Consider the following 288,358-nt stretch of genomic DNA (forward strand, 5'->3'; position numbering starts at 1 on the left):
TCTTCATCGTGGTGCACGGGCCTCTCACTGTTGCGGCCCCTTTTGTTGCGGAGCACAGGCTCCAGACGTGCAGGCTCAGTAATTGTGGCTCACGGGCCCAGCTGCTCCGCGGCATGTGGGATCTTCCCAGACCAGGGCTGGAACCCGTGTCCCCTGCATTGGCAGGCAGATTCTCAACCACTGCGCCACCAGGGAAGCCCTGTATTTAATTTTTGATACTTTGATTATTATGTGTCTTGGTGTGTTTCTCCTTGGATTTATCCTGTATGGGACTCTCTGCACTTCCTGGACTTGATTGACTATTTCCTTACCCATATTAGTGAAGTTTTCAACTATAATCTATTCAAATATTTTCTCAGTTGTTTTCTTTTTCTCTTCTTCTTCTGGGACCCCTATAATTCGACTGTTGGTGCATTTAATGTTGTCCCAGAGGTCTCTGAGATTGTCCTTACTTCTTTTCCTTCTTTTTTCTTTATTCTGCTCTGTGGTAGTTATTTCCACTATTTTATTTTCCAGGTCACTTTTCCATTCTTCTGCCTCAGTTATTCTGCTATTGATTCCTTCTAGAGAATTTTTAATTTCATTTATTGTGTTGTTCATCATTGTTTGTTTGCTCTTTGGTTCTTCTAGGTCCTTGTTAAACGTTTCTTGTATTTTCTCTATTCTGTTTCCAAGATTTGGGATCATCTTTCCTATCATTACTCTGAATTCTTTTTCAGGTAGACTGCCTATTTCCTCTTCGTTTGTTTGGTCTGGTGGGTTTTTTACTTGCTCCTTCATCTGCTGTGTATTTCTCTGTCTTCTCATTTTGCTTAACTTACTGTGTTTGGGGTCTCCGTTTCACAGGCTGCAGGTTTGTAGTTCCCTTTATTTTTGGTGTCTGCCCCCAGTGGGTAAGGTTGGTTCAGTGGGTTGTGTAGGCTTCCTGGTGGAGGGGAATGGTGCCTGTGTTCTGGTGGATGAGGCTGCATCTTGTCTTTCTGGTTGGTAGAACCACGTCCAGTGGTGTGTTCTGGGGTGTTGTGAAGTTGTTATGATTTTAGGCAGCCTCTCTGCTAATGGGCGGGGTTGTGTTCCTGTCTTGCTAGTTGTTTGGCATGGGGTGTCCAGCACTGTAGCTTGCTGGTCATTGAGTGGAGCTGGGTCTTAGCGTTGAGCTGGAGATCTCTGGGAGAGCTATCACCATTTGATATTACGTGGGGCTGGGAGGTCTCTGGTGGACCAGTGTCCTGAACTTGGCTCTCCCACCTTAGAGGCTCAGGCCTGACACCCAGTCACAGCACCAAGACCCTGTCAGCCACATGGCTCAGAAGAAAAGGGAGAAAAAGAAAGAAAGAGAGAGAGAAAGAAAAAATAAATAAATAAAGTAAAATAAAGTTATTAAAATAGAAACAAATTTTTAAAAATAAAAAAGTAATAAAAAGAAGAGAGAGAGAGAAAGAAGGGAGCAAGCAAACCAAAATACAAATCCTCCAATGATAACAAGCACTAAAAACTATACTAAAAACAAAACAAAACACAAAAAACGGGGAGACAGAACCCTAGGACAAATAGCAAAAGCAAAGCTATACAGAGAAAAATCACACAAAGAAACATACACATACACACTCACAAAAAGAGAAAAAGGAAAAAATATACATATATAAAATTGAAAATGGAAGAGAGCAACCAAATTAATAAACAAATCCACCAATGATAATAAGCTCTAAATACTAAACTGAGATAAACATAAAACCAGAAACAAATTAGAGGCAGAAAGAGACCCCAAGTCTACAGTTGCTCCCAAAGTCCACCGCCTCAAATTTGGGATGATTCGTTGTCTATTCCGGTATTCCACGGATGCAGGGCACATCAAGTTGATTGTGGGGATTTAATCTGCTGCTCCTGAGGCTGCTGGGAGAAATTTCCCTTTCTCTTCTTTGTTCACACAGCTCCTTGGGTTCAGCTTTGGATCTGGCCCCGCCTCTGTGTGTAGGTCCCCTGAGGACGTCTGTTCTTCACTCAGACAGGACGGGGTTAAAGGAGCAGCTGATCAGGGGGCACTGGCTCACTCAGGCCGTGGGGAGGGAGGGGTACGGAATGTGGGGTGAGCCTATGGTGGCAGAGGCCAGCATGACATTGCAACAGCCTGAGGCGCGTCATGTATTCTCCCGGGGAGGTTGTCCCCTGGATCACGGGACCCTGGCAGTGGCGGGCTGCACAGGCTCCTGGGAGGGGCGGTGTGGAGAGTGACCTGTGCTCGCACACAGGCTTCTTGGTGGCTGCAGCAGCAGCCTTAGCATCTCATGCCCGTCTCTGGTGTCCACGCTGACAGCCACAGCTCGTGCCCATCTCTGGGGCTCGTTTAGGCGGTGCTCTGAATCCCCTCTCCTCATGCACCGGAAGTAATGGTCTCTTGCCTCTTAGGCACTTCCAGACTTTTTCCCGGAGTCCTTCCCGGCTAGCTGTGGCGCACTAGCCCCCTTCAGGCTGTGTTCACGCAGCCAACCCCAGTCCTCTCCCTGGGATCTGAACTCCGAAGCCCGAGCCTCAGCTCCCAGACCCCACCTGCCCTGGCGGGTGAGCAGACTGGTCTGCTCAGGCTGGTGAGTGCTGGTTGGCACCGAGCCTCTGTGTAGGGATCCCTCCGCTTTGCCCTCTGCACCTGTGTTGCTGCGCTCTCCTCCGTGGCTCTGAAGCTTCCCCCCCGCCACACCCCATCTCCGCCAGTGAAGGGGGCTTCCTAGTGTGTGGAAACTTTTCCTTCTTCCCAGCTCCCTCCCAGAAGTGCGGGTCCTGTCCCTAATCTTTTGTCTCTGTTTTTCCTTTTTTCTTTTGCCCTACCCAGGTATGTGGGGAGTTGCTTGCCTTTTGGGAAGTCTGAGGTCTTCTTCCAGCGTTCAGTAGGTGTTCTGTAGGAGTTGTTCCACAAGTAGATGTAGTTTTGATGTAGTTGTGGGGAGGAAGGTGATCTCCTCGTCTCACTCCTCCGCCATCTTGAAGGTGCCCACATCTTCTTTATCCATTCCTCTGTCGATGGACATTTAGGTTGCTTCCATGTCTTGGCTATTGTAAATAGTGCTGCTCTGAACACTGGGGTGCGTGTATGTTTTCGAATTATGGTTTCCTCAGGACATATGTCCAGGAGTGGGATTGCTGGATCATATGGTAGTTCTATTTTCAGTTTTTTGAGGCACCTCTATTCTGTTCTCCATAGTTGCTGCACCAGTTTACATTCCCACCAACAGCGCAGGAGGGTTCCCTTTTCTCCACACCCTCTTCAGCATTTGTTATTTGTAGACAGCCTTTCTGACCATTGTGAGGTGATACCTCACTGTAGTTTTGATTTGCATTTCTCTAATAATTAGAGACTTAGAGCAGACCAATCTTGTTGGAACCATAAAGTCCACGAGTGCAGAGGTAGGGTCTACGTATTGTCTTTTGTCATTGCAGTTCTCTCTCATTTACATATTGCATTGTAAACACAACCTTCTGATCATCAGATGCAGCTCTAAAGTTTCCAGTGATTAACCAGTGTGAGCACTAACTGAAGATAACATAGACTTCTCCAGTCTCTGGTAACTGAAAAGACTTAATACAGAGAAATCTGTTCTCTTTGATACAAGAGGCATGTCTGTAGCTGATGGAGGGAAGAGTTGGGTCATTGTGATGATTAAATTTTATGTGTCAACTTGGCCAAGCTACAGTGCCCAGATGTTTGGTCAAACACTAGTGAAGGTGTTGCTATGAAGGTATTCTATAGATGTGATTAACATCAACCATCAGTTGACTTCAAGGAGATAATATGGGTGGACCTCATCCAATCCCTTGAAGACCATAAAGCAAACACAGATTTCCCAGAGTAAAAGAAATTCAGCCTCAAGTCTGTAACATAGAAATCCTGAGTTTCCAGCCAGCCTACTAGATTCAGACTTGCCAGAACTACAGTCATAGAAACCAATTTCTCAAAAGTAAATCTCAATATATAGATAGATGGGTAGGTAGATAGAGAGACCTCTAGGCCTATATAGGTATCTCTCTGTCTACCAAGCTAACTGTCATCTATCTACCTTTGTCATCTATCTCTCTATCTATCTCTCTACCTGTCTATCTATCTATCATCTGTCTGTCTTATTCGTTTTGTTTCTCTGAAAAATCCTGACTGGTACAGTCAGTATGAAGAGATGGACCAAAGTCTCTGAGAGCTTCCAGGTAAAACTTCTATTTCCAACATCAGGTTGCTTTCTTTCAATTTGCCTAAGGCTTGATTACTTACATCCAGGGCTTCTATCTGGGTATGTACACAGTATTTCATCTTTTATTTCCAATTGCACTTTTCTTTCATTCTTCTTCATCTTCATCATCATGTATTTCTTTTTCTCTACTCGTCTGTTTGCTTTCTTCTCTAATGCTTTCTCTAATTCTTTTCATTATTTCAACAGACTTGTCCATTATAACATCCCTACAAAGACTAACTATTTACCAGTCCCTTTAATGTGTCAATTAAGAAGCCTGATTTCCTGGGATCCCAGGAGATGAACACATGCTTTGGCTATAATGGATTCTGGTGAAAATCATGTCCAGTGAAATTAATTAATTATGCAATTAATATCTGAACATGTTTTGTATTTCTATCAATCTACTACCTATCTCTCAACCATGTAGCCAGGCATGAATACTGACAGAGTTGCCTTATTTACAAAAGTGATACCTAATCATTGTTTTATTCTAAATTTCATTTGTACCATCGGATTACAAAGCCAACTATTAACTCTGAAAGTTAATGTCTTCAAAAGCAATATGGCTCTATTATTTCATCAAAGGTCACTCAACACAATTTAATAGAGGTATGGTGCCAGAAAATCTCTTTACACAAACATGGCTCTTGCAGCTTATGATTTGAAAGCAAAACAATAAACTTTTAATCTCTGCAAACATCTTATGTTATTTTATGCAATATTCCATAGCTAAGAAACTCTTTACCTTTTTTCCTCTTCTAGTTAATGTGTGCACTTTAAGTGTTAAATGGACGACGTAGATCCTGGGAAGAGAAACGACATACATAAAAAGATACGTGAATAGTTAATAATAAAAGTAGAAAATATATTACAAAATGAAGAAATTTTATTTTTTCCTGGAGTGCCCTTTTTCTTTTAAAATCTTTTTTGTAAATTATGTTTCTTGGTTCCCTGCATGGCTTAAAGTTTCTCTGATGTCTTTGCATTGATATTGCTCTGCAGAGATACCTGAATTATGTCAGATCTACAGATCACATGAGTATGTAGCCATAGCAACAGACAGCACAGGTAATGGTTCTGATTTTATAGAGATTCATGAGCCCTTAAAATTAGACCTTTTCCATTTTAAGAAAAAAAAAAAAGAAACATCTCTACCTTTAAGAGTTAAGTGTACCGAAAACTTTTACCCATTACAATCATATGCACAAATGATTGCTTCATAGTTAAAGTGAGTGAATAAGATGCAGTGAATAAAATGTAGACCCTATGTTGAAAATGTCAGAAGTGTAAACTGTACGTTGAAATAGGAAATCCATAAAGCACGCTACTTCATGTGAGTGGAAAGAGTCGTCCAAATTATATTACCGTTTGAAGGTATATACATGTTTACTACTTTAAGGATTTGCACAATATATGAAGGTGAGCTTTGCTTTGCAAGATAACGTTTTGCCAGGTGACATCCAAGCCTTCGTGAATTCTCCATTCGTCAGGTCAGCAACAATGAGATATCATTGTACGAGGGGAATATCTTAATTAAAGAGTGCAGCTTAATCTGGTATTCGCGGAAGTGGCTTTTCATCAGGTGTGGAAACTGGATTAACACCCTATTTTCTTCTACCTACACCATACTTTCTGACACTCAGGAAACTCTCCAGTAAGGACACATGGAAATTATGAGAAGCTGATGTAAACTTTTGAAGACATACATTATGCACGTTTTTCCAAGGTAAAACAAACGTGTTAACATCAATAAACTCTATTCCTGCTGTGACCACCTCATTTTCCTTCTTAATAATTGCCAACTCATCTCCATAAGAAATGATATTTAATGTTCAGACCCTCAACCAGTTCAATTCCAGCATGAATGATTTGCATCACATCCTCCTCTGGATCATCCGTTACTTCTGAGAATCCGTGTTTGTGGAAGAACCTTAAATGCATATATCTAAGTGAAAGAATGCAATCTGAAAAGGCTACGTACTATGATTCCAAGTCTATGATATTCTGAAAAGGCAAAACTATGGAGAAAATTAAAATATCAGTGGTTGCTAGGAATGAAGAAGGGGGTATGAGTAGAGAACAGAGAAATTTTTAGGGCAGTGTAACTACTCTGTATGATACTATAATGACAGGTATATATATCATTATACACTTGGCCAAATCCACAGGATGTAAACTGTGGACTTTGGGTTATTATGATGTGTGAATATAGGTTCATCCTTGGTTTAACAAAAAAAAAAAAAAATAGTACCATTCTGGTGAGTGATGTTGATAAAGGGGGAGAATATGCATGCGTAGGGGTAGGGGGTATATAGGAAACCTCTGTACCTTCCTCTCAATTTTGTTGGAAACTTGCTCTTAAAAAATGGTCTTAAAAAAAAAAAAGAATTGGCATTCAATTCTCCTTCCTTCCTCGTTGTTCTGTGTAGACCAAGGACACGTCCCAGCTCCTGTGCCCCTAGGTCCTCTCAAAGCAAATGCACAAGGGAACTCGCTCACGCCTCTCAGTGGACAGCTCATCACGCCCCTTTCCTTTCTCCTTCTCTGTCAACACGTAAGAGCCAATGCTCCAGGTTGGTTTCAGCTTCTGTGTGGGAAGGTCTCAGGTCTGCATGCGTTTCTTCCGTCTCTACAGGAGTGTGCCCCCCATTCTGTGGTTTCAGTTACCCTCAGGCAACCGCGATCCAAAAATATTAAAGGGAAAATTCCAGAAATAAACAATTAAGAACTTTTAAATGCCACTGTCCTGAGTAGCATGAAGAAATCTCCTGCTGTCCTGCTCAGCCCCGCTGGGGACATGAATCCTCCCTTCGTCCAGCGTGTCTGGCCTCTCAGTTCCTTAGTAGCCACTGTCGTGGTATCACAGTGCTTGTGTTCGAGTGGCATTTGTTTGCCAAGGCCCCCTAGGAGGAATTCTGGCATTTCATCCTAGGTAATGTCTTATCGTCCTTCCAGCTGTGAAGCTCGATGTCTAAGCTTCATCATGGAAATCAGGTCAAGTGAATCTCAGCTAGAGAATCGGGAAATGGCTTTTCCTGGGTGAAGAAAAGCCCATCCTCGTGTTCTTAGCTGGTCTTACAGACTGAGGGATGCAGGAGTTTGTATGAAAGGAGTGAGCGGTGTCTGAGAAAAGGCCTGGTGATTAGAGAGGGATTCTGTGGTGTTAAAACAGCCTTTTCCCCGTGGGTGAATCACAGAGTCTGATTTTCACAGGATGCTGATTCTGGTCCTCTGATAAACAGTTGTTTAGTGATTAAAAAATTTGGGAGTCCTGGATTAAATACAGTCAGAAGGGTTTTAGGGTTCTGTACTTGTTTTTATTTGTATGTTCTTAAAAGCACGACTTCCTAGAATATTTGTCCTACTCAGTTCCAACTCTGAGGGGGTGACGTGAGGTACATCGATTCACAAATTTGTTGGAGTGCAGAACCCTGCTTTTCTTGACTCTCTCAACACCTGTTAGTAAATCTCAAGAGAATGTTCTTCTAAGGTTAACTGCTGAGTTAAGGCATTATTTTTTTTAATGCCTTGATTGCAAATACCCCCGAATAGCTAATAGAATGATCCAGTGGCCATCTCTTAGGCCAGAGTTGTTGGCTGCACAGGAAAATCGACAGGGGAATTTTAAAAACGTTATTGCCAGATTCTAATTTACTTGGTCTGGAGAGACACTGGAATTTTTGAAAGCTGCCCAGGTTATTCTAGCATGCAGCCAAGGGTGAGGACCTCGGACGAAATCGTGCTATCTGATAGCTTTGCAATAGAGCTGCGACTTGTGCATTGATTCTTGGGAGGTGAGCCTTAGGTAAAGGTACACAATGATGGGAAATGGGCAAAGGGTACGCCCAGAGCCTGGAAGCAGCCATTAGGGAAAACGTACAACCGTACTGGGGCTTTAGGAAGACCGGAGGCTTTTAAGATTGGTGTGGGAGGTAATATAAGAGAGAAACTTAAAAAAAGGATCCAGGGAATAGACTTGTCCTTCTGCATTTTACACGTTTGCTTTCTGCCAGTCCTGGCTGCTTGGGGAGAAGCAGGGCGGTGGAGATTTACCTTCAAGTGGGAAAAGTTGGTGAGAAGGGCGAGGAATTCCATTTTTGTGTGAATGATATTGTGTCTGTCATGTGTTGGTATCAAGAAACATTCATCATGGCAAACACAGAGTCCTGATTTTTTAAACTCTGAATGAACACTTGATGGAAAACACATCCATCAAGAATCAGCCACGTGCTAGGCGTGGTCATTGTTCAGCCCATTCCAAATTAGAGGTTGTCCTCCCATGAAATTGCCTATCTCTCACGGTGTGTGCCGGCTACAAAGAATATGCTTTCCTCTCTGTGTGTGCCTGGGTACATTCATTAAAATGCATTCAATTTCTCTTTAATTTGTAAACTGAAGCAAGCAGTCAATAAGTTTCCCCGAAACCTGTTTATTTACTTGTCTTCGTAGCTAGCCTACAATGCCATCTCTCTACGGCAAATGGATATTTCTCTTCCAGTCTTCCATAATTAACAAGTGTGATCCTGATTGTGAACATGCATTTTGTTTGCTATTACGTCCCTTCCATCCGCTTTCCTGATACGATGAAAATCACAAGTACATTCCAAAAAATATAGGGTAAGATTTATTTCAAAACCCTGTCTACTTGCAGAGGAAAAGCTTTGGACTATAAATACAGTTGACTGAGGGAGAAAATGCAAAATCTTTTCTTTTTCTACTTTTCTGCTTCAGTTCTAAAAGTCATTAATTTTTTTTTAATTGGAGTATAATTGCTTTACAATGTTGTGTTAGTTTCTGCTGTACAACAAAGTGAATCATTTATACATATACATATATCCCCATACCCCCTCCCTCTTGCGTCTCCCTCCCACCCTCCCTATCCCACCCCTCTAGGTGGACACAAAGCTCCGAGCTGATCTCCCTGTGCTATGCGGCTGCTTCCCCCTGGCCATCCATTTCACATTTGGTAGTGTAGATATGTCAATGCTACTTTAACTTTCATCCTGAAAGCATTTTCTTTTCCATCTATACAATGCCCAAGCATATCAGGGAAGTTTAAGCAATAAAGATGCAGATTTTTTGGTTTCTTTTTTTATTCTTTTGATGACAGTGAGCTGAAGATACCTGGTTAAAGAAAGGCTTTCGGAAATCCCGCGTCGGGTACCGTGCTCATGGCTCTGCTTGCTATGTATTATTTAGGATGTCCTGTATGGGAAAATGCACTTGGCGCTCGGGGTTTTGAAAGAGATTTTCAAAAGGATGTTTTGAGCCGAGTTCTGCTTTTACCAAATCACATCTGCAGCGATGCGTGTCTGCAGGTCCTGTATGCTCAGCGTCCATCTGATGAGAACAGCTGCTCTTGGTCTGATGCCCTGAGCAGGTCCTGCCGTTCCCACCAAGTGTGGTGACTGCAGAGGGCTCTCGGCATCTCCCCAGCATCCATGTCCTGCTGGGCCCACCCCGTGATGGAGAAGGAGGGCAGGGACCAGGTTTGGGGGCAGAGAGCTTGTGAGAAAGGAGGGCCCGGACAAGCTCCAGGCACGGTAAGGAGGTGGCTCTCTCTACCGCGTCTTCATTCACTGGGTCTTGCCCCAGCCCTGTTCCTGGCCGGTTTCTCTGGGTCTGGGGTCCTGGTGCCCAACGGCGGTGCTGTAACTGTGCTGGATCTGAGAGGCCGCGCCTGAGCTCCCTGCCTCTGGGGTACATCCCTCCCCTCCCCCAACAGAACCACCTGCCCCTCTTTTCTCTCCTTCTCCCATCATGATGCTTCCATCGGGATCAACTTTAACAATTTAAGATGAGTGGACTCATTGCTGGAAAAGAGGCTAGCTCGTTTCACAAATTAGACTAAAAGCACACAATACAGACGTCGACTTAATTTTTAGTGTCATTTCAGACCGTTTTCTTGCCGCTTGACTACCTCTTCTTCTTTTGTGTCTTGGTTCCAAGGCCACTCCCCCCATATTGCCCACCACTGCTCGCCCCATTTTCACGCCCCACCCTCGTTGGAATGAATCTTCTTCTTTAGCACTGTCACAGTTTTGTTTTGTTTTGTTGTTTTGTTTTAACTTCCTTGTGCCTTTTTATTCTGCCTAGTAGAGGTGGTTGTTTGCATGTCCTGATTTATATAAGCTACTTGAGGGCAGAGGTAAAGTCGCACATTATCTTACTTTCCAGCAATTCTGTAAACAACCACTCCCCTCCCTGGGCTGAGATTTCTATTTTAAAAGCCATAACGTTCACCCTCACACCATGCCTCCATCCTCTGCTCCCCCCAGGGAGGTGAAAGATGGACTTTATTAATGTTTGCATCCTCAGGTATATAGACCCGGGTGACACATATGTTGAAGTTGTTCGTTTGTGTGTGATTTGACTTTTTTAAATGCACAGTTCTTTCATTAAACATTTGCGGTTTAATGAAACTTGTTAGGTTTGTGAAACCATTTTCATCCATCTAGTGAAATAGAATACTCAAAGCAGAAGAAAAATGTCTACTTAAAACTTACGCTTTTCTAAAAATTTTATTTGGAGCCACTGTGTGATATAAATAGACCGCAAAAGGATTAGCATGCGTCTGCAAAAAAAAGGTTTTTTATTCTTTACAGGAACTTTAATAGCTCGATTTTTCTTAATCGGTTGACTGATTTACCGTGTTTTCCATTTTTTTGTTGTTAACTGAGTCACATTTGGCTATTTTTAACTTCCTGTAAGTGTATGCAGAAACCCTAAAATTGGGAAAGAAAGCGTATTAACAATGTCTGTTTCCCGTGCGTGAAGGGAAACTTTTGCTTGTAGAAGTTGAATTTTCAAGGCACAATTTATAACATGATAGACATTTCTGTTGAAACCAAGAGCCCTGTCATTTCTTTCCTCATTCGACATCTGCAGACTGAGAGTAAACATTTCTTAATTTAGAGGAAGGTAAGGCTATTTTTCAGTTGAATCCTCTAAATTAATCCACTGGTGTAGGCGTTATTTCCTCCATCACACGTCTGCCTTAAACATAGTACCTGCACAGATGAAGCAAATGCAAAAACAGCTTAAGATTTAAATAGGCAATATCGTCTCGTATAGAAAAGCTGTCTCAGTGACATGAAAGTAGCTGGTTTTTCTACTTCTAGATTTCCAGTGGCTTTATTTGTTTTCACACAGTTCCTATATTTGGGATGTAATTAATGGAAAGGTTTAGCTTTGTCCTTCAAAGGCTTTTTATTTCTCTCGTAAGATGGAATTGCTTGTTAATAATGAACCAATGCTATATTTTTGGCTACCCGTCCACCTATTTTCTACCTAAGTCATTGCTTTATCTATAACCTGTCTTGTCCCAGAAGCTTCTAACATGGTAATACAGGGTAGAAAATGTTATCCTTATCATGTATGGTCCTCAACTTGAAGATATTAGAACGGTAGCATATGAAGGTTAAAAGGATTAGAAATCTGATTGAGGGAATGTGTTCAACTAAATATCCAGCATCCAAAGTATTTTAATTAAATGTACCTGTTGTTATGTGCACCAACATACAGATACACATACTGATCCTGGGTCCCCAGGTCCAGCCTACATTGGCTCACTCAGATACAGTTCCCTGGCGTTTTTGGTAGAGGGATCACATCTCTTGTTGCTTCTTGTCTTAGCAAAATACCATAGACTTAGACAACAAACACTTGTTTTCTCACAGTTCTGGAGGCTGGAAGTTTGAGATCAGGGTGCCAGCAGGGTCAGGGCTTTAGTCCCTTAAAGCTGCTACAACAAAATACCATAAACTGGGTGGCGTATAAACCACAGAAACATATTCCTCATGATTCTAGACGATGGGAAGTCCAAGATGAAGGTGCCACCAGATTTCAGTGTCTTGTGAGATGCTGCTTCCTGGTTCAGAGACGGCTGTCTTCTTGCCGTGCGCTTACATGGCAGAAGGGGTGAGGGAGTTCTCTGGGGTCTCCTTTTTAAGGACCCTAATCCCAGTCATGGGGGCTCTACCCACATGACCTAATCTCCCAAAGGTCACCCCTCCAAATGCAATCCCTTTGGAAATTAGGATTTAACTTATGAATTTGGTGGGCAGACAGAAACATTCAGTGTGTGGCAGTTGAGTTCTGGTGAGGGCTCTCTTCCTGGCTTGGAGATGGCTGCCTTCTTGCCGTTTGCTCAGCATGGTGGAGAGTGGAAGCGCTGGTGTCTCTTCCTCTAGTTATAAGGACACGAATCCCATCGTGAGGGCCCCAACCTCTTGGTCTCATGTGAACCTAATCAGGCCCCATTGGGCCCACCTCCAAATACCATCACACTAGGGGTAAGGGCTTCAAACTATGAATTTTGAGGGCACACAGTTCAGTCCATTGTACCAACATTCTAGGTGAAAGTTTATACTGACACATTGTGCTGCCTTCTTTGCTTCTAACATGAACTGAGAGATAAAACAAAAAAAGTAAAACTTGAAGGGTGATCGCCAAACTCCCAAATGAGGACATTGTTTCCTTGGAACAGAAACCAAACAGGAACTCCAAGCAGCAAGGGCCAGGGATGCTGGGCTATAGGTCCAGACGCAGGGAGGTACTGGGAGTTCAGTTCTCACGAAACAATGGACGTTGCCTTCATGAGTCTGTGAAACTGAGCTCGCCCTTTCCTGAAACAAAAAATAATCCTGTCCAATATTTCTACTTTCAATCCTTTTGGAACTTCACCCTCACCATTCATATCTTATTAATATCCGTCTGTGTTCTGATTTATTACCTTTATTGAGGACTACTTTCGACAATTAAACAAAAGATGTTGTGGGAAAAATGTAAATGGCATCAGAACTTCCAAACTATTTTCCCCTTCAGAAGTAACTGTCTACACAACCAGATTTAAAGCGCTATTTCCTACAGTGATGGAATCTTCCTTTCCTGGGAAGGAAATCTCTCGGGTCTGTTTTCCAGCAGTATCTAGCTTGCAGCTCTCCCTGACAATGTGGGCAAGGGATACATGGGGAGGAATATAGGAAAGCCCTCCGTTTTAGACTGGATTCAAAAGGTTTTTACTGCTATAGATAGTCCGCCTTATCATCCATTCTGCTGTGTCTGGGAGTAATTTCTTTACTTGACCTCCTCTTAACAGTGACAGGAGCAGATCTGTTTCCCAGCTGCAGCCCGTGAAGTGTCTGTGCAGGAATGTCTGCCCTGTGATAAACAGCAGCAGTTGAGGTCAAGGCTCATTCTGTGCAGTAGCTCAAGACCCAGAGGCTGTTTCCTCTTTTATTTTTCCTTGTACGGTTTCTCCTGAACTGAGCATTATAGCCTCAGGTTAAACATTTAACTGAATATCAAGATAAAATATTTAGAAATGTATCAGTACTATCCTATTTTTTCATAGAAATTACAACATCACACATTCAGGTAATAAATAGAACAACTAGACTATAGAAAGGTTTTAGAGAAAGACTAAAAAAGGATGAAGTAGGTTTGATTCCCCAGCCAAGAGGCTCCAAACCAGTGACTGCTCTTTCATTATTTTGCTACTACATCCTCTTTACAAACATAAGAAGACCTTAACTGAATAAGTGCAGTCCTAAGAGAAGGACAAAGATAACACTTGGCTCTGATCTGACTGTCCGGAGGAGCTTGGAAACATAACTGTTTTAAACCAAGAGAAGAAATATTTTATTTTTGACACCACTCCAAAACCTTCCCCACCACCAGCATCAAATCCTCCAAGTCATGAATTGTCCACAGGTATACACAGTTACCAGTCTCTCATCCCAAAAGTTTTCTTTCCACGGAAAATCTTCCAGCAAGGGAATTGTATCTCTGGAGGAAAAAAACGAAACAAAACCAACCATGAGGCCTGCATCTGCATAGATATTAAAAATGGTGGTGGATCCTTGCTTAGCTGAGCTGTGTCTCTGTGGCCAAGTGTCTTCATAGTGTTTTACGTTTGCGTAAGCTGCTTATTTTGGTCCCAAATCTTATGACAACTGTAAGAGGAATAGGATGTGGGCTTGAGCATTTCAAACACCCTACGGCAGGGGGACTTGAAAAGAAAGTGCCAGTTTTCACGGTCTGGATTCTAGCCTGTCTTCACAAGGTGATGTTATTCTCGCTCATCTAGTGACCGGGTGACACTGTGATGGCTTCGTTAGCATCTGAAGCCCCATATGCCACCTTAAGCATGACGAGCACAGGCACGCTGATCTTCTTAAAGAAAGCGAGATTCAGCTTTGTTTCCTGCTGCAGGTGGGGAAGAAGTGGTCTGGCTTATCGTTCTCACGAAACCTCATGGTTTACAAACATAAAGCACCTTGTGAGGTCTGGTAAGGGCTGTGGAATGTGGACCCTATTTAGTCAACGCACAATTCACTCTTCTTTTGTCCCCAGTGATTAAAGCAAAAGTCAAGCTTTTCGGGGAGTTTCGGAGCCAAGGGGGAAAGAGAGAGACAGCAGGGGAGAAACTATTTTCTGGAGGGAATACTACCAGGCTTCAGATGGCTCTTCTCTAACTTGGCTGTTTCTTTTCTCTGGAAACAAATCTTTTTCTTGGTCCGTTCCCATCCCCCAAGTCAAGATCCAGAACACAGTACGGTTCTTCTACGGCTTGATTTACCAACTCGCACGTGTTTTTTAACCATCACCACCCCAAGCTGAAATTTCTGATGCAACGGACATGGTTTTATTTAACAAACACTCAGTCCTTTCTTTCTGCCGGGCACCACGTTAAATGCTCAACCTGCGCTAATTCTTTCCATCTGTGTGACAACCCCATGCTACCCGCATCTGCAGATGAGGGCGTGGAGGTACAGGCAGGTCAAGCAACGTGTCAGGGATACTGCTGGAGGGTCATTGTCCGTCTGTCTTCAAAGATCTGGGCTCCCAACACTTGCTGCCTCCCCCATCCCTGTATAAAACTGGTAAGATAACTAAGCAAAATCATGGGTGTAGAGTATCCAGCGATCACAACATGCTTCCCTGAAATAGTGATCTTGCCGAGACCTAGCTGAGACGTAGTATTCTTGCCTTTAGTCTCTGTCCCCCATGACTCATCCCTTTCACTGCAGGACTTGTGTGTTCTTTAAACTCCACGTGGGTAATTGCAGTCCAGGCTCCTGCACTGATATGCAGAGTCCTTTAGCCAGGAGCCACCGTTCGTCCTGCGCAAGCCCTGTCCCGGTCATCCCCTCCCTCAAGCCTTGTAAGCTGCTTGGAAGAAGGAGGTCAGTGCCGGAAGGGTTACATCGGGTGCGTGGGTCTAACGGCAGTTACTGCTGGAACGCTTACCCTATGTTAATAGAAGGAAGATGCAGGTTCTGAGCCTTATGGAGGCTTCTTTGGGCTTTGTCTGTCCATGACCCCACCTCCGGCCCAACCCAGTGCCTCCTGTCTCCCTCACAGCGTGGCTTAATCTGGTGTGAGACACAAACCTACTTCAAGGCAGAGACAGACACCATCCTTCAAAATGTTTCCTAACTTTGCATAGGTTATCTATAGCAGTGCACATGGTTCACAGCAAAGAACTGCTTTTCACAGACGTACATGTGACATGCAGAAACCTCTAGGTTTACCTAGACTGACCTTAACTTTGAAAAGGAGATGCATTTAAAAGGGAATGTCTTCCTAAAGGGTCGTTTGGAAAATATTCTAGGTCTTCAGCTTTCTAAGCAATTGGGATTATTCTGTAATGAGAATAGTTAGATTTATTCTTCCAGTACTGAAAATACAAAGGCATTCATGGAATATAAGAAGAGAACAGGATAAGTTGAACACAGACATGACTTAAAAACAAAAAACAGAAACACAAAACTCAATGACCAAATTTGAATCTGCATTGAAATTATGAAAGAATGGAACTGACATGAAAAAATAATCAACTTTCTGGCACGTAGAAACACGGGACACTTTCCCAGAGTGCGGAAAAATAGATGTAAATGGCGAGAGATTAAAATTATAAATGAGAAAGAAAAGAATCAGCTTCTAATTAGTGTTCTTGAAGATGATTTGAAAGCAAACAGAGCAGAAATAATAGCCAAGGTTTGTAACCAAAGAAAACTTTACTAAAGTGAGAAAACAACATGAATCTAGCTTGAATGGCCTCACTTGGGTTTCAGGCAAAGTTAATAAAAATGAAATCAAATTGAGACGTGCTGTGCCATTGTAGCCGTAATGAAGATGAAGTAGCATCTCTACCTCCCCTGGCAGACAAAGCAGGTGACATAGAAAGGCAGCAAGACGGGGCTGGTCCCACGCTTCTCTGGAGCACCACGTGCTAAAAGATCCAGTAACAACGTCTACAGAATGTGGAGTGGTTAGTATTCCTGACCCAAGAATTTCCTTAAGGGTGAAGGCAAGTGAAGCACATTCCCAGGCATGCGGTGGTTCCCAGTGTAGACCATACAAGGAGCTTTTCTGAAAACAATGACTTAAAAATAGATTCCAGTCCACCAAGATACAGATTAAAATGATGAATAGAAAATTGTTCTAGCGATGAGCCTCTGATTGAATTGTTTGTCCAGCTTCCTAGACGATGGTTGAAAATGTGACTGTGATTGAAAGAATGAACTCAACGTGATTTTTTATCTTTTCCCCATTAAATGGGGGCAAGAAGAGGTGCTGTAGTCGTCACTGTTGGGTATGCACCTTCTAGGTGGCACTTGCTGTATTTTGGAATTCATACAGGTCACCTCTTTTCAGTCTCCTCACGATCACAGGACTTACGTATTATAGGCCAGACACATAGATTTTAAAAATAGAAGTAGATGACATTATGTCCCCAAGATGCTACGGAAGTTTTGTAAGAACTAGATTCTGGATGACAACTACGAATGTGATGGCTGATCAACGACAATACACGAGTCCTTCAGTTTAGCAAAAATCTAGACCAACGGTTTCCAAATAGCTGTGCAATGGAATGACCTGGGGAACATCAAAAATTAGTGATGCGGGGCTTCCCTGGTGGCGCAGTGGTTAAGAATCCACCTGCCAGTGCAGGGGACACGGGTTCGGGCCCTGGTCCGGGAAGATCCCACATGCCGCGGAGCAGCTAAGCCCCTGGCGCCACAACTACTGAGCCTGCACTCTAGAGCCTGTGAGCCACAACTACTGAAGCCCGTGCACCTAGAGCCCGTGCTCTGCAACAAGAGAAGCCACTGCAATGAGAAGCCCGCGCATCGCAACGAAGAGTAGCCCCCGCTCGCCCCAACTAGGGAAAGCCCGCACGCAGCAACGAAGACCCAACAGAGCCAAAAATAAAATAAATCAATTAAAAAAAATTAGTGATGCCTCTGTGCTACCCTCAGAGATCCTGATTTTATTTCTGGGGTGCCATGTGGTCTTTGAATTTTGTAAGAATCATCCATGATTCTAATATGCATACAAATTTGGGGACCGCTCATCTAGACGATAACATCTGATTTCCTCTGCAAAGACCTGGAAGTGGTGTGAGAGGACCAGAAAGATGTTTAAACCTGTCATTGTTCACATGGAGTAATCCACAATTATTGGTGTGGTTCTCATTTTGATAATTAAGGACTGGTTGATAAGAGCTGAATTCACTCCAAGGAACTCACCGGTAGGAAATATTGGAGAGTCCGAAGGGGGATGTCCCCAGAGAATGGGGTTGAGCGAGGCCAGTGGTGCTCTGCATGGGTGACTGTGCCCTCACAGCAGACCCCTGGCAAGGTCTGGAGGCATTTTTGGTTGTTAGGACTGGGCAGTGAGGAGAGGGTGGGAGGGTGACTTTTGGCATCTAGTGAGCAGAAGCCAGAGATGCTGATAACAATTTGGGGGGAAATTGGAGTTCCTGCTAGAGAGCATGTGGTGTGTCCTAAAGGTACATGTGATGGTTAATTCTATGTGCCAACTTGTCTGGGCCAATGGGGAGCCCAGATATTTGGTTAAACGTTATTTCTGGGTGCGTCTGTGAGGGTGTTTCCAGATGAGATTAGCATTTGAATTGGTGGCCTGAGTAAAGCAGATGGTCCTCTCCAGGATGAGTGGGCATCACCCAATCTGTTGAAGGCGTGAACAGAACAACAAGCTGGAAGAAGGGAGAATTTGCTCTCTCTGCCTGATTTCATAAGCTGACCATTGGTCTTCTCCTGCCCTTAGATGGGCACTTATACCACCAGCTCTCTGGTTCTCAGGTCTTGAGACCTGGGCTGCAACTTTTTTTTTTTTTTTCCTTAACACATTGGAGGTTTGTTGCATCCCTGCATTTAGCAAGTCTATTAGCACCATCTTTCCAACACCATTTGCTCACTTCGTGTCTCTGTGTCACATTTCGGTAATTCTCACAATATTGCAAAATTTTTCATTATTATTATATCTGTCATGGTGATCTGTGGTCATTGATCTTTGATATTACCATTGCAAAAAGTTTACAACTCCCTGAAGGCTCAGATGATGGTTAGCATTTTAAAAAAATTTTTATTGGAGTATAGTTGATTTACAATGTTGTGTTAGTTTCAGGTGTACAGCAAAGTGAATCTGTTATACATATACATATATCCATTGTTTTTTTACATTCTTTTCCCATACAGGCCATTACAGAGTATTGAGTAGAGTTCCCTGTGCTATACAGTAGGTCCTTATTAGTTATCTATTTTATATATAGTAGTGTGTATATCAGTCTCAATCTTCCAGTTTATCCCTCCGCCCCACCCCCTTACCCCCGGTAACCATAAGTTCGTTTTCTATATCTGTGACTCTATTTCTATTTTGTAGATAAGTTCCATCTGTACCGTTTTTTTAGATTTCACATACAAGCGATACCATATGATATTCATCTTTGTCTGACTTACTGCACTCAGTATAACAATCTCTAGGTCCATCCATGTTGCTGCAAATGGCATTATTTCATTCTTTTCTCTTTTTTTAATTAATTTATTTATTTATTTATTTATTTTATTTTTGGCTGCATTGGGCCTTCCTTGCTGCGCATGGGCTTTCTCTAGTCGTGGCGAGTGGGGGCTACTCTTCGTTGCGGTGCATGGGCTTCTCATTGAGGTGACTTCTCTTGTTGCAGAGCAGGGGCTCTAGGCGCACGGGCTTCAGCACTTGTGGCACGCTGGTTCAGTAGTTGTGGCTCGCGGGCTCTAGAGCACAGGCTCAATAGTTGTGGCGCAGGGGCTTAGCTCCTCCGCGGCATGTGGCATCTTCCCGGACCAGGGCTCGAACCCGTGTCCCCTGCATTGGCAGGCGGATTCTTAACCACTGCGCCACCAGGGAAGTCCCTCTTTCTTTTTTTTTTTTTTAAATATTTCAGCTTACTTTTTTTTTTTTTTTTAAACTTTGGGTTTATTTATTTTATTTATTTATTTAATTATGGCTGTGTTGGGTCTTCGTTTCTGCGCGAGGGCTTCCTCTAGTTGCGGCAAGCGGGGGCCACTCTTCATCGCGGTGCGCCGGCCTCTCACTATCGTGGCCTCTCTTGTTGCGGAGCACAGGCTCCAGACGCGCAGGCTCAGTAGTTGTGGCTCACGGGCCCAGTTGCTCCGCGGCATGTGGGATCCTCCCAGACCAGGGCTCGAACCCGTGTCCCCTGCATTGGCAGGCAGATTCTCAACCACTGCGCCACCAGGGAAGCCCCCTCTTTCTTTTTTTTAGGGCTGAGTACTATTCCATTGTATATATGTTCTACATCTTCTTTATCCATTCATCTGTCGATGGACATTTAGGTTGCTTCCATGTCTTGGATATTGTAAATAATGCTGTTATGAACATTGGGGTGAATGTATCTTTTTGAATCAGAGTTTTTGTCTTTTCCAGATATATGTCCAGGAGTGGGGTTGCTGGAGTATATGGTAGCTCTATTTTAAGTTTTTTAAGGAACCTCCATCCTGTTCTCCATAGTGGCTGTACCAGTTTACATTCCCACCAACAGTGTAGGAAGGTTCCCTTTTCTCTGCACCCTCTCCAGCATTTATTGTTTGTAGACTTTTTGATGATGGCCATTCTGACCGTTGTGAGGTGATACCTCATTGTAGTTTTGATTTGCATATCCCTAATAATTAGTGATGTTGAGCATCTTTTCATGTGCTTTTTAACCATCTGTATGTCTTCTTTGGAGAAATGTCTATTTAGATCTTCTGCCCATTTTTTGATTGGGTCGTTTGCTTGTTTGTTTATAGTGACCTGCATGAGCTGTTTGTATATTTTGGAAATTAATCCCTTGTCAGTTGCTTCGTTTCCAGTTGATGGTTAGTATTTTTTGGCAATAAAGTATTTTTAAAATAAGGTATGTACATTGAGATGTTTTTAGACATAATGCTATTGCACACTTAATAGACTAAAGTATAGTGTAAACATAACTTTTACATGCACCAGGAAACCAAAAAAATCTGTGACTTGCTTTATTTCCATATTCACTTTATTGTGTTGGTCTGGAACCAAACCTGAAATGTATCCGAGATACGCCCATAATACACCATATAAATATATGGACTGGCTTCTGTCTTAAGGAAACCGCATGATGAGAACTTCGTAAGTTGCTTTAAAAGGACCTTTCTGCAAACAAATGCAAACTATGTTTCATTCACAGGTAACTGATACCAAAAACCCTACTCAGAAGTATAATGCAAAAAGGGACACCTAATGACTCATAAAACTTAACAGTCAGTCAGTAACTAGATGAGAACTCCTTTGTCAGGGACACTTTTATTGGAGCTGTGTAAGCATTGTAAACACTCAGTAATGTTTGGTGGCAACTGTGTATTATTATCTTATTGTAAAATTGTAAGGTAACTTTTTCTGATGGAAGAAACCTGTAGGCATTATCTTTAGTGTTGACAGACCTACTGTTCAGGGAAATTCTTTCCTGAAACTCTTTTCCAAAACCACTAGTCATTTTCTATACACCAGCAATGGGTCCAAAAGAAAACAGTATCAGACATCTTTTAGAAAATGTATCAAAAGAAAAATAAACGTAAGTTGGAAGTGCCGATTTTCAAAATAAGTTAGCCAGCTGCTACCTTTTTTTTTTTTTTAAAGAAAATGACATTTATTTATTTATTTACTACAATTTTATATATTTTAAAAAATTTTATTGGCGTCGTGTAACTACACGTGTCGTGTAACTACAGAGTCGTGTAACTTTCACGTGTACAGCAAAGTGAAACAGTTTTTATACCTATATATATATCTATATATTATGTATATCAATGTATATATAGATCCATATATAGATATTTATCCATTGTTTTTCAGATTCTTTTCCCATATAGGTTATTACAGAAAACTGAGTAGAGTTCCCTGTGCTATACAGTAGGTCCTTATTAGTTATCTATTTTATATACAGTAGTGTGTGTATGTTAATCCCAGTCTCCTAATTTATCACTTCCCCCTATGTTTCCCCTTTCATAACCATAAGTTTGAATTCAAGATTAGTGAGTCTGTTTCTGTTTTGTAAACAAGTTCATTTGTATCATTTTTTATTAGATTCCACATGTAAGTGCCATCATATGATATTTGTCTTTCTCTGTCTGATTTACTTCACTTAGTATGATCATCTCTAGGTCCATCCGTGTGGCTGCAAATGGCATTATTTTGTTCTTTTTTATGGCTGAGTAATATTCCATTATATATATGTGCCACATCTTCTTTATCCATTCCTCTGTTGATGGATATTTAGGTTGCTTCCATGTCTTGGCTATTGTAAATAGTGCTGCATTGAACATTGGTGTGCATGTATCTTTTCAAATTATGGTTTTCTCTGGATATATGCCCAGGAGTGGGATTCCAGCTGCTGCTTTTAAAAAATAAATTTTACTGAAGTATAGTTGATTTACAATGTTGTGTTAATTTCTGCTGTACAGCAAAGTGATTCAGTTATACATATATATATTCTTTTTGTAAATATTCTTTTCCATTATGGTTTATCATAGGATATTGAATATAGTTCCCTGTGCTCTACAGTAGGGCCTTGTTTATCCGTCCTATATATAATAGTTTGCATCTGCTAACCCCAAACTCCCAATCCATACCTCTCCCACCCCTCTCACCCTTGGCAACCACAAATCTGTTCTCTGTGTCTGTGAGTCTGTTTCTGTTTCATAGATAAGTTCATTTGTGTCATAATTTAGATTCCATATATAAGTGATATCGTATGGTATTTGTCTTTCTGACTTCGCTTAGTATGATAATGTCTAGGTCCATCCATGTTGCTGCAAATGGCATTCTTTCATTCTTTTTTATGGCTGAGTAATATTCCATTGTATATATGTATCTCATCTTCTTTATCCATTCATCTGTTGATGGACACTTAGGTTGTTTCCATGTCTTGGCTATTGTAAATAGTGCTGCTATGAACATAGGGGTGCACATGTCTTTTCAAATTATAGTTTTGTCTGGATAGATGCCCAGGAGTGAGATTGCTAGATCATAAGGCACACTAGTTGTCATTTTTTTTTAGGAACCTCCATACTGTTTTCCATAGTGGCTGCATCAATTTACATTGCCACCAACAGTGTAGGAGGGCTCTCTTTTCTCCACACCCCCTCCACTAGACTCTTTAATGATGGCCATTCTGACTGGTGTGACATGGTACCTCATTGTAGTTTTGATTTGTATTTCTCTAATAATTCAGCTGCTACTTTTAATCAACATTTAGCGTAATGTTCTCCAGGTCCATCCATGTTTCCTTCCTTTTAAGGATAGGATTCCTTCCTTTTTAAGGCTGAATAATATTCCATTGTATGTATATACTTTTTCTTTATCCATTCATCTGTTGATAGAACTTGGGTTGTTTCCATATCTTGGGTATTGTGAATAATTATGTAATGAATGTGGGAATGCAGATATCTCTTCAAGATTCTTTTAGATATATCCTGAATTAGGATGCTGGGTCATATGGTACTTCTATTATTTTTTTGAGGATAAGTTTCCCATAGTGTTCACCATTATACATTCCCAACCATGTACAAGAGTTCCAGGTTTTCAACATCCTCATCAACATTTTATTTTTTGTTTTTGTTTTTGTTTATTTTTTTTGGATCAGTAGCCATGCTAACAGGTGTGAGGTGATATGTCACTGTAGTTTTGATTTGCATTTCTGTGATAATTACTGATACTGCACATCTTTTCATATACACCTGCTGGCTATTTGTTTGTCTTCTTTGGAAAAATATCTGTTGAAGTGAAATAAGCCACATTTACAGGACAAATACTGCATTCCACATATGTGAAGTATCTAAAATAGTCAAACTCATAGAAGCAGAGAATACAATAATGGTTGCCATGCTCGAGGCTGGGGAAATAACGTTTCAGTTACACAGGATGAATAAGTTCTAGAGAGCCGCCATATACGACATAGTGCCTATGTTAACAGTGTGGTGTTGTGCGCCTAAAAATTGTTGAGAGCAGATTTCATGTCAAGTGCTCTCAGCACGCAAACAACAAATGGACACAAGGAAACTGGGAGGTGTTGAGTATGCTGTTACCTTGATTGTGTGGATGGTATTACAGTCATTTATTTGCATATGTCCAAACTCATCAATTGTACATGTTAAATATGTGCTGTTCTTTGTGTATCAGCCATATCTTAATACAGCTGGATAAAGTTAACCCATTGAAAGCATTTACAGTAGCAAAAGTAGAATGGATTGGGGGGGGGAGGGAGAGAGATAAATTAGGAGTTTGGGATTAACATATACACACTACTATACATAAAATAGGTAAACAGCAAGGACCTACTGTGTAGCACAGGGAACTATATTCAATATCTTATAATAACCTATAACGGAAAAGAATATATATATATACACACACACACATATATGTGTGTGTGTGTATATATATAAAATGAAATCACTTTGTTGTACACTTGAAATTAACATAAGATTGTAAATTAACTGTACTTCAATTAAAAAAAAAGTAGAATATAAAAAAAACCATGTTAAATTCAAGGCAAAGAGGATACCAAATAATTTATTTGAAAATCAATAGTATGACTTATTTTTTTCATTTCTGGAAGTGATAATATGATCTATCAAGGAAACATTGAGAAAAGCACATTAATAAAGAAAACTTGCCTATTTAAAAAGTCACATCTAGATAATGGGAATTTTTTTCCATTAAAAAATTGTTAATCTGTATCAAAGGAGTCCTGCCAAAAAAAGAACTGGGAATTTTTCATGGATTTATAGGCACCGTTTGCCAACCTGATCCAATTTTTCTCTTGTTGAAACTGCTTCATTAATTTAATGTGCAAGAAATAAATATTTGATGTGCAATTAGTTGGAGATTATTATGGCCATAATGGAAGCTTTCCAAATAAACAGCTGCTCCAGCACTTTAAATGCATGAAAAGCAAGGCACAAAATGGAAAATATAATGACACACCATATCTACAGAGGAAAAAAGTTAAAATATTCAATTAGTGAGTAAGATGGCTGCTCATTGAGGAGTTTGGTGATGATTTATCAAAGCATAACAACAAAAAAAGCTGCCACACATGGAGCCAAATGTCCATCCACCTGAATTTTCATGGAAATGTTTGCCTGCAGATGTAGTACATTTTTGCCCAAGGAGAAAATGTTATGAAAATTGATATGGCCCAATTCCACCAATTCTTTCAGATTAGCCATTTTATATATACAGATGTATATCAATGTATATTTACTGAATTTTGATTATTCTATATTAGATTTATATTCATAGTCTAAGTGTCTATTTCTGTGTCCACACGTGAATTGTAATGATTCCACTTCAGGAGGGAATGGTGTCAGCTGGAAAGTTCAGTGTGGATCGAGCTGTTTTAATTCAAGAAGGCTTTGGGGTTTCAGAGCACATGCTCAGACCCTGTGAAGGAACTCACATCATTCAAGTACTTAAACTCCCCTTGAGTTTTACAAAATGGTACCTTCCCGTCGAGACAGACCGTAAGAACCGAAGTTCGTTGTCTCTCTCCCCTGCAACAGTGGAAGCACCTGAGGGTAGAGACTGTGACAAAAGTCTCAGCATCTCCAAATTCTGGTAGAGCTCCTGACAGAGTAACTTAGTCATGTTCCTTGCAAGGATTCCTGAAGCTCTTTGCCCTACAGAAAGAGCAAGAGATACACGTCAAGGGGTGAGCATTCTGAGCTCCACAGAAAACTGCTGGCTAAAGGTAAATGGAGGTCTCTTATTAAGAGGGTAGCAAGAGGGCACATCCTCCTCCTCTTGGGGAGCCAATGGAAAGAGCAAAGGGAGTTTCTGGAATTGGTAAGAATCTGGCTCGTGGTGACAGATTTGAGTATCCAGAGAGTCAGTGGGAAGTGCTTACAATAACCAGTGTTCTGGTATTCTCGTCTAGAAAGCTGACTGGGGCAAATGTACTATTTGTTAGGGCTCTGTTCCATTCTGAGATTAAACTCTGCAGTCCACTGCCTCTTACCTTTACTCGCTCTGAAACGCCCCTTTGGTCCAAGAGAGGTCAGATTCTGTTATTGTTTGTCTCAACTTCCCTGCCACCTCCGTAAGCCAGGCACACACAAACCAGAAACAAAAGAAGAAAAACATTGAGTTAACACCCTTTTGTCTGGGTGGAAATGAACTATCTTGTGATATATTGATGCAGACTGCTTTGATGATCTTCTCGAGACGACAGGTCTGGTTAATGTTCGCTGTCCCGGATCTGGGTGGGTCTGTGATGTGATAGGGCGGAAGGGGTGCCGCCCCTGAAGCCTCGGTACCCAAGGTAGTGCAGCTTCTTCCTAGGCATCCACACCTCGGAAGGCAGCCATCATGCTTCAGGGAAGCCAGTAATCACACACTAGTGCCCGCCCAGCAGCCCGGCTGAGGTCCGGGGACCGCCAGCGTCATCCCCAGACGTGTGAGGGATCAGATGATTGAACCCCCAGCTCTCCTGCCAGAGCCAGCTGTCACCGCAGGAACAGCCACAAGCTCTGACCACCGAGACATGCCCCAAACTGCAGATGTGTGCAGAATAAAAAATAAATGATGGCTGCTGGTTTCAGCCAGTACCTACTGGGATTGCTTATTAGGAAGTAAAACATAACAAACACACGAGCACCAGAACTGAGGCCACTTATTCAATAAGTTTATTTTTAGCTTATAATGTACAAAAGCTATTCAAACGTGTGGCTTTGTTGCCACCCATATCCTGCTAACCACAGATGACTCAGTAGGGAAAGGAGATTTAGTGTAAACATCTTTGCGTGAAACCAGGACCTAAGTCATTTCCACTGGCCAGGAGCTTACATTATTATAGGGAAAATGGGGACAAACACATAAATTAGTACCATAAAGTGGCACCCAGGAGTACTTTGCAAGTTATTCATTCAACACTTGTATATTGGGACCTGCTGTGTGCCAGGGACACTGGCCTCTGCGGTATAAATCCAGCGGGAGATCACAAGGATCCTGCTATCGGGGATTTTATATTCTGACAGGTGTAGACAACACACTAGCAAATCAATAAAACTGCTTCTGATAAAGAAAAGTGCAGGACACAGCAAGGTGGAGGGGCTGAGGGGAACCACGACCTTGAAGTATCAGGGAATTCTTTGATAAAGTGGCCTTGCAGCTGAGACCTGTGATGAAAGGGGTCTGGGAAAGGCCAACACAGCAGGGATGAGTGAGAGGGAGACTTGGAGAAACAAAGGGGATGTAAGGAGCAAGGGAGGAGTGGGGAAAGGAAAATCTTCTGCAGAAGGAAAATCTCTGGGGTCCTCACAGGCCCCGGAAAGGTACTTGAGTTGTATTATTGTGATGACAACGGGAAGCCGCTGGGTGGTGTTACCTGGAAAAGTCTAAATGCTTCACGGACGTTGCTTGTAAATGGCCTGGCTGCCACATGGTGGCAGGGCCAGAATGGAAAGAGGGACACCAGTTAGGAGGATGCAGTCCCTCCTCGTTATTCGCAGGGCCCCTATTTGCAAGTTCATCCGCGCCACTATGATCTATTTTTAACCATTAAATGAACGCTCCAGGTACTCTCGGGGTCACTCACAGACGTGCTCAGCTGGGGTTGGACAGCGCAGCAGTGCCTTCTAGTTGCAGCTTTCAGGCTGTAAACAAGTGTCCTTTCTGTGGACTACTTAGTGCCACGTTTTGCACATTTATGTGTCTTTTGTTGGTGATGTTGCTATTGGAAATGACCCCCAAGCCCAGTGCTTCAGTGCTGTCTGCTGTTGGGGAGAAAGACCAAGAAATGCCTTAGGGAGAAAATACTTGAGTTAGATAAGCTTCTGGTAGGCGTGAGTTGTAGCGCTGATGGCCCCAAGTTCCCTGTGGATGACTCAATGGTATCTATTAAATAAGGTGCCTTTAAACAGATACACACTCAACACAAGATTATGTATTGATCAGCTGGTGAAAATGTTGTGACCAGAGGCTCCCAGATACCTAACCCTGTACTTCGCTAGCAGCAACGGTTTGGTATTCACTAATTCATCATCCGCGATGACTTTCCAGAACATAATTGCAAGAATGATGAGAATGGGCGGTATTTCAGGAGGTCCAGTTGAGAGGCAGACATTGTGGGGTGAGCAGTGGTTGAGCTTGGTCACGTGACAAGCTTTGACAGTGACCTGGATGTCAGGCATAAGAAATCCAGCAACATCCCAGGGCTGTGATGCTAAGAGTAGAGTAGGAAAAGAGTCTTCCAGTGGAGAAGGACAGTCACGGGAGGGTTTATGGAGAAGGCAGCATTTGTGAAGAAGGCAGCTTTGGAGCTGCATCTTGAAACAATGTGCTAATGTATGTGAGTTTATTTGTCACAGAGACACATGTATTTATGTGGTGATTGTATATTCACATGGCACAGGACAGTGCAGTCCAGAAAACTTAGGGGCAAATTAAACTCATTTCTTACAGTATTTTTTTAGTTGAAGTATAGTTGATTTACAGTATTGTGTTAGTGTCACAATATATACAGCAAAGTGTTTCAGTTGTATTTTTTCAGATCATTTTCCATTATAGTTAATACATGATATTGAATATAGTTCCCTGTGCTATATAGTAAATCCTTGCTGCTTATCGATTTTATTTATAGTAGTTGGTATCTGTTAATTCCATATTCCTAATTTATCCCTTTCCCCTTTGGTAACCATAATTTGTTTTCTATGTTTGTTCCTGTTTTGTATATAGATTCATTTGTATTATTTTTTTAGATTTGTATTTTTTTTAGTGATGTCATATAATACTTGTCTTTCTTTGTCTGACTTACTTCATTAAGTATAATATTTTCTAGGTCCATCCATGTTGCTGTAAATGGCCTTATTTCATTCTTTTTTATGGCTGAGTAATATTCCATTGTATTGTTAAATATGTACCACATCTCCTTTATCCATTCATCTGTTGATGGACATGTAGGTTGTTTCCATGTCTTGGCTATTGTAAATAGTGCTACTAGGAACACTGGGGTGCATGTATCTTTTCAAGTTAGAGTTTTCTAAAACTCTTACAGTATTTATTTTTATTTTTTGGCTGCAATGTGCACGGCATGAGGAATCTTAGTTCCCCGACCAGGGGTGGAACCTGCGCCCCTGTTAGTGGACACACAGAGTCCTAACCACTGGACCGGCATGGAATTCCCTTATAGTATTTTTAAGGGATATGCTTCAGTATTAAGGGATATGTATATCAGGAACCTCAACCCTTACCCACAGCATGCAAATATACTGATTCAAAATGAATCATTGATGCATTTAATAACAAAGGCCCTCAGATTTTTTAAAAACTGTAGCAAAGGTAATAAACTCATCAGAAATGAACGTTCTGACATAGGAGCGAAGTCAGACTGCAAAATTTGGGTGATTTATGCTCTCAGTCACTAGAGAAAATCTAGATAAGAGAAAGCTCTTACTTTACGAATGAATAAAACCTTTCCTTCCCTCCCTCCTTCCTTCTCTCATTCCACAAAATTTTAAGTACTCATTGAACCCTTCTAGACTGCTCTAGAACCTAGGAATACTATAGGATGTACATTCTACTGTGGTGAGGGGCATAGACTTATCAAGGAAATATATACTTCACAAGGTTATTGCTTTAAATGGAGTTAGATGCCATTAAGAAAATAAACAGAGTTACATACTTCAGGTTGGGAGGGGGTAAGGGGAAGCATGGACTATTTTATAGAATTTTGGTTAGAGTAGCAAACTCAGAATAATGCTGTTTATGGCTAGAAAAAAATTAATGGAAGTATCATTCTCTACTGGATGGTATATTTCTATACAATGTCTACCTCTAAAAAGGTAAGTATAATTTGTCTTTAAGCAATATTTAGGTCTAATTTTAACAGAGATTTTGTTTACTAGAGAATGGAGACTTAGTTGAAGCCAAGTGGTGGGAACCTTCAATGAGACCAGGCAGCGCCTCTGGATGTTGGGGGATCATCTGCATCACCCACCACCTGACCCAGTGGTTCCCAGTAGAGCGTCCTCAGGCCGTGTGCATCAGAATCACCTGGGGACCTTATTTAAAGGGCAGGTTCCTGAGTCCTACCTCCTGGCAACCTTATCGTTAACAAGCACCTGGAGTGGTTATTTGGCACCTTAGAGTTTGAGAATCACGGACTGTCTGGGTGGACATTCCAAATTTCTGGCATAAGGTCAAGGGGCAAATGTTTGCTCCTGGATATAACACATGTATTCTGTCTTTGTGAAAATGAGACGCATTGGAACTCATCACCTCAGACAGGAACTCCCAGACTCCCAGGTTCTTGTCTTTTCAGGAGAACTCTGAGATGTGAATGCCACACGATGGGGCCAGAAGTTGTCACCAAGCTTAAGCTCTGCTGATGCAGGAAAAGGCTCTTAACTTCCTAGGGTCTCAAGTTTGTACACTGGAGGAGAGGATGGAAGGCATGGTAAATGCAAACCACATTCCCGCTCTCCCAGCCCCACTGAAGTCATGAAGCGAGACTTTGAGGGTCGTATACATAACGTCAAATGTTGATGTTGCATTCCCGTGAAAGAAAAGGACTGGAAGTGATTGCGTTCCTACTATGTGCCAAGACCTCTTAAAATACCATCTCAAGTTAAAGTAAATGGATGAATTGCTCACCAAAACAGTTTAGGAATAGTATTGCTTTCTACGGTCTATAGGGAGAAATAACTTGCTGAGCAGAATAGAAATGAAAACCCAAATCTTCCTTCCGTCACAATTTCAACTCTATGTAAGACCGGACACTATAAAACTTAGAGGAAAGCATAGGAAAAACACTCTTTGACATAAATCACAGCAACATCTTTTATGACCCATCTCCTAGAGTAATGAAAATAGAAACAAAAAGAAGCAAATGAGACCTAATTAAACTTAAAAGCTTTTGCGCCGCACAGGAAACCATAAACAAGACGAAAAGACAACCCACAGAATGGGAGAAAATATTTGCAAATGAAGCAACGGACAAAGGCTTAATATCCAAAATATACAAACAGCTCATGCAGCTCAATATCAAAAGAACAAACAACCCAATCCAAAAATGGGCGGAAGACCTAAATAGACATTTCACCAAAGAAGACATACAGATGGCCAAGAGGCACAGGAAAAGATGCTCAACATCACTAATTATTAGAGAAATGCAAATCAAAACTACAATGTGGTATCACCTCACACCAGTTAGAATGGGCATCATCAGAAAATCTACAAACAACAAATGCTGGAGAGGGTGTGGAGAAAAGGGGACCCTCTTGCACTGTTGGTGGGAATGTCAATTGATACAGCCACTGTGGAGAACAGTATGGAGGTTCCTTTAAAAAACTAAAAACAGAACTACCATAGGATCCAGCAATCCCACTACTAGGCATTCACCCTGAGAAAACCATAATTCAAAAAGACACATGCACCCCAGTTTTCATTGCAGCACTATTTACAATATCCAGGACGTGGAAACAACCTAAAGGTCCACTGACAGATGAATGGATAAAGAAGATGTGGTACATGTATATATAAGGCAATATTACTCAGCCATAAAAAGAAACGAAATTGGGTCTTTTGTAGAGATGTGGATGGACCTAGAGCCTCATACAGAGTGAAGTAAGTCAGAAAGAGAAAAACAAATATCGTATATTAACATATATGTGGAATCTAGGAAAATGGTACAGATGAACCTATTTGCAGGGCAGGAATAGAAACGCAGACGTAGAGAACAGACTTGTGGACATGGGATAGGGGAAGAGGAGGGTGGGACAAATTGGGAAATTAGGTTTGACATAAATACACTACCATGTGTAAAACAGATAGCTAGTGGGAACCTGCTGTATAGCACAGGGAGCTCAGCTCGGTGCTCTGTGATGACCTAGATGGGTGGGATGGGGGGGGAGGGAGGTCCAAGAGGGGGGCGATATCTGTATACGCATAGCTGATTCACTTCGTTGTACAGCAGAAACTAACACAGCATTGTAAAGCAATTATACTCCAATTTAAAAAAATAAAGGCGTTATTTAATTATTTTAAATTCCTTTTTTTTCTTTTTTTAATTAAGAGCATTTCATGTGCTCCTCATAGGCAGCAACCAAGAAAGACTTTACTTTGGCTTTCCTTAAATAATCTACCACCCTTCCTTGTACTGTTTAATAACGTGTTCTAGTATCATATCATGGCTGCGTTCTAAAAATGCATCGCTTATATGGTGGGTTATCAGTGGGAGCAGCCTTAAACGTGAGTTACAGATACTTGCCTCAAGAGTTTATCTATTTTATTATTGGTGACCATAAAACTGGCAGACAACTTTTTGCCTAATCACATTTCAAGTATAGTGTTTAATGAAAACATTTTTTAACCTCCACGTGGAAACATAAGCAACACACAAAAATGCATGTGAATAAACGTTTCTGTTTTGGCAATCTAGGGTTTCTCTGTTACAGGTTCACGTTAAAGATCGCAAGCCCAAGATAAGTCATGGTACTTAATACTATGCTGTCTGATGTGCCTGTCAGTAACAAACAAAGCATTGTTATAACTCCCTCTATTAACTTATGTCTTGTTTGCTTATTATTAAAACATTTGTCCTGTGTCCTGGAGTAAGGAATCTGGTCATATTTTTATTTATTCACTTGAATACATTTTGAGAATTAGCATACTTAGTATACCTATATTGAATATTTACCAACTTGTAATAAAACCATATTTAAATTTATTTAATGTACTGTTCTACATACAGTATATGATTTAATGATGCAAGTGCCTCCGTGTGTGTATATGTACATACGTATGTAAACCTGTGTATGTATATGCATACATATAGGACATGTGTAACTTTAAACATCATGTATATGTATGACATGATGAAAAAATTTTAAGGGTATGCTCCACCATAAAGCTTTGACCAGTATTTGTATGGAATCTAATGGATTAAATTCATTTACACTGTATACATAATTCACTTAAAAGCTTGCCATTTAAATCAATAAATAGTACACTGCAGTCACAGAATTGTAAAGTTTTCCATGATTTTAAACTTTAATTCCCTTATTACACAGCATGCTTCCAGTGGAGAATGTCTTATACTCCTGTGGTTAACTGTACAGTTTTTAAAATACAATAAAACTTAGTATAATGATATCTTACAAACAAAAGAATTAATTTCTATTAACTATTTATTTGTATAGTCCGTGGCTCATCATAAGCCAAGCAAAAGCATGATAACCCTGGAGTAGAGACACATAATATACCCGTCCTAACATGACGAGTATTCTTACCTGCCTTTCCCTCTGGGGGAATACAGTGAGCGAATTAATGAAATTGGCTTTTATTACTGATTCATTGCATTTAAAATGAAGAAGCCACTCTGGATGTTCAAGAATTCAAATTGAAAGGAGACTGGGAATTCTAAAGTCAGTTATGGAGGTAAAGTGAAGACACAACTGAGAATGGTTCCTGATGGTAGTGATTTTCAAGCAGGCAACGGGGTGGATGCCTGGGCTGAGGGACTAAAGCATAAAAGCCTTCACCTGATGTGTTTGCTGTGAAGTCCAGGATGGCTGTGGGAAACCCAGGTTGACTGCTAAATGCCCCCAGGGGCAGCCAACAAACTGGGATAGGAGTCTAGACCCTTCCAGAACTGTGGCGCGTGTGGGAAGTGCTGCAGTTTGTCTAGTGCTTTCGTGTGAAGGCAGGGAACCCATGTGTTTGACGGCTCCCTGGCGAGGCCATCACGCTGACAGACTCTCCTTGTGATGGACAAGGTGCCGGTTATTTCAGCTTCCTTCCCCCTGCCCGGATTTAGCTTTACCTGGGATATTTCTCAGTGAGGGAGAGCAATGCGGCACGAACATGCAATTGATTTGTATTGAAAACGTTGTTTTGTGTGCAGCGGGGGCCATGGGGGGCTGTAAACAGAGGTGGTGAGGAGTTACTCCGGTCTGTGCGTCCTCCAGGTTTACTGTGCCCTCTGAATGCAGTGTTCTCACCCGCTGAACGGCAAGTGCTGGGAGGGCAGGGCCTGGGTCTGCTTCTGAAACGTAGTGCAGGATCTGGTGTAAGAGGTCCGGGATGAATATTTTTCTTGATAAGTGAATGAGAGTGCATATACTGAGCGGTGGGATGGATGCCTGGCTGCATGGGTAGACGGGTGGGTGGTTCATGGTGTGTATAGGAGGGAGGAGAATGAGGAAAACGTGCTTATAATATTCCTTTGATGTTATTAAAAAATACGTATAAAACAGGCTAGTCCCTTTAAAGAAATGCTGGATTGCACACAGCCTCTGGTGTCAAGTCTTGTGCCCCTTGATCCCTTGAATACCTAGCTGATCAAGAACCTTCTACCGTGTGTTTAGAACATCAAGACAAGCCGTAGAGGATTTAGCATCTATCACTGTCATGTGACTTGAGGGCTAGCAAACCCCTCCCAGCTTCCTACATAGCCATCTCTCTCTCTCTCTTCTTGTTTGAAATTTATCTACTTTAAATTTAGGCAAGAATCGGCTTGGTGAAAATGCAAATGATATTAAACCTGTTTTAAAATTTGTTTTGGTTTGGTTTTGCTACCTGGCAGTGCATCTAGCTAAACACTGAATTTGACCCAAAACCACCAGAAAATCCTAAGAGCTTTGCAGGAGGGGGAATCCCTGAGGCACTGGAACTTTCTGAGAGCCTCATAGAAAAAGAGGATTGGGCAACACTAGGAAGACAGGTCCGAAAAGCCAATGGAGATGCTGTAAAATTTCACCTCTATCATTTTGCCTAAGTCAGAGTCCTAAAAGTTAATTAAATCTTAAACGAAGGCACATTCATGGGTACAACAGTGAGCTTCCCAGGCCGGCGTCTTCAAGGGGGTCTTCAGTTAGAGAGGTAAAGGGAAGACCCATCAGATGAGACTGGAGAAGTGTTTAGAAGGAGGAAAGATGATTCTGTAAAGCTTTGCATAAGGACATTTCTATCATGGTTCCTGAAGTTCCTTATCATGGTTCCTGCTGTGTGGGCTCCAGTGGCCACGCCGGTGACGTGGAGCGTGAGGTATGAACCATTTCCATTTGGAGTTTTTTCAACATATCTAAAAAGGACGAGGAAGTATTGCTGTGCTGACGGAACCAGGAACTTGTTCAGAAGCTGAGGATGAGAATGTCCTCATTATGTTCTGCCTTCAGAGAGAGGGGAAGTTTGGGGGCGAATATCATTAATCCTCTGGCAGCAATAGAGAAGAGCAATTTGAATAAGGAAGGGCAGCCTCAGAGGAAGGAAAGAAAACTCTCTTGCAATCTCGTGCAGTTGTCAAGAATGAGTCACCCAGCCAACTCTGCATGGAGAGCCTCTCCGAAGGGATAAAAAACAGAGAAGGACACTCAAAAATTGTTCTGTCATTCTCCTCCCTCCCTGCCAAACTGCTTCCCCAAATACCAGATAGAGAAAGCTCTGAAACAGCGGCAATATCGAAATCTGTTGTTGCAGGGGAAACGCTGTTCCTGGTGAGGCAGAAACGTCTGGAGACTGAGGAAGAAAAAAAGGGCAAAGGGCCCCACATGTGACTGTGGATGCTTGGGAGAAACGTGTGCACTCTTTCTGGAGTCAACAGAGTTTCTCGGGGTATCACCGATGCACTTCCTGGATCTTCAAGTATGTGTTAACTGAGAGACAGGTTGATATTCTCTGCCTGTCTTTTCTAGAGAGTGTAGTAGAGAGATCCCTGTTTCAGTAGAGTTTTTGGTAACTTTGCAAATGAATCAGTGTACATATCATCTGTCTCTCATAAAAGCCCACATAATAAAACATTCCTAGAATTTTAGTTTGGGGGTTGGCAGGGGGTGCAGGGGAAGGAAGTTTTCTGCAAATAAATGTGTATGTCTTCTCCTATGAGCAAAAGAAAATATGAGACTGATGAATCTCTCTTTGGCTTGTTGTTCAACAAATGTTGACCTAAATTCACAATCCAAGCTTCTTAGGTGACTGAATCTGCGTTCCTAGGAGCACCAAATTCCGCAGGGTTTCCTGATGGATCGCATCCTGATTAATTCTTTATGTTTTCATTTTGTGCTTTGTCTTCACCTGGGAGTTGACTCTTAATAGTGTCAGCAGATACAAGCATCAAATGAATGAACAGGATTGCCTTTAACTGAGGCTGTTTATGCCTCATCTCCCAGAGAGTCTCAAGTTTCTTGGTGTGTCCAGAGTCTTTTTCTCGGTTACATTGAGGACACAATTCTGAGACATACAGTAGCCGACCTGTCAAACCCATCTTTGGGCCTCCCACATGGACCCTATTTCATTCCTAAGATGATTCACCAAAAGGGGTGACATCGACATAATACACTATCACATGGATCAATGACATATTACACCTATGAAGGAAAATGACACAAAGTAAAAACAAATACATGCAAAAGTTATATTCAGAACCACTTGGGATGAGGGAGATTGATCATTAAGATGGGCTCACTTGGACAGTCTCAGGGACCTCTGGGACAACATTAAATGCACCAACATTTGAATTATAGGGGTCCCAGAAGAAGAAGAGAAAAAGAAAGGGACTGAGAAAATATTTGAAGAGATTATAGTGGAAAACTTCCCTAACATGGGAAAGGAAATAATCAAGTCCAGGAAGCGCAGAGAGTCCCATACAGGATAAATCCAAGGACAAACATGCCAAGACACGTATTAATCAAACTATCAAAAATTAAATACAAAGAAAAAATATTGAAAGCAGCAAGGGAAAAGCAACAAATAACATACAAGGATATCCCCATAAGGTTAACAGTTGATCTTTCAGCAGAAACTCTGCAAGCCAGAAGGGAGTGGCAGAACATATTTAAAGTGATGAAAGGGAAAAACCTACAACCAAGATTACTCTACCCAGCAAGGATCTGATTCAGATTTGACGGAGAAATTAAAACCTTTACAGACAAGCAAAAGCTAAGAGAATTCAGCACCACCAAACCAGCTTTACAACAAATGCTAAAGGAACTTCTCTAGGCAGGAAACACAAGAGAAGGAAAAGACCTACAATAACAAACCCAAAACAATTAAGAAAATGGTAATAGGAACATACGTATCGATAATTACCTTAAATGTAAATGTATTAAATGCTCCAACCAAAAGACATAGACAGGCTGAATGGATACAAAAACAAACCCGTATATATGCTGTCTACAGGAGACCCACTTCAGACCTAGGGACACAAACAGACTGAAACTGAGGGGATGGGAAAAGATATTCCATGCAAATGGAAATCAAAAGAAAGCTGGCATAGCAATTGTCATATCAGACAAAATAGGCTTTAAAATAAAGACTATTACAAGAGACAGAGAAGGACACTACAGAATGATCAAGGGATCAATCCAAGAAGAAGATATAACAATTGTAAATATTTATGCACCCAACATAAGAGCACCTCAATATACAAGGCAAATGCTAACAGCCATAAAAGGGGAAATCGACAGTAACACAATAATAGTGGGGGACTTTAACACCCCACTTTCACCAATGGACAGATCAACCAAAATGAAACTAAATAAGGAAACACAAACCTTAAATGACACATTAAACAAGATGGACTTAATATTTATAGGCCATTCCATCCAAAAACAACGGAATACACTTTCTTCTCAAGTGCTCATGGAACATTCTCCAGGATAGATCATATCTTGGGTCACAAATCAAGCCTTGGTAAATTTAAGAAAATTGAAATCATATCAAGTATCTTTTCCAACCACAACGCTATGAGAGTAGATATCAATTACAGGAAAAACTGTAAAAAATACAAACACATGGAGGCTAAACAATACACTACTAAATAACCAAGAGATCACTGAAGAAATCAAACAGGGAATCAAAAAATACCTAGAAACAAATGACAATGAAAACATGATGACCCAAAACCTATGGGATGCAGCAAAAGCAGTTCTAAGAGGGAAGTTTATAGCAATACAATCCTACCTCAAGAAACAATAAACATCTCAAATAAACAACCTAACCTTACACCTAAAGCAGTTAGAGAAAGAAGAACAAAACCCCCCCAAAGTTAGCAGAAGGAAAGAAATCATAAAGATCAGATCAGAAATAAATGAAAAAGAAATGAAAGAAACAATAGCAGAGATCAATAAAACTAAAAGCTGGTTCTTTGAGAAGATAAACAAAATTGGTAAACCATTAGCCAGACTCATCAAGAAAAAAAGGGAGAAGACTCAAATCAACAGAATTAGAAATGAAAAAGGAGAAGTGACAACTGACACTGCAGAAATACAAGGGATCATGAGAGATTACTACAAACAACTATATGCCAATAAAATGGGCAACCTGGAAGAAATGGACAAATTCTTAGAAAAGCACAACCTTCCGAGACTGAACCAGGAAGAAATAGAAAATATAAACAGACCAATCACAAGCACTGAAATTGAAACTCTGATTAAAAATCTTCCAACAAACAAAAGCCTAGGACCAGGTGGCCTCATAGGCGAATTCTATCAAACATTTAGAGAAGAGCTAACACCTATCCTTCTCAAACTCTTCCAAACTATAGCAGAGGGAGGAACACACCCAAACTCATTCTGCAAGGCCACAATCACCCTGATACCAAAACCACACAAAGATGCCACAAAAAAAGAAAACTACAGGCCAATATCACTGATGAACATAGATGCAAAAATCCTCAACAAAATACTAGCAAACAGAATCCAACAGCACATTAAAAGGATCATACACCATGATCAAGTGGGGTTTATTCCAGGAATGCAAGGATTCTTCAATATACGCAAATCAATCAACGTAATACATCATATTAACAAATTGAAGGAGAAAAACCATATGATCATCTCAATAGATGCAGAGAAAGCTTTCGACAAAATTCAACACCCATTTATGATAAAAGCCCTGCAGAAAGTAGGCACAGAGGGAACTTTCCTCAACATAATAAAGGCCATATATGACAAACCCACAGCCAACATTGTCCTCAATGGTGAAAAACTGAAACCATTTCCACTAAGATCAGGAACAAGACAAGGTTGCCCACTTTCACCACTGTTATTCAGCATGGTTTTGGTAGTTTTAGCCACAGCAATCAAAGAAGAAAAAGAAATAAAAGGATTCAAAATCGGAAAAGAAAAAGTAAAACTGTCACTGTTTGCAGATGACATACTATACATAGAGAATCCTAAAGATGCTACCAGGAAACTACTAGAGCTGATCAATGAATTTGGTAAAGTTGCAGGATACAAAATTAATGCATAGAGATCTCTTGCCTTCCTATACACTAATGATGAAAAATCTGAAAGAGAAATTAAGGAAACACTCCATTGCAACAAAAAGAATAAAATACCTAGGAATAAACCTACCTAAGGAGACAAAAGACCAGTATGCAGAAAACTATAAGACACTGATGAAAGAAATTACATATGATACAAACTGATGGAGAGATAGACCATGTTCTTGGATTGGAAGAATCAACATTCTGAAAATGACTATACTACACAAAACAATCTACAGATTCAATGCAATCCCTATCAAACTACCAATGGCATTTTTCACAGAACTAGAACAAACAATTTCTCAATTTGTATGGAAACACAGAAGACCCTGAATAGCCAAAGCAATCTTTAGAAAGAAAAATGGAGCTGGAGGAATCAGGCTCCCTGACTTCAGACTATACTACAAAGCTATGGTAATCAAGACAGTATGGTAGTGGCACAAAACCAGAAATATAGATCAATGGAACCGGATAGATTGCCCAGAGATAAACCCATGCACATATGGTCACCTTATTTTTGATAAAGGAGGCAAGAATATACAATGGAGAAAAGACAGCCTCTTCAATAAGTGGTGTTGGGAAAACTGGACAGCTACATGTAAAAGAATGAAATTAGAACACTCCCTAACACCATACACAAAAATAAACTCCAGATGGATTAAAGACCTAAATGTAAGGCCAGACACTATAAAAATCTTAGAGGAAAACATAGGCAGAACACTCTATTACATAAATCGCAGCAAGATCTTTTTTGACCCACCTCCTGGAGAAATGGAAATAAAAAGAAAAATAAACAGATGGGACCTAATGAAACTTAAAAGCATTTGCACCACAAAGGAAACCATAAACAAGATGAAAAGACAGCCCTCAGAATGGGAGAAAATATTTGCAAATGAAGCAACTGACAAAGGAATAATCTCCAAAATATACAAGCAGCTCATGCAGCTCAATATCAAAAAAACAAACAGCCTAATCCAAAAATGGGCCAAAGACCTAAATAGGCATTTCTCCAAAGAAGATACACAGATTGCCAACAAACACATGAGAGGATGCTCAACACCAGTAATCATTAGAGAAATGCAAATCCAAACTACAATGAGGTATCACCTCACACCAGTCAGAATGGCCATCATCAAAAGGTCTACAAACAATAAATGCTGGAGAGGGTGGGGAGAAAAGAAAACCCTCCTACACTGTTGATGGGAATGTAAATTGGTATAGCCACTATGGAGACCAGTATGAAGGTTCCTTGAAAAACTAAAGATAGAGCTACCATATGACCCAGCAATCCCACTACCGGACATATACCCTGAGAAAACCATAATTCAAAAAGAGTCATGTACCACAATGTTCATTGCAGCACTATTTACAATAGCCAGGACATGGAAGCAACCTAAGTGTCCATCGACAGATAAATGGATAAAGAAGATGTGGCACATATATATAATGGAATAGTACTCAGCCATAAAAAGAAATGAAATTGAGTTATTTGTAGTGAGGTGGATGGAGTTAGAATCTGTCATACAGAGTGCAGTAAGTCAGAAAAAAAAAATACCATATGGTAATACATATATATGGAATCTAAAAAAAAAAAATGGTTCTGAAGAGCCTAGGGGCAGGACAGGAATAAAGACGCAGGTGTAGAGAATGGGCTTAAGGAAACGGGGAGGGGGTAGGGTATGCTGGGACAAAGTGAGAGAGTAGCATTGACATATATACGCAATCAAACGTAAAATAGATAGCTAGTGCGAAGCAGCCTCATGGCACAGGGAGATCAGCTCGGTGCTTTGTGACCACCTAGAGGGGTGAGATAGGGAGGGCGGGAGCGAGACGCAAGAGGGAGGAGATATGGGGATATATGTATACATATAGCTGATTCACTTTGTTATACAGTAGAAACTAACACAACAATGTAAAGCAATTTTTCTCCAATAAAGATGTTAAAAAAAAATAAAAGACAGCCTCACTTAATGAACTGGAAGGGACAGATGTTCCTAAACTATTCACAGATTAACTCAGAAATAGATTGCAGCCAACAGACCTGCCAGGTCACACAATCTGCATTTCTCATCCCCCCGCCTTTTTTTTTTCTTGAAGTATAGTTGATTTACAATGTCGTATTAATTTCTGCTGTACAGCAAAGTGATTCAGTTCTTTGGCAGCCACAAGTCTGTTCTCTATGTCTGTGAGTCTATTTCTGTTTTGTAGATAAGTTCATTTGTGTCATTTTTTAGATTCCACATATAAGTGATATCATATGGTGTTTGTCTTTCTCTGTCTGACTTACCTCCTTTAGTATGGGCATCTCTAGGTCCATCCATGGTGCTGCAAATGGCATTATTTCGTTCTTTTTTGTGGCTGAGTAGTGTTCCATTGTATATATGCACCACATCTTCTTTATCCATTCATCTGTCGATGGACGTTTAGGTTGTTTCCTTGTCTTGGCTACTGTCAATAGTGCTGTGAACATAGGGGTACATGTATCTTTTTGAATTATAGTTTTGTCTGGATATATGTCCAGGAGTGGGACTGCTGGATCATATGGTAGTTCTATTTTTAGTTTGTTGAGGAACTTCCATACAGTTTTCCATAGTGTCTGCACCAATTTACATTCCCACCAACAGTGTAGGAGGGTTCCCCTTTCTTCACACCCTCTCCAGCATTTATTATTTGCAGACTTTTTGATGATGCCTGTTCTGACCAGTGTGAGGTGGTACCTCATTGTAGTTTTGATTTGCATTTCTCTAATAATTAGGAATGTTGAGCATCTTTTCATGTGCCTACTGGCCATCTGTATGTCTTCTTTGGAGAAATGTCTATTTAGGTCTTCTGGCCATTTTTCTATTGGGTTGTTTGTTTTTTTGTTGTTGGAAATTAAGCCCTCATCAGTTGCCCCCGACTTCTAAACAAGCCTTGCCATTTTCCCATGCACGAAATCTTCCTCTTAATCATAGAGAAGTCTGGTCCTGATTGACACCATCTATACTGGGTTGAGGTGATGAGAATTCTTAAAGGTTTTTTTTTTTCTCAGAGTAAATATGCTTTATAAATGATCATGCATATGTGTTGATGACACGTATTTGGACTTGAGCTACCTAGTCTACCTCATCTGGGCACCAATCAGTCATACTCATTATTTAATCTTGGCCGTGATGGCAATGATACTATTAATATATTGTGGCCTTCTGGATATCCTCTTCCATGTCATAAAGCCAAGAACTTCTTCTACAGCCAGACGTCTGGGACTCTGGGTAAAGAGCAGACAGGGTCAAAGTCACCCCATAGAAGGATCTTCAACACCGGGTTGTTATATGTTGGAAAATGAAAAGGAAAGGGTCCAAGTACCCATGGTACCTGCATAAAATGGATATTATGCAGCTGGTAAGAATCATGTTTTCAGTGCATTTAGGTTCATGGGTAAAGGTTCAAAAATAGAATATTAATCGAAAAATACAGGCTATAATGCTATCTCTATAGAATTAATTTAAATTTTGGATGATATGTATGCATATATCTAGAAGACCTATGTCTTTGAGACCCCTGTATACACTCCCTCACGTACATCCCCGTTCACATCTGACAGAGACAGAAACAGAGAGAGATGGAAGAGGGAGGAAGATGGGGAGGAGGAGGGAAGGAAAAACATTCAGAATCTTGAGAGATATTAATAAGTATCTCTGGTAAAGACATCATAGGTTACTTTTACTTTCTTCTTTGCCTTTCAGGATTTCTAAAATACAGTTAAATATGATCTGACTTGTGATTTTGTAAAATCAACCATGTACGACAATGCCGAAACTGAAAAGTTTCTGAAAAGCATGACATAGGAATCAAAACCTGCTGAGGAAAAAGGAGTACTGCCCCAAGTATGGGAGAGTCAGTGTTTTCTGACTGATGTGACACTGGGGATCAGACGTGAGATTCTGCCCTTGCTCTCAGTAATGGAGGGCAGGACACTGCATGCTCATCTAAGAATCAAGGTTAGGGACTAAGGCTTCCTTTTAACACGTCCCAGGGCCCAGCATGGCCCCTGTCTCCCCAGCAAGCTCCCGTTATTTAGCCAGGAGGCACAGAAAGGTCACAACAGAACTTAGCCCTGGAATGATACCAGCCACCGTCAATGTAGACAGGACATTTGGTAGAGTCAGAAGCCAGTGAACACTGCTATAAACCTGACTATCCTGCACACAGTTGACTTGGTGTCCTGCTATGTCTCCCCCAGAAATGCCTCTTGCCCTGCTCATCAGGGAGAATAGTGACGTGTGCTTTGGACATGCATCAGGAAAATACCAGTCGTTAAATCTGTGGCTTGAATGCGCACCCAAAGAACTCTGCTCTTACGCAACTAGTGCTAATCTGTACAGTTTTCTTATTCCAAGGTGTTGTTTTAGGAGGGAACTTAGATGATCTTTTTTTTTTTTTTTTAAATGAAAGCTTATTTATTTATTTATTTATTTTTGGCTGTGTTGGGTCTTCGTTTCTGTGCGAGGGCTTTCTCTAGTTGCGGCGAGCGGGGGGCCACTCTTCATCGCGGTGCACGGGCCTCTCACTGTCGCAGCCTCTCTTGTTGCGGAGCACAAGCTCCAGACGCGCAGGCTCAGTAGTTGTGGCTCACGGGCCCAGTTGCTCCGCGGCATGTGGGATCTTCCCAGACCAGGGCTCGAACCCGTGTCCCCTGCATTGGCAGGCAGATTCTCAACCACTGCGCCACCAGGGAAGCCCTAGATGATCTTGACTAAACTTCAGCAGATGCATAATCGCCAGGCAGGTGTCGTTTCGGCCTCTCTGTGACGTCTGACGTCAGGCTGAGTTGCCATCTGGCATTCATTTGAGATGGTCACCTGGGAAACCTAAATTAACGACATGGCAGGGATCAGGTAATAGGGTACCATCATTTGTCAGGTAGGCACTCTGGATTTGAAGCAACGAAAGATGAACTTGGAAGGTGTAGAGATGATGGTAGTGACATTGGAAGAAAGACCTTGCCCTTGACTTCCTTCTGTCAGCTCAAGAAAATAGAGACACATATTTCAGAACTTAGATCTCTCTTTGGACCAACTATTAGGAAAATTAAACTCCTCATGCTACGTGAAAAAGATTTTTTTCAGAAGTTTTTCAAATAGCGGAGATTCCTTTCTTTGACACACATACATACACATAAACAGGTATGCAAAATACAGATGTGTATATATTTTAATGTTATAATTTTGACCGCTATTAAGTTAAATCTGGAGAATTTTTTAAAGCGTTTTAAATTCTTTAGCTGTTATTCTTCAGTTTTCTTCTTCTTTTTCATCAAACCATTTCTGTTGTAAACACATTTTCTCATCTCTGGTGGTAGCACACACGTACACAATTGTTCTCAGGTTCTTTGCCACCTCCTCTTCCTCTGAGTTCTCACGGTGGACTTTCCCAGGGCTCCAGCTTTGGCCCCCATTTTCCCTCTGGCGGTGCTGTCTCCAGAGGCAATGTTACATAGCATTTACATCATGATGACTCCCAAATTCTTACCTCTGACCTCGTCCCTAAAATCCTGAATCCAACTACCTAATTGATCTCTACCCTTGGACGCCTACAGGGCAACTCAACAGGAACGCATGCAAAATAAAGCTACTGCTTCCATAACCCACAAATACTCCAACTCTCTTTTCGCCAGTATCTCCATGTCATTCACCAGCATGGGAACCCGGATTCACACATGTGATTCCTTCCTTTCTCTCTTCCCACATCCATTCATAGACTCCATTAATAAGCCGTGTCAACACTACTTTTAAACTGTATTCCAGATCTGTCCAGTTTTCTTCATTTCTACTAGTGACAGCTTTCTCTAGGTCGCCATCATTTCATCTTTGTTGTTACCAGATCTTCCTAGGGGTCTCCCAGTTACCACTCTTAGACAATCCAGTATCAGTTCGCCAAAAATTCCACAGTTTGCGTGATAAATTATCACTCTTGCTCCAAACCCTGAAGGACTTCAATCACACTTTGATGGAAGCGAAACTCCTAGACTAGCATGAAAGGCCTTCCATGACCTGCCTTTCCTCACCTCTTCAAGGTCATCCCTCCAGCACGAGGTTTCAGCTCTACAGGTTCCTCAAACATGCTATGCTAGTTCCTGCCTATGGACCCCATCCCTGAGGGCTCCCTCTGCCTGGAATCATCTTCCCCAGTGTGTCCTCATGCCTGAGTCCTTAACTTTCAGGTTTCAGTTTATATATCCACTCTAAAAAAGCCAGCCCTAACCGTACAATATGAAGGAAATCTACCAGTCAGTCTCCAGAACGTTTTCCTGATTTATTTTCTTCATAGCACTTACCACTTTCTATTTATTTGACGTTGAACAAAGGATCTTTTTACACCTCATTTTCTTGGTCTTTAAAAAAGGCACAATGATATTTCATAAAGGTGCTGTCAGGATTAAAGGAGTTCATACGCAGCAGTTAATTAGAGCAGTATTCACATTGGCAATCAATACATTTATTTGTATACACAGAATTCAATAAATATTATCTGGCTAGTATTAAGTGTCATATTATCAAGGATATGAACTAACTTTTTTATTGGAGCATAGTTGATTTACAATGTTATATAAGTTTCAGATGTATAGTGATTCAGTATTTTTATAGATTATACGCCATTTAAAGTTATTATAAAATATTGTTTACATTCCCTGTGTTGTACACTACATCCTTGTATTTTTTTTTCTACCTAGTAGTTTGAACTAACTTGTTTTAAATCACAAGTAATAATTAGGCAATGAAGTGCCCAACCAAGGCCTTAACTTTATTCTCAAAAGTCTGTAGCTTTAAAATTACTACAGAACGGCCCTCTAAGCATTCCTGCATGTGTCTTTTGGTGAACTCACATAAAAACGCATTGCATATTTACCCAGGAGTGGGAATGCTGGGTCACAGAACAAGCATGTCTTCAGTTGTACATAGTTCCCAACAGTTTTCCAAAGTTTATTTTCCCAATTACATGTTTACATTATATTTTAGGTTCAGTCAAATGGTTTTCACATTAGCAATGTTGAGAAATAAGTCCTCCAGAATATAATCCATATGACAATATATTCCTATTAGCTCAAAAGCTTATTAGAATTAAGAGGAAATGTATCAGCACAAAAATGATAAAGAAATTACAAATTACATATCACTCTGCATTTGTATTGCATGAATCATTTAGAATATCTCATTATTTTAATTGCAACCAATTACTCCAGTCGGAATAGACACAGTAAGTATTATTATATATTTTAGGAATAAATTAAATATATCATCGAATAGCTCATCCTAACATCCTGTTCTTGGATTCATTAAATGATCAAAGCTTCCATTAATGCTCATAGGAATTTCAAACCCACATAAATACATCATTAGGCTGAAGGTGAACATCTTTAAGGTAGATTTACCAGAAGGTTAGAATGTTAGGATGATAGTTCATGTGCATTTCTATTTTTATCACATGCAGTTATGATATTACTGCAGCACTCATAGTGATTGCACCATCTGGAAGGTTTAAAGATAACTAAACATGAAGATGATATTCTGTAATTGTTTTATTGTGTTTTTATTGTATGTGAATCCAATATTGCCTTCATTTGACTCCCTAGGTAAATAAATAATTTTCCAATTTCTTAAAGTAGACAAATACATTTACTCAGTAAGAGAAATGAATATTTTGAAAACAATTTTGAATAGTAATATCCTGTGTTTGAGACAGAATTTCAAAGATTGTGGTGTGAAATAATCATTGAACCTAATAATGTGCCTTTCTCCTTCACTTTTCCTCCAAAATTAAAATCCTTAGAGGTAACCTTCTATGATTTGGAGCTAGTATTATAAATTTATTACTTTGTTATATTTTGGTACTTCTTCCCAGCCTACCAGCACAGCATACTTAATCTGAGTTGTATGCAATGCGTTGTGTGGTTAACTCACTGTCTCAGTTAATGTGTAGGTTTGCTAATTATTTTTAGTTTGACATTTCACTTTCGCTGTTTAACCAGATTCTAACTACATCAACAGCCCACTTTTAGCTAAATTCATTCTCTTCCTGTGTTTTCCAACTGCCTTTTTTTTATCAGTGTCCTCTTTTGTTTGTACTGTTTCTTGTGCATCTTTAAATTGGGGTACATTAATTTATAAAGATTAAGAAACAAGTCTTACAAAAGTAAAAGTACATTTTTCACAGGCTTAATATTGGGGTAACTAACCAGTTTAGCTTCATTGTCTGGAATTTGTGCCTTTCTTTTCCATTGTGGATTTACAAGTGGATAGAAACTAAATCCATTTGGAACATAAGCCCAGTGTTGGTCTAAACTTCTTCACAGGTGGTTTGTATCCTAATCCATGAAAAACCCAAACCCCTTGTCTTAGTTCATTTGGGCTGTTACGAAAGAATACCATTTGCCTGGGTGGCTTATAAGCAACAGACATTTATTTCTCAGATGTCTGGAAGCCTGGAGGTCCAAGATTACAGTGTCAGCAGATCCAGTGTCTGGTGAGAACCCACTTCCCAGTTCATAATTTTCTCACTCACTGTGTCTTCTCTCTGGGGTCTCTTTTTTAAGGGCACTGATCCCATTCTTGAGGGCTCCACCCTCATGATCTCATCACCTCCCAAAGCTCCCACCTCCTAATCCCAACACATGGCGGGTTAGGATGTCAACATCTGGAGCTGGCAGCGGGTGGGGACACAAACATTCAGTCTACAGAACACATTTTAATAACACAAAGCATTATTATGAAGGAATCAGAATGCCATGGCAATATTCATTTCCCCATAACGTTGTCATTTCTTAGAGGAATACCAACAATATTTTATACAATTTTGGTATACAATAGCTGTTTGTAAAATAGATGTGCATTCTGGTGCCTAGTTCTTGCATTATAAGAAAGTCCCATTTTTATATAAGCAAAACTCAAGCACCCTAACACTGTGTGACTCGTATTTGTATCTCGGTTTTGGTGGGAGGGAGCTGCAATGGTAAGAAGAAGAGCTTGGAGCCAGGCAGATGTGGGTTCAGGAGCAAGCTCTGGCATGGGGCTTTAAGTCCATCCCTTTACCTCTCTAGGCTACCATTCCATCCTCTGTGGGACAGAGACAATAAGAATTCAAAAAATATCTGTAAAGCACTTAGCAGAGTGGAAGGCAAATTGCCCTTCAAAATAGCTGTAGCGATTGACAGCCTTCCAGGGCCATGTGGGGATTCCACTGAATCCCCTCCCTCGTGGCCCATAACCAAGCAGCTGCTAAGTTCCTACTCTTGGATCTAGAGTAGAGTGAGGAAGGGCGGTATGGCTGAAGCTTAGACGGCGCAGGTGGGTGGGTGATGAGAGATTGTGCCCGATGATGCTGACGGCCCAGCAGGATCTAGTTCATGGAGAGCCTAAGGTCGTATTCATTTAAAGCCAGTCTTTACCCTACAGGGCGAGGCCTTTGAGCATGTTCTTCCCTCTGTCTGGACATCTTTTGTCCCATCTTCACTCACTCCTCCCTATTCTCTCTGCATCTTTACATGTTTAATGCCAACTCCTATTTCAAGTCTTAATTCAACATCAGCTTCCCCAAGATGGAACCTCTTTTATTTTTCTGTGATGCACTTCATCTAGTCCTTTTCAAATCCCTGCTTAATCACAGATGCGATGCTCTTCAGAAAACTTGCCTTGTACCTGTAATTGACTTTGGGGCCTCCGGGTGAATGCACATGGACTTAGATTCAGACATTCGTCACACAATCCTGCAATAGCTTTTTAAAAATGTGTCTGTTTCTCCCATGCTCTTGGCATCCCAGACAGGACTGGCTTCACCACACTACCATCCTTCCCCCACTCCTCCACCACTCTCTCTGGTTAACTGCCCCCTTCCCCTTCCAAGACCTCTGTCCCACCAGCCTTGGGCCTTCCTTTGACAAACTCACTCTCCTACTTGAGGACTTGAGTATCGTTCCTTATGGGAACACGCCCCAACAAATACTGATTGAATGACACAAGAATGTGAAAAATATATGGAACACAGGGCTGTTCTTGACATGCCTTGAATGAGCTGTGTGTACAACTTAGTGTATTGTTGTTTCAGCTACTATTTACAACTTAGCTCATCATTATGTATGCTACTGCTGCTTAGAATTTGCTTCCTTTTTCTTCCATTTCCTTTTTAGTGACTTTTCTAGTTTTCCCTAAAGACATATTTAATCATAGATATTGTAGCACTTAATTAATTTCTATTGACTATGGTCTCAAAATACCTAACACGTAAATGCAAGGTCTACTGTTTCCATCAGTGACTTCCTTGGCAAATATTGAGTTATTTACCCACAGAGCAGGAAATATAAACAACCTCATTAATCTCTACTCTGCCTGACCCAGGGCCCCCTCCTCCCAGACCTCAATGTAAAACTTATTGAGTATCCAGTCTCATATATTATTTACAGAGTACCACTGATTTATACAACTTTTCCTAGGTCAGAAGTCTGGTGATTCATTGGCCCCATATCCAGTTTGATTGCAGGAAGAGGAACCGTTTGCGAGAACACTATTTCCCAAAGCACGAAACTGTTGTAGTGGGTTTCTTCTGGTGTAGCCAAACAAGAACGCTCTGTAGGAATAATAACCTGAAACATGTGTGGACTGTTTGGCGAATAAATTCTCTAAGTAACAACTGAAAAGAAATTGCAACAACTATTAAAGTGAAAAGCCTTACCCAGAATCAGAAATTATTTCATCACCAATGCTTACATGAAGAAATTTGAAGGCCATATAGACATTTCTAGACCTTCCGGCAGTAGAGATATGAACAGATAGGATATGTACAGAACTACCTGCCACTTTTTGTATTAGACAAGTGCCCATTCCCTACTAAGAAGTCCACAGGAAGCTTCTACTATTGCTTTCTTGTGCTTGTCTTAAAATACGGATATTAGCTCATTTAACTTCCTAAAGTTATCTGAACACATATCTTGGCTCATTCTGTATTTTTTTTTTAAATATATATTTATTTATTTATTTATTTATTTGGCTGTGCCGGGTCTTAGTTGTGGCACGCAGGATCTTTAGTTGTGGCTCGCGGGATCCAGTTCCCTGACCAGGGATCAAACCCAGGCCCCCTGCATTGGGAGCATGGAGTCTTCACCACTGGACCACCAGCGAAGTCCCTCATTCTGTATTTTTTAATGTTTGCAAATTTAAAAAAAAATAAAATTTAAATAGTGCAGGAAAAAAATGCCATAATCTTAACACACATGGAAAAGAAAGGGTTAGTGGCAGTCTGGGAATCCGTTGTCTTTGTTTACCGGGGACACTGAGGAAAAGAATGAAAGGTGACCAGGGCAGTATTCCCTGTGAGCTTGTCAGTGTCAGACCTCTTGGCAAACACTGAAACGGCACTTCCTTATGGTAGAGTCTATATCCTTCCACTTTTAGCAGAATGTAACTGGTCTACCTGGTATTGTTTATGAGTTTAGGGACATGGCTCCCCAGATGATGTTGCATAAGTGATGGAAATATCTGAGTATTAAAGAGGTGGTTCATGAAAGTAGTGGCTCCCTTCTGTATAGAGGATATGCTTCCACAATTTCACAAGCCTCGCTTAGAGACCTTGTATGTTAAACCTGGATCAGAGAGTGTCAAATGAAACAAAAAAGGATTCTACAAGTGTTAATGATCCAAAACCTGCTTTGCCCGTGTGGAATTATTAGTGAAGTTTGATACTCGGTAAGATTTCAGAGTGAATCTCATTTGATAATCCAGTGCATCTTATCTTCATGCTGATTTTATTTTAGTAGATATTCCTCACCTTTGTCCATAAACACAAATATGTCATCTTAGTGTTTCGTACCATAATGTTCACTTAGCTCTGTCATATTCTTTTTTAAATAAGAAAGACTCCACATTAAAGCACAAAGCATCCAACTTTAGAAGATAAAAGAAGAAATAGTAGAGATAGGTTTCTTTAAGAGTAAATTTCCCTTTCCTCTGAGTTCCGTTTTTATCTCCTTTTTGTTTGTTTTTCGTGTATTCGTCTTGTTAAAACTTAGGCTATTTGGTCGTCCTGAGCTAGCCAGTGCATCTGGACAGTGACACACTAAAATGTCACCTGACAGCTTTTGTTTTCTCATGGTGGACTTTAAAACAGAATCGTTTTCATCATAGTGAAAGCAGGACAGTTTTATTAAATATATGCATAAATGTAGTACACGTTTACACTAAACATTTTTATAAAATAAAAAGATTGAGACATTCCCACTTTCCAGAAACACCCTCAATTTCCAAGTCCTGACTGGCTTTTCTACCACAAGCACCCAAACCATCCTCAATTTATGAAATGACTCACAGGAGGGTATAATCACTTTGGGGCATCATGTAATGGTGTTTTTATCTTACTAACTCTTTCTGTGAAGTACGAACAAATCTCAGCTTTTTTTTCCATACTGCCAAAGGAGTACATGCATTGTCCTATGTAAGTGAAACAGTTTAATTTGCATAACCTTTTAAAATTTCGTCCCTTCTAAATTTTGGTGCCATTCAGCAAAGCTGTGTCCCCTTGTTCTAAAGTTCTCTACTGGGGAACAAAGTCTGTCAAAATCTGGCCTCGCTTTTTTTTTTTAATTGAAGTATAGTTGATTTACAATGCTGTGCCAGTCTCTGCTGTACAGCAAAGTGACTCAGTTATACACAGAGACATTCTTTTTTGAAAAATTCTTTCCCATTATGGTTTATCCCAGGAGATTGGATACAGTTCCCTGTGCTCTACAGTAGGACTTTGTTGTTTATCCATTCTAACTGTAATAGTCTGCATCTACCAACCCCAAACTCCCACTCCATCCCTCCCCTCCCCACCCTCCCCCTTGGCAACCAACAATCTGTTCTCTACGTCTGTGAGTCTGTTTCTGTTTTGTAGATAAGGTCATTTGTGTCATATTTTAGATTCCACATATAAATGATATCATATGATATTTGTCTTTCTCTTTCTGACTTACTTCACTTAGTATGATCATCTCTAGGTCCATGTTGCTGCAGATGGCATTATTTCATTCTTTTTTATGGTTGAGTGATGTTCCATCGTATATATGTACCACAGTGGCTGCACCAATTTACATTCCCACCAACAGTGTAGGAGGGTTCCCTTTTCTCCACACCCTCTCCAGCATTTGTTATTTGTAGGGCTTTTTGATGATGGCCATTGTGACTGGTGTGAGGTGATACCTCATTGTAGTTTTGATTTGCATTTCTCTAATAATTAGCAACATTGAGCATCTTTTCATGTGCCTGTTGACCATCTATATGTCTTCTTTGGAGAAATGTCTATTAAGGTCTTCTGCACGTTTTTTGATTGGGTTGTTCGGGGGTATTTTTGTTGAGTTGCATGTGCTGTTTGTATATTTTGGAGATTAAGCTCTTATTGGTCGCATCATTTGCAAATATTTTCTCCCATTCCGTAGGTTGTCTTTTTGGGTTTTTTGTTTGTTTGTTTGTTTGTTTTATGGTTTTCTTTGCTGTGCAAAACCTTGTAAGTTTGATTAGGTCCCATTTGTTTATTTTTGTTTTTATTTCTATTGGCCTCACTCTTTTTTCAGATTACCTTTGTTCCATCCTCTCCCTTGTCTCCACCTTGGCCGTGTTGAAACTGTCCCCAAGCTTTGTCACACCGTGCACCTTCATTAAGTTCCTTGACTCACCCCAAGAGAATGAAAAATTTACAATGCATTTGGTAAGTTTTTAACCCTTCAAGACCAGTCAATCCCTTCCTGCCTTCTCTGCCCACAATACTATGTAGTTCCATTCTCTCTCCCTTCCCCTGAGGAAGTAATACTTAACCATTTACATGTTTTCCTTTCTGAACTGAGAACCTCAAAGGTAGAGAAGGAGCCTACATCATCTTTCTGTTCCCACGGTCAGCGCAGCACAGTACCAGACTCTTAACAGAAGTGCAGTCAATGAATAAAGAGTGAGTGAATATATGGCAAGGAGGTTAGTGGACAAATGCCCAGCCTCCATATAGTGTAAGGAGAGAGGGGTCGTGATTCTTCTTGTACATGTAATATCTGCCCGGGCACTACTGTCTGCAGTGTCTGGAAACAAAACATTAAAAAAAAAAAAAAACTCCACAGTGACACAAACCATTGTTCAGAGACTGTTTTTATAAAGACAGAAATGAATTAGCTCCTTTATCAATTCTCAAAACATGCCATTTTATGCTAAAATATGATGCCATTTTAATGAGATAGTTGTCATACTTGAGGTAATTGTGTCTATCCACAGAATAAAATTGTTTCTATAATGGAAATCAAACAAAATACCACAAGATGTACGTGTTCACTCAGCCTGAACTTCCTGAAATACTTTTCTTGAGATATCATTGGTGTTTTACACTTTCTCTGTCCTCGCCGTATAATTATGCATTATACAGATGGAATATCAGTTACAGAAATCGTTTCTGAATGTTACAGGGAAATTATGTGCAAAGTTCTTTGAGTTGATTGTGAGCTGCTGTTAAACTTGTCTGGTTTTTTAATGTGTGGAAGGGCATGTTGAGTGGTGATAAAACTGTGCTTGTTTATGTGGAGTTCTGTGCTTGTCCCATCTTAGCAATGGAAACTGAATTGTTCTCCCCCTGCCCATCCTGTCTTTCACACACATCATTGCAAATGCACTGACCAGGGGGGCTGAGTCTCCAGTTATTTTTACGTACTCAGCACCCAATACACTGATAGTGTGTTGCATAGTATGTGCTCATTAATTTTTTAAAATGAATTAATGTAGTGAAGAGAAATGCAGGCTCTATAGATGAAGAAAACTCAAATATACCAACAGGTTGATAGTGATAAATTAAAAACAAAATAATTTCTTTTTTTTTCTTTTCACATTTCAGTATGTCTTCACATTTCTAAAGGTTAAAAAAAACCCTCTCAGGACCCTCGGCTCAAATCGTAGCCCAGTTGTGTTCTGGATATCACCTGTGAGCCTGTTAGAAAGGCAGATCCTCGGTCCTCTCTCCAGAGCTGCTGAATCTGAATTTCCAGCTTAACAAGATCCCCATGTGTTTCATATGCACATTTAAGTTTGAGAAGCACTACTCCAACACATTTTGTCTAAATATCTAACAAAATGTGTCTCCATTAAGAAAAGATGTACTTGATACTGCTAACACCACTTTCAGTTTTCTTACTGTAAATTCAAAATACTGAGAAATACTTGGTGGAAAGTGTCACTGCCTATTTTACTGGACCATGGAGAAGGTCACATTTCAGACAGCCTAGAAGGTGGTGAAGAAGCAGCCGTGTGGCTTTCTGGGGAAGAGCATTCTGAGAAGCAGGCATCGTCCATGCCTTGGAAGGGTGACTGGAGTGTCCAAGGGTCAGCTCAGGGCTTATATGGCCCCTTGCCATGGGTGGAATGAGCAAGAGGAGAAGAGTGGCGAGAAGTCATGGAAGGGGGTCCCGTAGGGCCTTGCAGCACTTTGTAAGGACACTGACGTTTACTGGCAGGAACATGGTGAACCACGGGAAGTTTGGGCCAGAGGCTGGCATCATCTGTTCTGTGGGTCTCTGCCTGCTGTGTTGGTGGTCATCTGTAGGGGGGAAAGTTTGGAAGGAGGAATCCAATTAGCCTGTGACTGCTGTCCCCCAGGAGGGCAATGGTGATGCTCTAGAGAGGGTGGGGAAGGAAGCAGATGCTTTGTGTCCTTGGAAGATGGATGCTATAGGGCTTCAGAAAGCAATGCATGGGTGGCTATGAAGAAAAGAAAGAGCTCACAGATAGTTCCTGAGTCTTGGTCTGAGTAGAGTTGACACAAACAAAGGTGGAGAAGAGTGCAAGGGAAGCAAAGACCTTTTCTTTTTCCTTTTTCCGTGTATGTGTGTGTTGGTGGGGGGGGCGGGATTATGGCGTGGGTGAAGTGACGAGGACATTAGCTTTTTTTTAAAATTAATTAACTTATTTATTTTTGGCTGCGTTGGGTCTTCACTGCTGCGTACGGGCTTTTCTCTAGTTGCGGCGAGTGGGGCTACTATTCGTTGCGCTGCACAGGCTTCTCACTGCGGTGGCTTCTCTTGTTGCGGAGCACAGGCTCTAGGCACGTGGGCTTCAGTAGTTGTGGCACGTGGGCTTCAGCAGCCGTGGCACGCAGGCTCTAGAGCGCAGGCTCAGTAGTTGTGGCGCACGGGCTTAGTTGCTCCGCGGCATGTGGGATCTTCCCAGACCAGGGCTAGAACCCGTGTCCCCTGCATTGGCAGGCGGATTCTTAACCACTGTGCCACCAGGGAAGTCCCGACATTAGCTTTTGACATGTTGAGATTAGGATGAGTAGTTTCTTCTTCCTCATGGCTGAATAAGCCATTTGTGACAACATGGATGAAACTTGAGGGCATTCTGCTAAGTGAAAGAAGTCAGACAGAGAAAGAAATGCTGTTATGTGGAATCTTAAAAGGCAGAACTCACAGAAACAGAGAATAGAATGGTGGTTGCTAGGGCTTTGGGGCATTGGGGAAATGGAGACATGATGGTCAAAGGGTACAAACTTCCTAGTTACTAAGATGAGTAGAAGTTCTGAGGTCTAACGTACAGTATGGTGACTGTTGTTACCAATTCTGTATTACGTACTTGGAAGCTGTTAAGAGGGCACATCTTAAGTGTTCTCACCATAAAAAGGAAATGGTAATTATGTGAGGTGATGGAGGTATTAACTAACCCTATTGTGGTCATCATTTCACTATATGTATGTGTATCAAATCATCACCCTGTACAACTTAAACTTACAGTATGTTATATGGCAATTATGTCTCGATAAAGCTGGAAAAAAAGATGGAGATGAGTATTAGGCATCCATGTAAAACTACTAATAGAGAGTTGAATGCATGAATCTAGCATTCAGGGGAGAGATACAACCTGAAGATAGAAGTATTATCGGCAGACAGGTAAGGTTTCAAGCCATCAGGCTAGCTGTGATCCTGGAGGGAGTACATGTAGATAGGAAATAATAAATATTCATAGACTAAGACTGGACCACAGCAACGTTTCAAGGTTGTGAAGGTAAGGAAAAGAGATGAAGGAGCCTGGGGAGAAACACCCAGTGAGGGAGGGAGGAAAGGAGCAGAGAGCAAGTGGCCAAGGTACGCACTTGAGGAAAGCTTTCCAAGGTAGGGAAAGTGATGCTTGTATCAAATGATGCTGGTAGGTCCATTCCACGGAGGACTGAGTTTGGCATTGCCTACAGCAGCATGGAGGTCACTGGTGACCTCAGAAACTCCAGTGTTGCTGGAGAGGTGTGAAGAAATCCTGGTTTAAGAGAAACATGGAAAAGAGAATTAATCGGAAGGTGACAAAATAAATCATTTTTTCCCGAGGTGCCTTAATGTCAAGGAGAGAGCTTTGGGGCAGTTCCTGAAAGAGAAGGTGGGCATAGAAAGAGATTTGTGTTTTCCCTTTTAGCGGGGTGCAGGGTTATGCTAGGGAGAGTCATAGCCCACTTCTGAATGGAGGGCTGTAGTTCAGCATGCACATGGATAACCACAGAAAGAGAGGGAGAATCGCGGGGGTGATATAGAAGTCCATTCTGGTGTGTTTTCAGTCCTGGGAGCATGGGTGGTCTGAGGTCATGAGAGGGGACGGTGGGTGCTGTGGGCTTGAAGGCTGGTAAGTGGGTAGCCTGGAAGGCAGAGCTTGAGGAGTCTCTCTACTGATGGCGCGGATTTTCCCCCCGACGTAGGAAGGTCATGAACTGAGACCAAGGATGGGGAGAAGGGATTGGACTACTGGAGCCTGGAGGAGAGAGGAGAAGGTGGGATCCTCAAGATCCCTGGAGGAGAGAGGAGAAGGTGGGATCCTCTAGATCCCTGGAGGAGAGAGGAGAAGGTGGGATCCTCTAGATCCCTGGAGGAGAGAGGAGAAGGTGGGATCCTCTAGATCCCTGGAGGAGAGAGGAGAAGGTGGGATCCTCTAGATCCCTGGAGGAGAGAGGAGAAGGTGGGATCCTCTAGATCCCTGGAGGAGAGAGGAGAAGGTGGGATCCTCTAGATCCCTGCCAGTCAGAGTGTGGTCTGCACACCAGCAGCATCAGTATGACCCGGGGGTTATGTATGTATCACCAGCCTCTCCTGCACTGAACAAACCAGAATCTGCACTTTATCAAGATGTCTAGGTGACTTCTAAGTTCTCAGATTTGCACTCCATTTGTAGCTGTTCTACATTTTAGTTTTCTGAAAAAGATGTAAAAGGAAGTTTTTAAGAGTTGAATGTACTGCTTTGAACTATGCTTCTTTTCACTATAGTCATCAGATTTTCCCATCAGAGTTAAGCAAACATCTGATAATATAATGGATTCCCCATCCTGTGTGTGTGTGTGTGTGTGTGTGTGTGTGTGTGTGTGTGTGTGTGTACATGTATGCATGGGATTGATTTTATTGTTTGAGCTGAATAAACTCAAAAACTCATCAGTAAATCTATGTGACCCCAGAGCCTTGACTATCATTTCTTTTCTTTTTTTGTTTGTGACTTTATTTCCTTTTTTTTTTTTCTTTTTTTACTGTTATTGCTTTATACAGATTTCCAGCTTCTTCTAAAATTCTTGATTTAATTTTGGCCATTTATATTTTTCAAGGATATTGTCCCTTCTCTAAAATTTTCCAGTTTATCTGTAGGGATTTGTACATGGTAGTGCCTTAAAAATCTTTCATCTCTTCTCCGTGTCTGCCATATTCAGTTCCTCATGCCTAATTGTATTGATTTCTTTTTCTGCTTTTTTTCATGCCTTTTCATTAAATTTTACAAAGTTGTCTATTTTTTTAAAAAGTATTTTTTCTTTTTTTAACATTATTTATTTATTTACTTATTGAATTTTATTTTTGGCTGCGCCATGTGTTGTGGCACGCGGGGATCTTCATTGAAGCACGCGGGATCTTTCATTGCAGAGCGTGGGCTGTTCTCTACAGCACGCGGGCATCTCTTTAGTTGTGGCACGCGGGTTTTTTCTCTCTAGTTGTGGTGCCCGGATTTAGGGCGCATGGACTCTCTAGTTGTGGCGCGTGAGCACCAGGGCATGTGAGTTCTGTACTTTGTAGCACGCAGGCTCTCTCATTGAGGCGCGTGAGCTCAGTAGTTGTGGTGCACGGGCTTAGTTGCCCCCCGCGGTATGTGGGATCTTAGTTCCCTGAACAGGGATCAAACCCACGTCCCCTGCATTGGAAGGCGGATTCTTTACCACTGGACCACCAGGGAAGGCCCGAGTTTTGTCTATTTTACTGATTGATTCAAAGAATAATTTCCTGGGCTTATTTATAATCATTCAGTTTTCTTCTTCTATTTTATGAAATTTAAAAAATTATTTATAACATCTGTCTAGTAGACAAATTAGACAAATTTTTTTTTCAGTTCAAATCATTTATTTATAGATATATTTTTTTCCTAACACAAAACTGACCACTTACTTAAGTCTTAAGTATTCATTTCTGTGTTTTAAACTTTTAGACACATTCATTTGTGATTTAGATTTGGAGCAAATTTAACTATGTTGTTATCTACTTAGTCAACAGTGTGGTCTGGTTAATATACCAGAGCCATTCTCTGTGAAATGTCAAAGCAGGGCTGTGGTTTCAAGAAGCTTACAGTTTTATTTTACTTAAATAGAGGTGTAGCATACTTGCTAATATTATTTGTATGGATACCTTATTCCTTTTTTATTTAGTAAAATTAGACTGTACATGTAGGAACAAGGAGGGACAAGCAGTTATTAGAGAGTACCTGTGTGACATTTGATAGCTCTCTGCAACGATGTTTTCCTGTGTGTTTATGTGCAGACGCCATCCACCTACATGTATTTAAATTAGCCTCATAGTATATATGTACTGTCTTAATCACCTGCTCTGTTTGCTTCTTCTCAGTTCAATAGTGGAGAAAGTGATGGGGTTAGGGAGCCTGGAATTCAAATTCTCAGCCTGTCCCTGTGCTTTGTAACAAGAAGCACATTTCTTATCCACTCTGAAAGGCTCCCCCCTCCCCAAGTATTTTCTGTGGAAGACAGAGATAGTCACACCTACCCCACAGGGATGATGTGGAGATCGTGGTGTTGAGCAGTTTCTACCTTAGGAAATAGGCATCGGTGTCAATGGTTGTTTTACAAGCATCGCCTGTTATACCTTAGCTTGCTTCGATCCTTATTATTATAAACAAATTATTTCTAAATCCCTCCATAGGCACTTTGAGTATTTATCTGACAATCTTTGCATTTTCTAGAAGTCCAGTTGGTCAATAAAAGGCCTGAAAGGGTTTTAAATTGATAACCCTTCTGAAAATTCAATAGTTGATATGATAAAGAATACTTGACATTATAATACCACATTTTCATAGGTGAAACAAATCTTGTCGTTTCAATATGAGCTCATTTGAATGCCGGGGGTTTAAACATCTATTCTTCAAGAATATTGAGTAAGAATATACCCATGAAAAGTGAGTCCATGTAGCTCTCTCCAACCCAGATTCTTTGAAAGAATTAGGCCCGAAAGTAATGATTTTTCTTCTGTGCATCTACATTACTACTAGTTTTAAGAAAATAGTCACTAAAATCATGTTTTTACTATTTTCTGGTGCACGTAAACTACCTGGTTGAGAAAAAATAGGAAAATTTGATTCAAATTCATTTAATATATTTAAGATGAATTTTCTTTAAAAATGATTTTGGAAAATTTGGTGAATTGAATATATTCAGAGGCGGTAAATTGCCTTAGAAGAACTAACTGGTTTTCAATAATTTGGCATTAGATGAATTAAATTGTGAAAAATTGGTTATTTAATAAATAGATTTGGAGCCACACAGTTTCATATACAGTAATTAATTAAATCTTATTAATTATTCACATTTTTCTTGTTTATTTTTGCCTTTTAATCTGTCACGAGCAGAAAATGTTACATCTTCCAATGTCATGTTTCTGTTAATTTGCAAATTATTCTTTTTTAGATTTACATTTCCCAGAACTCATTAGTTCCCACGTTTATCTATATTTAGTTCACTGTGCATTTTCTGTTTTGTTCACGTTTCCTTTTTGTAACTAATTAAGCTGAAAGAATAGTGAATATATTTTTGATTTTCTGTATGTTTGCTTATGAGTATTAACTTGCCCCTAACTTCACCTTTGACCAAATCCCATGTGCATCAATATGTAGCCATTTCTGATCAAAGACATCACCAATTCCCACTGTCCTGCTTGCCCATCGTGTTCCAGTCAGTCACATCATGCTGCTAAAGGAGATGAGTGAATGAGTGCAATTGATATTTTGCTTTCCTCTTTAACCCAACCTCCAAATTATTCATTCAAAACTATTTATTTATTGATGCTTTCTTTTTTTTTAATATTTTTTATTTACGTATTTGGCTGTGCCAGGTCTTAGTTGCGGCATGCGGGATTTTTGTTGCCTCGTGCAGGATCTTTAGTTGCAGCACGTGGGATCTTTTAGTTGCAGCATGTGGGATCTAGTTCTCTCACTAGGGATCGAACCCAGGCCCCCTGCATTGGGAGCGTGGAGTCTTAACCACTGGACCACCAGGGAAGTCCCTTGATGCAGTCTTGAAGAAAACAAAGACTGGGGAAACAGCCAATATATACGTAAGCAACTGAATTAAAAGATACTTCATGATCAAGACAGTGTGGTATTGGCAAAAGAACAGGCAAATGTATGAAACAGAACAGAGAGCTGAGAAATAGACCTTCACAAATATAGTCAACTGATCTTTGAAAAAGGAGTAAAGGAACCAACCACAATGGGACAAAGATAGTCTTTCAGCAAAAAGATGGTGCTGGAACAACTAATTGGACATCCACATGTAAAAAAATGAATCTAGACACAGACCTTACACCCTTTAAAAAATCAGCTCAAATGTGTCATAAACCTAAATGCAAATGCAAAACCAGGGGAAAATCTAAATGACTTGGAATTTGGTGATAGCATTTTAAAGACAACACCAGTCCATGAAAGAAATAATTGATAAGCTGGACTTCATTAAAATTAAAAACTTCTGCTCTTCAAAAGACTCTGTCAAGAGAATGAGAAGATAAGCCACAAGCTGGAAGAAAATATTTGCAAAAGATATTTGGTAAAGGACAGTTGTCAAAAATATACAAAGAACTTTTAAAACTCAGCAATAAGAAAACAAACAGCCTGATTTAAAAATGGGCAAAATATCTGAACAGACATCTCACCAAAGAGTATATACACATGGCAGATCATCATATGTCATCAGGGAATTGCAAATTAAAACAATGAGACGCCACTGCACAACTCTTAGAATGGGGAAAATCCAAAACCACGATAACAGCAAATGCTGGTGAGGATATAGAGCAACAGGAACTGTCATTCATTGCTAGTGGGGATGAAAAGCAGTACAGACACTTTGGAAGACATTTGGATTGTTTCTTATAGAACTACTCTTACCATATGAACCAGCAACTGTGCTCCTCAGTATTTACCCAAAGGAGCTGAAAACTTATGTCCATACAAAAAAACTGCAAATGGATGCTTGCAGCAGCTTTATTCACAATTGCCAAAACTTGGAAGCAACTAAGATGTCCTTCAGTAGTTGAACGGGGGAAATAAACTGTGGTCCGTTCAGACAGTGGGATATTATTCAGCCATAAAAAGAAGGGAACTATCAAGCCAAGAAAAGACATGGAGGAACCTTAAATGCATATCACTAAGTGAAAGAAACCAATCTGAATAGGTTACATGGTGTATGATTCCAACTCTGTGACATTCTGAAAAAGGCAAAAACTATGGAGAGATTTTTAAAAACTATGGAGTCTATTTTAAAAAGGCATTTCAGGTAAGTGTTTTGAAGAAAATGCCTGAAGCTAATATGATAGGACGTAGGTAGAGGGAACAAATTTTGATCGGTTATACCTCTAAGGGTATTTAAATTCCTCTGTTTTTGGGTGAAAAGAGGCTGTCTAATATCCCAGGGTCTGCTGCTGCTGTTGTGGTAACGGTAGTATTGTTATTACCATATTGTTATCAAACTGTGTGTGAGTGTGTGTTCAGGTCAAAGAATATTTTCAGAATTATTCCTTTTTAAAAAAATTAGTATAATATTCCTTATCACTTAACATAAAGATCCTTTTGGTGACTCAATGTGCATACACTTGCAAAACCAGAAATAGCATTCTCTGCTTCTAGGACTCACAATTTAATTTGTAACTATTAACAGACATCACAGTATACATATTCTCTACATTTTCATTTACTTCTGTTGACTTGTTCTGTCAAACGCTGGGAAATGCAAACTGTACCTTTGCATTTCAAAATACATTTTGTTAAGTACATTTCAAATATATTTGGATGCTTTGTCATTCACCCCATAAATATTCATGACTATAATACCGCCATTGATATTTTGTCTTAATTGATGAGTGGTTTTGAATTTTGTCCTTGAGATATTTTAGTATCAAATGTTTGAGCAAATCAAGCTTTCATCCATCTAAGAGTCCTGGTTTTTTAAACCTTCTTTTTGTGCAGATGAATTTGGTGAAGACTTGGAACATTCATTTTTTATGAATTTCAAAAAAGATTTCACAAAAGATAAAACTAGATAGAATTACTTAAAATCAATCTCAGATTATTAAAATAGAGAAAAATGAAAGAGAAAAATACTCATGAATAACCTGAGCTCACATTTTTTTTAAAAAAGAGAACGAATAAGTAAAAACACTGATGTACACATTTTTTGGTTAAGATATTGATACTTTTTATTCACAATGCTTTCAAGTGTCTGATGAGATCATAGTTTCCATTTTACTATCTGATATAATTCCACCTTAGAGATTGTTATAGCATGACACGATTCGTTTTATTGCATTTATGTATTATTTCACTTGGCAAATTGGTAAATGTTAGTGTTTGCACTCTTAGAGGTTTAAAAATAAATGCGTGCAATGTTTTCAAGTGTACAATGTGCAAAAGGCACACAGAAATCATTTAACAACCATTATCATATTGGAAATATAGATCAAAATGATATATACATGTGCAGATGACAAGAGCATAGTTTTAAAACCGTGAATATCATGTGGTTTTAGGAGTAAAATAAACATTTTATTCCTTAAACATCAACCACATAAACTCTGTACATTTCAGTTTCAAATATGTGAAATCTAAGGAATTAGATGGTTGCTACTGTAGGCAAAAATAATGGCCTTTCCGACAAAGAAGTCCACGTCCCAATTCCCAGAACCTGTGAATATGTTCCCTTGGACAGCAGAGGGGAATTAAAGTTGCAGATGGCAGGAAGGCTGTTAATGAGAAGACCTTAAATAGGGGGAAGAGTGGATTATGCAGGTGGGCCAACGGCATCGTAAAAGTCCCTCCATGTGGAAGTGGGCGGCGGAGTCAGTGTTAGAGGTGACACCAGCGATTCATGGGGTCTTTGCTGGCATGCTGAAGATGGAAGAAGCCCCAAACCAAAACATGTGATCCACCTGTATAAGCTGGAAAAGGCAAGAAACGTGTCCTCGTATACGGCCTCCAGAAAGGACCTCAGCTTTGCTGGCCTATGAATTGTCAGCCCTGAGAAGCCCAAGACAGACCCTGAACTCCAGAACTGTGAGAGCCTCTGTAAGTGTCTATCGTTTCTCTTGTTTATCCATTTGCACTTAGTAGGTTCACTTGCTTACAATTTAAATATCTGCCTAAAAGCCAGCAGACCTTTTGGATGTCAAGAGTTGATCAACTTCTGTCCTCACAGCCACAGAGTAATGGTTAAGTCAAGAAATGGCTCCTGGAGGGAGGGGTCACCATTTGTACAAAACAGCTCTATTGGAACTTCTTTTACACCCTCCATGCTGAGTTCAAACGGTCCATTTTTTAAAAGGTGACATGATTCCAGTTTTGCAAGCTCAAGGTTTGAGAGTTTCACTGGAAACGTTCTCTGCTCTGCTAATTGTTGTCACCGCTTGCTCACATCTGTGCTACAGTTAGATTGAAATACAAGGGTAAGAGCTTAATTATTTTGCTTTCTATGTTATGATTTTCTTTTAGTTCGTAGTAGTAATGAAATGAAGCACACTTCTCGAGTTAGCAGAAAGTCTCCTAGATAATGACTTCCTTTGGGCATCATTGAATTTTCTCATTTATCAATGATTTCATTTTATGTGGGGTTTAGTAAAGCACCCCCTTCTCTGTGCGTTTGTCTATGTATCTCCAGTATTCTTGTTTTAAAATGTTAGTTCCTGTCAAAACTATTTATATAATTTTAAAATATTATAAAGCCCCATGTTTATTTCCTGTTAGCATGCTATCGTGGCTATATTATGAAATATCATTATTTAGATCTGAAATTTTGACAACTGACCACAACTCTATTGATTTGCTCCTTCACATTATAGGAAAAGATATTATTGGTTGCAATGATGCTGAGCTTTGAAACAGTGCTCTCTTGAGCAAATACGAGTCCTGGCTTTGCCTCTGTTTTAGCATCTGGTATTGGTTACAATGCAGTTTGGTACAACGACCCAGGGCTCCAGAAGGAAAGCAAACGTCAAGGAGGTTATGCAGGGACATTTTCCTCAGTATGTATTGCTCATACCCACCTAGATGTCACGGAAGGAGATTCACAGGTAACATGGAATCTCCTCTTGTGAAATTTAAGAATTTTTTTAGGGGGGGGGAATGTACTTTTAGTTTCTCTGACTTTGGTAAGAAACTTTGCACGTAAGAAAAAGAAGAAACTTACACCGAGTGAGTGGAACTATTTTACGGGCAGATCTATCTTCCTCCTGAAGTAAAGTTTGAACATGGCTCCTTCTTTTATATGTATGTAAGGATGCTTTCTCCCTATGACAAGTCCTCCTACCTTTTGTCTTTGCATATATCTTTTAAAAACAAAGGCTTCAGAGTTTTGAAAGCTCACAAAAACCTCTTTTGTTACAAATCTTAAACTTAAAGGAATTTTAAACCTATTTTGGGGTTCAATTCTTCTCCCATCCTCCTTATGTCAAGGTGACTTCAAGAGTGAGGTCTGTGTAGGTAATTAATTTCTGCAATAGAGAAAAAGTTGATTGGCATTTTGGTCCCCAAATGTCCAGATGGCATTTTTGATTGAAAAATCGACAAAGGCACTGATAGGTATTTTAGGATGAAAGGAAAAGGAAGCCATGTCTGCCCTGGTTGATGCCCCCTTTGAAGGGGAGCCTGCATTTATTATTTTTACAAGAAAGGAAATAAGTTTGTTGGGCCGCCATCCTTCCCCATGTTTGTCATCCTCATGACAAGTTCAAAGTAAGTCCTATATTCATTTGACAGATGAATACATTTTGGTTCAGGAGATTAAGTGATTTACAAGCTAAGAGAGGATTAGAATTTGGGTTTGTCTTTCTGTAAAGTCCGGGCTTTTGTGTCTGTCTTCTCTCTTATTTTCTGTCAGAGAATAAATATGATTAACTGGGCAACTCACTTCATTGTACGGTTTGCAGGGATTCACAGACCAACCATTTAAAGCTCCCTCTTCCTCTAGGAAAACTAGAGAGGATGGAGTTAAACAGATAAAAATAGCACAGCCATTTTAGAAATCTAGATTTAAAACAGGAATACGTGCACAAGGGAAGATGATGTTTGATTATGATACATAATGGATTCCTGAAACGCTTAAATGTAATTAAAGATATAAAAAGGATAGAGGGAAACGTACAACCATTATGAATGTACAGCACCGTATGAGTTGATTTTTTGAGACACAGCACTAGCTACAGCCTCTTGTCCGTTAAAAAGAAAAATCAAAAGAGAGAAGGCAGCTCAGGAGGACAAAGACAACGTAAACGTGGAGCTGGGTGCAGGCGGTGTTGGTGGGGAAAGGGAAGGAGTGAGGGAAGTAAATATAGTGGAGGGAGCCTTAAAGGAGACCCCCTGAATGACAGAAACACTCTCTGGGGTGCTCGGTAAGTTTCACGACTTCAATGGCAATCTAATACAAATGAATACAAGTCAATGGCAGTCTATATCCTGGATATTTAGTGTATTTAATTCTATTTTGCAGGGAGTCATGAGTCCAGAATGTATGTTTGGCGGTACCTTCAAGAAAGCAACGTTTCTCTTGATGCACCTGCTGATAATTTGCGCATCTGACTACACAAATGCGCCTGCAACTGATAGGAGGGTCCAGTTATGCTGGATTAAAGATTCCAACGTAGTAGAGAGGCTGGAACCTTCCCAGAGTTTCTCCCGCTTTCAGAAGTCACAAATTCAGATTGACAAGAGCATTTCTAAGAACTAGAGTCTTGGCATTTTCTAGCTTCAGGTAAATGATGGTGGTGGTCATTACTGTGAGATTTTGAAAGTCACATCTCTTGCTCCAGAACGCACTTCATGAAAGGACATTGGACTATTATATACGGTAAGGAAAAAAAGAAAAAATCTTAAAGGTATACTCCTTTTCTTTCGAGAAAAAAAAAATTGCAATTTTTAATCTTAAAAAACACTACTGGAATTCCGAAGCAGTGACAAGGTCTTTTATGTGTCTATCAGTGAGAGCAAATAAGCATAAAAGGAAGTTATACGTGCATTACAACTCTAGCGTGAGAGCAGGGTTTCTTAATTTCAGCACTGCCGACACATGTGTCTGGACACTTCTCTGTGGGGGGCCTCCCTGTGCATTGCAAGATGGTGAGCAGCACCCCGACCTCCACCCGCTAGATGCAGTAGCAGCCCCCCTCCAGATGATACACCCAAAACGCCCCAGACGTTGTTGACTGGCCCATCGTGGGCAACCCTGCCCCAGGTGAGAACGAACCACTGCTTTGGAGAGATGACATTGTTTCTTTTGATTCTGCTCTTAGGGAGACTTGTTTTCCTTTTCTCACATTTCTCATCATCCGAAAGCTTCCTACTCTCACTTCCCAGAAAACGTAAATTCCCTGAGAACAGGAAGCTTGTCCAACTTGCTTAGCATACTCAGAGCTTATCAGCTTTAGTAAATACTTTTTGAATAAATGGATAGAAACAAAATCAAAATAAATCTGCTCGTGCTTTATCGGGGTGGATAAAACATGTGATTTCATTAACAATATGTTTAAATCTATGCGAATTATTCAGCTTTGTATCAGAATTTTATGGATTAATTTTACAAATAATAGAAATCTTTCACTTTTACCCAGTGTCCTGTCTCCTAATTGGGTTAGAAACTCATCTAATGACCATTGTATGCAAGAGACGTAAGTAAGAAACATAACAGATGTGGTGATTGCTTTGCAATTTATAATCTGGGGGAAACTACAGAATCGAGGCATACTGTCGATCGATTGAAAGGGAAAAAGCAATGCCCACATTTAAACTTGTTTGGCTCTGCTTACTTTTCAGTGGGATGTTCTGGGGATTGAAATGACGCGTTCTAACACACGGGAAGACATCCGTGGTGAAGGAGCTCACAGCCTTCAAGAGGAAATGGAGGAATGAGGGCAGCTGCGGGACACGCTACCCAGGAAAGCCAGAGGGTCGAGGGTGGGAGCAAAATGAGGGCGCGACGGTTATTCAATCCAGTCACCGAGGGTGTAGGGACGGGAGTGCTAACCTCAGTCGGAAGCTAGTCGTTGCAAAGCTCAGAGGCCAGGAGCAGAATTCCCAACAGTATCTGAAATGTAACGTGTTTATCCGTGAGACTGTGGAATAAGGGCTGGCAGGTTTGGAAACAGCAGGCAGCTATTGCTGGGGGCTCCCAGCAGCAGACAAGCTCCCCATTGCTGGAGAGCAGGGGTGGGGCAGGAACTCAGCCTTCCTGGGTGCCAGCGCTCCAACCTGCATGCAGACATGGGGGCTCAGAGTCTGGCTGCCTCAGAGGGCCGTGAGGGGCTCTCACCTAAGTGTGTTCTAAGACTCTCGGGTGTCTAGTTTGGGGGGTGCGTGCTTATTTTCTCTGAAGATTTCATCCAGTTGTAGTAGAGCCATGAAGTGAGGAACGTCTTGGGCTGCAGTGGCCAGTAGGCACGTTGCAGCCCCTGCAGGCTGGGCCGTCTCCCTTCCAGCTCATTGTGGGCTCAAAGATACATGCACTGTCCGTTGTCTTTGGGGGCCCAAGGGTAACTTGGTCCCGTTGTTCTGGAACGAGGGAGAATGGAAAGAGAAAGGGATGGAGGGAGAAAAGAATATAATGGGAGAACAGAATATACTTTGTAAACATAAAAATCTTAGATCGTTCATGGATTTTATGCTGAAGTTAAAAGCACAGATTACCCAGTTGCAAATCCAAAGTATGTGCAAAGTCATTTCCTGTCATTGTTTTATGGATTCCACAACGTTCTGAGTGTAAACAACCCTCCCTGGAATTTTTCAGACGGAATTCTCCAGAACAGAAGCATGCTTCATCTGCATGGTGCCAATACTCCATCTCCTGGAGCGGACAAGACGTGATGAGCTCTTACGGAATGCCATTTAATAAGAATTATTTCCAGTCGCAATGTGACGGTAGCTTTCTACAAATGTAAGTTATTATGTTTTCTTTGACTATACATGTATTCAGCTGCACTTCGGGGAGAACAACGCTTCCCAAAATATCCCCTCAAGACGGAACTTCCTGCCACCGTATTTCATGGCTGAACAACACAAGTGGGAGTTTCCTCCTGCTGTATCTATTCAATTCTTACCCTTTCATTTCTCCTCCTTTAAAACCCTCTTCCTTCTCCCATGCCTCTCCTGAAACGGCTCTCTGGGGTCACTTGTGAATCTCCACTCCTCCTGGACTTCTTGGTCTCCGCCTGGCCTCCGAGGATCCAGCTGCCTCTCTGTTCCCTCCTCGTTGGGACCACATGAGCCTGAGCGACTTTCCTGCTGCCTCTCTTATGGTAAAGCTGACATCGTTGAACTCCCTGGATCCTTGAACCCTGGCTCTCTGCCTGTGCCCCAGCAGTGGCGGGCTTCTCCCTACAGCTCCACCGGCAGTTAACAGAGCTACTGGACTCCTTGCCCTCCCGGTCTCCCTCTGTCCACTCTTGGTTCCTCCCGAGGGCACTTCACTTGAATACACCCCTTGCACGTGAACCTGGTTTTGGGAGAAGGTGACACGCCCTGTCTGTCTCCTTATCCTTCATCTCTGCCCCTCCTGTCGCATCTTTGGGTCTGGTCCTCTCCTGGTTGAGTGTGTCCCCCCAACTCCTTCAGAACTCTCACCCCTCCCACAGTTCTATCCGTGGCAACACAGCCTAAATAGAGTCCTCAAATCTAACCTTTCTCCCCGAGCTCCCAACTGGGTTATTTTCTGCCAGATGCCAACAGTACCCACTTTGCATTTGTACAAAAGCAAATCTACGCCACCCAGACCCCAGTTTCCCAAGGACGCATGGTCGTCGTTGTTTATCCTGTCCTTCCTCTTTTCCTCTGCTCTGGCCCAGAGCAGCCTTCTGTGCGGTGCTGAGGTTGGAGTGGGATTTGGCCGGTTCAGTTCTGAGTTGCATCTACCTTAGGCTCGAACTTAGAGACTCCAGGCCCCAAGGGTAGGGTGAAGGCGCCACTGAAACCCAAACCCAAATGAGGGGTCATAGCCCATCGTCTCTTGAGCCAAAGCAGCTTGAAAGCTCCAACACTCACTCACCTGATTTCTCTGGGTTTTGGCTCTTCCCCAAAATGACTAGTCCGGCAATGCCATAGGGTCTTTTTTTTTTTTTAGTTTTTAGAAAAAAGGTTTATTTTATAATGGAGTATACTTGATTTACAATGTTTTGTTAATTTCAGGTGTACAGCAAAGTGATTTAGTTATACATATACATGTATCAATTCTTTTTCAGAATTTTTTCCCATATATATAGGTCATTACAGAGTATTGAGTGGAGTTCCCTGTGCTATACAGTAGGTCCTTGTTGACTATTTTATATATAATAGTGTGTATTTGTTAATCCCAAACTGCTAATTTACCCCTCCCCACCTCTTCCCCTTTGGTAACCATAAGTTTGTTTTCTATGTCTGTGAGTCTGCTTCTGTTTTGTAAATAAGTTCATTTGTATAATTTTTCTTAGATTCCACATGTAAGTGATATCATGAGATACTTGTCTTTCTCTGCCTGGCTTACTTCACTTAGTATGATAATCTCAAGGTCCATCCATGTTCCTGCAAATGGCGTTATTTCATTCTTTTTCATGGCTGGGTAGTATTCCATTGTGCATATACACCACATCTTCTTTATGCATCCCTCTGTGGATGGATCCGTAGGGTCACTGCAGCTCTTGGATGCTCCTAAGAAGCCTTTAAAAGGACATTCAGCGATATCTGTTCTCCACCATTACTTTAATTCAGACCCTCAAATCCTCTCACGGAATTATAATCATCTCTGCAACTGGTTCCTTAAGTCTTTGTTTCGTTCCCACTCGGTGATTTCAGACTTACCTTCCTGAAATGTCACTGTGATGCCTTCCTCCTTCCACACTCAGGAATCATCAGTGTCTTTCCACTGTTCAGGGAGTCCTCACACGGTCCTCGGGCTGGCCAGGCCAGCACAAGTTTATTTCCAGGACATGCCCTAGTCTTATCTCCCGCGGTTCACCATCCAGCATTTAGAAGACGCTTCAGATAAACGAATTACACATTAGCCTGGGCTCTGCTTCCAGATATCTTTGTACAACCTGTTCCTTCTTCCCAGAGAGGTCCTCTTGCGTCTTCTTCTCCTGTACGTCTTCACCAGCCAGGCTAGCCCACAAAACACACACACACACACACACACACACACACACCCATGCAGGAAAGTTCTCGCTGCTTTCTTTTCTCAAAACTTGTTATCTTCTACATGCCAACTGGTATTCCAGAGTTCTTTGTAATATAGCTATCACCTCCTTGAATACTGGAGCTGTGTACCACCATTTGGGTACCCCTTCTCACCCTACTACACGTGGCACAGTGCATATTACACATGGAGTGACCCATCCTTAATTTGAAGCTACCCTTTTTTTTGAAAACTATTCTACCACATATGAGTTAATCTACGTATGCCTTTTTAACAATAAGGAAAATGTCAATGCAGGTGAGTGTCACTCTTACCAGGGTTAATTAGGCATTAACCCCATTAACAGCCACGCAAACCAGGTGCTTAAAAATCCTGAGGAGGGGTATAAGGGAAAAAAAAAAAGAAGCCTAAATAGAAGTGGACTTTTAGAATAGACCTTGGGAAAGGAGATGCTGAGAGAAAGCAAATCCAGGTCTTATAACTGTCTTCCTGTGTCTGTCAGGAGGGAGAACGCTCAGATCCAAATAAGGGGGACCGAGGGAATTCCCTGGCAGTCCAGTGCTTAGGACTCCGTGCTTTCATTGCCGAGGGTGCAGGTTCAATCCCTGGTCAGGGAACTAAAATTCCACAAGCCAAGTGGCCAAAAAAAAAAACCACAAATAAGGGGAACCGAGCATGTATGTGTCAGCACAAAATTAGCATGGGCAGAGCTAAGGCTATAGACAAATTGGAATTGCAGGCTGAGTCGGTTAAAAGCAGTTTGCACTTGGTTGGTTGTCCATTTTAAGCAGTCACAGATTTCTTCTGGGACAGTAGTAGCAACCAGCAGACAAAGTGTAATAACTGCAAGTCTTGAACTCAGAAAGGCCAAGAACACCTGGCTCAAGGAAAAGACAGGAAAATTATGTCCCTCCTTTACCATAAAGGATGCAACTTCTAAGCATTAACTTGAAGCCCAAGGAAGAACAGATCTCATGAGCAAGAGATGGAAAATGGCAATCAGTGACAGAATTCCCCTTATTTCTATGTTAATACCGTTAACATGCCCTGCAGGCAGTAAGCTGGCTTGTTTTATTTTAATGAAAGATTGTAACCATCTGAGAGGTCAGTGATTTACTTGTTACCTTGGTTCCTCAAACTGTTTTTCCATACGGTCTTAAATTTTGCATCCAAAAAGTGTTCCACAGGCTTATATGCTGTACTTGGGGATGCCCTGCGACCTCGGCATGGAGTCAATGTATAGTGAATGAATGAATACTGGAATGTTCTATGAACATCTCGTTTGCATTTCTTCCTCTTCAGATCCTACCTACACTTGGAATAAGATTTAAATTAGCAGAGAACCTGGATTTATTATCTTCTTGGGCATGGCACTGCTTTCCAATTCTGTTCATAATTTTCTGTGAGTAGTTAATTTTACAGGAACCCTAAACAAATATCAAATTGTTAGGCTGATTATGTGTATAATGTTGATTGATTAGTACTTAAACACATGTTGACAGAGCCTATTTGTAAAAATATGGCATACATACCTCGCCTTCCTTCTGAAGGATAGAGAGAGATGTTTTAGTGTTATGTAGAATGCATAGCACACTGGCTGTGAGATGAGCTAGCTCCAGGAGAAATGTCTGTTTACACAGAAATTTAACATTCTTATCAAAAGGTCGTCTTCAGATTTTAGGCACCTTTTGGGAAACTGGCAAATTCCCTTTGTCATGTAAAAAAGTATTCTTTATGATCTCATTTTAGAAATATATCTAAAATTAGAAATATTAATTCAAATATCACATCATGCTTATGATTTTTGGTTATATATACACAGTCTGAATCAATGTAGAAACTGTCCTCCAGTTGGATACCCTTTGGGTACAAAGAAATCCAATACGGTGGAATTTCACAAATCAGATTAATCATGTACGAGCACAATATTTGGCTCAAATATTTTGAGGACCAGGGGGTGTTAGTAATTAAGAGAACAGGAGACATATGCTAAAGCTCACACAAAAGAACTCATGTGATGATCGGCATAAAGTCTGTGTCTGCAAATTGTAGGATGTCTTATGTATTCGAGGATGAATTAGCCTTGAAGAATCTTCCACCTCCCAAGCACCCCGACCCCATTCCAACTTTAGAATCCGCCTTTGGAAAAACCGGAGCCAGCAGAGCAAGGTCCAAACATAGCTGCCAAAGCTGGACACATGAAAAATCATGGTCTTTGTGACATCTTTCACGCAAAGAAGAGAACCAGAAGGAGGTGGGCCTCCTGTGTGTGGATTTGGCAGGAGGAGCTGGGAGGGAGTGAGTTAGCCTCTCTCTGAAGGCAGGGTAAGCTTCTGAGAGAGAAAAGGAATGAATGAGAGTCTGAACCCAGGGCCACGCCACACGCCCTCTATGTGGGGATCACCTTGGAGAAAAGTTCTCTGAGACAGATGTGAAAGAAGGAGTAAGGAAGAGGTAGTGCGAGTCTGTCCCCGGCAGGCATCCCTTTTAAACCACGGAGCAGAGGTTTTGTTCTCTATGGAAATAGGAAAAGGAATAACAGGAATAATGGAATAAAGGAGTAATGCCCCGCCTCTCCCACCAGGACCAAGAAGCAAGGAAACACATTACTAAGGAATTCCAAAAGAACACATGGCTTACCGCGTGAGTTTCTGAATATGGACAAAATGGGTCCTTAACATGATAAAACAAACCCAATAGAAGATTAATATGTTCTCTCTATTAAAACAAGGTGCACGTTCCATTTACTTTGGTCTACATGATCACCAAAATTTGAAAAGATTGATACTATCCATTGTTAGTAAAGGTGGGGAGAAAAATGTTCTCGGAAGCTGTTTAGAGGGTGTGTCTTCCTACCACCTTCTTTGAAGGGGAATTCGCCTAGAACTTTTCAGAGTTTCAATTGTTTATTCCCTTCGAGCTAGCACTTCTTCCCGTAGTGGTTTCTCCTATGGAAGTATTGGCATCATGCAGTGATAGATGCATGAACACCGAAGAGACTCTTAAGGGACCACGAGTAGGAGATGATCGTGTCAGTGTTCGGGTACTCAGACAAGAGCAACTTAAAACTAACAACTTAATTCAAAAGAATTATTTCTTCAACAACAACAAAAACAAGCCAATCAAAAAATGGGCAGAAGACCTAAATAGACATTTCTCCAGAGAAGACATACAGATGGCCAAGAGGCACATGAAAAGATGCTGAACATGGCTAATTATTGGAGAAATGCAAATCAGAACAAACTACGACGAGGTTGTCACCTCACACCGGTCACAACGGCCATTATCAAAAAGTCTACAGGTAACAAATGCTGGAGAGGGTGTGGAGAAAAGGGAACCCTCCTGCACTGTTGGTGGGAATGTAAACTGGTGCAGCCACTATGGAGAACAGTATGGAGGTTCCTCAGAAAAACTTAAAATAGAACTACCATATAATCCAGCAATCTCACTCCTGGGCATATATCCAGACAAAACTCTAATTTAAAAAGATAAATGCACCCCTATGTTCATAGCAGCCCTGTTCACAATAGCCAGGATATGGAAGCAACCTAAATGTCCATCAACAGATGAATGGATAAAGAAGATATCTATATATGCAATGGAATATTACTCAGCCATAAAAAAGAATGAATTAATGCCATTTGCATCAACATGGATGGACCTATGGATTATCATAGTAAGCAAAGTAAGTCAGAAAGAAACAAATACCATATGATGTCACTTATATGTGGAATCCAAAATATGACACAAATGAACTTATCTACAACACAGAAACAGACTCACAGACACAGAGAACAGACTTGTGGTTGTCAAGGGGGGCGGGGGTAGGGAAGGACTGGGAGTGCGGGATTAGCAGATGCAAGCCAGTATATATAGAATGGACACACAACAACAAGATCCTACTGTATAGAACAGGGAACTATATTCAGTATCCTTTAATAAACCATAATGGAAAAGAATATGAAAAAGAATGTATATGTATATAACTGAATCACTAGGCTGTACAGCAAAAATTAACACATTTGTAAATTAAGTATACTTCAGTAAAGAAACTTCTTAAAAAAAGATTTCTTTGAAATGGTACTGAACGGGGAAAAAAATTAAAGTTGCAGGAGAATATACATTCTATAGAAAGTATGAACCAAATCTATTTTTGTGCTTAAAAAAAAAGATGTACTTTTGTGTCCCTATTTCTACACTCAAAGAAACAATCATATGCCTAACAGATAATAATGAATATTCCTAATATATGGATATTGGGGATGATTTGAAGACTTTTTGTTTGTTTTTTAATGTACATACACTTTTTTTCCAATGTGCCTATACCATTCTGAATGAAAACACCAGGCATATTTTCAAGTAAGGTGTTCTGTCAGATGTGAAGATTCTAAAAACCCTCAGAATCCATTTTGTAGAAGGCAGCTATCCACTGCAAAACTTGTAGCTTGAGAGCCTCAAAGTTTTTCCTGTATATTTTTTTTTCTTTTACTAAGTCTTCTGACTTTTGTGTGAAGGAAGTAAACTCACCTGAAACTAACACGTCGCATGTTGTCAGGCTCGGAAGCTTCTCTAGCTTCAAAATAACCCTGAGGGGGGAAATACTTCAGCCCACGTGATAACAGTTTGGAAATGCTTTGCATGTAGAAGGGGGATGTAAAAATAAGTGACATTTTCCTCTGCAAAATTTTAGGACTACAATACTTTTGTGAGTATTGTTGCAGATTATCTGGTGTTATAAGAGGTAAAAAGATATGGCAAATGTACAGAACGTGAACAGAACTTTAAATAGTATTCATCAAGAGTATGAAGATACATCGTTTATAAAAACACCACCACAGTCAAAAGACATTAGCCAGTACAAAACTAAGGGTACTACAGGTGTCAATACCTATGTGTAGTAATTCAGTACCTTGCATTATTCTATAGCCATCGATTCTGCTTTGTATAATTCTGTATTCATCAATTTTCTACATTTTCATAAGCCATAAATAAAAATTTGTTTCCCTTTTTCATGACTGTTCTCCCAAAAACAACCTTCTACTGATGGTCGTAGATTATACAGGAAGAACAAGAAAGATAATGGGAACTAAAATAAGTAGGTAAGGAGTATTCTTCTCTATCCTAAACATGCCATCTGTCTAACTATATATATGGTATGTAAAACACCTGTTTCTATTTCCAAGGGACCAATCTGGTTCTAAAGTCGCAGCTGGTGATAGTCTGTGAGGGTGTTCAGATACTATTTCTCGAGCTAGGCAGATGGCAATCAAAAGCAACTTCATAATTTATTTTTTGCCACCGTCCAAGAATTTGGACAGACTCCTGGGGACAGAACTGGCAGTACTTCAGCTTAAACAGTACAGGACATGTGTTCCGTACGTATGCATCAGGGATAACCATAAGCATGTACTAGTAGTCTAAGGGACCAAACACCGAGAATGATAATCTCATCATAATAATGATCAATAATCACAGAAGTCAATACCCAGGACTAAACTGTAGACGGGCACGAACAGTAATTTCGAAGAGCAGCAGTGACCTAAACTTTCCGACGTAACTGGGCTTGACTAGGTCCCCCTCAGAACAAGCAATGGCAAAGAAGGCTCACTCCAGTCTGTATAATGAAGGTGAAGTGGTACTAAGTTAAGGTTTTACTGAATTGTACTAAAAAGCTGAGATGTCCAGATCAAGTGACAGCTTGGGATAAAAGCTGGGGTTACCAGAAAATAAAACGGACCAACTACTGGGAGCAGTGATTTGGACAGTTCCTTATATAAAGGACAGTAGTGACCTATAAAAGCAGGACCTCTCTTGCTGAGTAATCAACTCAGGTAGACTCCTCACCTTGGAAGATGCAAACAATCCTCACGACCTAGACCAGGAATAAACTGGTTGATAAATCTTTCGACTATGGGCAGCTAGAATGCTCCTCATCTTTAGGGTGTGTAGCATTATTGAAACACTGGACACGTGTACAGTTGGTAAAATTGATGAAAACAAGAAAGACAACCCTAAAAATGAGTAAGAGGGAATAAGAATATAAAAGTAAAGAAACACCCTTAAATTTATTAGCACTTTTGACCTGATTAGCCTAGGTGAACCAATCCAATTTTCACAAGTTTAATATTATGTGTGTATTGTGTCTGCCTCATACAGCGCTTAAAGCATTTAAGAAAATCAGATACAGCAGACTGTGGTTTGAATTAAATAGAGAAAAATTCATTAGGTGTGCAATCGATGTTTAAATGCCAATAGAAATCTAATTTGTTTAATAAGCTTTTGCTTTATTGATTATATAAATAAAATATGGATATTTAGAAGAACGCTATACAGGTAAATTAGGTATCAAAGTAAAAACAGTGGTCTATCAAAATTAAAAAGGACGGATGCATCAATATCTCACATTGTTTATAGCTAGTAGAAATGGATAAGATTAAAACTAAACTCTGGAAATACATGTTGGTAAAGGACAGATAAAACTAAGGATACAATGTCCTCTGGAATATGGTCAGTAAGATCCTGTAAATGCAGAGGATATCATCAATAATTGAAAATATGTGATCTAAAAATATTTAAATTAGGTAACATGACACAAAGAAGATTACTCCATGGAAGTATTTGTTGGTTATTAATAGAATTAATTGGTAAGAGATGTTCACTGTCGAAAGGAAAGTAGGTGGTATAATTCAGCATTTGAAAGAATAAGATGAAAAAACGAAAAGGCAAAGGACAATAAGTAAAATTGAAGACTATATATGCTTAAACCTACATCTGGATGGGAGGTGGGTGCGACTTGAAAAAGAAAAACATAACTGAGGGTTTCAGAGCCATGGTGGGGATAAAGGTAAGTTTAAGCTGTGTCAGAGACCGCCACGTTGAGGCATATTCAATAGGCAGTTGGATAAATGGGGCTAGGGGTCATATAATGGCAAGTCTGGACCAGAGCTAGAGCTTGGGTGTCGTCAACTGATCGCATCTGTAGATCCACTGACCTACTAAGAGTGAGTGGGAAAGGCTAAGGGCTCGCAAGATGATCTGAGATGCCCCAACGTTAAGAGGTTGTGTTGAAGGGAAAAAAAGCTAACACAGGACGCTAAGAACATCATCTAGGGACACAGGAGGAAAACCATGGGAGAGCACGCATGTTTGGGGAGAGCATGCATGTTTGGGGAGAGAGCATGTGGAATACTGCCAGGACATCAAGCAAGAGCAGCAATGAAAACACCCCTGGGTTTGTCTCCTTACACCTTTCCACTTGGCAGGAGTAGTTTTGATGGAGGGACGGTGCACACGCCAGACTAGGATGGAAAAGGGTTTATGGAAAGCAAGCAATGGAGGTGGGACAAGTCTGGCTCTGAATGGGAGTAGAGAGAAATGGTGGTGCCTCAAAGGGGAGTGGGGCCCTGGAGAACTTTTTTTCACTTGTCATGTGAGAGATACTGAAGCCTGGTGGTGATGGAAAGTATGAAAGAGAAGGGGAGAGGTTGATGATGCAGGAGAGAGTAGGTGAATGATAGAAAGAGCTCCCTGAAAGGGTAAGAGGTGTGGGGCGACAAACTAAATGCACAAATTTTGGTTTATGAGGCGGGGAGGGACATTCTCTCCATTTTAGTAAGAGGGAAGGAAAGGAAAATAGGAATGAGTACAGGAAGATTTAATAGATTGACTATGAGAAGGGGATGGAGTTCCCATCAGATGCATTTTATTTCCTCCATGGTGTGGAAGGTGAGGATACAGGCCGATTCTGAGAAGGACTGGGGGAAGCATGATATCTAAGCAGACGAGGAAGGGAACAAAACTGTTATCACAGTGGAGCAGCGGAAGAGTGAATTCACTAGGAAACATTTTGAAACATTAAAACTAATTTAAGGGCTTCCCTGGTGGCACAGTGGTTAATAACCCGCCTGCCAATGCAGCGGACACACGTTTGAGCCCTGGCCCGGGAAGATCCCACATGTGGTGGAGCAACTAAGCCCGTGCACCACAACTACTGAGCCTGCGCTCTAGAGCCCATGAGCCACAACTACTGAGCCCACAGGCCACAACTACTGAAGCCAGCACACCTAGAGCCCGTGAGAAGAGAAGCCACTGCAATGAGAAGCCCGCGCACCGCGACAAAGAGTAGCCCCCGCTCACGGCAACTAGAGAAAGCCCGCGCACAGCAACGAAGACCCAACACAGCCATCCATAAATAAATAAATAGATAGATAGAATTTAAAATCAGAAAAATCAGTTTAAAATTTAAATTCGGTTTAAAATCAGAAAACTGATTTTTGTAAAATTTGGGTACAATAAAAATATAACACATAAACTATTTTGTAAAGTCTTAAACTTTAAATTATTAAGTAAACTGCTAAAGTGATTCTACCATTGGTGGCAGAAAGAGGAATACTGTCATTACTAATCATTAAAATAAGTTACTGCAGAAACATCCTATCACCTATTAATAGACTTTTTCCTCAAATGGTAATGGAATTTGGATATTCATTTTCTATTAATGTCAAAGGTAAAGCAGTTTTCTCTAATGAGTTTAGAAACTGGCTCACCAACACTACAGTTCTATGTACAGAATGTTTTACGGACTTTCACATCAGAAAGAATACATCCTGCGGTTGTGGTATTTCCATGTTTCTCTCCCAGACCCACACCTCATTTCTCCCAATCCGTTATTCCATCCAACCATATCCAGGGCAGCACTGGCACCAGAGTGCTTTCTTAGCATCCTAGGATCCTTCACACCATGACTTTCCACTCTCCTATCTCCAATTTCCCACCATCAGAGTCCTTATTCTGTTTGCACGTGTTGGCTCTTTAATTGTGGTACAAAGCAATTTATTGGTTTCACAAATAGTCAAAATAAATGATCTCAGCTAGTCTGGCAGGCTCACATTTTTTTTTTACATAGCTGTTCTACACTTAGATGCTTTGTCTTTTTTTCTGAAATGAAAGACAACACCCTGTTCACTCTCTTTCCTACCCAACCAATCTGTTTGTTTTAGTCCACGTCTCCCTGCCTGAGATCTTGATTCTCTAAAGGAGCTCCTTCTCAGTCTTGCACCAGTGCCTTCGACTCAGCCTGTTCCAACTTTCACCAGAAACTTGCTCAATAAATGGACACTCTTGGTGTTCTCTTCCTTTCCTCCATTCACAGGCTCTTCCTCATGTGCTGACAAAGATGCCAGACACTTCTTTCCCAATTTCCCTACTGACCCCAACCAAAAATAATATCTATCCACACATCTAACTTTCAAGTTTACTCTCCTCTCTCCATCTCTTTAATAACAAACACCTTGGAAAAATCGGTCTATAAAATATAGCAACACTGTATATAACCTGCCATTTACGACCCTCCCAGAACAATTTCTTATTCCCATCACTGTGGAATGCACCATCTAAGAAGCATTTCTCAAGACTCAATGAATCTCTTGGGAATGTAGTTAAAATGCAGACTCTGTTTGTGAGGTTGGGGATGAACCTTGAGATTCTACATTTCTAACAAGTTGCTAAGCAACGCCCCAGGACCGCAATTTGAAAGGCAGGAGCCTAAAGCATCATTACTCAAAGACATATTGGGTTTTTTCCACAAGCTGTCATTTCAAAATGAAGACTAGAACTTTGTTTTCATATTTTCATCTCTTTTCACTCTTCAACTCATTGCTATTATTTTCCAGAGCCCATCCCTCCAACAAAACAGGCTCTCACTGCTAGTCTGTCTCTATGTCACATCCAGTGGCTTTCCCATCTGTATTTCAAATGACATTCTCTGTTGAATTCAACACAGTTGACTACTCATATGGTGAAAATGTACAACTCTGGCTTCCTTAGAGGAAGAGATTCTTTTAATAGCATTACTGAGCAAACATCAATTTTATTCTTTATAAAAAGCCAGTAATAAAAATATTTCAGTATTTACCTCTTTCCATAGTGTTTGAGCCGCATACCAAAAAGGTGAACATGGCCTCAAAGCCTGAAGTGTCAGAATATCCAGCCCCAAGCCCACAGGACATCAGAGATGGCATGTGACCCAATCACGCCCAATCAGAATTGCCTCTTGGAATTTTCTATTACGTCTATTAAAAACAATATTCTCCTTATGCCCTGTGGCCACTAATACGGTAAAATACAAGTTTTGCTCAGAGAGCAGCCACTTTACTCACCTTCTGGGGAGAACTGGTACTAAAGATAGTGAATACCTGGTGACTTCATCTGGGCAGTTGTGTGTTCTAGATAGAGCCTGGTCTGTGTGCCAAATGTTCCAGTGATTCCTCCCCCTTTCTTTTAACCCTCTTTGGCTGAAGGTCATTTGAACTGGGGTTCCCTCATGTGCAACAAAAAGTTTTGATAATTAATTGTCCTAAAAATTATCTCTTTATTTGGCTTCCCTTAAATAAGAAACATCCCTAATGCTTCCTTAGAAAAACAGACAAAAGACACTAAGAAATTACTTACCCATTTTTGCTAATTGTTTGGATTTGTTTGTTTGTTTTTGTTTTGGCTGTGCCACTCGGCTTTTGGGATCTTAGCTCCCTGACCAGGAAATCAAATCATGGCCCATGGCAGTGAAAGTGTCAAGTCCTAACCACTTGACTGCCAGGGAATTTCCTAGATTTGTTTTTGTAGGTCTTTTTTCTTCCTTTCTTCTTTTGTCCTCTTTGATCAAAACTTGTGAGCAAAAGCAGTTCTAAGAGGGAAGTTTATAGCAATACAAGGTTACCTCAGGAAACAAGCAAAATCTCAAACAACCTAACCCTACACCTAAAGCAACTAGAGAAAGAAGAACAAACAAAACCCAAAGTTAGCAGAAGGAAAGAAATCATAAGATCAGAGCAAAAATAAATGACATAGAGACTAAGAAAACAATAGAAAAAAATCAATGAAAGTAAAGGCTGGTTCTTTGAAAAGATAAAATTGATAAACCTTTAGCCAGACTCATCAGGAAAAAAAGGGAGAGGGCCCAAATCAATAAAATTAGGAGTGAAAAAGGAGACGTTACAACCGACACCACAGAAATACAAAGGACCATAAGAAACTACTACAAGCAACTGTATGCCAATAAAATGGACAACCTAGAAGCAATGGACGAATTCTGAGAAAGGTACAATCTTCCAAGAAAAAGAGGAAGAAATAAAAAATATGAACAGACCAATTACAAGTACTGAAATTGAATCTGTGATTTAAATACTCCCAGCAAACAAAAGTCCAGGACCAGATGGCTTCACAGGAGAATTCTATCAAACATTTATAGAATAGTTAACACCCATCCTTCTCAAACTCTTCCAAAAAACTGCAGAGGAAGGAATACTTCCAAACTCATTCTATGAGGCCACCATCACCCTGATACCAAAACCAGATAAAGATATCACAAAGAAGAAAATTACAAGCCAACATCACTTATGAACACAGAGGCAAAAATCCTCAACAAAATACTAGCAAACTGAATCCAACAGTACATTAAAAGGATTTTACACCATGATCAAGTGGGATTTATCCCAGGGACGCAAGGATTTTTCAATATTTGCAAATCAGTGTGATATACCACATTAACAAATTGAAAAATACAAGCCATATGATCCTCTCAATAGAAGCAGAAAAAGCTTTTGATAAAATTCAACATGCATTTATGATAAAAATTCTCCAGAAAGTTGGCATAGAGGGAAACTACCTCAACATAATAAAAGCCATATATGACAAACCCACAGCTAACATCATTACTCAACAGTAAAAAGCTGAAAGCATTTCCTCTAAGGTCAGGAACAAGACAAGGTTGTCCACTCTTGCCACTTTTATTCAACATAATTTTAGAAGTCCTAGCCATGGCAATCAGAGAAGAAAAAGAAATAAAAGGGATCCAAGTTGGAAAAGAAGTAAAACTGTCACTGTTTGCAGATGACACGATACTATACAAGTAAAATCCTAAAGACACTACCAGAAAACTACTAGAGCTCATCAATGAATTTGGTAAAGTTGCAGGATACAAAATTCATACACAAAAATCTATTGCATTGCTATACACTAACAATGAAAAATCAGAAAGAGAAATTAAGGAAACATTCCTATTTACCATTGCATCAGAAAGAAAATACCTAGGAATAAACTTACCAAGGAGGCAAAAGACCTGTACTCTGAAAACTATGTGACGCTGATGATGAAAGAAACCGAAGATGACACAGATGGAAAGATATACCATGTTCTTGGATTGGAAAATTCAAATTGTCAAAATGAATATACTACCCAAGGCAATCTACAGATTCAATGCAATGCCTATCAAATTACCAATGGCATTTTCCACAGAACTAGAACAAAAAATTTTAATATTTGTGTGGAAATACAAAAGACCCCAAAGAGCCAAAGCAATCTTGAGAAAGAAGAACAGAGCTGGCGGAATCAGGCTCCCTGACTTCAGACTATACTACAAAGCTACAGTCATCAAAGCAGTATGGTACTGGCACCAAAACTGACATATAGATCAATGGAACAGGATAGAAAGCCCAGAAATAAACCCACATACCTATGGTCAATTAATCTACAACAGAGGAGGCAAAAATATACAGTGGAGAAAAGACAGTCTCTTCAATACATGGTGCTGGACAGCTACATGTAAAAGAATGAAATCAGAACATTCTCTAATACCATACACAAAAAGTAAACTTAAAATGAATTAAAGACATAAATGTAAGACCATATACTGTAAAACTCCTAGAGGAAAAAATAGGCAGAACACTCTTTGACATAAATTGCAGCAATATCTTTTTGGGTCCATCTCCTAGAGTAAAAATAAACAAAAGGGACCTAATTAAACTTAAAAGCTTTTGCACAGCAAACCATAAACAAAACACAAAAGCCACCTAAAGAATGGGAAAAAATATTTGCAAATGATGCAACCAACAAGGGATTAATTTCCAAAATATACAAACAGCGCATATAACTCAATATCAGAAAAAGAAACAACCCAATCAAAAAATTGACAGAAGACCTAAATAGACATTTCTCCTAAAAAGACATACAGATGGCCAGTAGGCACGTGAAAAGATGTTCAACATCGCTATTTATTAGAAAAATGCAAATCAAAACTACAATGAGGTATCACCTCATACCAGTCAGAATGGCCATTATCAAAAAGTCTACAAATAACAAATGCTGGAGAGGGTGTAGAGAAAAAGGAACCCTCCTACACTGGTGGCGGGAATGTAAAAAGTGGTACAGCCACTATGGAGAACAGTTACGAAGTTTCCTTAAAAAACTAAAAATAGAGCTACCATATGATCCTGCAATCTTACTCCTGGGCATATATCCGGAGAAAACCATAATTCAAAAAGATACATGTACCCCATGTTCTTTGCAGCACTATTTACAATAGCCAAGACATGGAAACAACGTAAATGTCCATCGACAGATGAATGGATAAAGAAGATGTGGTAATATATGTACAATGGAATCTTACACAACCATAAAAAAGAATAAAATAATGCCATTTGCAGCAACATGGATGGACCTAGAGATTATTATACTAAGTGAAGTAAGCCAGACATAGATAAATATCACATGATTATCGCTTATATGTGGAATCTAAAAAAAAAAAAATGATACAAATAAACTTCCATACAAAACAGAAACAGACCCACAGACACAGAAAACAAACTTATGGTTACCAAAGGGGAAGAGGGAGGGAGGGATAAATCAGGAGGTTGGGATTAACAGATACACACTACTATATATAAAATAGATAAACAACAAGGACCTACTGTATATCATAGGGAACTATATTCAATATTTTGTAATAACCTATAAGACAAAAGAATCTGAAAAAATAGATGCATACATATATATGTATAACTGAATCACTTTGCTGTACACCTGAAACAAACACGACATTGTAAAGCAACTATACGTTAATAAAAAATAAAATATAAAGAAAAAGAAAAAAAATCACTTATCCTTTCTTGGCTGTCATTGAGCATTTCTGCCAGATGAATGTTACCATCTATTTGTCACATTTTGAAAATAAAAATATTGATCATGTGACCGAAGTCTGTAAAATGGGTAGCTTAACAAGACTATACACCACACAGGGTGTAATCTTCCTGTCTCAGAAGATTTTATGTCATTATCACATAAGTAGGCAAATATGTAGAGTTTTCATATGTCTTGCACGTTTTTAAGAGGTTATGCATCTTTTTTGCTACAGTGAATTCACTGTTCCACTTTTTAAATTCTGCTGGTATAAAAGTACTACTAATTTTTGTATACTATTATAGCATTTTTAATGAATTCTTTAACTTTTTGTAATACTTTTTCAGTTGATTATCTTGGAATCATTCACTCATTACTCAGCTATTGAGCATCTGTGGTGTGTTACCTCATGTGCATAATGCTGGACACAAGTTACAAATGATACTGGTTTTGCTATTTTCTTCCACATTTCCTTAGGCTTTATTTATTTATCTTTGCTTCTGTATTTCCTAGAGCTTCCAAAACCAGAGGCACAGTAGCAGAGATGCCAGGCATACTTGTCTTATTCCTGATTTAATGGAATGTCTTTCACACTTTATTACTAGGCATAGGCTTGTCATTTGCCTGTGAATAATGTTTTTGAATGATTTTTTATTGAAACCTCTTTTTATTCTTAATTGTCACTATTTTATTAATCTAGCATGCATATTGCAAAAGTTATCAAATTAATGCATCAGACCAAAAAAATTTTTTTTTCTTTTTGGCAATTTGCATAGTGACTTAATTTAGAATTTTATTGCTGAACTATCAAAATCCAATTGTTGAATGATGGACAGGCAAGACATCACAACCAAGTTGGCAAAGAAGGAGAGCTTACATATATTAGATAGATAGATACAGAGATACAGAGACATAGAAATAAATATACTTAGATGTAAATGTTGGTATGTCCATGCACACGTATATATACGTCCGAATTCCCTATCCCTGTTCACTGAGAGGACCTGGGAGCTGCATCACACCAATAAGACTGTTATTTGGCTGATAAGTTTTGTTTATACGTACCATAAATATAAATACCATCTTCTACTATAAGGGATTACAACCTTTGGAGAAATAGCTGATTCCAGAGCTGGGGCAGAGAAGGGACAAGATAAGCCGGGAGAGTATTGTTCCAGAAAGCAAGGAATTGCTCAAAGAGTGATGAGGGTCTGTCAAATAGCCAAAACATAGAAACAACCTAAATGTCCATTGACAGATGAATGTATAAAGAAGATGTGGTACATATGTATTGGGTTGGCCAAAAAGTTCATTTGGGTTTTTCCATAACATCTTACGGAAAAACCGGAACAAACTTTTTGGCCAACCCAATACAATGGAATACTATGCAGCCATTAAAAAATGAAATAATGCCATTTGCAGCAACTTGCATGGACCAAGAAATGATCATACTAAGTAAGTCAGACAGAGAAAGACAAATACCGCACGATATCACTCATATGTGGAATCCAAAATATTGGCACAAATGAACTTATCTATGAAATAGAAACAGACTCATAGCCATACACAACAGACTTGTGGTTGCCAAGGAGGATGGGGGAAGGGAGAGGGATGGACTGGGAGTTTGGGGTTGGTAGATGCAGACTACTACGTTTAGAAGGGATAAACAACAAGGTGTTACTGTATAGCACAGGGAGCTATACTCAATATCCTGTGATAAACCATAATGGAAAATAATATAAAAAACTATATATATAATGTATAACTGAGTCACTTTGCTGTACAGCAGAGATTGGCCCAACATTGTAAACTATATTTTAATTAAAAAGAAGAAAAGGACAGAGGAATCAGCCAAAATAGGCTCCCATTGACCAAACTGAGGAAAATGTGAGCATAAAAATGCATGATGATCATAGATTATAATCCATTAAATAGAAGAGGAAACCACAAGTCCATACACATCTAAACAAATGGAAATCTTAGTGAAGAACATGATATTTATGTGATTTTAAAATACTTCCCCACAAGGTAGTTAATGTAATAGGGAATAGAGTAAGCTCATTGGGAAGAAGCTTGGCAGATGTCACTTTTAACCAAGGTTAAGCTGCTTCTCATCTGGTAAGATGCAACGAGAAGGTAGCATCACCTACCTCAATGAGAAGGAAATCACCTGTGATTTTCCTGCCAATCACGAGAACACAGCAGATAAACTCCAAAGGAGGGGAATCCTATAAAATAAGTGTAGTGGGTTGAATAGTATATCCCTCCGACATTCATGTCCACCCAGCATCTCAGAATGTAACATTATTTGGAACTAGGTCTTTGCAGATATAATTCATTAAGAATATCAAGATGAGATCATCCTAAATTTAGGGAGAGTCCTAAGTCCAGTGACTGATGTCCTTATGGGAATATAAGAGGACAGAGACACACAGGGAAGAAGCTCCTGTGAAGACACAGGTAGATATTAAAGTGATACTGCCACAAGCCAAGAAATGCCCAGGATTGCCAGTAACGACAAGAAGTTAGGGGAGAGGCCCTGGAGCAGCTTTTTCCTCAAAGCCTCCAGAAGGAACCAACCTCGCCAACACCTTGATTTTTGGACTTCTGGTCTACTGAACTGTGAAAGAATAATTTTGTGCTGTTCTAAGCTACCCAGATTGTGGTACTTGTTACAGCAACCCTAGGAAACTAATATAATAACAGACTCATAATTTTCCAAACTCCCAGGTCCATGAAGTCAAAAAAACAAAAAAAAAAAAAGAAGACTATAACATGGTCTAGACTGAAGGAAACTGAAGAGATGTGAGGACTAAGTGGAACCTATGATTCTTAACTGAGTTCTTTTGTCATAAAAGACATTCTTGGGACAACTGGTGAAACATGAATCAACTCTGAGGACACACATCAATATTAATTCCCTGATTTTATTATATTGTGCATGTGTAGGAAAATGTCGTTGTTTATAGGAAGTATAAGGGAAAGTGCTTGGCAGTTGGTGGGATAGCAGGTGGGGGAACTGACTCACATGTGATTGGGGATAACTTGCTACTCAATAGCCAATATTTATGATTCTTTAAAGTTGCTATTGTTTAAAAATGTCCACCTGTCTAGTAACCGGGGAAATGTAAGTTGAAGCAAAAATAGGATTAGAAACAATTAGTAAGTCTGAGGAAACCGAGTATCGATAAAAATAAGGAGTGGTAGGACTTCTTGCTCAGTGCTGTGTGTGTGAAAGAGGTGCGTCTGCCTTAGAGAGGAGTTGGCAGTATCTACTCAAGTTCAAGCTATGTGTAACCTGTGACGACTCAGCAGCCCCACCTGTGCATAGGTACCCTTGAGTTTTACACACATTGTACAAGGAAACATGTCTGAGGAGGGTCGTACCAACGTTATTTGTGAGGCTTGGAAACTTGAAATGACTGAAATGTCCATCGACAGAAACATGGATAAAGAAATTGTGATATGTTGATACAATAGTTGAAAGGATTGAGCCTGACGTACAGTTATAGCAGGGATCCATCTTGACGATAAAAGGTCAAGTGAGAAAAATGAGTTAAAAAGGAAACAACCCAATCCAAAAAAGGGCAGAAGACCTAAATAGACATTTCTCCAAAGAAGATATACAGATTGCCAACAAACACATGAAAGAATGCACAACATCATTAATCATAAGAGAAATGCAAATCAAAACTACAATGAGATACCACCTCACACTGGTCAGAATGGCCATCATCAAAAAATCTACAAACAATAAATGCTGGAGAGGGTGTGGAGAAAAGGGAACCCTCTTGCACTGTTGGAGGGAACGTAAATTGATACAGTCACTATGGAGAACAGTATGGAGGTTCCTTAAAAAACTAAAACTAGAACTACCATATGACCCAGCAATCCCACTACTGGGCATATACCCTGAGAAAACCATAATTCAAAAAGAGTCATGTACCACAATGTTCATTGCAGCTCTATTTACAATAGCCAGGACATGGAAGCAACCTAAATGTCCATCGACAGATGAATGGATAAAGAAGATGTGGCACATATATACAATGGAATATTACTCAGGCATAAAAAGGAAAGAAATTGAGTTATTTGTAGTGAGGTGGATGGACCTAGAGTCTGTCATACCGAGTGAAGTAAGTCAGAAAGCAAAAAACAAATACCGTATGCTAACACATACATATGGAATCTAAGAAAAAAAAAAAAGGTCATGAAGAACTTAGGGGCAAGACGGGAATAAAGACACAGACCTACTAGAGAATGGACTTGAGGATATGGGGAGGGGGAAGGGTAAGCTGGGACAAAGTGAGAGAGTGGCATGGACATATATACACTACCAGACGTAAAATAGATAGCTAGTGGGAAGCAGCCGCATAGCACAGGGAGATCAGCTCAGTGCTTTGTGACCACCTAGAGGGGTGGGATAGGGACGGTGGGAGGGAGGGAGACGCAAGAGGGAAGAGATATGGGAACATATGTATATGTATAACTAATTCACTTTGTTATAAAGCAGCAACTAACACACCACTGTAAAGCAATTATACTCCAATAAAGATGTTAAAAAAAAAAGGATACGCACTGAATGATGAGATTATATAAATGTTAAAAGGCACACAGAAATACTTTATTTTCTTATATCTGTATGTGTGTTTGTGTATGCATATGGATACGTGTTTATTACAGGCCAATTTCAGTACAATTGTTACCTTTGGGAAACAGGAGAGAGGGGGAATAAAAGAAGAGGAGCTTTCGATCTAAAATGTAATATTTTTGTGTGTTTTTTAAATGTCGAAGCAAATGTGCTAACTGCCGACAGTTAAATTAAGGTATGAAATATGAGGTTGTCCCTTTTAAGGCTGTCTGAATTTTTCTTTTTCCAGTATGGAAAAATACTGTACAAGTAAATAGACTGTTTTCAGAAGGAAAGTTCATTCTGATAAAATAAAGCAAAAAAAAAAAAAAAAAAAAAAAAGGGTGGGGTCGTGCCGTAAAAGGAGAGATGTATGGACATGGATGCCTATCTCTCTGATACAGCATTCAGAACATTTCTGACCACCCACACACAACAACATGAAAAAGAAAATGCATTATTATTATTATTGATTTCGCATTATCTGTGCCCAAACCCTATCAAGCTAACCCAAGAGGAAAAGCATCCAAAGAAGATCCATCACCAACAGTACCACCCCACCCACAGACACAACCAAACTACTGCAAGGCGGCATCTCTAACAACGTCTACACAGTGGCACCTGCGTGTGGTTGGGCAGGTGTTATGTACAACAAAAACATGGAAGATCGGCAGTACGATGACAAAAATACAGTAGCTTCCCAGCAGATGGCAAGAAAACACCTTGAGGAAATGGAGCCATGTTTTGAACTCCTAGGAAGATGCCAGTGGAAGAACTGGTGACACTTTATCTGAGGCCACTCCTGTTATTCTATAGCACACTATTCTATTTGTTTTTGTGATTTAATACCATATGCCTTTCTTAAACCTTGTTTATTTGCACAGCTACTTGTTACTATCTTCTACTGTCTTACCCTTTAAACAGATATGCCATGAAGTCAGGGACCTATTCCGTTTGTTCACTTTCACATCTCAACCATCTAGCACAGATGCTGGCACCCACTAAATTCTCAATCAATACTGATGGCATAGACCCGAAAGCAACAGATGAAACATCTTCTATCCGGTCCTTCTAGTGCATGTAAACATCTTGCAGATCACTGGTATTTTGAAATGTACATTGAAACTACATTGGTGCCATACCAATACTTAAATAACACTGTAAAAATAATATAGATGTCAATGAATGAATTATTGCCTCTGAGCAAATGGGATAGATCAGTGTAAAACCTGAATTACAGAAAGATATTTAAGCAAAGTATTTTACCATATTGCATATGGAGTTGATTCTAACTCCATATGCATTCATTTTTAATAGCAAGTTGATTATATTTTACTGACAAGGAGAGTACAGGCATTGTAAAACATAACAAATTATATTGTTGGTGTATAAAATAACAAATGACAATGAAATCAACTGTACTCTTTCATACAAAAATTGTATGAGCTTGTAATACTAAATTGTTCAAGACAGAATCTAGCCAACTGATTATATAATCACTGTTCAAAGCTGACCATGACCTATATAAGATATCAACTATTTACATGTTTAAAGCTAAAGTCACTATTGGAAAACCCACAATGTGGCTGAAAAAATTACTTTTTGAGTTATATTATTAATTGAGTAAAGACTTCCATTATGGGATTACTGTCACCATTTCAGTCGATATTTATAGATGAAATAAACTAAGGAATTTTTATTTATAGCCCTCTTACAGCAGGTAGTAAATTAATATATTAATAGAAAACTGCTGTGGTTTTGGAGTAGAAATTATTTCCGTACAATGTTCTACAGCCATAAAGTTAGATAAAATATATTTAAGAACTTAGGCTGAGAGGAGAAATGAATATTTCAAACATAGCACTGATTATTTATTCTACCATGCCATATTTGAAAGGTGATTTTTTTTTTTTTAATAAAGGCATTTTAAACACAAATTGAGAACTTCAGTGACTCTGATATTCTAAAATTTGGTTAGAACAGAGTTTTCAGACTCTAGCTCCTGACTCGTTAGCAGCTGTGAAATCATTTAAATGTCATGACAATATTTTTTAAGAAAATGTGATAAAAATATCAAAAAGAATTACATATAATGAGAGTATTGTCTTATGAAATTATTTTTAATTTTTTAATTTATGTATACATGTGTATATAAAATATATGCATATAGGTATTGGATCACCATATAAAGTAGGTCACATTCAAGAAAGGTAGGAAATTTACAGACTTCCCTGGTGGTGCAGTGGTTAAGAATCCGCCTGCCAATGAAGGGGACATGGGTTCGAGCCCTGGTCCGGAAAGATCCCACATACTGCAGAGCAACTAAGTCTGTGCACCACAACTACTGAGCCTGTGCTCTAGAGCCCACGAGCCACAACTACGGAGCCCACGTGCCACAACTACTGAAGCCCGTGCGCCTAGAGCCCGTGCTCCACAACAAGAGAAGCCACCGCAATGAGAAGCCCGCACACCACAACGAAGACTAGCCCCCGCTCGCTGCAACTAGAGAAAGCCCCATGCAGTGACAAAGACCCAACGCAGCCTAAATTACTTAATTAATTTTTAAAAAACTCATTTAAAACTCATTAAAAAAAAAGAGAGAGAGGTTGGAAATCTCTGAAGAGAATGGTGTACCAAGCATCACAATATATAGGTGGTTATAACGGGCAATCAAACAACCTTACTGTGTTTGGAAACACGTTTTCAGATTGTAAAACCAGAAAACCTGTTCAAATTCAATCATGTATTCAGTTCTCAGCGTGCTAGGCCGGGATTTGCAAAGCTGCTAATCTAACAACACACTTGATAGTGAAACATGAGGAATGACAGTAGAGCAGCCCATACAATCTCCTTCAGCTTTAGTGTGTTAAAACTATCATATTCAAATGATGGTTCTCCTCATACTTGCATGTAAATTCCAATGAGGCACCAAACCCCTCATTCGGAGACAAATGGTGAGTCTCTGTCTCTGTAACTGACAACCTAATTGAAATCCTTTTGTGTTTACCAACCTTTTAATGCTTTAGGAAGACAGATATCCTACCGTAAAACAGTGCTTCCCTTCACAGGGAGTTTTAAACACAAGACATTAAGAGAAAGATAATTTGCAAGGCTTCATCTACTTTTTCCCTAGCTGTTGAGGAGGAATTGATGCATTTTAACTGTATCAACTATACTTGGGTAAGCAAGTAGCAGACAGTGGCTCTGGCTATCTTGAAGTCAGAGAGAGGGAATTCCCTGGCAGTCCAGTGATGAGGATTCCGCCCTTTCACTTTCACTGGATCGGATCCCCGGTCAGGGAACCGAGTTCCCACAAGCCAGGTGGTTGCAGCCAAATAAGTACAGTCACAGACAGAGAGCACTCAAAGGACATGACCAGGCGGCTCCCAGAGCCAGCAGTGATGGAGGCCCGGTGTTCTCAACAGTGCCAAGGCTTGACTGTCTTGCATCAGGTTGGCTGTCCCAGAGCACTGCTCCTGCCCTGTGCTGCAGGATACCCGCCTGTGGCTGTGTCACTGTTCCTCAGCTAAGTCTCACTCCGCTCACTCATTCTCCATCATGCACTCTCTCTGCTTCCACCCACACCTCTGGTGATCAGAGCCCGTCCTCCAGCGCAGTGACCCAAATGTTCAGTCCTGACTGATCTGTACTCTTGCTTCTGCCATAGACACTCGCAGTAGTTTTCCACTAACTAGTCCACTAGTGATGGTAGTAGAGGGGATACCCAAGGGAATTACCTGGGTTTCATGGACATTCCTCCCTCCCCTCGTGGTACAGCAGCAAATCTATCTCCCTTTGAGCTACAGATGGCATGTCTGTGTCCCCCCCGACAAAAAAACCATAGGTTGAAATCCTAACCCCTAAGGTGATGGTAACAGCAAGTGGGGCCTTTGGGAGATGGTTAGATCATAAGGGTGGAGCCCTTATGAATGGGATTAGTGTCCTTAAGAGAGGACCCGGAAAGCTTACTCACCCCTTCCACCATGTGAAGACACTGAATCGGCCAGTGCCTTGATCCTGGACTTCCTAGTCTTTAGGACAGGGAGCAATGTCTGTGGTTTTCTGTTACAGCAGCCTGAATGGACGAAGATGCCTTGCTAGGGATGACGACATCCTCCGTCTACTACCATTGCTGCTGTGCATCCCGTGCAAGGAGCCATCGGAAGTGGCAGCGAAATGCATCCCCCTTCCCTCGTCTGTGCCTCCAACAAACTACCTTTACCTTACTTCAAGATCAAGTTGGATGTGCTATTATGAGTTGTGCAAGACTGCATATGCAGAGATGCTTTCTATATATAAAAAGGAAAAGGTTGAATCCTATTCTTGCCCCTCTTGAAGTCCGTCAAGAGAAAGGGATATTAAAAAAAAAAAAAGAGCAGGAGAATTATCCCGAGGGGACACATGTGAGGATACATAACTATACGTATTAGCATTTACTCAGCAAAGCTTTGAGTTGTGTCAACAGGGGCAAAATTAAGTGCAGAGCTGAGCAATTACGTGAAGTCAGCCCACCTAAACTGTCAATCTGCGAACAATGATAATAACTACTTTTAACAGTACTATAATATAAAGTTATAATGAAATAATAATACTCTTATATAATAGCAATTATTATTATTACTGAAGTTTATCCACTTTTCCTCATCTGCAGTAATTGCTTTTCCTCCTGCTTCAAGTTATGTGGATAATTACTTCAAATTTCAGTTTTATTTTGCTATAGGGTAGACATAACTCAGGCCAGAAAAACCTCAAAACCCTGAATTTCCCTAATGATTGGTTCCTCAACTGTAAAAGTAATGCCCTAGATCCAGAAACATTTCTATGATATATATATATATATATATATATATATATATATATATATATATATATATATATATATATATAATTATACGTATGTGTTTTAGTCATCAGGAAAAAAAGCAGCATAAATGAAATGTGTCCATGTTAACTGCCTATGTCTGCTTAGAATCATAATTCAATGCTCAGAGCCTCACGGCTCTTTCTTTGCAAGCTTCTCGTAGGCACACACAATGCCCCATGTTGGGAAACCAGAATGTAAGAGAGTTTTGTGGGGTTTTTTTGTTTTTGTTTTTTTTAAATATACTGCTTGGTCCTTTCGCACATTATTTAACTTCAAATCTATTTTCTCTAATTGTCAGTGGAAGCAGTGGGTTACCATAGTTACAAAGTAAAGAGTGTTACTGAAAAGAAGAAAAGACAAGTGGAATTTTAAATGACAGATTCAAAGATATTAGGAAATTACCCCAACAGGGAAATGGGCACTTATTCAAGCTGCCAGTCACAGTAATTACCGAGCAAACCTATCCGGATCTGGGTCAGTCAGAAAGTCTCTTCCGACGTTGCATACACCAGTGCTGCAGCGCTTTGAAGGGCTGGTCCCAATGACATGGGCACCCTGTCGTTAGTGCCCGTTTCTGTTGCTATAGCTGCAGGAGGACGCACTGTAACCTCGACACAGCGTGGGCTGTGACGGGCCTCAGGTGAGGAGCTGGCAGAGCACACCTGGACGACACTGATGCTACAGGTGAGGTGCTGTATTACGGTGCCACGTCGCCCAGGTGTGAGAAAGTTGCTTCCCTGCACACCCATCTTTCGACCATCTTACAGGGTTTTTCAAGGCAAGTACCATCCACTCACATGATCAAAGATATATGTCGAAGGTATGATATAGTTTTTAAAAGTCTAACATATGAAGGTTTGTTTTTGCTCAGGGGGAGGAATCGATAAGTAATTTATTGAAATAGCATACAAATAGATTATTCACATAAAATAACAGGTAAGGGGAAAATCTAGTGAATAAACAGATGGAAGAATGGAGAATCCATCCACTTCAAGTCACTTATGAGAACAACATATTAAGATTTAACTACACGTTTGCTAGAGTAGGAAAAACACAGACCCCCCCCCCCCCAAGAAACATCACTACTCTCCGAGTCCTGGCATGACTCGTAAGAAAACAAGCAGTAGTTGGTGTTTTTGTGCTAAAAGTTGTGTATTTTGGGCTTCTAAGAACCATAAAATTGACTTAAAGAATGGTTTCAAACGGTAAAAAGAGAAATGCAAAACAATTAAAGACACGCAATTAAACTGGTTAGTGTCTCACTGCTTCATAGTAATTAAGAGTTCATGCTTGGGAAAGCGCCATAAAAACGATTTAAGATTTAAGACGGGTGTACATGAGTCAGTGTAAACCTACACACGAGTCCTCAAGTGACGGGACAACTACTCAAAAAATGGAAGACCTGGGGTCAGTATAGCATGATTTAAAAATAATGAAGGAATGATGATTCTGGATTAAATTGTTATTTGCTAGGCTACTTGGTTGACTTGGTTCTTCGTGTCTAGTAGTATTTTATCCATTTAAGTTCTTAAGAGTACCTATGTCCGGTACACAGAGTAATGGCTGAACACTTGGTGAAGTATGGCCTTGAAGGAATCGGGAGAGAAAGACAGAGAAACCAGGACAGAGAAAGAGCTGGGGAGATAAGGACAGAGAATATTAACAACAGGGAGGCGTCAGAAGAGCCTGACAGTCACATTAGCTGGCGAGCAGGTTTACGGAGGACAAGGACTAAGGAAGACGTACCTAATTGCAAACTCTGGGCTTCTGGTTACTCTCTGCTATTCACCTTTCTACCTCCACACCAGGAACAACTGTACACACCTAGGGAAAGCAAGCCTTCGTTGCTCCACCCCTTGTTAAAGGCCTTTCATGATGCTGACTATTTCTCACATCCTTCCTGGCCCACCTGAGAGGGAGTGGGGTGCAGCCTGAGAACATGCTTCCTTCCGTTCTGGAACTACAGGACACTAATATCTCCTGGAAACACCCATGCTTCACGTCTAAAGGGTGCCGCCACATTATCTGTGCAGAGGATGTGTACACCACGACCCTCATTTTCAACATTCCACGGTTTCCCCCAGAGAACCCCTTACATTTCCAACGGGCTTTCAAAGGATGTGACGGTTCTCTTAAAACGATTCCTTATCACCTGAGTGTAACCACCTTAATGACGTTGCCAAATTCAACCAAAATGCCTCATTTCCTTGCGCCAAGTAATGATTTAAATATTAAAAATTACAAATATTACAAAAACTCATAACAAAACAGATAGAGAGTTATGATAGGCTTTTAAAAAAGGATTTAATTAGAAACCTCCATCAAGAACGGTCTGAAATGTGTTTTGCATTGTAAAGTTTTAAGCGTTGTATTCAAACCAACTTTCTTTAAGTAAAAACTTGATGGTGTCATCAAAGCCACGATGATATAGTGATTCCATTATCGTCTTGCTTGGTGGGAAAAGGGCTTGGTGAAGCCTCACCAAGTTTGCCATGGACAGCTAGGACAGAAAGACAAATGGGGGCTGGAGGATATTACAGTACAGGTAAAGGGACATCATCTCTGTAACCTGAGCTTTCTTATCATAGATACTATTAGCAATTAAAAAAAAAAATCAGGAGGAAGAAAATTAAATTTAAAAAATTCAGCCCCACCCATACACCGCATGAGGGTTTTTCAGCCTGGGCACCACTGACGTTTTGGGCCAGATGCTTCTCTGTGGTGGGCTCTGTCCTGGGCACTGTAGGGTGCTGAGCGGCACCCCTGGGCCCCACCCACTAGATTCTAGCACACATCCCAGACGTGATGGCCAAAACTGGCTCCAGACGCTGCCCGTGTCTCCTGCGTATAATACCACCTCCTGTTGAGAGCTATTCGACTAGATTAAGGGAATCCACATTTTTATCTAAATTATTCTGTTAGGTCCTAAGTTTTTCTCGATGTTTTCACCTACTTAAGTCCTGCCATCTTTTAAAGCAACTCAATGATCTAATTTAAAAGTGCACTGAAATCCTGCCCAGTATACTGACCTGAAAAATAAGTGAAGAAACGGAAAATGTTTCACAAATAGACTGTTGATAGTAACAGTCATGTCCATATGCATAACACATGTAGATTATTTAAAATATTGATGCAATTTGTACATAAAACTGAGTCGCCAAAGTTTTGGAAGCATGTGGAAAGTTTTCGGAGATGAGGAGTCTTCACTTATCAGTGAACATCATTACTCACCAGTATGTCCTGCTTGGTGATGGTCACATAGAAATCCAGCTGCCCTTTGCCCTGCGGGGAGATGTCCATTCGCCCGCTAAACGGTGAGATGGTCACTGTCCGGCCTACGGGCAGGAGGGGCAGGCTGTTGGTAAAGCCTCCGTCTACCCACTTCTGTGGAAAGCACACCCCTCATCAGCACCTGTCGACAACATCCCTCCCATGTGAAGAAAATGAGCGTGCATTTCCCCAACAGGACTCTTTCCCTCTAACAATGCATGCCTTGGGAACGCCCTTAACTTACGATTTATGAGGACCCGTCAGATTAGATTTGTTTTGGAAGCAAAGCAAATCTTTGTACGCATATCATTAACCCATATAATAAGAACCCTGAACGGAATCAGCAAGTCTCTCCAATTGTTTAAAAGCTTTAAGTAGATCATTTCACATAAGAAGTACCTAGGGCTTCCCTTGCGGTGCAGTAGTTAAGAATCCGCCTGCCAATACAGGGGACATGGGTTCGAGCCCTGGTCCAGGTAGATCCCACATGCCGTGGAGCAACTAAGGCCATGAGCCACAGCAGCTGAGCCCGCGTGCCGCAACAAGAGAAGCCACCACAATGAGCCTGGGCACCGCAACAAAGAGTAGCCCCCGCTGGCCGCAACTAGAGAAAGCCCTCGTGCAACGATGAAAGCCCGACACAGCCAAAAATAAAAATAAATAAATTTATTAAAAAAAAAAAAAAGTACCTAAATTTTTACTGATGACGGTGCTTGCATAAGAAGCCATGTGTAATTAGGCTGGGATTCATTATCTAATCAGAATGCAAAGCCAAGTTTACTCTGACACTGAGCAAACCGTCCCCAAAACAGGAGGTTGTGCTGCGTGGCTTGTGGGATCTTAGTTCCCCGACTAGGGATGGAACCTGTGCCCCCCTGCAGTGGAAGCGCGGAGTCTTAACCACTGGACCGCCAGGGAAGTCCCAGGAGGTTCTACTTTTATCCTAAGAACTGGAAATCGGCATTTTCTGTAGCAAACTTAAAAATAAATAGAACCGCCAGAAACCCTTCCATTTCCAAAGCGGTTCCTGAGTATGTAAGGTCTTCAAGCCTTGAAGAATTCGGGAGGAGGGGTGCTGTGTTAAACAGGAACATTACTCAGAAGAGATTCCGTGCTTTCAGACCCAAGCCCGAAGGAAAGGCACGGACAGAGCAGGTCAGAGAAGCTTCTAGAGGCTTGTGCAGAATTGTACACTGGGAAAGGACTGAAGAAACACAAAGATAATACTCCTTACGCTGTTTCAAGGCAAGAGAGTCTCCATCTGTCCTTGAGCCCACATGTTAACAGAATCAGCTCTAACAATAAATAAATAAGCAAACATGCAACACTGAAGTTCAAATGCTCCCAGCTGTATCTGAATTGGAAATACCCTGCAGGTGATGTGAAAAAAAAAGGGGTGGGCTGGAAATTGTGGAGAATGCCGCACAGAAGAATCTTCCGTGCAGAAAGCAAGAAGGTGGGGCGAGGAGCAAGAAACCAGTTAGAATAAAGCATCCTGGGACTTCCCTGGTGGCACAGTGGTTAAGAATCCACTTGCCAATGCAGGGGACATGGGTTTGATCCCTAGTCCAGGAAGATCCCGCATGCCGCAGAGCAACTAAGCCCATGAGCCACAACTACTGAGCCCATGTGCCACAACTACTGAAGCCCACGTGCTGCAACTACTGAAGCCGGCGAGCCACAACTACTGAGCCCGCCCACCACAACGAAGAGTAGCCACCACAATGAGAAGCCCGCGCACCACAACGAAGAGTAGCCCCTGCTCCCCGGAACTAGAGAAAGCCCATGCCCAGCAACGAAGATCCAACACAACCAAAAATTTAAAAAATAAAAAAATTAAAAAATAAAATAAAGCATCGTCAACTCAGTTAAAACTGTTCATTCCTCTTTTCTAACATGTCTTTTTTTAAATGTCTTTCTTGTTTTGATTTCTAGAGCTGGTTACTAAATGATCAGTACCACATTGTTTACAAAGGCCTCAGCCAGCCACCAACTCCCCCCAGAGGGAATAAAAGTAAGTAAATAAAAGGTGAAAGTGTGTTGAAAATTTCTGTGGAGGGAACTGCATTTTGGTGGAGGAGAAAACATAAATAGATTAGATTAAAATGAACCTGACCTAGATAATTCGCTTATTGTCATTATTTTTAAAAGAAAAAAAACACATAATTATGTTTATTATAGAGCACACATATATGTTTGTGTATATTATGTATATGTGGAAATATGCATACATATATACACATGCACACGACTATACAAACACAGTCTAAAAAAGGGAGGTTTGTAGTGAGAAGGCCTCCACATATCTGGTTCTGTGCCTTACTGTCCTGGAGCTTTTTTTTTCTTCCCTGATTGCTCTGGGTGTAGATACCAATTTCTGGAATAGGATAATACCCAGAGAGAGAACAAAAAGACACCTTCCAAAATTACCTTTCTTATCCTCAGTAGGATATCTCACCAATGATGTAAAAATTCATATAGGTTTCATCAAGAGAAATTAAAAATATGTACCAAGGGTCACATAACTTAACTGAGAGCTCACCTGATTTATTCAACTTAAGGAAAATAAGGGCAATCTGGCTCATTAAATTGCAGTGTGTTCTAATCTACCATAGGGCTAATGACTGAGGTTTCAGGGAACTGAAAATCTTTTTTTCCAAGTTTCGTTCGCTCTTGTTAGCTTATTCTGATTGGATAAATGACTAGGGAAAACATATAGCTTGTCAAATGACTTGATTCAATTTTCAGCGTTACTGACTCTTCTGTCACCATAACCCCACCAGCTCAGATGTTCTAAATGCAGTGCATCTTACTCCTGGTTCATGCTCTCCTGAGCTGTATCACTCCCAACAACCACACACACACACTTGGGCATTCAGATTCTAGCAAAACTTCTGGAAACGACGCCAACAGCAGCCAACATTCCTCCGTGCAAATATACTGCGTGTGCTACAGACGGTTTAAAATTCTGCACTTTATATACTCCTGGCCATGATTCTCTGACTGTTTGCAACATATTCCTCCAGATCAGTCCCCAACTCCCACCTCGTGGACAGCACTCCATAAGCTGGGAACTACTGCCATGAGTCCTAGGATTCCAAACGTTTCCTCATGGGTCTTCCCAGGGTGGTTTTGCCCTGTGTTGGTTAGTTTCAGTACCTAGCACCATCATCCTCAAAGGAAGGGAAGGCCCAATATGTTAAAAAAAAAAAATTCCCAGGCAAAATGTGTTTCAAAACTCAAACTTGCTTCTGTCCCCACGGTTGCTGTCACTTGTCCTAATACCCTTTATTCCCATCTCTGACCATATTCTAAACGTGCTCCATGGTAAGGTCCACTGCCTAAGCCCAGAGAGTTGTGAAGACACAACTTCTCAGTAGAGAAGAAAATGTCGTGCCCCGTGGTGGGGTGGGGGGTCTAGTGTGACTGTCCTCTGAGGGTGACAGCACTGGAAACCGCAGCTAATGCACTTATTCTAAAGGGTAACGGCACCTGTCACACCCAAGCCTGGCAGGGTATTCATCTGTCAGTACATGTCAACCTCTGCCTTACACATGACATGTTACGGGTACATGCGAGGCTCAGGAATTCCAGCAACTCTTGTTATATAATTAAAGAGGAAACTTTAAAACCCGAGGTGGTCACTTCAGCTGAAAGGGCTTATTTGTTCGTCTAGCAAGTCCTTCCACAACACCCAGTGTGTGCCTGGATGTGCATTCCACACTGCGATATGCTCACGATAGAACCGCGATGCAGGGCTGAATTTGCTTTAAGTGCATTTTGCTCAAAAACCAAGTCAACAAAAAATACTTTTGTCAGAAAGACAAATACCATATGCTATCACTTACACGTGGAACCTAAAATGTGACACAAATGAACTTATCTACAAAACAGAAACAGACTCACAGACGTAGAGAACAAACTTGTGGTTGCCAGGGGGAAGGGGGGTGGGGGAGGAGGAATTGGGAGTTTGGGGATTAGCAGATGCAAACTAGTATATATAGAATGGATAAACAACAAAGCCCTACTGCAAAGCACAGGGAACTCTATTCAGTATCCTGTGATAAAGAGTAATGGAAAACAATATGAAAAAGAATGTATATATGTGTATAACTGAGTCACTTTGCTGTGTAGCAGAAATTAAACACAACATTGTAAATCAACTATACTTCAATAAAATAAATTTTTAAAGTACTTTTTTTGGAAGACTGAATGAGACATTTATATCTATAATTATTATAAATACCATGGCACAGGGCCTAATGGTTTATTAAACAACCTCTCATGTATCATTTAATTTGATCTTTCCTATGACCCTATTGGGTAGGAGGGTCATGCTAGTAGTATGTTCAGTTTCCTCATTTTACAGGAAAGAAAATTGATGCTGGCAGGGTTACTTGTTCTAGGTCAGGGGTTGGGCAACCACCTGCACCGGGAAATGAAGTTTTATTGGCACCCAGCCATGACATTTCCCACTTCACAGAGCTTTCCCACAAAACAGCAACGTTGAGGAGTTGTGCTGATACAGATAGTATGTCCCACAATGCAGAGAGTGGTTAGTATCTGATACTTCTGGAAAATATTTGCGTGAAGTAAGTCAGAAAAAGAAAGATAAGTACCATATGATACCGTTTATATGTGGAATCTAAAATCTGACACAAATGAACTTATCTACGAAACAGAAACAGACCCCCAGACACAGAGAACAGACTTGTGGTTGCCAAGGGGGAGCGGGGGAGGGAGAGGGATGGGCTGGGAGTTCGGGGTTAGCAGATGCAAACTATTATGTATAGGATGGATGAACAACAAGGTCCTACTGTACAGCACAGGGAACTATATCCACCCTCCTGGGATAAAACAGAATGGAAAAGAATATGAAAAAAGAATGTCTCTGTGTATAACTGAGTCACTTTGCTGTACAGAAAAGATTGGCACAAGACTGTAAATCAACTTTACTTCAATCAAAAAAAAAAAAAACGAAAAGAAAATATTTGCCAGCCCTGCTGGAAAGCACGCTGGCAAAAGGGGTGGAGCTGGTCCATTCACTCCACATTCACTGTTCTTCCTCACACACTGTAAGATACAGTGGAGGCGGGGAAGACCAGAACTGTTTCTGCAGGGCTGGGGGGAGGCGGACCAGGGGAAGTGAAGGAGGTTTGAAAAAAAAAATTTTAGTTACAAACATATATTGTTTGCTGTCATGATATAGAGAACAAACAGTCACGCCTACAGAAGGTTCTTGGGCATGACTCAAAACAGAGTGGGGAGAGGAGGGAAAGGGAGGAGGGGGGGGAGAGGGGAGAGGGAGGAAGGGGGGGAGAGGGAGAGAGGAAGGGGAGGGGGAAGAGGGAGGAAGGGGGAGGGGAGAAGGGGGAAGGGGGAGGGGTGAGAGGGTGGAAGCATGGAGGGGTGAGAGAGAGGAAGGGGGAGAAGGGAGAGGGAGGGGGGAGAGGGAGGAAGGAGGAGGGGGAGAGGAAGAGAGGAAGGGGAGGGGGAAGAGGGAGAACGGAGGGAGGGGTGAGGGAGGAAGTGGGGGAGAGAGGAAAGGGGAGGAGTGAAGTGGGAGAGGGAGGGGAGAGGGAGGGGTAAGAGGGTGGAAAAGGGGTAATGGAGGAGGGGGGAGAGGGAGGGAGGGGGAAGAGGGAGGAAGGGGGAGAAGGGGGAGAGGGAGGAAGGGGGAGTAGGGAGAGGGGAGAGGGAGGAAGGGGGAGGGGTGAGAGGGTGGAAGGGGGAGAAGGGAGAGGGAGGGAGGAAGGGGAGGGGGGAGAGGGAGGGAGGAAGGGGAGGGGGGAGAGGGAGGAAGGAGTAGGGGGAGAGGAAGAGAGGAAGGGGAGGGGTGAGGGAGGAAGTGGGGGAGAGAGGAAGGGGGAGGAGTGAGGTGGGAGAGGGAGGAAAGAGGGAGGGGAGAGGGAGGAGAGGAGGAGGGGGGAGAGGGAGGAAGGGGGAGGGGGAAGAGGGAGGAAGGGGGAGAAGGGGGAGAGGGAGGAAGGGGGAGTAGGGAGAGGGGAGAGGGAGGAAGGGGAGGGGTGAGAGGGTGGAAGCGCAGAGGGGTGAGAGGGAGGAAGGGGGAGGGGGGAGAGGGACAAAGGGGGAGGGGGAGAGGGAGGAAGGGGAAGGGGGAGAAGGGGAAGAGGGAGGAAGGGGAAGTAGGGAGAAGGGAGAGGGAGGAAGGGGAGGGGGAAGAGGGAGGAAGGGGGAGAGGGAGGAAGGGGGAGAAGGGAGAGGGAGGGAGGAAGGGGAGGGGGAAGTGGGGGGATGAGGGGGGAGAGGGAGGAAGGGAGAGGGGGGAGAGGAGAAGGGGGAGAGGGAGGAAGGGGGGAGAAGGGAGAGGGAGGGAGGAAGGGGGAGAAGGGAGAGGGAGGGAGGAAGGGGGAGAAGGGAGAGGGAGGGAGGAAGGGGAGGGGGAAGTGGGGGGGGAGGGGGAAGGGGGAGGGGGGAGAGGGAAGAAGGGGGGAGGGGGAGAAGGGAGAGGGAGTGTGTTTGTGTCAAATAGATACCCACCCCCCCAGGACACAGATTAGAATCTACCATTTGGGATGAAGAAACACAGGAGGGGACAAGAGACATAGGAGATTTTTTTAATGAAAGGGTGACAGGTTAAAATAAATAAAATTTCAAAAATTAAAAACTGGTTGAGAAAACCTGCAGTACTGACTTGTACTAAATAATGATTTTTGGTAAATTGCTGACTTAATTTTTGGATTTCTGAAGGTTGCTCAAAAATGGTGATTCTAGGGCTTCCCTGGTGGCACAGTGGTTGAGAATCTGCCTGCCAATGCAGGGGACACGGGTTCGAGCCCTGGTCTGGGAAGATCCCACATGCCGCGGAGCAACTGGGCCCGTGAGCCACAACTACTGAGCCTGCGCGTCTGAAGCCTGTGCTTCGCAACAAGAGGGGCTGCGATAGTGAGAGGCCCGCGCACCGCGATGAAGAGTGGCCCCCGCTCGCCACAACTAGAGAAGGCCCTTGCACAGAAACGAAGACCCAACACAGCCAAAAATAAATAAGTAAATAAATTAATTGATTAATTTAAAAAAAAAAACCAAGTTGTTTAAAAAAAGAAAAAAATGGTGATTCTATATACCCAACTTTCAGGAAACTCTAGCAGTTGAAATTCTACAAGTGCTATTTATTAATAGAAGATGTTCCCTGGAAAACTAACCTATTTTTTCAAAAATCAAATAGACTTGCAGAATTTAAAAAGCCGATGAAAAATAAGAGCTTCTATTTCAGCATAGCTGTAAATTGATAACCAGAGTTCCATCAAGCCAAATCTAGCTGGTCGTCCACCCAGCCACCACCGTTTGCTATGACAGTGATTGAGCTACGTATCCTCGTGACAGGTCTAAATCATGAAGAAACAGAAGCCAAAGGACTGTAGTAATCATTGTGTATAAATACATAGTAACAGAGTATTCTACAGTTCTCTTTCCCACAGATATGCCAATAATGAAAAGATTAATAATTCATAACCCATGCAAAAGGCTCAATGACCAGAATACAATGATAAATATTCTCTATACAATACACTGTTAAAATATTACTTGAAATCTAACTCAGAGCAAAAAACAAACCTATAGCTCTTATTGTGATCTGCATGTATCAGTTCCAGAGATTAAAATATCAAAATAACAATAAAATAGTCACTTGCCAACACTAATGCTATGTCTTAAAATGAAACCAAAAACAAAAACAAAAAAAAACTGATCAGGGATCTCCCTGGTGGTCCAGTGGGTAAGACTCCGAGCTCCCAATGCAGGGTGTCCGGGTTTGATCCCTGGTCGGGGAACTAGATCCCACATGCCGCAACGAAGAGTTAGCATGCTGCAACTAAAAAGATCCCGCATGCTGCAACTAAGACCTGGCAAAGCCTAAATAAATAAATAAATATTAAAAAACAAAAACAAAAACTGATCAGTTAAGAGCTCCTCTTGAAAATCCTTATTCTTGTTCCACATTGATGACCAGAACCTGTGAAAACGTGGTCTGAAAGTAGGCACATTCCCACAGCTTATTCAATCACTGGAAAGAGGCCATGTACACTGAAGGAACATCCACTGGTAAAAATGATAAGATTGAACTTCAGTGTATTTCCATTTATTCATTTATTCAATTGTTAATGAATATCAAGTATAAGTAGGGTGCTAAAAACAGTCTCCTAAGATAATGCCAGAGAAAGCTACAAAAACTTTTTAAAAAATTAGGAAAACCAGGGACTTCCCTGGTGGTGCAGGGGTTAAGAATCCCCCTGCCAATGCAGGGGACACGGGTTCGAGCCCTGGTCCAGGAAGATCCCACATGCCGCAGAGCAACAAAGCCCGTGCGGCACAACTACTGAGCCAGCGCACCACAACTACTGAAGCCCACGTGCCTAGACCCCGTGCTCCGCAACAAGAGAAGCCACCACAATGAGAAGCCCGTGCACCGCAACGAAGAGTAGCCCCCGCTCTCGGCAAGTAGAGAAAGCCCGCCTACGGCAACGAAGACCCAACACAGCCAAAAATAAATAAATAAAATTTAAAAATTAATTAATTAATTTTAAAAATTCAAAAAATAAAAAATTAGGAAAACCAAGCCGTTTTCCAAGATGTTGTACCACTTCAAACAACTGGTAGACAGTTTAGGAAGGAATCATGCTGTTATTTACTGTGGCTTAAGTCAATTTTAAGTCTTATGAAAGTATGAAACTTCTATGTGATTAATAAAAGATTTTTTTCAATAAAAATATCAGGTCCACAAATAAGTATTAGTAAAACCCAGTACGTTCCATAGCTAAGTAACACCAGACGTGGAGATGAGTGGTCAGCGGGTTGAACAGGAGCTGCATGCTGAAGCAGCTCAGGACACCTGTGGCTCGGCCTCAAACCCAAGTGATGCTGAGCTCTCTCTGCCCCCCCTGCTGCTGCAACCTCCATCGCTTCAGAAAAACCACCAAGGCCAACCAGCAAATCAAAACCTGACCTCCACAAAAGCATCAAAACCCAGAACAGGAGAAAGCGTGACACAAAGTTTTATGGAACTAGGAAAAGCTCACACCCACAGCAAAACACTGCATTTAAAGCAAAGTTCTCACTTCCCTGAAACTGGAGCGATTCTACAGACTCACCTGGTCTAGAAAGCGTACTCAGCTGAGGGAGGGGAGGGGGCTGACAGAGTGCATAGCAAGCACACAAGGGCACTGGCAGGTCGCAGAGTCCATAGCAAGCACACAAGGGCACTGGCAGGTCGCCACTGTGTGGTTGTAGACACGAAGCAAGGTCTCCGAGGACCACACTGCCCATCACTGTGTGCACGGGGGCCCCTCTTCCTGGGCTTCCTTAAACACCCAAGGTAAACCGAACGCTTTCTGGAGACGTTAGGTTCTATTCAACGAGTAATTATGACGTGCCAACTGTGCACGGATGTCAGTCATCACCAAGGCCGTGTCCCGCCTCCCAAGGTCCCTTTTTTCTCACACCTCCAGGTGCTGCGTTCCCTGTTTAATGGAGGCTGCCCTTTCATGTTCCTGTCTAAGTATTCAATCACATAGCAGGAAATTCAACTGAGAACATCTCACCCTTTAACTATTCCTAGGCTTCCGGTCATACACCTGGAGCAGTGGGGATGGGGCGGGACAGAAATAAAATAAGGAAGATGCTTTTTTAAAGGAATGACCAAGGCAAAGTAAAGCAAGAGGCACAGCACAGATGCAAACATTAGAGATCATCCTGGGAAAGCTGCCCCCTTACTAAGCTTGGTGACCTCAGTGAAGTGAATGAATGTTTCTACAACTCAATTTCCTCATCTGTAAAATACGGAGGTAATAATCCCCACAGCACATGGGAGTGAACTCTAATGCATCCAATAGAAAGCAATAAAAACAGGAAGTTTTACTTTTCCTGGTAAAAGAAATACAGAAGGTGGACTGGTAAGGTCCCCCTCCTCAAGTCACTCAGGGCCCAGGTCTTTCCATCTCATTATTTGTCTCTATCTAGGGTGTGATCTGTGACCTCATGATCCACAACAGCTGCCAGAGCTCTGGTCATCACATCTAAGTTTCAGGCAGCAGGAAAGAAAGAAAGGTACACAACCTCCCTTCCTGTAAGTCCCACAGTAATTCGGCCTACCTCTCACTGCCAGCACATAAGGGGATGGCCACACCTAGCTGCAAGGGAAGCTGGAGAATGTGGCCTTTTAGCTACACAGTAACAGGCCCAGAAAAAAATTGGGTTTCTGTTACTAAGGAAGAAGAGGACAGTATATGTTGGAAGAAACTAGGAGCCATTACCACCCGCACCTCCTTCATAATACAGTTATTACTATTTAAACACGGGAAATGTTCAGCATAGTCTTAGAATATACTAGGCTGCTGGGACTCAGCTCTGTTCTAGCCTTGATTCCATCCCTCCTTCCCCCCCCATCTCCTTTCCATCACTTCCTTACTATACCTACATCCCACGTTCTCAGTCACCACCTCTTAATTTATCCATCACAACAGCAATTCTGTTGATTCTTGGATTCTGAATCCCGTTTTCATGATCATATACAATCTCATGAAACAGCTGAGCATTTTGCATATTTTTTTCTACCATTTAGCCATTTCTGTCATGATTATATATTATCAAGCAATAGCGTGAAGTAAAATCATTACATTTCAGATCATAAAATTAAAGTTCATAACCATAATGTAAAGTTGATTTTGATAGCATCTGTATTCAAAATTTATATGTAAAAATAAATGTTGATTTTTTTATGGCTCTAAGAGAAAATGCTACTTAACTTACTTTAAAATCATTATGTAAAGGGGGATACCTCTCAAATTTTCAAATGACAGCAAAGATCATACTCCTTGGTAACTGAGTATCTGCTAGCTCTGAGAGGCAGTATCCAAATAGGAAAATAAAACCCAAAACAACAACAACAAAAAAACACCTGGGTTTCCATGAGCTTATGTTTATTTTATGCTGCTTTTAAAAATTCAATGTATATTACGTTTCTACTTGGTCACAAAGAGGGTTTTAGCCTATAGCATGTAAGCCCATTGCTGCAAATAACATACTGTATGCACATAGGTAATAAACAGAGTCCAAGTTGGACCTGATGGCCCACTCTTAGGCTCTCCATCTACATGGCCTCATGCAGTTACTCAGCCTCATCCCCCTCATCTGCCCATTTAAGACAACCATCCCAGGGCAGACTGCTTTGGGCCAAGAATCCTATGAGAAGCACAGAAAAAGGCGGGAATGACCAGGAAAACTCAGAGAAAGAAAATCACAAGGCCTGACAAGGTCAGAACACAGACGGATCCCCAATCCCACTAGCTAAGAGATTTGCAAAAGTCAATTCCTTGGTTATAAGATCATGCATTCACTGAGCACAGGCCCTTTGCTGGGCCTTCAAAGTGAAAGAATGAAGGACAGCTATTAAACACTTTTCCTGTACACATTTATGAATGAATACGTACATAGCATGTATATATAAAACAAATGGCATTAATCATCCATGAATATGTGCCTGACCTTGAGTAGGTGTTAAAGAGACAGTGTATTTGATGACAAAGTACGTGTCTCTGGTGTGGGTTAAATAGATACTGTATTTGGTTCTGAGATGCATATCTCCGGTTTATGTATTACATAGCTACTGTGTTTCATCACACAACTTTTAACTCTGGTGTGTGTTGAATAGATACTGTGTCTGGTTACCGGTGTGTGTGTAGGTGTGCAGGCGATAGGGCACCACAGCACCTGCACTTGATTTTTTTTTGTTTTTTCTGCTAAACAGAAACAAAAGTATGGGGAAACAAGGCATACAAATGGAGTTGGAGCCACCAGAATAATAATACAATTGGATCTTTCGAAGGGAACGTATGAACACGGGATTTACTGATCATTTGTCAGTCGTAAGCATCTTACCTGCCCTTTGTATTCCACGGGCTTTAGTCCTGCGTAAACGGGCACGAAGCTGCTGGCTAACAGGACCTAGACGGATAAAGAAACAGCTTGTGAAAGGAGGCGTTAACATTCCTACGATATAGTTCATGTCACCTACTATGAAATTAAAATTGTTTACACGTACAAAAATTTACTATAAAAATGAAATAAGTTCCATGTATTTCAAGTGCACAGTGGGACACACTTAAATAGAAGATAACATTTATTGATATCGGAAAAGACCTCAAAGAGATATGCACAATTCATTGTTCTCCAACTCCATCCACTTCACCCGAGTAATACTGGCACTTTAATTGTAGACAGCCAAGTCATTACAAAATTAAAGTCCAGGTAAGTCTGAATTCCTGGGTGTGTACAGGTTGCAAGTAAGTTATTTACGATGTTCCATCCTACACTGTAAGAATTATTTGAAAGTTTCACTCTATCTTCCAGAGAAACAAACCCCTCTGGTTATTACAGCTCAGGGGATGTTTTCATTTATGTCACCAGAATGTAGCACATTTCATGGGCTAGTTACATGGCCTGGATATGTAATGAGACACTGGCAGGGAGGGGCACCAATTATACTTTATCTTCCATTTAAAAAGTCGAAAAAGATTGCCATTTAAAATATTACCATTTCTTCCTACAGAAGAAGCTGAGCTCTGGGAGCTTTTCTGACATGTACAAGTTTTATTCTGCAATGCAGTTTTCAAATCACTAGTGTTCTATTTGGAAAGATACAGTATTAGATATGTAATACTTAAGCCCCAATCCTTCAATTGATAATTGAAGACTCCATGGCTGTTTGTTGTCAAAGAGTCCACGAGATTTTTTTTTCCAAGTAGATATTATTCAGAACTGGATTACAGTCCCCAAAATGATTTGTACATCATCCACTTAGAATTCTTTAGAAATCAGAGGGCATTTACCCCAAAGAAAGAATGATTTTTGAGGTCCGCTCTCAAAACCCAGCAATCCCACTACTGGGCATATACCCAGAGAAAACCATAATTCAAAAAGACACATGCACCCCAGTGTTCACTGCAGCACTATTTACAAGGGCTAGGACATAGAAGCAACCTAAATGTCCATCAACGGAGGAAAGAATAAAGAAGATGTGGTACATATGTACAATGGAATATTACTCAGCCATAAAACAAGAATGAAATTGGGTCACTTGTAGAGACGTGGATGGACCTAGAGACTGTCATACGGAGTGAAGTAAGTCAGAAGGAGAAAAACAAATAATGTATATTAACACATATATGTGGTATCTAGAAAAATGGTATAGGTGATCTTATCTGCAAAACAGAAACAGAGACACAGACATAGAGAACAAACCTATGGATACCAAGGGGGGAAAGGGGGGGATGGGATGAATTGGGAGATTGGGATTGACATATATACACTATTGATACTATGTATAAAATAGATAACTAATGAGAACCTACTGTATAGCTCAGGGAACTCTACTCAATGCTCCGTGGTGACCTAAATGGGAAGGAAATCCAAAAAAGAGGGGATATATATATATACGTATGGCTGACTCACTTTGCTGTACACCTGAAACTATCACAACATTGTAAAGCAACTATACTCCAATAAAATTTTTTAAAAATAGCTGATTTATTCTGAAGTGCAAGTAAATGAGAGACCCAGTCACCAGCATAACGTGATTTCTACAGGACACTCCTCTGTGGGCGGCGACCTGACACAACTGTATTGCCACACCGCTGGGACTTGGCACAGACTTTCTTATGCAATGGCTGCTCGTGACCAAAGATCCTGCAGACGGGGAAAGGGTCTGCATCTCCTCCACAGCCTGATGCTACTGATACCTGCAGGTGCGCCCCCTTCTCCACAGTAGGAATGAAGACCCTCCGTGGTGGGGAAACAGCACCCTCCCATGCTGCTGTGTACGTGAACGCCAGGGCATCGGTCCTGGGCGCAAGTGCGGCCTCAGCCACGGGCCCCTGACAGCTGGCCCGAGAAGCATGGCGGGGCTTCGGACTGGAGTAGAAGCAAACTCGATGGTGTCAAAGCACAACAAAGGGACTCTAGCAGGAGACAGGAAGGGATCATGCCAGGTGCTACTGCACATCTCTGCTGTGCCAGGCTGATGCTGGGTGCCAGGATCAGCTACACAACCTCTGGGCCCCGTGTGGAGTGAAAATGCAGGTATTCAGAACTGTAAGGTGTCGAGAGCAAAGCATGAAGCCACGGTATGATGACACCCTTTGCACAAGATTTCTCAGCCTTCTACGAAGGGTCAATGCAAACGAGCCCCCCACTTAGGCATTCATTTCCAAATCTCAGCTTTCGGTGTGGGGCGTGACAGAGTGGCCCCCGTGACGTTACCCACACCCTCTCCACAGAGACGCCAAGCAGGAGTAAGCGTCTCCTCCGGTGATGTGCGGAAGATCACATCCATCCGCGGGGCCGACAGGATAGAAACCAAGCTTCTTCAGGCCCAACCTCGTCAGCCCCCTGGTAGCCCCGACCTGGGCAGCTGAGCATTTTCCAGAGCAAGGCTGTTCACAGTTACGGTCACTGCCTTCACCCTAACTAATCTGGCCCTATCATCAGTTGGCTAACTCCTTTAAAAAAATAATTACAGACCCTAGGTACGTTCTGCAAGCACAATGAAGCTATTTAATGAAGTTATTCGGCAAACATGCAACACTGCACCATAGCGATAACTGAAACAATTTGTGGATAGCACACATATTGGGAAATTACAGTACTTAGACGCCTTTAAATGGCCAAACACACTCTATAACTGTAATGACTTAGTTCACTATAACAAGCAGACATGTGGCCTGCAAAAAAAAAAAAAAAAAAGAAAGAAAAAAGAAAAAAAATCACTACCCTTAGAAACAGAATTATGTGGGTTTTTTACCTCCCGTGTGTCAAGTTATAATGTGAAGTTCACAAGTTAATGCTTAGAACTCTTTTTGAGCTGTTTAGATGAAAAATGCTATCCAATTACTTTGATACAGATAGTAACAGTAAGAATCCTCTGAACTGATATGAAAAGTGCAGTGAACTGGAAAATACCTGTCATTCCCCCCAAAATCAGTGTATTTGTTCTGTCACAGTTTATATGGGCTAGTGATTTCTATATCAAACTATGGTTAGTGGGAAAATTAGCTTTTGATAGTTAGGAACTAAGCGGCTTGTCTTATTCGATGTCAGCTTACTGCCATTTTACTGCAAGCAAACAGGATTTTCTAAGGCGGGAGACAGTTCATGAAATATGTACTATTATGCCTAAACATGCTCTTTTACTATCTTACCTCACTGGTGTTCCAGTGAAATTTTTCTCACCAACAAATATCGATACGTCTAGGGCAGAGGTTCTCAAGTTGTGGGGGGGGGTGGTGCGGTCTGAGCCCCCTGGGGACATTTAGCCATGTCTGCAGACTGTTTTGGTTGAGGACACCAACACAGAAGGCGGGGACCTAGTTAGTGTTCCTGCCCTGTCACTTAGCCCAGCACTTTAAGAATTACATGTATGTTAAACCATTGATTTGGTTTCTGTTTCCTTCTCACCAAATACACAAGGATAAAAATAAAAGTCAGCGACTTCCTGTAGCAACTGTATAAAGCATTGCCAAGTGTGTATTCAATACACGTTCAGACTAGCTCTTTTCATTTTACATTTTATAGAAAAGGGGTGTTTAGAAAATTATGTGGCCTGGCTTCCTTAGAGAATAAATTCTCAACCAGTTTCATTTATGCCTAAAGTTGACTGTGGAGTTTAATGAGAATCTGGCTGTGTATTCAGAACCTGCTGGTGTAGTTGAAATTCAAAGACAGATTCAACTTTATCTTACCCAGTCTTCAAGATAATGACCGATCTTAAATTCAGTCCTTATTTCACCTTCACAGGGCTAAACGTGAGAAGGTCTTGCTGTAAGAGCATGCTTGCTGTGTGCAAGGAAATTCAGGACATCCTGGCAATGGAGACAGGGTTCTTCTTCCCAAGAGGGACACCATTCTGCAGGAACGCCTTCCTGGGTGTATGTGTGTCAAAGAGCATTCATGGATGTCAAAAGACCATCTCAGAGCACATACACGGGGCGTCAGTTTTAAACACAAATTCGATGATTTGTACCAATTCAGACAAGTGCCAGAACACTATCCCTCCATGGCACGGTTAATTTCAAAGTCATTCCTGCTGAGCTGTGGAGGTGACGTACGACTTTCTTTTAAATAAAGGGTTTACTTCCCTAAGTATGCGTTGCGGGAGGCTAATATTGAAATATGTTTGGATTTCCTGATTGCATGTTTCCTTCCGAAGAAGGATAGCCCAGAATAAAATCTGGAGCTTAAAATGAGTGAGTTCAGGTGCAAGATGTACACATTGGGACATTCAGGGCACAATATGTAAACGGGCCCACAAATCAAGGAGTTGCTAAGGACCCATGACAAGTATTTGCCTCTGTGCCTGGGCCTCCTGGCCGACGCTCCCCAGGGCTGGAATCAGTGCTCTACAGTATGGGGTTACGGGGCAATGTGGGGCTTAGCCCCACCCCCATGGCTCTGCAGGGCACTGCCCTAGTGGGATGTCTCTGCAGTGCCCTGTGCTGGTGGGGGTCCTGGCACTCGGGGCCTCTGGTGGAAGGGAGCCGCCCTGATGATCTCTGAATGGCCTTTGTCCATGGTCTTTGACTACATATAGGTCCTGGCTTCTGTCTAGACGGCCAACTCATCGAACCTCCTTATCACAAGGTTATCTGGCCAGATGGCAACACCCTTCCTGTTGTGTCCTAAACAGGCTGTCTTATTCTCTCCAGTATGCATAGGCTGAGAATGTTCCAAATCTTTAAGTTCTGCTTTGCTTCTAAGGAACAATTCCATCTTTAAGTCATTTCTCTCTTCTTGCGTTTTACTCTAAGTAGCCAAGAGAAACCAGGCTGCTCCTTCAACACTTTGCTTAGAAATCACCTCATCAAATATCCAGTGTCATCACTTGCAAGTTCTACCATCCCCAGAACACGAGGACATGAACATAATCCTGCTATTCTTATAACACGGGTGACCTTTCCTCCATTGTCTGATAACATTTCCTCGCTTCCGTCTGAGACATCATCAGTATGGCCTTTACTATCCAGGTCTCTCTAAGAAGATGGAGACTCTCTCTACGGTTTGTTTTTTTCTTTCCGAGTCGTCACCAGAATCACCGACGGCAATGCAGGCTTTTTCTAACATGCACCTCTCAACTCATTGAGCCCCTGCCCGTTACTCAGCTCCAAAGCCGCTTCCACACTTTTAGGTATTTGTTACAGCAGCATCCTCACCTGTCAGTGCCAAGTTCCTGTCTCAGTCTGCTCAGGCTTCTACAACAAAATACCACAGACTGGGTGGCTTAGAAAGGACACAAGTTTATTTTCTCACAGTTCTGGAATCTCAGAAGTCCAAGATCAAGGGGCTGGCAGATTCAGTGTCTACTGAGAACCCACTTCTATGTCCTCACATGGTGGAAGAGGTGAGGGAGCTCTCTGGGGTCTCTTTTACAAGGGCACTAATCTCATTCATGAGGGCTCCACCCTCATGACCTAATCACTTCCCACAGACCCCTGCCTCCAAGTACCATCATATTGGGGGTTAGGATTTCAACACAGGAATTTGGGGGGGGGACACAAACATTCAGACCATAGCACTGAATTAAATCACCATGGACATAAGATCCCAAATACTATGGAAATCCAATCCCAAATAAAATGAGTCTTTGGACCACATAATTGGTCCAAAGAGGTTCTCAGAAAGTAATCAACTATCACTGCAGCTATCAGATGAAAGAATAATTTTTTCATGCCACCAAAAGTGAAGTTAATATAATTTAAGTATGAATGATCACACAAAAGCACATTGGTGAATGTACACCAGGTCAATGGTTGAAGAGGTATAAAATCAGATGCTAAAGGCAGCAAAACTTGGTCGTAATCCATTTCCCGAGATTTTAGAGATGTAGGTGAGCATGCTGCTCATGAACAAAGATAAGGGGTAAAAGAAGAAAATGTTTAAGAAAGGGTGAAGCCTACCCAGTCTGCAAAAAGGAAGCTGGGACCTTAAAATTTCATGACAGACTCACACAGGAATGCTGACCAGTGACGTGTGTGGCTTATTATCTTATTTGTTCATTATTTACTAAATAGTGACTGTAATTAACAAGCTTATAGGACTTGACTATTTCACGCACACTTTTACATGATTTTTTCACTTTACTCGCCATGGTAACACCGATTAGCTTTCATTTCCATTTCACAGTTGAGAAAACTGAGGCTCAAACATAATTAGCCTCAGAGGACACCATCAGGGAATGACAGACCTAAATAGGAACACTGGGAGATGCACAAAAAACAAGTGATAGGAAAAAGTCTGCAGCTGCCGAAGAGGCAAGAGACTCTTTCTTGCCTTTTTGTTTCGCGGTGCGCAAGGAGAGGGGATTCAGAGTGCCGCCTAAACGAGCTCAAGAGACAGGCACGAGCCGCGGCTATCAGCACGGACCCCAGAGACGGGCATGAGATGCTAAGACTGCTGCTGCCGCCACCAAGAAGCCTGTGTGCGAGCACAGGTCACTCTCCACACCGCCCCTCCCGGGAGCCTGTGCAGCCCGCCACTGCCAGGGTCCCGTGATCCAGGGACAACTTCCCTGGGAGAACGCACGGCGCGCCTCGGGCTGCTGCAACGTCACACCCGCCGCTGCCGCCACAGGCTCTCCCCGCATCCGTACCCCCGCATCCGTACCCCTCCCTCCCCCCGGCCTGAGTGAGCCAGAGCCCCCAAATCAGCTGCTCCTTTAACCCCGTCCTGTGTGAGTGAAGAACAGACGGCCTCAGGCGACCTACACGCAGAGGCGGGTCCAAATCCAAAGCTGAACCCCGGGAGCTGTGCGAACAAAGAAGAGAAGGGGAAATCTCTCCCAGCAGCCTCAGAAGCAGCGGATTAAAGCTCCACAAACAACTTGATGTACCTGCATCTGTTGAATACCTGAATAGACAATGAATCATCCCAAATTCAGGAGGTGGACTTTGGGAGCAGGATATATTAATTTTTCCCCTTTTCCTTTTTTTGTGAGTGTATATGTGTATGCTTCTGGGTGAGATTTTGTCTGCATGGCTTTGCTTTCACCATTTGTCCTAGGGTTTGGTCCGTCCGTTTTTTTTTTTTTTTTTTTTTTACTTAAAAAATAATTTTTCCTTAACAAATTTTTTCTTAATAATTTTTTCCTTATTTTTTATTTTAAAAAATTAAAAAATCTTTTTTCTTAATGATTTTTTTCTTATTTTTTATTTTAAAAAATTAAAATTTTTTCTTAAATTTTTTAATAATTTTTTTTATTATAAAAAATTAATAAATTTATTTTAAAAAATTAAAAATATCCTTTTCTTAATAAAATTTTTTCTTAATAATTTTTTTCTTATTTTTTATTATAATAGCTTTATTTTATTTTATTTTATTTTATCCTCTTTCTTTCTCTCTTTCTATTTTTTCTCCCTTTTATTCCGAGCTGTGTGGATGAAAGGCTCCTGGTGCTCCAGCCAGGCGTCAGGGCTGTGCCTCTGAGGTGGGAGAGCCAACTTCAGGACACTGGTCCACAAGAGACCTCCCAGCTCCATGTATACCAAACGGCGAAAATCTCTCAGAGATCTCCATCTCAACATCAAGACCCAGCTTCACTCAACGACCAGCAAGCTACAGTGCTGGAAACCCTATGCCAAACAACTAGCAAGACAGGAACACAGCCCCATCCATTAGCAGAGAGGCTGCCTAAAATCATAATAAGGCCACAGACACCCCAAAACACACCACCAGACGTGGACCTGCCCACCAGAAAGACAAGATCCAGCCTCATCCACCAGAGCTCAGGCACTAGTTCCCTCCACCAGGAAGCCTACACAACCCACTGAACCAACCTTAGCCACTGGGGACAGATACCAAAAACAATGGGAACTACGAACCTGCAGCCTGTGAAAAGGAGACCCCAGGAGATTAACCAAGATGGCGGAGTAGAAGGACGTGCTCTCACTCCCTCTTGCGAGAGCACCAGAATCACAACTGGCTGCTGGACAATCATTGACAGGAAGACCCTGACTTCACCAAGGAGGATACCCCATGTCCAAGGACAGAGGAGAAGCCACAGCGAGACGGTAGGAGGGGCGCAATCAGAGTAAAATCAAATCCCATAACTACTGGGTGGGTGGCTCACAGACTGGCGAACACTTATACCACAGAAGTCCACCCACTGGAGTGAAGGTTCTGAGCCCCACGTCAGGCTTCCCAACCTGGGGGTCCGGCTACGGGAGGAGGAATTCCTAGAGAATCAGACTTTGAAGCCTAGTGGGAATTGAGTGCAGGACTTCGACAGGACTGGGGGAAACAGAGACCCCACCCTTGGAGGGCACATACAAAGTAGTGTGCGCATCGGGACCCAGGGGAAGGAGCAGTGATCCTGGGGAAGACTGAACCAGACCTACCCGCTGGTGTTGGGGGGTCTCCTGCAGAGGCGAGTGGTGGCTCTGTTTCACCGTGGGGATAAGGACACTGGCAGCAGAGGTTCTGGGAAGTTCTCCTTGGCGTGAGCCCTCCCAGAGTCTGCCATTAACCCCACCAAAGAGCACGGGTAGGCTCCAGTGTTGGGTTGCCTCAGGCAAAACAACCAACAGGGAGGGAACCCAGCCCCACCCATCAACAGTCAAGTGGATTAAGGTTTTACTGAGCTCTGACCGCCACAGCAACAGGGAGGGAACCCAGCCCCACCCATCAACAGCCAAGTGGATTAAGGTTTTACTGAGCTCTGACCGCCACAGCAACAGTCAGTTCTACCCACCACCAGAGCCTCCCATCAAGCCTCTTAGATAGCCTCAACCACCAGAGGGCAGACAACAGAAGCAAGAAAAACTACAATCCTGCAGCCTGTGGACCAAAAACCACAGTTACAGAAAGATAGACAAGATGAAAAGGCAGAGGGCTATGTACCAGATGAAGGAACAAGAAAAAACCCCAGAAAAACAACTAAATGAAGTGGAGATACGCAACCTTCCAGAAAAAGAATTCAGAATAATGATAGTGAAGATGATCCAGGACCTCGGAATAAGAATGGAGGCAAAGATTGAGAAGATGCAAGAAATGATTAACAAAGACCTAGAAAAATTAAAGAACAAACAAACAGAGATGACCAATACAATAACTGAAATGAAAACTACACTAGAAGGAATCAATAGCAGAATAACTGAGGCAGAAGAACGGATAAGTGACCTGGAAGACAGACTGGTGGAATTCACTGCTGCGGAACAGACTAAAGAAAAAAGAATGAAAAGAAATGAAGACAGCCTAAGAGACCTCTGGGACAACATTAAACGCAACAACATTCGCATTATAGGGGTCCCAGAAGGAGAAGAGAGAGAGAAAGGACCAGAGAAAATATTTGAAGAGATTATAGTCGAAAACTTCCCTAACATGGGAAAGGAAATAGCCACCCAAGTCCAGGAAGCGCAGAGAGTCCCATACAGAATAAACCCAAGGAGAAACACGCCGAGACACATAGTAATCAAAGTGGCAAAAATTAAAGACAAAGAAAAATTATTGAAAGCAGCAAGGGAAAAACGACAAATAACATACAAGGGAAATCCCATAAGGTTAACAGCTGATTTCTCAGCAGAAACTCTGCAAGCCAGAAGGGAGTGGCATGATATACTTAAAGTGATGAAAGGGAAGAACCTACAACCAAGATTACTCTACCCGGCAAGGATCTCATTTAGATTTGATGGAGAAATCAAAAGCTTTACAGACAAGCAAAAGCTAAGAGAATTCAGCACCACCAAACCAGCTCTACAACAAATGCTAAAGGAACTTCTCTAAGTGGGAAACACAAGAGAAGAAAAGGACCTACAAAAACAAACCCAAAACAATTAAGAAAATGGTCATAGGAACATACATATCGATAATTACCTTAAATGTGAATGGATTAAATGCCCCAACCAAAAGACATAGACTGGCTGAATGGATACAAAAACAAGACCCATATATATGCTGTCTACAAGAGACCCACTTCAGACCTAGGGACACATACAGACTGAAAGTGAGGGGATGGAAAAAGATATTCCATGCAAATGGAAATCAAAAGAAAGCTGGAGTAGCTATACTCATATCAGATAAAATAGACTTTAAAATAAAGAATGTTATAAGAGACAAGGAAGGACACTACATAATGATCCAGGGATCAATCCAAGAAGAAGATATAACAATTATAAATATATATGCACCCAACATAGGAGCACCTCAATACATAAGGCAACTGCTAACAGCTATAAAAGAGGAAATCGACAGTAACACAATAATAGTGGGGGACTTTAACACTTCACTTACACCAATGGACAGATCATCCAAAATGAAAATAAATAAGGAAACAGAAGCTTTAAATGACACAATAGAACAGATAGATTTAATTGATATATATAGGACATTCCATCCAAAAACAGCAGATTACACGTTCTTCTCAAGTGCACACGGAACATTCTCCAGGATAGATCACATCTTGGGTCACAAATCAAGCCTCAGTAAATTTAAGAAAATTGAAATCATATCAAGCATCTTTTCTGACCACAACGCTATGAGATTAGAAATGAATTACAGGGAAAAAAACGTAAAAAGGACAGACACATGGAGGCTAAACAATACGTTACTAAATAACCAAGAGATCACTGAAGAAATCAAAGAGGAAATCAAAAAATACCTAGAGACAAATGACAATGAAAACACGACGACCCAAAACCTATGGGATGCAGCAAAAGCGGTTCTAAGAGGTAAGTTTATAGCTATACAAACCTACCTCAAGAAACAAGAAAAATCTCAAGTAAACAATCTAACCTTACACCTAAAGAAACTAGAGAAAGAAGAACAAACAAAACCCAAAGTTAGCAGAAGGAAAGAAATCATAAAGATCAGAGCAGAAATAAATGAAATAGAAACAAAGAAAACAATAGCAAAGATCAATAAAACTAAAAGTTGGTTCTTTGAGAAGATAAACAAAATTGATAAGCCATTAGCCAGACTCATCAAGAAAAAGAGGGAGAGGACTCAAATCAATACAATCAGAAATGAAAAAGGAGAAGTTACAACAGACACCGCAGAAATACAAAGCATCCTAAGAGACTACTACAAGCAACTTTATGCCAATAAAATGGACAACCTGGAAGAAATGGACAAATTCTTAGAAAGGTATAACCTTCCAAGACTGAATCAGGAAGAAATAGAAAATATGAACAGACCAATCACAAGTAATGAAATTGAAACTGTGATTAAAAATCTTTCAACAAACAAAAGTCCAGGACCAGATGGCTTCACAGGTGAATTCTATCAAACATTTAGAGAAGAGCTAACACCCATCCTTCTCAAACTCTTCCAAAAAATTGCAGAGGAAGGAACACTCCCAAACTCATTCTATGAGGCCACCATCACCCTGATACCAAAACCAGACAAAGATACTACAAAAAAAGAAAATTACAGACCAATATCACTGATGAATATAGATGCAAAAATCCTCAAGAAAATACTAGCAAACAGAATCCAACAACACATTAAAAGGATCATACACCACGATCAAGTGGGATTTATCCCAGGGATGCAAGGATTCTTCAATATACGCAAATCAATCAATGTGATACACCATATTAACAAATTGAAGAATAAAAACCATATGATCATCTCAATAGATGCAGAAAAAGCTTTTGACAAAATTCAACACCCATTTCTGATAAAAACTCTCCAGAAAGTGGGCATAGAGGGAACCTACCTCAACATAATAAAGGCCATATATGACAAACCCACAGCAAACATCATTCTTAATGGTGAAAAACTGAAAGCATTTCCTCTAAGATCAGGAACGAGACAAGGATGTCCACTCTCACCACTATTATTCAACATAGTTCTGGAAGTCCTAGCCACGGCAATCAGAGAAGAAAAAGAAATAAAAGGAATACAAATTGGAAAAGAAAAAGTAAAACTGTCACTGTTTGCGGATGACATGATACTATACATAGAGAATCCTAAAACTGCCACCAGAAAACTGCTAGAGCTAATTAATGAATATGGTAAAGTTGCAGGATACAAAATTAATGCACAGAAATCTCTTGCATTCCTATACACTAATGATGAAAAATCTGAAAGAGAAATTATGGAAACACTCCCATTTACCATTGCAACAAAAAGAATAAAATACCTAGGAATAAACCTACCTAGGGAGACAAAAGACCTGTATGCAGAAAACTATAAGACACTGATGAAAGAAATTAAAGATGATACCAACAGATGGAGAGATATACCATGTTCTTGGATTGGAAGAATCAACATTGTGAAAATGAGTATACTACCCAAAGCAATCTACAGATTCAATGCAATCCCTATCAAATTACCAATGGCATTTTTTACGGAGCTAGAATAAATCATCTTAAAATTTGTATGGAGACACAAAAGACCCCGAATAGCCAAAGCAGTCTTGAGGCAAAAAAATGGAGCTGGAGGAATCAGACTCCCTGACTTCAGACTATACTACAAAGCTACAGTAATCAAGACAATATGGTACTGGCACAAAAACAGAAATATAGATCAATGGAACAAGATAGAAAGCCCAGAGATTAACCCACGCACCTATGGTCAACTAATCTATGACAAAGGAGGCAAAGATATACAATGGAGAAAAGACAGTCTCTTCAATAAGTGGTGCTGGGAAAACTGGACAGCTACATGTAAAAGAATGAAATTAGAATACTCCCTAACACCATACACAAAAATAAACTCAAAATGGATTAGAGACCTAAATATAAGACTGGACACTATAAAAGTCTTAGAGGAAAACATAGGAAGAACACTCTTTGACATAAATCACAGCAAGATCTTTTTTGATCCACCTCCTAGAGTAATGGAAATAAAAACAAAAATAAACAAGTGGGACCTAATGAAACTTCAAAGCTTTTGCACAGCAAAGGAAACCATAAACAAGACGAAAAGACAACCCTCAGAATGGGAGAAAATATTTGCAAATGAATCAACGGACAAAGGATTAATCTCCAAAATATATAAACAGCTCATTCAGCTCAATATCAAAGAAACAAACACCCCAATCCAAAAATGGGCAGAAGACCTAAATAGACATTTCTCCAAAGAAGACATCCAGACGGCCACGAAGCACATGAAAAGATGCTCAACATCACTAATTATTAGAGAAATGCAAGTCAAAACTACAATGAGGTATCACCTCACCCCTGTTAGAATGGGCATCATCAGAAAATCTACAAACAACAAATGCTGGAGAGGGTGTGGAGAAAAGGGAACCCTCTTGCACTGTTGGTGGGAATGTAAATTGATACAGCCACTATGGACAACAGTATGGAGGTTCCTTAAAAAACTAAAAATAGAACTACCATACGACCCAGCAATCCCACTACTGGGCATATACCCTGAGAAAACCACAATTCAAAAAGAGTCATGTACTAAAATGTTCATTGCAGCTCTATTTACAATAGCCAGGACATGGAAGCAACCTAAGTGTCCATCATCGGATGAATGGATAAAGAAGATGTGGCACATATATACAATGGAATATTACTCAGCCATAAAAAGGAACGAAACTGAGGGACTTGAGGATACAGGGAGGGGCAAGGGTAAGCTGGGACAAAGTGACAGAGTGGCATGGACATATGTACACTACTAAACGTAAAATAGATAGCTAGTGGGAAGCAGCCGCAAAGCACAGGGAGATCAGCTCGGTGCTTTGTGACCACCTAGGGTGGTGGGATAGGGAGGGTGGGAGGGAGGCAGATGCAAGAGGGAAGAGATATGGGGACATATGTATATGTATAACTGATTCACTTTGTTATAAAGCAGAAACTAACACACCATTGTAAAGCAATTATACTCCAATTAAGATGTTAAAAAAAAACAACCAAGTGATAATCCAAGACAGTGTAACAAGACACAGACACACGGACACCCACACACACACTTTGAGGTACAGGTTTCTAGTTGGATTTTCAGGTACACAGACAGCCTATGTGTAATAAAAGGCAGCAGTCGGCTTGTGGATAATGAAGAGCTTGGCATTAAAAAGAAAAAAAAAAATCTAGTAATTAAGAGAATAAACGAGGCATTGATTAAAAATCACCAATATTTAGTGCTCTCCCACATTCCTGTCCTGGCTAGCAATTGATCCTTGACATGCTCTACCTCTGGCTTCAATCTTAATCTCCGTCTGTCACCTACAGACTTCCCACATCATAGACATTAAACCCAAGGCTGAGGGATCAGAGCCAGGCAGGCAAAGCTCCCAGGAGACACCAGTTACAAACTGTGGGCTGCTTCTCCTCTTGGCTTCTGGAACTCAGCGCCCTCCGGTCTGTAGCTAAGGAAGTGGGGGAGTGGCCGGCGCCTTTCTTCTCTCCGCCGACACTGAATGAGGCGGTCAGAACCACCACCCCAGACAGCGGTCTCCCACTGGCCTCTTTCATCAGAACACAGCATGTCACTGCCCAGCGTGTGTGTGTTGGGGGGAGGGGGAGATATTTTATTTTCCCTTCATATTCTTCTCCCTCCCTCCTGCAGTCTTCACCAGTCTTACTTTCTGAACTACATGCTCATGAGTATTCCAGGCATACATTTCATACATTCTTATAGCCACCATCTGCTGTCAAGGAACCATCTATCCTTCCTTTCTTTGAGTTTCTGCAAAAGGTTAGAGCATTCTACCAAACATTTAAAGTGCTTCTCGTATAACCTAGGACACATGTTAATTATTCAATTATTCTCCTTACAAGGTATTACACATTTGTGCCAACTAGTTCTCTTCTGTTCAATGAACTCAAGTAATTACACCAGTTCTCTGAGTACTTATTATCCAAAACAAAGCAAATCAAAAAAGTCCTGTTTGCTTACTGCAGTAGTTTGCTATGGCTGCTATAACAAGTTACCACAAATCGAAAGGCTAAAACAACACAAATAAATGTATGATCCTAGGGTCTGGAGGTCGGGATCCAGCACGGGCCGGATCCACCTGGGCAAAAAAATCCAGGTGTTGGCAGGGCTGCATTCCTTCCTGCGGGCTCAAGGGGAGACTTGGTTTCCTGCTCATTCAGATACTGGCAGCATTCAGTTCCATCGGCTCTAGGACTGAGGTCCCTCTGCCTCACTGGCTGTCGAGGCGAGCACCTGTAGTGCCCTCCTCATACAAAGGCTCCTGCATCTCAGAACCAGCAAACATCTCCATTTTTAAGGACGCATGTGATTAAATAAGTTTGGGTCGGCCCAGATAACCCAGGATCACCTCCCCATCAAGACCCTCACCTTCACCCCATCTATACAATCCCTTTTGCCATGTGAGACGCCGTATTCACAGGTCCCGGGGATTACAGCGTGGACATCTTTGGGGGACGTTATTCAGCTCACAACACTCCCACATGAAAGGAATTAAGAGGGTGATTTTATCTCGCATTGGGGGAGGGGGGCACGGCTACCAAGCAGAATGTTAGAGGCCCGGACTGTGGTCCCAGCTGGGCCACTAACGAGCTGAATTACGTTTTGTCCAGGTCATTGCACATGAAGGATCCAGCTTCTTCATTCTTTTAATAGATGCCATCTTAGTTCATTGATTTATTCATTCCCATTCACTCACGGAGCACAGGTTGATAGAGATGACACTGTGCCAGGCGCTGGGAATACAGCAGTGGACAGAACAGCAGTCCCTGGACCCTCCTACCCCCCCAGCCCGAGCTTACACTCTCGTGAAGGAAGACAGACAAAAACTAAGTAAACAGAGCAGTAAACTACGTATGCGGAACAGTGGTAAGTAAATCAGGGCGGGATGTAGGAAACATCAGGGGCTCGGCCACTGTAGATACAGTAGCCACGGCCAGACTCAAGGAGAAGGTAGTAACTGTGGGTAGAATCCCCCCCTCTTGTTTCATGATAGGATGATAGTCTTTTGCTCCCAACCTTGTTCTCTTACCAACAAGAAGAGGTATTCTAACCACTGCAAGCCTGATGTATCTGCGTTGGCATTAACAATTTGTGACAATTCAGGCATGGATTATCAGCTTTCTCCCTTTCTATTTTTTAAGTCTACACAAGAGTATAATAATATTACAGAAAAATATTTTTCTAAGATGGAATGACTATTAATGTATAAGTGAGAGACGGGAGTGAAAATATTCTAATCTCTTAAGTCACAAAGTAATTTTACTTGTCAGCTCAACATTTCATTAGGTATTTCAAATCATATCATTCAAACATAAAATTCGAACAGTGAGTTTTGATAGTAAAAATCAATGCATTTATCACCTAATTCAGGTGGAACTTGCAGCTCTCTCAATCCATCGCCTGCTGCTGCATCCAAACACGCGTTCTCTGTATCACCTGAAGCTTGCTACGATTCCCACAAGAGGAAAAAGAAGAAAATAGCCTGGCTTTTCTAAGAGAAGTGCACCCTTTCCAATTTAAAATATTTAATGTATTACCTTAGCAGTGCGCTGTTATTTGCAAATCAGCTGAACTATTTCCCAGAGACAATGATTTCCCAACCAACTTTCACACGTGTTTGGATAGAAAGGCATCAACGCAAAATGGAAGAAAGGGAAGGGAACATTAGAGTGAAAAGGTAAGAGACCCGGATTCCCACTGGCAATCAGTACACCCTGCGGTGTGTCACGCAAAATCTTTCCACCCACTTCTTCTGTTAAAAAAGCGACAAAAGGACAGTAATCTCACCTGTCCTGCCTGACTTACAGGACTGTGGAAGGACTGCATACGGTAGTACTGAGACAAAGTCTTACACAAACTGCAGAAGTATTATCTACATCAATGTAAGGAATGGTTCATTGCTACTCAAGTTTAATCCCAGGATAAACGTGAGCACACGGAACGTCACGAGAAAAAACACTGAGCTACTCTGGAGGCCTCTGGGAGCCGCCTGCCGGGAGGTGGCCTCGGAGGGATACTGGCGGATGCATCCGTCAGACGCATGATTTATGGGGCATGTGCCATCTATCAGGCGTGGTATGCAATGCTGGATCTAAAGGACGCGGGCGCGCTCGCTGTCTGTGGAAGTACGTATATCAGCACTTGCTCATTTCCTCCAACAAGGAATGCGGCCGTGTTACCTCAATGAGGTCCTCCCGGGAGGGAAAACTGGAGGCTAAGTAGTTTTCTCTGGTCTCGGTGTTGGTGATGGAGACGTGCAGGCGGTCGTGAGCCAGCTCGTGCGCGTTGGGAGGGAGAATCGCCTCCACTCCGCTCCTGAAGAAGAAAAAGGGACCCGCGTGTCGGGCTGCGCCCCACTGGCCTGCAAGCCTTGTAGCTGCCCAGACTGGAGACCCGAGAAAGAGCCCGGAGACAGTGACAGCGACACCTATGGCTTACTGGATGGGGGATCTTACATGTCCAAAGCAAAAGAGTCCTGGAGAGACACCCCATCATGGTCGGCAGGGGGCAGACAGGACAAAGCAGCCATCTTCACTACCCGGGGGCGAAGGAGGCCACCATTTATATGGGGAATTGATGTCAGGTGGGCTCATCTGTTACCACAGAAACTAGCAGCGCACAGCCCTTCAGGTTAACACCCATGGTGGAGGGCAGATGTCTCCCTTTAATAAACTACCAGGTGGAGCCGCTCTGGCCCAAGGGTTAGGACAATCACGAGCTGGGGCAGGAGGCAAGCACGTTTGTGTGAGTAGGGTGCAGACGAAGCAAGGACTGGTCGAGCTGGGGATGTACAGAGAGCAAGAGAACAGCCATCTTGAGTGGCCTGGCCAAGCACTGCATGATTCCCCTTTAATTACTGACCGCCTTGTAAGCGTTTCAGGGGAGAGAATGCTGACTGAGCTTGCTACAGTGTATCCACAGTATCCTCTGTCTTCACAGGCTCTGCGGGGAAATGTACTCTATGTGTACCTCAGTCGGGCCATGAAATCGTAGCCAGGTGTCACTGCCCCGAAAGTCTGCCTTCGGATTTCTTCGGCAAAACTGTAGGTAAACTCGTTACATTCCTGAAAAAGAAAATTAATAGGTGAGCCTATGTTTTGTCAAAAACTTTATCACTCTGGTTCCAGAACCCGGTGCCTATCACACAAGGCACCTGGACCGTATGAAGCCAATCCCAGACGTCGGATGCTTCACAGGCACGGATCCCCACGAGGCCCGGTCCTCACCCACCATTCCTGGTCCCCAGGCAAGCTGCATGTTCTGCCAATTGCAATCTTTTTTTTTTTTCTTTTTAAACCACCTCACATGGCGTTGCCCACCTGTGGAAAATCCTTGAAGGCGGCGTTCTAACGTTAACTGAGCACATTTCTCTACAGGCTTCTCCAGCATAATTAACCTCCTCACCCACCCCAGTCCTGTGGCCTCGGGAACGTTCAGACTGCAGCTCTCCAACGGTGCTCACAATTCACGCCACCACCACCAACCGAGGAAGGACTTGCGATGACTCTGCCGGATCAGAGTCCTTGGAGATTAGGCTGGGGCACTGGTCTTCCATAAAAGTCCCCCCGGTCGGCGCTAACAGGCAGCCAGTGCCGGGAGCCGCTGGTGTGGCCTCTGTTGCCTCCTCTTCATATAACAACGCAAGGTGGGTATAATCACCGCACTAGACGGGTGAGAAAACTGACGTTTGGAGGGTTAAGTGTCTTTCCCACTGCGTCATCAAAACTGAGTGTCTGCGCCAGGATTTAAACCCAGGTCTGTCTTTCATTTATTAGTTCCTCCATTCAACATCCTACTGGGCACCAGGCGTTGGGCTAGGAACTGGGATTCAACGGCTGAGCATGAGATACACAGAGCCCCTGCCCTCCTGAGACTCAGGAGTCCCTCGGTGAGGAGATGGCAGGGTGCCAGGAGAGCAGCCGTGTATGGGCAGATTCATGTCCCGTCCTTCCCCCAAAGGTTAGGGTAGTCCCCGGAACCTGAGAATCGGTACCCTTACGCAGCAAAAGGGACTTTCCAGATGCGAGTAAGCTAAGGGTTGCGAGATCAGGAGACGCTCCTGGATTATCTCAGTGAGCCCAGTATAATCACAAGGGTCCTTGTAAGGGAGAGAGGCGGGCAGGAGGGTCAGAGTTGGCGAGATGTGAAGATGCTATGCTTATGACTTTACAGATCGAGGAAGGAGCCAGGGCCAGGGAATGCAGGACGCCTCTAGCACCTGGAAAAGGCCAGGGCACACACTGTCCTCCGGAGCCTCCAGAGGGAGCGTGGCCCTGCCGACACTTTGATTTGAGACAGTGAGACCTTGTCAGACGTCTGACCTCCAGAACCGTTAGGAAATCAACGTGCGCTGTTCAGAGCTGCTATGTTTACTGTCATCTGTTGCAGCAGCAACTGGGAGCTCATACAGTGGGCATCAACCTCCAACTTCACTTTGCTAGGCTGAGACCTAAGACACAGACAGGAGTTGGGCAGGAGATGGAGGCGGCAGAGGGCAACAGGCAGAGAGAGCAGTGAGAAGAGTGCGAGTGGCCCAGACGGGGCAGAGACCAGAAAGGCAACCTCAGTGAGCCACGAGAGGGCTGAGGTCCACGTGGCCCTGGGAGTCCTACTAAGAAATCTGCGCCCCAGGAGAGAAGGGAACCCTCCTGCACGATTGGTGGGAATGTAAATCTCAGCCACTATGGAGAACAGTATGGAGGTTCCTTAAAACACTAAAAATAGAGCTACCATATGATCCTGCAATCCCATTCCTGGGCATATGTCCAGAGAAAACCATACTTTGAAAAGATACATGCACCCCTATGTTCATAGCAGCACTATTTACAACAGCCAGGACACGGGAACAGCCTAAATGTCCATCGACAGATGAATGGATGAAGAAGATGTGGCACATATATACAATGGAATATTACTCAGCCATAAAAAAGAATGAAGTAATGCCATTTGCAGCAACATGGATGGACCTAGAGATGATCATACTGAGTGAAGTAAGTCAGACAGAGAAAGACAAATACCATAGGATATCACTTATATGAGGAATCTAAAAAGAAATGATACAAATGAACTTATTTACAAAACAGAAACAGACTCACAGACTTAGAGAATGAAATTATGGTTACCGGGGGGAAGGATGGGGGGAGCGATAAATTGGGAGTTTGGGATTGACATGTACACACTACTATATTTAAAGTGGATAATCAACAAGGACCTACTGTATAGCACAGGCAGCTCGGTTCAATATTATGTAACAACCGAAATGGGAAAAGCATTTAAAAAAGAATAGATACATGTATATGTATAACTGAATCACTTTGCTGTACACCTGAAACTATCACATTGTTAATTAACTATACTCCAAAATAAAATAAAAAGTAAAAAAAAAAAAAAAAAAAAAAGAAATCTGCACCCCATCCTGAGTCAACAGGGATCCCGGGGGTGGGAGGGGGAGGTCACGGGATGAGACGTTCAGATGTGTGTTTGGGTGAAATCACTGTGAATGCTTAGGTAGGTGGCTTGTAGGCGGCAGGAGCAGACGCAGGCCTGCCTGTCAAGAAGCCGCTGTGGACTTCTAGGTGAGAAGTGAGGGTGGCCCCCCCAATGTGTGCTCTTTCTACTAAGCCACACTGCACACCCAGCTTATCTTCTTGTATTATTTTTGGTTACACACACACACACACACACACACACACACACGGCCCCTGACCAGACTGGAAACCTACTAAGGAATGCACTTATCTTTGAGTTAGCTCCCCGCTGTGTCGAACACCATGCCTGGCAAATCCTGAGGGCTGAGGAAAGGTTGGCTGCGCTGAGCTTGTAACATATCAAAGTCTAAATCTGCCTGCCACCTAAAGTACACCAGCGTCAGGTGGTGCTCTTAATTATACATGCACCAGCTCGGAACCGGATTCATTACTCACATCTCTGTCACAACACCACGAAGCTCGAAGAACTTAGATACCAACAGGGAGAACTGAGCTAACGGGGACTTGAGTAGGTAGAAGACAGTTTCCTAAGAAAGCTCAAAGCCATCCTTCCAGGGGTAGATGTCAAATGCTGAAGAGAAAAGAAGTAAAGTAACCTCAAGGCAAATGGCTGAAAACTGATTTTGAGAAAGGAGAAACGAAGATGCCCTAGGCGAATGCAGAGACTCATTTCCCACCTGCCAACGTGAGCGCCCGATAAAGAGTTACCCCCAAGGTCTGACCAACACAATGAGACAATATGACTGGATCTCCAGTTTATCGAAAATGTAAATAAGAACAGGTAATCGGACCGATACCAAAAGTCTCAAATTCAGGTAAAGGATTCAATGTCTGAACATCACAGAATTTCAATGAAGGGGCTGTATGATCACAGTATTTCCAAATCAGTCTAATTCTAAATCACACTTAATATATTTCGAAATCTGCTGAGGATTCGAAACCAAATCTACCCAACTCCAAAGCTCGGGATTTGCTCCCACCTAAAGGAAAGACTGCACTGAACAGGAGTAAACAACCACTTAGTAGCCCCCTGCTTCAGAAAGGAAATAAAGAGCTGGGAGAGACGAGCTTGCAATTCAAAGCACATGAGTCTGCCACTTTGGGGGGAGTTTGCACACTTCATGCATACTTTCCCTGACTTCAGGTTCTCATCCTGTACAATCTCTAAAATTTTCCATCACTTTTCTAGTATATAAAAAAGAAAAAGAGCAGTGGATTTCTGAATAACTGGTCTAAAGTCCAGTTTCTCTTCCATAAGCAGCTCCTCAGAGATTTGAAAACAAGATTTCTGTTTAAAATGTTGTGGATTTCAACATTTAAATGTGACAAATTCATCCTTGGGCACGGAAGTGTTAATCATTATTTGATTACTATTCCAAGCTGCTAGAGAATGTAAGTAATTAACAAATAGAATATTCTCCACCTGCAGAAGCCAGTTCTCACAGAGAATGCATGATGGCTGTCTAGAAGCAGAAAACAGACTTTAAAAGCATAGATTATATTAAATGAAATACTTAATGCTTATTTTTATTACTTCTAGATAAACTGCTTGGAATTCAGGGCGTCTTCTTACTGTGGGAATGAAAAACAAATTAAATTCCAATATCATTCCCCTTAAAAGAGATTACAGGGACCTCCCCGGTGGCACAGTGGTTGAGAATCCGCCTGCCAATGCAGGGGACACGGGTTCGAGCCCTGATCCGGGAAGATCCCACATGCCGCGGAGCAACTAAGCCCGTGCGCCACAACTACTGAGCCCACGTGCTGCAACTACTGAAGCCAGCGTGCCTAGAGCCTGTGCTCCGCAACAAGAGAAGCCACAGCAATGAAAAGCCCGTGCACCGCAACAAAGAGTAGCCCCCGCTCGCTGCAACTAGAGAAAACCCGCGTGCAGCAACGAAGACCCAACGCAGCCAAAACTAAATAAAAATTAAAAAAAAAAAAGAGATTACAGGCCAACATTTTAGTTTATATGCCTGTCTGTAAACAGGAGCAAGCAAAGACTTATCAGCCACACGTTCAAGGCCTTGAGAACAGGCTCTGTTCTCTTCTCATGATCAGTTAATGGAGAAATATCCTTTGCTTGAAAGAAACAAAGCTGGAATCTTTTTTTTTTTTTTAATTTATTTATTTATGGCTGTGTTGGGTCTTCGTTTCTGTGCGAGGGCTTTCTCCAGTTGTGGCAGGCGGGGGCCACTCTTCATCGCGGTGCGCGGGCCTCTCACTATCGCGGCCTCTCTTGTGGCGGAGCACAGGCTCCAGACGCGCAGGTTCAGAAATTGTGGCTCACGGGCCCAGTTGCTCCGCGGCATGTGGGATCCTCCCAGGCCAGGGCTCGAACCCGTGTCCCCTGCGTTGGCAGGCAGACTCTCAACCACCGCGCCACCAGGGGAGCCCCAAAGCTGGAATCTTAAGACTAAATAAACACTCAAGAGTAAAAGAAGGCATTTTATTTCCTTGTCTTGTTGTCACTCAAAATAATCTTTTCCAAATGGAAAGCAGAGATCCCGAACGATGAAACTTGAAAGTCGACCTTTTCTGTTTCCCAGGCAAAGGATTATTTCTCTGCAGTTAACTTAGTGTATAGTTACAAATCACCTTCGTTGTTTGGGCGTAGTTTCTGCATGAGAAACACAGCCTAGTTAGTAGTTAATTACCTCTATTTTTTGTGGCGCTGTCAGCAGGACGGAAGCAACCAAGGATCCCGCAGAAGCCCCGGCAAAGGCCTGGACACTCTTCAGGAGATTTTTGCCGTGTTTGCAGAGTGCGGACGCTGCCCCCAAGTGGTAGATGCCAAGAAACCCACACGCTGCAAACGACAAGTTGATGTGCTTCATTCTAGCTGCGAAATTGGTGACACAAAACCCAAAAACGCCCGTAAGCTGGTATAGTTTGCTCCACATGCTGTGTACTCTTACGCTGGTCTCCATTCCAAGGCTTTCTTTTATAGACAGAATTCTCTGTTCTAAGCATAATCTTTTCAATCGAAGTCTAATTAAACACCCAAAGCCTTCAAGGAAACTTTTCCCTCTCTCACCTTGACCCACTACAATCATATTAATTAAAAAAAAAATTCCAACAGTCTGTATTTGCTCAGTACATAGACTGTGCAACCTACTCTTTAATTACTTGGCAAAAACCAAATGGTTAAATTCCAATTGGCAAGGCATTTGGTCCTTTTTTCTTGACCTTTTGATACTTTTGGGGGCGTGGGCTACTGGTAAAATCATTCGAGACGTTAGCAAACTTCAAATGAAAGACACATTTGCTCTTTGCGAGTGCATCAGTGAATTTAAAACAGATGTCTTGGCTCCCCACCGTTTCCATCGTGAGCATCCGTTGTTTGTTGCTGTTGTTTTGTTTTGTTTTTTTAAACTGGTGCTCTCAATTATTCAATAATGCAATACTCAATTATTCAACAATGCTGTGTATTTCACAGCCCAGTTTCTCAAGACAAACTGAGGTCATGACTGGCGAGGGCAACTGGAGGCTCAAAGAAATGACATCTGCATCACCTGATACTTGCAACAAATCTAACAATGAAACTATATTTCACGAAACTTCAGGGGGAACGATTTCACCACGTGTATAAAACAGTGCCCCCCCCCGCCCCCCGCCGCCAAAACTGCTCCCCCTGGATGCCCTCAGGGGTTTCTCGGGGGTCCCGGGACCTTCAGATTGGGCACTTGGCCCCGGCCTGGAATTTAGGAACCGAAAACCCTCGTTCTGATGCGCGGAGCCAGGCCCTGTGCGAAAGGAGGCTCAGTCGCTGCAGCCGAGCCCCGGTTTGGGTTTAATTTCTTCAGATTGGAGAGGGGACAAGGGGATGGGTCTCCAGGGGGGCCGACCCAGCGTACGCAGGCCCAGTGTCCTCCCCATCCTGCGGTCTGGGGGTGGCGGGACGAGGGTCGCTGCTGCAACACCCCCAGGGATGCCTACGCGGACCCGCTCGCCCAGGAGCCACCACCGGGGGGCCGGAACCTGCCCCCAGCCCACCCCGCGCTCCGCCCTACCGATGCAGGCCTGAGGCACTTCCGTGTAGAACATCGTCCCCCCCCCGCCCCGCACCCCGTGTCCCTCAACCGGAAGGCGGGGCAGGGCCGTCACTCAACCCGGCCCCGCCTATCAGGGCCGGACCACGCCCGCCCAGGAAGCCTCCGCACAAGGGATTGAGGCCGGCCTACCCGCGCGGGTCTGTGACGTCATCGCGCCGACGCGAGCGTCCGCGAGGCTCCGCCTGCTCCACTTAAACCGCTGGACTCAACATGGCGGCGCGCGCTCGGCCGCTTGACCTTGGTGTCCCCTAGCGCGGGTAAGGGATAAGACTTTCTCGTCTCGAGTCATGCTGTCTTCGGATACCTCGGGATGCATTTTAGTCCCTATGCGCCACCTGCGGGCCGGCCCTCACCTGCAAGTCGGCTGACCCGAACGACCCTCGTTTGCTGTGTACCGGAAGTGCTTGGCCTTGGCGGCTGTTGTCCGGAAGTGGTTTCCCTCCCCCTCAGCCTCGCGGCGGTCCAGCTGTCCCTGTAAGGGCGGGGCCTAGGGGCTACCTTGGGATTGAATGCCCCGCAGCTTTTGGAAGCCTACCTCTGATGTTTCCTTAAGCATTGTTGGAAAGGCCGCACTATGGCTTTGGGCAGCGTTCACACCCTTAGCCCGCCTTAAGCTGTGTGGCCTTGGGTGGGTTATGTGACCTCTCTGAGCTTCCCAGGTTGACTCCTCTGCAAAATGGGATGGTAAAATCCGAGTTGGTGCTAAATCGTAACGTTCATGCTGCATAGCAGGCCTTCAGCAGACCGGCGTCTGTCGTCTGGTAGCACCCCTGGCTCTGGGTAGATCTGAGAAGCAGCTTTCTAAGGCGGCCCACTCGGCTCGCATTCCCGCCCGGATTCAAAGGACTGACAATTCCTTCTCTCCCTCAGCAATGTCTTCCCTATCTAATCCTAACAAGCAAGCCTTAAGGAATTGCAGAGTTTCCGGTTGAAGGTTCTCCAGGCCCCCTTGTTTAAGGACAGATTTACTCTCACTGAAGAACAGAAGAGAATCCGAAACACACAAGTGTCTGTACCTTAAGCAGGAGAGGGAGTGGGTGGGAGCTCCCCAGATGGCCTTTACCTTGGACTTTTTTCTTTCTCCCTCATTTGGGGTGCTAGTGACCTGGGCTCTGGCCCACGACACTTTCTGTAAGTAAGAACCGTGGATGTCACGACTAAGGAAGAGATCTCGTGTTTATTCTTGTAAGTAGACTTCTGAGACAGCTGATCTTGCAGACACCCTAATGCCTATGCATAGCACAACTGCATTACTCTGAATTCTTCACTACCATTCGAATTTCGTGACGGGAAGGGCAAGTGTGTGTATATCCAGGAAGTATAGAAGGACAAGCTGTTCATTCTTGCGTCCTTCCATTGCCTTCTAACTCTCTGGTAGGGTGTGGTCTTCCCAAGAGAGCGTCCTCCAGGAAACTTATTAGGAAGGAAGAATCCCAGGCCTCAGATCTCCTGAAGCAGTCTGCATTTTAACAGAATCCCCAGGCATTGCTCTGCACCCTAAAGTTTGCAAAGCGCCGGTCTAACTCCTGGGGTGGTCTGGTTTAAAGTGGTGTGGTGGCATCGAAAATTTAAGGAGAGACAAGGTCCATAGAGCCAGAATCTGCAGTGGTGGCAGGGCCACCTATTTCCTGCTTTGGGACACTGGCAGCAGGTTGATTCAGAAAACAGGTGAGAAATTTGTCGCTGGGGCAACCAGGATGCACACCGCGGCTTTGGGATCCTTTGCTTAAAGGAAAGATGAGATCAGCGGTTATTACCACCCCTGCCGGTGAGTGAGATCCCGCCAAATTTAAGGGTCACAGGAAAAGTGTCCACAAAGCTCCATAATGTAATTCTTAACAATTTAAACCTTTTTTAAAAAAATTCTCTCCTCTTTTCTCCCTTCTACCCCATGTCATACCCACATGCAACTAATTAAAAGGTTCCGTTTCCTAAGGTAAGGAAGAATATCAGATTCATTCACGTTTGTCTTTAGAATCTCAGCGCCATGCATGGCACTTGGCACATAGTGTGTGATTAATAAATATTTGTGGTGATTGTTGGATTTAAGTAAGTTACTCTTGTGATGTGAGTATATAGTAATTTAATTGCCTTTTCAGGACATTTTTCAGAAAATCTTTTGCCTGGTTTTGCCTCTGTATTTTCCTTAGTAATTTAGTTGTTTTTTTTTAAAAATAAATTTATTTATTTATTTTTAGCTGCATTGGGTCTTCGTTGCGGTGCACAGGCTTCTCACTGCGGTGGCTTCTCTTGTGGAGCATGGGCTCTAGGCGTGCGGGCTTCAGTAGTTGTGGCTCACGGGCTCGGTAGTTGTGGCTCGCGGGCTCGGTAGTTGTGGCTCACGGGGTCTAGAGCGCAGGCTCAGTAGTTGTGGCGCACAGGCTTAGTTGCCCTGTGGCACGTGGGATCTTCCCGGACCGGGGCTCAAACCCGTGTCCCCTGCATTGGCAGGCGGATTCTTAACCACTGCGCCACCAGGGAAACCCCATAATTTAGTTTTGAACTGGTTTATTTGCTAGCCATTTATCGAACATTTAAGCATCCATTGTGTAACAAACACAGTGCTGGTTCAGGGAAAACGAAGTTGACAGGAATTCAGTTCTTCCTCATCTAGAGCCTAGAGGGTAGGGAGACAGTCGATGTGTTAATTGCAGAGGCGTGATCGTGTGCTCGTACAAAGCCACACACAGGTGCTGTGCATGTCCACACTGAGCTGGGGGGCAGCAAACCCTTAGCTCTGGGAGGTACCTACGAGAGCAGCTGGCACAGACACAAGGTGCCCAAGGCTTTCCACACCCCCAGCTTCCTCCCGCAAGATTTGATCATGTATGCTCCTAAAGAGAGAAAGGTACGGGATCAGGGAGGGATAAGGGATTCTTGCCCCACCTCTGCCGCAAGGACTGAGCCTTATCGCAAAGTGTCTGAGTGTAATCTCGTGTTCCAGTCTACTGTCCATGCGGTGGCATTTATTTTCCAACCTTGGCATCTTAGCACAGGAGAACAGCTCTGTGGGGCACATGCCATCGTTCCCCGAGACACCCGTACCCTCCCTCCGTGTACGAACTCCTCACCCCTGTCACCCCCTCCCAGAGCCCTGCACGCTGAACTCGATGCACTTTAAAGAGTAGATGCACAGCCTTTAATTTCAGGGGATTGTGGCCACACCGTTGACACACACAGCAGCGCCCTTTGCCACAGGGGCCTCAAGGTGGTACCTTGGGTCACCACACGCTCTGTGCCTTGTTGAAGCATTCCCTTGTTTTGAGAGACCACCGTAGAATTCTGAGCAAGGCAGTTCTGCAGTCGTGGAGTAGGGCATCCCACGTGAACCCACAGAGGAGGCTCCATCCCTTCCCACAGGTGGTTGTTTTCTCTAAGGAGGCGTCGGTCGTCAGCGAAGGCCACCATGTGGAGGGGCAGCCCGGGAATAAAGGCAGTTTAGAGGGAGTCGGGGCTGAGAAAGAGAGAGGAGCTGGCCTAGTAGGTGTGATGGCATTTCTTGAGCCTGGGGATGCAACTGCGACCATCCCTGGCTCACTCCCACACCGCACCCGCCCTTTGCTCTTCGTTTTCTTAAGTGAGTTAGAACCAAGTTTCTAAATCTTGCAAGCTAAACAGATCTCACTAATGTAAGTGCCTTTTCCATTGCACCTGTTTTCTCTCTGTTAGAAATACGCTAGAAGAACCAACTACTTGAAGTAAAACTGGGTGACTCTTTTTTCTTGGATAGAGCTGTGATGGTACTTTTGTGATTATGTTTATTTATTTATTTTTTCATTTTATTTTTTGGCCGCACTGTGCAGCATGCGGAATCTTAGTTCCCAGACCAGCGATCAAACCTGTGCCCCCTGCATTGGGAGCATGGAGTCTTAACCACTGGACCACCAGGGAAGTCCCTTGGGTGACTCTTTTCTAAATGGAAGAATATTTGTTTCAAAAAGTATATGAATTATATATGTAATATATTTTCTGTTATATATGTACATATATATGCAAATGTATGTACGTAACCAGACTGGTGACATTTGAAAACAATTCAAAACTAGGCATCCTTAAGAAGTGTAATTTACTTGGGATTGGAGACATCTGAAAATGTACACTATAGATCATCTTAACATGGCATAGAAACTAAATATCAAGGTATTTCTATTAGAAAAAACATTTTAAAAATGTAACCTTTATGTATAAGCTTTGTTTGAATTTAATATGTGAAAGGTTCCAAATATACACTGAACTGAGAGATCAAGGTAGAAAGACTCTCTGAGTGTTTCTGTTATAGTATTAGAATTACTTAATTACACCGCTTGCAGTTGATATTCTGCATAAGCGTGAGATAGAGCGGAGAAGCTTTCAAAATGTTCATACTTAAGAGGTATCTTTTATACAAAAGGGGTTTAGAGCTTTGGTAGCCAGGTGTCGGTGTTGTGAAGTGATGGTGGGAGTGGGATATCAAATGCCTGACAGGGTCCTAAATATTTTTTAAAAGCCCAATAAAAGAAAATCTGTATTCTCTCTGCCCTGTTTTCTTTCTTGCTAAACAGCTCTGCCCTTGACCTGGCTGCTTGTGGTCCACAGTTTGTACAGATGGTTGGGAATAGTCCTTCTCGTTACCCTTCAGATAATTATCCTCCAGTGGAGGGGATTATTGGGGAAATAATATCAGTGTCAAACAGGTGATAGCACTGAGTGATAAACAGAATGTCAGCTTCGGTGCCGTGTGCTTCATCAAATTCACCAAAATACTAGTCTGTTTTAATTTGGAGTACAGGATCTCATCATTACTGATGCTGTCGTCAAAAGAAACAGCCTAATTGCCAAAACATCCAATTATCTAATCACCTCATTTCAAAGGGAGAAAATAAGAATTCTGGTGTATTTTGTTTTTGCATCTACTCCTACTTGCTGGAAGCTTATTATTAATTATGCCTTTTGAGGGCCCATTCCATGCCAGTCCTTTGTACCCATTGTCTCGTATAACTGTTACAACGGTGCTCACGGACCTTCCTCCCCTACAGTGGTTCAGAAATGAATTAGTGAGCTAGTAAGTTCTTATTATGTGCCCAGGATTGTGCTCTTTGGTCCTTGACGGGTCTCAGAAACTTGTTATTCCTTCAGTCCTTTCTTTGGTCAGAATTTGTCTTCATATTTAGGCATTTATAATTTTACTAAAAAGTGGTAAAAGTGTTTAATAAATGTGATGTATAAATTTATAGCATTTAGGAAACTTGTTTGCATCTGGAAAAGAAGAAAAAAAAGCAATTAACTCAGGCTACCCTTTCTGCATTTATCAATTACAGCAGTAAGTCACTCGGGTTACTCCTTTTCCTGGAAGCTGTGTCATAAAGTAGGTTATTGTAAAGAGAACATAATTTCCATGAGGAACAGTGTTATAGAAGGGGGTCATGTCATTGACCAGGGTCCTAACTCCAGATAAATCATGTATCTAAGCAATTGTATTCATGCCTTTGTTCACTCTTTAAATAAACTTCAGTGTCTAATATATGACAAGGACTGGAGTAGGCATTAGAAAATTAAAAAAAAAAAATCTTAGTGGATAAACTGTCCATTTTTAGTTCACTGTTTTTTCTTACTAGAATGTACTTTCACATTTTTCTACTCTATTAAGTTCTACTTATTCTTCTGGGCCTAAAAAACTCTTGTCTCAGTATGTCCTTTTGGATTAAATTCAAACACCTTCTGTCAATATTAACCACACCCTTCTCTTTGTTACCATGCTTGAGGCATTGCGGTAGTATTTTTCACCTTTCATTTTGGTTAGAAATGCGGTTGCCTCCGTCTTCTATGTTCAGAGTTGATTTGGAGCAGGGACCATCTTGTACTTCTTGGATTTTATTTATTTATTTATTTGTTTGTTTATGGCTGCGTTGGGTCTTCGTTGCTGCGCGCGGTCTTTCTCTAGTTGCGGCAAGCAGGGGCTACTCTTCGTTGCGGTGCACGGGCTTCTCATTGCAGTGGCTTCTCGTTGCGGAGCACGGGCTCTAGGCGCGCGGGCTTCAGTAGTTGTGGCTCGCGGGCTCGGTAGTTGTGGCTCACGGGGTCTAGAGCGCAGGCTCCGTAGTTGTGGCGCATGGGCTTAGTGGCTCCACGGCATATGGGATCTTCCCGGACCAGGGCTCGAACCCATGTCCCCTGCATTGGCAGGCGGATTCTTAACCACTGGGCCACCAGGGAAGTCCCTATTTCTTTGTTTTTGCCGGCATCTAGAAGGTAGCTAAATGTTTATAAGAGTTGGGAATCTTTAGTTTATATGTTTCAGATATCTAACTGGCTTAAGCAAAAAGAATGTGCTAGTTCAAATATCGGGAGGTTTAGGGACTTTCCTCGTGGTCCAGTGGTTAAGACTCCATGCTCCCAGTGCAGGGGGACTGGGTTCGATCCCTGGTCGGGGAACTAGATCCCACTTACATGCCGCAACTAAGAGTTCGCATGCTGCACATACCGCAACGAAGATCCCGAGTGCCGCAGCTGAGACCCAGCACAGCCAAAATGGACAAATATCAAATATGGGGAGGTTTAGAGGTAGGACTAACTGTGGAGATGGCTGGATCAAGCATGCAGTGGGTGCTGGAAGGCCACCCTTGTGCCATTTCCTGTTTTTCTCATCTTAGTTTCATTCTGCAGTCCGGACATCCCCAGGAGGCTGCTGGCAGCCTCACAGACTCTCAGCATATCAGCGGAAAAGTTCTTCCACTACCCACCTCTCAAACTTAGAAAAAGACTCCTGCTGGTTCTATTTTTGTCGCATGCGTGTCCCTGGAAGGGTCAGCGTGAACAGCAAATGGTGATACAGTGATGTGAGCCCATGAACGGGGGAGCGAGTCCTGCAGACGATGGACAGAATGAGGGGAAGCATTGCCAAGTCCAGATGGAGTCAGCTGGGCAGGCCTAAACCAACAACATCCACTGCAGTACCTGATAAATATTTGTTGAGTTAAACAAGCAAAAATGCAGCTATAATCTCTACATAAGACAGGGAAATTTAGTCTTTTTGATATATAAAACTTCGTGATACGTATTCATCTGGCAAATATTTCCCCAAACAAATAAGAACACGACTGTGATGTTTGGGGCATTGAAAAGTTGGTTGCGATTTTAGGTATGTTTAGATGAACAGTACGTGCTGCTTGGCATAAATGTTCACCGTTGAATTAATCAATAGTTTTGTTTGCCTTTTTTGAATTATATGAGCTATTTTGGATATTAGAGATGGTGCAAGACTGTTGCTCACCAAATCGTTGTAAATGGATGCAAATATTTCCCTGTGATAAATTTCCATGTAGGGAGCTGTGGTTCTTGGAGTGCTACCAAGGATCTTATCCTACACATAGGGTCAGAGAAGTAGATGCTAAATAAATGTTTGTTTTTAACAGCTGTGACAATAATAATGCCCTTCTACCAAAAGCATTTTGTAGAGCGGGAAGTGATCTCAGAGGTCCTCCCATCATCCCTTACTTCTGAGCATTTGGGAAAAGAGTAGAGTCACCATTTGGTGAGTGTCCACTAATGTATTTCATATTTGATTTTAAAACCATAAGAAATATACCGCTAACATAAACTTTCAAAATCATTCTTTACAACATCTTCACAGAATTTCTAAGGCAAAAGTGATGTGTTATAGCAAACTATACACAGATACATTCCCTATTCACAAAGCTACAAAACGAATGGGTAAAATGGGTTAGAAGTCTGAAATGGAGGTCAAAGTGAAATTTTGAAAGGACCCAGGCTGACATGGAAAAGACAGCTGTAATTTCAGAATCTTCTGTTAGGGCTTGCATTCTCAGAAAACTAGCGGCAGAGTAGTGACTGTTAGAATGTGGTAGTGTTATGGAGACGTATTTGTTGAATCGTATGGACTGATTCAGTTTTTCCTGGGGGAAAAAAAAAATCCCAAGTTCTGATGAACTGTGCTATTTCCCAGTAGGCAGATATATTTAAAATAATGAACACACAAAATTCATTCTCTGTGCATAAAAGAGATGGCAAGTTCAAAGTCATTTCAATAGCATTCCTTGCTTGGGGAAGTCTACCTCCAGCCTAACATTAGTTTTGTATTTCTAAATTCCCCATGGAAGCCAGAGAGCCCTATTTAAGCTGTCATTTTAAGCGCCAAACTTTCTTTCCCATATTTTATTCACTCTCTCACCTTGAGGGAGCAGGACTGCACTCTTAGCATGCTTTTGAAGGGCCATTTTCAGGAAGTGAACTTTTCTTAACAGTCCTTGGAGTAGCTGCATGGCCACATTGCACTTAAAAAGCAGCTGTAAAAGTAAAATTGTAAGGTCAAGGGTCTCCAAAAGGTCTGTGTAATTCTGAAATTTAATTTTCCTGTTTTTTCATGCACATATACTCCAAATTTTATTTTTAGTTTACTTTTTTCATATACTCCAAATTTTAGGAAATCAGCTCATCACCAACATGACCCCATTTTCCCAGTTGTATTATAGAAAAAATTTGGATTCTGTAGGGTACGGAAGCATTCACAAGATAACATTTAAAATATAAGTTAGCTTCATTTCAGCATTCTGTGAACACAGACGAGTGTAAAGGTTAATTTCCTTCAGTTAGCAAAGAAACTAAAATAACATTTTTGCTTAATATTGAGTGAGAAGGATCTCGTAACCATGTAGACTTCATTTCAGTGACCCCACTTGTATGGGCCACCCACCCGAGGTGTATTTTCATCAGATGTTGACGCGTAATTGTTGAAATCATAGGCATTTCCTTTAGTTACACGTTTTTCTTGACATTTGACTTATGCCTTTTTTTTTTTTTTTTCTGTACTTTCTATGTTAGAGTGGCAAGTGTCTGTGATACTTTCCGCAGCGCAAAGGCTCTCTCGGCGTGCTTTTTATTTGGTTTCTATTTCTGTGCTCAAAGGCGTGGAGCAACGCCAAATTTGCATTCGCTGCTGCTTGTTGAACGCGCACTTGCGTGGTCTTTGCTGTCTGTCTCCTCCAGGGGCCTTGCCCGCACCAATGCACATTCAACGTCCCTAAGAACGCTGTGGGGCGACCGACAGTGGCGCTCACATGGTGACGATGGCTGAATGAGGCGCAAAGAGACAAAGTGACTTTCTCGAGGTCGCACGCTTGATCTTTGGCTCAGCCAGGATTCATTCCTTGACTGCTTTGCTCTACTGTCCCCCCAGTGCCAGATGTTCAAAAGCAGATGTCCACTCACGGGGCGTTCACAGCGATCGTTGTCATAAAGACACTGAGAAGTGAAGGCAGCAGTGATCCTGTCCAGCTGCACCGTCACCCCAGGATCTTTAGAGGCTCGTCCTGCAGCAAACCGTTAAACATGGGAGTTCTCGCGTCTTAGGCTTGGGGGTCTCTTCCCTTCTCTGTTTGTTCACACGAGGCGGCACTGTTCATGCCCAAAGCTTTGGTGCAGCCTCTTTGCCTAGGGCCTCCGCGTCAGGTGCTGTGATGGCACGAGGACTATTGATTTGGATTGGCTACCTATGGATGAAGGGGACTCAGGTTACGATTTAGGGCGAGTCCCTGCCTAAGCAAAGGGGGAAAACCCATCCCACCCCCTGGCACAGCTGAGTGAGGGAAGGAGGGGTGTTGAGGTAGAAAATCAGTGTGCTAATCCCCCACTTCTCATGTTTGTATGTTGGGATGGTGTTTGTAGACAATGAACGCCATGCCTGTTTCCGCAGACATAGCCTTGGGAACTGTGGTACACCAGTACAGTGTCTTAATTCTGCTCCTTTTGATGAGTGTAGGATGGAGCCCGGACATCAATATTATCATAAGGAAGACACAGCTCCCAGGTGAATCTAAGGTGTAGCCGGGGCTGAGGACCACCGTTCTTGAGAAGTTCTCAATTTGGCCACCATGACGCCAGAGCCATGTTGCAGGTTTGGGCGACGGAGGTGCCTACATAGAAAGCCAGTGCTAAAATAAGCCTCAGCCTGGTCATCAGGGGGTCTAGAAGATTCTGCACAGCCTGTTGACCAGTCCACATTGGTCATTCTCCACCTGACCAATGTGCACGGACTGCAAGGAAAACAACTAGAGTTACTCTTTCACTTTTCTTCTATGTCATCACTTCCAGGTTAAGAGATTGGCCAATACAGGGAAGTGACCTCAGGGAGAAAGGGAGTAATAAGGTTCTCTCTTGGTCGTTTGTGTTTTTTAGTACCCTTGTGCCTTCTTTCTGCATCTGTAGGAAGTTCTGGTGGGGATGAATAACGTGCCCTCTTGAGGCTGGCAGCACCCCTGCCGGCTCAGTTCTGGGTGTGGCGTGCTTACCTTGTGCTGGCTGTGAGACTGGGTGTCTCCCACACGTTGCGGGTCCACTGGAATTCCGCGCCTGTTCATGGGCACCGCAGGCCCTATGCAAGAGAGCGGTGGCAAGGGAAAGCAGAAATGCACATCGCATGCATCCGCTCTGCTCATTCGTGTGGACGCTTTACTGTCTCATCGGACTTCACTTGTAAAACGCAAGCTCAGAGATAAAATTATTAAGAATTTCAAGATGGTGACAGCAGAGCAGTAAACCAGGTGTGAGAGCCTTCTGAGCATGGGGCCTGTCTAGCTAGCCCTGCTCAGAAATACTCTCCTGTATACCCAGATATTATCTTGGAGGAAAAGGGGAGAAAAGAAATTTTCTGCTGCACCTGAAATGAGTCTGTCTTGATTATTGGGTTCTACTTATAAAATAATGAGCTCTTTAAAAAAAATTCTCTGTTTTTGAGATTCGTTGCCTTAGTTAAGACTCCCTTGGTTGCTGAGAGAAAAAAACAAAAATCATCATATGTGGATAAAGAAAATTTTTGTTAGAATACAGAACCCAAGGACCGATGGAAGTCTAGGGGGGATGGGCACTAAAAAGGGGAAAGCTTGCAGAAACCATGCTTCTGCTTTGGATTGCCAGGGTCTTTTTTTTTTTTTTTTTAACATTTTAATTAAAAAATTTTTTTACTGGAGTATAGTTGATTTACAATGTTGTGTTAGTTTCAGGTGTACAGCGAAGCGAATCAGTTATACATATACATATATACACTCTTTTTTAGATTCTTTTCCCATATAGGTCATTACAGAGTATTGAGTAGAGTTCCCTGCACTATACAGTAGGGTCTTATCAGTTATCTATTTTATATATAGTAGTGTGTATATGTCAATCCCAATCTTCCAATTTATCCCTACCCGCCCCCCTTTCCCACTGGTAACCATAAGTTTGTTTTCTACATCTGTGACTCAAGTTCTGTTTTGTAAATAGGTTCATTTGTACCGTTTCTTTAGATTCCACATATAAGCGATATCATAGGGTATTTGTCTTTCTCTGTCTGACTGACTTCACTCAGTATGACAATCTCTAGGTCCATCCATGTTGCTGCAAATGTGGATTGCCAGGGTCTTGTGGATTCTAATGCAGCATCTCTTTTATTTCCCTTCCTCTCAGGAGATCTGCTCTCTCTGCTTCTCAAGGTGCACGTGACCAAACGTGGGAGCCCCTCAGTTCAGCCAGACGGCACAAAGAATAGCCTCCCTTTCCCTCTAGGCTGCATGTCCGGTAGAGAGAATATATGATTGGCCAAATGTGTATCAGGATCCATCCCTGGTCCAAGCAGTGAGGAATGGTGAGGGATGGGTGCCAAGGCCTGGAGTCTCGTGGGCTGGACAGATACTCCTGACACTTTCTGCTGCACCTTTGCACTGGATTAAATGTCCTGTGCATGAAGAATAAGCATAATTAATAGTAATCAGGTAATAGTTACTGAGCCCATACTGTGTGCCAGAGCCTTTGCTAATTGTGTTATGTTCTTCATCTCCATCTCCACAATCAATGCTCTGAAGCAGGTAGAGAAAGTGGCCTCACACACGCTAAGGCACTTTTCCCAGATTACCTGGCCAAATAGAAGGGAGCAAAGGAAAGAAACCCAGGTTCGTCAGAGGGCAAAGCTGTACCCTTAACTGTTTTACCGGAAAGTAGTAAACGGGGGTTGTCTTAGTGCACACTGTTGAGAGACTATTATCACTATCTTATGGTTTCCCTTCCCCCCGGTTATTCATTGGCTGCTCTCAAAGTGTTGAGACAACTTCTGATCCTTGATTTTGTCCGAGGAACTCGATTAAAGGGATGGTAGCAATTGAGCACAGCAGATTCTCAGAAATGTTTGCCTTTAGTTACTGAGTGACTTTCAGAAGAGTGGGCCTGCATCCTGCAAGATGACGTGCAAAATGCCACAAACGTAATGCCAGATGGAACTGACCCATATGTGAAAATAGGTTTCCTCGCAAGGTCCGTGTTTATTGTTTCCTATAACTGTCTCCAGGCTGCCCCCTGCTGGCTGATGCGAGTGGGACACCGCAGATCCCAGAAGGATGTAAATGGCAGAGAGAAGCCCCAATTCCCAGGGTTGGGAGAGCCAGGGAGGTCTCACTTTAACATGGCCCTAGTCCAGTTAGAAACCAACGGGCTCTCCCCTGCCTGTGCGTTATCATTCCCCACATCACCTGCAGAGAGAAGGCAGCCAACTTTCAGACCCAGCTGCCTGTGCTTTATCATTCCCCACATCACCTGCAGAGAGAACGCCTGGTCTGTGTGCCTTCCTTGAGACATGACTGAAATCCCGATATAAAATCAAATACGTAAACATTCAAAAGAAGAAGATGCAAGAGGGAAGAGATACGGGGACATATGTATATGTATAGCTGGTTCACTTTGTTATAAAGCAGAAACTAACGCACCATTGTAGAGAAATTATACTCCAATAAAGATGTTAAAAAAAAAAAAAAAGCTGAGATTAATATGGTCATTTTTGTCCCTCTCATCTCTTGCCTCCTTCACCTTTATAGAGTACTGATTGATTTCAAAGGTAGATGAATTAGGTTCTGTCCTGAATAAAAGTCAAATGGCTATAGAGTATGTTACTTGTTTAGACTGTTTCTATGTTTATTTCTATCTAAAATGTTCATTGAGGTTCTAAATAGCCATTACTTTATTGAGTCCACTTTATGAACTCATTTTTTTTAGTGAAGAAAACTAAATTTTAAAAATAAGTATAATTTCTATATTAACTGGTATAATTTCCTATTAAAGAGCTCTCATAATTAGAGCTATTGCTAATATAACTTCTAGGTCATGAAAATATGCTTTTGAACTATGTTTGTACATGGATATACACACACACACACACTCAAGGGGGAATCATTATTTCACAAAAGAAGTGTGAGTTATTTCTACTCCTATAAGAGTTTAGTTTTTTTTTAATTTAATTTATTTATTTTATCTATTTATTTTTGGCTGCGTTGGGTCTTCGTTGCTGGGCGCGGGCTTTCTCTAGTTGCGGCGAGCGGGGGCTACTCTCCATTGCAGTGCACGGGCTTCTCATTGCGGTGGCTTCTCTTGTTGCAGAGCACAGGCTCTAGGCGCGCGGGCTTCAGTAGTTGTGACACATGGGCTCAGTAGTTGTGGCACACGGGCTCTAGAGCGCAGGCTCAGTAGTTGTGGCGCACGGGCTTAGTCGCTCCGCGGCACGTGGGATCTTCCCGGACCAGGGCTGGAACCCGTGTCCCCTGCACTGGCAGGCGGATTCTTAACCACTGCGCCACCAAGGAAGCCCAAGAATTTAGTTTTTTAAGAAATAAAATACGTGTCTTATTTCTAAAGAAACATTCTTCATAGAAACTTTAGAGAATACAAACAAATACAAAGACAAATTTAGAGAAACAAAATTAATATGCATGGTGTATATTCCCAACACACATAGGTAAGTGTAATGTGTACTTTACTTTCTAGAGATTTCTATCTCAAACTTAGTACGAAGCATTATATAAAAAGCCATCAATATGAGATAATCTAACCCAGTAACTGCCGATAACTTAATTGATTATACAGTCAGTGACCTAATATTAAATGTATGTAAGACTCCTGTTTTCATATCTTGCTTCCAGACATCTTATCAATAACCTAGACTTGTGAACATCATTTTAATGCATAATAGTGTCCACTTGTGAATGACATAAAGAGAAGAAAGATTATATTAGATATCGATGTTTGATGATTTGCTAGGCTTGTTCACCACCTAAATGATGTCTTCCCAACAGCTTTAACAATGCTGTCTGAACTTGCATCTTAATAAATTCATAAATTACGACATGCCATGGGTGTCAGTGCTAGAAGTATTAAATGCACGAAGAACAAGGCCGTCTATAAAGTAATAGGATAGATTTTTTAACACACCCATCAGAACTCATACTTTGAAGTAAGTGTTTTATTCCACACAGTCTTGTTAAGAGGTTATTAACTGTCTCCTTAATCTATGAATGTATTTTTTCAGCAGTATCACCTGTGAGTGCTCTGTGTGTTGGCATTTTCACAGACCCGTGGATATAATAAATGAATGAGGCAGGTAGGCTACAGTCTAATGAGGGAGAAAAGATGACACCAGCCATTGCAAGACAGGAGTGTAAGTGTTAAATTAAGGTGGCACCAGTGATGTGGAATCCTGCCTAACCCCGTCCCTGGGGTCAGGTCACATGTTAAAAAACAGCATGACTCCTGAGCTGTATCCTGCCAATGGAATTTCAGAGTACGGGTAAAGAGTTCAAAAGTGCATTCATCACAGAGGCAAAGAATATACAAATCAATTTTCACTGCAAAGTAAAGGAGCTGTTGCAGTGGAGGATTACTGGACTGAATGTCAACATTATGACATAGTATGAGTGTGTTTCATGTTTGGTAATTGCAATCATTGTTGCTTTTGTTGTGGTCATCCATGTGCAATGCTTGGTGTCAGTCTATTTATCTCTTGTAAAAATAAAATACAGTGTGTGTCAGTCTATTTATCTCTTGTAAAAATAAAATACAGTGTGTGTGTGTGTGTGTGTGTGTGTGAAAAAAAAAAAAAAGTGCATTCATCAGAGAGTCAGTAACTATATAATATCTTCGTGTGGTGACAGATGATAACCAGACTAATCATGGTGATCATTTTGAAATGTATAGAAGTATCAAATCACCGCACTGTGTAACAGGAACTAGCATAGTGTTGAAGGTCAATTATACTTCAAGAACAAACAAACAGACTCATAGAAAAAGAGTTCAGACCTGCCAGAATTTGGCTTCTCCAGCTGGCTCTCCTGTGGACTTGATGGTTTATTGCAGCTGGATTACAACTAGTTACACTAATCAGTGTTTTAATTTGTTCTTTGTTTCCAATTGTTTGCGCTTCGTGTCTCCCTGCTGCACGATGGCTTTGTCAGTGTTACTAGCTGCATTACTTATATATCCTGTATGTTTTATAAGACTGTTGTCTCTCACAGTACCCAGTGTGTAACCAGGCCTCCAACAAAATTGATGATGACTAAACATCTTGAGGAAATAGATCACATTTATGACTCCTATAAAATAATTGTAATAATGTGGTTCTAGGTATGGGAAGAAGCAATAAGGGAGGACATTTCCTGGATCATAATAGACGGAGGATCCAGAGAATCTTTAATTATCAACAGGGCCAAATCCGGAAATTAGCACCTGGAGTGGCATATCAACAAGCGTTTTCTCCTGATCTGGGAAGAGCCTCCCAGCACCATGGGACTAAATTTGGTCATGAAATGTCTCCCAAGTATTGTTCGAATTCCTGACCAAGAGGATGAGTTGAGAAATCGGATATTTCCTGCCATATCAGTAAACAAAGGATGTCACAGTCATCAGTGATTGCAGCCAGGTGAGCTGGTGAGCCCTGAGGGAACTCAGGAAGGAAAGAATACCTGCTATCTAGCAGCCATCAGACTGCAGCCACTCCCCGCAGTGAGACCTGAGGAAACTCAGGATATGAAAACACAGGATACTGGCCCCAGATAGCTGAGGTGCATATCAAAGGAAGGATTTCAGTGAGCCCAGTCTCTTGCATCTTCCCATACACGGAAAAGCCCTAAATTCTTTAACTTGAGATATACCTGGTTTTCCTTTAATTAACAATAATCTTATGACATTCAGACTACCTGCCCTTTTGTTGCCAAACTCCTATATAACCTGGCTCCCCCCCTTGCCCCTTCGGAGCAGTTTCTCAGAGCTATCTGAAACACTGTCTCCTGGGATGCAGTCCTCATTTCGCCCCACATAAAACTTAACTTGCAAAAAAAAAAAAAAAAAAAAAATCAGATTTGTGATTATGAGATGGGGGGTGGCAAGAGGGGGAATGAGATGAAGGCAGTGGAAAGGTACAAACTTGCAGTCCTAAGATAAATAAGTGATAGGCATGTAATGTACAACATAATAAAGATAATTAACACTGCTGCACATTATGTATGGAATTCTTAAGAGAATAGATCCTGAGTTCTCATCACAAGGAAAAAGTACGTATTTTTTCTCTTTCTTTAATGTTTCTCTATGAGATAATGGAGCTTCACTACACGTATCGTGGTCATCATTTCATGATGTGTGTAAGTCAGATCATTATGTTCTACATCTTAAAACTTACACAGTGCTGTATGTCAATTCTATCTCAATAAAACTGGAAAAAAGTGCATTATCAGGACTGCATCATAGCCACAGAGAAGGCAGGGAGCTCTTTTTTTGGAATCGTCTTCAAAAGTTTAGGGTATTTTACTGACTGTCCCGTAGAGGGGCAAATGATAAATATTTGGTATAAATTGGATTCTTTTTCTGTGAATACTGCTAGTTCAGTAGAGTCATACTCACCTTTCAAAAGCTCGGATTTAGCTGAGGGGACGGCATACAGTAGGTACTTAATGACCATTTACTGATAATTGACTATGCAAGAGGTCTGACAAAATGATTGATGCACAACTGGAAAATTCTAGTTCTGGCCTAGAACCAGACAGGTGTGAGTGCTGAGCTGGCTTTTCTTGTGGAGCTTGCTGATTCATTTCATCACTTGCAGGAGCTCTTCTGCGAGGTGAGACTCATTTGAACAAGAGAGGCGGCTGCCAGAGCACACTGAACATGCCTCGGATATCCAGGGTGAGTACTTTGACAAAGACCATACTCATTTGGATTTTAAAATTCAGATGCATTTGTTGAAGTCAAATCAGTTTGATTTAAAATTACTCAGTTTGCATGTGCATTTACATACAGACACACTCACAGACTGAAAGTTTAATTGATGTGGCTTAAGGTAAGTCGGCATTTGTTTTCCTGGTTCATGCAGACTGTTTGGTTCAAATCCAGGGTGTACCACATATAGCTGTGTGACCTTGGGGAGGTTACTTAACCTCTCTGTTTTTCAGTTCCTTAATTCATACATCATGGATAATGATTACACCTAAATTATAGAATGTGTATGAGGCTAAATGAGTTAATACATGTAAGGAGCCTAGAATTTTGGTTGTTACATAGTTAAGAACTGTTTAACTATTGCATAATTATTATCTTCAACCCTAACAATATTAACATTAAAAATATTTAACTTACCAGATCAAATAACCTATAAAATGTTTGTCAGTATGTACAAGAAGATAATGGTTATACTTAAAATGTAAAATGTTTCTGAAGCCAAATGGATTAATACATGCAAAGAGTATAGAATACCTTTTGTCACATTGTAACTGTTTTATTATTATTATCCTTAACCATAATAATATTAATATTAAGAATATTTAGATTACTAGGTCCAACTAATATTTTAAAATAGTTTACCATTTAGCTTTTGCTTGTTTTTAATGTTTTCATTATGTTGAAAAATATGAATTACCAAAATGAGAACGAAATTAAATGGTTAAAATGGAAACACAGTAATTTAGAATACCTTTTCTCTCTAGGTGAAAAAATATATCCTCAAGAAATCCAATTCCTTGGAACTGAATGCATTTTAAAATTCTAATTCATTTTTCTTGCAATTTATAGATCTGGCATTATTAAAATATTCGTATCTTTGAGCTAATGTGGCATAACAAATTTAATTTGCAAAACAAAGGTGACATGAATAGAACATGATCCATAATCACTTTTTTTTAAGCCTCATGTTGTAGGCACTTCATTAGAAAGAGAGACAAGTCAGACATATTTTATAACTCCATAGAGCTTTCCAAATAAACTCTTAGAAAGTCATGAAATAATACAATATTGGAACAAAACATTTTGTATTGTTTTCATTGTTTCTCAGTTGTGTAGGGTACCACCCCACCATCCTTGACAGGGTTGTTTGACACGTATGGGGGTGCTTTGTGTGATTTTTCACCAGAAAGTCTACGTCACAGTGTAATCGGATACTGTGAAAGGGGGGATGGAGGACGAAGAACCACAGGTTGCATTCCTGGTCCAGCGGCAGCTCTAGTGCAAAGATGGCCCTCGAGTAGCAAGGCACTGGGCAGAAATGGCCAGACCCTCGTACTGATGACCATACTCCACCAATGGGGAAGCTGGGGGCTTCCCCCCAAAGTGTGGGGCTTCCATCTAAACACGGGAGCAGACCCCACGGGGCTGATAAATATTGGGTTGGCCAGAAAGTTCGTTAGGCGTCTTCTGTAAGATGTTACAGAAGACCCCAAACGAACTTTCTGGCCAACCCAGTAGGTTCTTCCTTGAAGGCACATTCGCGTAGCACATCTCCAAGGCTGCTCTCACCCCGGTTTCTAAAACCAGCTGAGCATCTGTCTAGGGTCTGATGGTTTGCTGTATATACCAAAGACTTCCAGAGTTCAACATTGTTACCTGGATGGGGGTGTCTGATTTCACAGAGTGTCTCATCTGAAGAATATTCATGTTTCCTTTTGGTTTGGGGGCAGAGTATGTGGGAAGAGGGTAATAGATGAGCTCAAAGGGTTTTACTGTGATTAAGGTTGTCTCTTTGCAGGGCCGTTGACTCTGCCTACAGCCAGGATGATTATTATTAGTTCTAGCAGTAGTAGTAGTAATAGTAGTAATTATAGCAGTAAAATTATAGCAGTAAAATTATAGCAGGATGATTATTATTAGTTCTAGCAGTAGTAGTAGTAATAGTAGTAATTATAGCAGTAATTATAGAGGGTGAAGAGGAAGAGGAGTAACAGTAACAAGAACAACAACGATACAGTTGTTACTGTTTCTTCCACATGGGGCTAAGGTCTGCCATGTAAAATCTTATGCAGTACTTACCACAGCGCTACGGAGCAAGAGTACCGGTATTATTTTAATTTTAGAGATGATATTTGCAGAGGTTAAATACCTTGCCCCAGCTTATCAAGCTAATAAATCATAGAAATGGAGTTCAGACCCATGTGGCAGGAATCCCAGGCACCTGCTCCTGTCTGCTGCCGTTTCTCATCAAGATGTGGGCATGATTATTCCCTGTGCTTCTCGTATAAGATGCCTGGTACCTGTGTATTTGATCTTTGAAACCTCAATTTCCTCGCCTGTAGAAAGTCGATAATAATAATAACCAACCTGACTTTCTCATGGAGTTAATGTGAGGGGAAAAAAAAGGATGATGTTGAGAAAGTGGTTTGTAAAGTATAAACTCTTCATAAATACGTGTTGGTTATTATCTTACTGGTATGAAATATTCTGTGTTCCAGAAAGGAGACTAAAAGTTTGACCATAGCAAGGGTGGGAACTTCATTCTCAGGAATTATACTCCCAGAATTTGAGATCTGGAAAAGCTTTGGAGAGTGTCCAGTTCAGTGGTTCTCAGCCCAGCTGCTTATTTGTATCACTTGGGGGAGCTTTTAAAAATTGTCGATGCCCAAGATTCACTCCATTTTTAGAAATCTTGTTTAATTGGTCTGGAGTAGGGCTTAGACATCTCAGTATATGTATGTGCATATGCATATGTATTTGTGCATGTAAACATGTGTATGCATATGTAGGTATAGGTGTATGCTTGTGTATGTGTGTTTTCTCCGAAGATGATTCTAATGTGTAGTCAGGGGCAAAAATGACTGAATGGAACCAACAAGCTTGTTTCTGACAACTGGGGTAACTTTTTGTTTGCCCAGGACAGTTGCAGCTGACACCTGTTGCCCATTGACCCAGCTGATAAGCCCACCCCCCCCTTTCCCTCTCATGTGTCCTGGTTTGAATGATAAATTATACCATCTCCTGCTGATAAGGAACTGAGGCTTTGGGGGGCTGTGTTCCTTCTAAAGGGAACTGAGTATAGTGCCCACCTTGGGCTTTCAGGGATTGCTGTGCAGTCGTGTTGGACACCATGAAAGTAAGCAGGATGCTTCTTGACATTCTTAAGCTGAGAGAATTTCTTAGTTTTGCTATGATAATAAGAACTCTTTAAAATAGAACTATCCGGACTTCCCTGGTGGTGCAGTGGTTAAGAATCCGCCTGCCAATGCAGGGGCACGGGTTCGAGCCCTGCTCTGGGAAGATCCCACATGCCGCGGAGCAACTAAGCCCGTGTGCCACAACTACTGAGCCTGCGCTCTAGAGCCCGCGAGCCACAACTACTGAAGCCCGTGTGCCACAACTACTGAAGCCCGCGTGCCTAGCCCGTGCTCCGCGACAAGAGAAGCCACCGCAATGAGAAGCCCGCGCACTGCAACAAAGAGTAGCCCCCGCTCGCCGCAACTAGAGAAAGCCTGCGCACAGTAACGAAGACCCAACGCAGCCAAAAATAAATAAATAAATTTAAAAAAAAAAAAAATAGAACTATGCTGTGTTTCCACATGACCCACCAAAGTTTTGCAATACCGAGGTCTCATCATCTCATCTGATGCATTTATGCAGGGAACATGTCATCACTGTTTCGGTTCCTGAAAGCACCTTCTCGTGAATGCTAGCAATTGTTACTTAGGAAATTAAATTTAGAAAACAGAGAGACTTCCATGGTGGTTCAGTGGTTAAGAATCCGCCTGCCAATGCAGGGGACACGGGTTCGAGCCCTGGTCTGGGAAGATCCCACGTGCCGTGGAGCAACTAAGCCTGTGCGCCACAACTACTGAGCCTGTGCTCTAGAGCCCGCGAGCCACAACTACTGAAGCCCGCACACCTAGAGCCCGTGCTCCACAACAAGAGAAGTAGCCGCAATGAAAGCACGTGCACCGCAACGAAGAGTAGTCCCTGCTCTCTGCAACTAGAGGAAGCCTGCGCACAGCAGTGAAGACCCAACACAGCCAAAAATTTAAAAATAAATAAATAAATAAATTTATAAAAAAATAAAACAGATCAACAGCTTTATCAGCTGTCTCAGTACTAGTTCTCTTAACAGCATGCAGGGCAACGTGGACCCTGCTGGATATGACATGCCTGATGACGACATTTATGAGACCTCTGTCCAAAAGGAAATTTGACATTGCCCAAGAGATCTGACCTGTAGTTGCTCTGACAGGCCTCGGCGCTGTCTTCTTGGTTGAGACTTTCTCAGCCAGTGTCAAATCTGATTTTGGCATTAAGGTCCGCATAACCTAGGATATACATGCCCCAGAATAACTAAGGTACTTCTCAGCCAGTAGTCTGGCTTTGCTGGAAGTCTGTGTTCAGTACACATTTGAATCCATGGATGTGGGCATGTTTCTGTGACAATAGTAAGCACGTCTCCTCATCATTGGAATTATTGTTCTGGGATGACTCAATCAGAAGTGCAGCTCTCGGAAAGTGGAATGTTTCCATTGACATCCATCAGAGAGAAACCAAGGACGGTAGATGTTCTTATTACCCAGCATTGATGGCTTTACCTCCTTGAGGAATCCAGGGATTGTACGGTATCCTGAAGATCCAATGCGTTGTCCAGGAGACTGGAGTATTCAGTTTTGTTTGTCGCATATTGTAGGTGAAAGTCAGAGACTGATTGTGATGTATTAGAGATTCCTTCATTTACAAGTCTCAGAAAAACCCTTTGCAAAATATACTGACGCTTTCCTTGATTTCAAAATTGCAGTGGTCTCACTCCTGATGTTGGAAATGTGTTTGGCTGTCCCAAATGGCTCCTTGGCAAACAGTGGGCCCCTGTTACTCAAAAAAGAAAAGTATAACTCCTATTGTTAGGATTTAGAGTCCAAGAAGTTCATACTGTTATTATTACCTAGTTTGAAAAAGAAAGGTTAGCAAATTTCCCCAGACATTGTCTGAGGAAGGGGGTCAATTAAAAGAGACATTTAGTGGCTTCCAGTTCTCTTTCCAGATTCTCCCAAGACATGCTGGCTGTCCCTACTCTGTATTCTGAGTGCACCACACACATTGCTTTATCATGATTCATAGCACATTGTACTGGAATTACTTGTTTGCAAGTCTTTCTCTCGTGCTAGACTGGAGAGCAGAAACCATGGCGTGCTTGTCTTTGCGTCGCCAGCACTTAGCAAAGAAATGAACACATATTGGACATACAGAGAACCTGGAATGAATTAATAACTGACCACAGAACGAAAAGGAGCTTGAGTATCAATCAAGAATTGTGTCCTTGTGTAACCGAAAGTGGGGTCCGGCTCCTTACCACTCAGAAGCCAATAAAGAGGCCAGGTTGATGGAAAGGAAAGTTTGCTTTATTTTGGATGCTGGCAGCTGGGGAGGAGGGTGGACTTCTGTCCAAAAGCTGACTCGGCCCCCCCCTCCCCTGACAATCAGTGGGCAAGAGCTTTTATAGGCGGAGGGAGGGGACTGCACGTAGAAACAGCACAGTCAGCTCTGACCGTCATCTTGAAATTGGTCATTGGTGGTCTGACCAGCGTCATCTTGACTGTTTTAAGTACAGTTAATCTCCAGTTCCAGGGTCGGTTTGTTTCCATTTCTTTGAGGCCAGTCCTCGGAATTGTGGCAGCTTATATGTCATGGCTACAGTCTGGTCATCATGGACTTAACTTCTTCTACCTGGCGGGGGTTTCAGTATCTATAAGACAGCTCACAGGACGTGGCTCAGAATATGATCTATAGCCCTTGAGGAGGAACTAAAAGGTCCTTGACTTTGCTTAATGACTAAATTATTATTATTTGGTCTCCTTTGACTGTTTTCCTTTGCTTCTGCATTTTCTTACTTCTGTGATTAAACTTATTCTTTGGCTAAAGTGTTTCCACAGACAAAAGGCAGGCTGAGGACATGGTGGGGAGGGGACCATAGGGTCCTGCTCCGTTTCACTTGGAGAGGACACATGGTAAGCTGCGATATTCATGCTGAAATGAAAATACAGAATGAAACATCGTGGAAACCAGACATTTCCTCTGAATAAGGAGCTTAAACTCATTCAGTATTTGGAGAGAATCGACTCCCTACTCTACCTGCTTGGAAGAACGAGGGAGGTAGGGAGAGCTTATCACAATCTGGTTTTGCTCAAGTTAATCAGTATGTTTTGACGCCTCTCTACTACAGATGCTGGAGCAGTCGTGCTCATCAGGGTCCATTCTGAGTTAATCCGATCAGTGCGGGATGTCTTACAACACGGAAATGTCCAGAGCTTCATGATACACTTTCTGGAATAGTGGGATTATGAGACCAACCAAGGATGACCTGATGAAACGATTTTAAGAAGTCCTAGAAAATTCTGCCTCCTTACCTGGGTGAAAATCACTGCACTCATAACAATGAACGTTAATTGCTAAGTCCCTTGTCACCTGCTTAGAATGCTCATCTGCGACAGCTCAGTTGTCACCCCCAAAAGGAGAGAACTCTGAGCCTTCCTGAGTTCGTTAGGCTTTCAGTGTGTTTTTCTTACCTAAAGGTATCGGTTTCTGAGCATTGCATCACCTACATGGCAAAAAAAAAAAAAAAAAAAGCTGTATATGGAGTTGGACTCCTGAACAGAGAGGTGCTTTTTATAATACCAGGCAGCTACTGATGTTCCTGTGTGCATTCAAGGGAGCATAAACCACCTGTCTGAGTTGAGTTGTGCCTATCCGTCAAGCATCAGATGGCCCCAAGACACCAGCTTTGCTTACTAATCAAAAGCAGTGTTGTCGATGTACCAGGTTAATGCACAGGTTGATAAAGTTATGCAGTTATCGTGGGACTAGGGAAGTTTTATAACCATGCCAGGTTCTACACCTTTACAGTTCATAGTGTTTACAGACCACTTTGGTTATTTTTCTCCAAGGGTAAATCAGTGCCTTTAATCTTGTTATCATCTGTACATCATTGAGGTATTTTGCTCTGTGCTTCTACCTGTTTACAAGATTAATGAAGCTCTTCTTTTGGATCCCAAACCAGCATATGATGTAAGAACCAACTGGCAACTTCCGACTCCTGGGAACCCCACACACAGCTAGCCCTCTGACATCCAAGCCATCAGCATTTTAAGAAAACTAATAGGGATTTGGAACTATGTTGCTGTCCCAAAACCAGATGGTAGCAGAAAATTTCCCTGAAGTTAGCCTTGGGCTTGGTGGCAGGGTTGACCACCGCACCTGGCCTTTCTTCAGAGGTCTTTTCTCTGCCTTTCTGCTTGAAGGGGCGGGGCTTGATTATCTACCGTCCTCCACTGTCCCCTTGAAAGGAAATCTTTCAAATAACCCACTTCACAATTTACCACGAGCAGTGAATTTTTAATATGACTTGCATGATGGTGATTATATATTTCTGTTTTTCGAAAAACAGGAGAGACTTTAAAATATGATAACCTTGGACAAGCAGTGTGATTTTTTAACAAGACTATGTTATGCGTGGGACTTCCCTGGTGGTCCAGTGGTAAAGAATCCGCCTTCCAGTGCAGGGGACATGGGTTCGATCCCTGGCCGGGGAACTAAGGTCCCGCATGCCGCAGGGCAGCTAAGCCCACGTATCACAACTACTGAGCCCACACGCTGTGGAGTCTGCGCGCGACAACTAGAGAGGGAAAACCTGCACGCCACAACTAGAGAGAAGCCCGCGCGCCACAACGAAGAGCCCAGGCGCCACCATGAGAAATCCTGCATGCCGCAGCGAAGATCCTGCGTGCCGCAACTGAGACCCGATGCAGCCCAAATAATAATAATAATAATAAATGAAATAAATATTAAAAAAAGAATGTTATGCATAAGCTGCAGTGAAAGAATATTTAATTGTCTAATACATTTCATCTGAATATTGTTGGTTCCATTATTTTTATATTTTGGTGGTTCTTCATATTTTTTAATCTAAAAAAAAAGATGTATTTTAGGAGTAGGTGGCTCTGACATCCAGTTCTAATTTTCCAAATAGACATTTCTGAGATGATTTTTCTAAAAAGTCACATTTTGGCTTTTGCACAAGCAATGGAGTTACACTTCCCAGGAATAAAACTTTTTTCAATAAAATTTACACTCTCATATCCCTGATATGATCAATTTCAGATTTCAAAATAATGAGGAAATAAGTATACTAAATTAATTTCAAGAAGCATAGCTGCCTGCTGCTCTGGCGATCGCAAAAGCGCATGCCTTTCTACAGTGGAGAACTCGTTAGACTCCATTCTTTAAGTGGCTTGATAGGGAGTCTACAGTGACTGCAAGACCCAAGAATTTGTTTCTTCGGCCTTTTTTTTTTTTTAAATTTTTTTTTTAATTTATTTATTTATTTTTAAGCTGTGTTGGGTCTTCGTTTCTGTGTGAGGGCTTTCTCTAGTTGCGGCGAGCAGGGGCCACTCTTCATTGCGGTGCGCGGGCCTCTCACTATCGCGGCCTCTCTTGTTGCAGAGCACAGGCTCCAGACGCGCAGGCTCAGTAGTTGTGGCTCACGGGCCCAGTTGCTCCGCGGCATGTGGGATCTTCCCAGACCAGGGCTCGAACCCATGTCCCCTGCATTGGCAGGCAGATTCTCAACCACTGCGCCACCAGGGCAACCCCTCTTCGGCCTTTTAATAAGATTCTAGTAGAGCTGTGGCTTACTATTTCTAGGCAACTTGTTCCTCACAATAATAGTGAATGTTCTTTTGTGTTTCATAGACCTGTGTGTTCTGCTAAGTTCAGGATTTCAGATAGAGCCGAATAAAAGTTGATGCAGTATTTGGTGACTCACTAGGGCTCTTGGTTTGTCCTTGTCCAAACTGTCAAGAAGCAGTCGTAGCTTCTTCAAATCAGGGTGCTGCCCACACTCCGTGCAGGTGTTGCAGCCCCTCTCTGGCCTGGTGTCTGAGTTTATTGCTGTCCTTCTCTGGGCAGAAGGTCCACCTGCTTGCAAATCCCATTAAAGTCAAAAGTCGTAAGGGGAGCAAAATGTTGTGACCGTACACACGGCTTCTCTTTCATATCTATCCAGGTATTTCTGTTACACTTCAAGGAATCTCTGTCAGTTGAAACTCGTAGAGTATAGATGGCAGACAAGCATGTGTCATCAGGGAAATGCAAATTCAAACAGTAATGAGATAGCACTACACAACGTTAACATGGTGGGAATCCAAAACACTGACAGCACCAAATGTCGATGAGGAAGTGGAGCAACAGGAACTCTCCTCCATGGCTGGTGGGAATGCAAAATGGTGCAGCCAGTTCAGAAGACAGTTTGGTGGTTTCTTACACAACAACATGCTCTCATCGTACAGTCCAGCAAGTGTGCTCCTTGTGTCTATCCCAAGGTAGACGTCCACACAGAAACCTGCACATGGGTCTTTGTAGCAGCTGTACTCATAACTGCCAAAACTCGGATGCAACCAAGATGTCCTTCAGTAGGTGAAAGGATGCATAGACTGTGGTGTATCCAGGCAGTGGAATGTTATTCAGTGCCAAAAAGAGATGAGCTATCAAACTATGAAAAAACATGGAAGAACCTTAAATGCATGTTACTAAGCGAAAGAAGCCCATCTGAAAAGGCTACACACTGTATGATTCCACCTAGAGGACATTCTGGAAAAGGAAAAACTGTGGCTACAGTAAAACGATCACTGGTTGCCAAGGGTTGGGGCTGGGGAGGTGAAGCGGGAGGGATGAATAAACAGAGCACAGAGGAAATTTAGGGCAGTGAAAATACTCTTAATGATACTATAATGATGGATACTTGTCCAAACCCACAGAATATACAACACCAAGAGTGAACCCTAATGTACTACGGGTTTGGGTGATAATGCGTGTCAGTGTAGGTTCATTGAAATCTGTCACCTCTCTAGTTGATAATGGAGGAGACTATACATCCGCAGGGCCCGAATGTACATATGAAATCTCTGTACCTTCCTCTCAAGTTTACTGTGAACCTAAAACTGCTCTCAAAAAAATAGTCAATAAAAACAAGAACAAAACTAGTAGAGTAGTCACAATTTGGTGTAGAATGTCAGATGATTTTAAGAGGTTGGAGCCTTAATTGATTATCTTTAAATGCAGTTTAATCCTCTGGTTGTTGTAAAATTAAAAATACCCTGTGTTCTCTCTCTTGGTTTACTGCATAGTTTCTTTGCAGACATTCTGGCTCTAGGCCCATGTTTGGGTTATTTTATGATCTACCTGTGTGTCCTAGATCCAGAAACATGCTTCCTGCCTGTACCTTCCAGGCTGCATGCCTTGCCTTTCCCTGGGGTTGCTTTGAAACCATCTGAGTCAGTGCCTTTCTGTGTCCTGGCACGGGTCTCCCTGGATGCTACACCCTGCCAGGCACCTCAACATGAATTTCTACTCCAGGATCCACAGGAACCCATATTTCCATCTTTCTGTGCAAATGTGTGGCATTTTAATAATTTTAGAAACAGTTTACTAAGTACCCACTACGAGCTAGATATTGCACTCAACACTAGACCTCAGTGTCATGTGTTCTGCCCAACAACCTGGACAAGAGGTGGGCAGTTATTGTATCCCTTTTGAGATCAGGAACCTAAAGTTTACCGGCGTTCAGTAACTTTCCCAAGGTTATACGGCTGAGAATTGGACCAGCCTGAACCAAAGAGCTATATGATCCTAAAGCCCGCACTCTTAATTACCACGATGCCTCTGACCTGAGCACTTTGCTTCCGTCACTGGCTTTCTGCCCGGTCTAGTGGGGTCTAAGCCGTCTCAGACCCCGGCCCTGTTTGCAGCAGCGTTCCGTGCTTCTGTGTGTGTGCGCTCAGTTTCAGAGCTGTTTGCTCCTGTTCCACCATCCGTGTTCTCCCGTTCAGGCCTTGTTCGCACACGTGGTTTCCTCGGTTGTACCGCCTGCTTCCCCCTCCTCTGCCTGTTTTGTTCCCTCCTCACCCTAGGCGCCTGCTACAAACCTCACCCATCACACGTAACGCTTCCTCTGCCGTCGCCTGCTAAGCTAGCTTCATCGCTCTGAGCTCTCTTCTGTGGCTTCATGCGTCAAGTTGTGCTTTCTTTCTGGTGTGGCTCTGTGACACTCTTGAGTTCCTTATAGACCAGATCACGTTTCCTTCATCTGTGTATCTCCAAGACCACCCCCAGTGCTGAGACCTTGGTACTTACTGGTGTAATAAATACTTGCTCAAGTTCGGCATGTGAACATTTCCTGCCACTTTGCTCCCCCAGCCCTGGTTGACACTAGTTCTTAATGTCACATCATCAAAATGTCATGGCATCTAAGAGTGTCCCTCTACTGCATCTTCTCCACGCTCTTAAAAGTGATCAAGTCAGCATCTCATCACTTCTGGTATAGATGGTGCACATCTTATAGGCGACTTGCCTTCAAAGCTCTTGTTGATACGATCTTCCTTGTGTACAGACCCTGGCCTCCGACCTCACCCTTCATCAAATTCCATGTGTCCTACTTTTCCATCAGTGTCTACCTTGGCACCCGTCTTTGCCCTGTGCGTTCTTGGGGGTGCTTTTGCCCTGTGGCATGATTTTACTGGCTTGGCCGTGAGACCTTATTGTGTGTGGTCTCCTGTATTCCCAGCAAGATAGAAGACCCTTGAAACACCTGTCTTTTGCCCCTTGGTATAGTTTTTTTTTCAGTGATGGTGATATGCCTTGCGTTAGTCCATCAATAAGCTCCAGTAACTGTGTATTCAGCATCTGGAGTTAATAGAAGATCCGTTATTCTCATTCTCTCTCTCTCTCTCTCTATCTCTCCCCCTCCTCTTTCCATCCCTCCTTCTTCCTTCCTCTTTTTAAGTGTTGATCTCTGACCTTCAAATTACAGATTAGAAATAGAAATTTAAAAATAAATAAAAATTTTAATTTAAATAAAAATAGTTAAAAGGTAGTAGTAAATAATAGCTACCGGTAATACAAGGATAGCCATCGGTGGGCACGTATAAGAAGGGTCCCTCTTTTTGCCCCGCTCCATGATTCTGCATCACGGTCTTTCTTCACTGGCGCCCACCCATGTGTCAAGTGCCTAATCAGCTTACGTGCTCAGTTTTCAAGGGTCATGAGTTTTGTTGTGCTTCTGCCTTTGCACAAACTGTTGACTTCACTGAGCAGGTCCTCCCTCCTCTGTCTTGATTGCTTGGAATCTCCCCACCGGTTCTTTAGACCAGCTAAGACTCCCTTCCTTTGGGTTGGCATATCAAATGGTGTCCTTCCTGGTCGAGGCAGACAGAGATGCTCCCTCCTTCCTGTCTTCTTGATCCACTATTATTACATTTACCCACTGGCTCATCACTGCTTATTTACATAACCGTATTTATGTATATCACTGTTTATTTACAAACCGAGTTTGGATTTTATCTTGTTCCTCTTTGTGTCCAAATACCATGCGAGCTGCCTAGCCCGTCCTGGCCAGGAAGCAGTTCCTGAAAGGTCCTTCCAACTGCAGATACACTTTAAAGACTTGACTACTTATCCAGCCTTGGGCTACCTTGTGCTGGAAAAGAAGTGACCTTCTTTCATGAACAATAAGTACAAACGTCAACATCAATAATTTTTGCCTCAAGAATTGAATTACTTATTTTTAGAAAAACCTTCCCATTTTTATGTGTCAATGAATTAGTGACTTTCACCCAAACCATAATGAGGGAGCTGGTAATTTTCTTTAGGTATGTGTTGGTAGAGTTTCATTAGAATGGGGTTATATAGCTCCTTAAAAAAGCAGATATTTTAGAGGGCCGTGGAGAGTTCTGCTTTCACCAATTCCTGAGGGACATGACGTTGTGGAGACGCTAGGTTAGCTTTCCTGAGACTGCAGTGGACATCTCAGTTTTGACTTCCATCTGGTGTATGACCTGGGCATGTCCCTCCAAGGTACAGTTCCGTCATTTGTAAAATATATCATAATTTTTGATCTCATCTCATAATTTTACAAGATGATTTTTAAACATGAAGTGGTATAAAAACATAAGGGTTTAATAATATCTAGTTACTCAAACTTACTTCATTGCATTTTCCAATATATATACTTCATCTGCTTATTATTATTATATTCTTATTTCCTCTTTCTCTTCTACTTCGTCTTTCCATCTCCTCCCCCGCTTCTCCTCCTCCTCCTCCTCCTCCTCCTCCTCCTGCTTGTCTTGCCCAGGTGATGTCTTCTTGTGACCCGTGCTCACCTGGACCTGAGGTTTTTGCTCTGTAGTTCACCAAGATGCTCCCTACAGCAGGGGACTTTAGGAATTTTAGTCAAATAAATTTTCCTTTACAGAAGAAAGCTGAAAGGTAAACGGGAAGGCAGCTCACATTTACGGGCCACCTCCCCATCTCAGAAAGCGCTCCTGCTGCTTTCTGCTCAGTGCTTCACGTGGTCCTTTCAGCCCTTCAGGTGGACAGAGCTGGCTTCCGTTTGCAGGGAGGAACATAGCCAGCGTGCTACCCAAAGCCTGTGCAGGAGAATTTAACGCACGCCTATGATACATTTCACCATTTAGCAGCATTTGGAGAGTAGCGTGGGGGCCCTGGTGGAAAAAATAAAAATCAAACTCAGTCTTCATGGGTGGACGTCTTCCCCAAATCTTTATGTGGGATTCATACCAACACATGACCTAGCTGCGCCCTCGGCTCTGTTCTGAACTGTTGGGTCCAAGTAACTTATTCTGGCTCCTTATCTTGTTACTGTTGACAAGCTTAGTACTTAATATAAATAAAAAATTCTGCAGAGGGAAAAGTGTTGCTGACAGCAGGCACACTAATTCACCTTCTTTCCTTTTTCCTATCTGTGTTGCAACTGACATTTCCATATGAAATAATCTTCGGTCTAAAAGTAAAAGACCTCTATTTAATTTCCTTCAAGATAATGAATTCTTTCCAAGGAAATGCTGTTTTCTGTGGGGCCTTTTTTCTGTTCCTCCACCTTGCCGCTGCTTTGTAATTTAGTTACTGTTCTCTTCTTTGATGAGAACACTGCTTTGCCATATGTTTCCACCTTTGTTTTTCCTGCAAATGGCTTTTCCCCCCTTTGTTTAACTTCTCTGCAACAAGCGTGTTCTAATACATTTTCACATGCGTCTCATGGTTATTTGATCCCAAATCTGCTCCTTGCGTCACGCATGCACAGCCACGTGGGAATTCTGTGGAATGTCTGACACTGGTGACGTTGGTTGACAACTCAACATTGGTTCCCACCTTTTTCCTAAGTGTTTCTGAAAACTCATAAAAAACAATCATGTATAGCATCATCTATTTGTATTTTTCTCTTAAAAAGGTTTTCGTGTCTATTTGTTAGGACACGTGTCCTTGTGAGTCAGTTTCTTGTGTTTAGGTCTTTCATAACATTTGTTTTGAAAATAAAATCAACAGATCTTTGTAGATGTTTGTTTGGAAAATAAAGTGATATTGCAAAAATAGGGGCATTTGAAATATTGATAGTTGACTGGAAAGAGCAGTGGTTCTAGAGTTTACCAGTTCACTGATGACATTTTTTTCTCTCATTTCAAACCATATCTGCTTATCTAATCCTTCTCTAAGGGCACTTAATAAAGTAGACAACTTTAAAAATTTATTTGCTCCCCAGCAAGGAGGTGGGAAATATACATACATACACACATACACACCCACACAAATATATACATAGCTATATATGTCTGCACGTGTACACACCCACATACATACATATCCATCATACTTACGTGTGTGTATACATACATACATGAGTAATAGAAATGCATAGCTAGGCTGCAACATAACTAATATAGCTGACAGTGGGATCTGTGTAGAGGTGAGGAAGAGCTGAAGGGCAGAAGGCCAGAGGAGTCCCCATCATCACACCCATTTCTAGCTGATTCTAGGACAGGACAGAGTATAAACCTAGGATGTAGGGCCATGGGGAACAAGAGCTTTTTGATAGCTTCAGTAGTTCCCATTGAAGGTTAGGGGAATCCATAAAGATTCAGGCAAGAGAAAGCAGAAACTGAGTCCATCTGTGAGACGGAGGGAAATGCTTAGCAGGAACAGTCCCTGTGGGTCATTGTCCAAACCAACCAGCCTGGAATTTGGGTGTACAGCCTATTACCAATAGGGGACTGAGTTGGAAAGCAGAAATTAAAGCACAGGTCAACAGGAAGGCTTAGCTATAAGTGGGCCCGTGGCTCAGCAGTTTCTAAACTTTCTTGTTATCCAAAAAAAAAAAAAAAAGAAAGAAAAATGTGTATTCACTGAGAAAAACACTTTTCAAAATGCTCATGGGATGATCTGGGTGGAAATGAAACGAAAAGAAAGATTTGCGTGCTCTCAGGATGTGGAATGCACATAATGTGGCATTTGATGGCCGAAGAAGGACAGACATTGAGAGAAGTGAGGTTCCGTGTCCCTTTCAGTGACACTATTCATGGGTTTAGCTGCGAGGCAGTCGTGGTTCTTAGTGTCTGGCATTCAGGGCAAAGGCGGAGAGATGGGAACAAACTGGGCCAGGCTGAGGAGCTAGCCTCATTTTGGAAATGGCCTCACGTAGGGTAACCTGGAGCCTGAATTCCTACTGTCCATGCAGGTACCACTGCTTCATTTCTTCATAATTTTTATGACCAAAGAAGATCAGGGCACGTGTCAGAATAATGCTCTGATAAATGAACAAAGTCTGTATTTTCATGACTTTTTGTGGATTCTTTGCCATCTTTCTTGGGGTCAAGATTCTTAATGCAGTGTCCAAAAGTCTGAAGTGGGTATTCCAGCTCACCAGTGGAACTTGGCATTGCAAATACACTCCAGTCCAAGAAAGATGGGCTGGTTGAAAGCTACTGTAAGAGCCAGCCAGGAAGCGTCAAGAGGAACAGATCAGTGTGCCTAAATGCAACGTGAAGATCCCCTGTGCGTGATGCTTCAGAAGCAGCACTCAAGAGTAACAGATGGCGCGAGTGAGGGCACGCTGCAGGGGAAGGGCCGCAGTCATTTCCAGCGTTGGTGCGCAGGGACTTTCGAGTCTCTGGTTATGGATTCCATGACACTATGACAGATCCTCAAGCATGATGCTAGAATGGAATTTAAAACAAGCTCCTTCGCTTCATTCCTTTGCCTTTAGGCCCTGGCCATTCTATTGAGACAGAACTTCAAAATAGGATCTGCAATCCGCTTTCTCACGCGGGTCATGCGAGAACATGCTATGTCCACCAGTCCCACTGGGGCAACACAAAAAATGTGGTGGATCCTGAAATAGCAGAATAGCCGGTCTCTGTCAGCTGGATATTTTATCCTCAGGGGACACACAATACTATCCTGACAACCTCCCTATCTCACCTTTCTCTCTCTTGCCTCATGTGTGTATCTTTAGTTACGCAAACATGGTGATATCAGCCTAGATTTTAAAGACCCAGATAGCAAGGATGGAAAAACTGGTAACTGGTTGTAAAGTAGATTGGAAATAAAATCAAATGCAAAATGATTACGTTACATCATTGTACTTTGAACATTAGAATGTAAGTGAACTAGCCATCATGCTTTATCGTTCGTCCGAATAGACTTTTTATGAGCCTGAAAGTTACAAAACAGTATTTCCAATGACAGAGATAATTTGCTTTCACATATTTTGCACAAGAGAAATTCTTTAAAAATTAATTTAAAAATACTATGTGAAAGGGCATGAGATTTTGAATTAGAAGTCTTGGCTTCTGGGTTGACCTTCAGACTCTTCATCCTCAGTCAGTTCATTGTCACACAGGACTTTCAGCTAAATCATCCATAAAAAGGTACCGCTAATAGCAGTGCTTCCATTGTGTTACTGCAAGAGCCTCACAGAGAGCTAGCGTGTGTAAAAGAATGTAGCCAGCTGCAGAGTTCAGTGTGAATTTAGAGATGTCATAAAAGTATATGGTCCTTGCTTTAAATAGCAATATATATATACATTTTTCTTTTAGAACTTTATTCATAAGAAATTAATATGAATAGTAATAGCAATTCTATTACTTGAATAGTAATTCTAATTCCTTGAGTAGTAAAACTAAGTGTAATTTCTTTTCCTGTACATGCCATTTGATAGCAAGACAATAATGTTTAAGGCTTTCATAGGTTTAATAGATAATGAAGATTAGAACTCTTTTAAAAAATGATTAAATTTGTCCTTGAATAATAAAAAGACATTGCAGTCAATTTAGCATTCAGTTGGCTTTTCTTATCCCAACTTTCTGAGCTACTTCCTAAAAAAATCATTGAATAGCTCCTTTGAAACTCACAAAATGATATTTAGGGAAGGATTCTGTTTTAGAAAGACACAAGGTAAGCAACATTGAATGAGTGTCTATAGTGTGCAGAATATCTAGAAAGTATTATATAACTGGAATTTTGATGGGGCTCAAAATGAGAATACAATGGAACTTTCTGGTGAAGCTTGGTAAAGCTTTGTCCTCTCTACCCACCTCGATTTCACTTGAATGAGCTGATTTATTTGGGGCGGTAGGAACACCAGAGACAGGACAGGAAAGCTCAAAACAGGGCCAACGTTTGCTACACACAGATAACTGTCTGGTGGACTGTAGGCAGGGGTGGGTTTGGGATAGGATGGGGAGGGAGGGACTGAGACAGCTTTAAGAGCCAGATCCCAAAAGTGGCTGGCGTGGCCACTGAGGTCACGCTCGGTCGTAATAAAGGGAGGAAGCCTTCAGCGCCCCGGTGGGAATGTTGCCAGGGCAGGCATGTTCCAGGTTCATCCACCGTCCCGATGACATGTGAGAGTGCTTGGAAGCAGAACTCAGTAAGAGATCAAAGAACTACTTCTGGGAAAGCAGAAGACTACTAGAAAGCAGTACATACACCGTCTTCTCCTGGATGTAAGCCAGTCTTCGTGAGGCCTGGAGAAGTGCAGTAGCTTCTCCTGTGCCCCGAAGGGCGAAGGGAGTCTTGGAACTGCCACAGTTCCATTTCCTGTTACATGAAATAATAATTTCCCTCATTATAAAAGCACTTTGGAGTTAAGACTTCCTGACTTAGAGCTGAAATTGTCCCACATGATATGTCTTTTTTTTCCTGGATAAAATGTGGGTTATTAGAAGACCCAGGGAGAAATGACAGGGATAATCTGCACATACCTGGCCTGTATTCTCTCCGCCGCTGCCTGTATCTTATGAGGGACTGAGGTGAGGGGGAGAGAGGAATGATGGCATCGCTGCTGCCTTCTCCTCTCTGGTCAGCCTCTGTGCCTTCATTCTGTATCGGATCCCCATTTCTAGACGCTGTCTTGATTCCTTGATGATAGCTTGTCCTAACACAAACCTTGGTTAATTAATGATGCACATGCAGAGAGAATCCACTCCGTGCTAGTAACGCTGTAGGTTACTGGGGAACCATAAGCCAATGAGTAGACCTGGTGTCTTCAGCCACAAAACTTAAAGGGAAAATAAAGTAGAAATATCATCTGGATGAGAATGTTCCTCCTAAACCATTCAGTATTCTCAATGGCTTCTCAGAAAGGATGGAAAAGAAAAGCATGTTGTGGGACTTCCCTGGCAGTCCAGTGGTTAAGACTCCGCACTTCCACTGCAGGGGGTGCGGGTTCGATCCCTGGTCGGGGAAGTCCCGCATGCGGCAGTGCGGCCAAAAAAGAAGAAGAAGGAAGGAAGGAAGGCAAGGAGGGAGGGAAGGAGGGAGGAAGGGAGGGAGGGAGGAAGGAAGGAAGGAAGGAAGGAAGAAAGGAAAGGAAAGGAAAGGGAAGGGAAGGAAGGGAGGGAGAAAGAAAAGCGTGTCATATTGCTGGTACGTGCTCAGAGACATGGTGGGAGAATTAGAAATCCCGTGAGAGGGCTGGATTGCTCTAACATCACACAGATTCTCCTGGCCAGGAGTTTACACCCATCAGATTAAAAATAAAGATGTTGTCTCAAAAACAGTAAAAAGCATTGCCAGGCATCCTGGACCACCTTAGAATTTGTTCTTCCTGGAAATGATTCCTTTGGGTTTTCCTGCCAACGCTGTGATTCTCTGCTTGACTCTAGTTTTGGCAGAACTTTAACTTAAGCCTGTGGTGTCCGAATTAAGCTCAGGGCTGTGATGTTTGCCTTCCAAGAAGTCACTGGCAAATACCCACTCTTGGTTTGTTTTCAGATTTGCCGCCCGGCTGATCTCCAAGCTTTTCCATCAGCCAGAAAGCATATATCCTGCAAATCACAACTGGAGTCCATCCCTGGAACAAAGCTGGGCTGCCAGTTTCAGAAGATAAAGCATGTTTCACTCAGGAATCACATTTAATTATGCAGAATTTATGTGTTTTATTTTTCATAACTCTTGACTGTTAAGCCATAAATGTGAGCTAATGACAGAAAACGTGTGTAAAATACCTAACAGGTTAGGTGGGTAGTAGACACGCAGAATACAAGCCTTTCCCTTCCTCTTGTACTTCTCTCCCTTTACTTTGCAAGTGGATAAATAACTTGTTAGAGGTGGTTAACTAATATAAGCTTCTGAAAAGGTTATCAATCCAGAATGGTGCACGTATGTGCATGTGAAGGTGGATGAGGTAGATGGAGGGTAAGATCAGAATGTCTGATGGTACATTTCTTGGTGGCCAGGGTTAAGGCATGCAGAATAATGAGAACATTCTAATGATCAGAACATAATACGCACTGCTGATTGTAGTGTTACTTGCTGCTTACACTGATGCTACGTTGAAAGCTGATAACTAACCTCTGTTTCAAATATAACTTAAGAAATATCTTAGGAGCATCCAAAGTGCACGAGGAGCAAATATGGAAACGAAGAAGATGCACTGAACATCTCCACAACTCCACCACCACCAGTGGGTACGTTTCAGAATTCAGCTCTACCAACTCCTCCAGTGCTTTACATCTCCTCCCACTGGAGATTTTCCCAGATCCAATTTGGAGTGTAGAAACGGCTCTTACTGTTAGTACTGAGGAAGAACTAGATAAATAAATAAGTGGAATACAAGGCATGACATAAATGCATAGTGAGGAGAGTGCCTATGTGATGCATTTATGTAATTTTAGTCGTACTTGTATTCACTTGAACTTTTATCAATTGATAATTTGATAAATGAGACAAGGAGGTCTTTAAGAAGAAGATTCGAGGATTTTGTACTTCCAGTATACTATATTTCTAGATCCAAAATTTTTTGATATTGCAATGCATAATAAATTAGAACTATCCTTCCTGGGTGCATCATAAAAGCTAAAAGGAGCAGAGGCAAAGTTCAGTGGGATGTAATGAATTTCCTGTAGGGGTTGAAAGTATAAATTTAATAACTCCATCATCAATTAACCTGCCAGCTAGAGAACATTGCTAAATCCTGTACAAGTTAGAGTCAGAGGAAAGTGGGACTGGAATTACTTGCCAAGCTAGTCTAAGAACTAAGTGACTTTGAGATTTTGCTCAGTGACAAGCAAGAAAGAGGCCATGGCCAATCCAAGAAGGCACGTGTTCCACAGAGTGAAATTATAGTGCCTGCAAATCAATAAGGCCAGTTAGAATAGCACTGTGTAGCTTCACATGGTATCTGAGTTAGAAGCTTTGTGACCCAAGTGAAGTGAAGGAGGCCAGTCTGGAGACAGATACTGCACTTGCTAGAGGTGGCTTTGATGGAGATGACTACAGAGCCGTACCAATGCAGGCCATGTGATGGTGGAAACATAATGTTTATGGAAATAAAAACGTTGCAGGGGACTTCCCTGATGGTACAGTGGTTAAGAATCTGCCTGCTACTGAAGGGGACATGAGTTCAAGCCCTGGTCCGGGAAGATCCCACATGCCGTGGAGCAGCTAAGCCCGTGAGCCACAACTACTGAGCCTGCGCTCTAGAGCCCGCGAGCCACAACTACTGAAGCCTGCGCACCTAGAGGCTGTGCTCTGCAACAAGAGAAGCCACCGCAATGAGAAACCCGCGCACCGCAACGAAGAGTAGCCCCTGCTCGCCACAACTAGAGAAATCCTGCACGCAGCAACGCAGACCCAACGCAGCCAAACAAACAAAGAAACAGAAAAACAAACAACGTTGCAAATAAATCTCATGGCTCTGTGTGACTCTCTTCATTAAAACACAAATTACTAGGGGTGTTACAACTAGAAAGGATGGAATCATCTAGGCAAAAGCTGAAGAAAGCAATTAAAAGGCATAATTCACTTAAATCCAGATCTAGGGACATTGTTTAGAGAACTGAACGGCAGTTCCTCGTCCCATGGATTGTTGCCCGAGGGCGAAGAGCATGGACGCTTCCTGAGGCTGGGCGGGACCACTCTTCATTTCTTTCCACCATTTCTTCTTGCATCCAGTCACATGCTTGGCATGATGTTTTGTGTAGTGGCCACTCAACAAATTGGATTAAATATTTAAGAATCCGATGGAATAATTTCATGGGCTCTAAAACTAGAAGATATTTTAGCTGTCATCCTCTTCAAACATCCTCTTCAAATTCGGCAGACGAAGTGCCATGTAGGGGAGGAAACTAATCTTTTTCCTCTTTCCTTTTAAGTTATCGACTGGGATCCATGCAACAAGAGACAGACTAACAATAGAAAAGCATACACATTTATTTAGTGTAAGGTTTCCCTGACACGGGAGCCTTCATAAGGAAATGAAAACCCGAAGAAACGGTTAAACCTGAGTGTTTTTATGCCAGGTTTGTTGAAGACTGGAAAATGGTGGAAGAGATGATAGAAGAGAGGTGAGCTGAGTGTAGTGAACTGGGGGTACCTTTGCAAGCCCTGTGCCTGCGGATTCCTCTGTGTGTGCCTTTGTCGTCCCAGGTAAAGATGCTCCTTTCTTCTGGCCATAGGGAGCTGACCGTCCAGTGAGGGTTTTCTGCGAGTCCATTCCTCAGATTCCTTCAGCTGGATATACTCCCTATACCAAGGTACCCTATTTTGGAGTAGTGTGTCCTGAACTCCATCAGCTGAAATCCAAACAGATCAAGTGATTTAAGTCCATTTCTTACTCTCGATCCAGTGCCCTTGAGTCTGTGCTGTGCCATTCCCCCGTACGACTGGACCTGGCTATGAAACATGTTCAGTGAGAAAAGTCAACATCTTGTATTTGATCATTTAATAAGAAAAACATCTGATATTTTCTTGAACTTAAATCCCATCTTTCTGTCACGGTGCTCAGATGTATTCTACAAGAGTATGCATGTAGTTCTATAAAGGAATTCTGTGAAGGCATTATATAACTTACTTTCACTAAATAGCTCAGGAACACATCTGCCCTATAAATTAGGATAAACTAGACTCACTATGATTTCCTATTTTATTTGGTCACATGACCGTCATGACCATTTATGGACTCGTTTTTCATTCCTTTGAGATTTCTTGTTGGGAATTGCATATCTTGGAATGTTCATTTCAGTGATGTTTATCGAATACCTAATATTACTAAGCAGGAATTAGAGGGGGCTGCCAAAATAAACAAGACTGATAGACACAAGGAGTCACAGAGCATCTAACTTGGAAAGAGCTGACTGTGAAGCATGTGGGGAAAATGCGACAGGAAGAGACTGTAAAAAATGCTCGGATTCCGCCTTCCCTGAGCTGCGTATTCATTGTCCTTTTCATTTATGTCCTTCTTTGTGTTCACGAGATAGGGTACAATTCATGTGAATATGTTTTCTTGGTTTCTCCCACGTTCTGCCTGCAGGCAATTAAATCCAAGCATCTTGGTCGCGAGGGGTATTGCATCCCCTTTCGCACATTGACAATACGTATCTGGAGTCGTTGCAACATTGGTTCATCTGCCTCAGAACACAAGCGACTGTAATCGTTTGCCTTTTAAGAGGTCACTGTGTTTCCCTCCTTTCCAGTATCTCCTTGTCTGCAAATACTGCCAGGCTCCTGGAGGAACGGCCCGAGCGCCCCGGTTCTGAGGCTTTTGCTTGCATTGTTTTCTCGGGCTGTGCCCTTCCCTCCTGTCTCCACTCCCCACCATCCTCCTCAGCCCTCAAGGTCTCATTCAGTCCCTCAGTTATTCCCATCTCCTTCTTCCCTTATGGTGCCTGTCCCTCCGTACCCTCCCTCGTGTAATTTGTATTTGCACCGAAGGCGATAGTTTTTGAAAAATATTCTTGTGCTCTTGCTTGTCCTCGGGCACAGCGTACCCCCTCCAAGGAACCAGAATCATCCATTATCTAAAATGCCGATAAGGACTTCTAAAGCAGGAGTGGAAAGAAGAAATAATGAGGTCTTTGTTCACCCCCAACTCCCAGAGCCCGCTTTTTTTTTTTTTTTTTTTTTGAGAACCTGAGGTGAAGCAGCCGATCCTGAAAGGCAGGCTTTCTGGGGAGAAGGGGGATTTATAGCCAGCTTTACATATTGAAAGCAAGGCTGGGCGGCCAGCACGTCAAGTCTTAGGTCCTAGAATAGAGAGAGTAGAGGGTCAGACTTAAGGCAGGGATCAGCAGACTTTTTCTGTAATGTGTCAGATAGTAGATATTTTAGGCTTTGCAACCGCTCCGCTCTGTATCCTGGTGCAAAAACTTCCACAGACTAATGCATAAACCCTTGAGTGTGTCTGTGTGCCAGTGAAACATTGTTTAGGACTGAAATTTGAATTTCAATAATTTTCGCGTGTCACCAAATCTGCTTTTGATTTTCTTCAACCATTAAAAAAAGATTTTAAAAAAATATTCTTTATCTCTTGGGCCATAAGAAAGCAGGGCCGGGCCTGGATTTGGTCCTCCTTGGGCTAGTTTGGAGACCCCTGATTTCAATGAAGATTGTCTCCCCATAAAAACTTTAGGTAGGCATAGGAGGCAAGAAAGGAAACAGCTGCTTGAATGGTGCAGTAGCACATCTTGACCCTCCTTTGGAGTTACCCGCAGTGGAAAAGGGCAGCACAAAGGTTGATAGGAAGGGAAGCCAAAGGCACAGGGGTGTCTGCCCTGCTTGCAGTTGGAGGTTCTGGAACACAGCAGCTTTAGAGGTCGCCCCATGTGAACAGGAGGGGAGGGGGTGCTGGGCTGAGTAGAAAGGCAGGCGTTGTTGGTGAGGAGGTGGGTTGCCCTTCCCACTGGGGAGCCTGCCTCTGCTCCGCACTGGCCCGGAGGGGACCACCTGGGGACCCAGGCGGCCCTAGGGACTCTACGGGGGACACAGGAAGTGACTCAGTGTGGTGGTGTGTGGCAAGGGGCAAGGTGACCTCACAGCAGAGGCAGTGGGGTGGAGAGCAGGTGACACATGGGGCAGGAGGAAGAGAAGGAGAGAAAGTAGCCCTTGTAGGAGCTGACTTGTAGAAGAAACGGGAGTTTCATGTTTCATGCATTTTCTCCTCAGCTACCTCAGTGTGGATATCCATTGTTTATCTCCTCTCACAACTGGCAGTTATTTGAGAATATAGTCCATTCCTTAACCCCCTATATCACTCAAAATCAAAGCAGCCTCACTGCTTTGGAACTAACAGGTGCTTGATGATTCTTTGTTGAATTAAGATGTTATAGTATATTATGTGCACCTAAGATATATTATAAAGGAACTAAAGACCCAAACTCACATGTTTTTCATTGAGCCTGTACTATGGAATGATTTTATGACTTTTTGTCTAATCTTCATTTGTCTTTAATGCTCATACATTCTTTAGCAAGAATATTTGGTAATACATACTGATAAAATTTGTATTTATTATACGCTTGAAAAATTAATACTTATCTTCCTCTTTTTTCTAACTTCTAGAATCTTTAATCTTAAATATTAGCGTTCTTTGTCAATGTACTGTTTATAAACTGACACTTTCTCCTTTCTCCCTCTCTCTCCCCCATCTCTGTCTCTGTCTCTCCTTCACTGTCTCTCTCTCTCTTTCTTGAAATGAGCTGACACTTAAAACATAGGCAGTAGATTGGTTTGTCAAGAACAGTGTTTGTAGGAAGAGCTTTATGGAATTTTCATAGTAAAATATCCTGAAAGGTAGTTCTTACCTAAATTTAATTTGTCCAAAAACATGATATTTGGAATTTCATATTGTTGAAGTTTTGGCAGTTTGGAGAATGTGTAAGGGAAATTTATTATTTTTCTTAAACCCCAACGCAAATCTGCATTGCACCGAAGAACAAGAGGAAATCTGGCAAGGATTTCAGTATTCCATTCAGTGAAGTATGTGAATGTACATTAGGAATATTCCCTACTCTGATTATAATATGGAGGCTAGCTTTATTAATTTCTTTTATTATGTCAAATGAAAAATAAAGTGACCATACCATCACATATAATGATTATAGTTTCTTGAAATATAGATATTTTTTCTGGGAAGCTGTTCTAGGCTGAATTGTGTCACCCCCAAAATTCATATATTGAAGTCCTAACACTTAGGAGCTCAGAATGTGACCGCATTTGGAGATAGGGCTTTAAGGAGGTAATTAAGGTAAAATGAAGTCATTAAGTTGGGCCCTAATTCATTCTGACCCATGTCCTTATAAGAAGAGATTAGGATACAGGCACACACAGAGGGACCACCTCTGTGTCCGTGTGAGGACACAGGGAGAAGACGGCCATCTACATGCCAAGGAGAGAGGCCTCTGGAGTAGCCAACCTGCGGAGACCTTGATCTCAGACTTCCAGCCTCCAGAGCTGTGAAATCCATTTCTGTTGTTTAAGCCCTCCAGTCTGTGGTGCTTTGTTTTGGCAGCAAACTAATACAGAAGCATTTTGGGATTGGTAGATCCCAGGAGATTTGGATAATTAACCTAGATGTTATTACAGCATCCTTTCTCTTGCTGGGTATCTTTTAGTTCTTGAGCTCCCTTTATTAAGGTAGGCACACAGCTGGTAGCAGTCCAAGCACACAGAACAGCAGGGCTCAGTTGGGCTCATGGGGATGATGTTTGGATGTCAGGTGTCACTGGGGGGATGGCCAGCTGGGGATGGCCAGCTGGTTGGTCCCCAAAGGCCTCATGGAGTACAACTGACTTCGGTGAGTCCTAGAAGTCCAGGGTTTCATCCTTAGCTTTGAAGTTTCAGAAACTTGATCCAGTTGGATTCCAGCAGGGGGTGGATTTACTTTAGGTCTGACCACGCGGGCCATAAGATCAATCAGATGATCAGTCAGATTTCAGTCCTCTCATCCGCCTCCTCTTTAAAGGGCCTTTGAACGTCATTATTCTAAACATGGTGTGTTGGTTTTGTCGGCATTCGGAGGGGTGTAGACTCAAGTGCTTTAACAGCCCTCACGAGGATATCTTTCTGCCCAGAAGACTGCTATGCATGCACATTAGCATGTTAGTCAGTCATCGTTATTATTACTGGGATGCTGTTCTTGGTGTTGTTATGGAGACAGACAGCTCAGGTTATCTGAATATCTCCTCAAGCCATTCAGCACAATGCTGGAAGAATTCTGCTGCTGCTTTTTCTTCTTCCTTTTCTTCTTCCCCTCCCCCTCCTCCCCCTCCCCCTCCCCCTCCTCCCCCTCCCCCTCCCCCTCCTCTGCCTCCTCTTCTCCCCCTCCTCTCCTCCTGCTTTATAGGAGAAATACTGCAAATCAAAGAGAGTTAATAAAAACTAGCTTACAAAGAAGCTGTATCCCAACAGTCTACTTAGAAATTAATTTGTAATTTTGTGGTTCTTTTGGATACAAATTATAGATAGAAGTTGTGTTCCTGGTCAGTTTGTAAAAATGTATGTAAACCATAACACACATGGAAGTAGTAAATAATTCAACTGCATTTGTTTGATTTAAATATTCTGTATTTGGAAGTCAAACTACCATTTATACATATTTTTATAGTATGCAGTAAAAGTGTATGTTTTGCACATTGACCAAGGAACAAGGCAACAAGGAAATTGCCCCTTTTCACTCACCCAGTATCACCAGCATAGACGTTTGCTCTGGCCCCATGGAATCTGGTGATAGCTGGTTGTTTAGTGGTGGAAAGAGGGGCTGGTTGGCCCCATACCCACGTGCCTATAAGGCTTAGCTCTTCTGGAAACATTTTGAAAGTTGGGGTGAACAATGTTGTTACTCAGAAGAAAATCTCACTATTTCAACTTTACCCATTTACAGAGACTAAAACCAGAGGATAGGGCACATCAGTTCGTGACATTTCCTAAGTTCCTTGTCCACTCGTAAAGGATCCAGCAGGACTTCTTTCTTCCGTAACATCTTTCCTTCGTATCAACCCTCAGTGATCCTTTGACCACTCGGAGCCAGGAAGCCCTCCATAAGCTGGCTGAGAGCGTGAAGACAAACTCCTTTCTGCCTCAGCTTCATCGTGGCCACAGAGCTTATTCCCCAGGACGCTGGCGCCAGGGGCAGGAAGGGTGTCCGAGAGCTAGTGTGGTCCTCTTACCCTAGAATTCACGAGGTAGCCTCTGAGGGGGGAGGGTGTGGAGAAATGGGATCATAGGAGGGGCTGCTGGTGCCAGAGGCCAGGCAGAGAGAGTGAGAGGAGGAGGGTAGGCAAGGCTCGGCGGGTCAGGGCAGCCCTGAATAGGGCCCGCCGGGCGGTTCTTGGTGAGAAAGGGAGGGGAGTGAAACCCACATACCATTGCGGGGTAGGGAGAGGCACCGAGAGCAAAGGGATTCACGCAAATAAACCCCAGTGTGATTGTGTAAAGGCGGTTTGCTCAAATCGCAAAGTACGCACTTGAGAACGTCCATGGCTACACTTTTAACAAAGAAGTCAAGGAGCACTGTGACAAATGTAGTATTTCTTGGATTGCAAATATACTGAGGGTTATTATTAAGGGTGTGCAGCGACTCCCATGATGAAACGTTGGGAGAGCAGAACGCCAGTAGGTTTTATTTGGATTCCAATTAGATTTCTGTTGTCAGTCACTAGAACAATAGATTGGCAGACACTGCACTCACAGTCATCTCTCTAGGGACTCCCCTGGCGGCCCAGTGGGTAAGACTCCGCACTCCCAATGCAGGGGGCCCGGGTTCCATCCCTGGTCGGGGAGCTAGATCCTGCATGCATGCTGCAGCTAAGAGTACGCATGCCGCAACTGAAGAAGCCCGCGTGCCGCAACGAAAGATCCCACGTGCCGCAACTAAGACCCAGTTCAGCCAAAATAAATAAATAAATACGAAACAAAATTGAAAAATAATCTCTCTAGCATGCCTTTAGGTATGAGAATGAGAGACAGAGGAGCAGGGTGACCCGCACTGAGAGCCCACACTCCCCAGGCACGTGTGTAGGAGAAAGAGCTGCAGTGAAGACACGTGGGCCGGCATGGGAGAGTACTCTTTATTCTCAGATGCCTTTGCAGCGTCCGAAATGAGGAAGCTGGTGCCAAGAGGGAGAGAGCCTCCCGCTGGCCTTTCAGACAGAGAGGCCTGTCAACTCCAGGTGTACCAAAAACGTACTCTGGCTTAGCGGAGCTTTCCTGTGTGACAGGACCTCTCTGGGGAGTTTTCAGGAGGTGGTGTGGGCCGGCATCCAGGGAGAACACAAAGAGGTTTGAGGGACAGAGTATTCTTAGCAGTTTCCTCCCTCTGCCAAACTTGTAGCCCCCAGTGCCCTGCCAGGTGTTTGCTGTGGACACCTACAGAGCGTCTCGTTTCTTAGGTGGGAGGGAGCCATAGAGGATGGGACACACCTGGCCACTTTCCTGCTCTCAGTTACTTGGGGACCAACATGCAAAAGGCTTACACTTGACAAGTGAATGAGAAAGAAAGACGGAGAGATAGCATCTCACTGCCATCCGGCCTGGCCCTGGGGAGAGTGAGGTAGAAGGCCTTGTGAGGCTTGAACATCTGGCGTAGTCCGTGGGCTCGTCTGGAGACAGAAGGATCTGTAACAGGACATGCAGCAGAACCGCTCTGACCTGTGTCATTGCTTTTCTCTGGCTCAGCTCAAGCTGGGTGTCCACATGTACAAGGTGCCCTGGCTGGGGTGTTCTTAGGTTAGGAAGCTCCTGCCTTGATTATGTTCTTGTGTCAGTAGTAATGAAAAACATGTTGAGTAGCCCTGGAATAACGACTTTCACATGCGTAAGATGCAGATGAAATCCGCACAGGTGAGATAGAGGTCAGTTCCAAGGGCCTCTTCTCGTGGAGCCTCCACCGTGAGACGTCTGACCCTCAGGGCTTCCTTGTCTCTGACAACTGAGGGCCACCAGGTCATCTCCAATAATTATTAGCATCTGCTTGGATTTTAACTATTTGTACATGGCTTATTATTATTATTTATCAATTCATTTTTCTTTTAGCCTACTATTTTAATAATTTTTACTATTAATTCCTTTCTGTTGCCATGTATTTCATCTTCAAGAGATGAAACCATTGCTGAGGGCATTGCATACCCTTCGTGATAATCTTCAAGAGATAAAACGTGTGGCGATAGAATGGAACAATACTAAAAAGGATAATTCAAGGATATTTTCTTGAAATAAAGGATGGTTTGAATCTCCACATTGGAAAGGTACACTCGATAGCTAGGAAAACCAATCCCCAAGTGATAAACATAAAGATGTATTCTAACAAAATGATGAGACTTTAAAGAAAGTGAAGGAAATGACCCTCCCCTAAAGCCTCCAGAAAGAAATACAGCCCTGCCAGCACTTTGATTTTAGGACAATGAGATCTTTTCAGACTTCGGATCCCCAGAATTATAGGATAATAAACTTGGGTTGTTTTAAGCCATGAAATGTGTTGACCAGTTGATGCAACAGCAGTAGGAAATCAATACAGTATCCATTTCTGTTTTCAGTTGCTCTTTCTATTTTTGCAAAAGGATTTATGGAGATTTAAAAAATCTCACTACTGTCATCTTGCCTTTGTCCGAGATGCTGATGATTTGTTTAAACTTTTTAGGGCATAAGACTAAGTTGAATGCAAATTATCAAATATTTTCCTCCCCTAAACCGTGATTGGAAGCAATATTTTATGGGTAAGAAAACGGGATTCATGATACTGCCTCTTAAATAAAATGTCTGTTTTTATAGAAGATATTCTGGGCTTGCTCAATGTTTACAGCAAAGGAAAAGAAATTTGTGTCCAATTTTTCATCCCCTTTTACCAACACACTTGTTATGGATATTGAAATCATTCCTGGGTGTCTTCCCTGTAAGAAACAGATTTGTACTTTTCAAAAACCATTCTAGAGATAGCAAAGCTCTGAGCTAGTGAAAACCATCTGTTTGTAACCAAGAAGGGATGAACCACAGTTGCCTGAATCTTTGGGGACAGCAAGGTATGAACCATAGATTAGAAACTCCGTGGAGAGTTGGATACATACAAAGACTTTTTGCAAACATCCTGTCAAATGTAGCGAATGTAGATGCTCGACTGGGGAGGTGACAGATACATTCACATTATACTGAAGTGAGATAATTAAATATGTGAAATTGGCTGTGGCATAGATTTAATAGGCAAAATGTTCCTTTCTGAGTTCTTCTTAACCTCTTCTATTATGTTCAAGCCTTTTTGCTTATTAGAAAACAAAAAGATCCCAAGCCCTCTAACCCATCTTCCTGTTTGCTGTGACACAGGCACTGTCTCCACCACACCCTCTCAAAGTCCTGGTGCCCCAGAGAATTTTCACGAAAGGATGGCCTGCTGCCCCTGACCTTCGCTTGTGACTCTCCCTGAAAGCAGTGGTTGACGGGGATACCTAACTTAGAGCAGACATCTGGAACTTGGAGCTCTTCTGTGCAGCATAGCTCACTTTTCTTATTATGATAGAAATCTCATATGTGCCTCAGAAGAGTGACTTCAGGGCGTGAGACTTCAGGGATGCTGAGCCTAGATTCTCAAGTCGTGTCTCAGATCAAACCAAATGCAGCTCTGGGGACTTGTGTACAGGTTAGCTCTCCCAGCAGAGCAAGCTTTGGCAAACAAGTTCACGGTGAAGAGTCAATAACTACTCAAGTGCTTTCTCCTGAGTCCAGTGGCTCTCAGATCCTGGAGTTAATGTGAAACCTCTCTCTTCTCTCTCTTCTGTCTCTCTCTCAGACTGCAGAGATCTCTAAACTCCTGCAAATACTATTTCGTTAATCCCCTTTCCATCAGTCCAATGGACTAAGCATGCAAAGGTATCTTATTTCCGTCGAGAGGCCTCCCTTTGTCCCACCTTCCTGCCATTCTTTCTCCATCCCTTCTCTGGTTCTCTGCGCCAGGAATGATCCAGCTTCTTCCAACTAGTCTTCCTTTCTGCTTCTAGCTCCAGCCTCTGTCCCAACTGCCAGCTGAAGCTCCCTGTGGGCCTGCCAGAGCGTGTGTGTGTGTGTGTGTGTGTGTGTGTGTGTGTGTGTGTGTGTTTGTGTGTGTGTGGAGCGGAAGCTCTGACTGCCCCAGTCCTCCCCAGCACAGCACACAGATCCCTACCCCACACGGTGTTCATTGTGAGTGACTGTGCATAGGGCATCTCTGGAAAGAGGCTTCTTGTAAAATATTTGAGGGCGGCTCTGTGTCTCCTACTGCAGTGTACCCTCATAGCTTATCTATGATGGTACCTTGAATCTAGTGGATGTCCAAAGAATATGCATTAATTAATTGGTTCATTGAATTAACATAGCTAAGCTGTGTATACCAGAGGAAGGTTCATCAAATATCAGCATCTCTCTCCTACCAACGACTCTTTTTTTTTTTTTTTTTTAAATGGGAATTATTTATTTATTTATTTATTTATGGCTGTGTTGGGTCTTCGTTTCTGCGCGAGGGCTCTCTCTAGTTGCGGCAAGTGGGGGCCACTCTTCATCGCGGTGCGCGGGCCTCTCACTATTGCGGCCTCTCTTGTTGTGGAGCAGAGCACAGGCTCCAGATGCGCAGGCTCAGTAATTGTGGCTCATGGGCCTAGTTGCTCCGCGGCATGTGGGATCTTCCCAGACCAGGGCTCGAACCCGTGTCCCCTGCATTGGCAGGCAGATTCTCAACCACTGCGCCACCAGGAAAGCCCCCCCAATGACTCTTTAATTGTGGAGATCTTCTTGGCTTTTCACCGGCACTTTTACGGTTCATACTGCGTACCTTTAGACGTGCGTAGCCCTGAAATAGCCCATCAAGGCATATGCACAATCAAGTTTTCTGTATTTTTAGGCACACAGGTGCCTAAATCCAATGTGGATGTTATTAAGGTTTTTTAACCAAATTTAATGGGGGGAAAAATATCTTAAAGGCAAATACTTCATTCATTTTATGAGAAAGGTATAACTGTTTTGGGGATTGATGGGTCCAGTCAATAAGCATAGAAGAGATTAGAGAAAGGCAACTATTTGTAGAAAATCATAGTGATAAGTATTAAATAAACAACATTATTATTAATCTGACTTTTTTAAAAAAGTAAGCAGCCAGCTTTGTGCAGAGATTTTCCTCTTTGTGTTCTCATGTGATGCCCATAAACACTGTGTAAAGTATAATTACATAAAATAATTATATTCAATCTACAGTTGAAAAAATGTCCCTGAGAGTGTTGCCTTACACAAGGCCATGCCATTAGTAAGTGGCAGAACCAGGATCAACACCAAGGTTTTGAACCCAAACTCAGTGAGTGTTCTACTTCACCCTGGCTACCAAATTCTAAAACCCAGAGAGTCTTCCCAAATCTCTGCATGGTCTTTAGGGAGGTCGTAAACACCTGAAAACTGTATGTGCATGTCCATAATTACATTTTCTCAGGGAAAGCACCTCGATATTTCAAATTTCTCAAAGGTTTTATGACCCATACAAACCATCAGAGAGAAAAAGCATAGGAAATGGCAACTATAAAGCTTAAAGAGAGGCAGTTTCCCATCTTTTCTGTTTAAAAGATATGCTCTCACAGAATGGACCTTCAGAAAAACTTCTTTTTCGCACTAGTGGCATATTGATTTTTTTTTATGATGGCAGTGGAGATAATGGTAATTAAATGTGTTGGTGTTTCTTTAGTTATATATGAACGATTTATAAATTGTATAGTGTTTCCAGTAGTCAAATATTAGGTAACAATTTGTCCTGATGAAAATCCCTGATGATGTTCATTTCTTTGTCTCCAAACACCCACTCTCAATATAAAAAAGCATCTCTGAGCCACTGTGATGGACTTTGAGATGTTCTTTTTATTCAGTAGAGATGGCATTGTGCTGCACCAGCTGTTCATATAGACAATCCTTTATAAAGTGCGCCCCCTGGTGCTGGGCACTGCAGAATTGCACAGCTGTCGGCCGTGGCCCTGATTCTATGAGCAAAAATGGAAAACAGCGTCAGGGCAGGAATCACAGAAGAGACAAACTCGGGAATAAGAAGCAAAAGCCTGACCCCGTATCACATAGAAGCTGGACAATGCAAGGTGTCAGAGGACGAGATAAATTCATGACAGGCAGTGAGGCTGCCGGCAAAGATGGGCTGCTGTCCTTCAGTATGTGGTATACACAGTCAAAGATTGGATATGGTACTGTGTCTCCGATGAGATGACACACGTCCTGAAACCAGGAGTAAAAGCAGGAAGGTCCCCACTTAACGGTCACTTCTCCTGACCCACCGGGGGACTCTATGCTTCCTGCCCCTGTAGTGCTCAGCTTTGCAGGATTACAGGTGCTGGTCCCCAAAGACGCTGCACATTTGCCAGGGGACAAGGAAGAATCCAGTGAAAGGATAAGCCACAGCTGCTGCCTGGGCACTGGAGGCTCTCTGTTTCCAACAGGCAAGAAGAGGAGACCTTCGTCATGAGATGAGATAGGATGGCTGTTACCTCGGTGAGGGAGGGAGAAAGAGGTGTGTCTCCAAAGTGACTTATTTCCCCCCAGTTGAAGGAGTGCAGCAAGGCTGCAGTTAGAAGAACGTAGTGTCCGGGCTCCTACTCCTCGGGGATGAGGGAAGCTAGCCGGCCAGCAGAGATGGTGGCGGAGGGTGGGCGTGTCTGAGGTCAGATGCAGCCCGTGGGGCTGTGGTCCGTCCTCCTGGCTTTGTGCTGAATTTCCTCTGGCAGGAGGATCCAGGATCTAGAAGAGGCAGACGTGGTCCCCGAACAGGGATGGATAGCAGAGGTGGACTGAGGGGCACTCAACGGCAGTCCGCCCAGGTGCGCCTTCCAGGAAGGTCTTGCAGCCCAGCGTGGGTGGCGGGGAGCGGTTAGGAGGGAGCTGCTTCGGCCACAGAACATCCTTTTGCGCAAGCGCTTGTCTTTCCCGGGCTGACCCCCATGCAAAGAGTGCTTGGGGTAGGGCTAGAAAGCCCCATTCCTCTAGGGCGACGCAGGACGACGGTCACAGGTGTATCTGCTCCCGACGTCCCGGGGCTTGGCCAAATCTTGGTCAGGGCCGCGTGGCCGTTCAGCTTTTCTCCTCCGCCGCCGCCCGCGCCTCCTCCTCCTCCTCTCCACGTGCGTTGATCCATAAGTAATGCCGTAAAACAAAGAGGGTTGCTCACGCTTGGGCTCTGCAAGCATTAAGTCAGGAGCCACTGCAGTAGCTGGCCAACAGTGCACCCTGAAAGGGGTTCAGGACGAAAACCAGCCTGACGTGCTCTGTGCTTGGGATAAACCAAGCCCTTCGGTAGTTAGAGAGATCTCCGGAAAAGCATTATCAACCCGTACCTAGAAAAGCACGGGAATCATTGACGGAGGTAGCTGTTCCTCCTGACCAGCAGTAACCACCTCCTGAGATGTGTGCTTGACTGTGTGTATTCCTCAGAAAATCACATACACTCTGGCTTATCCCACTGCCTCTTCGGAGCTTCTCCTCAGAGCTCCCGAGAGGAGACGCTGTTGTCCGGCTGTAGTCCCCAGTACAGCCCCTGAATAAAACTGAAACTCACAGCTCTCAGGGTGTGCGTTTTTAAAATTTCAGTTGACAGTACCCCCCTGCTGGATCCATCTCAGTATCTGCTTCCAGAGAACTCAGCCTACAGCACCTGTACTCTCTAAAAGTAATTCCTAAGGAGAAATATTTTGCATGATTATGTACTTTGTTATTGTTGATTTAGTTGACAATAAAATATCTAATTTTTTATTTAATATCTATTTTTTACTGTTAATTTCTTTATTCCCCACCCCTTTCAGAATTTAACTGTGCTTGCTCAGGATAGACCGGATTTGTGGGATTATTTTATCTATCATAAACAGAACGTAGGGGTAGTTCATTGGTGAACATATAACTTTGGATAAAGTGTTATTTTAAAGCGAGAACAAATAGGTGGAAATATACCATAATGTAGTTTATTTTTATTTTTTAAAAAAAATATTTATTTATTGTTTATTTGGCTGTGTCAGGTCTTGGTTGCAGCATGCAACCGTTGCATGCTGCAACGTTGTGGCACGTGGGCTCTTCGTTGTGGCGCGTGGGCTCCAGAGCTCATGGGCTCAGTAGTTGTGGCGCGTGGGCTTACTTGCCCCGCGCGGCATGTGGGATCTTAGTTCCCCGACCGGGGATCGAACCCGCATCCCCTGCATTGGAAGGCAGATTCTTAACCACTGGACCACCAGGGAAGTCCCCTATGATGTGTTTTTATTAGTTCTCTGACTGTGGGATTCATTTCCCCACTGCACAGTGAAGAGACATGGCATGTAGTGGTAAACTTTAGTTTGTATTTTTTAATTGCTTTAAAGGTGATTTGTATCTGTTTATTATGTATGCTTGGCAAACAGCTTCCCTTTGTGGAAATTTTTATAATGCGGTTTAATATTTTCTTCTTAGGAAGAAACTAAAGATTTACTTTTGCACATTGTATGTGATCTGAATTAGTGCTACAAACATAGTATGATTTCAGTATGAAATATCCTAACAAGACTTCTCACCTGTCTGTTACTTTACTAAGTAACCAAATCTAACACAGAAAATTTAGGTGGCTGAAAACCTTTACTCTGAAGTAAAGGATATTTGTTGTTCCTGCAGGGGGCACTGTCCTACAATATAAAAGACCAGTCTAGGCACTGGTACTGGGTTTGCCCTGCCCTCTGGTTATAAGTTTAATACTAGGCTTCTTGACTTAATGCTTAAAAAACATCTTCCATAATGTGGCAACAAACATGTTTTGTTTGTGGTAATATACTAGCAACTGATCTTGGTCCTTTATTAAAAATATATACATAGTTTGAACTTTTGCTATTGAACCTCAGATTCTTATTTTTAGTGTGTATTTTTAAAACGGTATCCAAATAGTAAAATAATGTTTTAGCTTTCTGGGCTTCGCTTATTATTATTATTATTACAAAGTTAATAAGGCAGAAGTGATGTTGACTCGTCCTAAACGTAGCTAAATTGCTGGTCTCTGGCGGAAGATGTGGGGAAGGGTGCCTTGATCCTTGTGTGGTTCTGAGGGAATCACGCCAGTCCCCCTTTGACAGGCATTAGGACTTTTCTCCCGTCAGCTGGAAGGGTAAACGTTTTGGCAAGTGGTTCACCCTGTAGCACCTCGCAGGACTGAGGAACTTAATCCTACGCAAAACCTTGGAGTCTGTCCCCTTGGAAAGACCCGAGTCGCAATATTGTTACCAACTTGAATTTCCCCTTCAAGTAAAAAAGAATGCTTGTCGTTTTCAGTCTCCTGTGCTGGGATTCCAATGCGAGTATGACTTCGCCTGCCCGAACAGTTAGAATCCTGAGGTTCCGAGAACTGGGTGGAGGCCCTCCTTTTATCTCCTGTCTTTCAACCCTGCCCCAGTAGAGAACACACTCTGTCTGTGCAAGGATGTTTCATGTACACCTTCAACAAAGCAGCCTGGGAATCAGGCACCTGGGGGCTTTGTGGTACGGGATGGGTTGCCCTTTCACATCTGTGTCAACCCTCCGTCCTCACCCCCATCACCATCCTGAGCACCTGAGGCTCTGTGTTGGGTTGCTGGCTGTGTTGTGGAAGCCCTCCTAGTGGTAACCTCAGTCGGGACACATCACCCCAAGGCTTCACGTGTCCAGGCTGTGTTTGCATTTTACTGGCTCTCCTAACCCTCTTCTGCAATTTCATTTGAAGATACGGACTCCATGAATTTAATATATAGGATATCTACCAAGCCATGTTGAGACCAAATCTTTCAGCGGTGCTTCTAACTTGGTTTCCTCTTCTTTTTTTTCAGTATTTTTGAGGTATGGTTGAAAAATAAAATTGTAAGATATTTAAAGGGTACGCGGTGATGATTTGGTGTACGTGTAGATTGTGAAAGGGCTCCCCCGTAGAGTTAATCAACACATCCATGACCTCACATCTTTCCCTTTGTAGGAGGGAGCCTGTGATCAGGGTTGGAAAGGAAATGAAATCTCACAAGTAAGGCACTTCAATAATTGTTTTCCTCTGGGATGGGAGGTGGAAAAAGCCACATATTAAGGAAATCCAGAAGGTCAGAGCTTGTATAATAGTCTAGGAAGGCACTTCTGCGAGCATGGTCTGTAGACATTTGCGGTGCAACGAGCTGAGCTTTCAGTGCGGCCCTCACTGGTCTCTCTGGATTGCATGGGCAGTGGGCAGTTTGGGATCCAGGGGCTTCTCCCTCTTTTCCCCAGTGTGTGTGTGTGTGTGTGTGTGTGTGTTTGGGGGCTGGCAGGGCTGCACACACACTCAGCTCCTCATGACAGGAGGGGCTATAAGTGCCAAAACTGTGTGTCCAGCCATGCTGGCCTCCACACATCGCTCTGGAGGATGACGAGTGGATGGAAGCACTGGCTTCTCTTTTCTCACTGCCCTTGGCTTTGGAACTTGCCCCGTTTCCCAATGAATCCCATTCCTTAAGCCACACTGTGATGTGGTGGGTTTTCTCGTAAACACTGATGCATCAGAGTGACCCTGACCTTGCCCACCATGCCCCAGTGACCTAAGTTAGAAGCAACTGGAGCTCTTCCAAAAACTCAGATTTCTGTGCCCTAGCAGAACCTATTGAGTCAGGATGGAGCCTGCCTTTTCAACAAGTTCCCAGGTGACATCTACACACACTTGACTTTGAGAAGTAATGATCCAGGTCATTGTTTCTCAAACCTTAGAGTTCATCGGATGACCTGGATGACTTGTGAAGACACGGGTTGCCTGGCCCCGCCCCCAGCTTCCCATTCAATTGGTCTGGGGTGGAGCTCAGTGATCGGCATTTCTCTCACGCTTCCAGGTGACGCTGTTTCTGCTGATTGGAAGACTAGATTTAGAGAACCATTGGTTTAAATCTGAGACTCTAAGAGAAAAATGACACTCGCTCACTTGGTCATAGTAGCCTTTGAGGAAGAGGAAGCTAAAACAAATTTCTCTGGAGGCTACATTCCTAAAATAAGAGAAGAAATCAAAATCAAATTCCAAAGAAATATGCTTCTGGTGCCCTCATCGGTGTATCTGAAAAATGGGGGGAGAGACAAAGAAGGGGAGTGTGAAAGAAAGAATGACGTGGACAGCACGATTTGGGAGAATGGGTCCATCTGATACCATAATCACCACAACTGTATGTTTTTGTGTACGTGTGGCTTAAACCAAGAACACAGTGGTATTTAGTAGATTTCCAAATATTTCACACCCTGGGAATGTGGCAGTTTTGTCAAGCCACAATTTAAAGGTGCAAGTTGTTTAACTGAAGGCACTAAGCTGTCCCTCTTCAATAAACAAGGTTTAAACGGTACTGTGGATACCCGAGATTGTGAGCCTTGTCCGTATATGTGGTTCTCTTCACGTGTGCTCATTCATGTTCACGTGCCCATTCATGTTCATGAGTAACTTACAAACACATGGATAGTGACAGAGGAAGGACTATTCGGTAGCCACTTCGCCGTGTCTGTTCTTACCCATGTTTGAGTTCAGCAGCATTCAGTGGCACGGTATTTGCAGAATAAATGAACAAGTGGATAAACAGAGTACATTGTGTAATTTACAAAATTTTTAGGAGAAAAGAAATATAGCCTGACCCTATTTTTAATAGCCTTATTGAGATGTATTTCACATACTATAAAATTAACCCAGTTGAAGTGTACAATTCAGTGTTTAATTAATATATTCACAAATCTGTGCAGCCATTACCACGGTCCTTTTTTTTTTTTTTTTTTAGCATAGTGTATTTTTTTTTTATAAATTTATTTATTTATCTTTGGCTGCTTTGGGTCTTCGTTGCTGTGTGCGGGCTTTCTCTAGTTGCGATGAGCACAGGCTACTCTTCGTTGCAGTGTGCGGGCTTCTCACTGCGGTGGCTTCTCGTTGCGGAGCAACGTTGCGGGCTCTAGGCACGCGGGCTTCAGTAGTTGTGGTCCGCGGGCTCTAGAGCACAGGCTCAGTAGTTGTGGCACACGGGCTTAGCTGCTCGGTGGCATGTGGGATCCTCCCGGACCAAGGATCGAACCCGTATACCCTGCAATGGCAGGCGGATTCTTAACCACTGCGCCACCAGGGAAACCCTATCACGGTCCATTTTGAAATAGTTTTGTCACCTCAAAAAGAAGTCCTCTATCCTTCATCTATGATTCTCAGTGCCTTCAGCCCCCAACTAACCCTAGGCAACCACTAAGCTACTTTCTGTTTCTATTGATCTCCCGATTCTGTACATTTCCTACAAATGGAATCATATATGTGCCTGACTTCTTTCACTTAGCATAGTGTTCTCACGGTTCATCCACGTTATAGCATGTATCACAAGTCCATTCTTTTTTATGGCTGAAAAATATTCTTTGTATGGATATATCACATTTTGTTTATCATTCATCAGTTGATGAGCATTTGGGTTGTTTCTACCTATTGGCTATTATGAAGTACCTGCCTCATTCAGTGGTAAGTGAGATAGTCTTACTGGTGTAACCTTAAGTGAACACATTTCATATTGGTTTCTAAATTTTGTGGTGTGGCTAATTTAAATTTTTTTTCTTGAACAGTGTGGTTACATTGGGGTTGAGTTGGTACAACTTAAAGGTACATAGACATAATTTTGAAACAATAATTTTTATATATGTATATTTTCAGATTATATATATATGTTTTTGAGAAATATTACACATATATTACTTTGAAACAATCACCAGCTTATAGAAAAGTTGCAAGTAGAGTACAAAGAACTTTCTCTTTTCCGGAAATATTTGGAGGTAAGTTACCCATCTGACGCCTTGGACCCTGAAGAGTGTAGTATGCATGTCTGTAGTATGTAGACAGAGTACAAGCACCAGAATCAGGAAACTCACACAGATACATTACTACCTTCTAACGATCAGACCCCATTCAAGCTTCACCGGTTGTCCTAATAATGTCCTTTAGAACACAAGGAGCCAGTTAGAATTACGCACTGCCGAGAGTCGTCACGTCTCTTTACTCGCCTTTGATCTGGTTCCTCACCTTTCTTTGACTTTCTTGATCTTGGCAGAGTTGTAATTTACAAGCCAGTCATTTCCTGGAACGCCCCTCCGTTTGGGTTTATCTGGTATTTCCTCATGGTTATGTCTGGGCTGCACGTCTTTGCCAGGGGTAGCACAGAAGTGATGCACTGTTCTTTTCATTGCACTCTGTCAGAAGGCACATTATTTTCATCAGTCCCGTTGCTGCTGCTGATTTGATTAAGGTGGCCCCCAATTTTAACACTCTTATTTTATATAAGGTTAGCTCTTTACGTGATGCTAGTTCAATAAGCAACCAAGGTTAGAGTCTGTAAGAAAATCATTCTATCAAAGATTTAGAGATGAGAAACATCTATTCCTCCATTTGACAAGTACCCGTAATACCTAGAATGCAGGTTGACTGCTAACTCATTTGTCATGTAGATTTCACCTTTGACTTTGAAGTCCATGTGGTACTTCAAAAGAAATTGAACAGAGGTTGAATATTTCTGATTTAATTTCACTTAACGTTTGAATCATTTTTTTTCTGGAAAATTCATCGAACTGAGATGTCTTGGAGTAAGAGCTTCCTAAGTGTTTCTTTAGGAAAATAGGAGATCATAGTTTGGAAAAAAAAGGGTATAAAGAATTTTACTTTCCAGAAAACTATTTCTTATCTCATACCTAGTTTATTTATATTTATGTACAAACCCTCAGAATACGTAACATTTCATTTAAAGGATATATTTTCTCATGTTTTAGACTTGTTTTATCAAGAAAAGGTAAATGCTCAAAGTAAGCCATGGTCACCTTTAGCGTCATGGTCACCTTTAGCGTCATGGTCACCTTTAGCGTCATGGTCACTTTTAGCGTCATTGTCACCTTTAGTGTCATGGTCACCTTTAGCATCGTGGTCATTTTGGCTGGATAACTGTTGTGGATCAGTCCTGTGCATTATAGGATGTTGAGCAGCTTCTCTAGCCTCTGCCCACTAGAGCCAGAGGTTCCTCCCGGTCCTGACAACCAAAAATATCTCCAAATATGGCAGACGTACCTTTCTGGGGAACAGAAGGGTGGACAAACAGACTTGCCTCTGCTTGAGAACCACTGAAGCAAACTGTAGAATTTTTATATAATTTTTAAATCTTGCCATTTAGAAACTATTGGTGGAATTATAGACTATAATTGAGATTTCTATTCGAGTAGAATTTTCAACATTATTAAGTGTATGGGATTGTAAGTGTTAGTTTCAAGAGAAAAGTAGACCAGATAAGATTAAATTTTAAGTATTTCTGGAGATACATTTTTGCACTATAATACATAGTAAAGTAGGTGCCGTAGGGGTGACATTTATTTTTTGTTAAACTTCATGAGAGTTTAGACACCGCATCAACCTTTTTCATGTCAATTAAGCAAACTGTCGTATCCCTGACTAGACGCTGATAGAATTTCTTGTCACACAGAAGGGTGAATTGTCTGGAACTGCAGTCAGCAAACTGACACTGTGCCGGTGATAACCGGTGAGCACAGCGCACATTCCTGATGAGAATTTAGGTGGGAATATTTTTTCCCGAGGCACTTCACAGTCAAATCAAATTACCTGCTGTAATTGCTTTTCAGTGGTGCCAACTTCTACTTTTTTCAATCCTTTTCTGTCACATTGCCACTGTGAGGACTGAATTGCAAGGAACTGCACACAATTTGAAATGGGTGTGTATTAGCTAGAAAAATCCTCTTGGCAAACGAAATACTTCTTAACTAAATTCACTGTATGTGGTAGGGAGGAAGGAAAAATACTTTCCCCCAGTATCTCCTGAGTCCTTGGACAGGTCAGAAATGAAGCTTGAGTAACCACAGGTGCTCAGAAAGGAATGCAAAAATATTTCTGATGTGTTGTTTGCCCATTATGCAAGTATTTGTTTTATTGCAGCTATTGAAATACCTTTACACATATTTTCTGGCAAAGCAAGCATTTATTTTGGAAACCTTTACTTGGCTTTTAAGGTTGCTACTACTCAACTGTTTGCTCAACAGAGGAAAAAAAAAATGTTTGGGAAATGCTTTTCAAGTTAGTTCTCACCTAGTGGCTCCTTCGTTCCCCTCAAGAAGAAATCTTTGGGGGTTAGGCGAGTGTTAAAATGGTTCAGGAATCAAAGAAATACCCGAGGAAGTCAGGAGAAGCCAATCTGATTGCTACATGAAGATGACAACTCTTGCCAACTCTTGCTGCAGAGGGTTAAGGATTTTAAAAAAAGAGAACACACAAACCCCGAAGATAAAAACTGGAGAAAAACTACAGGCGGATATGAGACTAATGGAAGTTAGCAAGAGAAGGAGCTTCACGGGAACAAGGAACTTCACTTTGTTCTAAGTTTCCTTTTGTCCACGTTCCCTTCCTCAGGTATCAGAGGTGATCGTGGAAAGTGGGTAGATAAGAGTATGAGGCAGGCTTTGGTTGGGCGTGAATGTAAGTGTGCACTAAACTAGATTTATGAACAAACGAGAATGTGTCTGTTGACTGGAAAAAAATGCACGACGTAAGAGCTGTGAGTTAAGTCTTATTTTGGGCAAAATGAGGACTGCACCTGGGATGCAGCCTGTCAGGTAGCTCTGAGGAACGGCCCCGAGGAGGGAGAGCGGAGGTCAGCGTCTATGTGATTTTAGGGAAGGAGGATGCGTGCAACGAAGCGTACATTTTGGCGGAACGTGGCTGCCAGTCACGAGAAAGTTGCTGCTAGTCACGAGGAGCAGACGTCTCCATTAATGATTTTAGTGCTTTTCCAGGTATGAGAAGATGCAAGAAATTGGGCTCATAAAATCTTCTCCTGAAAAGCTCTTTCTGCAGGCCTGTTCTGCCAGTTTTTCCAGAGCACAAATGCCTCATTTCTGATCTCTGCCCTGAACACTCCTTTCAGGGGGTGTTAGAGGTCAGCGACTGCAGTCGCCAGTGACCTCATCCTTGTAGAGGCAGATGGCAAGTGCCAATTTGTAGTTGGCAGCCCTGAAGACAAGAACGAAATCAGTTTAATAATGAGATTCCGTAGGATGTCTTGGGTAAAGGAAAGAAAAGACGATTCAGCAAATGATGCCAATCTAGACGTGGTGAGCTGAGGTGAGGAACCGTGAAACCCACGTGGAAGAGAAGTGTATTGGCGGCCCCCGGCGCACAAGTGGAGTGCTGAATTCTGAGTGACCAAGACTGGGAGGGTTTTCCATGTATAGTTGCATTTTTATTTCTGCTGCTACATAATTTATCCTACGATATAATCAAGGCACACAGAGTGACAAAACTCAGCACAACAAAGACCATGAGAGAAATATTTCACCTAGATTGCAGAGATATGGGGGAAAATTAAAATAGCTTTATTTGCATAATAATTTACATTTCTAATTCAATTACCTAAAACAAAAAAAATGCTAGATCATCTCCCACCCATACATAGCATCTCAGCATCAATTTTTGGAGTATGACCAAAAAAAACCAAAAAACAAAAAACAAAAAAAACACCCAGAGAAACTGATGAAAGTTTAATGGAGGATGGAAAGAAGAATAGATATTTTATCCTTCGGTAGGGAATATAAGACTGTATAAGACTCAGTGTTATACAGATGTTAGTAGGCCCCAAATTAATCTCCAGATTCTTTGTACCTAACAAAATCCTAAGAATTTTTTAAGGCTTGTCTGTATTTGTCAGCACACACACACGTATTCACAACAGATATGCACATAAAGAAAGTATGTAATAAAGCTGATATTTCATGTCAGTGGCTTAACAGTATTGGTAAATATGATCCTGATCCAAAAAAAAAAACTTCCTCTACCAAAAAAACCCCAAAACACCCAGGCTTATTCAAGTTGGAAATCTGATACCTGTAGGTTTTATTAGCTTTATTCAGAAAGCTAACAACACTTCCACTTCTAGAATTTTCCCTCACGTGACCTGGAGAGACATACATATAATCAGTCATTTTTGTTGTCAAAGAAGTGAGCTTATGACCTCCTTCTTCTGTGAGAGGCACCTGCTTGTCCCTACTTTCCTGTCCTCTGTGCCTCTTGGAACCCTCTCTCCTTTCCCAGATGTCCCTGACCCCGAGTTTGTCTCTCTTCTCTCTGGTTGGGCTGGACGCCCCATTTCAGGTCTCTGCTTCTTGGCCTGTGGCCACCTCAGAGGCATGGCTGCCTACATGGGAGCTGCAGGAGAGAGAGCAGGTGACCCCATATCACCTTCTATTCACTGTGGGAAAAGTAACATCGATGGGCTGCTTAGATCAGGTGGTGCTGAGACCCTCCCGTTCCTCCCTGGCACACAGTGGCGTGTTGACATTGGTTCCAGCTGATTGTTCCTCATCACATAACCACCGCCCCTCCGTTTAGCTAAAGGCAACACTGCTGGGCTACAGATGGTGTATGGACAGCCACGTGCTTGAACTACATGTTCTAAGACTTTCAGCTGATGTAATAGACTTCCTTCTCACTGGACAATAAAACATGTGACTCTAGAAGGAGAGAATGTTCTCTACCTCCCGTCCCTCTTTAATCTCTTGATGAAGCTGTCTCCTTTGTGGCGCCCCAAAGCTTTTATTTTACAGTCACTGTCAGTGCCTTGGCTTTTTTGGATGCATCATTACATGTATGGCCTGGGGGAAGGTGCCAGTCACCTTTGGGCTGTGGTGCCAAATAGACAGATGTGGTTCCTCTGCTCTCCTGCATTTTAGCAGCGCTATGACCAGCTCACACTTGAAAGGGCACTCGTTTCTTTCATGCTGAGGAGTGAAAGTACTTTGATGGCTAATAACCAAGGAGCTCCTCATGAACAGCAACATGCGTGATCCTTTTATGTCCGCGTCTGCATTTCTGCTTTGTGCAGTGCCTTGTGCATGGATAGGGCTCAATAAATATTCACCACCATGAGCTAATCTAAGATGAAATTGCTCTCCCTAAAGCTCACGGTATGGTGACAGTTTGGACTGTGAGAGAATGGCTGGCATCTGTCATCGTGCAGATGAGCATTCCTAATCAAGTTTAAACGCTGGAGGAATTTGCCTTCATTCCAACCTTCTATTAGGACTCATTCATAGGTTGGGAGAAGCTGAGAAGTCTTGTCAACACCGTATCAGTGGGGACAGATGAGTTCCTTCCGTTCTGAAATGTTATCCACAGCCACAGCAGGAATACACAGCCGCTGCTGTCCAGGAGCATTTGAAACCCAGGCTTCGAGCTACCCAATACTGCACTGATACCGTCGGAGTTTATTACCGAATTGCCATCCCTGCAGAACTGTCACCCCAGGCCAGTCATGCAACAGCAGCCTGTTTGTTGGATGAATGAGAACAAGTTCATTCATAGGAGGAGCTAAGTGCTTTATGCAAGGAGAACACAAATAGCTAATGCTTTCAATTAAGTTTAACTTTTCTAATGTGATGACTGAATATTCTGGCATATAGAAGTATTAAATTGTGTATTGTGACACTTAAGATTTAAAAAATGTATCTTCATTTAGTACCATTTCACATTAAATAGATGAAATAGATGAGCTTATCAGTTTACATCTCTTTAAGTTTTCATCCGCTGAATTTCCTTGAATTCTTTCTACCAAAACCCTTCTCACTAAATTCATATTAACTCAGCTAACAAAAATATCACCTATAAATATTACTCAGCCATAAAAAGAAACGAAATTGAGTTATTTGTTGTGAGGTAGATGGACCTAGAGTCTGTCATCCAGAGTGAAGCAAGTCAGAAAGAGAAAAACAAATACCGTATGCTAACATATATACAGAATCTAAAAAAAAAAATGGTTCTGAAGAACCTAGGGGCAGGACAGGAATAAAGACGCAGACCTCGTAGAGAATGGACTTGAGGGCACGGGGAGGGGGAAGGGTAAGCTGGGACGAAGTGAGAGAGTGTCATGGACATGTATACACTGCCAAATGTAAAATCGATAGCTAGTGGGAAGCAGCCACATAGCACAGGGAGATCAGCTCGGTGCTTTGTGACCACCTAGAGGGGTGGGGTAGGGAGGGTGGGAGGGAGGGAGACGCAAGAGGGAGGGGGATATGGGGATATATGTATCCATATAGCTGATTCACTTTGTTATACAGCAGAAACTAATACAACATTGTAAAGCAATTATACTCCAATAAAGATGTTAAAAAAATCACCTATATTTCCTGCTGAGGAGATGTATCTATGTGTGTTACTAAAAATAGAGTCCATTTGCAAATGTTAATCCATACAAAGGTAAACACAGGGGCAGATGAAGGACTTAAGGAGAGGGGGAAGAGGCTGAGAATGTGAGCAAGTTGTGTTTCAAAATGGTACCAATAAACAGAAAGAAAGATCAGAAGAAATAGCAACATTCTGAAATAGTGTTCAGAGGTGCTTTAGTTGCCACAGTCCTGGCGGGATTCCACAGGCAATGAAGTAACTCAGTAGAGAAGGGCCCCAGGTCACTCACAGCTTTTGAATGCCCCACAGGGTAAAGTTGTATACGATTCTCCAAAGCCAAAAGCTAACTTTGTTATACATAGAAACCCAAGACATTCTCTGTATGGTTCTAACATATATTGAGTACTGGAGGAATGCAACCTGCAGGTCACTCGAAGAAATATTTTACTTTGGTTCGTTGAGAATACCACTGAGAGTTCACTGCTTGAGAAAAATCTCATCATTTTTGAAAATCCCCCTTGCTCTCTGAGTTGTGGGTAGATACTCATGTATCAGGCTGCACGTGGTATTATGTATTTTTGGTAGATTTACAACTAGGCACCAACATACTTATCCGTTTTCAAAATGTCAGTTTTTTTCGAAAGTATCATTATTCATTTGAACAGTGTCTTACGTCTCCTATATCTAAGTTGTTCTTTAGAAATAGGAGCAACCCTGTAACAACCTGGTTCTGCATTCTGTTGTCATCGTGCCCAAGTATTTATATATTTAAAAACAGAATTATAAAAAATTATAGTGTCTTTGTTTCTGCTTTGCATTGCAATGGGCATTGTTTCCTATAATATTTATAATAATATATGTAGGTAGACTATGGTACCTATGAATTTTATTTCAGGAGAGTTAAAAAGGTACGATGAAATATTTCTGGTACAGAGGGGGGATGGTCCAGAGAAAAGAACCACTGATGTAAAGGATGCAGGACATGGGAGGAACGGTAATCATTAGTGGAGCTCTAGAAAATCGCGGAGGTCTAGGCTTTAAAAAAAATCCATATAATTATGGAAAGGGGGCCAAGCAGATTCCAGGGAAGCATGGGAATGGAGTCACTCTGACGTGCACTGTTAGCAAAATGCTGAACGTAAAGTAAAAATAAATATATAATGTTTTTTCTAAATCTAAATAAAAGTCACCTATTAATTACAAAGCTGTGTCCTATAGAGTAGACAAAGATGACTAAGACAGTTCCTACTTAGGAGGAATTCACATCCTAGTTTGAGTGAAAATACGTAAACACTGATGTAGGAGAAGACAGTTGGTTCAAATGTTTAAGAATGGAATTCAAGTTTGTGAGAAATATGACTGGTAACGTTGCTAAATGGGCTAATTCTTGAAGGGTTAGGATAACCTTTATAAGTTTCTAAAAAACTTATGATTTAGTTTATATATAGTTGTATATACTTACAATTATTATGTATCATTATAATAGAAAATGATTCTTTTCCTCCACTACTTAAAAGATTAAAAATCCTTCACCTTGAGGAGATGAGACACTCATCTGTGCCTTCTTCTTGGCATTTTATATATATATATATATATATATATATATATATATATTTTTTTTTTTTTTTTTTTAAATTTATTTATTTATGGCTGTGTTGGGTCTTCGTTTCTGTGCGAGGGCTTTCTCCAGCTGTGGCAAGCGGGGGCCACCCTTCATCGCGGCCCGCGGGCCTCTCACTATTGCGGCCTCTCCTGTTGCGGAGCACAGGCTCCAGACATGCAGGCTCAGTAATTGTGGCTCAAGGACCCAGTTGCTCCGCGGCATGTGGGATCCTCCCAGACCAGGGCTCGAACCCGTGTTCCCTGCACTGGCAGGCAGACTCTCAACCACTGCGCCACCAGGGAAGCCCGGCATTTTATATTTTTAATTAAATTCACTAAATCATTGAGGATTAAAGTCAGTGTTTGATATGATGTGAAACTCTGAATCTTTTATTTTACCCAGATTGCTAGCCAGTTGTCCTGATACTATTTACTGCCCAATTCTTTCTCTCTTAATAGGATGTTTCTGGTCATTAATCCTCCTCTCCCCTCTCCCCCCATGGAGTTATGTTTAATATAGTTTTCCAGTTTAAACTCAGGAACATTATACTAATGAAAGTCTGACTAAAGTCCTAACAATAGAATATGCACGGGCTTATTTCCATGATCTCTCACTCACTGGTTATTCCTTATTTCTATTAATGCTTATTGAATTTGATAGATGAGAAATATCTCATTATTTTGGTTAATAATATTGAGATTAAATTATCTTAAATAGCTACTGGCACCTTTTTTGGTGTACAAAGTTTTACAACACTTTCCTAGTGACTTTTGAATATTCTTTGCTTATTAAAGGTATTTTAACATCTGTCTTAGTCAGCTTGGGCTGCCATAACAAAATACCATAGGCTGGGGGGGTCTAAACAGCAGAAATTTATTTCTCACAGCTCTGGAGACTGGAAGTCCCAGATCAAGGTGCTGGCATGGTCAGGTTCTTGGTGGGAGCTCTCTTCCTGACTTTTGGATGGTCAGCTTGTCCTTATGGCATCACACGGGGGAGAGAGGGCACTGATGTGTCTTCGTAGAGGGACACAACCTCACAATGGAGGCTCCTCTCTTACGATCCAGTCATCTCCCAAAGGCCCCACCTCCTACTACATCACATTGGATGTTGGGACTTCAACATATGAATTTTGGGGAGGACGCAAACATTCAGTCCATACAAAATCTTTTCCACCACACAGATTGCACATTTTTTCCCTAGATGTTTAATGAGTAGATTTTCTTCTTCCATGTTTTTGTTAAAATGCAAACAATTAAATTCATATGTAGGGAAAATTTTAACTTATTTTGTTTTCTGTTTGTAAAGATCATAGTGCATTGCAGTATCAGATAAATATTCACTCATATTTTCATCTAGTTCTCAAAAACTTTTATATTTAATTTCTCAACCATTGCAAAAGGAATTTGTTGTGCCCACGAGCTCAAATTTTATTGTTCGAAAAGGTATCAGTGAATAATATAGTCTTCCTTATTATCTTGAATGGAATGCTTAAACTTGGATCCTCCATAACAAGATTAGCTATTTGTACTATTGATATTGAAACTATCCATATGAATTTGCTTAAATAAAAACATTATTATCATTGTTGCATCTGGATAGTACCCTTAACGTATGATGGTGCATATCGTATGTTGCTTTTTTTGTTGGTTGTTGTTAAAAATTTCAAGGGTATTTACAAACATTTATTTTTCCCAGTTACTTTTTGGTTACAATTTATAATTTTATATGTTCATCACATTCTCGAGATTTTTTTTCATGGTAATCTATTCTATCATTGTTATTTTATTGTTATCATTAGTTTTACCTTTATTTGCCTGTTAGGTAAAATAGGAAAATATGTATCTGTATATTTTCTTATCTGTGACTTTTATTTTTTTATCTTTTATTTTTTAACATATTTATTGGAGTATAATTGCTTTACAATGGTGTGTTAGTTTCTGCTGTATAACAAGGTGAATCAGCTATACATATATGTACATCCCCATATCTCCTCCTTCTTGCGTCTCCCTCCCACCCTCCCTATCCCACCCCTCTAGGTGGTCACAAAGCACCGAGCTGATCTCCCTGTGCTATGCGGCTGCTTCCCATTAGCTATCGATTTTACATTTGGTAGTGTATATATGTCCATGCCACTCTCACTTCGTCTGTGACTTTTCAGTAGGTGAACTTTGGAGTCTCTAAGCTTATGTGTGAAATCTTAATTCTGTCTTTTTGCATATATTATTTTGATTATTATAGTTTCTTGTGTGTGTGTTCATGTTCCCATTCCCCTACATATACTCTTTTGTTGTTGTTGTTCTTTCCCTAGAATTCTAGAATGCATGTGATTCTTTTGGTCTTTCTACTGAAGGTTACCCTTATATTTTAAAGAATACACTTTAATCCCCTTGTCTTCAGTTGTCACCAGGATTAATAAAATTTTACTTTTCAGTGCTCTTGTGTTTCCTCAGGCTTCCCAGTTGTTATCATTTGCTTCTTGTAGAATTTTGCATCTGGAGTCTCTTTAAATGATCTTTTACATTGATTTTCAAGCATTATTTGTACATTTTTATTAAGTGTTTCGACCATATAAATAGCATGTGTGTTGAGTTTTTTCTGTTACAAGCTTTTTGACTTTGCCACAACTATTTTCATGTCAACTGTTATATTCTTGACTTCAGGTTTATTTATACGAGGGAGGTTAGTGTAATTTACTTCTCACGGGTAATATACTCTCAGTCCCCCACGTGTCCTAAAATGATCTTTCATTGTTCCCGTTCCCTGAATGACAAGTGAGATGGGCAGAAAATTCTCGGATCATGAGCTGTTTCCTCAAGAGCTGATTAACTTGGGTCTAATGTCTTTGGTACTTAACATGGTGGGGGAGAGTTTTGAGCCAGTCTGACTTTGTTCTTTTGATGCACTTTAAAAAGAACTTTTATTTTTTAAATTGCAGTGAGGTCTGCCACCTTTAGAACACACACGTTTTGTTGGCTTGGGTGTGGGTGTGGGTCTCACACTCATTTTGTTCTGCAGGAAATGAGTCCTTACGATCTCCACACCATTCTGAATTCCAACTTAGGAAAATCCCAAAGTCCCACCCCAGCCTTCTCTTCTCTGTGTATTTCCTCTTTCTGGAGACATTTTATATACTTGCCATATGCTTTCTATCCTGAGAGTGTGCCTAAAGTTGGTCCTCTCAGTAACTCATTTCTTTGCCTTGCTAATTCCATTTTGTATTTGGGTGTCACAAGCCCTGATGCTGTAGAAAGACTAGGCAATGGGAGGGGATTGGAACAGCACACCAGGCCCTCACAGCCTGCTTCCTCACAGTATTTCTACCCAGCGGAATAATTGCAGTTGACTCTGAACTACGGATAAAACAGTGGGTCAGCAAGGTCCTTTGATTTATGACTTGTGTGCAGGAATTCTCAGAATTTGAATTAAGCTGAAGACCAGCCAGCTAACTCTCCAAAATACCAGCTCCTGAGCAAAAAAAATTAGATTGGATGTAAGTAGTCAGTTAATTCCTGTTTTTACATATAACTTCTCAAGTGACCTGAGGAGTGTAATTGGTTTCCCCCTTGAAGCAGATGCAGTGTCTTCAAGTGGAGATACTAAACAAGACAACACTCCTCCTGTTAAACAAAGAGACTTCTGGCTGACCCTCAAATTCTGAGGCAGTTGACAGTCAACTGAAATATTCTGTTTCAATCATGTGAAATTCTGCAAATTAATAATGCATGGGGCAGTGTGGTAAACTAGAAGCAGACTTTGTAATTCTATCCACAGAGGCTAAACTCTGTCCTTAATAAGGATGAGTGGTTCTCTGCCAACTAAGTTAGGATATTATGTTGCATGCGTGAAATACATTTCTTACCTCAAACACAGAAGAATATGCACATGGTTATCTGTATTAAGATAGTTTTCCTCCTCCATTCAAAAAATAGTGCACGGGCATAGATCTTTAGGGAATATATTTTCTAGATGTACCCACTTATTAGATTATCCATGGTCTCCACGTAGCTTGATTTGGCTTTAGGTAGCTACTTACTGTTTTTTCTTGCTTACCTCCATTACGTTTATCGTGAGTGGAGGTTCTTCTTGTGTCTTCTGAGGACAGGCGTGGTCAGATAGCTTTCGGTGGTAGTGAGAGAGATTGTCTTTCTTTTGCTCAAAGGTATTTCAGTGGGAAGTGAGAAATCGCAGGAGTCCCCTTTCCAGGCCTGGCTGCATTTTCTCATAGCTCTGTGATTTGGGCCACGTTTGTTTCTCAACCTTGTTTCTGCGAGTGTGATTAGGAAGTAGCAATGTCTGCATCATACGGCCATGAGCAGTGGCTCTAGTGCTTGTGAGCGCTCGGTGACTAGTAACTGCCATTAGTATTTGCAGGGTAGGAAAAAGGTGTGTCAGAGACTAGAAGGCAACTGATGGCTTGTGCAGGAGCTCCCCGGCAGGTGGCTTCAATAAACAGCTATCGAATGAACGCCATGTGGATGCCGAGGGGACTCATTACTAAGCAAACATGGCAACACATGGCGAGTCATGGTCCTGGCTGGACCAGATCTGCCCGCTTCCCCTCTGGCCATCACCCGCCTCTCCTGTGGGTCTTGCAGCTTCTCGCCCATAAAGATCAACTTCAAATGTGCAGGCTTCTGTCCATGAAAGTCAGTTATGCGGTGACCTAAATGGGAAGGAAATCCAAAAAAGAGGGGATATATGTGTACGTATCGCCGATTCACTTTGCTATACAGTAGAAACTAACACAACATTGTAAAGCAACTATACTCCAATAAAAAATAAATAAATAAAAATAAAAAAAGGTCATTTACCCTGGATGATTCCTCCTCTCCACCACTTCTTTTCCTCTGGAGTTTTCTCAACCACATCTTGAATCTCTGGCCCCAAATTTCCTGCCTTGTTTGTACCTGCGTTGGGTCTTCAGGTTTGAGATGTTTACAGGGCAGTGTCTGTATTCTAATTTGGGTTTTCCCCTAAGGTTTTTGACTGGGTTTAACCCCTGTGGTTCTCCATGATCTGAAACACGATATTCATTCCATTGAAATATCTGAGATGCAATGTGTTTCAGGGGAACAGTACTTCCAAGTTACAGACCTTGAAGTTTGATACATAGGTTCTGATATTTAATGCAAGAATGGTAGTATTATAAGAAATAAATGAATTTAAAAAGTAGCTATGGGTCAGGACTTCCCTGGTGGTCCAGTGGTTAAGACTCCGAGCTTCCACTGCAGGGCGTGAGGATTTGATCCCTGGTCAGGGAAGTAAGATCCCGCGTGTCGCACAGTGCGGCCAAAAAATTAAAAATTAAAAAAAAATAAAAGTAGCTATGGGTTAAAAACCTATTATTTCATACAACTTTTAGAAATCAAGTAGAGGTAACGTAATTCATCATTTTGGATCAAGTAAAAAGAGCTGAGGTTGCCTGAAAATGGTAAAGTTAATACATTTTAAAAAATTCTACTTATTGACAAATATATAATGAATTCACTTGTTTTACCCCTAAATCAGAGTTTGCCACACGTGTGTTTTTCTTAAAACCCATCAAGAGGGAACCGTCTTGCGGGGATAACAAGATGCAAGAGAGTATTGCCTACCGGGAAGGCTTAGCTGCTCTGTGGAGGGAGGGTAGCACAGGCTCTTGCGCGCAGGATTTGTTCTCAAGGTTCACATTCCACAGCTCTTTGGAAAGTGCACACCACTGTCTCCCCCTCATTTTCCTGTGTCGTCTTTTCAGAGTTCTCTCTCTGCCTCTACCTCTAGAGCAACTCCAGCTCCCTACCACATGACCTCTGGCTCATGAAATGTATGGTATTTTCAAACGTGAGAAACTTTTTTAACCTCCCTTGAGATCTGCATCACTCTGATTGTAGACTGAATATTGCGAGGCCGTGGCGTCACTGCACTCAAAGTCCACGAGATCATGTTGCCCATTACCCTGTGCACACCAGAGAATAGTTTGCAATAATCATAAAAACATGGTTTTTGAAAGTATGATCAAAAATAATATTTTTACGACACCTCTACAGTATTTCTTCAAATTATTCCCTGTTCCCCTTTGAATCCCTTGGAATCTCCTTCTGCATCTACAGAGTGGGAATCTACCCACTTTGTGGGTAAACCAGGGGGACCAAGCTATGCTAAGCCCCTTCCGCCAAAGGGGGTGAGTTTGACAAGAGCCTAGGTCCGCGGTTCTTAGCTTCCACACTATGGACAGTCGGAGCTGGGTCGTTCTCTGTGGGGGGCCGTCCTGGGCACTGGAGGACGCTCAGCAGCGTCCCTGACCTCCGCCCACTAGAACATAGTGGCACCCGTGCCCCAGTTGTGGCAACCAAAAATGTCTCCAGGTGTTGCCTGGTGTCCCGGGGGACAGAATAACCCCCAGTGGAGAATCGCTGAGCTGAATTAATGTCTTCCTCATACCAGGGCTTGTCACTAGCCCCTTAGTGTGGGACACTTGGCAACTTAGAGCAGTGTCTAGAAGCTACGGAGAGACCCACCTCTCTAATATAACTCTTATTGCTCAGAGATCCCTCCCAGTGTTGCTCCAGACAGCTATCTGGACTGTTTGAACTCTACCTGACTAGGCACTCAAAATTAATGTGCCTCAGGATTTTGTGGTCAAAACAAGGTGTGCAGCAATCATTAATGTAGAGCTATTTGAACTTGAATAATACGTGTTTCATACACACACACATACACACATCCATTTAAAAATCAGCTTAATCAGATAAAACAGTTGGGCTCTGAAAAATATTTTAAAGCAGATAATTGTACCAGTAATATAGCTATCCTTGGCATTAAAAAAATTTATAGTAAAAAATAATCAAGGGTATTTTTCCTGTAAGGCAACATTTCTTCTTTCAAACTCCTTAGCAAATCCAGTGTCTTTGAATACTAAGTACTTTTATTATGCAGAAGTAAAGTTTACTTATTTCCCAAGTTATTTCCACTGACTAGGAACATGTATTCTCACCAACGTGTTAGCAAAATATTTCTAATTATTCTAAAGTCCTTTAAAGTTCCCATTGGTTGAAAGAAATTTAATCCAAGTATAATACTTTGTTTTTTATTTTGAAATCATCTTTTTTTTTAGTTATTTCTGAGATATACATTTTAAAGTAATAACTAGAATTATGACTTATAACATTATACCAGAACATATAAGATTTTTAGAAATTTCATGTAATGTCTGAAACATTTATATTAACATATTTCCATACAAATAACCCAAAGAAAGTATAGTATTAGTTGTTTTTTTTTGTTTGTTTGTTTTTTTATACTGCAGGTTCTTATTAGTCATCAATTTTATACACATCAGTGTATACATGTCAGTCCCAATCGCCCAATTCAGCACACCACCATCCCCACCCCACTGCGGTTTTCCTCCCTTGGTGTCCATACGTTTGTTCTCTACAACTGTGTCTCAACTTCTGCCCTGCAAACAGGTTCATCTGTACCATTTTTCTAGGTTCCACATACATGCGTTAATATACGATATTTGTTTTTCTCTTTCTGGCTTACTTCACTCTGTATGACAGTCTCTAGGTCCATCCACGTCTCAACAAATGACTCAATTTCGTTCCTTTTTATGGCTGAGTAATATTCCATTGTATATATGTACCCCAACTTCTTTTCTTTTTTTTTTTTTTAATTTTTTAATTTATTTATGGCTGTGTTGGGTCTTTGTTTCTGTGTGAGGGCTTTCTCCAGTTGCGGCAAGTGGGGGCCACTCTTCATCGCGGTGCGTGGGCCTCTCACTATCGCGGTCTCTCTTGTTGCGGAGCACAGGCTCCAGACGCGCAGGCTCAGTAATTGTGGCTCACGGGCTTAGTTGCTCCGCAGCATGTGGGATCTTCCCGGACCAGGGCTCGAACCCATGTCCCCTGCATTGGCAGGCAGATTCTCAACCACTGCACCACCAGGGAAGCCCAGTACCCCAACTTCTTTATCCACTTGTCTGTCGATGGGCATTTAGGTTGCTTCCATGACCTGGCTATTGTAAATAGTGCTGCAATGAACGTTGGGGTGCATGTGTCTTTTTGAATTATGGTTTTCTCTGGGTATGTGCCCAGTAGTGGGATTGCTGGATCATATGGTAATTCTATTTTTAGTTTTTTAAGGAACCTCCATACTGTTCTCCATAGTGGCTGTATCCATTTGCATTCCCACCAACAGTGCAAGAGGGTTCCCTTTTCCCCACACCCTCTCCAGCATTTGTTGTTTGTGGATTTTCTGATGATGCCCATTCTAACTGGTGTGAGGTGATACCTCATTGTAGTTTTGATTTGCATTTCTCTAATAATTAGTGATGGTGAGCAGCTTTTCATGTGCTTCTTGGCCATCTGTATGTCTTCTCTGGAGAAATGTCTATTTAGGTCTTCTGCCCATTTTTGGATTGGGTTGTTTGTTTCTTTAATATTGAGCTGCATGAGCTGTTATTATATATTTTGGTGATTAATCCTTTGTCCATTGATTCGTTTGCAAATATTTTCTCCCATTCTGAGGGTTGTCTTTTCGTCTTGTTTATGGTTTCCTTTTCTGTGCAAAAGCTTTGAAGTTTCATTAGGTCCCATTTGTTTATTTTTGTTTTTATTTCCATTACTCTAGGAGGTGGATCAAAAAAGATCTTGCTGTGATTTATGTCAAAGAGTGTTCGTCCTATGTTTTCCTCTAAGAGTTTTATAGTGTCTGGTCTTACATTTAGGTCTCTAATCCATTTTGAGTTTATTTTTGTGTATGGTGTTAGGGAGTGTTCTAATTTCACTCTTTTACATGTAGCTGTCCAGTTTTCCCAGCACCACTTATAGAAGAGACTGTCTTTTCTCCATTGTATGTCCTTGCCTCCTTTGTCATAGATTAGTTGACCATAGTGCGTGGGTTTATCTCTGGGCTTTCTATCTTGTTCCATTGATCAATGTTTCTGTTTTTGTGCCAGTACCATATTGTCTTCATTACTGTAGCTTTGTAGTACAGTCTGAAGTCAGGGAGTCTGATTCCTCCAGCTCCGTTTTTTTCCCTCAAGACTGCTTTGGCTATTCGGGGTCTTTTGTGTCTCCATACAAATTTTAAGATGATTTGTTCTAGTTCCGTAAAAAATGCCATTGGTAATTTGATAGGGATTGCATTGAATCTGTAGATTGCTTTGGGTAGTATAGTCATTTTCACAATATTGATATTTCCAATCCAAGAACATGGTATATCTCTCCATCTGTTGGTATCATCTTTAATTTCTTTCATCAGTGTCCTATAGTTTTCTGCATACAGGTCTTTTGTCTCCCTAGGTAGGTTTATTCCTAGGTATTTTATTCTTTTTGTTGCAATGGTAAATGGGAGTGTTTCCATAATTTCTCTTTCAGATTTTTCATCATTAGTGTATAGGAATGCAAGAGATTTCTGTGCATTAATTTTGTGTCCTGCAAATTTACCAAATTCATTGATTAGCTCTTAGTAGTTTTCTGATGGCATTTTTAGGATTCTCTATGTATAGTATCATGTCATCTTCAAACAGTGACAGTTTTACTTCTTCTTCTCCAATTTGTATTCCTTTTATTTCTTTTTCTTCTCTGATTGCCGTGGCTAGGACTTCCAAAACTATGTTGAATAATAGTGGTGAGAGTGGACATCCTTGTCTCGTTCCTGATCTTAGAGGAAATGCTTTCAGTTTTTCACCATTGAGAATGATGTTTGCTGTGGGTTTGTCGTATATGGCCTTTATTATGTTGAGGTAGGTTCCCTCTATGCCCACTTTCCGGAGAGTTTTTATCATAAATGGGTGTTGAATTTTGTCGAAAGCTTTTTCTGCATCTATTGAGATGATCATATGGTTTTTATTCTTCAATTTGTTAATATGGTGTATCACATTGATTGATTTGCGTATATTGAAGAATCCTTGCATCCCTGGGATAAATCCCACTTGATTGGGATTTATCAAGGTGTATGATCCTTTTAATGTGTTGTTGGATTCTGTTGGCTAGTATTTTGTTGAGGGTTTTTGCGTCTATATTCATCAGTGATATTGGTCTGTAATTTTCTTTTTTTGTAGTATCTTTGTCTGGTTTTGGTATCAGGGTGCTGGTGGCCTCATAGAATGCGTTTGGGAGTGTTCCTTCCTCTGCAATTTTTGGAAGAGTTTGAGAAGGATGGATGTTAGCTCTTCTCTAAATGTTTGATAGAATTCACCTGTGAATCCATCTGGTCCTGGACTTTTGTTTGTTGGAAGATTTTTAATCACAGTTTCAATTTCATTACTTGTGATTGGTCTGTTCATATTTTCTGTTTCTTCCTGGTTCAGTCTTGGAAGGTTATACCTTTCTAAGAATTTGTCCATTTCTTCCACGTTGTCCATTTTATTGGCATAGAGTTGCTTGTAGTAGTCTCTTAGGATGTTTTGTATTTCTGCGGTGTCTGTTGTAACTTCTCCTTTTTCATTTCTAATTGTATTGATTTGAGTCCTCTCCCTCTTTTTCTTGATGAGTCTGGCTAATGGCTTATCAATTTTGTTTATCTTCTCAAAGAACCAGCTTTTAGTTTTATTGGTCTTTGCTGTTGTTTTCTTTGTTTCTATTTCATTTATTTCTGCTCTGATCTTTATGCTTTCTTTCCTTCTGCTAACTTTGGGTTTTGTTTGTTCTTCTTTCTCTAGTTCCTTTAGGTGTAAGGTTAGATTGTTTACTTGAGATTTTTCTTGTTTCTTGAGGTAGGTTTGTATAGCTATAAACTTCCCTCTTAGAACTGCTTTTGCTGCATCCCATAGGTTTTGGATCGTCGTGTTTTCATTGTCATTTGTCTCTAGGTATTTTTTGATTTCCTCTTTGATTTCTTCAGTGATCTCTTGGTTGTTTAGTAACGTATTGTTTAGCCTCCATGTGTTTGTGTTTTTTACGTTTTTTCCCCTGTAATTCATTTCTAATCTCATAGCGTTGTGGTCAGAAAAGATGCTTGATATGATTTCAGTTTTCTTAAATATACTGAGGCTTGATTTGTGACCCAAGATGTGATCTATCCTGGAGAATGTCCCATGTGCACTTGAGAAGAAAGTGTAATCTGCTGTTTTTGGATGGAATGTCCTATAAATATCAGTTAAATCTATCTGATCTATTGTGTCATTTAAAGCTTCTGTTTCCTTATTTATTTTCATTTTGGATGATCTGTCCATTGGTGTAAGTGAGGTGTTAAAGTCCCCCACTATTATTGTGTTACTGTCGATTTCCTCTTTTATGGCTGTTTGCAGTTGCCTCATATATTGTGGTGCTCCTATGTTGGGCGCATATATGTTTATAATTGTTATATCTTCTTCTTGGATTGCGCCCTTGATCATTATGTAGTGTCCTTCCTTGTCTCTTGTAACATTCTTTATTTTAAAGTCTATTCTATCTGAAATGAGTATAGCTACTCCAGCTTTCTTTTGATTTCCATTTGCATGGAATATCTTTTTCCATCCGCTCACTTTCAGTCTGTATGTGTCCCTAGGTCTGAAGTGGGTCTCTTGTAGACAGCATATAGATGGGTCTTGTTTTCGTATCCATTCAGCAAGCCTGTGTCTTTTGGTTGGAGCATTTAATCCATTCACGTTTAAGGTAATTATCGATATGTATGTTCCTATGACCATTTTCTTAATTGTTTTGGGTTTGTTTTTGTAGATCCTTTTCTTCTGTTGTGTTTCCCACTTAGAGAAGTTCCTTTAGCATTTGTTGTAGAGCTGGTTTGGTGGTGCTGAATTCTCTTAGCTTTTGCTTGTCTGTAAAGCTTTTGATTTCTCCATCGAATCTGAATGCGATCCTTGCCAGGTAGAGTAATCTTGGTTGTAAGTTCTTCCCTTTCATCACTTTAAGTATATCATGCTGCTCCCTTCTGGCTTGTAGAGTTTCTGCCGAGAAATCAGCTGTTAACCTTATGGGAGTTCCCTTGTATGTTATTTGTCGTTTTTCCCTTGCTGCTTTCAATAATTTTTCTTTGTGTTTAATTTTTGCCAATTTGATTACTCTGTGTCTCGGCGTGTTTCTCCTTGGGTTTATCCTGTATGGGACTCGCTGCGCTTCCTGGACTTGGGTGGCTATTTCCCTTCCCATGTTAGGGAAGTTTTCGACGATAATCTCTTCAAATATTTTCTCTGGTCCATTCTCTCTCTCTTCTCTTTCTGGGACCCCTATAATGTGACTGTTGTTGTGTTTAATGTTGTCCCAGAGGTCTGTTAGGCTGTCTTCATTTCTTTTCATTGTTTTTTCTTTATTCTGTTTCGCAGCAGTGAATTCCATCATTCTGTCTTCCAGGTCACTTATCCGTTCTTCTGCCTCAGTTATTCTGCTATTGATTCCTTCTAGTGTAGTTTTCATTTCAGTTATTGTATTGTTCATCTCTGTTCTTTAATTCTTCTAGGTCTTTGTGAAACATTTCTTGCATCTTCTCGATCTTTGCCTCCATTGTTTTTCCGAGGTCCTGGATCATCTTCACTATCATTCTGAATTCTTTTTCTGGAAGGTTGCCTATCTCCATTTCATTCAGTTGTTTTTCTGGGGTTTTATCTTGTTCCTTCATCTGGTACATAGCCCTCTGCCTTTTCATCTTGTCTGTCTTTCTGTGAATGTGGTTTTTGTTCCACAGGCTGCAGGATTGTAGTTCTTCTTGCTTCTGCTGTCTGCCCTCTGGTGGATGAGGCTATCTAAGAGGCTTGTGTAAGTTTCCTGACAGGAGGGACTGGTGGTGGGTAGAGCTGACTGAAATAATCTTTTTTAAAAAATATTCATTTATTTGTTTGTTTGTTTATTTTTGGCTGTGTTGGGTCTTTGTTCTTTGTTGCTGTGTGCGGGCTTTCTCCAGTTGTGGCGAGCGGGGGCTACTCTTTGTTGTGGTGCACGGGCTTCTCACTGCAGTGGCTTCTCTTTGTTGCAGAGCGTGGGCTCTAGGCGCGTGGGCTTCAGTAGTTGTGGCTCGAGGGCTCTAGAGCACAGGCTCAGTAGTTGTGGTGCAAGGGCTTAGTTGCTTCATGGCATGTGGGAGCCTCCTGGATCGGGGCTCGAACCTGTGTCCCCTGCATTGGCAGGTAGATTCTTAACCACTGTGCCACTAGGGAGGTCCCTGAAATAATCTTAAACTTAAGCACAGTTGCAAAAAAAATTCCAGGAATTTTAATTTTTCCTAAGCCATTTGAAGCCAACTGTTGACATGATACTTATGTGTGTGTTTCCTACAAAGTAGGACATTCTCCTACAAAACCACAGTACAACCATCAAAATCAGGAAATTAATGTTGGCACGTGACAACCACAGACCCGACTCAAGTTTTGCCAGTTGTCCTAATAGTGATCTTTATAGCAAATAGATTCAGTACAGAATCGTGCATTGCATTTAGTTTTTCTGTTTCTGTGGTCTCTTTCAACCTGATATAGGTTCCCTCAGCCTTTTTTTTACCTTTTGTGACTTTGATATTTTTGAAGGTTACCCGTCACGTATTTTGTCCGCTGGGTCTCACTTGGAGTTTGTCTTGTCTTTGCTCATGATTAGATTTGGGTTGTGTATCTTTAGCAGGACCAACGTCAGTGTGATTCTGCACTCTCCTTGAGTCCCCTTAGAGCTAGGTTCGTCCCATGACTTGTGATTTTTAAATGCGATCACTTGATTAAGGAGGACACTTACAGGTTTTTCTGTTGTAACCAATAAGTGTTCTGTGCAGAGGTGCTTTGAGGGTATGAATACATTCTGTTCTTCATCAAATTTGCAACCACTAGTTTTATCATCCATTGATATTTCTTGAATGATGCTTGCCAAAGAACGATGTCCTAATTCCATCATTTCTTCTGCTTTCCTTGGTTAACATTGTACTGTATGGGAGAGGTTTCTCCTTTCCATATTTAATGATCTCAATATGGACTCAGATTCCTTTTTTTTTTAACATCTTTATTGGACTATAATTGCTTTACATTGTTGTGTTAGTTTCTGCTGTATAACAGAGTGAATCAGCTATACCTATACTTAGATCCCCATATCCCCTCCCTCTTGCGTCTCCCTCCCACCCTCCCTATCCCACCCTCTAGGTAGACACAAAGCGCCGACCTGATCTCCCTGTGCTGTGCCGCTGCTTCCCACTAGCTATCAGATTCCTATTTTATTTGGAGGATTATAATTTCTTTTTGTCATTTTTTATGTAGTGCTTATTTTCCACTAAATACAGCAATGTATTCATCCGTTCTTTCACGCATTAACTCTTTTTTTAGGTAGTGCCTTTCTTAGATTTTTTTCTCTTACTTTTTAGTCTGTACTCATCTCTACATATTGTAATGGTATGCCCTGCAAGATTAATGCAATGAATCTCTTTAAATTCTGTCAGCCTCTCTTGTTTTAATGTGGGTGCTTAAATGATACACGTTCCAGCTGGGTTCTCCTGGAGCAGTATGGTGCCACCTTTGCAACTGTCTCATGAGCTCGTGATCCACAGTTCCAGCATCTCAAGAAAAGTCCCAAGACGAGAAGGAATCACATGCCAGTTCTCACCTTGCCGTGTCCTGATTTCTCCTGCCCTTTTGCCCTCAGACCACTTAAGCAACAGCACGGTCACTGCCAAGGGGAATCCAGCATTGTCTGCAGTCACACACTCACCTACCCAGGCTGACCTAGGGCTCTGTCCATTGTTACGTCGGCCATGAGCTTGGTGATGGCTGCCGGGCTGGTGACTTAGCAAATGAGTGTTGGTGCATGACGAGCACACACCCCACTCTTCTCCCCCGTACCAAGTGTTTCTGCAGCCCCAACAGGATTCATTTCAGTTCTCCTCTCTCCCCCCTCTTTCCTTCAGACCATGTCCTGGGCATGCTTCCTTCAGTTTCCTCACGTCATCCTTCCCTTTCCACCCCAGACTTGAGGCTGAGGGGCTCACGGGAGGTCTTCGGTCTGGTTTCTAGTCATTAAAGTACTACCGAGGCTCACTTTTGTTGACTGCTCAATGAAAGGTGAAAATATACACACGTGTAGTGGGTAACCCACTTCTTAACGTTTTGTTTGACTTGAGAGACATTTTAACGACCACTGGAATATTTATCTATTAAGTTCTAACCGGAGGTGGTTTTTTTTCCCCAGCACCAAGGGGGCATGCTTGTAGCATCTAGTAGCTTGAGGACACGGTGATGCTGCTAAATGGTTCCTCCCAGCAAAAAAAGTACCCCAACTGTCAATAGTTCCAAGTTCCGGAAACCCTGTTCAATATAGATAGTGTTGTCTTGAGATAATTTTACGTTTACAGTTCTTTCCGTGTTTCCTGAAGCCTTTCAAAAATTGATTTTCTTAATTCATTACTTACTACGCTTTCTATATTCAAATTGTTCCGGACTTATTTCAACCTTCTCTATCTCATTGTTTATTTTCTCTTCTCTGACATTCACCCTTTGCCCCCGGATTCAAGTTGGAGAAAGTGTGGTAAAGTTTCATAACTTACTTCGAGTCGCTGACCGTTAAGATGGAGGCCTGAGCCTACTTGCTATCAACTTAGGTTATAGAAATAGCTCTCCTACTGACACTAGCTGTATTTATTTTATTTAGGTATGTTGGAATGTATAAATATCACGCAGTTGATATGTGTCATAGGGCAATTTTCTTTCACTTAAAAAAAAAATACAACTGGAAGTTGGTGTTTCAGCTTTCCGTATTCTCCACTTTGTGGACAGTTGAACTTCATCATGGAACACGAAGAGCTGTCCTCTGGAGAAAAGATTAGCTACGTCCAAGCTAGGAGAGAACGGAAGTCTCCGCGTGGAGTGTTTTCATGCTGCTTTTACAAGCCACATCAGTGCATTCTGTGTCGAGCTGTATCGTACTGTAAAGGCACTTTAGGGCTTCTTTTGTTATTCTAAGAGGACACTATCACTTATTGTTTTCTACTTAATTGTGAAGACTTTGTATGCTTTTGGGCAGTGTTCTACCCGTGAACACTGGGCTGGGCTGTTTTCCAAAATGATCATATGGTCGTTGCTAACTATAGGAACTCAGGGACTTTACAAAATAAACCCAGACACCTGGATTTGAGGGAAGAAAAACTGATTAGAAATAGATCCACATTTAGATCTTAGCACAGTTGTCAAAATCCATGGATTTGGGCTGATTTATATAGCACACTCTTACAGAACGGCAACTTCCTGTTTTCTGGCTTCCAGCAGTGCACCAATTAAGAATTTGTAACTTACCCCTAGGCAGCAGAGATCCTTACCTAAACTCTTAGATGCAGGAACTTTGTCTCCTATTCTTGTTTAAACAGATACCATGAATTGGTCTTGAAGATATAAAGAAATCTACAGTTCCTTCCTTTAGACATTTAGAACAGTAATCAGTGTAAAATATTTGTCAGTTGTATCTGACTTTGCCAATTTTGAGCAACTCAGCAGCTCTCACCAAAGATCCTGGCTGATATTTGAAGATGTTTGAGATTCCAGTAATAGACTATGAAAGAGTAAGATGTCAGTTAACGCTTAGGTTTTCGTGACACATTAATAACTAGGAGGTGGCTTCATCAGTGCTAGAATCATGTTCTATAATGCCAACTCCAATGCACTTCCCGTGCATCTCACCTCCTTTGTCCCTGAATATTGCCAAATATATGGGGCACACTTATTAACTATTTTTTCAAATGAATGAATGTTTGTGTTTGAAGCAGAGAACGTTGCATTTTTCTTGTTGTTTTAATAATAGTTGTTTTTGTTTGTGACATAGAGAAGTAGGCAGAAAATATTAAACTAGGTTTCCAAAAAAAAAAAAAAAAACAGATTTAAATCTCAATTCTGTTGTTAACAAGACTGTAACCACAGGAAATTCTCTTAACTTCTTTTGGACACAGTTTCATTATTTTTGGAAAAACAATCTGGGGAAGGGAATTTGAATGGATATTATGGTGGATCATTTTCTTCCATGAGTGTCTAGGGTTTTACATTTAACTGAGCAGAATGAAGCTTTAATTCAGAAGGTTTCTGTAAAGTTATTGAAAGGTAATACAGTTTTTAATTGTAAAAGTTGTTCTTGTTTACAATAACTAAAGTATTTACTTAACTATATATCACATGGCTATGGAACAGTTATTCTTAGTAAAATCAGAAATAGTTCTTTATCTAAAGCTCCCAGGAGTAACAATATGCAGTTAATGGTCTGCCCTGAGATAAGAATTATGGAGTAACAATATGCAGTTAATGGTCTGCCCTGAGATAAGAATTATGTCAGATAATACTGCAAATTTCTTGGGAATACCTTTTTGCCTATTTTGGGTAGTTGTGTTTACTCGGCCTTATATTTCGCTTCGGTCTTACTGGAGGATTTGATTATGGAAGAGCAAATGTAAGCCCTATCATTTGGCTTGCAATTATTCAAAATGTTGTTTACATTATGTCTTCAAACTTCTCTCAAACGACTAGTAAGGGCTTGGCGCCACATGAGGCTCTCAGTACTTATAGATGCGCTAGGTGTGCCCTCTGACCTCCTGGGGTTTCAAAGAATGGAGAGGTCGCTTCTGTGTGATGCTTGAGAAGATGCTTACGAACAGTTTCTCAGTGGAGATGGTTGAACTGCTTCTTAACAGGTGATATTGGAACTGGGAAAGGATAGTCCAGGCAGCGAGGAAAAAGGTAGTTTGGTGCAGGTAGCAATAGGAACAACGGCATGGACCCGTGACACAGTTGTGACTTTGGGCAGATGGAAGTCAGCAGTTTGTCACATGCATCAGCGAGCAAGGGTACATGGCAAGAGACGGGGCTGTGGAACTGGTCGGGACAGACAGCAGAGGGCTGTGCATGCCCTGCTTTGTATCTTATCACGTTGACCCTGGGGAGCTATTCCAGAGTCTCAGTTGGGTAGTTCCATGGTTGGGGTCATGTTTAGGAAAACCCCTCTACTGGCGGTGTGGATAAACTTAGTGTGTGAGGGGAGAGACGATATTTAGGACACTGGTGCCACCCTCCAGGAGGGAGATTTTGAGACCCGGAGCTAACAGACAGCACAAAGGGATGATGCAGTGCATGTTAAGGAGAGTAAAAGGGAGGTTTTAGGAAAGGGAAGGGAGATGTCCAAGATCGTTTGTTGCGTGGCTTGGAAAAAAGGAGCGAAGGATGACTGTCACATGGGAAAAAATAATTCTAGTTTAGGGATATACTCGTTTGGGGTCATGGCGGGGCATTTCTTTGTATAAATCTAGTTGGTAGTTGAATTCACAAGCCAAGAGCTTAGATAAATCTAGGAGGTGCTCAAATACTTGGGTTGAACAGGACATGGAGACTTCTGATTCTTGAACACATTGATGGAGCTGGGGTGAGGTCATCAAGCCTTATAAGTGAGGATTTCAGAAGGCACCAGGCACAGAGTGCTGTCATGTGGGGGTGGGGGGCAGGATTGGAGGAGCACACAAAGGGAATTGAGTTTAATATTTAGAAGCTGCATTATGTTGTGTTAGCCTATGGGTGAGAAGGACTCTCAAGTTATCAAGGCACATCCTGTGATATACTGGTTTCTGGAACCAAGCTTCCTGCTTCCCAGCGAAGTAAATACGCCTGTGGAGTAGGGCAGGAGGCGGTGGAAAGGTAGAGAGGGATGTGGTGGGAGAGTGGGGCTTGAAACCAGTCTGCTTGGCGTTCACGCTTGGTGATCCGCAGGTGGGCTGTGCTTGCCGCTAGCCACCAAGTCGTCATTTTGTGTCCGTCTCTGTGTCCTAGTAGCATCTTAATTCCCGAGGGGCTTAGGGCTTGCCTTACCCCAGTCCTGAGTTCTGACCTGTAATGTAGCCGCTCATACCGGCAGATCTGCTGCAGTGTCACGAAGCCAGGCTCTGTCCACTCGCAGGTGGTCATCAGCTAACCACCCGGAGACATCCCCGAGTTCCCTGACCAGGGATCGAACATGCGCCCCTGCAGTGGAAGCAGAGTCTTCACCACTGGACCGCCAGGGAAGTCCCGATGGCTCCTCATGCTTTAGGCCCTCAACACTCATGGTCTGCGTAGCTTCTTCGTGTTTCTCATCTATCACCTTCTGATGTTGTTCATTTTCTTACAGAGTGCACTTGTCGTTGATCTCAAAAACCCCTGAAGTCAGAGAATGTGAATTGTAACTTGCATCCCTCCCACTGCAGTCTTCTCTCTATATAAATAGAGTATTTGCCAAATGCTGGTGAATGTGGGGCTGGTCCAGCAGGTGATGATGTGATGGAACTATGGTCCTATCTGAAAACAAGGGTAGGAACAAGAGTCACTTCTGTATTAATTCATCAAGAACTTTTGAGCCTCTAATATATGTAGAGGACACTGCTGGGCACTGTGGAAGATTCAGAACTTGATCACACAAGAGCCCCACTGCAAAGAAACTTATTGGTCAGAACCCCACTCATTGGTAGGGTTACGAGTGATCCTAGACCAATTATAAGCCCCACATTGGTCCCTTTTTTATTTTTAAAAAATTTATTTTAAAATTAAAAACAAATTTAAATTCATCCTTGGTTTAGATTTGTCACCAAAGCAGTAGCAATGGGCTTCAAGCAGCAATTATTAGAAATCCCTGAAGATAACAGGGAATATGTGCACACTTTTGTTTTGAGATAGTAACTTACATTTTTTAGATGGACATGGCGAAGGTCAATAAATAGTTACACAAGTGCTATTAAAAATTAAAGAGAAATCTATTTTTGTTCTGAATTTCATCTTCATAAAGTTGAAAGTGTGACCGCTCTATAGCATTGAAAGACTTTTTTTCATAGCTCCAAAGATCATTGATCTGTAACCTGGAGTCTAGAATGTGTTTATTATTGACAGACACTTGTTAGAACATTTGCTTCAGAAAACTTTTTTGTTTACCTAAGTGTTTAAAACATGTTTACTATAGGAGGTTGAGTTGACCACTAGCTTTGGAGACAGTCAATACAGATGACCCCTCACTGATTTAGTTAAACTCAAGATAGGCAATTTTTTTTTTTTTTTGGTAAAAATATGTTTTCAATAAAATTAAGCGAGTTTAAAAGGTAACTTGTAAATAAAATGCAGAATCTCAGTTTTTCATGTTAAGTCCCTGCAACAAATGAGGGAAATGATATAAAAAGGGAGTTTTCTGGCCAGTGGCAAAGCCAGAACTATAGCAAGCCAGGTTTTCATTGATTGATTGATTGATTGATTGATTGATTGAATGAGTGAGTCTTCCATCTATCCGTCCATCCATCCGTTCTTTCCTTCTTTGATTAATTAAAATTTTCAGTTGAGAGAGCACGTATTGATTAGAGCAGAGTGTCAGGGATTATGTTAGGTTTTGAAAAAAGAAAGAAAAGTAAGACATACTCTTTTTAACATTTATTTATTTTTGGCTGCGTTGGGTCTTTGTTGCTGCGCACGGGCTTTCTCTAGTTGCGGCGAGCGGGGCCTATTCTTCATTCCGGTGCGCGGGCTTCTCATTGCGGTGGCTTCTCTTGTTGTGGAGCATGGACTCTAGCTGCGTGGGCTTCAGTAGTTGTGGCACGCGGGCGCAGTAGCTGTGGCTCACGGGCTTAGTTGCTCCGTGGCATGTGGGATCTTCTCGGACCAGGGCTCGAACCCGAGTCCCCTGCATTGGTAGGCGGATTCTTAACCACTGCGCCACCAGGGAAGCCCCAAGACGTACTCTTTAGATCAGTTATTCTAAAGGTGGTCCCTCACAGGAGTTTCTATACATCATAAAGCTTTTCTCAGGAGAGTTTTTGACTCACCATATAATTTCTCAAAGAAGCATTTACTACCTCTTGTTAAAACATGAGGACTGCCGCAGGGGTTAATGCACTCACTTGCTTAAGTGGGGAACTGACTGAGCGCTAACTGGAAAAGGCATCAAATGAGCCTTTTTTATGTCCCACCCTAACGACTCTCGCTGCAGGGCAGAGTGCCCGAGAGGCGACTGGAGGCCCCTTAGGAGCTGTTGGAATGATGTGTCAACAGCCTGCAGCTGACTGGTGGGGACCCACGGACAGCCCAGGCTGGCGGTTCCAGGGCAGGCCAAGCTCTGACCGCAGCCAGGAGGTGTTGAGCAGTTGAAAGGGACCGCTAGAGCCCTCGGCGGAGACAAGTGGGGAGAGGTGTTGGTTTTTTGTAAAGTTGAGGTGGCAGAGCGGCATGTGGGGGGAGAAGGGCAGCCTGACGGGTGAGCTGCGGGGAAGGGGAAGGACGTGAGAGCTGCGCAGCAATCGTAGGAGACAGAGGTCCTGCACTGCCGGCAGTGAGGCGTGGCTCCAGGAAAACGACTGAAATCCGTCGTGTTGCTGCTTCGTGCATTTAGCAGATTGTACTGTTCATGGAAAATGATCTTTTTAAGGTTAAAAATACATGCCTATAATATATTGCTGTCCCTTTTCGAGCCTTCAGTATAGTTACAGGACTCCCTGTATCTCCCAAACACAATAGCAAAGAAATCCTAGTATAGTCATTCAGTGAGTCAATACAGGTCAGAAAATTAGGTTTTCAGAGTCAAGCTTTTGTGGGTTTGTAAAAATTTCTTTGTCAGTAGTGACAGTTTTCAGACTGGCATTTATGAAACACTGTTTCCTAATTTTGATAGGTTTTTGCAGAGGTGCCTGGGGTGAGTGTGTAAACTTTTCAAACCATGATTTTTGGAAACTCTTGTGATTGCTGTCAAGTGTTATTTCAAGAAAACATTTCATGTTTTTTTTTGTTTGTTTGTTTTTTAATATTGCAAATTGAATTAGCTGTCATTATTTCACCACATCTGCCAGCCTTTCTGTGCCCAGAATGATTTTTGGCTGCATCCTTCTATATAAGGATACTATAAAAGAGGAGAGAATCCAAAAATGATTAAGGGCGGGGAAGCTTTTTTTTTTTTTTAATAAATTTATTTATTTATAGCTGTGTTGGGTCTTCGTTTCTGTGCGACGGCTTTCTCTAGTTGCGGCGAGCGGGGGCCACTCTTCATCGCGGTGCACGGGCCTCTCACTATCGCGGCCTCTCTTGTTGCGGAGCACAGGCTCCAGGCGCGCGGGCTCAGTAGTTGTGGCTCACGGGCCCAGTTGCTCCGCGGCATGTGGGATCTTCCCAGACCAGGGCTCGAACCCGCGTCCCCTGCACTGGCAGGCAGATTCTCAACCACTGCGCCACCAGGGAAGCCCAGCATTTTTAAATAAGTGTTAAAGATGACTGCTCAGAAGAATGTGGGTGAACTTGGTGTGTCAATTCAGTGTGTTTGCCAAAAACATACTGGCTTAGAGACACACCCTGTAAATGGTTTAATGTCTTGGATTGTCATTGTGGAGTCCTGGGGGCATAAGGCACCGCTTTTGCTACTGGCCATTTTCCTAAATTGTAATCTCCCCTGTCCTGTTCTTGGGTGCCAACCCAGCTATCTTGAGAAGCACCCAGTTGGCTCCACGCTATCCTATGCCATTATCAAGTGGGAAGACCTTCAATTAGTGCTTGAAGGAGACACACAAACATTCGTTAGATTGGAGAAGTGTCTATTTAAATAATGTTGAGGTAAATTAACTTTGGAATGTTCCAACTGTTCAGTGCTGACACACCCTACTTCAACATTACAAAAATCAAAATTACGGTGTGTTTCATGTGGTGCCTTTTAGTCAGGTGTTTAGTGTTATATTTGGCTTCATGAAATTTGGAATTTTTATGATCGTTGTTACAGTAGGAAATTTCAAGGGAATCATTTTATGGTATATATTTTACTTCTTACAGCTTGGCTTCTAAGTCTATAGCGTCCACTTACCTTTAACCTTGTGAATTAAGTTCAAATATTTTCAAAACCCCCTTTGTGTTCTAATCGTTCTTGGCTTCAATAGATTACAGCAAAGTCAAGTAGAACAGAAAAGTGAGTCTTAAATAAAAATCAGAAAATACTGGATTAGCCAAATGCTTTCTCCTTCATTTAGTTCAGAAATACTCTTATATTTTGCCAAAATTTGAAACAAAATTCCATTGTCCTTTAATACATCTCTTTTCCATCATTTGACTAAATGTTCAACATTGTTCCTGTGCGTTAGAAGAGAGAGAACTGTTTACATTATAAAAGTAGGGTTACATACTCCAGTGTCCACATTTTCAGAGAGCTACAGCAACAAATTCTAGAATTATATAAGTAGGAGAGTCATGGATTCTCCTGGTCCATTAAGCCATGGTACTTATTTTGCACAGACTACAGTGGGAGGGAGGGCAGAAGAGGGAAGGAGAATAGCACAAAAATTTAATTTTTAGTTTCTGGAAATCTGTATCTCATAGGAGTACAGAATGTTATATTTGGAAGGGACTTAATTTTTCCAATCCATTAATTTTTCCAATCCAGCTGTCTACCCTATTCATAGATACTCTCACCAAAATCCCCACAGAGGCCTTCATTAAAGAATCAGGAACTCATTACCTTCTGAGACAATCACTTCCAGCTTTGAACAGATCGAAAGTTCCTGCTTGTTCTGAAACAAAAGATCTCTCTGGAATGCCGCTGCCTTATTTCTTGGACCATCCTTGCCAGCAACACTGAACAGCTTTAAATGAAACAATTTCTGTTATTTGAGGATTGTTACTGTGTCTCTACTCCAGGGTTTTGCTCCATTTTTCCAACTCTCTTTTCCATTGGAGGGCTTCCCGTGCCCCAGCTGTGAGCTTCACCCTTTAGAACATCTGTCTGAATTGTTAATACCCGTGTCAAATGGCTTAGAACTGAGAACAGCACCCTCGGGGTATTCTAAACATGAGGAATGAAGTTTTTGCTTATTTATTTTTCTCATGTTCCTAGACTCATTAATGAAGTCAGAATTGCATTAGCTTTTGAGACAATAATTACTGTATTGATTTATATTGGACTCATAGTGAAGTAACTTTTTAAAGTAACTTTATATGCTGCTCTCCCACATCTAACATTTATGGATTTTTTTTTTAATCGTAAATTCAAGGGTTTATATATTTCACTGTTATGTTAAAGTAATATCTATGAGTAAAATAATGTTGAGGAAAACTGAGTCAAAAATATATAAAAGATATTACGGGGTTGCAAGGTTGAGGGTAGAGTTTTTTTACCTTTTTAATTGTTATTTTTGAGTTTCTGTTAATGTTGATATAATATTCGTGCCCTCGCATTTTAAAAAAAACAAAAATTATGTTGGTCTTAAGAGCTTGTTCCAGGTGGTTGAGATCTGGTTTCTCTTTGCTAACTCATTGACTATTCTTTCCAAATCACGTCCTTTGGAACACCTATATCATCATCCAGGTGACCAAAGATGCTGTCAGAAAAGTTCAAGTTGAGGAATGAACCCATGGCCACCAAGTCCCATTTCTCCACAAGTCAACATCAGCTATATAACATTGGCCTGTTAATCGGCCGTCCTTTTTTGGAGTCAGTTAAATATCTATCAAAGAAATTAACAGTCTTTCATAGCCATGAGTTCATGGATTAAATGCTCAGGAAGACATTTTTCTATATCCACAAAATGATTAGTCTGGAAAACAGATTCGCTCTTAAAATGTACAAACCCAGAAACAGTAACAAAATAATTTCAGCCTAACTCTTCTGGGTAGTACAACCAAAAATCAGACCTCTGCCAAGGCTGTGAGGAGGAGGGGGAGTGGATTGGCAAGGATGTGGAGAAAAGGGAACCCTTGTGCACTGTTGGTGGGAATGTAAATTGGTGCAGCCAATTTACATGAGGATCCTCTGTACCATCTTCTGTACGGAAAATGGTACAGAGGATCCTCCAAAAACTAAAACAGAACTACTACACGATCCAGCAACTCCAATTCTGGGTATCGAGCCATGGGAATTAAAATCAGGATTTCGGAGAGATCACTGCATCCCCACGTTCACTGCAACATTGTTCACGGTAGCCAGGATGAGAGAGCACAGCGCAGAGGACGGTGAACTAGTAACTGACTGTTGCCAGAAGCCGCCTAGTTTGTGGTAGTTGGTTACACAGCAGCAGCAGATGAAGGCAGGTAGGGAAGAGGAAGGTATCCGGGGAAGATGGGCAGGAGAGCTCTCCTCCCCAGATGAGTGAGCTGTCACATGAGTTCATTCCTAGCGCCCAGTGTCCCCAGAGACATCAGCTTGGTGGCTGTGCTGTTTGTTGCTGCCGTCACAAATGATGACGGACTTGGTAGTTAAAGCAGCACACCTTTGTTACCGCACAGGTCTTCACGTTGGGAGTTCAAGACTGGTTTTACAGACGAAAACCGACGTGTCAGCAGGGCTGGTTCCTTCTGGGGTCTCCAGAGGTGAGTCTTTTCTTGTCTTCCAGCTTCTAGAGGCCACGTGCTGCATTGCTTGGCTTGTGGCCCTTCCATGTATGAAATCATTCTCTCCATAACCATCAGAACGTCAAGCCCTATATTCTACAGAGGACCTTAGTTAACAAAGAAATCTTTATTCTTACATTCCCAGGATCTGCGCGATCATATCCCTTTGTCTTCGGAAGGAAATCCCCTTCTTTTCAAACGCGTATCTTACTTTCTGTAAAGCGACTTCTTGTATGAGTTTTTGTTACCCCAGAAGAAAGCCCGGAGAAGATTCCCGTGCATTAGTTACTTGGGAGGGGGTCCAGTGGAACGGGGTGGGGGGGGGGGCTGGGGGCTGAGACAAGGGACGGAGGGTGGCCAGCAGGGTGTTTGCTATCGCTCAGATGACCCCATAGGTGACTGGAGCTTAATCTCCCCTGGGGATTCTGCACAGGAGAGTGGAACGTACCATGTAATCATCCCACCTGAGGGCAAAGGAAGATGGAGCAGTTTTACACAGGCTCAACTGTGTGTCACTGACTGGAGCTGCTGTGGGGTGTGTCAGTCTGTCAGCAGGTCCAGGCAGGTAAAGTGGGCTCTGACGGGGAGAGGGAGCCCTCAGGCAAAGGAGCTCAGGTGCTAGCATGGGGCCATGTGGTGTGTGTTTTTTTTTTAACATCTTTATTGGAGTATAATTGCTTTACAATGGTGTGTTAGTTGCTGCTGTATAACAAAGTGACTCAGCTGTACATATACATATATCCCCATATCTCCTCTCTCTTGTGTCTCCCTCCCACCCTCCCTATCCCACCCCTCTCAGCGGGTCACAAAGCACCAAGCTGATCTCCCTGTGCTATGCGGCTGCTTCCCACTAGCTATCTGTTTGACATTTGGTAGTGAATATATGTCCATGCCACTCTCTCACTTCATCCCAGCTTACCCTTCCCCCTCCCTGTGCCCTCAAGTCCATTCTGTAGGAGGTCTGCGTCTTTATTCCCGTCCTGTCCCTAGGTTCTTCAGAACCATTTCTTTTTTTTTTTTTTAGATTCCATATATATGTGTTAGCATACGGTATTTGTTTTTCTCTTTCTGACTTACTTCACTCTGTATGACAGACTCTAGGTCCATCCACCTCACTAGAAATAACTCAATTTCGTTTCTTTTTATGGCTGAGTAAAACTGTCACTGTTTGCAGATGACATGATACTATACATAGAGAATCCTAAAGGTGCCACCAGAAAACTCCTAGAGCTAATCAGTGAATTTGGTAAAGTGGCAGGATACAAAATTAATGCACAGAAATCTCTTACATTCCTACACACTAACAACGAATAACCTGAAACAGAAATTAAGGAAACACTCCCATTTACCACTGTAATACCCTTTTGAAATATGTTTACTTTTGAGATCTGGGACTTGTCTCTTCTATGAATCCCAAAGACATTTCTTGAATGTAAATAGGGGTTGTAAATAGGTTCTCAAAGAAATTTCTGGGAAGTTCTGTGGCTTGGGGTGTGAATCTTGTGTATGCACGTGTACTTTTCTAAACATTGGGAAAGTTCGATGTGCTGAGGAAAGGGAGGTGGGATTTCCGGAGCCTGCATGGGAAGCACTTCCCTTCTTGTCGCTTTGCTTTTCCACTTTGAGTCCATTCTCTCGTCCTCCACAGTCTGAGCACGTGCAGCCCTGCTCGCAGACCTGGGAGCCTTCCTCCCTCCTTCTCTGTCTCCTCCTGGGACTGTTTCTCTCCGCTCTTTGCCCCCTTTCCACGTCAGCGTCCCTTCTTCATGATGCGTGTTCTCTCACACCTCCTGGGGTTAGTGGGCGTGACAATCTGTGGGACATTGAGCCCGGGGGGGTTGAGTGATTGCGGGACAGCAAGAGGGCGGGACCCTGGCCAGGGGAGGGTATGGGGGGGACGGCGGCTTCTCTGAAACCTGGCCAGAGTCAGCAGGTCAGCGGCCTGGTGGTGAAAGGGTGACTCGTAGCTGTAAGTGAGTCAGGGGCACCGTCTGGACTGAGCTGATTGTGAACCTCAGCGAGTCTCCCACGCCCAGCTCGAGCTCTGGCACCACCATGTACGCTTTAGGGTTAACAGACCTCTGCAGACCCCCACCTTCAAATCCCTTCCTACCGGGCCTCCTCCCCCCGCTGCTTTTTGCCTTTCCATTCGTATTTTCATTTACCCTCTGAACTGTGATTTCAATCCTTATGACTCAGAATTGTTTTGGGGTGTTAACTAGAACTTCCACATAACACAAGTTAAATCTTTCCTTTATAAGGTATATATGATCTATATAAACATAAATATTTATATGTTTATGTATATATTTTATATAACTATATATAAATTATATTGTATGTATAGATATGAAACTGAATGAAACAGTGCTGAGTAGACTCAGTATAAATTGTCAGAGTGGAATAGTTTGTTGGAAAACAAATGTGCTGTGATGTTCTCTCCTTCACACTGTACATGAGACCTACAGTCTGATATCTGCTCTGATTTATACATTATCACCACACATGCCAAGTTTAATGGAAAAATTGGGGGGGGAGGCATTATAATAAGTATGACAAACATATATGAGCTAAACAGGATATATACATTGTCCTTCACTACCCAAATTCTTGTAACCTGAATGCTTGCTCTCCAAATTCATGAACAGAATGGATTCAGATAGTTTTTGAGATACGATTATTTGGAGGAAACTTTCAAAGATATTTTCCTTTGGATTCCCTTGGATAAATAATACACCAAATATCTGCACCCTGGAACAGAGCTGCTTTGGAAGAAATAAAGCCCCTCTTTTGCCATCCTTTAGAAACATATCTTGGACAAAAGCAATCATTTCAGAATATAACTTTTTAAAACCGTGAGAATTTATGACAGTCATCAGTACACGGGTAATTTACTGTATAATACTGAGGTGAACTGAAGGATTTGGTGTAAAATGGTAAAGAGTGCAACTTCTTCATACAGACAGGTCTGCACTACACACTAGAAGACTTTGTTTCAGTAAACTGTTAACTTTAGCACCAAAGGCCCCAAGTGTCTGTGGTATAAACCAGCCCTATCTAATAAGGCAGCAGAGTCACACTCAATAAAAGGCGTTTCTGAGATTTAAGAACGTTGAAAAGTGTTGCTTTTCATTTTTATGAACAGTAGCAGGAGAGATTCTGCCAGACAGTGTCTCAAGTAGAGATTTCAGCACATGATTGTTGTTGGTTTTGGCACAAGCTTTGGTAGGTCATCAAAAGTGTCTTACGGGTGTTCTCTCCTTCTTTGTTTTGTTTTCAAATCTGTCTCTGGTTTTGGGTGAGTAATGGAGAATTGTATTAATTAGGTTATAGCAATCGGCGTCCAGAGGCCGGCCCTCTACCTTAAAGCATCCGTTGGATGCCAGTGACAATTCAGGGCAAAGGTTTTATTCATATTCCTGCCTGTGCGTCTTTTTATTCCTGACAGCTGTGCACTGCATGCTTGTACACTCTCTGGTGCTTTGGTTTCACCATCAACAACCAGAACAACAAAAACATTTGTGGGGAGGTTTCATTCAGTGAAGAATGCAGTAGGTGGGAAATCATGATAGTCCGATGAAATCACGGGCATTTGATTTCCTGAAAGAAGAAGTTCATATAAGGACCAGTGTGCCAGAGGCTGCTTAAGTGGAAACCAAAGGTTGATATTGTCTGTGACTTCGCCCTCAAATGGCAAGGAGTGGGCCATTCAGGTCTGTTGCTGTTGAAATGTGTGGAAACATGGAAGCCGCTAAAGACATTAAACAGATTCTGTTCCCGGGGAAAGCAAACGAACAGGAGGAGGACGGTTCATCACACACGGACTCACGATGAACACAGTGTGATTCAAAACTCGCTTGAGCGTCCCTCCTCTTCCTGGACCACACCTCAACAGCATCTTAGTTTCATTTCACTGAGGTAGATGGCCTGATTTTTTCTCCAGATCAAAATGCTTCAGGTTTTTAAAATGACATGTCAGAAAATATCCGTGCGCTGTACAAAATGGAGACACGTAAATACAGGTAAAACCATGTTTTTCTTTTTCTTGTAATTAAATTAGGCACCTGGGAAATCATATTAATACTTTAGGTTATTTAGAAGACTCTTTATTGAAAATAAAGCAAAAAAAAAGCAAGTGTCTTTGAGGCTTTCCCATAGGTGTGAATTTTATCAAAAACAGAAGCCTTTTAAAACACGTGTGTCTTTAAAGCATATTATCCATTTTTGCAAAAGAAAAATACTTATAAAATATTTTTACCCTTGAGTAGAACCTGGAGATTTAATTTATGTGGCCAGAGATCCAGCATCACCACCATGAACCTTGTGTTCTGTTTAAGCCTGTGGTACACAGGGCGCTCCTCAAGGTAGACGGGGCTGCGTCAGAACGTTTGCCTTTACATTCAAGAGCCCTCACATGCCTTGTCTGTTGAGTTACGGCTCTCATTTTATAGTTTTCCTGCTTCCTTCTTCCCTTTCATTCCAGCAACTGCTGTGTTTTTGCAGCTGATGGAAGCTGCAAGGCCCTGTGACGTGTCAATATTTGTTTTTCACTGTTTATCTGAAATTCACATTTAACTGGGAGTCCTGTAATTTACCTGGCAACCTTACCACACCCCTTTTCAGGAAATCCTTAAGATAGGAACCCTGCTTCCTCAACAGATCCCAAGGGAGATAGCAGGCAGCATAGGACCTTAGGGACTCCCGCAAAAGATTCCTGTGCCCAGCACAGAAAAGGCATAGGGCTCCTCTGTTCTTCAAGCTAAGAACATCAGGAGTCATGCGAATAGGGCTAGAGTTTTCCAAGAAACCTCCTAGGTGCACCCATGTCTGATTCCCAAGGCTTCTGTGTCCATTTAGCATTACACGTTATTTAGTAGTAGCTTGAAACAATAAAAGTTCCTCTTAACTCACATATAGGAGGCCATACAGGGCTGATATGGTGGCCTCACAAATCATCAAAGACCCAGGTTTCTTCGTGCTCTCCACTCTACCATGCCTCATGCACTAGGATGGCTGCTGGGTCTCTAACCCTCAGATACACATTCTAGAAAGCAGGAGAGAAGAGAAAGAGGAAGGATGCCATCCCTGCTAATCCTCAAAAGCTACTATCCGGAAGTAATCCTTCGCTTCTATTCACTGGCCACAACTTAACCACATAGCCACATGTAGTTGCATGGGAGGCTAGGAAATGCAGTCTCTTTTATGGGAAACTTTATGGGCATTTGGAGATTCTGTTACTAAAATTTGGGGCAAAGTTATTGGAAGCCTGTGCCATATCCTCCTCTGTGTTGGCTCTGCAGTATGTCAGCATGGCTAGGCTGAATTATGTTTCCCAGAAATCCCTTTCCTGTGTGAATCACCACAAAGGAGATCATCCTTGGGGCGGGGGGAGGGAATCAGGAGGGTGGGAGGGAAGCAGCCGCCATTTTGCGGGTCACCCCCATTGTCTCTGATCTACTGACTCACCGTGTTGGTATGAAGCAGCGGCTGGGTCTGCACGTCCTGCAGTTTCTCCGGCTTCTCCCGCAGCTTCTCCAAGTCACAGGTCAGGCGTGGATGTCTGTCAGCTCCCTGAGGAGGGGCCCCGCGTTCTGCAGGAAGCCCTCATCGCCAGGGTCAAGGCAGCAATCATGACCAGCGTCGGTCCACCCTTGTGTGGTTCCACTAGCGCTTGTGGGCTCAGCCTGCTTCCCATCCCTCCCACCCGGGGCTCCTCTTCCCTTCCTGACTGCTGCCCTGTGGGCTTCCAGCTCCAGCTGGGAGCGTCGGACGCAGAGACAACAGCCTCGTGGCAGCAGCTCGCCCAGCTCTGCAGTGGTGTCAGCAAAGCTCTGTAACAAATCCCTCTAACTGTGTGTAACTCTACAATGCCTGCAACTGGATGGAGAGAAGTATAGCTTATACCTATAATCAGTTTATCTGTATCTATAGGATATACTGGATAGGGAGATGTATATGTGTGTGGTGTGTGTATATATGATGTAGATATAAAATATGGAGAATATATGTGATACATAGATAGATGGATATGCCCTATATATATGTATATGGAATATATGTAATATCTGTATCTTTCTATATCTTATGTATATTTATCAATCTACATACTACATATCTATAGATATATGTATATGATACATATTATCTGTCAATATAGTATTGCTATAGATACCATACATAGGTATATCTCATCCATCTCCATATTAATTTTATATATACATACACACATATGTGTATGTATATTTTCCATGGATCTAGAGCTAACTATAGATGTTGGCATTCTACTGGTCTGCTTATTGGGTTGACCCCTGACTGATGAACTGTCGCTCTCACAGCCACCTGACATCCTCTCCTTTGTTACTATGTGAGCCCAGAACACAAGCTCTAGAAAATTAACAGAACCTTGGGGAAGTAGGCTGAATCCACCCCGATGACCCCCTAAACAAAAAGAGAAACTAAAGCTAAACTGTTTCATCAGCTCCATGAATTACAGGAACAAATGAATACTGAGGGAAATTAAGTAAAATAATGGTGACTCAATTACGTGCATACCCAAGTTTGTGAATTAAGGTTTGTATCTACACTGTTACTTCCATTTTCTTTCCTTCATCAAATCTCAGTGGCTCTATACAGTAGTGAATAGGTCAGTTCTTCAGATCAATATTTAAATACATTGAGATTAAGGATTATGTCTTAGAACTGGAGACCCTGAAAAGACCTTGTAGTACCTGTTCCGAGAAGCCTTAGCTCCTCCTGGAATTGCCCAGGTTAAATACTATTTTATCAAAGTCACTTTTGAAAGAAGTAATGGGATTTTTAATATTTTTTGAGGCTGACATGCTACCTACTGTGCTAACGAGGCATCTGGATTTCTAACACGTTAAGATTCTTTTTCATACTAAAAAAGTAAAATGCCTTAGAGGCACACAAGTAGCCAGTTATAAAAGAAAGTTTTACAAAAGTGAAAATTTTATATTTAAGGGAAAGTGATGGATTGGGGGCAGTGGAAGATATCTTAAAGAATCATTTGGAAGGTTAAGACTAAATTGATGAAACTCTGGCCATTGTGGGAAATCGCACCAAGTTTTTCAAGATTCACATGAAGTTTTGGAGATGACGCCTATTGAGTCAAGCTGACCGTAGGAAAGTGAATCTAGAGAGACTAGTTCTCAAGATGTTTTGCAGTTTCTGTATTTCATAAATGAACGAACACGAAGGCAGATAACGAGGAAGATGGGACGTAAATAAGGTTCCTGTCTCCCTGCTGTCTCCTTCTTGCTCTTCCTTCTTCTCTACGTTGTGTTACATCCTTGAAGAGAAAGGCTTCTCAACTGTGGAAATACTTATGAAGTCTGGCGTTTTGTCTTCTGAAGTTTGGGGTTTTATTTTATTTTGCTTTCTGCAGAGAACTCAGCACTCCAAGTGCTAGACTAGGATGCCTTGTATCAAACTTTCATGCTTTCCTGTCTTCCGTCAGTAACAAGGCACAGCTGTCGTTATCATTGACAAAGGATGTCCATTTGACAGGGAAACTGATGACCCAAAGAATGGCAGTTATCAGGAAATATTTGGAGAAGAACAGTATAGTCATTGGGTACCAAATTTGAGTTAAATAAGGTGGACTAATGTAGCTAGTGTAGCCTGAGAGAACATAGCATTTAATCTCCTGCTTAAAAATATAGGCCCCAAATTTATTTATAAATTTTATAAATATAGTCAATTTGAAAAAAATGACCTGAAGTCTACACAGGCTGTGTAGTAGAGGGCATTTGCAATTTAGTATTTGAATATCTACTATGAAAATGGCTTTTCGACCCTAGCCCCATAAGCACCCTAGAAGTCCCTTGTGAAAGGTGAAAATCTGAGTCTCAGACAGGTTTAGACTCTACCAAAGACCAGCCAGGACGCATTGTGGAAGCAGGAAAAGACCTCTGATGATCAGTTTCTGTGCCTTACGTTTTAAGGACAAAGCAAACTATGGCTCAGATGTCCCCATGTGGGAACTGTCCAGGAGAGGAAAAAAGGAATTTCTCTGCTTATATTTGGAACTTATCCTGCAATGCACAGCACATCTGTACACCATAAGATTTGTAAAAACCCACTGGAGCTCTGGGGAATTATGGCTAATTCTAAATTATTTGGAAGGATAATGAATAATAGCTAATTGGTTACTACCTAGTTAATTAATCCAGGGTTAATTAGGAACTCTATATTTTTATTGTTTTTTACATTTATAGTTGTAAGTAACAACTTGGGTTTGACCTTCCCACCCCTCTTTCTGCAAATAGAACCCGATGATTGGAACACAGATCTCTTTCTTCGTTGTTTTTTTTTTTTTTTTTTTTGCATTATTATCCTGGACAGCTTTAATGAAGTTTAACATTATTTGAAAAAGATAAATATATATGATGCAATTGAAATTATTTAAATTGCATCGGCTCTGTGGTTTATGATAATTCTGTCATTTCAGAGTAGACTGAGGGTATTTGGAGTCAGAGGACAGAGGGTTCCCCACGGAGGGGGGTGTGTATACGTGCATCTGAGTTTGTCTTCACTGAGAGTCCAGTACGTGAATGCCGTGCTCTCGATGCCTAATCTCATTGTCTCGTCTTCTGCTTTCTGCTGTCGGGCCTGAGAAGTTGCCTGGATGGCTGGAAGCCACAGACGAAGGCTGACACGGGCCGCCGCCCCCGTTGAGGGCAGCGCCGCTGCCCGGTAGGTACCCGCTGGCAGAGACTCCTGGTGACGGGTGTGTGGCTGAGCTCGGCTTCCTCAGGAGGTCCTGCGTGAACAGCGCTCCTTTCGTGATGGCCCTTATCACAGAGCGATCGGTGAACAGGGCGGATTCCACGGGACAGATTAAAGGTTCCATTTGAAGATGACTGGTGACCCTCACCCTCAAAGAGCTGTCCTCCGAAAGATGACAAAGGGGTTACATTTCAGGGGTCCGAAGCCCTACAGGGATGTCTTTCATCCCTCCTCTGTGACGCTCAGCGCTCCTTGCCTGCTGAGAGGAAACCGATGGACATGATAAGAGCAGAGAGCCTGAGACCCTCCTGTTCTGTGCTGCCTTGCCCACGGGGCCTTCCAGAAAATCTCTGTCTTTACCCCAGTTGTGGTGACATTCTCCTTGGGGAGCTGCCTTGAGGAGAGCAAAGGGGTTCGGTCGCCGCCCCTCGAAAGAACAGCAGAGCCATCCACCAACACCTAGATTGGACCCCGCACCTAATACGACACCTGCTCTAATCTGATACCCAGTGAGCATGGTTCTTTGTCCAAATATGGAGTCATAGAGGGCACAGAACCGTGTCCTGCAGTAAAAGAACATAATGCAAGGTGGGTTGAGGTGGAGAAGCCGAACTGGATTGCCAAAAATACCTAGAATATTTAAGCCTCACTGTTTGATACATGAGGTTAACTCAGACAATTTTCCACGTCATTTGGCAAAAGTTTGTGATTTCTAAAGTCAGGCGAAGGGGGATGCCTAATTTAATGACTCTCACTATTTACAGAAGTCGTTCATTAGCTTCTGAACTCTTAGATGTCAGGGAACTCACGCAATTTGAAAAGCAAGTTCTACAGTTAATGGATGAAACTGAGCTTAAAGAAACTAGCCATTTGAGTCCAGGAAGATTATACTTCGTTTCTTTTTACTTGATAAGTTCTTTAATATAGTTGGGAATGCAATATTTAAAATGTATGAAGTTGGCAACATTGCAGAACCAGAATATGTGGTATACCAGCTGTAAAAGCAAAATTAGGCCATAGTGATGTAATGAAGTGGGGCTTTATTTAATTTTTTCCATATATCAAGAACTCAGGATGTAGGTAGCCCAGGACTGCTTTGCAGACCAATGACTTGGGGACTTAGACTCTGGGAATTTTCCTGCTCTGAATTGAGAAGTGTCAATTCAGAGCAGGAAAAAAGGATTGCATGTAGACCAAGGAAGAAAGGATTGACTGTTGAGATAAATAGAGGACGGAATAAATCAAAAGAATATTTCAAAGGATCTTGCCTGTCACCTTAGATTAATAGGTATGCAGCAAACTTGTGCCAACAGAAGTAACAGGAAATAGAACCATCAAAGATAACTATGCATTCTAAGTTTTCTAGCAACCTAGCAGAATTGTGGTGTGACTAGCAAGAAAGTTGGAAAGAAGAAACATATTTTGGAGGAGAAGAGGGAAACACATTTGGGGAAGGTCAATCAAGATTTATTTGATAAAGATGGTCAATATGCTCAAGTTGACAAAGAAATAATCAAGCAGGCTATAGGCACCAAGAATATAAGTGCAGAACATGGGTGAGAGATGGGGTCTGCAAATGATTAGATGGGATTTAGTATCATGGAGGTTGCAATGGAAAAAGAAAGTGGATTTATTTTCTAAAGGGGAGAATATAGAGAACTAGAGAGAATACCACAACAGAACCTTGGATAAGCTCAGCATTAAGGCACAGCCTGCTGAAACGGAAAGACAGTTGAGGGGGTGACCTGATACGGGGCCAGCAGTGATGTGACATGATGGGGCCAGGAGAGTGCCACAGTGCAGGAGAGGCTGCCAGCAGAGTTCGGGGTGGACCAGAGGTCCAGAGATGGGCAATAACAGACAACTGGAGGCATTTCCTAACACCAGGAGATCTGTGCCCGTAGTTAGGAGATAGAAGTCGTAACACAGGCATTTCAGGAGGGTGTGGAGAGAGGCTATCAGCACAGAGCAGAAATGCAGAAAAATCGCAGCATACCTTGAAGAAGCAGTAAGGTGTTGATCTTTAGTGTTCTGCTTTCCCCTTAAAGTGGGGGTGATCTGAGCATACATGAAGACGGAGGAAAAGGCCTGTACAGAGAAGCGGAGCGGGCTCTGGAGAAATAGAGTTTCTCCACGTCTTCTAACAGCCTGCCAGGGGGGTGATACACGCAAATGTGAACCTAGTGCCAGCCCTATTCAATGTACTATTCTTAGTGCATAATTTTGTTTAAATGTGGAGATGAAATTTTCCCCTAAAGACAAGAAATTACCATTTTTTGCAGAAATCTGTTTTTGCCTTAAAACAAAAGGACCTTCCTCCCAGGACCTATCATGGTATTCCCTGTGTGCGAATTTAGCTTTCTTCAGGGGTATACGTGCATGAGCTGTAAGAAGGGCAGCATTTAGGTGTGTATACAGGGTGTGAATGTGTAGTGAAAGTAAGCAGAACTCACTCCAAGCCTGCAAGGGCCCTACTTTTTTCCCCAATGGCATGTGGGAGTGTTGCAGTTCAGTCAGTTTTGCTTATGGGTGGTGCAGTTCTTCATAGATTCTGTCGAGTGCTGAGGAGTCAGGTCAGGAATGGGCAGGATTTAACGGTGTTCTGGAGCATAATCCTGTCAAGTAGGGTGTACTTCTGTGAAGTGTTCCTCCACGTAGAGAACAAAGCAAGCATTTCATCATTTTCAGGAACTGTATGAAGAAAGAGGGTAGATGTACCCACAGGTAGCTAAGCTCATGCTTTCAAACAAGTTTAGCTCTTAAGTATGTGTATCATCCTTCAACAACACTAGTTAAATGGAAAAAAATGACAGAATGCTCTCTTGTTTTATGTAAGTGAGGCCAAATCACATCTTTGGCTTATCTTTGTTACTGAGGCAACCTTCATGTTGACTTTGCAAATAGCATATTTATTTCCCAGGTCCGAAAGACATAAACTTTACTGTCAACTTGCTTCAAGCCAAGGTCAGAACATAAGACTTACACAGGTCTAGGCTAAAAAACTCTGAAAAATATGAGTTTAACTGAAATGCAAACAAATAAAATCTGTAGAGCATCCAACATTTAGCTGAAAAAGAATCAGGCACCTTGCTTTAGTTTTTACTTCACCACTAAAGGGTTATGAAACATAGGATTTCATTTACCTTCTGGGGTCTGCAGTCTTTTCATCTATAAAATAATAAAAGCTTGAGAACATGATGCACAACATCACCTCTAGTGCTAAAAGTATACGAGGCTGTGAAAATAAAGCTACCATGTGATGAATGCTGTCTTCACTGAGCTTTATAGACAGAAGGGAATGCTATTGATGAGGTTGATCAGAATGTTGACCAGAAGACCTGCAGCCTGGCTCTCCATTCAATGAGTTAATACATGGAAACAGCTTAGAATGCCAGGTCTGCAGCCTGGCTCTCCATTCAATGAGTTAATACATGGAAACAGCTTAGAATGCCATTCCTGGCTACCTCTTACCACCAGTGCACCAGGGCCTGGACGCAGCGTACTGGAGAATCTAAATCACGGGCCCTTTCCAACAGGCTTTATAAGCTGGTATAATTGGCGCCATTGGCCCATGAAAGTGTTTTGACTTGGTTACTATCTCAAGAATTCACATTATATCCCTATATCTAGTAGGTATTTAGTTCGCCCACAGTTCATATTTATTCACTGTCTCTTCTGTGCCAGAAGACTGTGTTATCTGAGAGTATAAACTTATAAAAGGCAGCTGTCCAGGAGCGAGGCAAGTGAATCCAGGAAAAGGAGAGTTACACGGAGAGCCCGCTGACAGACTGGGGAGAAAGATCTCCGCTTTTTGGGTCACGAGAGGCTGACTTCACAGCTGCTCCTGCGAAGAGAAGTGAAGCCCGGTAGGCACTTTCTGTAAGTCATCTCGCTGCCCCTCGTCTCAGCAGCAGCTGTCAGCGGCGTCCTCCTGGTGTGGAACGTCTCCTTAGTGATCCTGGAAGTTGTTCTGCTGCTTAGGACTGTAGAATAGGTATTAGGTGAGCACAGCAAAATGGACACGGCGTTCTCCTGAGCATACGTGTGCCTGTCTGCACACAGCTTATGTACAGCAAAGGCACAGTGTGATTCTTGGGTCCACATTTGAGAATTTATTTTTATTCAGGAACTTGACGGAGGTCTCAGCAAGGTTTGGGGTGGGGACTCTTCTGCTTGGGACCCCCGTAGGCTAAGCTCTATGGGGGCTGTGTTGCTCTAAGCTCTATGGGGGCTCTGCTGCCCAGCACAGAGCAGGCCTTTGGTAAAGATCCGTGGAAGGAAGAGGTGAGGGAGAAAGGACGTCACCACCCTCTGTTATCTGTCCAGTCCTCCGTGTCCCCAAGCCCTTTCCTGGGATCTGTTTTGGCCCCTGTCCCATCCCGATCAGGATATTTGTACCTTTGTTATCAGGCCGATACAGTCATTTCTGAGAAGGATCAGTCTCCACTGCTGTTCAGGTCCTAAAGCTCAGGGTCTTGGCTCGCTGCACTGCCGTAGTTCTGTTAGATTCCTATCAGCATGTTGTACACAATCACGCAAGCAGAATTGGAGGCCTACTACGCACGTGTGCAAAATTATGTGCCCCACCTGCAGGCTGCTACGAGGGAGTAGTTTCTTCTCTCTGTGCCCTGTTGGAAGGTGCCTGAAGAGGTAGAGATTAGGAAGGTGCAGGATTTATAGTGCACCTTTTCTTTTAGATTAGAGGAAACAATGCAGAGTTTGAATGTCCCCTCAAAAATAGTTTCCCATCATTCCAAAAAATATGTTGCAGGGCTACTGTCCCATTGCAAGTCTGTCCTCTTCCTAACTCCAAGTCTTCCTGCCACATGCCTCTCCTGCTGGGGGGAAGGGGGGGGTTGTTTGTTTGTTTTTCATTTTTCCTTACTTTTTATTTTATAGTAGGATATCAACTGTTGATCAACAGTGTTGTGATAGTTTCAGGTGTACAGCAAAGTGATTCAGTTATACATGCATCTATTCTTTTTCAAATTATTTTCCCAAATAGGTTGTTGCATAATATCGAGCAGAGTTCCCCGTGCTCTACAGTAGGTCCTTGTTGGTTATCCATTTTAAATATAGCAGTGTGGACATGTCAATCCCAAACTCCCTAACTATCCCTTCCCCCTCCCTCCCCCCTGGTAACCATAAGGTGGATTTTATAAGCAGCGGCAAGACAAAACTTTGTTATTTTTGAAGAAAAAACTTAGGGAGTAGATTTGCCGTTCTCTGACAATGCATGTTTTGCATCCTTACTGGATATTAGGGCCTTTCACATCAAAACGCACTCAAGAATGGAGGCAGAAGATCATGTCAGAAAACGCGTATGTCCGTATGCTTTGGAACATCATATTTTTACCGTGGAGAGAAAAAAAGAGATTCATTTCTTAAACAATGTAAATGCCATGTGGTTAGTTTCCTTTGTAGCTTCTCAGATCTCCAGTAATGCTGGACAGGTTGCTTGTTGGAAACATCAGTTAATGTGACCCAGACATTTGACTCTGAAGGTTGGCCTCTGCACCTTCACAAAGAATATCAATTTCTGTGGGACCGGGGGGAAAAATAGTAACAATAACTAATAAAGCTTAGAAAGTCTTAGGAGAGTTGCCCTTCGGCCAAGCAGTGGCTTTCTCTTGTGGTAGGGACTGACATGAAATTTAGAGCTGATGGCAAATGCTCACAACACAGACATCTTTCCAAATGCAAGGCTGATTGCAAGGACAAATCAGGTTACCTTCTAAAGCAGCAGCTAAAGCTGGCTGATCAGAGCGACGCCTGTAGACAAATTCAGAAGAGAGTGTATTGTATCTATTCTGACTGGACTTGTGGACCCTCTGCAGACACAGAAGTGCTGCTGGCTCCTTGAAAAGACTGGGAGAGTGGCCAAGAACATTCCTGTCTTGGCAGAAAAAGGTGATTGATTGAGAAAACTTCAGAAAAAGTGCCCTCCGCTGCATGCCGGTGGAACCAGGCTTAGAGGCGTAGTGGCAGGTTGAAGTGGCAGAGCCAGACCCGGATGGTCGCCTACACATGGACGTTTCCACGGTGCCGGGACGCTCCTCCCAGCCTGGGAACCACCCAATTCAAATGCATCAGGAGTAAAGTGGGGCAAGTCCCCGTTACCCAGGACTCCCAACTGCAAACTTGGTATCCCTTTTCTCCACAACGTCTTCACACGTCTGCACGTAGGACTTCTTTTGAGCCTGTCCTGAAGATATAAATTCAAGATAAACCTATACATACTCTAAGTAAATCTGTTAAAGTTTTGGAAGATGGTTCTTCCTGTGCTAGATCATGTAAAGATCCTTTCTGTTCCTGATTAACCTTGACTTTTGAGAGCATCTGACGTCAACTTTATGTGAAATGAAGGAAGTCTTTGCAAAAAAAAAAGAACACATGTATATGATACACACTCATACGTAACATGGTAGCAGTTTTTATGTAGAAGCAATACATAGTCCTAAGCTATCTCATCTAAGTATATAGCCTATAAGAATCAGTAATTGTAACCCCACTCTTAAAGGAAGCAGAAGAAGAAAACAGGTATGTGAGTCAAGCGAAGTCAAGGGTTGGGATACGACTCATTTCCTTTTTATCCGTGTGATCTGATCCCATTTTAACTTCTGTGAGCTTCGGTTTCTTTATCTGGATAACTGAAAAATAGGTTATATAGAGAGACTTTGAGACTTAGCACTGTTGAATAAATGCTCATTTACTTTATTCCTATTATCAATCAATCAATCTATCTATCATCTATCTGTCATGTATTATGTATGCCTCTGTCATGTCTCTAGTATTTATGTATTTATCATCTATCTGTCTATGAGTATATGCATTATGTATGTATGTGTGTATCCATCTGTCTAAGGCATTTCTGAAGATGCAGTATGTGGTTGAGACACAGTATGTGTTAGCAGAGGTACAGTCAGACAGTAATGTCAGCTGGAGAGTTATTTGTGGATTCAGCAATTATTTAATGAGTATCAACTTTGTGCAAAGCTCATAACAGAAGTTACTAAATATTACCCCCAATTAGTGAAGAATTATAGTGCACATCTCCTAAATTTATGCATCCAGAAAGCAGTCCAGATTTTGTCATTGCTGTCCTTGGGTTTTCTCTACATAGACGGTCTTTGTTAACGAGCAACTGGGAAGACAAAGCTGAGTGGAGACAGGCATAGGAGTTATGTCAAAGACGGTGTCACAGTGTTTTTACAGGGAAACCCGTGCCTGAACCCCAGCCCTACACATGAAGGAAATCACTGTGGTTCACAAAATGGTTTCTCAATAAACACAGGCTTTGTCTGTCTTGTGTTGGTGTCGTGTTTCACATTTGTTGAGCAGTGAGCAGTGTTTTCCTTTGCGTGCCTGCAACCCCTGCTGTTGGTAAAGGCGTCCGATAGAGCAGATAGCCTTAAGTGTTTCTGTCTCTAGGGGGCCAAGGTTGCTGCTAAATTAATCGCTGGTTGGGGGAGGTTGCGGGAGGCTTTTTTTTAATCTGTATGCCCTGAACTCTGAGTTAAGGCCTTCCAAACGGCGTCTTTGTGACAGTCAAGAGGGAGCAGAGCTTTTATTCCTCATTGGAGTAAGGAGCAAACGTAGAACGAGGGGCCGGAGATGACAGGAGGCTTGTTACGAGGCTTGGGAGGCAGAGGTCAAGGGCTTCTGCTTAACAAGCTGCTGCGGCACTTCCAGCGGGGCTCCTCAGTCCAGCGCCTCATCAGAGCTGCTCGCCCCTTAGGAATGCCTCGTAGGTTTGAAAAACACTGGTGTTAAAGGCACATGACACTCCCCAGGTAGCTTGCAGTTCAAGCCAGTCTGACCCATGAGACCCCTGTGCGTTCTGTAAGGGAGTCTGTGAAGCGTAACGTGAGGGAAGGAGGTGATAAGCGTCTCAACTGGCCGTACTCGCATGTAGAGTGCAGGACTGCTTTCACGGGAGAGAGAGAGAAAAAGAGTCCTGGTCTGAGTCTTTTTTTTTTTTTTGGTTGAATGTGTTGTGCTTCAGCAAGTACCATGAGGGGATAAATATTAATCCCCTGTAATGCAGTCACTTTCTCGTATTAGCAGAACAGCATTCCGAGGAAATGTGAAACCACTGTTCTCACTGTGTGCCCCTCCCGCTATCCTGGGGGTTGGCAAACTTGAGCCTCTGGGACGAATGTGGCCCACGGCCTGTTTTGTAAATAAAGTTTTATTGGAAGACAGCCATGGCCACTCATGGGCGGAGCAGTCTATGGCTGCTTTTGTCAGACACCGGTAGAGCTGAGTTGTTGTGAAAAAGATTCTTTGGTCGACAGAGGCTACGATATTTATTTAAGATTTACAGAAAACTTTGCTGACCGTGTGAAGGACCCTTACTCTACTCACAGTCTGCATTTCACTGTCTCATCTGTGAATTTCTCCTTGGCAGAAGCTAACCCAGCATCTCTTGAGCAAAATATCCTGGGACTTCCCTGGCGGTCCAGTGCTTCAGACTTTGCCTTCCAACGCAGGGGGTGCACGTTGGATCGCTGGTCGGGGAGCTAAGACCCCACATGCCTCATGGTCAAAAAACCAGAACATAAAATAGAAGCGGTATTGTAACAAATTCAATCAAGACTTTAAAAAAGGGTACACATCAAAAACATCTTAAAAAAAAAAAAGTCTCCTACTGGCCACATGTGCCTAGAGAGTACTTGAAATGTGCTTGCCGTGATGAAAGAACTGAGTTTTAAATTTTATTTAGTTTTAACTAATTTACATGGCTACATATGGCTACTGGCTGCTCTTTTGGGTGCATGAAAGAGGTCTTTGGTTGCATCACAAACTAAGGAAAGAAGAAATCTGGGAGCTGTGGTCACACTGCGATATTCCTTTTCTAAGTTTTTTTGTTTTTTTTTTTTTGGTGCGATTCTAAAAGGTATTATTTTTTTACATTCCCTTTCTGATATTTCATTGTTAGCATAGAGAAATCAATTGATTTCTGTATATTAATCTTGTATCCTGCTACCTTGCTGTGATACTCCTTTTCTAAATTTTTTTTTTTGTGAAATGTAACGCACACACACATTATGCAGAAATGTAATTATACCATTTTTACTTAATGTGTATCAGATGATGTAGGATTTCAGTTTCTTTTCGAGTTCGTCTTAATGTTTTTAAAAGAATGTGTATGATTTAAATTTTGAAATTTTGCGTATAATGTAGATACCTTCCCAGTTTCTTTCCAGCGTCAATTATGTGTGCTTTATTTATTTTTTTCCTTTTTTTCTGGGTCAACTTTCCAGTTGATTATTAATTTTACCTTTCTGTTAAAAAATTGAGTACTTCGCTCTGTTCTACTCTATTTCATGTCTTTTTGCTTTATCAGTTGGTGCTATCTTTTTTTTAATAAATTTATCTTTACTTTTGGCTGCGTTGGGTCTTCGTTGCTGTGCGCAGGTTTTCTCTAGTTGCGGCGAGCAGGGCTACTCTTTGTTGCGGTGTGCGGGCTTCTCATTGTGGTGGCTTCTCTTGTTGTGGAGCATGGGCTGTAGGTGCGTGGGCTTCAGTAGTTGTGGTGTGTGGTCTCAGTAGTTGTGGCTTGATAGTTCTAGAGCACAGGCTCAGTAGCTGTGGCGCACGGGCTTAGTTGCTCCGCGGCATGTGGCATCTTCCCGGACCAGGACTTGAACCCGTGTCCCCTGCGTTGGCAGGCAGATTCTTAACCACTGTGCCACCAGGGAAGCCCTGGTGCTATCTTTATTATTACCATCCTTTTACTTTCTTTGAGTAATTTCCTTGAGTTTATTCTATTTCTTCAACTGCTTTGTTTGAGTTCTTAGCACAGGAGTCTTTAACTATTTTTTTTCTATTACATGCATTTTAGGCTGAAAATTTCTGTCTCCTTGTCTTTGATATTATCAATTTCACTAGCATATGATTCGGCTTTCTTTTTAATTTTCCAGCTTGAGATTGGTTGATCTTTGATTCTGAAGATTTGTGTGTTTCACCAAACCTGCAAAGTTCTCAACCATTTTCTTTTAGTATTGCCTCTTATGCATTAAAAAAAAAAATCCATTTAAATATATTTTGGATCTTGTCGTATGGTCAGTTAAATCTAAAACTTCTGTTTAATTTTTATACTTCTTCACTTTTCTGTAGTTCAGTCTGCATTATTTCTACACATCTATATTATAATTCATTAGTATTCTCTTCAGCTATCTTAATCAGCCTATAATCCTTCCATTGATTTTTTTTTTAATTTCAACTTTTTTTTATTTTCATTTAAAACATTTTACTTGGTAGTCTCTCAAAAATCTGCCTGGCCATTTTTATTTTATTTATTTATTTTTGGCTGCATTGGGTCTTTGTTGCTGTGCGCAGGCTTTCTCTAGTTGCGGCAAGTGGGGGCTACTCTTTGTTGCGGTGTACGGGCTTCTTATTGTGGTGGTTTCTCGTTGCAGAGCACAGGCTCTAGGCACAGGGGCTTCAGTAGTTGTGGCATGCGGGCTTCAGTAGTTGTGGCTCGCGGGCTCTAGAGCACAGGCTCAGTAGTTGTAGTGCACGGGCTTAGTCGCTCCGTGGCATGTGGGATCTTCTCAGACCAGGGCTCGAACCCGTGTCCCCTGCATTGGCAGGTGGATTCTTAACCACTGGACCACCAGGGAAGCCCTGCCTGGCCATTTTTATGGTATCTTGTTTCTTACTCATGTTGTTAATTCCTTCTATTTTTGTTTAGATATCTAATACATATTTATTTTATATTCTGCATTGACAATTTTAATGTCTGGTATCTTTGGGGGTTATATCCTACTGTTTGATTGTGATGACTATCACTCTTGGTAGGGGGAAATCATACAGTTTGTAATTTTTTTCATGTAATTTTTTGGATCTGCCTCTATGAGGTAGAGACACTTCATAAAGGTGCCTTTGAACCTTCAAACTGTGAAATCTGTAAACTGTACGTGGTTGGTGGGAAGGAGCAGGGGTGGAGACTGCAGGAAAAGCTTGTGCTCTTTTTAGAGGCTGATTTTCAGTATAACCTAGTATCCAGAATACTTGAAAATGTTGATAATGTTAGTCTGGGACACATTCATCCTCTTCTACCCTGACAGTTTTCCACTAATCGAATGGCACTGTGTTTGTAGAATAAAGAAGATGGCTTTGCTTTTCTGTACAAAGGCAAGTTTTCTTAAAGATAAGTCTTGGGCAGTGGAAACTTTTTATCATCCTCAAGCTTAGAAAGGTATCACATAGTTATCCTTTTGCTTGCATACTTCAAGCCAGGATCTGCATGGAAATTTTAAAAAATTATCTTTATGCCTGGGGAGGTTTTTTTTTTCTCCTATTAAGCAGTAAAGTTACAAAATTAATATATTTGGTCTTTGGAAATTTGCTAAATTGCAGATGCAGCACATGGATGGGCAGTTGTCGGTTTCTACCTTCTTTTAGTATTTTCGCTGAAAGATAATTGAGGGACCATAGACTAACCTGAAAATGCTTTTGTGTTTTTATCTTTGGTTTTGTGTATTCCTTTCTCTGCTTATCCTGAATCGATGTGGATTAGTCAACTGACACACTAAGCTGGGAACTAATTCCCGTAGACGCTTTGCTTTGGTGTTCCCGGTTTAATACCCAAGAATACGTACTTTTTACAAGTTTCCCAAAGTGCTTCCTATCATCAGGCAAGTCAGGGAAGCACTAATTTAGGGAATTCACGCTCCATGAACCACACACTCAATTTACAAAATGACCTAGGTGCTTGTGAAATAATTTTTTTCCTAAGTCAAGATACAATATAAATATCTTGTATCTGGGACGGCGCTGTTGGAAATAGCACCCTTGGAAATTTTCAAAATTCTCATAGAATATGAATTCGTAAATAACCTCATTTGCGCATATAACGTCGAACCTTTTAATTTGTTTTCCATGGATTTGCAATCACTGTTCTTAAGCTCTTACCCACATGGGATGAGAAAAGCACCTTACTAATTAGAATTTTGTTATCTTGGAATGCGCGTTACCTACTGGCTTAAAGATCACTGTGTACCTGCCGTGTCCCTGACATAGACATGTGGGTACACAATGGGGAAGAAGCACTAGCTCAGCCCCAGAGCTGTAGATTCATCACCTGTGTCGCTTACTGGATGAGCACCTTGGGGCGACTTATAGAAACTCTGGGGAGTCCCATTTTTCTTTTCTGTAAAATGGACTGAATAATTCCTCTGATCATAATGTGTTGATACTAAAGTCAGATAACTTACATAAATTGGTTTCAGGGGGTTAAGTATTCAAGAAACAATACTATCTCTTAGTGTTATTGTGAATAGTGGCGTAATTGCTATGTTGATTATTACCATTATCATGAGAAGACATGGCAGTTGTCCGTGAAGATAACAGAATGCTGATACCCAAGCAGCTGCAGCAGGGCATGTGCGTCTGTTTCATGTACTTTGTACATTGTGGCGTACCATGATTTGGGTGCAGTCAGAAAATAATGGAGCGTCTGGGAATAAAACTTTCCGTCACTGTTCATAATTAATAGTCACTTGGGATTTTCACGGAGAACCAGGCAGTGTTATTTCAATTCAAAATATCTCTTTCTCCAAGTTATGCAGAGCAGTAAGCCTTGAATATCAAGAAAGGAGGAGCTGGACTTTAACAAGATTAGTAAAGTGAAAAATTTAAGGAGAAAAATAGATCTTTAAAATTAACTTTGTTTTGAGATATTGTAAATTGTCATACGAGGATGGCCTTGCGCCTAGGATAGTTCTTCAGTTTTCTTCGTCCTCTTTTTATGGGTAGAATGATGACTGTCGATATATAGTGTACAAAATAAACAACGTTGTGGTCACTTATAGTTGTTTCCAGTTGTAGATGACATCTCTCGATTCTTGGTCCTGAACCTCCATCTGCCTAGAATGGTGTCACCAGATAGCTCCTTACTCAGAGGTCACCTGCTGTCTGCTGAGTTCTCACACCCCACGCCACCCCAGTTACAAAGCACCACGACTCCTGTTGTGGACTACAAGCCAAGCACACTTGACACTTGGTCGCACCTGCCTACCTGTATGCACACCTGCACGCATACCTGCACGCGTACCTGCATGCCTGTGAGCACCTGTGCAACTATTAGCTGTTTGCGGGCAGGAGTCATGTTGTATTGGTTATGCCAGACACAATGCTAGGACAGTAACGAACCCATGATAGGTAATCATTGTGCAAATGTGAAATGATTAAACAACATATTAATGTTTTATAAAGAGCTGGAAAGTGGAAATGGAAATCACCAATAAGCCAAGTTCAAATCGGCTGACTCAAGACATGAAGACATGATTGAATTTGGGTGTAAGAGATATAAAGCGCTGGTCAAAAGCATGTTTTAAAAATTTTTAGATTTTAGACAAATACAAAACTTAAGAAAATAGTATAATAGTATAATAAACTTCCCATCACTCAGCTTTGAAACATGCATTCACGGTCGCCCTTGTTTCAGCTATACCTCCCCTCCCTCCAGTCTGGGTATTTTTGGAGCCAAGTCTGTACTCACATCGTTTCTTCAACAAACATTTCAGTGTTCACCTCCAGAACGCAGGACTCCAGAATGTAGTCAGCTGAGTGTGTGAGTTTGGACAGCAAGTGTGAGCCTTGGGGCCTGTTTTGTGAGGGACACAGCTCGTCAGGATCCACAGACAGCAGATGCGGTGCAGATGTGTGTGCCTTGAGTAAAAAGATTCATGAGACAAAAGCAGTCCCGTGCGTGAACTAGAGGAACGGAGTGCATTGCTCACTCCGCATTTTCTTCCAGAGCTCGTTCCCTCCAAGAGACACCTTTCTGAACGACGCCAGCCTTAGCTTATTGCCGTAGCCTCTTTATCAAGACAGTATGTTCCACACAACTACATTAGACAGAACCTTCTTTGATGGTTTTCTGTTTGTGACAAACAGAGGTTTTGGGTAGATCAGAACAGGGTGAGAGAGGAGGTGGCCGCAGAACCCTGCTTGTCCAGGACTGTCTTAGGTTTTGCCCTTTGCTCCAGAGCCAGGCCTGAGCATAAACCCTCCTGCTCAGGAAAAGGTCCAGGCTTGAGCCACCCAGCCCGCGGTAACCCTAGACACAACTCTCTTAAACTAGGTTGGAGGCTGACAGGGCTAGAGAACCCCCCGCAGATGGAAATGCAGAGGCCAGTCACCATGAGGAGACGGCATTTGCAGAGAAGCCATTGGTCAAAGGAACTGTTGCAGGAGCTCGGTCAATTGGCTGATTGCTGAGGCTTTGGGGTCCTCTGACTCCAGCGCTGAAAAGAGGTGCTCTCCTCCACTTGTCCATGCATCCAGCTCAGGGAGGTAGAAATGAGCTGTCGCTCCACCCTGGGGGCCTGAGCCAGTCTCCCACGGGGGCCAAGACTGCTGATGTGCACGCAGACACGGCTGGGTCTTTCTGGAATTCTTCCAGTTCTAACGTGTTCTTGGTGCTCAAGTGAGCATGACTTATTTTTCAAAGGAAATCCTAATCTCCTTGAGAGCAGAGAGTTCTAGTGACTGGTGATGGTTTCCTGAGTCTATGCATACGTAAGTTTCCACATATGCAAACTCATCGATTGTGTGCATTAAATACATGCGTTTTTTTGTTATCTATATTATACTTCAATAAAGCTGTTAAACAGTAGCAGTAGCAACAAAAGAGAAAAGTAACAGTAAAAGAAGCCAGAAGGGAGCAGTGTTTCATGATGGAGTACTCAGCCATACTGCTGTAGGTACAGTATTGTAGGGGCAGAGACAGGCAAAGACAGTGCTACAAATAATAGAGGCAAAAAAGTGGCACAGTGTATCTGAGAGCGAAACCACGAACTATCAAGATATTATAGAGGCAGAATTGGTAGACACTGATGATAGACTTGCTTCAAGCAGTAAGGAAAAAGGACAAGGACAAGGTGAATCCGGTCTGTCAGAGCACATTGATGGAGAAGGTAAGAGAAGGGAGCCAGATGGAGAGGAAGCAGCCTGTGGTGAATGTTGAAGGAGATTTTCACAGAAGACTGCTTTGAATACGCCAGAATGAGTAAAGCCCCAAAGCAACAAGAGGAAAGGGGCTTACTCAAAGAGGGATTTTCTTCCTCATGTAACAAGTGGCCTAGCTTTAACAAAATTTTGTAGACGCGTACCCAGCGCTTTCCTGTAATTGTTTTCAGCAACTGTTTTTAGAGTATAATAATTTCGTAGAGAGACAATTCGAACTAAAGCAGAAAGAACTTTTATTTTTCTATCCCTTCACCTATAGCTGCCTCACTTTAGGAAGTAGGTATTTAATGGATGCTCAGTGAATATTTCTAGATGAAAGGCTCACTAGCCTTACCAGGAACTCATAACTGCTAAATATGTTCATTTTCTTCTGATACCCGTCATGGTGGGTTGAGTTTATCACATTACTTTGTCATTTAGTTTAGAAGGCTGTATATTTACAATGTATATTCTGATCTATATATATTGTGTGTATTTATATGTACGTATACAATCAGATGTGTGTAGTTCATGTATGCACTTCAGATATTTATGGCTGTATATATGTAGTTTTAGATACACACAAACTCACACAAAGGGTCTAAAATGTGCATTCCAGGAACACAGAAAAGAAAAAGTATCAGCCACTTAAGTACTGGTGCAGAAAAGAGAAAAACATTTTAATATGGAATTTTATCATGTGAAGTTTTTAACCACAAGCCAAATATTTTCTGCCATTATCTCTCTACCAACACTAATCCAAAAAAATAAAATAATGAAAACAAAGTTCTGCTTACGTGGAAAATATGGTGAAGATCCTCTGTAACCCAGTAAGGCTATATTTTTATTCTTGTGTGCTGTGCACACGCTAAGAACTTGCTCTGTATTCACAGTATCCTGTGCCTGGAATTTTTTTTTTTTTTTCTTGTTGAGTTAGGGCTAGGAAGACAATGACTAGTAGAATGGAGGGTTTTGATGCATTTTCTACTTAATAAAACAAAAGGTGATTGAAATATATTTGAATTCCCCAGAAAGAATCAGTGAAATCTGGAAAATTGTTAGTATTCACCCCTTTAACAGAAAGTAATAAAAATTAGAATCTTCCTCCTAGATTTGGCTTCAAGTATAGAGCAAGGTAGATTGGGTGTGTAAAGGTTTAAGGTAAGAAAACACTGTGGGATCCTGCCGAGTGCCTGATCAATGAAATGGTGGTCATATAAAACAGCAGTCCTGGGACAGAAATCAAGGCCATAAAATAGTTCAGTCAGCTGTCGGTGTGGGTCCATTCGGGTGAAAGGCTGAGGAACGGATTGTGGTCAGACAAGAGCAATGAATCTTCTTCAATCAGGAGAGTGAGTGGGTGATGCCAAGAGGTGATCGAATCAGGCAGTTTGTTTACATCCATCAAATGAGGTTGGGCGATACCTGGAGCTTTGGGCGGAAAAGAATCCCTGGAGCTTTGGAGGGTGCTTCACAATAGTGAAAACTAGTGAACGTGTCTGCAGTATTTCATGACGCCAGGGATACACTCTGACTATCACTTTAAGGGGAAAGTGATCGAAGATGTTGATAAGTCACATTTGTTATTTTGAATGCGGAAGATAATGCTTTAGGGAGAGTATAATGCTTGTCCAAGGTCATGTTGACAGTTAAAGAAAAAACAGGGACTAGAAATTATTTTTTTCTAGAATATTCTATATACCACACTGCCTCTTATTTTTCTTTTTAAAAATAGTTCCATAACTGTTGTTTTAAAAGCATAGAAGAAACAGCCACCTAGTGTTTAATTTCCCCCACTGTTTTTAAACATTTGAGTGTATGTAAAATATATGTGAAAAAAAGAGTATTATTTTGAGCATAGCACCACTCATTGTGGGCCTCCTCATCCATGTTACCATGACAAATGGTATGATTCATCCAACTCAACATCATGTAAAGATCCCTTAAAACGTCTGACCTTGCTCCTTAGAGCAATGAGTTGAGATCAGTCGAAAACATAGATCTCAAGTGTTTGGCACTTGCTCTCTCCTCATTATTGTTTAAAAAAATGAAATCTTTACAGATGCACAGTCTTTTCCTGCTCTCATTCCCTGCCCCCTTATTCATTTTATCTGGCTACTTCCTCTTGGTCTTTGTGGCCTGACTTTGTTGCATCGTCTGGAAGTATTGTCAGCTCCTAGCAATCTTTGTCAGCCATGTTTAGATGAAAATACACTCTGGAAGTGAGTTCAATCAGTCAGCAATCTCTTCCTATATACATATGCTAGTTTTTCCATTTCAGGGTTAGGCCCGTTAAGTCGCACTCCCACTGGTAAGAGAAAAACATCAGCTTGGAAGTTTTTATTGGGAGGCATGGCAGGCTGACTTCTAGACGGCACCTGTGCCTTCTGCCCCAGGTGTTACTGTCATTATTCTGTCACATTACGTACATGCCAAAAGGAACCTCGCAGATGGAATTCAGGTTCCTCATCACTTGACCTTAAGAGAGGGGATTATCAGGACAGGACTAACCTAATCGCAGGGGCCCTATGAAAGCACAGTTTTCTCCAGCTGGTAAATGAAGCAAAAGACAGATGTACAGAGGGCTTGGAGGCAAGGGCGGCAAGGAGAGCGAGATCAAGTCAGAACACACGAGAGTGTTCAGCTGTGCTTTAGGAAAGGACTCTAGTGGGCATTGGGGCTCAGCAAGGAGAAAAGCGGCCATGACAGGGAGCGCAAAGGAGGAGAGATTGCTCGGTTGAAAGAGGATAGAGCAAACTGAAGGGCACCTCCAAGCCTTGCCGCCTCTGTAAGCTCTGGGAGAAAAAGGAGGGCTGCACATGAAGCCGTGTCATCCTGCAAAAACTAGGTTTGTACCAAGGAAAGAAGGTGAAGAGAATCTCCGGGGAAGATGTGAGGACGAAGAGGGGCTGCTGAGCGTGGAAACCTGGTGCAAAAGCACCGTGGGGGACTTTAGGAGGGGGGTGGGGAGGGACAGGGAGGCAGGCTAAAGGAGGGGAAGGGTCGGTACAAGGATGAGGGCAGGCAGACGGGCGACCCGCTGGGGTCCCCTGATGGCACCCGACGCTGCTTGTTCTCATAGCCCCTTAGGACACAGTGTGGGAAGGGGGCACCGGGCAGCCCTTTACTCCCCGAAACTCTGGAGGGGCGGACCGCCAAGCACAGGGCACATTCTGTCAGGCGGCGTCGAGTTCAACACCGAACCCAGGGATACGGTCCGTTAGTTCACTGCTGTAACCCAAGGCCATGGGATAGTGCCGGGCGCATGGCAGGCGCCCCATCCACGTTTGCTGAAGGAGTCACGAGCAGTGTTTCTTTCCTGTGTCTAGTCTTCCGCCACCTGGAGTGAGGGGAGTTTAGAAGCTGCCTCTTCTCCCCGGCACGCCGGGTATAAGCTAAGTCAGACTGCCCAGGACGTCTCAAAGCCCATAACCCCGATGCTTGTGTAAAAGCAAGATTTGGATTTGTAGTTATATTTTTGTTTCTTTACACAGAGAAACTGTCCGTGTGTGAGAACTTCTGATTTCCATCACCCCGCTCCCACCCGGCTTCTGAACCCACAGAAGAATCGACCCTCCCGCAGCCTTCCCCCCGTGTAGCAAAGGCAGCTTCTGTGCGCTTGCTCCTCCTCGGTAGCTGCGCCGTTTCTCAGCTCCCTGCTGCTCTTGCACTCGGTATCTGAATCCTTGCCGTACTTCGCAGGCTCTGTCTTCCAGCTCCCTGCTGCTCTTGCACTCGGTATCTGAATCCTTGCCGTACTTCGCAGGCTCTGTCTTCCAGCTCCCTGCAGAATGCAACCACTTCTCACCGCTTCTGCCCCTACCACCCTAAACCAAGTTACCAAACAAGCATCATAACTGACCTTGAGGGCTGGGAGGGCCGTCTAACTGGTCTACCCCTTTCTACCCTTGTCTTCTTACTCAGCCACAGTGAGTCTGTTAATGTATAAATTATCATCCTTATATATTAAACTATATGTTATTGTACTCACACATTTCAGTGTAAGTCATAACAAAGCCCTGTGTTGTTTTCCTTCTCTATCGGAAAGAAATCCAAAGTCTATACCAGCGTCAGCTGCGTGGTCTTGTGCCCAGCTGTGTCTCTGATGTCATTTCAGCCTCCTTACCTGTTGTAAAGAAAGAGGTGGAGCCAAGCTCGCTGCTGTGCAGTGGTGGGCGTTTCTGCTCGCCGTTTCCTCTACCTAGACCTTCTTCTCCCCGCCAGGTGCGTGCACTGCTCCCTCCTTCACTGCCACTGTCAGAGACTTTTCTCTCTGGCTGCTCTATCGTCAATTCCACCCACCCTATCACTCTTTATCCCCATAACCTGGCACATTTTTCCTGCTCGCTTTCCTTATCACTCGCCCTGTTATATATTCTATATACTTATATTGTAACTGTGTCATTGTTTTCCGTCTCTCCACGTTAGAATGTAAGCTCCACGAGAGTAGAGCTTTCTCTGTTTTGTCCATTGTTGTATTCCCAGTTTCTGAAACTGGGCCTGTTACTTAGTAGGTATTTAATGATGGTAAATTAAATGAATGGATGGCTTTATTCCTTTCCATAAAAGTCATTAGAGACTTGGCTTAAAGGTAGAGTCTTCCAGGAGAGAATGTCAATTTTGTTTCATGAAGAGGAACAAAGAAAGGGAGAGGAAACAAGGTGAACATGAAATAAGCATGTGATTGGTTGGGCAACAAGTCAGAGAGCAAGGAGCTGAGTTGCACTTTAACCTGTACGTGAAGACTTTGAGGCCAGAGAACGTAAGTGCTCTTTCAAGCTCCAGCAACTACGTGGCAGCCTGGCTAGGACCAGAGCTGTCTTTGAACTGTGTGAAACATAACACCACCTCCAGGAGTTAGAAGTAGGAGACCTGGGAGGCAAGGGAAGAGCAGAACTCGTTATCAATTGCACATTGGCCAGTCATAGTGCTGGACACGTGCATTATCTTTTCAAATGCATTTACTTAAGAGAAGGCCAATACACATACAGAGAACAGAACAGACTGCCGATTTGTCTTGTTTTTCATGACTGGTGAAATGTCTGGTTCATAACAATTAATTTATAGTTAAACTTGACGAGGCAAAAACATATGAATTTTTTACAATGTAGCATTGAAGGAATAAGCATAAATAAAAATTACAAATAAAACATTTAAAGCAATAGCATAACATTAAGGGGAAAGGTTTATTTCTGATTGTGTAAGAAGGAGAAAATATTGGGTAAACAAGTGCAAATGATATTCCATGACGCAAGTTTTAACTGTGGGTGAAGCCAACAAAAATAATTTAGCACCTCATCGTAAAAGAGTACACGGAGATTCGCCAAGCTAGCATTTCAACCAAGTCAGCCTCACTTGTTGTCACACTGGATGACGTTTATACCTGCTGGTCCCCTGCGAGGTGATTTATACGGCTACGTCATGCTGATCCTCTCTTGCCAATGTCCTGCCTCACTCTTGCCCTGTGGTTTTGAAGCATTGTTAACTTCATCTAAGAGCACATTTGGTTATGAGCTAGTAAAATCCTTACACATGATGTTTAAACAAGAAGTCAATGACATACCATGTTGGTACAACCCCCTTTATCTAACTGTCAAGTTGGACAAGGTAAACTCTATAAGAGTCGGGGCTTGGTCAGATCAAAGCTAGCTCTCCTGTAAATTAAAAAGGTGTGCCTCTCCCATGACCGCTTGCATCTGGGCGGCTGGTGTCTGTTTCAAACCTGCCTCTTCACCGCTCTGCTCCCTAAGCTCTGTGAGTCTTAAAGCAGCCAGCTGGCTGGTCAGTGTCTCCCCACAACACGACTCTTTCTTCTTCCAGTTTGAATTGGTTACTTTGCCGCTGGCTCTTCTCAAAACCTCAGAACTATCTCCACTCTCCTCTCCCTTGTTCCTTATGTCTTTCAGTAGCGAAATTCTGCCGATCTGATCTCTCAGGGACTCATAGGATCTGCTCCTAGTTCCCCGCCTCCCTGCTCAGACTTACAGCCTCTCTTTCACTTTCCGACAACTGTCTCTGCCTCCGGTCTCTCCCACTCTGATCCATCCCGAATATGTCAAGAGAGTTACCTTCGCAGAGCTAAGCCTTCTAATGGCCTCTCACACCTATAAAGAATATTCCAATGTTCAACTTGACATGCGGATTCCCTAGGCAGGCCTAGGCCACCCTTTATCCTCATTTCACATCCTCCCTCCCCGACACTGAAATCTCAGCCCCACAGAAACTTGCCCATCCTCCAAGTACACTGAGCACATTCCCACTTTGGTGACTTTCTTCCAGCTGTGTAACACCTTAAACCTGCTCAAACCCCATGACTGCCCTGACCTTTTGTTTTTAACTGATTTATATAGCATCATCAAAATCTTCATGGTACCCTATCTCGTTACGTGTTTGTATGCATCACAGATGGCCACACTCTAAAGTGTGTGTGTCAGTAAATCAACTATACTTCAACCAAAAGATAAATAAAGACACCACTACACACCCATTAGAATTCTTAAAATTAAAAAGACTGACATTACCAAGTGTCAGAGAGGATATGGAGCAACTGGAAGTCTCATGCACTTCTGGTGGCAGTGTAAGTTTAGACAACCACTTAGGGAAGCTGTTTGGAAGTTCCTAATAGACACACAGCTACCCTATGACCTAGCATTTCTCGTCCTTGGTATATATCCAAGGGAAATGTGTACACTCCCCAGAAGACAGCCCCAAACTGGAAACAACCCAAATATCTACCAACAGGAGAATGAATAAACAAATTGTAGTATATTCCCATAATCAATGCTACTCAGCAATAAAAAGAATAAGATACTGATACCTGCAAAAAAGTAAAAATAAAAACATAAAGTGTGTGTGTCATATATTAGTCATCATTGTCACTTACCCACTACTTAATACCTTGGACATAGTAGCAGCTCAATAAAATATTTATGCTGTTTCCTTTAGATTCGTGACTGAGGTTTGTCCCAGAAAAACACACAATGTATCCCTGATATCCGTAATAAAATACTCTCTGTATGATATTATCATGGCTTTAACTAGTGATCAGTTTAATTGCAGAACACCTACCCTAAAAAATCAATTTATCCCTGCAAAAAAATAAAAACAAAGTGAGTGTGTCATAGATTAGTCATCATTTTAACATACCCACTACTTAAGAAAATACCTTGTACATAATAGCAGCTCAATAAAATATTTGTGCTGTTTCCTTGTGATTCATAACTGAGGTTTGTCCCAGAAAAACACAGGATGTATCCCTGATCATATTCTCCATAATAAAATACTCTCTATCTGACGTTATCCTGGCTTTAACTAGTGATCAGTTTAACTGGGGAGCACCTACCCTAGAAAATCAGTTTATCCTAAAGTCAGCATCTGATAATGAATTCATATATTTTCTCTCAAATAGGTCAGTTCCATATTAGTTTGGCTCCTTACTAACTAAGTTCAGTAAGTTACCTGTGAAAATGTTGGCACTGAGACTGGGTGGTGATGAGAAATTTGTGGTCTGGGGCACTTTTTGGAACCCGTAACCCACATCACAGAGGTGAATTCATGGGTCAGGATGTTGGCACTTGTCTGAACCAGGTACAGCCAAGGAGAGGCAAATCTAAATCTCCCACAGGTCTTAGCACAGTTGTGAAAGCACAGCAGAGCTTTGTTGTTGATTCACCAGCTGTTAACAACGAGCAGTTGTGTTTGAGACATTCACTTTCGGGATCAGATGATATTACAGCTCACTCCATTTGACTAGAGGACCTTATGTTGCCCTTCAAATTCTACCCGAGATGATAAACTACTTCTTCTCTTCTCCAACGTGTAGTCGAGTTGTAGAGAGAGAGCAGTTTTGGTAGGTTCTGTGTAGAATCAAGAAAAGAAGGGTTAATGAAGAATGAATTCAGTATCTGCATAAGAAAAGAGTCTGCAATGGACTTCCCTGGTGGCGTAGTGGTTAAGAATCCGCCTGCCAGTGCAGGGGACACGGGTTCCCAGATCCTTGGTCTGGGAAGATCCCACATGCCACGGAGCAACTAAGCCTGCGAGCCACAACTACTGAGCCTGTGTGCCACAACTACTGAAGCCCATGCACCTAGAGCCTGTGCTCCGCAACAAGAGGAGCCACTGCAATGAGAAGCCCACACACCGCAATGAAGAGTAGCTCGCCACAGCTAGAGAAAGCCCCTGCGCAGCAACGAAGACCCAAGGCAGCCAAAAATAAATACATAAATAAACTTTAAAAAATAAATAAAATAAAATGAAAAGAGTCTACAATGAGTTATGATCCTTTGAGAGATAAAGTACCTTCCTTCTTCTTATCTTATGCCTACCAAGTCTTCCTCGTGTGTTTGTATATGATGGTAAATAAATCATTGAATAAAAACTAGAAAAAGGTTGATGTTGGATGAAAATAATCTCATAGTTTTATATATATATACACACCTTTAGATTGTATCTACCTTTATGAAAACCATTAATCAGTAAAATTAAAAATTCAGTAATCCAATAACACATAATTAGTAATTGTTGTCTGTTTAAGAAATTAAACTACCAAAATTCAAGGTCATGGATAGGTCAGCTACACTGAGATTCTAGGTCCACAGATGTAATTATCAAGACTGCCTTGCTAGATATGAGGGCAGCCGTTTAAACTCTGCACTATTTCCCATCTTCAAACTTAGACTTCCAATTTAGAAAAAAAGTATTTATCAAATTTCCATTCATACAAATCAGAGGGAAAACATAGTTAATTTTAAATAACTATTTTAGCAAATGTGGTTTTTTCTTCATAACAAAAATGTAATGGAATTTAATTCTAAAAGTGCCTCTTAGTTGAAGATGGTCCCTTTTCTTCCTTCCCCACTGGCCTCCCTCCCCTGCTCTCGGCCTCGGACTTGATTTTTCTCCTTACTACCTTTTACTGAATATTTAGAGTTTTCCTTATATTGTTCCCTCCTTCCCTGCAGCCACTGTTGCATGAAAGACCAGATTACGCAGCGAATAGTGGCTATGAATACAAAACGATGTACTTACCAATAAACCTAATTCAGAAACGCCCGTTCCATTAAAGCATCAAGAAATTTTCAAAAAAAATAAATCAATAAAAGTGCCTCTTATGAGTTTTCTGTACCGCCTAGCAAGTTGTCGCAAATGTACTGGTTCAAAACAACACACATTTACCATCCCACCGTCTCTGTGATGCAGGAGCCCAGATGTGGCTTAGCTGGGTGTGCTGCTCAGAGTGTCACGGAACTGCAGCCGAGGTGTCGTCTGGGCTGTGTTCTCACCTGGAGGCCCGAATGGGGAAGAGTCTACTTCCAGGGGCACTTAGGGTGTTGGCAGAAGTCATGTCCTTGGGGCTGAATGCACGAGGCCCTGACATTTTACTGGCTCTTGGCTGGAGGCCACTTTCACACCCTCAAGGCTGCCCACAGTTCTCGGGCACGTGCCTTTCTCTGTTTGCAGTTGACAGCTGGGCCGTTTGCTGCTTCCAGGCTGGTACGGGGTTCTCTTTAGGACTCTAAGCAGACAGTCTGCTAAGAGGGAGTCTCATATAGTGTCATCAGTGGATTCTGCAGTCCTTGATGTTCTGTGGTTAGGAGCAAGCTCCTGCCCACACTGAACGGGAGGGGACACAGATCTTCAGCACCATGGAGGCCAGCTTGGCATCAGCCTATCACAGCACATGCTTCAGAAGACTTTCCCTCTCTCTCTGTCTTTCTCTCTCCCTCTTTCTAGGTGTATATATATAATTTGCCTATATTCATATATGTATAATTTGTATATTTTTATCTATATTTGTATATTTTTATCTAAAAAAAATGGTTTAAAAATTCTAACAAAAGCCCTGACTCTTCCTTGAGGTTTTCAGCATAGTGAGTATGTTTCCCTGACCACATCTTAGATACCTAATTTAGTCCCATGAGTCTTCCTCATCTTTGTCTTCTCATTCCATGAGACTTGATTCAACTCTGCTTTGTGTGTGTGTGTGTGTGTGTGTGTGTGTGTGTGTGCACGTGCGCACGTGCATACTGCATCTTAAAAGAGTGTTACCAAATTACCTGGGTGTTTTAACGACTTAATGAAAGGAGATAAGAACAAACTTACAGAACAACAAGAAAAAACTACTCTCCAAAGACTTGCTAACCCCTACTACAACTAACATGTTCCTTACATGATAAAGTTTTTGTTAGAGTTAAGAAGGGTTGATTATTCATTGTTAGATACAGCCATTTCACAGGACTGGACTGCATTAATCTAAAAGGAACCACAAAGAAGATTTTTTTTATTTCAACTTCACTGCATCCAGCCATAACAAATCCATGGAAAATTCTTACTTGGAATAGGTCTCCTTAGTCAGACACTCCATTTATGGATACAGGATTTTCGTTGTGATTCAGACATGAAGAAAAATGTGAAGTGATGTTTATATGTTTGCTCTGTTTTATGCAATGAATGTATAAAACAAATAGGAATGTTTTATGTGTCTTTGCTGTGGCTCAGAATTAAAGCCATTACCTCTGGGGCTATTTCGACATGTCAAGAGTTTCCAGGCACAGATTTTTATCCAGCTCAAAACCATTACTCACACCTTTCCCCTCACCCACATGTTCCTGCTGCTGCTCTCTCCTGGTTCCGTTTTCTCCTCCAGCTGCTTGTTCTTACTTGCTTCATGGCCACCTCTTCCTTCTCCACCCTGAACATTCATCCCCAGACACTTCTCCTTCTCCTCACCCTGCCGGGAAATCTCAGCTTCTTGTTCTGGGCTCTGTGCTGTGGAGTGTCAAGTTTGATGTCCAACCCCTCCCAGCTACCCCGTGTTTCAGACTACGACCCTCACAGCTACCCCGTATTTCAGACTACAATCCTCCCAGCTACCCCGTGTTTCAGACTACGACCCTCACAGCTACCCCGTATTTCAGACTACAATCCTCCCAGCTACCCCGTGTTTCAGGCTGTAGAAGGGCAGAATAGTGACCCTACCCGCCCAAGATGTCTCCATTCTAACTCCTGGGATCTGTGAACTTGTTGCTTTACGTGGCAAAGAGGAATTAAAGTTGCAGATGGAATTAAGGCTGCCTGTCTGCTGACACAAAATAGATTATCCACGTGGATCCAGTGTAATCACAGGGATCCTTAAAGGTGGACGAGGCAGACAGTGATGCAATATGAGAAGCACTTGACCAGCTGTGGCTGGCTTTGAATGTGGAGGAAGGGGCCATGAGCCAAGGAATGTGGGCAGCCTCTGGATGCTGGAAGAGGCTGAGGAGTGCATTCTCCCCCGTGTCTCCAGAAGGAAACGCATCCTTGCAGACATCTTGATTTTGGCCTGGTGAAGCCCATTTTGGACTTTTAACCTTCAGAGCTGTAAGGTAGTAAATTTGTGTTGTGTTAGGCCACTGAGTTTGTGATAGTTTTTTGCAGCAGCCCTAGGAAACGAGTGCATAGGTCAGCTTTCTGATGGACACATTTACCTGGATGAGTTACAGGTATCCAACTGAATTCTCCAGTTCTCTAACTGGAAAGCACCCTGTCCCTTCTGTGCCTCATTAGGAAATACAGCTATCCTCTTTTTCTCTGTCCTGCGTACCCAGTCGTTTATTCCAGATCTGCATCTGCCTCATGTTCCTTCTGCCACTGCTTTAGTTCAAGCCCTTGTCACTTCTCATCTGCAAGAGGCAATTAATTATACTAACTGGGGTCACTGAATATACTTTTGACCGCCTTAAACCCATGTCCCACTCATGATTTGTAATCTGTCCCAAACAGAAATAGGTCTTATCATTGCCCTTCCAAAACCCTTGTATGGGTTCCCTCACCTGAAGAATAAAGTGCAGGCTGGCTGACATGGTGTTCGGTGATCCATTCCCTGTCCTGCCGTTCTCCATGTCCCTCACATTCCAGCTGAAACTAGTTCGCAGTTCTCTTAGGCCACGCTCTTTGACGTCTCCCTGCATTTTCCCTCTGTCTGGGATTCCCTTCTCACCCATCTTCATCTGCACGGTTCCCACTGTCCTTCAGGCTCAGGCGCCATTGTGGTAGCTCAGGCGTCATTATCCTCAGGAAATCTTTCTGAAGTCCTCGAGTTGGGAATAGTGTCCATCACTTGGATTCTGGTAGCATCCTCCAGCTACCCATGTAGGACCGTACTCACCATTTCAAATTAGCACTGTTAGCACTAGTTTTAAATCTGAGTGAAAAAAGCTTGCCTTTCTAGATCAGAACATGGAATTCTTAAATGAAATTTATCCTCTAATACAACTTTTTGACATTTTGATGGGGAGATGAGGGGACACTTTAATGACACATACATATTGGAAAATAGTGAAGCTATTTATATACCTTCAGCCAGATAGCAATTGCATTTATCTAACTAACCAGGATCGCCTGAGTCCACAGCTGCCAGCAATGGTTCTCAACCTGAGTTGAACATTAGAACCACCTGGGTGGACGAATTACGAGAAGTAGCTGGGGATGGGACCCAGGCATCAGCGTTATTTCAAAGTGCCTGGGCCAATCTAAAACGCAGCCCCTGCAGCAGAGGAATGCCCAGGAAGTGGTACAGGATGAGGGGAATCCCCACGGAGCTGAGCAGGACATTCCAAATGTAAAAGGGATTGATTGTGCTGCCACACCTGCTTCCTTCCAGCTTTATGCGTGGCCTCTCTGCTTCCCAGGGCCTCCTCTTTGTTTCTGCTCTCTCATCATAAGCGGTCTCATCCATTCTCCTCACGTCAGATGCCAGTTACAGGTTCATAGCACCTAAACGTATCCTGTTAGCGTAGAGTTCTCCTAAGAGCTACAGAACTGTATCCAACTGGTTGGGGGTTTTTTGTTTGTTTTTGTTTTGTTTTGACATTTCTGCTTAGATGTATCCCAAACTGATCATTTAATTTTGCCTAAAAGTATCTACTCAGTTTTCCAGATCTTAATAAATGATACCACTATCCGCCCAGTTTCTTAAGCCAAACATCTCCGAGTCACCCTTTAATTCCTTTCCTTCAACCCCCAAGTCCCCGTGCTTGGTCTCTCGAGTGTATCCCAGCGGGTCCATTTTCGTCGTCTCTACTGCATCTGGTTCAAATGTCCATCATCTCTTCCCTGGACCTAGTGATAACTTCCTAGATGGCCCCATGATTCTCTCCCGCTTGCCCACGATTCATGTTCCGCAAGCAGCCAAAGCAGTCCTTAAAAACAATTGGACAAAAGCCTCTCTCTCTGTAAAGCCTTTGATGACTTCCTTTGGCACTTCTGCAAGACTCTGCACATTCCAGCCCTGCTGAGGCATTCAAGCCCATCTCGACCTGCTTCCTTCAGGTGGTTGATTAGTTTGTGGACTTGTTTATTGACGAGGCAGGTTAGGCTCTCAGCACGGAGACCTTTCTGTTCTAATGCTGTGCCCCTCACAGCCCCTGGGAAATAGTCGTCATTCAACATAAGCTTGTTTTGTGGAAAGGAGGGAGAGGAGATAGCCCCATGGTGAAACCTAATTTATCTTTGTGGACCATAATGTGAGCTCGTAGTTTATGATTTGGGGGAAATGTGCCATTTTTTCAAAGATAGGAAACTTTCCGCAGGGGAAAAAATAGCATAGCATGAAATGCTGAGGAATACATGTTTTACAACTATGTTATGGAAATACCTTAGAGATGTAACGATGCAGAATACCTCTTTGTGTCTTTGGAAAGCACAAGGATTTAAATAAGGGATACAATTGTTGGAAAAGGGTAGCACAGTAATGGAAAATAAACATACGCATCCAAATCAAAGTGAAGGAAGGCTTTCATGGCGGCAAAAACTGGGGTTCCCTCAGGAACTGCCCAGGGTCACTTCCAAACCTAACTTCAGTTTTGCTGAAATAAGATATACAAGCTGAATATGAGACACGAAATGTGGATAAGTGGTAAGGAGTTTTGAGAAGCTGTGTTTAAGGGGAGGCAGTCTTGATGCAGGTCACTCCAGCCATTGAGGTCAGTCTGAAGATATCACTATCAAGAGGTCAAAAGAAGAAATTTCTGTGTAATGTAACCCTCTTCATCTCCCCAGAAGCCTCCATGTTGTTGGATTTGTTTGGGAGACTCTGTGAAGGGACTAGTTTATTTTAGGGAAACTGTTTGTGGGAGTGCTCATACTTTTTGAGTTCCACTTGGGAAAAGATTTTTTTTTAAATATACTTACTTCTTGTAGGGTGAACCTTTACCTGGTGCTATGAAAGGGATTTGGGGAACGTTACCCATCCCACTCCAGACAGGAGACAAATACCCCACCAGTAATTGGCAGAGGGAAAAGTAAACAGTTATTTTGACAACTAATGAAGGTCAACTATGAAGAAAAGGCAGAAGAGAATCTATCTAAAGAATACGATAGGGCCCGAGGAAGAGTGTTGAAGGCGGGAGGGAATAAATTTGGGAAGGAGCTCCTCCCCGTGGATGGGATTCAGACTCATTGGAGAGGGTGTGGTTGCAGCCCACGGTGGGTAAGGTTTGGTTTGTCCGGGAAGAGGACTGGTCCGAATTAGCAGGTTGAAGCTAGTGAGTTGCTGCAGGGTGGCCGCCACTGGGTGGCCCATGCAGACCCCTGGAAACCTGGTCATGGGAGCAGCAGGGGAGGGGAGTCATTAGAACCTGGAGAGGAGGAAGCCCCTTCGCCCTGCAGGGTCCCTCCTGCACCGTCTACTGACAAGCTTGACATCGTGCATGTGCGTCAGGAAGAGTGTTGGAAGGGCCCAGCTCCAGGCTTCACTAGGCAGGGCAGAGAAGGGTGATGGGAAGCGGAGAGCGACTGCTTGATGACTGACACGCGGGCAGGCTTCTGCACGTGGCACAGGCCCCGTCACTGCCAGGGAGACCTCAAGCTACAGGTCCCTGCCCACAGTTCGTCCTCCTGGGTTAGGAGAGTTGGGGGTTGTGACGAAAAGGCAAATATTGCATTTACATGTGCAATGTCAATTGTAGCTTATCTACAATTACCACGTTTGATTTAGAGTCAAAAGGGGATGATTGGTGACACCAGATCCCAAATTATTATTTTAAAAGATTGCCAAGGGGTGATCTGTTTCTAGGTTTCCTCACGATCTCAAGAATGAGTATTGAGAAATGGGTGATCGTGTGAATTCTTCAACATAAGTTATGGGATACAGACTGCTCTGCAGGTTATGAAGTAAAGGCTGTTCTTCATGCTGCAGTTATTTCCCCACCAGTCTCACTTGCTGATTTCCTTTAGTACTTTTTTTCACAGTAAACCATTGGGTTGAAACTACTGGCATACTTTTATCCCAGAATCAGGGATTATGGATTTTAAAATGGTATCCATGTATTTATATACATAAACTCCATAAAATTGTTTGCCAGAACTATAAATGTCTTTATGATCCAAATTTATAAACCTGAGAAGAACTAAAAACTTGAAATAAAATAAACGTAAATCAAATATTGGCCCGCTGAAATAATTTTTCAAAGAAAATATTTATTCCTAGAAAGGATGAGTGACACATAATTTACTGTTGATTATATACTGTTTTTATATTTATAGCTGTCACAATAGATAGAACCATTATATATATAATGTGTATATATATATATATATATATATATATATATATATATATATATATAGCTATAACTCATAGAAGTGTATTTTCACACAGTTTTTATAGATACTAAATTTTACATTTTTACACATAAAATCTAATTTGGAAACAATATGTTCAGGCCAAAACAGCCTTGCTCATTTTAGTTTTCAACATTTCCATAACTTGTATGGATTTTATTTCAAACCATGTAAAGCATCCAATTTGCAGCTGAATATTTATTCAACACAGCCAAATTAATACTAATGCAAAATAACCAACTGTCTTTTAGAACAGGCTCTAAACTTTTGGACTTCAGACTTAGAAGAGAAAAAACAAATGAAAGGGAAGGAGGGGAGAGGAGAGAAAACCTTTCAACCTCTAGATGTACAGGAAGGTATCGTGAAAAACACTTCAGAGATGGCCCATTAATTAGCATGAATAACTTCCTCCTGCTTCTCAAGGATCGAACAGCTCCACTTTGCAAATGTAGCAAGTTCACAGTCTTGTGGGCTGAGGCAGAGGACTGCCTCTTCCTTCCTCTCCAATTTTATAAAGCGTTTGTTAATTGCTGCTCTTATGACCCCTGCCCCATTCTCACATTTGACATTTTCTAATTTAAAGATGATGGTAGATTTTTCTCTTTAACTGCCTGTCTCGAAGAAATTCTTCTCTTTGCTTTCAGCAGCAGGTCACTACACCTCTACATCCCACTTCTATCGTAATGGTAGAGAAAGCAAGGAGGAGGCTTGATGTTTTTCAGGTCATGTGTCTCTCTTATGTCCCACGCTCAGGAGTGTCTCCTCAGAGGAGGATTCTCTGAAATTGGCTCTTGAGCCAAACTGAAAGGACAGCTAATGAAAGCATCCTACTAATTTCCAGAACAAATAAAGAAAGCGAGTGAACACCCAGCCAGCTTTCGAGGCCATACAACCTTGTCAGCTGGACGTTTCTTTCTTTTCTTTTTTTTTTCCTTAAAGAGCTTCAGTTCCCTCCACGCACAAGAATCCCTTGCTGTCTGCCAGCGAGTCTGTCCCCACGGTGTTGATATTTGATGTTGAAAGCAGTGGCAAAGCAAACTTCTACCAGGGTGACCTCACCTAGATGACCTGCCAGTGCCTTAGAACAGGAATGACCGTCCTTGGTTATGAATGACACTCAGGATGAAAAGTGACTGTCCCCCCAGGCCTCACAAGTGTGAGGGTTTTGTGTGAGGACAGATGTTCCTTTCCGCCTAGTCCCGAGTACCGTGGTTCGCAGCTCTGGGCATCTGCCTGAGCCATTGCTACCACCTCCTCACCGACTAGTATCAGTAGCGTTACTCTTAGGGTCTAGGCTGGTTTGGCACTGAGTTTGCATGTTCTGTGAATCCCCTGCTATCAGGACAGATAATCCGTTTGGCCTGATAAGCACTGACCTCTGGAAAGCCGAGAGTTTCCTTCTGTGAATTTGCGGGTATGTCAAAGAAACAAATGAATATTAGTGAAGGCATTATTATATATTCAGGCCAGTTGGATTCAGGTCTGAAGTGATTTGAAGTCAGATTAGACAAATACTAACTATTATCATCCTCAGCAAACATTTAACAATAAGTCTGCCCTTCTGTGCTCTTGGCGTTCTTTGGGAATGTTGTCGTGGTTTAATTCAAGCATGAGCACCTAATGAGAGAGAACCTGTAGTTCTTTTTTCTCCAAACTCCAGAATATTTGCAATGAGTTAATCTTCTCAAAAGGAAACCAAGAGTTTCCTGGTTCCCCACAGGTAATTCAGTGTGGAGCAAGAGTGAAAAGGTGAGTTGAAATGCAGCCCAAAATAGGAAACAGTGGATTCCCGAAAACCAAGCCGCAGGTGAGGCAGGCCGGGGCCCCCTGCATCCCCAGGCTTGCTGCAGTTACCTGGTTAATTTACTTCTGGGGTCTAGTTGTGTAGCAGCAGCCCACCATACTCAGCATGAATTCTGCCTCCGAAATAGAATTACCAAGATGTGAAAAATGATGGAATTCATTGAAATGATAAAATAGCATCTGTTAAGGTAACTTTTGGCAAGGTTCCCAGCTTTTCATTACTTAAGGGGAATAGTGATGTGTTAGTCGCTGTGAAAAAAAAGAAAACTCTGAGAAAATGTTAATCATGACTCAAGTGTAACGCCATCACGTACATCTCAGAATATCCCACGACTAATTTCTTTGGCCTTTACAGCTATTTCGTGCCCCTCTGAGGTGCGATTTTGCAGTGAAAAAAACTTTTTACCTACAGAGTTTACTGTTAGCCAGTAAGTTCCCTTGATGGTTGACTCCTTATCCTGTGAGGATACATTTCAGTGAGGGAGTAAATAAGAAGAAAAAAACTTGTCAACGTGATGTTTTAAAGTAACATGTACCCGAGGGACAGAGTGGCATGAAAGTTTGGGGCTGAGAATAGGTAGTTTCAGTTTTTAGAATATCGTCCATTTGTGGGAGTCTACCAACACCAACTTAAAGCGCTTTAGGTTTCCATCATCCCCGGTAGATGCCACAGCTCTGTCCTCTTCTTCTTCTGTAGTGTTTAGGACTGCCAGATGAAGCACAGGACACCCAGGTAAATCTGAATTTCAGATGAACGGTTTTTTCATTTGAGCATGGGATACACATACTCTAAACAATTAACTGCTGTTTATCTGAATCTGAAATTTAATGTGATAGCTTGTATTTTTATTTGCTAAATCTGACAACCCTTGAAGTGGTGCCTATTTTCACACATATGAAGTTATTTGGTCAATAAAAGCAAAGTTGATTCAATATCACAGCATAGCAGCTGCTCAGTATGAAGGAAAATATAGCACAAAATAATGCGTTTTTGGAGAGGAAGTCATATAAGTATGGGAAATAGGGCATATTGTAATTCATTCTTGAAGGTTCAAATTTTGCATTAGTACATTAACATCTCTAAGAATTTCTAAACTGGGGAAACAAAAAATTTTTCTACAGCCCAGAATTGATTAATCTTATTTTACCAGAGAAACTGATTTGTTGCCTTCATTTGGAGGGAGGGGAGGAAGGTACTTCGTGTGTGTGTACACATGCACATGCGTGCTCGTGATTGCATAATAGGCCCCTGGGAAATATTAGGAAATAGGAATGAATATGAATTCTGAGATTATAATTTCTGCACAGTGTATTCCAACACAACATGAAAAATATCTATTGCCTTTAATTTCCTTTTCCCCACATGTCTCCCAAAATCTTGGCAATTAGGTGAAAGGGGAGGAGATTTTCTCATGTGCATTTTGAGTCATTCTTAGGACTCATATAAAATAAGATTACCTTATTTTCAAGTGTATTTCTGGTAAATTGAATGTGAACTGCAGCTAATGTACATTATCTACAGTGAGAAGTGTTACAAATGAGAACACGTGGAATATTAAGTAACAAGGAAGGGTCAGCTTTTGAGAGACTCAGCTCAGCTGTGGAATTTTACCAGCACCTGACACTTGTTCCCTGTATGATCATCCATACCTGTGTATGGTACGTAATTCCAAGGTGTTGAAAATAACTGTTGAAAACTCTTTCTCTCCTTATTTCCTGAAGTCTGAAATTGAGAGCATCATGTGGTTTTTCATGTTCGGTACTGCAGTAGTTATGGGTTTGGACTGAGACCTAGATCCAAAGTTAGGTTTTGCCACTGATTTTCTATGTGACCTTGAACAACACAGGAAGTTTCTCTCCCCAGTTGGCGCGTCTGTGTGTGAAACGGTGCTTCCCTCCGAGGCTCCTGAGGATAGCGTGAGGTAACGCGTGTCGTTCAGCCTGAGTGGAGGGACCGTATCTTTGGTGTTGTGCTGCTCGTTGCCGTTTTATTCTGGTTTGTGTTGTTGCCGCTGCGGCTTGAGCTGTCAAACACCCGTGCTGGGTGGGAAGCACGGTGGGAAATGGAGACGTTTCTTTCTAAATGTGGTCCCAGAATTCAACTGAGAGGGTGTTACCCGCGGCTGTCCTGTGCTCTGCACATGAGGGTGCCGTCGTTCCAGGGAAGGTGCGTGTCCTGCCCTCTCCAGCCGCAGGTTTTGGTTGACATGGAGGCTGTAGAGAGCGAGGGTGGGGTTCCCTGGCACTTCAGGGTGCCTGCTACTCTTACATTTCTTTTAATACCCTCGGAGTATAAAATTACTGGGTGACACATTTCCCCGCTGAAAACTATAGATACCTCGCTGCTGTCTTCTGACTTTGAAGTCTGAGCCTAACCTGACTTCCTCCTCCTCCAGTGAAGGGGTCTCACTTTTCTGTCTAAACACCTGAATGGCTTTTTATCCGTAAAGCAAAAGCTTTGGAATGTATCCCAGCGCCGTTAAGTCTTACCTAACCGCTCCCCAAACTTGTGTTCTTTTGATTCGCGTGTTTCCTTTTATATTATTTCAGGAGAAAATTATTTTTTTCATAATCATCCATTTCACATTTTAATGTATTAAACAATGTAAATACCTTGATTTCACATATTTTTAAAATCATTTTCACCATATTTGCTTCAGATTTTCAAAAAAGATACACGCATGTGATGAACAACCCAGAGACTTAATACTGAAACCTGATGTTATATTGCAATGTGCTGATGTGCTATGAAAAAAAAGAAAAGATACATTGACATTCTCCCATTCTTCTCCTCCCTCCTCAAAGAAATCAGTTTGTAAAAGTGACACTTGTTCTTCTTGTAAAGGTTTTAAAATATTTTTACTATAATACGTATGTATCCATAAACTCATGTGTTTCAAAATCCTACTTTATTTGGGGGCAGTCCTTAATCTTTTCATTGGATCATCTTAATCCTTCTTAATGGTGGTCATCTCTCTTTCAAATTTTACTTCAATCATATTGTCCTTTTCAGCTCATTCATTGTGATTTTCTGATGGCTTTCCTTTAAAGCTTTCCTTTAAATCCAGTTTATGGTCAACCCTATCTTGTTTTCTGATGATTCCTTTATTCATTGATTCTGTAAATCATGATGCCTTTGTTCCCTTGGTTCTGCAGTCTTTCTTTTTTATCTCAATTTAGTACTTTTATCATCTTACCTCTAAGCTTTTCTTAACAATTGGAAGTCATGTTCTTAAAAGGTTTTTCAAAGAGCTAACAAACTTTTGGGAGAGTTTTAAACTTCTCTTATATTTTCTTCCAGAATGGATTTATGCCCTTTTCTCTTTCTCTTTCTCGCACAAGACACTTGGTACCCATCAAGATGTGGCCCTGGAGTCTTCCCTTCCTGCACAGTGCTTGTTCCTTTCATTTCACCTTCCCGCCCCGCAACAACCCCCCCCCTCCACCGCCCCGCCTCCAGAGTGTTTTCTTTGCAGCTTTCCAAATGCAGGAGTGTTATTAAGAATTCTCAAGAACTTGCTGACTCTCGAGTATGTTCTCAGAGGGATGGGAATAAGCAAATAATTAGAAGTCAGTCCTGTTTTGTTCTATAAGGACTAGTTTTTTTCCTTGTCTAGTACTTTTTGAAAGTTTGTGGTGTAGATTTTCATCAGTTTGGGAGGTGGTCAGTTTCACTTTTTTTGACATATGTCATTGGAATATGGGTAATTTATCACATGACTTCATTTTACTATCTTTGCCTGGAAGGAAGGAATGGATATTTTAGAGATGTAAAGAATAATTTATGGATTTACTGTAATTCTTATGAAACTCAACGTGTCCCAAACTGAATCCATTATCTCCCCCATCCTCTATACATTCTTCCTTTTCTCTTTGTGATCTCACTTGGCGGAACAAGTCTGTCTTCGTTACCTAAGACAGAAACCTCTGAGAATCATGCGATATTCATAAAGGTACTAGTGTATGGTCAGATTTTTGCTCAGAATGAGATGTTTGGGAAGTGGCTTATTTGTGGAAACGAATTTTTTAAAAGGTAGAATTTTTCCTTTTTTTCTGAAATACAGCATTTAAAAATACAATTAAATAACCTCATACTTATGGTTGCAACTGGGTGTATTGTTAAATAATCCATGCATACGTTAACTGAAAATTCTATTTCAGCAGCTTATGGACAGAATCCTCCAGAGAGTAGCATTTTCAGTTACTCAGCACTTCACACGCATTCTGTGTCTAATGAAATTCACTATTCGAAGGCCTTGCCTTTTGCCTCACGTTTGTGTTGTGAAGTAGATCAAAACACAGCCTTGAGAGAGACACAAAAATCCAATCATTGACCACTTAGATGGTCCTAAGAGTGTTGGTTCCTCCAACAGAGTGAGTCTGTAAAGAACTGAGAATAAAGTTAAACACTGAATACATGAGTTGGAGCATCCTGGTGATGGAACTGGATTGGGGTGTTGTAATCTCACACCAGAGTAGGTGATTAGGTGATCTGCAGCCTGGTTAAGGGCTGCGGGTTGTGAGACCACAAAATGCGGAGAACATGCAGTCTGTCTAGATGAGGGACTGAGAAGAACTCTTGGAGAAAATGAGCTCTATATATCTGTGCCCCAGGTCTCACATTACACGCCTGCTTGCTGAGGAGGCACCCTAGGAAGACACTCAGGAAGGTAAGTAAATTACCCTGGTTAGCAGAATCCCACTTTCCCAGGTAAAGTGTGTCCTTAACCTGGGAAAGCTGGACACCAAATACATAGAGGCATTAGAGGAACCCATAGGATTCAGACCCATTTTGTGCTAATTTTGGGAGTAAATCAGGGCAGTGTTTAAGAGAACAGTGCCCAATAAAAAGCTGAACATATTGGCTCTATAATTCCAATATAAAATATACAACTGAGCAATGGATTTGAGTTGAAAGGTATAAAAGTATTTCACCAAGCTCATAAAAAAATGTTGGAATGATTGCAAACCAGAGACTTCATAAGCTTGTAAGTTTAATTTATTTGATTTACAAAAAATTACTTAACTTCTTGGAGACATTTTTTGTTAGAACATCAAAGTCATTTGAGTGGTTCAAACATTACTTTTATAAATGTTGAAAATACTGTTTGGGTTTTTGTTTTGGGGTTTTGTCTGGAGAAAGCTGACCGCTAAGACATCAGCTTCACGTCAGCAGTCCCCATTCAGACCCCATTCTCTCCAGGGTTATCGAAGGTCACCATCCAGCCGTGCCAGAACCGGGACAGGAAGACCCATTCTTGCTGGAGTCTTTCTTCCCCTCAGCGAGCCCCACCCCAAGCACACACCCGTCCATTATCCTTCATTGTCTCACGGCATTTTCTGCCCACCTGTTTCCCTTCTCTCCGTTTCCCGGGGTATAGTTACAGGCTGATAGCTCCTCTGGGGCCCCAGACTTGTTCTCTGCCAACCCACCGTACCCGCAGAGACGGGCAACACTTCCTGGGATACAGCTCAGGCCACTTACAGCATCTCCAGTTTAAGAGCCCATGGTGGCCCCGTGCGCATCCCGAGGGGCCTCACAGCTCAGGTGCCGGCCCAGCCCTTCTGCAGAGGCAGCTCGGGTTCTCACCCTTGGTCTGTCATTCCCCTCCCTGTCAACGGTATGCCTTTCCAGGAGAGATGTCTTGTTCACTGTTACATCCTCTGTATTTTGCACAGCGCTTGGCACGTGAAATGTGCTCAGTAAATGTCGAACAAATTCATGAATTGCTAACTAATTAACTGTGTAACTGATAGGCTTCCAACGCTGACATTCCTGTTTACTTATTCATGTAAGCCAGTGGTTCTCAACTCGTCTTGATTTTGCCCTCCAAGCAACACTTGGCAGTGTCTGGAGACATTCCTGATGGTCATAACTGGAGTGGGGTAGTGATTATGGCATCAAGTGAGCAGAGGCCAGGGGGTCTGCTAAACAGCCTACAATGTGCACACAGGGTACTTCCTCATGACAGAGGATTATTTGGGTCAGAGTATCAGTACTGCTGATGTTGAGAAACCCTGATACAGAGTAACTGTAAAGTGAAACCTGATACAGTGTTGAGTGGATTATTTTTCAGTTGTTAACCAGCAACAAAATAGTTTCTTTTATTCCTAGGTAACTGTGTCTTCCCCAGACTTCAGAGATGATTGTTTAGTAGAACTTTCAAAGTGCAGTGTATTTTTTTTTATCCCCAGTGGTAAATGTGGAGAATTAGTAGAAGTACTACTATATCACGGTTCCAATTTGCTCCCCTTTAAACACTGAAGTGCATCTCAACTTGTGTTCTCTATTGCTTCTTTAGATTTACAAGCAAAATAGACTCAGCTTCCTTTTCACTTGTGAAGTACATTAAAGTTAAACTTACACACAAAGAGTCCTCACCCTAACAGTTTTCCTCTTTGGGCAAGTACTGGCTGTATTTGAGGGTTGTGAATGAGTTGACGGAAGTTGAGGTGGGCCCAGCCGTGTGGAATTGCAGCATGGAGGCATGGAGAAGAATGGTTGCCAGGCCCCCGAGCTTCACTGCTCAGTACAAGTCACTAAAGCGACACGTTCCTTCAGAAGAATCGGTTTGCTTGCAGCGGTGGAGTCGCACAGCATTGTCCTGTCTGGTGTAAGTGATGGACAATTAGCAGCCTGGGAGCCACACAGAGTATCGGCTGGAGGGAGCATCCGTTGGTGTTAACAACGTGTAGGTGGATTATCACCAGTTGACCCATGTCGTGTGTCCGTGTGAACCAGGGACGCCTAACAAACGGCTTTGCTCCACATAGAGCAAATCTTACGCAGGTCACCCATTCAAGTAAATGGGCCGGAAGGATTTGGGATTTATTTTCTGTGAGAGCCAAACAAAATATAATTGCATCATGGTTTGTAGATTTCAAGTACCGATTCAGGCAGGGATCCAGTTCCTGTTGAGAGCGGTGATTGGGTGATGGCTGGGGGTACGCAAGTGCAGCTTGTGAGGGGAGGACTTAATCCACGGTTTATTTATTTACACTGGTAGAAATTCAGCCCCTTGGACTCCTCGTGGCTCCTTCCCTTTGGCTACTAAGCCAGCACTAAGTTGGTACAGCAGTTTCAGCCATTAGCCAATCTGGTGGCTAAACTGGGCGCTCAGAACGTGAATAATTAAAAAGTGGAAGCATTTTCATGCTGGTGAGTCCTGACTGATGAGAAGATAGCTAGTTAACGATCTATAGTTAGTTAACTAGCTGGAACTGAGACACTATGTGCAGCAATGTGGATTCCCTACATGTAGGCATGTGTAGGTATGCAGATAAATATTTGCAGAGGAGTTGGCTTTGCATTTCTTTCCTGTCGCCGGTTTTTGTGAACTGCCCTGAAGTGGATTAACGCTTTCGCTGTGGACCGTGTATGGAGAGAAGCAGCATTAACCTGAGCCACTAACAGAACAAAGCAGTGCACTGCCCACGTTGCGGCTGCTTACTGAGGTCACCGCGCTTCTGGATGTATCGTATATAAAAACATAGAACTCTGGGCTGAGCCCTGCTGCTGCTATGTTGGTTACTGTGAGCAAGAAGATAGATGATCTGCAAGGGCCGGTGTAGGTCAGCGTGGGCTGACCGTGGGCGATGTGGTAGTTACAGCTCTGACTGCTGCACCGTTTGGGAAGTCATTCGATAAAACAGTATGTGGAGGAGATTCTGTTGTGCCTAATCGCTACAGCTCCTTTGATTTACATGGGGAAACTCTCGTCCAGCGTTACGGAAAAGGCAAGGAGAATGAAGTCTCTGGAAGTCTCATGGTGTGGCTTATTCTCACCTTTTAGAAGGGAGCTAAATCCCACTATTTCTCAGAATGGAGCAAGAAGAATGCAGGCAAACCTGAAACTATGGCAGCAGATGATCTGAAAAGAGCTGAGCCTTCACCTGTTTTTTGATGTCACAATGTGGTTTTAATTTCTTGAGTGGGAAAGAAAGTTTTGGGAGGAAGGCAACTGTTGGCTAAGGATTAAGTAATGAATCCAGATGGAAGCCTCCATCCAATTATCGCCATCTTTATTGGCCAAGTGGTGTGTGTCCTTTACAATCATGGGTTAGATATCAAACCAGCTACAGTTAAGAGTTGGGAGAGTACTATGAATAAAGGGAAAATGAAAGAGGGAAACACATAAATCTCAGTTGGCAGGTCAGGTAGTTAAAACACAACAAATGTTTTACATGAGATATTTAAGTTAGTCATTAGAACACCAAAGCTTTTGAAGCTTCTCTGTCCCAGTTAACAGAGGTTTACCTTTACCGTGTCATTTTAGTTGCCAACACAACCATTGAGAAAGAACAGAAGCAATTTTACACCTTGCAACAGTTTTGAGAAATAAAGTAGAGCCAAATGTGTTAACGGTCTTGAAGGGCATACACATTTGGTACACAGACAGGGCATAGTAGGTTCATTTCCAGATGACAGGTTATGTGCCCTTTACACTTGGGTATCTACCTTGTTGGTGGAGCCAGTTTTCTGCTCTTTTGCATCGTTCCGTGTCCCTTGGTTGGGTCAGTCAATCCTCTAAATTCATTCCCCTTCTAGCTGTAGGACCCCTGTGGTACCTGGCATCAAGCCCCCATGTACTAGTCTAACCTTGGCTTTGCACAAACGATGTAATAACCAGATTCCAGTATTCCAGTTGCCCTTCTCTTGTGACATGCTGCCTGCCTTTTCTGGTTCTGGTCACCAGATCCATGCTCTGTGACCTCAGTGTCCTTTCTGGAACCCTAAACTTCCGGAAGCTGGAAATCTCCCAGACCTTGCTTTGAGGATGAGCCACCTAGGAAGCGTCTTCCCAGTGTCTGTCTCCATGGTAAGGGCTTGGGGGTGATTGGAAGGGAAGGCACAGCGGACTTCTCGGAAAGGTGCATTTGTGTAGCTCGCATGCCTTTGGTTTTGAATTTGTTCTCCTGGAGCAATCTTGGAGGCCACCTTGGTGGTGGTGCCGGTACTGGTGTGGGTTCCAAGCCGAATTCTCTGAGGCACTGCTGTCAGCTTACAGAGCTGTGCAGTGCTCCTGCCTGCCCCCTGTCCTGGTACATCTCCTCGTCTGGTTTGCATGGGTCTAGTGACCCATGAGACCTGAGTGCCTCTCCATCAAGTCCTATTGCTTGGTGCGATAATATGAGTCACTGTGGTGCACCAGACCCTTAGCACACCTCATGCCCTTGAACTCTACCACAACTGTATCAGATTTGAAGTGTTATTCCCACTTTACGTAAGAAGAAACTCAGAGTCAGGAGTTTAAAAACCTGGTGCAGGTTGCATACCTATGAAGTGGCAGAGTCTGATTGTACCCTCAAGACTGACCTATTCCAAAGCCTGCGTTTTTAACCTGAGGCCGATCTACCGTCCTTCTGGATGACTTCTCTTGGCTCTTCTTGTACCCCTGGCTGGCTCTCTTCTTGCCAGTGGATGTGTCTTCCCTTTGTTGGATTGGGCTTTTGAGCAGCTCACCTTTAACAACTGGGCAGGTTTAATTTCTAACTGTTTTCCAATCTGGTGTCACCTGTCCCATCCCTGATACTCACACCATGCCTGGCAGGGTCCTGAGATATAAAGCAATAACCTCTATTTCAATACCCAGAGGAGAGCAGGGTTCCAAAGTCCACTTTGATCTAGATTTTCACTTAAATAAGTCTTTTGTGGCCCCTGCGAGACAAATGCACATCTTTGTCATTTTCCAGCTCTGCAATATTCCTGTCACATATGTGGAAGCACCTATTAACCATTTTTCTTATTTCCCATAAATAACTCCTTAAGAGTCAAACACATTAGGCAAACCTCCCAGTTTCATAAGGGTTTCATTGAAGACCGTCAGACTCCTCCTCTTTAACACCACATGGTTATGCAAGTTGTATCATCACTGAAGGTAAACAAAGACTGCCCCAAATATTAAGCAACATTGTGTATTGTCATGGTGATGTGTTTATTACATTAGAAAAGTTCCAGCAATCCCTTTGTAAGTGGTTGTTCAGAACTCAGAACACATTTTCTCATATAAATTATGTTACAAACCCTAGAAAAATTCCTGGGGTAGCACGCTGAAAAACTGCTAAATCCATATGTAGCTGTGCTTAATGGTATAAGAAGAGTTTGTTTCATCCAGTTCCATTGGGTAAGCCATGTGTTCTGTATATGAACATTGTTTTGAATAAATGGTTCCTGCACTTTAAGTGAAAAAATTGTCATATTTTAAACCACTTTGGGTATGATACTCTCCTCTAAAATATATTAAATTCTTCTATCCCATCTAAATCAGGGTGTTTCGAATGTGTTGTACTCAGGCCCTCACATTTGGAGATAAGAAAGGTACTGGCTTGTTGAAAAAAATAGTGTCACAATCTCTTTGTCTAAGCTCTTTGAATTTGTTCTCATAGTGAAGTGAAGATATGCTAATCTGTCAGTGGAAAAGTGGTCAGATACAGTATTCTAATGACTTACCAGGAACAGAACCATATTTCCTCCTTTCTCAAATGAGTGATTTAAAATATTGTTGGTGAATAAGGACTGCTTCAACTTAATGCTGTAGTCCGACCACATCCCATATTATAACCTGGTTGAGTCATACTTATTAGCATGGTGATATATCAGAATATTAATCTGGATAAGTTTTGAGAATGATTTTGCTGTACTCTGATCTCAAGAGATGTTCAAATGCAAAACAGGGGGTTTTATTGCATTTGCTAAATTAATGCCCCACTCCCCACCCCAGAAAAAAGCTTGTTGCTTTTAAGAACATTTAAATTGCATTGCCATTAGTCATTCCAACTCTGTATTCCAGCATGGTCAGACCAGGTGAATTTTCAAATGATTTACATTTTACTTCATCTCCCATCTTTGCATCACGCAGTGTCTTGAGGTAGGGCTTCCCCACAACACTCGTCATCTTGCAGTTACTGTGAGTACAGCTATGGGGCTGGTACTATGATCCACAGCCAAGAAGCCTTATTCATTATTTCTGCAAGTGTCAGTTTCATCTTTTTAAACATCAGCATCTTTTTCTTGCCTGTACTGAACTGGGAACTAGACATAAGACCTGGAAAGACAGAAAAATATGCTTCAGAAGAGTTCTTGGGCAGGGGATTTGCTGTGGTCAAACTCAGTTAATATATTGTATAGAGAACTCTCTACTTTGTCAAGTGTCTAAATATCCTCAGTGGAAAATAACACACACACACACACACACACACACACACACACACACGTTGGCTGCATCTGCAGCTCTATGACTATAACAAACTGCCCCCTACTTTTTGAGTTCAGTGAATATGAACTGCTAGGTCTGCAGATGTGCACAACAAAACCTTCCAAGTAAACAGGTCCGTGTTAACAGGTATCTGAATATGCAAATTAAATGGTAATTTTTCTCCAGAAATACTAAGGTATAATATATAAATTATAGAGTCTTGCTTTAAAATTTATTTTATTAAACTGTGTATTTTGATTTTTTAATTGAGAAATATTATCTTTAATGTGATTTTTGGATTGAGAAGTAATCATAATGAAAACTGATAACAAACAGAGGCAACAGTGTCCCTTATGTGAGATGTTGATCAAGTCAGATCAGCACCTCTTTTTTTTTTTTTTTTTTAATTTATTTATTTTATTAATTTTTGGCTGCGTTGGGTCTTCGTTGCTGCGCGGGCTTTCTCTAGTTGCGGCGAGCAGGGGCTACTCTTCATTGCGGTGCGCGGGCTTCTCTTTGCGGTGGCTTCTCTTGTTGCGGAGCACGGGCTCTAGGTGCGCGGGCTTCAGCAGTTGTGGCTCTCGGGCCCTAGAGCGCAGTCTCAGTAGTTGTGGCGCACGGGCTTAGTTGCTCCGCGGCATGTGGGATCTTCCTGGACCAAGGCTCGAACCTGTGTCTCCTGCATTGGCAGGCAGATTCTTAACCACTGCGCCACCAGGGAAGCCCAGATCAGCACCTCTTGATGAATGACGATCCCACCTTAAAAAATGGAATTCAGTATATCTGAAACGTCTTTCACTGCTGAGAGGGTAGAAGGATGAAATGACAGGCGTAAGCAAATGTATTTTGAAAATAAAAGCTGGAAGAATAAATTTTACAGTGTTTTATAGTTACCTCTGTTTTTGTCAACCTGATGCAAACTAAAGATGGTAAGTTTAAATGCACACATGGAAGAGTCATAAGCAGTGAGGTCAAAAATTACTTGCTGAGCCCTGTGCTACTTACGACTCTGTGAGGGACTGTAGGATGTAGGGGTAAACACAGTAGTTTAAAACACGAAGAGCCCACAAGTCAGTACTTACATAAGAATCTCAGAACCTTGGGAGCAGCACGTAGTGCTTGGTAGTGTGGCAGGGTTAAAGAGGGCGTGAGACCATGGGAATCGCTCTGGGAATCCAGAGGGGAAGTTGGCTGAGGCTGGGGAACAGTGAGGGCTCTCCTGGGAGGATGACTTTGACTTCGGCCTTGAGGGGTGGGTACGGTCTGTGCGTTCAGGGCAGGCGGGGCAGCCCTCTGCAGGAGGGGAGTCATGAGCAACACCAGGTCGGCAGGTGCAAGGCCTGCTGAGGGCGTCCCCTGCCAGCACAGGTGGCAGATGCATCGCCACCATCTGGGCCTTAGAGGGGACGTGCGCTCACAGAGGAGATGCCGGTCACTGGGCATGGGCGTCCATGCTTTACCACCTCATGTGGTTTAATTCCCACCGAAACCCTGAGACTCCAGTGTATCATTTGCTCTTTACAAATTTGGACGTTGAGGGAAAAGCTAACAAATATGTTCAACAGCACACAGTGAATAGGGGTTCGAAGGGGGTCTCGTGTCTCTGCAAATCTGCACCGTTTCCACAACGCTGCTGTGGCTACCTGGCTTCCTCAGGGGCACACAGCCGGTTACATGTCAGCATCGATCTAGGACTTGGTCTTCTGCCTTGCATTCGGGCACCTCTCTGTTACACTCTCTTGACGTCATCGTGCAGGACTTCTCACCTGGCTGAGAACTTTCACAGATCTCGGCCTTATTTTACAAAATAAAAAATCTTCTAGGGAGTTGGATCAGACAAATGTACACGGGAGGGAGAGGGAGAGAAAGAATCTAACTGCATCAGGGCTGCCAAGTGCCTAGCTGCTGGTAGAGTTTGGCGTTTTAACCCGGATCTTCTGATGCTAAAGCCCTAGCTCATTCTACGGTATTGATTTATTTTGAAATCAACGATCTTATGTCGCTTTATTTGGAATCTTAATTTGTGCACACTCCCTTTGATAAAATCAAGAAACTGTCAGCTAAAACGGACTAACCAGGAGAAATGTATAAAGATAGACCAAAGTCACTTTAAACATAGCAGTTGAAATAGTCTACAGTAGAGTGAAGTATCCACTAATAAAAACACGCAGAACAGGTTCACAAGTGGGCGAGGAAGGCTACTGTACGGTAGACAGAGAATGAGACAGACTCAGCATTTCTCCGCTGTGACAAGCATAATTTGTAGTTATGTTATACCAGAACATACTTATTCCAATGTCCAAAAAGTTTTATTTTTCACAGGCATCAAACATGCCCTTTTTCTTTACATGTGAATTTTTTTTTTTTTTTTTAAGGCATGCCATCCTATGATTTTGGCAGGGGGCGTGAAACTTCTTTGTCCTTTAAGAACTGACTCTGCAGAAATCCTTCTATCCTCCATCTGTTTCTTCTGGGTATTCTTAAATTTTTGCCTCACATTTTTCTGACAATCATTTGTGTCTCTGTGAATCTCAAATTCATCCTAGGTACCTGTGCTTTCTGAAAATTGCAGTCATGTCTGAGATGCCAGGATGTGACTTACAAAAAACAGGACCCAGTTTAATAACTTCATCTATTTTCTGCTTCTCTTTTCAGAGTTAGTTTGGGCTTGCCCCGTCATTCCTTATCTGGCCAGCATTTACCAGAAATAAAAATATGTATTTCGATTGTTGATTCTGCATAAAAATAGATTATGTAAATCCAAACCTGAAACTCTGAAGGAAGAATGTATATTAGTAAGTTGAGTAGATGGGTTTAAATTTCTCAGTGATCCTAAAATGTAAATGTTTAATTCCTTCCTCGTCTTGTTCCAGGCTGCCTGAATCTCTGTGAACCCTTAAGAGAGTAGGCACGTACGTATATATCAACAGGGAGATTGAAAATAGTGGGCAGTGTTCGGCATGGGGGGGTTCCCTTGCATTTCCAAAGGCTTTCCGCCTAAAGGTATTATTATTGTACCCAAATTTAATTTTCCCTCAAGGTCAGCGGTTAGGAACATTTTTATCTACCATTCTTTCTGAATTAGGGGTACTGGCATATACTGTTTCCTTTTGGATCAGTTTCTTTTAAGATATTATTATTCAGTGTGCCTTGGTTAAACAATTCTAGATGGACCATAAGATTGAAATTGTACTTATTAAAAACATTGACTGAAAAACACTTTTAACCCATGAATAAAATTTAATTCAGTTCACAACTGTCATGCTGACTTAGCCTGGGATTTTAAATGGTTTTAATTTGACACGGCATAGCATATTTCATCTGCTATATGCCAATGTCCGTTTTACAATAACTTAAGACAGTAAGCAGTGTTCTAATACATGATGCTAAAGCTGTTTTTTTCATTTTGTATAGGGACTTTCTCTTCATAGATGCCTGTTCTAAACTGACAAAAAGTCCAAGTTTTTTTTTTTCTTTCATTGATGTTTGTTCTGCAGATCGTTGTGATTTTGGTGTCGTCATGAGAGGAGGTGAGCTCAGGGTCTTTCTACTCTGCCATCTTCGCTGCTCTCCCCGAGTTTTTATCAGTGGGATTAAGGTGATGTGTGACTTCCAACTAGAGCAAAACCTTTGAGAAGAAATAACCTACTACCTTAAAGCAGATAATATTCTTTCTAAGGAGAAGGAAGAACTTTTTACTATTAAGATTCTAAAAAATACTAAATTTTCCTTGCAAAAAAGCTGTCATATCTTTATCCTCTAAGACTGCTTGTTAAAGAAAAGAAAATACTCTGAAAAGTTAACTGTTCACCGATATCAAATTACCCTTTGAGTCTGTTTTACAACTTGATTTCAAGGAAGAGTTTGAAAGGAAGTTACCTTACATTAGATGCTTTGAACACACAAGTGTAGGCATAATCCATATGAGAGAAATAAACATATATTTGCATTGTATCAGGTTGATTTTCATACACGATACCATACATTAAAACACTTAAGGAATGTATACAATTTCCTTTTAAAGTCTGATACGTTAAACTTTGAAGTTTCATTGTTTCAACATTTAAACAATTACAGGAGTTTGAAAATTATTCTTCATTTTCTTACGTTCTACATTATCTTAGTGGGTCCCTCCTACACACCGGGTGTCAGCAAATGGCAGCCCCTGGCCAAATTCAGTCCGCTGCCTGTTTTATTGACACACATCCAAGGTCATTCATGTACATATTGTCTATAATTGCTTTTTGCTGCAGTGGCAGAGTTGGAGAGCTGCCCATGTGGCCTGAAAAGACAAACTTATTTACTGTCTCACCATTTACTGAGAATGTGTTGCAGGTCCCTGGTATATATCAATTTACATCATTTTTATAGGACCTTTAGCACACACAGGAAATGTATGAGAAGCACAGCTGATGAATTCAGTTTAGGACTGCACTAATGGGGGTGCTATAACTTTGTTTTGAGCTCTGCGAAAGAAAGTACAGGGCTTCCTTGGTGGCGCAGTGGTTGAGAATCTGCCTGCCATTGCAGGGGACACGGGTTCGAGCCCTGGTCTGGGAAGATCCCACATGCCACGGAGCAACTAGGCCCGTGAGCCACAACTACTGAGCCTGCGCGTCTGGAGCCTGTGCTCCGCAACAAGAGAGGCCGCTACAGTGAGAGGCCCGCGCACCGCGATGAAGAGTGGCCCCCGCTTGCCGCAACTACAGAAAGCCCTCACACAGAAACGAAGACCCAACACAGCCATAAATGAATGAATAAATAAATAAATGAATAAATAAAAATTAAAAAAAAAAAAAAGAATAACTAGCATCACAGGCCCACATGACAATACCAGAAAACTTTAAAAAAAAAAAAAGAAAGTACAAAAAGTATATTCATGGTTGGCTGTGAGAAGACTAAAGACATTTTTACACAATATATATCAATGTCCATTTCCAGTGTCATTTCCAACGTCCAGTGATTTGATTTTAGGCAGTGACAGTGTTTTAGTGTATAGGGCTAAGGCTGTTTTTTAAAAATCATTTTATAGCAGCTAAAGCTTTATTATACTTAGCATATAGATGTGCCAGCCAAAAAACTATTGTATTTAAAATAGAGTCTTAAAGATACAATGGATCATAGACTCAATCTGACCCTTCCTTGAAGAGAGGAAAACATGCTAGAGAAATTAAATATTTTTCCTCACAATCACACTGTGATTAAATAACAGAACTAAATTTACATTCTGTGTCAACTACTATTCCTCTTCTTTGCCTGTGAACCAACTTGAACATATTCTTGGAAGAAATATGAAAGCAGTTCAAAATTGATCCAAAAGTCATTGAATCTAATCTGGGGGTCTACAGACAAATTTCTGGTATTTAGCTGATTTTCTGCCATATTGTTTCTTCTTACTTGTTTCTGTCTTCATTTTGTCTTCATTTTAGATTTCATTTAATCTAAAGATTAATGAACCACCCCCTGCATTGTCAAGACAGCTAGCTTTACACAAGACTCAGTATGAGGTCTCGGTGCAGTACCTTTGTCTGTGTTTACAGTTGCCTTGGTGCCAAGTGGTACCTCCTGCTTTTGTCGAGTAGTGAGAGAAGAGAGATGGGCTAAGTACATACATGCTGCGTTTTTCCCAGTGAATACCACACGACCCCAGCGCAGGTTGTTTGAGTGAACTTTGTTCTTCCGAGAAGAGAGAAGCATGCCTGGGTGGTGAGTTTGGGGGGCACTGCAGTTAAGTACATCACTCTGCAGTTGGCCATGCCTCACACATGGCGGCCAGATCCACAAGTATGTCCTAAGCAGCCATTTGGTTTCAGCAGTGCAGAAGCTTCGATCACATTAAATGAACAATAATTTGGATTTTATGGGTTTTGTTTGCTTTACTTTGTAAATTTCATTTGGTTTCATTATTGTGTAATGCTAGAGATTAAGGAGTTTGTAATCAGTTTATGTTTGCATATATTTATGTAACATGAAGATGATCCTTTTAGTCAATGCTGGAGATGGAGGAGAACTTGATTGTTTTCACTGCTATTATTTTTCTTTTTTTTTTTTAAGTATTTGTTTTTATTTATTTATTTACTTATGGCTGTGTTGGGTCTTCGTTTCTGTGCTAGGGCTTTCTCTAGTTGTGGCAAGCGGGGGCCACTCTTCATCGCGGTGTGCGGGCCTCTCACTGTCGCGGCCTCTCTTGTTGCGGAGCACAGGCTCCAGACGTGCAGGCTCAGTAGTTGTGGCTCACGGGCCCAGCTGCTCCGCGGCACGTGGGATCTTCCCAGACCAGGGCTCGAACCCGTGTCCCCTGCGTTGGCAGGTAGGTTCTCAACCACTGCGCCACCAGGGAAGCCCCTACTTTTCTTTATTAAGACTCTTTAGAACAGTTTCAGGTTCACAGCAAAAGGGAGGGGAAGGCACAGAGAGTTCCCATACAACCCCTGCTTCCACACGTGCACAGCCTCCCCCATTGTCCACACCCCCTTCCAGAGGGTACATTTGTTACAGCTGATGAACCTATACTGACACATCCTCACCCAAAGTCCATAGTTTGCATTAGGGCTCACTGCTGGTGTTGGACCTTCTATGGGTTTAAGTAAATGTATAATGACATGTTTCTATCATTGTAGCGTCATGCAAAGTATTTTCACTGCCCTGAAAATCCCCTGTGCTCCACCTGTACACCCCTCCCTCATCCCCAACGCTTGGCAACCACTGGTCTTTTTACCGTGTCCATGGACTGCCTTTTCCAGAATGTTACAGTTGGAATCATGCAGTACGTAGCCTTCTCAGATTGGCATCTTTCACTTAGTCATACGCATTTAAGATTCCTCTACATCTTTTTGTGGCTTTTTAATGCAGTTCATTTCTTTTTAACCCTGGTTCATATTCAGCTGTGCTGCCGTATCACAGTTTATGTGTACTTTCAGACACTGAAGACATCTTGGTCACTTTTTTTTTCACTTAAATTTTTTTAAATTAACGTAACATGTACATACCATAAGGTTTGCCATTTTAACCATGTTGAAGTGTCCATTCGGTGGCATTAAGTACATTCACATTGTGAGCAACCATCACCAGCGTCCGTGTCCAGAGCTGTTTCACCTTGCAGAACTGGAAGTCTGTCCCCGTTAAGCACCAGCTCCCGTGCTCTCCTCCCTCCAGCCCCTGGTGACCAGCGTCCTCTCTTCTGCCTCATGTGTTTGACGACTCTAGGGACCTCATGTGAGTGCAGTCATACACTGTTCGTCCTTTTGTGACTGGCTCTTTGCACGTAGCCTAACTGTCCATTTGGAGAGCGTCTGTGCCATGTGCAAGTGTGAGAATGTCTCTAGCCTCTGAAGCCCTTTCACCTGGCTCTTTCCCCCTGCCTCTTGTCAGACGCTCACAGAAAGATGTGATCGCCAGAGACAGAGGGTTGCACTTGTGGCAGACAGAGAGGCACTTTAGTTGCCCAGCGATCTGTGGGGAGGCGGTTGGTGAGGCAGCCTCCCCTGCCGCTTTATTACCGTAGCATGAGAGGCATGGCTGCTGAAACCTAACTGCCAGCCGGGTGGGCTCTCAGGAGGTCAGCGTCCACAGGTGCTGAGCAATGCTGCTGGGTGCCTCTGCTGTGGCAGCCCTGGCTGGGCTTGGCACCGGCCTGTCGGTTGCAGGCGGACTGTTGACTCCCGATGCCCAGGCTGAGTACTGCGAAGGGGTGTAGTGCTGACAGAGAGCACTGAATGCTTCCAGAGGGTGTCCTTTCTGGGCTGTTCTGGACACACGTGTCCACTGACCCTGTGTGACAAGTGATCACAGTGATGGCCACGCACCAATGATGGCTCACATTCTCTAGCAGAAAGGATCCGTGTGGATTCCTTCCCCCACCACAGATGCACGCTCTTCTCCTTAGACTACAGCAAGGCCTGTCTCAGCCATACTGCTGAAGTGATGGCAGGAATGGCTGGAACCATCTGGGGCTCCTTCCACCGGTAATAATGAACAGAGACAATAGAAGCCAGGTCGAAATTAACAAGATACCTTTGTAAAGACCAACCTTTCTAGTGTCTGGACTGTTTAGCATCCTTCCTGACTCTTACTATAGGAGGGTAAAAGCTAAGTAGCTATAACTAAGAGACGGCACAGGACAGCCAGTCCAAAAGACAGACATGCATTTCTCTCCCACCCAGAGCGTGAAGGCAGATCTGGCTCCAGATGGTCATCCAAGGCCCCAGGAGAGCAGGAGACCCTTACATCATCATGTGACTCCCAATGCTATTCTAGGGGTCGCAAATTTTAGCCCGCAAGAAGGCAAAGGGAGAGAGGCCAGCAGAAGCACCCATAAGGACCCAGAAGTGTTACGTAGCAGTTCTGTTCACATTCCCACTTCTGAGAACTAGGTGCAGACCACATCTGTACTTGGAGAGCAGGAATAAAGTATACTGTGGGGCTTCCCTGGTGGCGCAGTGGTTGAGAACCTACCTGCCAACGCAGGGGACACGGGTTCGAGCCCTGGTCTGGGAAGATCCCACATGCCGCGGAGCAACTGGGCCCGTGAGCCACAATTACTGAGCCTGCGCGTCTGGAGCCCGCGCTCCGCAACAAGAGAGGCCGCGATAGTGAGAGGCCCGCGCACCGTGATGAAGAGTGGCCCCCGCTCGCCGCAACTGGAGAAAGCCCTCGCACAGAAACGAAGACCCAACACAGCCAAAAATAAATAAATAAATAAATAATAATTAAAAAAAAAAAAAGTATACTGTGGCCGTAACCATAGAACAACAACAGCAAAAAAAGGTGGGGTGGTTGGTTAGGGACACATTCAGAAGTCAGCCAAAGTCCAATCTTTTATGCCCTGGAACACATGCACATTGCTTGTTTTCCATCCACAGGAACCCATTCTCAGGGAGGAGAACCCCAGGTCGCATGCAGTGCGAGCATCCAGCTCCTGAGAGGGGTGTAGTTTGCTTCTTCAGGTCCATACGAGACTCCGCATCGCCCACTTTCTGATTTAAAAAGTAAAAGCCAAGTTCCCTGCCCTCTTCCATATAAAATGTCCTTGCAGTAACACGGTACACATGATGATCTTTCATCGGAAAAGGGGAGAATGAGAAGCAGATACAGTGAAGAGATAGCTCGCGATCATGAGATCTTACCGGACAGCAGTGCTTCTGGTGGTGGCCTCGCTGCTCGGGTCTCTGGGAGGCCATCCTTGTTTGCCACCCTCCTTGGCTCCATATACGATGGACATTGGCCATCACGCCCTGCCTGGGTTACTGTACATCTTTAGAAACTCCTCCTTTTGATATCTGTATGAGAGCTTTTGAAGGTATTCCTTTGCAGGCAAGGCTTGTAGTTTAATTAAGAATATAAATTCCTCAAAAAATGTCATAGGTTTCCCATTTATTTACTGCCCAGGAGGCTCATGAGTCTGTCGTCATTCCCAGAGTCCTTTTCTGGAAAAAGGTCTTGAGTCTGCCTTGCGTATTTGACTTCTTAGTTTAACCCAAGACTTTCTCTCTCGTCTTAACTCTGCCTACCATGAGATCATTGAATATATTAGACAACATTGTGAATCAGATCATTGTCTTAGGGCTTGATCTCTTTTTTTTTTTTTTTTTTTTTTTTGCTTAAAATGATCGTGGCCTTTGAAAAAGGCATCGCTCAACATTCATAACTCCTGTGATGGAGGACGGAAACAGTTTCTTTTTCTTAATGACCCCAATTTCTCACGCCACTGTTTCCTTACATCTCTGCCTGCAAATTGGCCAGTTATTGCCTAAGTTAATTTCCTTTTTGTGATGCCTTAGTAAAAACAATTAGGGTCAGCAAGCATAAGAACTTTCTTTTTCCATTCATGTCCTGCAAGAATCACATACTCCACCTTTTAATTTACCATATGTGACACATTTACCAAATATTTTCAAGGTTTGTTCAAGGTCATCAGCTTTCTATTCTAAAATATGAGTTTCCTTGCTACCAAAGCAATAAGCCAATGCCATTTTTTTGTTATTATCTAGTGGTGTACTTGCCGTACCAATTTCCATATGGGGTAGTTTTACTAATTTGTCTTAAGAGTCGCATGCTGTATGCTCAGTAGATACTATGGAATCTAAGCATTTTAAAGAAAATTATTATGTGGGACTGGACTAGTTGTTGAAAAAAAGTTGGGGAAATCTTGCCAATCCCATCAAATGCTGTTGACCTTTTAGTAAGTAGCTGGATCTGTTTATATTTGAGATATCCTGCCAGGGCTGCCTTTAAAGTTTGTTGAAAGAGGCCAGTACTTTTGGGCAAAGAATCAGAAGCCAGTGGTAAATCAGAAATGGAGTGGAGGGTATAAGAGCTAGTTCCAGACGGCCAGCAACAGTGCTACCCAGATTGTAAAAGTTGTTAAAAGGATGGCCACACTGTAATGGTCTTGCTTTGAGGAATGGTTTAGTTGACGTATAAAGGCATGGGCACAGTTTTTTGGTGTTGAGGAACATATCTATAAAATCTCTTTTTACAAATACCCTGTTCCCACTGAACTGTAATGAGATTCTTGGAATTACTTTGGGGAAAGTGGATAATGCCTCTATAAATGACTGTGGGAAGAAGCGCCCTGTGTGAGTTTCAGATTTGTTAAATCTTTCCTATTGAGATGCTACAAAAGATTTTTCACTTCTGGCTGTTGAAATGGAAAGTAATAGTGGACAAATGGTTTCCAATATGAATTTAAATTAATTTTAAAGATGAGTCATAAAAGGAATTTATCATCATCATATTACTTTGTGGTAACTGGCATTATCCAAAAACAGGAAAATATTTTCTAAATGAAAAATGCATCCCTTCAGAGTTTTTCCAAAGGCAATAATTTATTTATACTGTAGGAAAGGGTACTGCTTTCCTTCTTTTTTAATTCTACTATTGGGCTGATATTTATTTTTCCTTTTCCATGTAGAAAGTTCTTGAGAATTGACCATAATATTTGTTTCAAAGGTCACTGTGGCAGCTGTCCAGCCAGTTTGCCTAGTCTTCTTTCTTGTATGTTCCCAGTGACTCTATGATACCAGTTTATAGGTTATTTAGTTTGTTTTGGACACAGTTTTATAACAACAGGAGGCACAAGCTTATTTTTAAGTATGATTTTTGATTTTGAGAATTTTCCATTCTAGACATTTTGAGATGGACTTTAATAACTTACATGTGTAAATAGTAAAAAAAAAAAAAAAAAAAAAAATACAGTTTATTTTTGGCTACCTAGAATACCTAGAATAACTCCGGGCACAAAGGAGGTATTGAAGGGAGACTGTAGTTTCCTTTCCGTGCTCTCTGTCTCTTTGCATTTCCACCAAGAAGAACATCTTCTAGCGCAGGACTCGTGACCTCTCTGCCCCTCACTCCCTCTTCCCGTAGGGGAAAGAAATCATGTACCTCCTGTGACTCTGGGACAAGGCTTAGGGGTGAATAACTCTGCTTCTCCCCTCCGCACTTCTGTTCTGGGAGGCGGCCTGGCCGGTGGGCGAGAGCACGTGTTCCGGTCTGAGCCTGTGTGGTCTCAGGTCCACATATGATATAAGGGCTGGGGGTGAGGCTGCGATCGCTGGGCACCGTCCTTCCTTCGGGGGGAAAATGAAATCCTCTGGGAGTCGGTCGTAGCCCATTACTGATAAATATCAAATACGTATCTTCTAATCTAGCTCTTATCGCTGATAAAGGCGGCAGTCCGCCATCCACCTGCCCGCCGACCTTGCAGAAGAAAAAGTGAAATGATCCGAGAAAGCCCAAATACTAAGCTCTGGCCCTTGGTTGGGAGCCTTGAGACATGGCTTAGAATTTGGGAACCACTTCAACAGGAAGTTACTGAAGCTTCAGCTAGGGGTTGGGCTCAAAGCTTCTGGCCTTGGGGTTACCAAGTGGCCTTGCTAGAGTTTGAATTTTCCCTTTGGTGAGTCATGCCAGTTTTGGTCATTACTGACAACAGAACAGAAAATGTTTTCATAGTGATAGGTTACCTTATGCAAAAACCAGCCCCAGGAAGGACACTGTGTGGGTACCTGAGCAAACTATGGGCCTTAGGGTATAGGGAGAGGTGGCTTGAGCTCCATTCACACAGGCCCTGGACATGTGAAGACCCTCATTGCTACTGCACTTCTAAGACTTCTAAGGCATCCTAAAACAGGAAAGGACTCGTCCTAGGAAAATATGTTCTCATTTTCATATTGTTGATTTTCAGATACTATGGAGGCAGGAACTGGCAATCATCTGCCTTTGTTTTTAATAAGGCATTTCATAGCCAGAGCTTCATGGAATCATGCCAGGATTTTAAGTCGCACCTAAGCTCCGTGCATGTGGGCGAGCATGAGCAT

At 42.2% G+C, this 288,358-nt stretch overlaps 1 protein-coding gene and 1 non-coding gene across 14 annotated transcripts; one reads left to right on the forward strand and one right to left on the reverse strand.

The window, feature by feature from the left end:
- Positions 1-4,978: 4,978 nt before the first annotated feature.
- Positions 4,979-133,644, reverse strand: PNPLA4 (patatin like phospholipase domain containing 4). 13 transcript variants are annotated; one of them, XM_068532442.1, is made up of 8 exons: positions 133,579-133,613; positions 132,223-132,407; positions 127,047-127,141; positions 126,257-126,392; positions 109,083-109,148; positions 97,152-97,304; positions 25,558-25,634; positions 24,338-25,219 (listed from the first exon to the last, which is right to left on the reverse strand). In XM_068532442.1, exons 1-7 carry the CDS (start codon positions 133,610-133,612, stop codon positions 25,560-25,562), a joined length of 744 nt encoding a protein of 247 aa, XP_068388543.1. In that variant the 5' UTR covers position 133,613; the 3' UTR covers positions 24,338-25,219; positions 25,558-25,559. The 13 variants fall into 13 exon arrangements, 11 of the variants coding, with proteins under 11 accessions (XP_068388550.1, XP_068388548.1, XP_068388543.1 ...); XR_011072197.1 differs by lacking the exons at positions 24,338-25,219; positions 25,558-25,634 and adding exons at positions 54,717-55,172; positions 55,921-56,078; XR_011072198.1 differs by lacking the exons at positions 24,338-25,219; positions 25,558-25,634 and adding exons at positions 54,717-55,175; positions 55,921-56,078.
- A 133,875-nt stretch (positions 133,645-267,519) lies between these two features.
- LOC137757514 (small nucleolar RNA SNORD82) lies at positions 267,520-267,589 on the forward strand. The gene has a single exon (XR_011072359.1). It is a non-coding gene; the product is annotated as a small nucleolar RNA SNORD82 (small nucleolar RNA).
- Positions 267,590-288,358: the final 20,769 nt, after the last annotated feature.

Source organism: Eschrichtius robustus, chromosome X, assembly GCF_028021215.1.
Source record: "Eschrichtius robustus isolate mEscRob2 chromosome X, mEscRob2.pri, whole genome shotgun sequence".
Lineage (NCBI taxonomy): Eukaryota > Metazoa > Chordata > Mammalia > Artiodactyla > Eschrichtiidae > Eschrichtius > Eschrichtius robustus.

Bases quoted from the DNA above. Each gene is read 5' to 3' on its own strand.
- PNPLA4 (XM_068532439.1), bottom strand. From the start codon at position 133,612: ATGTTCTACACGGAAGTGCCTCAGGCCTGCATCG. The intron at 109,149-126,256 runs GTAACACGGCCG...TTATCCGTCTAG, and splicing joins CCCGGGAGGACCTCATTGAG to GTCCTGTTAGCCAGCAGCTT. The intron at 63,269-86,576 runs GTAGGTGATGCT...TGCCTTTTCCAG, and splicing joins GTGATTTCCTTCTCATTGAG to CTTATACAGGTGGATCACAT.